Source organism: Vipera berus (assembly GCF_964194415.1).
Source record: "Vipera berus genome assembly, chromosome: 7".
Lineage (NCBI taxonomy): Eukaryota > Metazoa > Chordata > Lepidosauria > Squamata > Viperidae > Vipera > Vipera berus.
In genome coordinates this window covers 70924748-71201032 of record NC_138209.1, presented here as the reverse complement: position 1 = coordinate 71201032, position 276285 = coordinate 70924748, and the positions used below count along the sequence as shown (strand labels likewise).

Sequence of the window (276285 nt, the reverse complement as noted above, 5' to 3'; positions counted from 1 at the left end):
AATTCTTTGTAAAAGGAGAAGAAATAGTATGACAAAATTATTTGGGCACCTTGGAAATTAGATGCAGAGCAGAGGCGTGGTCTATTTACTTTTAGCAAATGATTCAACGTGCTTAATCGACCATGGCTATGGAGGCTATTCGGTCCTATTATGCCATAATTGAAATGTAATTCAATACGTGAATTATTTATACTTAAGGTGTCTGGGTAGTACACAAATGTTCTGCATCATGCATTCGTTCTCACTCTTGAGCTATCAGATTTTCATTCCGAGAACAAGATACGCAGACATTTAAAATGGGCGGCTTTATTGCAATCTCAACTGTTAAGAGTGACGTCCTTCATTGAAAATTCCAGCAAACTTCATTGTGTACACCTTTCAAGGGTGGTCGTTGAATACGGGTGGTCCTTGACTTACAACTGTTCATTTAGCATCCTTCAAAGTTACAAATGGCGCTGAAAAAAAGGGACTTATGGCCATTTTTTTACACTTACGACCATTGCAGCATCCACATAGTCATGTGATCAAAATTTGGATGCTCAGCAACTAGTTCATTTTTAATAACAACAACAACAATTGGAAGTCTTCACAGACTTCTTTTGTTTTAGGGCTGTGCTTCAACTGCTGTAGCTGCAATTCACATTTAGTTGTACTGAGTTAAACATTTGAAAGAGAGCAGCAATTTACGTTTATACTGCTTGTAGTTCAGAGAGGAAAAACAGCCAAACTTCCACTCAGTACTGGTAATCTTCAACTGACCACCACAATCGAGCCCAAAATTTCCGTTGTTAAGTGAGACATTTGTTAAGTGAATTTTGCCCCATTTTATGATCTTTCTTGCCCTAGTTGTTAAATGAATCCGGCTTCCCCACTAACTTTGCTTGTCAGAAGGTCGCAAAAGGTGATCTCATGACCCCGGGACACTGCAACCATCATAAATACGAACCAGTTGCCAAGTGTCCGAATTTTGATCACATGAATCCAAGGATGTGACGACGGTCTTAAGTGTGAAAAATTGTCATCAGTCACTTTTTTTCAAAGTCGTTGTAACTTGAACGGTCAAGAGCCTTGGTGGAGCAGTGGGCTAATGCCTCCTTAAGTAACACCAGCTGCCTGCAATTAGTGCAGGTTCGAGTCCCACCAGGCTCAAGGTTGACTCAGCCTTCCATCCTTCCGAGGTAGGTAAAATGAGGACCCAGATTGTTGGGGGCAATTAAGCTGACTTTGTAATAATGCCGCTTGGGGTGTGTGTGTGAAAGCCCTAATAAGCAGGCATATACATAGAATGAAGGCTACTGCTAAGCTTGTAAGCCGCCCTGAGTCTTCGGAGAAGGGCGGGATATAAATGGAATAAAAATAAAAATAAAATTAAAAAAATGAACTGTTGTAAGTCAAGGACTACCTGTAGCAGGTATGATAAGGAGAGGGTGTTTCTCTTCTTTCTCCCCCACTCTTTTGAATCCTAGTGTTGACTCCTGGTGATTATCTAGGCCAGGGGTCTTCAAACCTAGTCCTTTTTATGACTTGTGGACTTCAACTCCCAGAATTCCTCAGCCAGCCTGGCTGGCTGAGGAATTCTGGAAGTTGAAGTCTACAAGTCATAAAAGGTCCAAGCTTGAAGACCCCCGATCTAGATTAATTCGCACAATCTTCATGGCAAGATTTTTGTAGTTCTCCAGGAGCAAGACATCTTGTTTCACTCTTAGAACTCCACAAAAGCTGCAGCTTTTTTGTGTGAATTTTGCTTCTCTATTCTTGTCAAACTTGTTCTGGTTTTGGTCTTCGATTCACATTTCTTCCAGCCAGCTACCTCAAATGGGACTGGGATAGCAGCCAAGAGAGTTGCTCCCTAGCCTGTAGTTTTTCATTTTTTCCAGAGACATGGCTCAGCCTGTCAGAGAAAGATGCTTATTGCCTCACCTCCTCCTAGAAACCTTCAGACCAAACTTTTTTTTAAAAAAAGCTTTGAACCCTATTAGCTAATTCCTTCCAACCCCACCCCAAGTTCAGCAGAGAACACCCAGACGTTGGACTCAAGAGTTCAATCCTTAGTAGTAAAACAAAAGGTCTAGGATTTTCCCTGTGGCTTTAACCTGATGGAGGCCTTTCTTCTCCATCCCAACAACAGGTAGCAGTAATCACAGGATCTACCTCTGGGCATGAAAGTTATTACTTAGCTATGGAGTTTGGATTCTACCCACAGGAAACGTGACTATAGTTGCCCCCCTTGCCTTGATAATAAAGGGCAATTATTTACGCTCACATGCTCTGTCAGGAGTTGATTATAAATGAAGATAACATAATAAAGTAGTGCAACCAAATTGATTAGAATAATGAATAATTTGGATTGGATCTCAGAAACTTAGCACCTTAGGCCCGAGGAGGCCTACTACGTGCCACTTTTTAAGAAGTCCTATTGGTTACTTTATATACTGGTAGTCCTTATGACTATATTAAACAGAATATAATCCTTGTGACTTCTTTAATGGTTAATCTGTACAAAAAAGAAAAGAATAACGTCGTAAAAGTGAAAGAGTGGGATGAACTTCCTCCGCATCTGCCTAGGATTTACAATGTATCAAACCATGATTGTCTTGTAACAGTGTTGAAGGAAAAAATCTTCATCAGGGTTCAGTCCAAGCCGGGAATAAACAACATGGCAACTGCTTTAGAAAGAAGGTTGCAGTTTATTGAAGAGCAGAGGCAGACAGAAAGATGACTCTGGGAAAAAAGAGTGACCACAATCCTACTGTTTCCTGTCCTTAGAATTTGGGTGGGGTACGTAGATTTTAAGGGTCTTTGTCTTCCTAATTTCTTCAGTTTCTAGCTGGAAGGCTCCAACTTTCCTGAATGGATTATTACATCTGCATTTCTAAAAGCTGGTTTCTGCTAAGTTGTCTGGCTGGGGTGGGTGGGGTGTGGGGTGCGTGTTTGTAGAAGTTTGTATAAGTATGTATACAAATGTATATTTATTTTTAATTTATTTATTTTAATCCCATTTATATCCCGCCCTTCTCCGAAGACTCAGGGCGGCTTACAATTTAAGCACAAACCAATGTATATGTATATGTGTATATGTATATGTATATATCTCTTGTGTTGTTGTTATTTTCTGATACACCCTGTCGAACCAAACATGGGGAGAAGGAATCTTTGAAATAGCTATACCAGTCTCCCTTTAATTCTTTGTTAGCAATCCAAATTTTACATATACCTATATCCAGGGCTTTTTTTCCTCATACAACGCTCAGAATGGAGTTCCGGCACCTTTTTTTGGATGGAACCTTGTAGGGTAGGCAAGGCGGGTTGTATGACATGTGTGAGTTCCGGCACCTTTTTCTTTTACAAAAAAAGCACTGGTTATATCTATCTATCTATCTATCTGTCTGTCTGTCTGTCTGTCTATCTATCTATCTATCTACATCTCTATCTTCTTCTATCCATATATCTCTATCTTCATCTATCTATCTATCTATCTATCTATCATCTATCTATCTATCTATCTATCTTCCATCTATCTACCTATCTATCTATTCATCCATCTCTATCTTCCATCTATCCATATATCTCTATCTATCTATCTATCTATCTATCTATCTATCTATCTATCTGTCTGTCTGTCTGTCTGTCTATCTATCTATCTACATCTCTATCTTCTTCTATCCATATATCTCTATCTTCATCTATCTATCAATCAATCAATCAATCAATCTATCTATCTATCTATCTATCTATCTTCCATCTATCTACCTATCTATCTATTCATCCATCTCTATCTTCATCTATCCATATATCTCTATCTATATCTATCTATCTATCTATCTATCTATCTATCTATCTATCTATCTATCTATCTATCTATCTATCTATCTATCTATCTGTCTCGTCTATCTGTCTATCAAAATAAATATAAATATAAATATAAATATAAATATAAATATAAATATAAATATAAATATAAATATAAATATAAATATAAATATAAATATAAATATAAATATAAATATAAATATAAATACACAAATACACAAACACACACACACACACACGCACACACACAGAGCCGGGGCAAACCGCTCTCCACGACCCCAACCGGCTCTCCATCCAAGCGGGCACGGCGCGTCGCCTCCCCAGCCACGGAGGCCGCCCTGGCGGGGGGTTTCTAGGGAGAAACGCTCCTCCTCCCGACGCCGATTGTCCGGCCGACGAGCGACCGGCCTCCCTCCCCGACCGACCGACTGACCGCCCGCCCGGGGGGGGATCCAGGCCCGCGCGGGGCCGGATCTACGTGCCGCTTTCCCTCGGCCGCGCGGGGGGGGGCGCAGCTGAGGCGGGCCCGGCGCCGCCAACCGACGAGGCGGAGGCGGGAGCGGCCGAGGCTGCGCTTCCCCGCCCGGCCGGGTAGGGGGGGCCCGTCCGCCTGCCTCGGGAAGCCAAGCGGGCCGCCTGGGCCTGAGCAGCCGGAGACGCCGCCCGAAAGAGACCGGCGGCGGCTTCGGCTTCGGCTTCGGCTTCGGCTTCGGCGGCTTCGGGCGCCATGGAGGACATCAACTCCAACGTGAACGCCGACGCCGAGGTGCGGAAGCTGCAGGAGCTGGTGAAGAAGCTGGAGAAGCAGAACGAGCAGCTCCGCATCCGCAGCGCGGCCGGGGCGCCCGGCGGCAGCCCCAAGCGGTTGCTCAGCGGCGGCGGCGGAGGAGGAGGAGGGTCGGGCGCCTGCACGCCGCCGCCGCCGCCGCTGCTCCTTACGCCGCCCGCCGGCCACCTCTCGCCGTCCTCGTCGTCGTCGCCGCCCTCGGCCCTGGGGCTGGAGAGCCGCGGCCTGAACTCCAAGGCCGGGCCGCGGCGGCCTCCTGCCCCTCCGGGCGACGAGCGGGGCGCTGAGGCGGCGGCGGCGGCGGCGGTTCGGGGGAGCGGCGAGAAGAGCGGCCTGCTGGACGAGGTGGAGCCGCTGAGGCCCGACGAGCTGGAGCGGCTGGCCGGCTGCGAAGAGGACGAGACGGGCTGGTGAGGAAGGAGCGCGGCTGGGCCGACATGGCTGGGGCGTTGCGCTCCGGGGAAGGAAGGAGGGAAGCCACACCTGAACCGGGAAGGAAGGAAGGAAGGAAGGAAGGAAGGAAGGAAGGAAGGAAGGAAGGAAGGAAGGAAGGAAGGAAGGAAGGAAGGAAGGAAGGAAGGAAAAAAAAGGGAGAGAAGGAAGGAAGGAAGGAAGGAAAAAGGGAGAGAGGGAAGGAAGGAAGGAAGGAAGAAGGAAAAAAGGGAGGGAGAAGGAAGAAAAAAGTGGAAAGGAAAGAAGGGAGGAAGGAAGGAAAAAGGGAGGGAGGGAGGAAGAAAAAAGGGAAGGAAGGAAAGAAAGGAGGGAGGGAGGAAGGAAAAAAGGGAGAAAGGAAGGGAAGGAAAGAGGGAAGGAATGAAAAAAGAGGAAAGGTAAGAAGGGAGGAAGGAAGGAAAAAAGGAAGGGGAGGAGGGAGGAAAAGGAGGGAAGGAAGGACGGAAAAGGGAGGGAGGGAGGAAGAAAATAAGGAAGGGAGGGAGGGAGGGAGGAAAAAAGGGAGAAAGGAAGGAAAGGAAAAGGCAAGGGAGGAAAGGAAGAAGGAAGGAAAGAGGGAAGGAAGGAAAAAAGGAAAGGTAAGAAGGGAGGAAGGAAGGAAGGAAAATGAAGGAGGAGGGAGGAAAAGGAGAGGGAAGGAAGGAAGGAAAAAAGGGAGGGAGGAAGAAAAAAGGAAGGAAAGGGAGGAAGGAAGGGAAAAAGGGAGAAAAGGAAAGGAAAAAGGGAGGGAAGGAAAGGAAGAAGGAGGGAAGGAAAGAGGGAAGGAAGGAAAAAAGGGAGAGAGGAAAGAAGGGAAAAAGGGAGGGAGGAAGGAAAAGGAGAGAGGAAAGGAAGGGAGGAAGGAAAAAAGGGAGGAAGGGAGGGCTAACTTTATGTATCCCTGGCGGGGAGCAAAGGTTGCCAAAGCAGCCTTTCCATTCTTTAAATGGGAAAAGATACAACCGGGTTGGGTGATGCCTTGAATCAGCCCAATTTTTGCCCTTGGGGTCTGGAGTGGACGGGTAGCACCTCTCCTCATTGAAATATCTCAGAAATACGAGTGGTGGTAAATTTAGGCCAGTTTTTTAAGAACTGGTGATCTGTGTATGGTCTAACTCTGGTTAGACAACAGGTTGGGTTGGGCTGAATGAGATCAGCGTTTTTCAGTTCTGGGAGCTGAACTCTTTATTGTCTTAAAATGGCCAATTTTTGGGGGGGGGGGGAAATTGAATTAGATCATGGTGATCCTAAGTGCCTTTTTTCCTCTCAGCCTAAAAAGTTGCTAGTTTATACAGGAAGTCATTAGATTTGAATCCTATCTCTTGAAAAGACACCAAAGTTGTTATTCTTTGGGGGGGCGGGGGGGGGAGAAAGGTAATGTTGCATTATAGAAAAATACTTGAAAGGAATATAGCTAAGCTTGTAAGCCGCCCTGAGTCTTCGGAGAAGGGCGGGATATAAATGGAATTAAAATAAATAAATAAATAAATAAATAAATTAAATTAAATTAAATTAAATAAATAAATAAATAAATAAATAAATAAATAAATAAATAAATAAATAAATAAATAAAATGTGCCATAAAGTTCTGGAAAATACATCAGCAAGAAAAGCCAACGGTCAATAAGGTTTCTTGCACTCTCTCCTAATATTCTTTAACCTTATATTTATTTGTATTTCACCTTATATACACAGTCACACACCCATAAATAATAGGGTACATTTCAATTATTCTCAAAATGGTGACTCAGGGTGGATGTGTTTATTACCACCGAAATTAGATAATAGAATAAGGGATGATATAGTAAGGATGCATGGTGTCATTTGATTGTGATAGCTTATGAACAAATCGAGACTTTTGCACTTAAAATTAGGGTATGGAGCGATTTCCTCCTTTTATAAGTATTGCTTGTACTGTACTGTATTGTATATCGTTCTCCCCCCTCCCCCAATGTATTATATTTGCTTCATTCTTGACAGACACAACCAAGTACATTTGAGTAATTAAAATATATCTATTCAGGCATATATTTAGAATCATGGGAGCTGCTCTCCTATTCATCTGCAGTGTGATTCATTAGGGTAATTTTATAATTGTAAACTGAACAGAGATGAATTTATTTTTCTTTGATGGTACAATCATGTATCTACTTACCGTAACTCAGTATTAATTCTCAAATAAGTGGAATAAAATTTCCGAGTAGAAATATTATCCTGAGGTCATTAGCTGCTGCTTGGTTAGTTTAACTCTTTTCCACATGTTTAATTCGTTTCACTTTTCTGTGTTCGTTCTCTTCTCTGAAATACAGCAAAACTTTACAAAAAGTGTTGTTATTTTCCCTCCGCAGCCTGACATTTTGCTATTGAGCTATTTCCACTCTCCTGTAGATAAATTCCAGTGTCCTGATAATGGAAGAAGCATTTGATAAACTATTTTCCAAAATGCATTATTTCCTTATTGAAGGACTTTTCATGACTTCATGCTTGCATCAGGGAAGATATTTTGGCAATAAATATGGATGTGGTGTACTGATTTATCGTTTCATAGTCTATCCCACAGCTGGTATTCCCTACTGCCATGCTACTCAAAATATGGTCCAGTGCTGGTCCGTGAAACATTTGCTACTGGTCTGTTATAAGTACAGAGTACCGTATTTTCTGGCGTATAAGATGACTTTTTAACCCATGAAAATCATCTCAAAAGTTGGGGGGTCGTCTTATACGCCCAGTCGTCTTATACGCCGGAAAATATGGTAAGCATACAAATGCAAGATCTGTGGATTGGTTTTATGGAGCATAGACCGGTTCGGTTGTTAATCACATCTGGTGCAAGTTGGTCATACAAAGTACCACCACATTACACTGTATGATACTTTAAAGTTAGTTTGTCATCGGTAACCCATCCAAAAATCTGAGCAATGTAAGCATGAGCCTGGAAATGATTCTGAAGAAATGGACACACACAAAAATCTCATATTAATTTTATTGAGAAGTGATACATTATCCCCTTGTGAATAGCATTGTTGTCAAAAGCTCCTCCTTAGTAAACATTCCTACTGTCCCACTCCAATTTCCTAAACCAGTGATGGCAAACCTTTTAGAGATCGAGTGCGCAAACTTCAACCCAAAACGCACTTATGTACCGTCAGGTGCCGGGTGGGCGTGGCTGCGGTGGTAACGGCAGACTGGGTGGGACTATAAAAGTTCAATCAATTCCAACTTTGCGAGAATTTGAAATTGATAGATTGAACCTTTTTTTTTGCACATGGCGGAGGCCTAAAGCGAAAAGGTTTTATAAAACCCAGCTGAAGGCCTAGGACTGGGGCGACGGTGCGTGTGCCCACAGAGAGGGCCCTGCTTGTCACCTGTGGCACGCGTGCCATAGGTTCGCCACCACGGTCCTAAACCATATTCCTTATCATTTCTGAGTGTTTATTTATGCACAGAAAAGGCTGGTGGATATGTTAAGAGGCTGTTTTGTTGTATGTACCGTTCCCATGCGTTAACAGTGAATGAATAAAATCTGATTTTGCATACTAAAATTAATATTCATCTGATTTTTTTTTCTGGAGAGCAGGCAATCTGCCCATCAATCAATTACACTGCCTTAGTGCTGGACGCTAGGTGATTGCAGTGTGCACCATACAGCCAACAATAATTAAACAATATAAAATATAAAGTATGATAATGAAACTGAAAGTTACGCGATGGTTCCAAATCAATTCCAAAAAAGCTGGATCTTTGCAGCTCTCCAGAAGACTACCTCATTAGAGGAGGGGGCCTTCTTGCTTCTGAAGATAATGCCTTTGAATGTAGAATGTAGGCATTCTCTGACTATCTTGGTTAGATGGGCACATTTGATCAGGGAAAGGCAGTCTCTTAATTTTCCAGCGTGCTGAGAGAGAAAAATGCACGTAAAAGAAAACTTGTCTTTTTTTGTTAAAAAAGAACAATATACTGAAGTTCTAATTTGACTGTACAGTATATCCCTTTGTAATGTTCGTGTGTTTTAATTTCCACTAGGTTGTATATGTCACCAAAGAAAAAAGTGACTCCAGTGCAAAAATCAATGAGTCCACTTGTTTGGTGCAGGCAAATACTGGATTATCCAACTCCAGACATTGAATGTGCTAAAAAGTCATTGATCCATAGGCTTGAACAAACCATGTCAGGTGAGCTTCTGGAAAAAAAAAAGTTATGCTAACTTGTTTTAAACAGGGAGTATGTTAATATACTTTTTTAAAAAATATGTATTACGTTCCAGTGAAAGTTAGCCTGTTTTAAATCCAATTCACGTTAATAGGAAGATTATTATATGCTTTCTTGTGTTAAAAATTCATGGGGCACAAGTGTCCAGTTATGTTGTAGTTATTGTCTAATAAATACATCAGCCTGGCAGTCTTGTACAGTTATTTTATTTTGAATGAATTGGTATCTGGAAAATGGCATGTAAAATAATAATGTGCAATTTTTTTTTACAAAAGAATTTTTGAGGGGGACATTAAATAACTGATATAAGATAAGATGACCACTTCCTGGATTGTTACATTATCAAAATTTAATATTAGTGATTGCCAAATTAAATTTGAAAATTAAAAATTAATGGGATTGTACTGTAGAGAGTTTGTGCAATTAACAAGGTGAAGAAATACATTAAAAATATCTCTAAATTGGATGATAGTTCCCATTTAACAGTTATTTTTGACCATATCCAATGTTACTATTTCTTTAAGATATGACAAGAAAATGTCTACATTAGTCATAGATTAGATAGCAAGATGGGTGCTATATAATTTAAACAAACAAACAGTATTCTCAGTTGGAATGATTATATATGTGTCTGACTTTTGTGCCACAAACATCTTTGTTCTTGTTTTTACAACTTCACATGATTGAATTTGCTCATTGCTGTAGGTTATCCAATTTATTGCTTCCAGTCCCGGTGCAACCAAAGCCATTTTTCTTTTCTTCTGCCTGCAATTTAGTGTACATGATATCTCTAGTGCAGGGGTGTCAAACTGCCGGCCGGATGCATCATGGTGAAACCACGCCTACCGCATTCCTGGCAATGGAAAAAAGGTCGCGGTACATTGCAACACGTCACGTGACATTGCGAGTTTGACACCCCTGCTCTAGTGCAGGGGTGTCCAATGTTTGGCTTGCCTGGGCTGCACTGAGTGAAGAGGAATTGTCTTGGACCACATACAAAATATATAATATAGTTGATGTACATAAATTACACAATAATGTTAAAAGTTCGCAATATTGTAGCTGCCCGGGGCTGCAGTACCCATGGGCTGTACCCATGCTTGCTGTAAGCAGGGGTAGGCAACCTTGGCTCTTTTATGACTCATGGACATGAGTCATAAAAGAGCCAAGGTTGCCTACCCCTGCTGTAGTGGATTTATGGATTTCCAGTTTAAAAAAAAATGTTGAAAAAGATCATCACACCTTAAGATCTTGATGTTATTGCATTGCATGTTGCTTAATTAGAGGAGAGAACGAGGTATGCCAAATTTCCCACGATATTTTTATAGGTAATTTTGCCTGAAAAAAATGCACCACTACCCTGTCTTCTATTTTGTTAATTCAACCAGTACTAAAATTGAACCTGATTTTTCAATAAGCAGAGCTGAAATGACTTAAAAAACACAAAGCAACAGAAACAATAGCTTAACTAATTTGACCGTAGCACTTACCCTGGGAAAATAGTAATTAAAAGTTGAAAATTATTTACTCCACTTTTGTACCCCACCTTCGGTACCTCGTAACATAGTATAAGAAACAAAAATCAGAAATGCAATTTTAAGTGCTGTGAAACAGTATGTGAATTTTCTTTTCTGTTTTTTCATACAGCTCTCAAGAGACACAACCTATATAGTAATCCATTCAACACTGTCAATTACACAAATTCCTACAGCCACAGTGCTGGCAGTCCCTACAGCACTAGCTTCAGTTCTCCTTCCCCTACACCCGTGAAAGGTCCTTTAGTAAAACAGCTTATATATCCTAACAACTCAGGTAAGAGTCTCAGATCTAAATTGCAAGTGATAACCAAGAAAAAACTTATTATCTCTTAATGATTTCTTTTATTTCAGATGTTTGGATCTATCTTTGCTTATAAGGTAAAGGTTCCCCCGCACATGCGTGCTAGTCGTTTCCGACTCTAGGGGCCGGTGCTCATCTCCGTTTCAAAGCCGAAGAGCCAGCGTTTGTCTGAGGACGTCTCTGTGGTCATGTCGCCGGCATGACTAGACACCAAAGGCGCACGGAACGCCGTTACCTTCCCACCATAGTGGTCCCTATTTTTCTACTTGCATTTTTACGTGCTTTCGAACTGCTAGGTTGGCAGAAGCTGGGATGAGTAACAGGCGCTCGCTCTGGTACACGGCACTCGGGATTCGACCCGCCAAACTGCTGACCTTCTGATTGACAAGCTCAGCGTCCTAACCCACTGAGCCACCGCGTCCCTCACTTTGCTTATACAGCTATGCAGATAAAGCACCATATTAGCAATTTTTAATAAATGAATAATTTTGAGCTGTAATCCTTATATTGCTTATATTGCTGTACATTTCCTTCCTTCCTTCCCTCCTTCCTTCTTTCCAGAATATGGCCAAATCCTGGTCAAGGTAGACTACTATATTTACAAATGTGTTAACGTTATTTTTTTATATTGATTCTATTTGGCATTTATAAATTCATCTTTTGTAGTGGAGGTACTATTTTGAGTGCCAGAGGTTTTTTTTCCTTCATAGCAAAAAAAATTAAAATTAACGTACAATTATTATGAAAGTGGCAAACGAAGAGTTGCAGAAGTCTAAACAATAAAGACTTGTTTTAACTTTCCTTTCAAGCACTTTTTAAGAGTTTCAATATTTGCCCCAGTTAGCCCTGTTCCTTTACAAGTTCACTTAAGTGCTGCATATTGTAGATCGATCGGTACTTGAAGAAAAATAAGTTTTATTTCTCAACATGTTTTGAGTTCTTAGAAGTTTTTTTCTTTCTGCCCTCAAGTGTTCTATAAATCGTGCTGATTTATAGGGATGATAGGGATGTCTTTATTAATTTGTTTTTTCTTTTCTTACAGGTCATTTCAAAAGCTCAGATCGCAATCCTCCGCTCAGCCCACAGTCCTCTATAGACAGTGAGTTGAGTGCTTCAGAAATGGATGAAGACTCAATAGGATCTAATTACAAACTGAACGACGTAACTGATGTGCAAATTTTAGCTCGGATGCAAGAAGAAAGTAAGTAGGTTTTTTTTTTCCACACCATAAAAGTAAAAAATGTGAGTTTTTCCTGTTACGCATATTTGCTTTTGTCAATAAAACTTCAGAGACTCAACCTGAAGGCCATGTTAGGAAGCAAAGAGGTTTGAGAAGCATAAAGGCCAAGAGAAGTGGAAAACAATAGGAAAAACTTAAAGAGGTGAGAGTAAAAATAGGGAAATGGATCACGTGTCCATTTATGTTTCCACATAGCAACACTTTCTAGATACCACTTTAAATAATTGCTATAGTACTGTGGTAATAAGCTGGTAGCGAAGTGGGCACATTTTGGAAATTTGACAAAATTCTTGGCTTCTAATCACCCAAAAGATTGTTGGAAACTCAGATGACATGCTGGTTGTAGCTGAAGACCTGACCTGGAATTGGATAGACAGTTCTTAAAGCACCACCTCCGTCTCCCAGCACATTTACCAAGAGGGATGGAAAAGTCTATATATGAGCCACCGTTGCATTATTATCTTTCTGTAGCAGACTGGGAATTAATCAGAGTTAATACTATAATCTGTATCTGCGTTGGGGACAGCATTACCAAGCAAGCTTTCAATTCGGATTTACAGAACAATTTTCCTTCAGTGATTGCCATCGAGGCAACCTAAATTGAAGCTAGTTTTATAAAAGGTTGTGACTTTGTGTTTGTTGCACTGAGTAACTTATCCAGAATAAAACAAGGGACTGATGGGAATATTTCAACTAAAATTTGTTTGGACTAGATGACCTCCAAGGTCCCTTCCAACTACTACTACTACTACTACTTCTTCTTCTTCTTCTTATTATTATTATTATTTATTATTATTATTATTATTATTATTATTATTATTATTATTATTATTATTATTATTATTATTATTATTATTATTATTATTATTTCACTAAAAAAACCCTAAGTCTTCCTTATGTGCGCTGGATAAAATGTAAAGCTGTAGATTGGTTGGAGAAAAATATACCAGTTATACTATCAATTACTTGTAATTAGAGTGTCATCCAACCTAATCTAAAGCCAAAGCAAAGAGGGGTAGCAATTGGACAAGTCCTGCAAGATGTCAGAAAAATGTCCCCTCTGTCACACCCGTAGAAAAAAGTAAAATCTGACATGTTAAAGTTAGGATCTGCACGAGCCCAGAAAGAGGGCTGAGAAAATATCTACAGACCCCCTCACATCCCGGACACAATCTATTTCAGGAGTCCTCAAACTTGGCCACTTGAAGACTTGTGGACTTCCAGAATTTCCCAGCCAGGCGGCTGGGGAATTCTGGAAGCTGAAGTCCACAAGTCTTCAAGTGGCCAAGTTTGAGGACCCCTGATCTATTTCAGCTTCTCCCCTCAGAACGTCGCTATAGAGCATTGCATGCCCAAACAGCTAGACATAAAGATAGTTTTTTCCCCCCGTGTCATCACTCTGCTGAACCCTTAATTCCCACAGCACTGTCTCATCTCCTCATCTCCCCTACTATCTTTCCCTATTGGTTTCTTACACTTTATCAATTGTTGTTTGTAACTTAACGATTAATGATTGTAATTATGATTTATGGCCTACCACCTGTTTACTTGCTGTTTATGTGTACATTTTGAACTTACGCACCGGAGACAAATTCCTTGTGTGTCCGATCACGCCTGGCCAGTAAAGAACTCTCTATTCTATCCTATTTACATTTTGTCGGTAGATATTTCCCAGCTTTTGTTTGTGTCTTATTTATTACATTTCTGTTTAGCTCAAGAGATCCTGTAATACAATTTCTCCACAGAATTAATCTTTCAGTATACAGTAGCATACAGTTACTTACTGCCAAGAAGATTCTGGATTGCGATGTTGTAAGCACAACAATCAGGCTAGTGTGTTGTTTTCTGGCTGAATAACATGGAGGCAGATTGTAGCCATTTGGGGTTGCGTGTCATTAAGATGTGAATAATGCCTGGCTTTGTCTGTCCATCTGCTGCTGTGGAAGCTGCGAGACATTTGATGTTTGAGTTTATTAAGAGCCGGCCTAATAAAGTGTGGTTAAATATTGATACGAAAAATGTAGTATTGGTTAAAATGCTAAATTTGGAACTGATGTCAAATCCACATTGCTAGTCCATTCTTATCATTTGCTTTCAAATCTAGTCTAAATCCTGGATGCTAAGGTGATATCCAGATCTAAAATAGCTGGTGCATAAGTTAACTTTGGTTCATTCTAGATAACCCATGTTTCATTTGGCCATTGCTTCAGAGATATTTCCTTACCAGTGCCTTCAGCCATGACAGCTAATTTACTGCCTGTCATGGTTCCGACAGACAGAGATGAATAAAGCAGAACTCCGAGACTTGCAAATTCTTCAAAGAACTTGTTTTACCAAGTCTGGAGACACACGTAACAATTCCCCAATTACAAAGTTAAAAAAAATCCCACCCCCTAAAGCTAGGCAAGCGACTACGTTCCCCAATACATCCTCTCGGTGGGCTTTTTACACAAACGCCCAGCCTGCAGTCTCGGGAGCAGCCGATGACCTTGGTTCCCATGGGACAAAAGATTATTTTGACTAGCGAAGCACCTGGGCAACCACCACCCCTCCTCCGTTCTGTGTGGCAACTGAAAATTGAGGAGGGAAAATGGCTGCAGCTATGCTCGTTTGTAGAGTTGTCAGTGCCTTTACTGGAAAAGCTGGGATACAGTATCCGGCGGTGTTTATGCCTTGAAAACAGCCCATGCTGAAAGGTATAGCACAGAAAGATCAGCATAGGAATTGCTTTGCGACATTTTTATCAAGTCAAATGTTCCTTGTCTGCACTAATCTAAAAAGGGGATTGTACTTCAGGCCATGTTCTCTCTGTCGTTAGGTCTTCGGCAAGAATATGCAGCAACTACTTCTCGGCGTAGCTCTGGCTCTTCGTGTAGCTCTATGCGGCGTGGAACATTTAGCGACCAGGAACTTGACGCCCAGAGCTTAGAAGACGAAGAAGACAGCTGCCACCATGCAGCCCACCCAGCTATGAATAGGTTCTCTCCATCACCCCGCAATTCGCCCCGACCTTCACCAAAACAGTCCCCGAGGAATTCGCCCAGGTCGCGATCCCCTGCTAGAGGAATTGAGTACAGCAGAGTGTCACCTCAGCCCATGCTTAGCCGCCTGCAACAGCCTCGCCTTTCACTTCAAGGACATCCCCCCGATTTACAAACCACCTCTGTAAAAAATGAAGGTAAAAGTCTCTTGTCTTCAGTTTTAGGTACGAAACGTTCCAATAGCGGTCGTGGTGTGCCCCCAGTTGCATGGCAGCGTTTGAAACTGGTTGCGAAATCAGACGCCCTGTAAATCAGGGGTCCCCAACCCCCGGTCCGTGGACCAGTACCGGGCCGCGGCAGGCCAGCAACCGGGCCGCAGAAACAAAGCCCCAGCCGTAGGATGGAGGCAGCACAAAAAAAACACGCACCCTCCGGTCCGCGGAAAAACCTCTCTCCACGGAACCGGTCCCTGGTGCCCAAAACGTTGGGGGACCTCTGCTGTTAATGATTGAAATTTTTTTATTTTATTTTTTAAAATGTGCCGTGTATTTGGCATGACAGTCAAAGGTACAAGGGAAGGTAGAATAAGCTTTCTGACCGTTTTTATTTTTATTAGGATGATTGGAAATCCATAAGCTCTGAAAATGATTTTGTTTTGTGGCCGTGTAACTTTCAAATTGTTCTCATATTGACAACTCCCATTCAAGAAGAATGTCCAGTAGGGGGAAAAAATAAGATTAACCAGGCTAAAATAGCGGGCTGCATGGAGACTAATTACTATTGCCATTTTTCCCCCTAAAAGAAACAGAATTAGTAGTAAAATGAAAATTGTTGCTTCGAAGGGGTGGTAGCTTTAAAGATGAGCTGCTGAGCTATTGCAAATAGAATTAATTGTTCTCAACAAATATATACGGAGACCACAAACAGACTCAACGTGGTTATTTTTCTGTTGTTGTTGGATGTTCCTGCTGCTTCCCAGTTCTCTTACTGTAGATCTCTTAAGGCATGTTGCATTGCTAACTGTACTTTGTGAAAGGGGACAACCTACATCGTGTAGCACTGTTTAAAAACGATTGCATTTAAATTTTTTTATTTTCCTGTTTGCTCCCTTTCATTGCTTGCTTTAAAAGCTTTCTTTCAGTTCTGTGTGTACCCTCTTGCAGCAAGCGAAATTCCAGCTAATTGTTTTGTTGGCAAGCTGAGAGTTAGTTACCAGGTAGACTTCAGACCTGAGGAAGAATTCTATCATCCTTACCGACCAAACAGTTATTTGCATTTTGAAAACGTAATTCTTTGACTTGCAGATTACGAACCTCGAGCTCTACGATCAATTTGAACTCAGTTATTCTAGTACTATATAATTCCTGCTCCCTCAGTTAACAGGAGACCGATAAAAAAAAATAGCAGTACAGAAAGTCTGGAACGTATATTTTTCTAAGAAGATCCTAGCGTTTCAAATGTTTGAATAGACGATAAACGTAAATCGAGTAAAGCAATGCGTGGCTTGTACCTAAAATGGGGCAATTTAAAAAAAAAGGGGGGGGAAATGTAGTGAAATGGAGGTAGTGACAGATTTTATTTTCCTGGGCTCCAAGATGGGGACTGCAGCCAAAAAATTAAAAGACGCTTGCTCCTGGGGAGGAAAGCCATGGCAAATCTAAGACAGCACACTAAAAAGCAGAGACATCACCCTGCCAACAAAAGTGCATATAGTCAAGGCTATGGTCTTCCCAGTTGCAATGTATGGCAGTGAAAGCTGGACCATAAGAAAGGCTGAGCGCCAAAGAATTGAAGCCTTTGAACTCTGGTGCTGGAGAAGACTCCTGCGAGTCCCTCGGACTGCAAGGCGATCAAACCGGTCAGTCCTAGAGGAGATCAATCCTGACTGCTCTTTAGAAGGCCAGATCCTGAAGCTAAAACTCAAATCCTTTGGCCACCTAATGAGAAGGAAGGACTCACTGGAGAAGAGCCTAATGCTGGGAAAGATGGAGGGCAAGAGAAGAAGGGGACGACAGAGAATGAGGTGGCTGGATGGAGTCACTGAAGCAGTAGGCGTGAGCTTAAATGGACTCCAGAAGATGGTAGAGGACAGGAAGGCCTGGAGGAATGTTGTCCATAGGGTCGCGATGGGTCGGACACGACTTCGCAGCTAACAACAACAACAATGTAGTGAAAAATTCTTCTGTAAGTCCCAACAGAAAATAATGTATAGTTCCCAGAGGAAGTGAGTATGCCATTTTGTCTGGAATGTGGTGGGTGACATCTTGTACACCTGCTCTGGTGACTTGCACCTACCCTTTTCACATACCTGTGGAAAATGCTCTATTCTGTGTTTTGTACTGACAGGCTTGTTCATCCCCTGGCATTGCACTCTGCTGTTTCTCCTCACACGTGCTGTCTGCCACTAACTCTTACTGTCAGGACCCACCCCAATCCACATCTTAGGAAAATAAAGAACTCTTGGAGCCAGGGCTTGTCCAACAGGAGGTTTTGCTAGGATGTGATCGGTTGTGGAAATACAAGACAGGATCTGGCATTGTGTTACAACTTATGCTTTATAAAGAGTTCCCGATTCAACCCACTCCTCTCAAAACCCATTTGGTCAGACCCACATCAATTAAACTTCGGTGTCAACCCCTTTCGTGGGAAAGAGGGAACTTCCCGTGTCTTTATGATTATTGCCTCCTTCCTTTTCAGATTCAAATGGAGATACAAACCAGATCCCCCCTCCCTTCCCCTCCTTTGTTGTCCTAAGATCAAAAGGGTTTTCCCTGGTCTTGGAATGCAGTCTCTGGCCAGGCTGAATAAACACCTTCTCCTTTCCCCCTCGGAGAAATGGCAGAATCCAGGGAAGGCACAATATTTTAAACATACATTTATGAATGTGATATAAATGGATTCTGACATTTAATCTCAATGGAAAAGCTATACAGTGTGGGTAGAAACCATAAGCCAGACAGGGACTTGTAAAGGTGAGTAATAGCAACGATGGCGCTCGGTTGGAATGGCAAGTGATGGCACACATGTTCCCCAAAGCATGCCATCAGCACCGCTTTCGTATATACGGTATTTTATGGCTCTTGATAGCCTTGCTGTAGCAAAAGTAATACTCTGGCTGAAAACCTAAACTATCCTTTTTTTAAAAAAATTACGCTGGCGTACCTCATGTTTCCCTGCATGCCTGCACATCCTTGCGCCGTGAATGAGCAGCTGGTTGAAAGGAAAAGGAGAGCTTCTGTTAGAAGTAGGTTGAAAAATTCTTAAAAGGATCAGGAAAATTAATCTTTGAGTAACTTGCCTATTAACCGATTAAAAATACACGTCGTTACTGCAACGTTGGGCTAAATTGAGAAATTATCTTAACACGCTGTCTTTATTTGCAAGCTGTCTTTATTTGTAAGAGACGGGGCCCCATCTGTTTTCCGCTGTACTGATTAGGCAGTTGCAGAAAAGCTGGTAGCTGCTATTAGATCAATTTTGCCCAATATACGAAGTCAAAATGGCAATAAGCTCACAGTGATTCTGTATTTCTATAATTTAAGTTCCAGTCTCTATACCAGGGGTGTCAAACTCGCAATGTCACGTGACGTGTCGCGACGTATCGTGACTTTTTTTCCCCATTGCCGGCAATGGGGTGGGCGCAATTTCGGCATGACGCTTCTGGCCCACGGGCTGGCAGTTTGACACCCCTGCTCTATATAATCACAGACTGCTAATCACAGATAGGTCAAAATTTGGGGGAGGAGGGAGTAATCCCATTATTCCCTACAGTATTTACTACTGGATGGGATAGACAGTCACAGCAGTAGGGAAGTATGTATGATATATACAGTATTTGTATGTATCAGGCAGATTTAGATTCCAAAATAATGATTCTCAGCATCGTTCACGAGCGGGTGACGCTAAACTTATTTGCATAGCTCTATTCATCTTTATCCCTGTTTGCATTATTTTTCACCTTTTGAGCTTTCGCTTTTGCTTTTCTTGCCTTGGTCTTAAAAAAGGGATACACCAACAAACAACAAGAAATATTCCCTAACAAAAGAAATCATAAAGTTCATTTATATGTCACGATCAGTGAATTATATTTCAAGCCTAATTTTACTTAAAACTATAATTTCTGTGGGTATAGCAAAAGCTGTCAAGGAAACTCAGCATAGTTGATTCCATTATATTTAAGAAATTACTTGTGTTGTTTCTTAGTTCAGATGCTGATTTGAAGCGATAGCTGAGAAAGTTAAGTTTACATGATTTTTAGTATTACTAAGTTCCAAGAACTCAGGTTTCTATATTCTACAAATAAAGTTAGGATTCTTTTCTGCATTGGTCCACTACTTCTGGTGGTGCACTACTTCCAGGGCATATTCCAAATTGTTTTATATATCTCCATTTACCATTCAGTCTAGTTTCTAACAGTTTTTCAGACAAAATGCAAATTGTCATTTGATGCAGACAACTGGCTCATAATTTTTTTTAGAAATTCCCAAACCTGCTTTAAATCATGATATCTTACAATTATCGCATTTGAGAGTGTTTCCTTTTTAAAGAAATAGCAGGTGAAAATCATATACAGAGAACGCCATTTGATTCATATCACTAAAGAATGAAACATTAAGATGAGGCAGATTTGCTGGTGATATATTACCTTAGCAGTCCCCAATCTTGGAGGCTTGGCGGCCTAGCAGAGGAGAGAGGGGAACGGGGCCATGCAAGCGCACATGCAGCTCAACTTGCGTGAGCAGAGGGCCAGTGCACACAGCCACGCGCGTGCAAATCAAATTGAGCTGCACATCTGTGTGCATGAGCACTGGCTTGCCACTCGTGCAACTCGAGCTGCATGCGTGCCAGCCTGACGATTGTGCGGCCCGGTTGCAAATAGGCCGCTGTGCTGCCCCTCTCTCTCTCACACACACACACACACACATACGCACGCAACTGTGGTTTAGTGAGTGAGGGGGAACACAGCTGTGACCCAGTAATGGACCATGGCCTGGAAGTTGGGGAAACCCTGTATTACATCATAGCAAAATAAACAAAAGCCCAACACACGATGCATTCCATGTTTTGGAAAATTTAAATTCACATTTAATTTATCGGACTGTTATACAGTTACGATGGATATCAGTGTTGATTTTTCTTCTTATAAGATTCACAAGACTCAGTATTGCCTAGCAAGCATATCTTTTAGCTAATAAAGCTGATTTCCCCCCAAATCTGTAGTGATCATGTTGCAAAGTCCCAACTCACTCAACCTTTTTTTTTTTGGTCCAGTTGTATATTGCTAGTTTGTTCCTTATTTATTTTAGTATCACAGTTCTGACTCAGAACTACTTCTACATCACTTTATGCAGAGGCTGGAATTTAAACAGATAAATAGGTTGCCATCTGTTGGATATCCCTTCACCATTTTGAGAGAATGGATCAATACACTAGGCCAGGGGTAGGCAACCTTGGCTCTTTCATGACTTGTGGACTTCAACTCCCAGAATTCCTGAGCCAGCCATGCTGAGGGGAAAGGGAGAGGATTTCAAGCTGAGCCAAGCTGGCTCAGGAATTCTGGGAGTTGAAGTCCACAAGTCATAAAAGAGCCAAGGTTGCCTGGCCTAGGCCTAGGCTGCTTTATGACTCATGGACTTCAACTCCCAGAATTCCTGAGCCAGCCATGCTGAGGGGAAAGGGAGAAGTTTCCAAGCTGAGCCATGCTAGCACAGGAATTCTGGGAGTTGAAGTCCACAAGTCAAAAAACAGCCAAGGTTGCCTACTACCCCCTGCACAAGACTGTTTTTTCCTAAAGTAACAAATATCAATCCATTTTTGCTCTCTGTGAAGGTTCAGACTTTTATAAAATGTAATGTTTTGGATAAAATGTTCACTGGTTCCTGCTTTAATTGATAATGTATTGCTTGACAGCTAAAATGTGGGCTCTGAAGATCTGTACTTAGCCTTTTCCCCTCCCTCCGGGCCTCTGTACTCCAGGTTGCAATGGGTAGTAGAAGAATGCAGCCTCCTGCATTAGATGGTATGTTGTGGTATGTTGTTGTCTTTCTTTAATACAGAAAAACTAAGGCGTAGTCTTCCAAACCTGTCCAGGACATCTAACATCCATGTTGAGTCTGTGAAAAACAGTAGAAGTGACTCAAACTTTCAAGTGCGAAATGGAGGAATGCCTCGTATTCAACCTCAGTCCTCAGCCAGTAAGTATCTTTACAGTGATGCTGTAAACGCAGCTTCTGAAAGAAGACCGTAAATTGTAGCTGCGTGTTTACAGTTTCATGGTAAAGGGATTAGATGTTTCATGTGACCCATGCTAACTTAGCCAGATCTAATGTATGTTGAATGAGTGAAATGATTTTTCTATCCCCCCATTGCAATCATATACATTTTTTTGTCCCAAGTTACTTTTTTTTTTTGCTATTGATATGCATTCCTTTCTTCCTAGGTTTACCTTTCTGGGTAAACTGGGTTTAAATTTAGTAATTCTTTAAGCATTCAATATCATCATCAGATATAATGTCCATATTTAATACCACATACGTAACCTACCTAGGATTTGAAGTGTGTTACAGGTTTTCTTGCAATTTGAAGCTGTGATACAAGATAAGATAACCTTTATTGTCATTTTTTACTGTGGGCACAACGACACACATCAAAAGTGAAATTTAGTTGCCTGCTCTCAAAGTGAACACATACGTGACACATACCTAAACATACTATATACAACATATGTATAGACCAGGGGTCTTCAAACTTGGCCCTTTTGTGACTTGTGGACTTCAATTCCCAGAATTCCTCAGCCAGGCACAGTGGCTGAGAAATTCTGGGAGTTGAAGTCCACAAGTCACAAAAGGGCCAAGTTTGAAGACCCCTGGCATAGACCTACACCCCTACATATACATATCTTCAGTATAATACAAAAAATATTGAAAAGCAATTTTCTTTTTGCAGTTACACCTCAATACTGTTTTGGGGAAATAAGATAAAGACAGTGCATTGTGCTCTCTGTGGATTCTCCTAAACCAGGGGTAGGCAACCTCGGCTCTTTTATGACTCATGGACTTCAACTCCCAGAATTCTGAGCTAGCATGGCTGGCTCAGGAATTCTGGGAGTTGAAGTCCACCAGTCATAAAAGAGCCAAGGTTGCCTACCCCTGTCCTAAACAGATAAAAATACAGCCGTTCTCATTTCATTCTTTAGACTGGTTTCCTAAAATGTTTACCTGAATAAAGCATTTAATGTTGCTGATTTCACAAACATCTTTGTCATCTCTGCAGATCTTTATGCGCTGAACTCTAAAAACTGCACAAGATTGTTTGTCCAAATGCATTTTTCTGCAGTTACAAACTCTTTGTCTTACTGGTGTCCCTGATCAGCAAAATCAAACTGAACGTATTCATGGTTTCCATGCTCAGAGCACAGATGTCTGCAGAGGTGTGCAAATGTTTGGGGCAGGGTTTACTCACTTTTTGTTAACCTTCAGTGCTTTTATGCTTACATGTACCATCTACATGCCCGCAAAGTAGCACAATATGCTGAACACAATAATGTAATGAATTATGTAGCCATTGTTTGAGCATGTTGGTTTGCTTTGCATCGATTATGCTAAAGAGTCTCCCTCGGGCTATGGGAACATATTTAGAGGATGTATTTGTAAAAATAGAGCTTTGACTTTTCAGCCAATATTATTAATTGCCTTGTATGTTAGGGCATGTGTCTAGAGGGGCAGGTGAATACAGACACACCTCTAACATACGGATATAAAATATATACTGTATGTATTATGAGAAGGGACGCGGTGGCTCAGTGGGTTAGGACACTGAGCTTGTCGATCAGAAGGTCGGCAGTTTGGCGGGTCAAACCCTGAGTGCCGCTTAGCAGAGTGAGCGCCTGTTACTCGTTCCAGCTTCTGCCAACCTAGCAGTTCGAAAGCACGTAAAAATGCAAGTAGAAAAATAGGGACCACTACAGTGGGAAGGTAACAGCGTTCCGTGCGCCTTTGGCGTCTAGTCATGCCAGCCACATGACCACGGAGACGTCCTCGGACAAGCGCTGGCTCTTCGGCTTTGAAACGGAGATGAGCACCGGCCCCTAGAGTCGGAAACGACTAGCACACATGTGCGGGGGAACCTTTACCTTTACCTTTACCTATTATTAGAACCGAGGTTTTCAAATTTGGAAGGAATATGGAAAATTACCAGGCATGATCTTTGGAAGCCAAGGGTTAAATTACACTTGATAGAAAACTTGAAGCTTAACACAGCATATATTGTTGCTTAACTGTTAAGTAATAGCGACTGAGTAGTTCATTCAGAATCACAGCACTTGTAGTGAGAAGGGATATTAATATCTTGCCTAGTGTCATTGCTGACGTATTTTCTTGAGTTTCATATGAGCTGAGAGTTTTAATTCGGGAGAACACATTTCCATCTGTCATGCCAATTGCCGAAGCTATTTGCAACTAAACCAAGATGCATTTGATGATATTGAACAATTATCTGCTTAACATTGGATGTGGTTTGCCCCTAATGTATCCTTAAGTTCGATATATGGAAATCTTGCTATTTATATGCTTTCCGGTATGTTTTCATTGGATTTTCTTTTACAAAGCACTATCACATTATGGCCCCTTCATGGATTACTGCCTTGTCGTGGCGAAGGGGCTTGCGTAATTCAATGAAGCTATGAGCTATGCCGTGCAGGGCCACCCAAGACGGACAGGTCATAGCAGAGAGTTCTGACAAAACGTGATCCACTGGAGAAGGAAATGGCAAACCACTCCAGAATCTTTGCCATGAAAACCCTATGGACAGTACCAAAAGGCAAAACGATATGACGCTGGAAGATGAGCCCCTCAGGTCGGAAGGCGTCCAATATGCTACTGGGGAAGAGCAGAGGGCTAGTACTAGTAGCGCCAGAAAGAATGAAGCGACTGGGCCAAAGCCGAAAGGACGCTCAGCTGTGGATGTGTCTGGTGGTGAAAGGAAAGTCCGATGCTGTAAAGATTTTTTCTCCATAGGAACCTGGAATGTAAGATCCATGAATCAAGGAAAGTTGGACGTGGTCAAACAAGAGATGACAAGACTGAACATCGACATCTTAGGTATCAGCGAACTAAAATGGACAGGAATGGGTGAATTTAATTCAGATGACCATCAGGTATACTACTGCGGGCAAGAATCCCTCAGAAGAAATGGAGTAGCCTTCATAGTCAATAAAAGAGTAGGAAAAGCAATACTGGGATACAATCCTCAAAATGACAGAATGATCTCAGTTCGAATCCAAGGCAAACCATTCAATATCACAGTAGTCCAAGTCTATGCCCCAACCACCAGTGCTGAAGAGGAAGAAATTGACCGGTTCTATGAAGCCCTACAGCACCTTATAGAACTAACACCCAAAAATGATGTCCTTATCATCATGGGGGATTGGAATGCTAAAGTAGGAAGCCAAAAGATAACTGGAATAACAGGCAAGTTTGGCCTTGGAGTACAAAATGAAGCAGGGCACAGGCTGATAGAATTTTGTCAAGAGAATACGATGGTCATAGCAAACACTCTTTTCCAACAACCCAAGAGACGGCTCTACACATGGACATCACCAGACGGTCAACACAGAAATCAGATTGACTATATGCTCTGCAGCCAAAGATGGAGAAGCTCTATACAGTCAGTAAAAACAAGACCAGGAGCTGACTGTGGCTCAGACCATGAGCTTCTCCATGCAAAGTTTAGGCTTAAACTGAAGAAAGTAGGGAAAAGCACTAGGCCACTCAGGTATGAATTGAATCATATCCCTGTTGAATATACAGTAGAGGTGACAAATAGATTTAAGGAATTAGATCTGATAGACAGAGTGCCTGAAGAACTATGGACAGAGGTTCGCGACATTGTACAACAGGTAGCAACCAAAACCATCCCAAAGAAAAAGAAATGCAAGAAAGCAAAATGGCTGTCTGAGGAAGCTTTGCAAATAGCTGAGGAAAGGAGGGAAGCGAAAGGCAAGGGAGAAAAACATAGATATGCCCAATTGAATGCAGAATTCCAGAGAATAGCTAGAAGAGATAAGAATGCCTTCTTAAATGAACAGTGCAAAGAAATAGAAGAAAACAATAGAATAGGGAGGACCAGAGATCTTTTCAAGAAAATTGGAGAGATGAAGGGAACGTTTAATGCAAAAATGGGCATGATAAGGGACCAAAATGGCAGGGACCTAACAGAGGCAGAAGAGATTAAGAAGAGGTGGCAAAATTACACAGAAGAACTATACAAGAATGAGCTTAACGTCCCAGATAATCACAATGAGGTGGTCACTGACCTCGAGCCAGACATCCTAGAATGTGAAGTGAAGTGGGCCTTAGAAAAGCTGAGCAACAACAAAGCTAGTGGAGGTGACAGTATTCCAGCTGAGCTATTCAAAATCTTAAAAGACAATGCAGTAAAAGTGCTACACTCAATTTGCCAGCAAATTTGGAAAACTCAACAGTGGCCACAGGATTGGAAAAGATCAGTTTACATTCCAATTCCAAAGAAAGGCAGTGCCAAAGAATGTTCAAACTATCGCACCATTGCACTCATTTCTCATGCTAGTAAAGTCATGCTTAAAATCCTACAAGCTAGACTTCAGCAGTATGTGGATCGAGAACTACCAGAAGTACAGGCAGGATTTCGAAGAGGCAGAGGAACTAGAGATCAAATTGCCAACATACGCTGGATCATGGAGAAAGCTAGGGAATTCCAGAAAAACATCTACTTCTGCTTCATTGACTATGCTAAAGCCTTTGATTGTGTGGATCATAACAAACTGTGGCAAGTTCTTAAAGAGATGGGAGTACCAGACCATCTTATTTGTCTCTTGAGAAACCTATATGCGGGTCAAGAAGCAACAGTGAGAACTGGACATGGAACCACTGATTGGTTCAAAATTGGGAAAGGAGTCCGGCAAGGCTGTATACTGTCGCCCTGCCTATTTAACTTATATGCAGAGCACATCATGAGAAAGGCAGGGCTAGATGAATCAAAAGTTGGAATTAAGATTGCCGGAAGAAATATCAACAACCTAAGATACGCAGATGATACCACTCTAATGGTAGAAAGTGAAGAAGAACTAAAGAGCCTCTTGTTGCGGGTGAAGAAGGAGAGTGCAAAACTTGGGTTGAAACTTAACATTAAGAAAACCAAGATCATGGCATCTGGCCCTCTCAATTCCTGGCAAATAGATGGGGAAGAAATGGAGGTAGTGACAGATTTTATTTTCCTGGGCTCCAAGATCACTGCAGATGGGGACTGTAGCCAAGAAATTAAAAGACGCTTGCTCCTGGGGAGGAAAGCCATGGCAAATCTAGACAGCACACTAAAAAGCAGAGACATCACCCTGTCAACAAAAGTGCGTATAGTCAAGGCTATGGTCTTCCCAGTTGCAATGTATGGCAGTGAAAGTTGGACCATAAGAAAGGCTGAGCGCCAAAGAATTGAGGCCTTTGAACTATGGTGCTGGAGAAGACTCCTGCGAGTCCCTTGGACTGCAAAGCGATCAAACCGGTCAGTCCTAGAGGAGATCAACCCTGAATGCTCTTTAGAAGGCCAGATCCTGAAGCTAAAACTCAAATACTTTGGCCACCTAATGAGAAGGAAGGACTCACTGGAGAAAAGCCTAATGCTGGGAAAGATCGAGGGCAATAGAAGAAGGGGACGACAGAGAATGAGGTGGCTGGATGGAGTCACTGAAGCAGTAGGCGTGAGCTTAAATGGACTCCAGAAGATGGTAGAGGACAGGAAGGCCTGGAGGAATGTTGTCCATAGGGTCGCGATGGGTCGGACACGACTTCGCAGCTAACAACAACAACAATCACATTATGGTGGCTTTTTCCCTCCAAAATGCTGTTCTGCATGGACTTAACTTGACAAGGTTACTTTGATTTATGTTTAAAACTATTACCTTTTTCGTTCCACAAGTAAGCTTTCAGAAACTGCATGCCTACAATATTAGTATTGAAAAATACTAATGTACATATAAACAATGTATCCAAACTGATATAGGGTTTCCTGCCTGAGCAGGGGGTTGGACTAGATGACCTCCAAGGTCCCTTCCAACATCATCATCATCATCATCATCATTATTATTATTATTAAATGTCAGTACATAGCATTAATATGCATATATCAATATCAGAACATTTACAGATTTTGGTACCTATATTGAAAAAGTGTGTTTATTTTTATACCAAGTTCAGAGCTGACAGCTCTTGTTAGTGTGTAACAGTAAGCTCTACTTTATTTCAGTCGTGGTTTGTTGAGCAAACAGGTTAGTTTCCCCATCTTATAGTTGCCTCTTTGCTCAGTATTGGCTTAATCCTGCCCTCACTTTTCTGCAACAGACCCTGAACATTTTTGCTGACATTCCTGAATTAGCATCGACTCAGTACTACTTACAGTGGTACCTTGGTACTCAACTGCTTTGAAACTCGTAAAATTTAGCACTCAATGCATTTTGATGTGAAAATTTTGCCCCGGTACTCGTTGTTTGTTTGGCATTCAACATTCAAGCTAGAACTTAACCGTTGTCAACTGCCTTCTGGCTCATTATATTATTCCCTTATGGGGAAAAATTGTTTTGTACTCATCATTTTTGGTACCCATCACGCCTCCTGGAAGCAATTAACAATGAGTACCAAGGTATCTGCTTAACATTATCCAGCTGCAGTTTGTGACAAGGGACTCAAATCATTTTTGGCCCTTTAGGGGTAAAAGAGAGAACTTCTTTTCCTAAACATGAAGAGGATAGTCCCGACGTCGTCTTTTCCTGACAGGAACATAACTCGGAGTCTTCCCTCAGCGGATTGCCATAAATTTATTTGCAAAACCAAAAGCAAAGAATTAATATTTAACTCACACTGGCTTTGGCAGAAATTTGCCTGACACTTTTTTCATCTTCAGCAAAACAGAAAAATACCTGTTTCCAGTTGTTCCCTGGAATTCTGCCGCCCCCCCAAAAAAAGATCAGTGCTTACTCGTTTTGCTTTCCTAGACAATTTCCGTTTTGCAGATTAACACCCAGTATATTTTATACAAATCTTGTCCACAGAAGCTATACATGGTTATGGGTTTTGATTCACGAGAAACTTTGTTCGATAGGAAATGAAAGCAGTATTTTGTTACAGCAGAAAAGGGAGTGGTGGAGGAAAGAAGTTGTGCATAACGAGAGATCTCTTGGGAATATGTTTTCGGGGATAGATGCAGATAATTGGGAGAAATGATCCCAAGTGGACTTCCCCCCCCCCACATTTCTGGGATAATTTATTTGATATCGGCTGACATTTTCAGGCTATTTGAATAAGAGTAAAAGAGTGGTGTGGTGGCCTAGAGGTGGAGCTCTCACCTCACAGGCTGTGAGTTCGATCCTAGGTAGTGGCAGATATTTCTGTCTCTGGGCGCAGAGAGAAAATATCTGTTGTGAGCTCCACGTAGGCGTCAGGAAGGGCACCTGGTCAGCAAACACTCGGCTCCAATCAGTTGCCCTGCCTCCACCCCAAAGCAAAGTATTGCAGAGTCGTTAGAAGAAGAAGAAAAAATTGAATAAGTGAGTAAGATCTTCATCTCCAAGTGACACAGGAAAGAAGTAACTTCAATCTCAATTTTTAACCACCTAAATATAATCTTTTATCAGGCAAGCTTTCTTCCCAGAGTTGCTATTACACTAGGCCAGGGGTAGGCAACCTTGGCTCTTTTATGACTCGTGGACTTCAACTCCCAGAATTCCTGAGCCAGCCATGCTGAGGGGAAAGGGAGGGGTTTCTAAGCTGAGCCATGCTGGCTAAGGAATTCTGGGAGTTGAAGTCCACGAGTCATAAAGTGGCCTAGGCCAGGGGTAGGCAACCTTGGCTCTTTTATGACTCGTGGACTTCAACTCCCAGAATTCCTGAGCCAGCCATGCTGAGGGGAAAGGGAGAGGTTTCCAAGCTGAGCCATGCTAGCTCAGGAATTCTGGGAGTTGAAGTCCACAAGTCAAAAAACAGGCAAGGTTGCCTGCTACCCCTGCCTAGACTGCTAGGATTGGCAGCAGAGGTAAATTATTAGAGAAAAGGCAGACAAATAAAGAATCATGCAGCCACCAAAAGAATTATGAATCTAGGCCGGGGGTGTGTCTTCAAACTTGGCCCTTTTATGACTTGTGGACTTCAACTCTGAAGTCCACAAGTCATAAAAGGGCCAGGTTTGAAGACCCTTGATCTAGCTAGGCAGACAAAGAATCATGCAGCCACGGAAAGAATGTGAATCTGGAAAAGCAAAAAAACCCCCAAAGCTCTATCAGCTTTAAGAGAGTGTCATGGGTTTAAACGTAATGATATTTCAAAGTTAACATGAACTGGGATTTTTTTTTAAAAAAATAATTCAGATGAGGGTTGATCTGCTGAAAACAAAGCCCTAAACTATAATTAGATTAGAGTCAGAATCAAATCACAATTCATCTAGACCAGGGGTAGGCAACCTCAGCTCTTTTATGACTCATGGACTTCAACTCCCGCTCAGGAATTCTGGGAGTTGAAGTCCATGAGTCATAAAAGAGCCAAGGTTGCCTACCCCTGATCTAGACAAACCATGAGTTGAAATTTTACTAGTGTTAGGTTCTCTTAAATCTAGCTGCAATAGTTTACATGCTTTCCCTCTTAATTGAATATCGTGCCTGTCAAAATAGTTATTATGTGCTATTTTGTATTTTCTGGAATGGGTGACTAGAGGGGAAAAAAAATTCTTATTTAGAGGTGAGCAGAGGACACAACAGAGTTTCTGTGGATAATTTCAAAGATATATTTGTCATATAGTACAACTTATTTTGGATGATTAAAAATTAAAAGACCTTATTATTGAGGTCAGGGAATAAGCAAGCCATTTACCAAATCTCATTAAACTAATTTAAAATTAGATGAGTGCCAATTAAACTAAATGTAGATAATTATGTAGCATACTACCTGATATGAAGACTCATTGTAATTATTTGTGAAGTTAAGGAAAGGAGTTGTTGCTGAGAAGAATAGAAGGAAACAAGTGAATAGTGGAGATGCAGATAAATGTGAATTTTGTGGCTGTTCTAGAGCCTTTGAAGGGGTTGGAGTTTAGCTATTGCTTGATAGAGGCTGTTTTGCCTTTGTGTTAATATCAAACAGGCTTTTTTTAATTCCTTTTTCTTTAAGAGCCTCTTCCTTACTCTCATCTTCTTCTAGTTTTCTTCTCTCATTTCTCTGTCCAGGGCAGGTAACTCTTTCCAGATCCTATTTCTGTTGTTGTTGTTATTGTTGTTGCTGCCGCTGCTCATTCTTTGTTGATTTTTGCATATGGAGCAAAAGAAAAACAAAACCGTGAATGTGTGAATGGCTTACATCTGTGAAAGACAGCCATCCCTAAATGCAGAGAGGATCGGTGTCCGGTTTCCCACCTGGCCTTTTGGAGAAATTGCCTTCTTAATAGCTGCAGACACACGAAGCACAGAGAAATAATAAATAAATCTGCCCGTTCTTCCGAACGTTTGGCAAGCAGTTGACTTTTTAAAAAATATTCTCAAAATGTGTTTTAATTATGCCCGTCTGATCTAAAAGTATGTTAAAAGAGTGGTGATCCAGTTAGAAAACAGCAAGGGGTTCTCGTGCACCGAAGTAAGGCAGGCGATGCTAAAGAGTGCTTCACGTTATGATGCAGAGTTTTGTTTCAGGACTGTTGCGCTGGACAGATTGTCGTGATTTATATTGATCTTCATAGATCAGCTTTAACGTACGGCATCCCGTGCGTTCTTTCCCTCTCTGCCATGTTGATTGCAGAGCTCCTTTACCTTTTCTGTATAATAGGAGTGGATCGTTAAATAACTATCTGTGTAGTATTTTGAGCATCCGAAGCTATTTGGAATGAAAAAAAAATGCCACTTTGAAACAGGAAAGAGAAAAAGTTAGCAATTTTATTTCGGACATAAATGCATATACCTTTTTGGAAAAAGAAAAGGGTACTTGGGAGTTGACCGATGTGAAACTTTACAAACCTTTGGAGTTAAATGAGACCGTTGCCTTCTTAAGTTTAACCTTGCACTGCTATGGCTTTGCATGATTGGCTGGTGGTTTGTTTTCACGTCTAGGTGTGCAGGGTATTTATTATTAATATTATTTTGGCCTGCAAAAAAAAAATCTTTGCCTGCTAAAGCACATGATGCATTTTATTCTATAAATTTTCTGACAGTTCTTACTGTGGTGAGCCTCACTTCTTTAAAATAAGACTTTGCTGCTACTGCTGCTACTATTACTGGAGCCATAACAGCTTTTGAAAGCTATTTTGCCCTTTTTTTGTTGTTGTTCATTTGTTTTCTAATGTTTTACAGGGAAATTGCAATCTTAGAATCTTAAGTGAAACTTGAATGTAGTTCAAAGTTCTTATCACCTTTGTTTAGACAGAGATAACATGTCTTTGTTTCAACAGCTCTGCAAAAGCAGAAAAATTTGCACCGTGTTGCCTTCAAAACCAAACAGCTACTTCATACTCCAGCTGCCAAAGGAGGTAATTAGCTTAAAGGCTCTTACTATGCTCCAGCTAAAGTCAGAAAGTTGTTTCTTTACGTCAGGGGTCTTCAAACTTGGCCCTTTTATGACTTGTGGACTTCAATTCCCAGAATTCTTCAGCCAGAGACGTGTGCCTGGCTGAGGAATTCTGGGAGTTGAAGTCCACAAGTCATAAAAGGGCCAAGTTTGAAGATCCCTGCTTTATGTGTTCAACTTTGTAGTTGCTGTATTCCCCAGGAAATATTAATCTTCAGTGTTAACACATGTTCCTCTGTAAGAACCTGACTATCTCTGTTTGTCATCCTGTACCTCAAACCCTTGAAGCAGGTTTGAACTGTACATTTGGGGCACCAGCTATCAGCAAATGCTAAATATTTGAAGCTTGGTTCAAGATTCAGCCCAGCCAGACCTGTCAGAAAAAGATTAACTCTTGTTGAGAATTGTACAAATGAACTTTCTTCTTGCTTCCTAAGAAGAAGCTCTGTTAATTATACTAATTGATTTCATTTGTCTTGTCCTTAAGTCAACTCAGCATCCTGAGTGGAGTTTCAAGGCTGTTTGATTGTCATCCTTTCTAGATAGAATCTATCATTACTTCTCGAGTTGGCAGTTCGGGCCATTCAGTCATCTTCATAGGCTGCTTTAAGACAGCAGGATATTAATCTTTTCGTCTTAGATTAGTACACTTAGAAAAATATGATTTATAATTAGGATGGCACACTTTTCTGCACTTTTCTGTGGTATGGGAAATATGAAAATATCATGATGGCTCTTAACAAGGGAAGCTTTTACTCAATCAAACTTAATCAAAGGGAAACTAAAATTGACATAAGAGTTGGAAGAACAAGGTATTGGTTCCATAAGGTGGCCTCAATTCCAAATATAATTGAGATATGAGTTGGATAGAAAAAATGGAACTATTTTTATTAGGTACAATATTAGAAAAATAGAATGAGGAAGTACATACTAAACGTTGCAGGATTATTAGCAGTAAGAATTGTAATTTGCTTAGTGCTGGAAAAATGAAGAATCAAAAAAAGAGAGGATTAAGAAAAAGACCAGACTGTATAGAAATTGGCAGATCAATATTGAAGGATAAAGAAGAAAAAAGACATAGAATAATTTCAAATGTGGGGTGTAGTTTAATCACTGGCTGGAAAAAAAGGGGTAGAGATTAGGAATTCAATATGTATTATTAAGTGAAAAATGGACCCAGACAACCCATTGTTTACTAAGCACTTACGATTTGAAACAATAGGAAATTTAAAAAAAAAGACAGCAGGGTAAAAATTCTTATAGCCTGGGTATCTTCTCAGAAATCTAAAGCTTTGTTTTTGAGGTTTTGTTTTGTTTTGTTCGGGTTTGAGACAACTTATTTCACCCTGTCGTATTTAAGCAGCATTGTACCAATTGATATTATTCAAGTTTGATATCTCTGAAATTCATGGCTGGTGAAGGTAACTCATTATTTCCATCAGGGCTAATTACTTTTGGTATTCTTACATTCTGCTTTTAAAAAAAACTCTCGGGACAACTATCTAAATGGGATGGGGCTTGGTTGTATTAATCTGTTTTAATCTATTTTTAATGTGTTTTAACTTATTCATGGGCATTTGTTTAATCGTTTTTAATTTTTGTATCTTGTTTTTTAATATGTATTGCCCTGTTCACCGCCCTGAGTCCTCCAGGAGAAGGGCGGTATACAAATAAAATTAATAATAATAATAATAATAATAATAATAATAATAATAATAATAATAATAATAATAATAATAATAATAATAATAATAATAATAGTAGTAGTAGTCTTGTACTATTCTGCTAAAAAAAAGAATAACTATGGTATTTAATATTACCAGGATAATATATGGTGTCTTTAAGCTAAATTTAATCACAGTAAAAAAAAAAACTCGTCCACATTATTGGAAAGCTCAGGATACCAAACCTTGACTGACTTCAGAACTTTTAAGTAGTAAAGATTGTTCCGGTGTTTATACAGATCACACAGTACAAAAACACACAAATAATGTTCACCTGGTAGATAGCTTTTGGTGAGCAGCACAAATCATACAGTATAACAGTCCTGTGTATTGGATACTTTTATTGTGGACTTCTGCTTCACACATGCCTACCCAAAACCAGTGTCAAGATTATTGCAACGATCCCAACCACTTCAAGCATCAAAGCCATATTGCATCACATCAAATGTAGTTGTTTTTGGAAGTCTTGCTTAGATTAAGCATCAGCGTCTTTTTGTAGTTTATAAATGCCTTCAAGGCATCAGTTTAAAATCTAAACAGTTATCTGGGATTTTGATTGGAAAAAAAGATAAACATCATTAATCTTTTGGCTTAGGGTTCTTCTGCCATGCACTATATATCTTTGCTTGTCTAGGCATGCATCTAGTAATCTGTTACACAGATCAAGAATTTACAGTGTTTCATAATTAATGTCTTTTTGATTTTATTTATTTATTTATTTTTATTTTTATTCCATTTATATCCCGCCCTTCTCCGAAGACTCAGGGCGGCTTACAAGCTTAGCAGTAGCCTTCATTCTATGTATATGCCTGCTTATTAGGGCTTTCACACACACCCCAAGCGGCATTTGCACCATATAGACCAGTTTTGATTTCCTTGGTATGGCTGTAGTTTCATCTGTACTTTCATGCAAGAAGTTACAATTTTGCATTCATAAGATTAGCCTACCTGCCTGCGGGGATTGGGTGAGTGTTTCTCAAGATTTGCAAGTTTGTTATTTCTTTATTAGAGATTTGTGTGCTGAATTTATTGGTGTTGAAAGTGGATGGTATAGAAGCATGGTTACAAATAAACATCTCTGAACTAAAGACTTATTTGAGAATGGAACAAAGAAGGCAGTCCATTAATACTTACCTCAGACAAAGAAAGTCTTTTTTCTGAGTGATTTGCTTTCTCTTGTAAAAAGGCCTTTTTTGTTACTGCAAAATCACATTCTGTGGGCAGTGTGTTTTGCAGGCAAGTGAAGTTTTTTTTTAATAAAGTCAGCTTGGGAAGCCTTGTTCATAGGATATCTTAGAGCACTTAAAGAGAAACTAATATGTTTTCTTAATTTAATGGATATATATATGCATATGTGTGTGTCTATACATACATATATACATGCATGCATGCATTTTCATACTTGAATTTACTATTCTGTTTTTCAAAAAGATTTCCCTACAGTATGCTGGAATTGCATTTATTTATTTACAGCTCCAAGAGCTTTCAAGATCTGTAGTTATACTTAATGCTTCTCAAATATCCCTCTATCTTTATTTAGCAGTTTTTGCAATTCATTATGTTGAGCTTTTTCAAACCCAGTTTGTCTCTTCCCCTCCACCCACCCCCAGGACCCATTGTCTGCTCCTCAAAACGCCTTCACTACGCCACCTTGGAAATATTCTTGACAGAAAGATCCTTTTGTATTTTAATAGAATCATTGCACAACATAAATATATGAAGGATCAGAAGAAAAAGATTATAACAGTCTTGTAACATGTGACTTCATCTGTTAAGTATCAAATCTAGCCCTTTTCTTGTATTCTTCTTCCTGGGTGTCTATCTCTTAAATTGGAAGTGGCCTACGTTTGCATAATTACAGACCATCATTCCTATTGGGATGGTTTATCATCAATTATGTTCATACTTTGAGATATAGCATATTTGGTCCGTAAGGTAGGCCCATATTTACACATCACACACTCTTTGAATGTACTTTACCTTAAATACGAGCCTCATTTAATTGAAGTAAATACTTATTAAATTTCAATCTGGTGCATCATACACCATTTAAAGTGTTGTAACATATAAAATAATGTTGTTTTCTCTGTATAAGTACACTTGGCTGGAAGAACTACATTCTTAATTTGTCAGATATACTATCCTCATTTTCTGATGTAGTACAAAGGTATTATTTGGCTGTATTGATCATTTTAAACAGAATATTAACTGTTAATCCCTAAACCTATCTACAATTAGCAATTGTTTAAGAAGAAGCCAAATCCAAATACTGAAGTAATTAGCTAAAAAAGTACATTGTAGAACAGGGGTGTTAAACTGCCGGCCGGCAGGCAGGATGCATCATGGCGAAACCGCACCCACCGCATTGCCAGCAATGGGGAAAAAGTCACGATACGTCGCAACACGTCACGTGATGTTGCAAGTTTGACACTCCTGTTGTAGAAAGAGTCCTCAAATTTAAATTTAAATTTGAGGACTCTTAAACTTCCTTTTTCAGTAAGGAATTACTGAAACGTAGACCTACTTCTGCACATCATCCATGAAAACCATTTGTCTGAAATGGTATAGGGTTCCCTGCTTCAGTAGGGGGTTGGACTAGAAGACCTCCAAGGTCCCTTCTGACTCTATTATTATTAGTATTATTATTATCAGTTGTAGTATTTAGCTGCTGAAACAATTGGAATGAATTAGCTACACACTTAACTTGTCATTCCAGCTGTTTTTATTTGCACCGCTTCTCCTTGAATTGCTCACCTTTTCCCGTAGAAGATTGAAAGTGCATTGCCATTTAGACTTGACCTACTTGCATCTCTCAAAAACGACGTTCAGAAATATTGGCTATTGTGAAACTAATATGTATTGGGTGCTGTTCCACTACATCGCTGATGCTCTTAGCTGCTTCTGTCTGATTTTTAAGCGGCGGCCATTTTACTGCTCTGATACCGAACGTGACTCGTCTCCTTTGTTGGTGCTCTTCCAGTTCCGTCTCCCAGTAAATTCCGGTCTCCAGCAGCGCCCTCGCCTCTGGCTCTGAGACAGCCGGTGAAAGCGTTTAATACCCACGGACCTAATTCTGTTCCCGAAGCCACGCAGCCTCCGCACGGCAGCTCTTCGCTGGGGCCTGTAGCAGCGCCCAGTTCTGCAAGTCCAGCCAGCAGCATCAACAGCGCCACCCTTACCAGACCTGCAGGAAGCACAGCGTTGAGGAGTGGCTTGCCAAGACCGAGCACCCCCGCCACGGGGGGCATCCCAGTGCCTCGCAGCAAACTCACCCAGCCCATTCGCAGGTGAGTGCCGCTTTTTACATGGCGGAAACCATCGTTTAGGAGGAGCATTCCATGTCCCGGGTTGCGTTATCTTATGTGGCTGGAATGAATTGTCTGCGTGTGTTTATTCTGAAAACGAAACGCTTTTGTATCAAAAACAATGTGTTTTCGGTGGTGTGTTTCTGGTATTTCGGAGAAGATGGTAATAGAGGGGAATGATACTTTTGAATAGAATAGAGCTGGGAGGGACCTTGGAGGTCTTCTAGTCCAGCCCCCCACTCAAGCAGGAGAAGCTATGCCACCTCAAAGAAGTGACTGTCCAGTCTCCTCTTAAAAACCTCCAGTGATGGAGCGCCCACGATTTCTGGAGGCAAGCGGTTCCACTGGTTAATTGTCCTCACTGTCAGGAAGTTTCTCCTTAGTTCCAGGTTGCTTCTCTCTCTGATCAGCTTCCAGCCATTGTTTCTTGCCCTGCCCTCTGGTGCTTTGGAGAATAATTTGAATTTTTGTGGGTTTAATCTGGTGGGTGGACTTAAATCTACTTTTCTGGCTTTGAGATAAGTGAAGTATTTTGGGATAAGATGGTGGGGGTAGGGGTAGGCTTGAAAGAGCTGAATGTTTTATGGACACCGCAATTTTTATATCAACGAAGGCAGAAAGTAATTTTGGGTGCTTTGTTAGGTGGAATCAATTTGTGATTTCATGGCTGAAACGTCCCTTTATTACTACCTTTTTTCTCATACTTTTAAGATTCAGATTTTGGGTAAAATTAAAGGTGTTTACACTAATTTCTGCTGCTTTTGAACAAAACTATAATTTTAAAGAATCATTCTACATTTTGACTTACTCTGTTATATCCTCGTCTTTCTGATTTTGAGGCTGTTTGTGGAATTACTACATAGATTCTTCACTGCAAAGACATTTTCTGGCTCGTGACAATGTATAGTTAGACTGTGTACTACAATTATGTAGTATAATGAAGAGAAGGATGAGGGGGGACATGATAGCAGTGTTCCAATATCTCAGGGGCTGCCCCAAAGAAGAGGGAGTCAAGCTATTCTCCAAAGCGCCCGAAGGCAGGACAAGAAGCAATGGATGGAAACTAATCAAGGAGAGAAGCAACCTAGAACTAAGGAGAAATTTCCTGACTATAAGAACAATTAACCAGTGGAGCAGCCTGCCTCCAGAAGCGGTGAATGCTCCAACGCTGGAAGTTTTTAAGAAGAGACTCGACAGCCATTTGTCCGAAATGGTATAGGGCAGGGGTAGGCAACCTTGGCTCTTTTATGACTCGTGGACTTCAACTCCCAGAATTCCTGAGCCAGCCGCGCTGAGGGGAAAGGGAGAGGTTTCCAAGCTGAGCCAAGCTGGCTCAGGAATTCTGGGAGTTGAAGTCCACGTGTCATAAAAGAGCCCAGGTTGCCTACCCCTGGTATAGGGTTTCCTGCCTGAGCAGGAAAGTTGGACTAGATGACCTCCAAGGGTCCTTCCAACTTTATTATTATTATTAATTAGTCCTTGCTTAATGACCAGTCTTAATGGCTGTTCACAGTTACAGAGGACCTCCCAAAACCCTCTTCAGCACCCCTGCAGTTGTCTGCCCTTACAACCGGCTGCAAGAGGCACTGCAATGCCCCCCCATACACCCCACCGGGTCCCCACAGGCCCTCCCCCCCTCACATACCAGGTCCCTACCAACCTTAGGCCTGATTCTCCCCCACCAGGCCCCCCTCCCTGCTCCACATTTACCTTCCGAAGCGTTCTAGAAGCTTCTGCAGCACTGGAACAGACCACTTCCTCACAAGGCTGGCCGGCCTGTTTCCAGGAGCAGCTGCCAGGTTTCCCAGCCGCCACACGGGATTGTCACTGGGAACATGGCTGGCTCCGGAATTGTGACCACGCGATTGGGCAACAAACCGCTCCGTTGTGCCTCCCTCACACAGCCTGCACAGCGCCGCGGAAACCTGCAGGGCGCGATTCCTGAAAGCAGCCACCATGTTCCCCAAATCCACAGCGCTGGGAACGTGGCTGCTTTCAGAATCGCCCCACGTGGCCCTGCGATAAAGGGCTCCGGGACCCAGTGTGTGTGGGGGGGAAAGGCCCATGGGGACTTGGTGGGTGAGGGAAGGCAGGCCCAAGGTCTGTGGAGACCACAAAGGCCGTGAAACGGAGCGTGGGGCATTTGGGGGGGATGGGCAAGGTTTTGGAAGGCCTTGGGCAGGCAGGACTGCACTAGGCCTCTCACGGCCTTTTAGTCACCCCGTGGTCTGCTTAATGACCCATGCAGTTGTTTTAAGTACCACATCAGGGAGAGCAGGGGGTCGTTAAGCAAGAAACGATGAACTTACGTGTAGACACCCTTGGCCAGGGGTAGGCAACCTTGGCTCTTTTGTGACTCGTGGACTTCAACTCCCAGAATTCCTGAGCCAGCCATGCTGAGGGGAAAGGGAGAGGCTTCCAAGCTAAGCCAGGCTGGCTCAGGAATTCTGGGAGTTGAAGTCCTGCTGACTCAGTTCTGGGAGTTGAGGTCCACGAGTCATAAAAGGGCCAGGTTTGAAGACCCCTGCTTTTGACTGTACGCTGGGGCAGGGCTAGGCAACCTTGGCTCTTTTATGGCTCAGGAATTCTGGGAGATGAAGTTCGTGAGTCATAAAAGAGCCAAGGTTGCCTACCCCTGCCCTTGGCCAAGCCACCCTGTCTCAGGATGGCTTCATCAAAAAGTGAGCCAAAATTGTAAAGTTTAAAACCAGTAAGTAACACTGAAGTTCCTAAGGGGTTTCTTTAAGCAGGACGTGTGTCAGGCGCACATGCACGCGCGGTTTCATGCAAGAATCAATAAAATTATCTCCCAGTCTTGGGCTCTTCAGCAACACGTCAACCTGCAGCTGCACTTTGGCTGTGCAAATCCAGGCAACTTTTGCTCTTTTGCTGCCATCTAGTGATTTGTAACTTAATAGTACAAAAAATCCTTTTTTGGGGGGGGGGGGAAAGTGGACCCTAACAAGCACCATTCCAGCCACATTTTGCATGGTTGACAGGTAGTGGCTTTTCCACAGTTCAGGATCCCGAAATTTTCTCCATAAAAAACCCACCAATTGCTGGCCTTAGAGCAGGGGTAAGCAACCTTGACTCTTTTATGACTCGTGGACTTCAACTCCCAGAATTCCTGAGCCAGCCACGCTGAGGGGAAAGGGAGAGGTTTCCGTGCTGAGCCATGCTGGCTCAGGAATTCTGGGAGTTGAAGTCCACGAGTCATGAAGGAGCCATAGTTTCCCTCATGCTGGCTTAGGAATTCTGGGAGTTGAAGTCCACAAGTCATAAAAGAGAAAGGGTTGCCTACCCTGGCCTAGGGCCGCTTTATGACTTGTGGACTTCAACTCCCAGAATTCCTGAGCCAGCATGGCTCAGCTTGGAAACCTCTCCCTTTCCCCTCAGCATGGCTGGCTCAGGAATTCTGGGAGTTGAAGTCCACGAGTCATAAAAGAGCCAAGGTTGCCTACCCCTGGCTTAAGAGTGTTGCTTGGAGGAACTAAAAAGAGTAGGACAACCTGGTTGGTTTCAAGGGCAGACTGTAGGGCAAAGCAGCTGTGCATTTGAGGGTCCCACATGTGCCCAGAAGGCAACTCTGAAAGCTAGAAGGGGAGCACAGAGCTAATGGCTCAAAATGGCAAAATGCAAACACCTGCCAAATTTAAAGAGTAATACACAATTATGATACAATAAAGGGCATAAGGCCGATGTATGAAAGCTGCTTCCTGTGCCAGACTACTGTAATAATTAAGAGCACCAAAAGGGGGCGTAAGAAAAGGCGCCGTGGAATATTATTGATGATACTAAAGTTTCTCGGCATTAGGAGAGAAGCAGGAGAGAGAGAGATGATAGATAGATAGATAGATAGATAGATAGATAGATAGATAGATAGATAGATAGATAGATAGATAGATAGATAGATAGATAGATAGAGTTAGATGATGGAGATAGATAGAAATAGAAGATAGATAGATAGATAGATAGATAGATAGATAGATAGATAGATAGATAGATAGATAGATAGATAGATAGATAGATAGATAGATAGATAGATAGAGATAGATAGATGATAGATAGATAGATAGAAGATAGATAGATAGATAGATAGATAGATAGATAGATAGATAGATGATAGATAGATAGATGATAGATGATAGATAGATAGATGATAGATAGATAGATAGATGATAGATAGATAGATAGATAGATAGATAGATAGATAGATAGATGATAGATAGATAGATAGATGATAGATAGATAGATGATAGATAGATAGATAGATGATAGATAGATAGATAGATAGATAGATAGATAGATAGATAGATAGATAGATAGATAGATAGATAGATGATAGATGATAGATAGATGATAGATAGATAGATAGATGATAGATAGATAGATAGATAGATAGATAGATAGATAGATGATAGATGATATAGATGATAGATAGATAGATAGATAGATAGATAGATAGATAGATAGATAGATAGATAGATGATAGATAGATAGATGATAGATAGATAGATAGATAGATAGATGATAGATAGATAGATAGATAGATAGATAGATAGATAGATAGATAGATAGATAGATAGATAGATAGATATAGATGATAGATAGATAGATAGATAGATAGATAGATAGATAGATAGATAGATAGATAGATAGATGATAGATAGATAGATAGATAGAGTTAGATGATGGAGATAGATAGAAATAGAAGATAGATAGATAGATAGATAGATAGATAGATAGATAGATAGATAGATAGATGATAGATAGATAGATGATAGATAGATAGATAGATGATAGATAGATAGATAGATAGATAGATAGATAGATAGATGATAGATAGATAGATAGATAGATGATAGATAGATAGATGATAGATAGATAGATAGATGATAGATAGATAGATAGATAGATAGATGATAGATAGATAGATAGATAGATAGATAGATAGATAGATAGATAGATAGATAGATGATAGATGATAGATAGATGATAGATAGATAGATAGATAGATGATAGATAGATAGATAGATAGATAGATAGATAGATAGATAGATAGATAGATGAGATAGATGATAGATGAGATAGATAGATAGATAGATAGATAGATAGATAGATAGATAGATGATAGATAGATAGATAGATAGATAGATAGATAGATAGATAGATAGATAGATAGATAGATAGATAGATAGATAGATAGATAGATAGATAGATAGATAGATAGATAGATAGATAGATAGATAGATAGATAGATGATATAGATGATAGATAGATAGATAGATAGATAGATAGATAGATAGATAGATAGATAGATAGATAGATGATAGATAGATAGATAGATAGATAGATAGATATGCAGTTGGGTATAAAGAACCAGAAAATCTAGTGGGAACTTTCTGATGAATCTCGTTTTCTATGTTTCAGATCTCTGCCAGCTCCCAAAACCTATAGCAGCGTAAAAGACGAGAGCTGGAAGGATGGATGCTACTGAACGGCAAAGCTTTGTAACTCAGCATATCCTTCTTCACCAGGCTAAAACACAGATCAACGTGCAGACTGATGGAAAATACTTTGGGAGGTGGGGGGGGGTGGGGGAGGTTGAAACTCTCCAGAACTCTCTGTCTTTAATTAGCACAAGTTGGCAGAGATTATAAAACAGCACTTTAATGACGTTAACATCAGATACTTGGTGATCACTCGAAATCATTTTTACGTGAATCACGTATCACTTCTGAAGCTCTTACTCCTTCCCCAGCTTCCTAAAATTGTCATCAATGCTCACACGGCCACAACAGTCAACACGGCTACAACAAGGGCAGATGTCTCAATATGCCAAAGATACATCCATTTTGAAAAAAAAGCAGCACATAAGACGTTAGGCAAAAATCATTCTTGAAAGACCATACATTACTTGATTTTTAAAGAGCAAGTCTTCTTCCAACAGGTAGAACAGAGAGAGAGTTAACGTTGATCAAAGCAAAAATTGGATTGTAAAATGCTACTGGGGTAGTGAGATTGTTCTAGACAATTGTGGAAGAGAGGTGTGGAGAAACCGAGTCGCAACAGAACCTTGACTCTGGAGTCTCAACTGTGGGAGTGATAGAGTTGTACCAATTTTTTTTTGTTATTTGTTTTTTTAAACACCTAGGCCTCTGAGACTTGATAAGCATAGGTTGCATTCTTTTTACGTTGACTTGTCATATCAGGTTTTGTATAATACCACGATTGCCAAAAGGGCTCGTTTTATCAGTTGTACAATCCCAAAACTTAGCTGTTCCTGGCTCAGGAAAAATAGCATTTTTATTTTTTATTTTATTTTATTTTGCAGCGATTTTTTTTAAACACATGAGTCTGTTTTTTAGAGCAAGCTTCCTGGGAGGAGGAGGAGGAGGAGGAGGAGGAAAGACAACTGACGAAGAAATAATCGCCACGTGTTTAATGCCTGGATTGCAACTGAGCAGGCCTGTAGTTAACATGAAGGAAAAAACGACGACAACTATGCAGCTCTCGGCCAGAGATTCTAAGAAAATCAGTTGTTCTGCTGATACCAAATGCTTTATTCATGTGGGTAATATTTCACGGTATGAGGGAGTCTTTATCCTTTTTTTAAAAAAAGAAAAAAGATCAGCTTCCTAGAGGTGTGTTTAATTGTAAATACTTCCACTGAGGCTATTGCCCCTATTAATATTTTAACTATGTACTTTGCCTTATATTTGTATTTTGCATTGTTGGTAACAGTTTGGGGGGAAAAAAAGACAAGAAAGGAAAACTCTTGCCATGTATGTTTACAAAGTGGTTTGGCTCCTCTTTAACAGTTGTCAGCTTTTCGCTATTTTGCCAATCCTCGTCGTCAGGGTATACCCCCTCACGCGCTAGAAAACGATTAGTACTCTAAGCCCCATCTCTCGCGGCTCCCTTTTCAGTTGTTTTTTAGGTTGTAGCGGAAGACAGAAGAAAAGTGATTTATCAGAAAGAAATTCAGAATCGGTCCCGTGCAAGGATTATTATTTTTTTCTTTTTAAAAGAAAGAAAAAAGGCAGTCTCTTGGAATGACCTTTCCTTGTGTTGTCTAAAAATATTGAGCTAAACAACAACAACAACAAAAGGTTTTAGCTAAGGATGCCATGTTGGTAAGGACTGAGCATCAAACATACTCTGTTTGCAGCTTGAAACCCTCATTCACGCCTGCCTCTTAAAATGTGTATTTTTGAATTTTACAAAAAAAAAAAGAGTAAATGGTTTGGGGATTCCAGTCTTTTGATTATTTAGGTAGCCTTCCTAGATTAGTGGATTAAAAGCCATGCAATTTTTACTTGAATTGGAAATGTGACCAAGGCAGGATAGGATTAGACATCTGTTCCAGCACTTCAGGCATATTTTTTTATTTTATTTTATTTTATTTTAAATTTAAAGGGATGGCCCTTCCATGGTCTTGTGTAAAGGATGGGATTCTGGAATCTTTAGATGCTGGGTTTTGAAGGCACAATATGGTCCTTTCAGACATAAGTTACCATCTGCAAGTAAGACCTGGGCATCACATGAATTTCATTTTCACTCTGCAGCTTTACATAGTGGAATTACTTGCACTTCTGTGAGTCACAAGCACAGCGTGGGGAGTGATTTTCCTTTAACTGGGAATGTTAACCATGAACATATCCTAATTACAATCAAGTCAGATCAAAAAGAACTGAACTGGGGTGTCTTCTTAAATCAGGGTAAGCCAGTAATTATAGGAAGGGAAATTAACAGCGCTGTGTTGCACTGTTATTAGTCCAGCATGTTTAAACTTCTGGAACAGAAAACATGAGATATCCAAATATTTTTTTAGGTAACTTTTTACCTAGCCTAATTTTTAAAATGGGGCTCCAGCAAAGCAGATATCGCAGTCTTTTATAAGCGAGAACATTCTCCTTTCTACTTTCACTAGAAAAATATTTCATCCGAATATTTTCTTCAAATATCCGGATGTTGCCTTTTTTAACCAAGCTACATCACCTTAATTTATAAGTGTGTTTTCATGAAGCTCACCTTGCATTACTTTTGATAATGCATCACGTTTTAAGAGCATCATCCCCCCCCCTGCTGCCACATTGCAATAAACATCCAGCAAATTTAGATTCCTGGAAAAAAGGTCATCAGAGGAGATTTTCACATTGTCCGTTTATTTGATTGCCACGACATCCTATGACTTTCTGTGTTTTAGAGATTTGGGTATACTGAAGTGTGGAAACATGAATATGATAAACTAGTGCCTATGATTTACTTAATTTATGTTTGACAATAGTTGTTAAGGGTTTTATGAATGTGTGTGGGGGGATGGTGTCAACAGCTCAGAATTGTATGTGTGTAGGCAGAAAAGACAGGAGTTCTGCTTCTGAAATTTATTTAATTTTTCCTCGGTGTTTGAATGTTTTTGTAAATGTTAATTAAAAAACTGTAAAAAGGAAGAATGTAGGTATTCTTAAAACATTTCTTTGGCTCCTTTTTTTTGAAATGAAATATATATAAAATGAAATATTTGTTGTTTCTTTATGTTAAATACTTTGTTCATTTGCATGTTTTCAGAAATGAAGAGAGCCGGCCTCATGTTCAAATTGCACATAATAGCAACAATCCCACTTTTAAACGTAGTATATTGTGAATCAAACAGGAAGAGGGAGAGTGGATTTCAAGAGCGAAAGAAAACGTTTAAGCAACAGCGTAACTTATATAACTCTTTTTGAATCTTGTCTGCATAGTTTTGTTCTAATAATATAAGCTATCTAATTTTAGTCTAATTTATTCGTATGGAAATACTGAAAGCTTAACCATGAATGCATTCTAGTTTCTTATTTTTCGGATGATCTTTTTCTCTAAATCTTCATTTGTTCTGTTACAAAACTTCTAGAATTGAACTGCTCCTATTTTTATGGATTCTTTAAAGCTTACAGTAGGTTTAATATTCTGTAAGTTCATTTTTTTAAAAAAAGAAAACGGCTTTTTTGTTTGTACATCTATAATATAAATGTTTTCCTACATTTTATACCAAGGGAGATGACCTCATCTCCCTTCATTTACTACTACTTAAAAGCACAATTTTGTGTCTGAATTTTTTATCAACTTGAAAAAATTTTCAGTGGATGAATTAAACCCCTAATTATAGTCCTGATCTTATAAAGGAAAAATGTAAGTTTTGGTTAGAGAACTAATTATAGTCCTGATCTTATAAAGGAAAAATGTAAGTTTTGGTTAGAGATTGGAAAAAAAAGTACCAGCTTTTCTCTTTGTCCAAACTTTCTAGAGAAAGGATGGTCCTTTTAAGAAAGCATCAATAGCTCAAATGGCATCCTCGGCTGATATATATCTTTTTAATAATCACATTTTTAAATTATGCTAATATCTAGCCAAGTAAAAAAAACAACACTTGCTTTTATCCCTTACGCTGTTTTTATGTAGATTTTATATAGACTATGTGGATGTTCCAAGTATTCCTTTTAGTTTTATTATGATGACATTCCAGCTGTTTCCACTTATATTTCTCTGTGAAAAGGATATGACTTCCTTACTTCCTACATATCTTGTTGTTAGCTGCGAAGTCATGTCCGACCCATCGCGACCCCATGGGCAACGTTCCTCCAGGCCTTCCTGTCCTCTACCATCTTCTGGAGTCCCTTTAAGCTCACGCCTCCTGCTTCAGTGACTCCATCCATCCACCTCATTCTCTGTCGTCCCCTTCTTCTCTTGCCCTCCACCTTTCCCAGCATTAGGCTCTTCTCCAGTGAGTCCTTCCTTCTCATTAGGTGACCAAAGTATTTGAGTTTTAGCTTCAGGATCTGGCCTAAAGAGTAGTCAGGGTTGATCTCTAGGACTGACCGGTTTGATCGCCTTGCAGTTCAAGGGACTACATATCTACTATCTCCAAACATGATTCAGGACTAACCATAACAGTTGAAAATCACAAGATATTAAAGGGAAACATGTTTGGATATAACGGTACTGACATGTAGTAGATATGCTAGAATCAAAAAACTAAATTTATGTTTAATATTACATTCTTAAATACCAGCGTACAGTTTATTTTCATTTTTTGATAAAATTCCAGAGTTTGAACAAAACTTAGCGTTCCAGAAAATTTAGAGAAGATTGTCTCTTTGATATTTCATAGATGAAATACTCCCACCTCTTGAGTAAATAAATAGGTTACAGCACCACTGAGGCAACTTTCTCTCCACACAACAGAATAAACAAGAGTTGGAAGGGACCTTGGAGGTCTTCTAGTCCAACCCCCTGCTCAGGCAGGAAACCTTATATCATTTCAGACAAACGGTTGTCCAATCTCTTAACCACCCACAACTTCTGGAAAAATGAAAAAATAGCTTCTGTCTAAAATTGCAGCCATCACTCCAATATTGTTATTTATTTCAAGCTGAGGTATCCAGAGAGTAGCTTTAAGGATAAACCTGTTGTTTTAGTTAAATTTTATCTCACACATCCAGATGTTCTTCGGATGTAACTCCCATATCTTACCACTTGGATCTTGCTTGCTAAGAATAAGGGGAATTGCTCCATAATATCTGGAGGCCACACATGATATTCCCGGGAGAAAAGATTGCATAGTTTGCAGGGTTGATGAGGGAGAAAGATAGTGAATGAGGTCATGGTCCCTTTACTGTATTAATTCTACGTAATATGATTCATTCATAAGAGTTACATCTCATCCCTTTCCATTATCTTTGAGCCCATTGTTGAGCTTACTCCCAATAGAAGGATATCGCTCAGACACTACAGTAACGTATTGTGTGGTTTCTTTGGCTTTGTGTTATGTGAACCCAGCCATAAACGCACTGCAGCCAGATTTACAAATGTGATAAATAAAACCACACAGCAGCGTATTAGATAGTGGTTAGGGTTAGGGTTAACCAAAGAAATTATTTTCCCTCTTCTTTATGTGCTTTTTTAATCTTGAGGACTACGGTAGCCTACTTAGTCATGGACATAATTCATACAGGGTGATTTTATTTTCCTCAGTGGAATTGTAAAAAAAAAATAGCTGGACAGATTGGAGAATAGAATAGAATAGAATAGAATAGAATAGAATAGAATAGAATAGAATAGAATAGAATAGAATAGAATAGAATAGAAACACCGCAATTGAGTGCAAAGCAAGAAAATAAAAATAAAAAACGCTGCCTCAGGCGTGTCACGTGTCACAATGTTGCAATCCAAGGCAGAAAGGCTCGGCAATTGCGAAAAGCTTTAGCTTTAAATTAAGCCAGTTTGCCTTCAAAGAAAACTTTCTAAAAGCCACAGACAGACTCAATTAAAGGGGGTAAAACTAATTAGATTTGTTTAAAGGGATTAAACCTTTCCTGTTGTCTTTTTTCCCTTTCCCCCACCCAAACCACGTTCTTTTATAGCCTCTACCCCCCCCCCTTTTTTTTTTCTTCAGTTCACCTCCAGATCCGAGCTGCTTCCAGAAGTGCCAATCAGTCCCGCAGCTGCAGCTGCCTTTCCCTCTCCCTCTGGCTTGGCTCGCTTAGGCTCATTCCCCTCCCTGCTACACTAGCAATCCCGTGCCAGCTGCCATGAGGCAAAGTACCACAGGTGGTACGCGTACCACCGGTTGAAAAGCCCTGCATTAGAGGGTATAGTAAAGAAGATGGGAAGGATAATTATAGTACTACAGCCATTGTTGTTAGTTGCGAAGTCGTATCCGATCCATCGCGACCCCATGGACAACATTCCTCCAGGCCTTCCTGTCCTCTACCATCTTCTGGAGTCCATTTAGGCTCATGCCTACTGCTTCAGTGACTCCATCCAGCCACCTCATTCTCTGTCGTCCCCTTCTTCTATTGCCCTCCACCTTTCCCACCATTAGATTCTTCTCCAGTGAGTCCTTCCTTCTCATTAGGTGGCCAAAGTATTTGACTTTCCACTTCAGGATCTGGCCGCCTAAAGAGCAGTCAGGGTTGATCTCCTCTAGGACTGACTGGTTTCATCGCCTTGCAGTCCAAGGGACTCGCAGGAGTCTTCTCCAGCACCAGAGTTCAAAGGCCTCAGTTCTCTGGCACTCGGCCTTATGGTCCAACTTTCACTGCCATACATTGCAACTGGGAAGACCATAGCCTTGACTATTCGCACTTTGGTTGGCAGGGTGATGTCTCTGCTTTTTAGTGTGCTGTCTAGATTTGCCATGGCTTTCCTCCCCAGGAGCAAGCGTCTTTTAATTTCTTGGCTGCAGTCCCCATCTGCGATGATCTTGGAGCCCAGGAAAATAAAATCTTTCACTACCTCCATTTCTTCCCCATCTATTTGCCAGGAATTGAGAGAGCCAGTTGCCATGATCTTGGTTTTCTTAATGTTTAGTTTCAACCCAACCCACTCTCCTTCACTCGCAACAAGAGGCTCTTTAGTTCCTCTTCACTTTCTGCCATATAACATGGTATATAACATATAACATGGTACTTAGACAATAAGGCAGTACAGTGAGAATTGGGCGTTCATCAGATTGATGGCACGAGGGCATGCACCGCCCTATAGCGCTCTCCCGAGGGGAGGAATTGAAAAAACGAACGGTTTCGTCTATTACAAAAGATTTTTTTAAAAAGTCTCAATTATTCTTTCCTTTTGATGTTTGTGGAAAAGAAAGCAGAGTGACCTTCCACATCAATACAGTATCTAGATCTCCCCAGATCTCCCCATCGTTAATTGGTTTAGAGCAGGGGTAGGCAACCTTGGCTCTTTTATGACTCGTGGACTTCAACTCCCAGAATTCCTGAGCCAGCTGTGCTGAGGGGAAAGGAAGACGTTTCCAAGCTGAGCCATGCTGGCTCAGGAATTCTGGGAGTTGAAGTCCACGAGTCATAAAAGAGCGAAGGGTTGCCTACCCCTGGCCTAGGCCTAGGCCGCTTTATGACTCGTGGACTTCAACTCCCAGAATTCCTGAGCCAGCCGTGCTGAGGGGAAAGGGAGAGGTTTCCAAGCTGAGCCATGCTGGCTCAGGAATTCTGGGAGTTGAAGTCCACGAGTCATAAAAGAGCCAAGGTTGCCTACCCTTGGTTTAGAGAAGATTGCAAAAACAGTGTCAGAGAACAAAAACACAAGACAATGGAGTCCAGAGAAGGATGGTTATTTTGCTGCCACAGAAGTGCCGTTCTTCGGTCACCTGCTGAGTCAGCAAGCACATGGTTCCTACATTAAAATTAATGAATGAAACTCTGACTTGTATTGACCTGCTGTTTTGTTTTGTTTTTGAGATAGGAGCATTTAAATGCGGCTTTTAAGAAGAGGAATACTGCAGAAATTACAGCAGATTTCTGGTGCCTGCTTGTCTTGGAGAAAAGGGCATTGAAAAGGCCATAAGACCTTTTCTTTTTTTCACTGTCACTTGTCTGCTTTTTATGTCCTCCGTCTGGACTGCAGGCTTAGTGACAGAGACACGTCTTCTGCTGTTTGTCAGTTCACCCTTCACATTCTCATATTCAAAAGCATGGAAATGGGTGCAAAATATTACATATCAAAAATGTTTTTCCGACACAGATAAGCGATAATAACGATGCAAAACAGTTCAGGATTATATTGTTGGAAGCTTGCATTATGGATTAAACGTTAGAGAAACAGAAATCTGAGTTTGTTCCAAAATAAAATGATCAGAATGAGAAAATGTATTTGGTCTATGCAATATGAGATAGCCAAACCTGGCCCTGGGTTCTGCCTCGGTTTAACTTTCTAATAAACAACCAAGTCAGAAAATAATTTAAAAGAAGTTTATTATGATACCCTATCTCTTTATGAAAAGGGAGAAGCCTGAGATCCATCTTACATTCCTTTTTATAATTACATATTTGCATCCCATAATATCACACATGTTCATTAAAATGTGGTCTATTGTCAGAAGGAGCATAAATTGTAAGGAAAAAGGTTGTTTAGAGTTCACAAAAGAGATAAACCAGACCCCAATTTGTACTAACAAACTTTTTCTTACCTGGAGATAATCTCCGGCTAGTTTATTTTTTTCAGTTTAGGAATGTTAAAAGCTATTCCTACATTCCAGTCTGTAATGAACCTAAACTTCATTTAAAAGAAAGAAAATAAGTCAATTTAAAATACAAACTTAACTAGGTTAGTTAACAAATTACAAAGTTCCTGTCATGTGCCCCTCATGTTAAACCATAGCTAGTTTTAACCAGTATTGATTGAACGTGATAGCTGTCTTCTTACATGATGCTAAATAAATCAATCGTAATTTAGAAATCAGGATTGCAAGTTTCAAACCACAACCTAGTTAAAAGTCAAAGAAAACCATGTTGTTTTCCAGCTTAAGAATGTTGAAAGAAAAATCTTCATCAGGGTCCAGTCCAAGCCGGGAATAAACAAAATGGAGACTGCTTTAGAAAGAAGGTTGTAGTTTATTGAAGAGCAGAGCCACATTTCTGTCTGGCTTTGCTCTTCAATAAACTACAATCTTCTTTCTAATGCAGTCTCCATTTTGTTTATTCCCAGCTTGGACTGGACCCCTGATTTTCCTTTCAACAAGAATAAGGGAGGATCTTTGCTGGATTGACAGACCTAGTCCAGCTCTCTCTATCCTACAGCCAGCCAGATGTATCGGACAGCATTGATACAATTTGCAGGTTCATCAGTTCCCCCTCTTTGTCTAAGCTCTCTGACCTTTTAAATTTGCAGGTATGTGTCCTGTTTTCACCTAGTTTTCTGGCAGGGTTTTTTTTTTGCGGCACAAGAAATATGTCTTGCCTGTCACAAAGAAGAGGGAGTCAAGCTGTTCTCCAAAGCGCCCAAAGGCAGGACGAGAAGCAACGGATGGAAACTAATCAAGGAGAGAAGCAACCTAGAACTAAGGAGAAACTTCCTGACAGTGAGAACAATTAACCAGTGGAACCACCTGCCTCCAGAAGCTGTGAATGCTCCAACACTGGAAGTTTTTAAGAAGAGATTGGACAGCCGTTTGTCTGAAATGGTATAGGGTTTCCTGCCTGAGCAAGGGGCTGGACTAGATGACCTCCAAGGTCCCTTTCAACTTATTATTATTATTATTATTATTATTATTATTATTATTATTATTATTATTATTGTTGTTGTTGTTGTTGTTGTTGTTGTTGTTGTTTGTTGTTTCTTAAATCTTCTACTCTTTAGCTTAAATATGCATAGTTGTTCTTAAGAATAAGATGAAACTATCGCTTTCTTATCTGTAAATGTAACTTACAAATTGCAGTCTGGTACGAAGAGATAGTTAACTCATCCAACCTCTGCAAAATTAGCTACAGGACAACCCAGGGGAAATTTTTTTACAGGCCCTTAGAGTATACTCCTTCTGCCTCCAGAATCAACATGTTTATTCTTAGTTTTGGTTTTCTAGAGAAAAACATTGGAAAAATATTTATATCCGTAGGGCAGTAGCAGGAAAGATCAACTCACCTTGCGGTCACCTCCTAACTCCTCAGCCCTAGGCAAGCTAGTTGGAAAATGACTGAAAGAGCTATGGCAGAAACTGGTCAATGACTACAACTGAATACAATACTAATCACATTATTGTACCTACTTTTTGAGGGGACCAATGGCAAAGCATTCATATGTCTCCTCATCACTCCTCATTAGTGAACAACCATCCCAGAGATGTGTGTAACCTATGAATGAAGCCTGTTTCCTCTAGAACAGTGATCGCGAACCTTTTAGAGACTGAGTGCCTAAAAAACGCCCCCGTCCTGCCCCCCCGCCCCCGTCCCCCGTCCTGCCCCCCCGCCTGCCCCCAGGGCCACTCACCACCCTCTACCGCCCACCACCCAGGCAGCCCAGCAGCACCAAGGCAGCCATCTGCAACCCACAACATCTGCACATGAGGGTGGAGTCTTGGCCCTGCTGCCCGGCTGCCATGTCCTTGGCTGTGTTGGTCTGCGCGGGCCATGCTTGGGGGCAACTCTCCTCTGGGGGGCGCTGCTGGTGAGGAGGGGGCCACTGGGGGACGCAGGGCCGGGGTGTGCCCACAGAGAGGGCTCTGAGTGCTGCCTCTGGAACGTGTCTTGGTTTATATTTAATTTAATTTAATTTAATTTAATAACATTTATATACCGCCCTTCTCCCTGAGGACTCAGGGCGGTTCACAGGGCAGAATAAAATAGCAAATACAAACATTAAAAAGAGATTAAACAATTGCCCTAGTTAAAAACAATAAAAGTACAATTCTAAAAAACCCCAAGATAAAATTAAAAGACCAAAGATAAAACAACCCCACCGATCCCCATCAGGCTAGGCCAGCTTGTACAAACAAAAATGTCTTGAGATCGCGACGAAAGGAGCGAAGATCGGGCGCCATCCGGAGCTCTACCGGTAGCTGATTCCACAGCTCCGGAGCGCCCACAGAGAAGGATCTCCCCCTGGGGGCCACCAATCGACATTCTCTGATCGGTGGCACCCTGAGGAGGCCCTCTCTGTGGGAACGCACAGGGCGCAGGGAGCTTGATGCCGGCAGCAGATGTTCCCTGAGGTACTCCGGCCCCATGCCATGAAGGGCTTTGAACACCGTTACCAGTACCTTGAATCTCACCCGGAAGACAACTGGCAACCAATGCAGCTCACGGAGCAGAGGTGTAACGTGGGAGTATCGGGAAACTCCCAACACCACTCTCGCGGCTGCATTCTGTACCAGTTGGAGCTTCCGGGTGGTCCTCAAGGGCAGCCCCATGTAGAGAGCGTTGCAGTAGTCCAGACGAGAGGACACGAGCGCATGAGTGACCATGCACAAATCATCCCGGCTAAGATAGGGCCGCAACTGGCGCACCAGGCGAACCTGGGCGAAGGCCCCCCTAGTCACAGCTCCTATGTGGTCTTCTAGAGTGAGCCGTGAATCTAGGAGGACTCCCAAGTTGCGAGCCCTATCTACGGGGGTAATAGTTCACCCCCCATAGCCAGAGGTGGAATGTCCGAATAAACCCGGGATGAAGATATGCAAAGCCACTCAGTCTTGTCGGGATTGAGTTGAAGTCTGTTCCTCCCCATCCAGACCCGAACCGCCTCCAGGCAACGGGACATCACGTTGAGGGCATCACTGGGGTGGTTTGGGGTCGAAAAGAAAAGTTGGGTATCATCAGCGTACTGATGATACCCAACTCCAAAGCCACGAATGATCTCACCCAGCGGCTTCATGTAGATGTTGAACAGGAGAGGCGAGAGGACCGACCCCTGAGGAACTCCACAAATGAGAGACCTCGCGGTCGACCTCTGCCCCCCTGCCAACACCGACTGCGAACGTCCCAAGAGATAGGAGGAGAACCACTGTAAAACTGTGCCTCCCACTCCCAGTCCCCTGAGACGCCGCAGCAAGATACCATGGTCGATGGTATCGAAAGCCGCCGAGAGGTCTAATAGGACTAGAACAGAGGAGTGCCCTCTGTCCCGAGCCCTCCAGAGATCATTCACCAGCGCGACCAATGCCGTCTCCGTGCTGTGCCCGGGCCTGAAACCCGATTGGTACGGGTCTAGATAATCCGCTTCATCCAGGACCAGAGGGAGCTGATGCGCCACCACACTCTCAACAACCTTCGCAAGAAAGCGAAGGTTGGAGACAGGACGAAAGTTGTTCAATACAGCTGGGTCCAGGGCAGGCTTCTTGAGGAGAGGCCTCACCACCGCCTCCTTCAAGACGGCGGGGAAGATACCCTCACTCAAAGAAGCCGATATAACTGCCTGGAACCAGCTGCGTGTCCTCTCCCGGGCTGCATAGACCAGCCAGGAAGGGCACGGGTCCAATAAACATGTGGTGGTGCTCAGCCTCCCCATGATCCTGTCCACTTCCTCCGGAGTCACAGAATCAAACTCCTCCCAGATGATATCGACAAGACCACCCGTGTCCTGATCGTCAGACTCTGCCCAGTCAGAGTCCAGACCGGTCCGAATCCGAGCGATTTTGTCCGACAGTTGTTGGTTAAACTCCTCGGCACGACCCTGCAAGGGATCCTCCCTCACCTCCTGATTTAGGAGGGAGCGAGTCACCCTAAACAGGGCGGCCGGGCGATTATCTGCGGACGCAATAAGGGTGGCGAAGTGGTTAGACCTCGCCTCCCTTATTGCAGCGAGATAAGACCTAATGTAGGCTCTTAGTCGCAATCGGTCGGATTCGGATCGGCTGGACCTCCAACCGCTCTCTAGGCCCCGTCTCCGACGCTTCATCTCCCGGAGCTCCGCAGAGAACCATGGAGCTCGACGGGATCTGCACCGGGTCAGGGGCCGCAGGGGTACAACTCGGTCAAGGGCCTCAGTGGCCGTCCTTTCCCAGGCTTCCACTAAGGCATCGGCCGAGCTGTGAGCAAGGAAGGCAGGTGGGGACCCCAGCGCCGCCTGGAACCTCTGGGGATCCATTAAGCGTCTGGGGCGGTACCATTTAAGTGGTTCCAAACACCCACGGCGGGGGGTGGCAAAACGGAAGACCAGCCGCAGGAGATGATGATCGGTCCATGACAGGGGCATAATAATTGGAGAGCCCCCACCAAGATCATCTAACCACCGTCCAGACAAAAAAACTAGGTCAAGGGTGTGGCCTCCTTCATGAGTCGGTCCCAAAATTACTTGCGTCAGGTCCATGGCCGTCATGGAAGCCATGAACTCCCGAGCCAACTCAGATGATCCTCCCAGCGATGGTAGGTTGAAGTCCCCCAAAACTATAAGTTTCGGGAACTCAACCACCAGCCCAGAGAGGACATCGAGCAGCTCAGGCAGGGCTGCTGCTGCGTGACTAGGCGAAAGGTACACCAGCAGCAAGCCCAACTGCGCACCAGGGCCGCATCTCAGAAAGAGAGACTCACACCCGACTATCTGGGGAACGGTGGCCTCCCGCGGACACAAGGTCTCCCTCATAACAACAGCCACTCCCCCACCCCTACCCTGAGCCCGAGGCCGGTGCAGCACCCGGAAACCTGGTGGGCAAAGATCAACCAGAGGAATGCCGCCCTCTGGGCCCAACCAAGTTTCCGTGATGCAAGCCAGGTCAGCCTGCTCACCCTCGACCAAGTCTCGGACGAGAGGAGCCTTGTTAGCGACCGACCTGGCATTCAAGTACACCAGCCGGAGCTCAGGAGGCTGCACATCCTCACTCCCGGGTCCTCGGGGCGGAACCAGAGGGTCGGAGTGCCTCACCGCTTGTAAGCAGCGGAGAGGCCTTCCCTGAGACCGATACGGCCCTCTGTTCCTACACCTGCTGCCATTCCCTATCGTCGTGGGGATGGATAGTCCCACGACTGGCCCTGGGGCCCCAGAAGCAGCCGACCCCCGCTCCCCCCCTCCGCGATCAGCCTCAGCACTAGCCTGAACAGAGGTAGTTGGACTGCCCCCCTCATCCAAACAACCAAGAAAAGAACCCTCCCTCCTCCCTAACCCCCAAAAAAATTTTGACAAAAAGCAAACCAAGGACCTCCTATTAGGTTTACGTCGGAGGCCCATAGCCGTGCCCGGCCATCTCTCAGGATCCCAATAAATGGGACCTTCCTCGAGATTGTACTCGGCTGGAAAGGCGGGCCGCCTCCAGGAAGGGGGAGCACCCCTGAGGGCGAGCAAGTCCGTAGAGGAGTACTTAAAACAAGGCATAAGAGCAGTCCAGATATAGGCAGTCCATGATCAATTGATTTAAGGAGGAACCAAACAGAGAGCAAATAGGTGTCCCGAGCCTCCACCCAGCCACTGCCACTCAGCTGGGTGCCACCCCAGGACAGGCCAACCACCGCCCTCTCACGACAGTTGGAGAGCCTATACCAGGGGGAATGGTCCGAGACATCCATCCTGGGTACAGCATGTCCCCTAGAGCTCTCACCTCTAGGGGCAGCAGATGTAAGTTCAGGCCACCCTCTCACTGTGGCCAGTACCCAGGGAACTCTGAATCCTTTGGGGACGATATGTGAATGGCAATAAAGAACAGTCCGAAGGCAGGGATGAGATAGTGTATTATATCATCAAAGTCTGCACTACTAGATGGCCAAATCCTCCGTTGCTCTAACCTTCGAGAAGATTGATCATGGCCAGTTCTGCAGACATTGGGGTCTTCCAAATTATCTAATTCTTTTAGGTCCACAAATCCAATGGCACCAACCAAAGTCACAACTGGAGCCACGGGAAGCATAGATCTTTCAAGGGACCACTGGGCTCCACTGGGATCCACCGGAATTAACCGGCTAGCCCAGGAACCTTCGAGGCCACCAACAGCAGTGAGAGTACCAGGCCATCTAGAAAGAGTAAAGCAAGTAGAGGAAGCGATAAGTTGAGTGCAGCGTCGCCGCTGAGTCGCCAGGGCCGCTGCCACCACCGGAGCGTTGCTGCAGACGCCGCCGCCATTGCTGCCGCCGCCAGGACGCTGATGGAACCAAGAATAATCCAGCCCTTCCCGCCACCGATCGAAAACGGGCCAACAAGGCTCAGGCGGGAACGGGCAAACGGTCAGACAGACAACCCAGCAAGTGGTCGATGGAAAGGAAGGCCTAGAGCGGCCCTGGAGCAACGCCGCCGCCACCGCCATCCCCGTCGCCAACGGAGCGAGCCAAGAACGCCGCCGCCGCCACAGCCGAGGGAGACCAAGCCGACCACAGAAGCGGCCCGGAATGGCCCGAAACGCCTCCACCGAGACCGCCAGCAGCGAGGGACCATCAGAAGGCCGGCTCCGCTACCGCCGAGGACGCCCAGCAGGCTGTCGATGGAAGGGAAGGCCTAGAGCGGCCCTGGAGCAATGCCGCCGCCGCCGCCGTCCCCGTCGCCCTCGGAACGAGCCAAGAACGCCGCCGCCGCCACAGCCGAGGGAGACCAAGCCGACCACAGAAGCGGCCCGGAATGGCCCGAAACGCCTCCGCCAAGACCGCCAGCAGCGAGGGACCCTCCGAGGACGCCGGGTCCGCCACCACCGAGGACGCCGCTGCCGAAACCGCCGGCCGCCGAAACCACCAGGTACCGCGAAAACGGCCCAGAAAACGCCCGAGGGAGCGGGTCGGCGCCGCACACATCCAGTCCGAGAGCAGCAGGGCCGGCAGCAAAACAGCAGTCCAAAACCTTCATCCTTCAGCTGCCAAATCAATTGCCTTCACTATCCCCCCAACCCAGAGGGTGTAAACACCCCTGGGGGGCTCCTAGGACGCCTATTTTCTGAGACTTGCAGAGCTCACCCTAACAGATCCGCCTGCACGTCCGCCATCTTTTTTTGAAAACTATATATCTGAGGGGGGAAAAGGCAATAATAATTAACAGTCAATAATGATTAAATTTGATAATCCCATAATTAGTATATTAATTAATAATGTATTTCTTTGGTCTTCCCTTCTCCCTTTTGTATTCTCCTTCTTCAACCTTAAACAAATATAATTCTTAATATTTTCAATATATAAATGATTGAATATAGACATTTTTTTCATATTTGTACAGATAACGATAACATCTATGTATAACATTTTTTATCAGCTTATATTATTCTTATAACCATCATCATATTAGTTCACCATGCATCCTATTTTCGGGATTTTTGTTTATCAGTCATGATTTTCTCAATGTTAGTCATCTAAATATCCAAATTTTTCCATCTAGGTACACCATCCCAATTTTTTCATTTCATGTATTATAAAAAAAAGCTGTGTTTCTTATCTATCTTATAACATCTGGGTACAACAGAATTTGATTCCATTCTTGATATGGTTCCTTTAAATATGTCCAGGCATTGGTTGTTAGGATGCGTTTCAGTTGATGCTTCTATGAAAAGTTTAAGCTACATGGAGAAAGTAAATGAAAGAATGGATCTCAATTATTTTTAGGTTTTATTCTCATCCTTTTTGATTACTAACATTACAAGGAATTGGATTTGACTGGTTAGTCAGTGATATCTTTTTCAGAAATAGCATGGTAACAGCCACCTTTGAAAAAATATCATTTTGCAGGTACTCATTATAAGTGATCCAGAAAAGTTTGGGAACAATCATTTGCTTCCGAATAGCAAAGTCTTGGAAGACAAACATTGTGACTTCAACTACAGATAATTTGGGATTACATCCATTATCTGAATCTTTTTCTATCTGGATACAAGCCCAGGTTTCATATTTCAATAGCATTGGTTGCCCTCTCTTTTATTGTCCTGGCACATAACTTCTAGAACATTTTCTGCACATACTGTGATTAAAACTGATGCAACAATGACTTAATTCCAAGTCTGTTTTTCTCTTGTTTTGGAATTTAAAGTTGCTTTCATCTGTTGAATTTTTATTGCTTTTAATTTATTTTATTCTATTATTTTATTTTATTTTATTATTTGTTTGTTTTTATATAGTCAGGAAACTGACATTGAATGATACAGCTTCTCTCCCGCCCCCCAACTTCCAAAAAAATAACTCCGGCCTGAAGGCAAGATCTCGACATGGATTTTTGAGATTCCAGCCCAATTTCTTCTATGTTGTATTACATTTCTTTTGTGCCCTTGTACAAGGGAGGAAATTAAAGTGCAGAAATTATACTGCAGAAAATAAATTGGATATCCTTTTACAAGGCTCTGGCAAGCGTTGGTTGCCCTCGTCCATCAATCTGATTTATATCTGCCACAAATGAATGAAAAATGGTTGTGAATCTTGAGCTAGAAACCCAGTATTAAAAATAAATAAATAAATAAATCCAGGAAATAAATGGTGACTTCTCTGCTAACAAATCGACATCCTGTGTCAATTTATCAGTTTCAACTTCTCGGATCTTGAGAAACGTTTGGCAAAAATAACAGGGACTGAAGTTGATGGTTACAGATGACCTGGTTAATCAAAATCCCATGTTTGGTCTATTGTCATACCAAAGGTGCTTTTTTTCAGGAGGCAACTGGACTTTCTTGTTTTTCTTTGAAGACGTTTCGCTCCTCATCCAAGAAGCTTCTTCAGCTCTGACTGGATGGTGGGGAATGGGACAACCAGGACCTGAATGACTGAGAATCTCCATAGACATTTGGTACTGCTTGCCTACCAACTAGGTTACAGTAAATGAGATGGGATATTGGTGAATAAATAAGGCCTATAACCACAACAGTTCTGCATACAGAGAAAAACCTTATTCATTCTCCCGTGTAAATACATCTAATGTGGTTTTGAAGTCTACTTAGTGAGGATAGCTGCAGATCACTTTCAACCTGCTTTGTGAGGAATAAATATGAAATCAAGCATCGCTATTCCACATTACAAAAAGAAATAGTAATTACTCTCTGCGATTCCCCCTACTACAAGAAAAATCACAGACATTTGGCAGTAATGCCCAGTGATTTTAGATCACTGAAAAGTGGACCATAATTAAATCTTCACACTGGCACTGAAATTGAAAGGGAAGGGCATGTGTTTGTAGCTTGCACCGCCCAACTTTCTCAGTCACCTCATAAATGAGATCTACTCTACTCTACTCTACTCTACTCTACTCTACTCTACTCTAGCCAAAGGCAATGCTACCATGAAAGGCTTAGTACTATTCAGGTTAACAAGCTAGAAGAAAAAGTAAGGCTTTAAGGGTAAGAACTTAATCCTAACTAATAAGAATGAAATGATTGAGTGATTCAAAGTTGTAGGAACTTCGGGGTAGAATGAACATGTCCTGATAGAATTCGCTATAATGCAGACACAGGCAACTGAACAAAGTCAAACCAGTGTTTTAGACTTTAAGAGAGGTGACTTCAACAAGCTGAGATTAGGAAGGATTCCATGGATGGAAATCCTAGCAGGAAAAAGGGCCCAAGCAGAACAGGTGCACAGAAAAAAGACATCAGAGAAGACCAGCGTGGTTGCACAAAGAACTCCCCGACAAACTGAGGGACAAGAAATACAAATACAAGTGTCATGTGATCCCCTTTTGTGACCTTCTGGAAAGCAAAATCAATGGGGAATCCAGATTAATTTAACCACCGTGTTACTAATTTAACAAATGCAGCGATTCACGGAACAACTGTGGCACGAAAGGTCGTAGAATGGGACAAATTCACTTAACAAACATCTCACACTTATCAACGGAAGTTTTGGCCTCAGTTGTGGCTGCTAAGTCAAGGAATACCTGTACTTTGGGAGGGAATAAACGAAGATAATCTTATGCAAGTTATCCATTAAGACCTGAATTTGCTTCACCTTTTGCCTCAGTCGTTCTCCAGCACATCAGACAGAAAGTCTTCCTCATCACCGGCTAAAGGAACATGCAGAGTTTGACTCCAAAACTGACAAAAGATGTGGCCTTTCACCCCTAAACTTCTCCCTGGCCCATTTTTTCAGTCTCAGCATCGGTCAAAAGCACTCAGCCGTTTCTATATGCTGAGCTTTTAATGCGTTTTATGCTTAAGGCTGTAGTGCCATACGTCTTTGTATAGGGACAATCCTGTTGGATATAATGGGTGTGGGGGAGAAACTTGCTGCAGAAGAATCATGGCTGACTCTTTTACCTCTCAAGGGATTTTGCTTAAGAAGGAAGACTGTACAAACCATGGATAACACCTTTTTTTGGAAAAAAATTTATTAGTTTTTATAGGGTTAAGTGGGGGTGGGATAAGGGGATGGGAATTAGGGTTAGGGTACAGGAAAGGTTGGGGGTGAGGGTTGGGTTTTCCCCCAATAACATTCAATACCTGGCAAACCTCATACTGTCTGGGTAAATCTATATAAGTAAAAGTAATAAAGCTAAGAATTGATAACAATGATATAATAGATTATCATAAACAATACTAAGTTTTCAACGTATAGTATTTTTCTTACTCAAATAAATTCAAAATTGCATATCACATTCCTTTTAATCGGAATGATAGAATTGGAAGAACTGTATTGGCCACCGAGTTTAACCATCCTTATTTCAAAATAATTCGCGTTCTTTCCAGAGTGGGATTAACAGGGAGCATTACTGATGTTCAGAGATGTGTTGTTGTTGTTGTTTTTAAAAAAGCTTCATATATTCTTGGGTTTGTAACTTCTCACTGTTAAGAAATATAAATATGCAGTCAATTCTCATTATTCGTGGGAGTTACGTTTTATAAAGTTACCATGAACAAGAAGGCAGGGCATTGACTTGTTCTGCCTTGGTGGGAATGGAGGCATCGAGCAATTCAAATGTTCCCCGTGTGTCCACAAATAGTTGCGTTCAGTACTTCAAGTGTTAATTTTGGGGTCACAAATAAATGTAGGCAAACATGGAATTCATGAATACTGAGGATTGACTGCACATGCTTTCAAAGGGTCAACTTTTATGAAAGAGTCAAACTGGTGTGAGTGTAGTTAGTGTCATAATACAATGACACAATGACAACAAGATTTGCTGATCTCAATGCTTTGCTGATCTCAAAAAACTAAGCGGAAGTGGAACCTTATTACTTACTACTTGATGTACACCAGAAATTCCCAAAGCTTTGACTGGACTAAATGGAGAAAAATTGTCCCAGGAGAAGACAGTATGAAAACATCTGGAAATGACAAAAGGAGTGTTTTGCTGCTGCAATGAAAACCCACCCATATTACGTGTGCATGCAACAGCATGATGCATGTATAAAATAGGCAGAGCCCTCCCTTCTCCTTCCCCCCCCCCCAGATGCTCTGAGGCTACGTCACAGCATTTTCCCAGAAAACAGCATGGATATGTTAACCCAATTACTGCCCAGGCTTCATTTCTGTGTAGAATCTATGAAGCAATTCACCAGTGCAGAAAGATACTCTATATTTCAATAGCAGTCCAGTCAACACCCAGTAAAACAATGCCTTTGGGTCTTTTTTCTGAAACATTTCTTTCTTATTTTTGAAAGATAAATGCCATGGGAAAATTCAACGTTTTTGTTCATTGAATAAATCAACAACTGTACAATACTATTTTTTAAGAATGAATGAATGAATGAATGAATGAATGAATGAATGAACCTTTATTGTCAAAGTACAACCATGTATACATTGATATTGGCTGAGTTCTAATTGCCCAAGATGTCTGCCCTTGAAAAAAAATCCCTCCCAATTACACATTTAGTTGATGACTATTTCTCGAGTACAATTTTTGAGCCAGTTTTGTAACAATTGCTATGCCATCAAATCAAAATGAGTTTCCATGCCATGCCACGTTTTATCAAATGCTTTCCTGAACTTGAGGTACAGTATATTATACCTTATATAGCATACCCAGAATCTATTGATGAAGCTCGCTGATTTTTTTTTAAAAAAGGGATTAAGTAAGATTTCTCTTTTACAATTTCATGCTGATTTCTGATAATTACTTCATTAATTTCAATGTGCTTCCAGATAAATCTCTTTATGAATTTACCCAGTGCTTTTTTTGTAAAAGAAAAAGATGCCGGAACTCACACATGTCATACAACCCGCCTTGCCTACCCTACAAGGTTCCATCCAAAAAAGGTGCTGGAACTCCGTTCTGAGCGTTCTATGAGAAAAAAAGCCCTGAATTTACCTAAGGTCTTCTCAGCTACTGAGCTCCAACTGAATACTTTGGTGTTTATTGGATCTTCCTTTCCCCTCTTTTTGCTCCATCTGCCACTTCTTCAGGATTTGAAAATCATTTACAAGGTCTGGCCAAACCATCAAGCCCGTTTTGTTGACTTCCGTAAAAGTAAAGGTAAAGGTTCCCCCACACATGCTTGCTAGTCGTTTCCGACTCTAGGGGCCGGTGCTCATCTCCGTTTCAAAGCCAAAGAGCCAGCGCTTGTCCGAGGACGTCTCCGTGGTCATGTGGCCGGCATGACTAGACGCCAAAGGCGCATGGAACGCTGTTACCTTCCCACCGTAGTGGTCCCTATTTTTCTACTTGCATTTTTACGTGCTTTCGAACTGCTAGGTTGGCAGAAGCTGGGACGAGTAACAGTCGCTCACTCTGCTATGTGGCACTCGGGATTCGACCCGCCAAACTGCCGACCTTCTGATCGACAGGCTCAACATCCTAACCCGCTGAGCCACCACGTCCCTGACTTCCATAAGATACCATTAATCTGGTCCTGGAGAGCGGATCTCATTTAAAGTAAAGATGGGTTTTCTGATCCTTGTTTCTGCAGTCCTGCTCCTTCACAATTTCTTGGAGGAAGATATTTTATTTTTTGTCACAGAGGAGGGACCAAAAGAGGAGCTTTGCATTTCCAGCATTGCCTCCCCTCCCCCATCCCTTGAGCAGTTGGTATTACGTTTTGTGTTGTTTTTTTTCCTTTTAACTTGATCGTATTTGAAGTTTTTTTTTTATTCCTCCACCAACCTCGGTTCACTCTCAGCAGTTCCCAATTCTGGGCTTCTTCTTTTTTCTGTCACCTTTTTGTTTTTCCAGTTCTTCTTCCCTAAGATTTTTTTTTGTGGGGGGGGGGTCGCTTCTTTTCCTTTCTCCTCCATTGTGCTTTCGACGACTCCCCCAACCCGTGTGTGGTGTAGTTGGTTCACATGGTGTAATAAGATGGAGGGTTTGTTGTCAAGTGTGTGTTGGGGGGTGTGCGTGGGAGCACCAAGGGAGGCTCAGCTAATCTCAATGTACACCTAGTTGTACTTTGACAATAAAGGTTATTTTCTCTCGCTACGGGTTTAGGAAAAACCGCTTTCCGAAGTCCCAAGATAGGGAGGTGTCTTGACACGGCCGGGCTTTCCGTCGCGGTTGCCCTTAAAAGCTTGTAAGCCGCCCTGAGTCTTCGGAGAAGAGCGGGATATAAATGGAAATTTTTTAAAAAATTAATTAATTAAAATTAATTAATTAAAAAAATAAATCCCGAAATTGGGCTTCTTTTGCCGGCGTCAAAGACCGTTCTTTCTCCCGCCACCCCACCCCGCCCCGCGCGGGCTTCGGTTGCCTCAGAAGGCGCGCGGGGCCTGGCTCCTTATCGGAGACGCGCAGAGGGAGGCCAGAAACCCACCCTCAGACGACGGCGGCGTCGGGGTGGGGGCCGAGCCTGGGGCTGGGCGGGTGGCGCCCAGCGGCCTCCTCGGGGGCGCGCCCGTTGGGAAAGGGCGGCGGCGGCCGCACGGAAGACAAAGCGCGGCGCTGAGGCGACGGTCGGAGCGGGGTTTGGGGCGGACGCGGCGTCTCCGCAGCCTCACTTCGGAGGGGGACTCGCTATAGCCGCCGCCGCCGCGGCTCCTTCCCCGTCCAGCTCTACCAAGGGCGCCCGCCCGCCCGTCCGCCCCTTCGAAGTCCCGTCAGCGAACGAAGCGCAGCCAGCCACCCGCCATGGACAGCTCCGCCGCGCCAGACAACCGCACGGCGGCGGCGCCGGCTTGGCGTCTCCTGCCTTTCGCCCAGGGGCGCGGGAACGCCACGCCCGGCCCCCGTCCCGGCTCCGACTCCGGCTCGGCTCCCTGGTGGGGGCAGGGCTTGGCCCCTCCGGCCGGCGGCGGCGGCGGCGTCGAGGCGCCCTTCTGGGACGGCCCGCTGAACCAGGGGCTGAGCGTCTTCGTGGGGCTGGCGCTGTGCGTGACCATGCTGGGCCTGGGCTGCACGGTGGAGCTGAGCCGGCTGGGCGCGCAGCTGAGGCGGCCGCTGGGCTCGCTGCTGGCGCTGCTCTGCCAGTTCGGCCTGATGCCCCTGCTGGCTTTCCTGCTGGCGCTGCTCTTCGCCCTCGACGAGGTGGCCGCCGTGGCCGTCCTGCTCTGCGGCTGCTGCCCCGGCGGGAACCTCTCCAACCTCATGTCCCTCCTGGTCGACGGAGACATGAACCTCAGGTAGGCGGGAGGCGGGAGAGCGGGAAGGAGGCGGGGGCCGTCGGGGCTCCGCTCCTCCGTCGCACCCGAACGGCGGTCGGACGTGGCGCCGGTGTGGAGCGCCCGCGCTGGGCCGATGCCGAAGCTTGCGCGGCTGCCAAAATGGGAGGCGGCTCTCGCTAAGGAATCGGGAGGGTAAGGGCCACGCTGTCGGCGGGCCTCGGCTTACGTTCGGGTGACCGTTGGTAGTGAACAAGGGCACTGGAAAAAGTGACTTGGGGGACGTGTGTGTGTGTGTGTGTGTGTGTGTGTGTGAGAGAGAGAGAGAGAGAGAGAGAGAGAGAGCATCCCCAGGGTCATGTGATTTGGGTGACCCTTGGAAGTGAACAAGGGCACTGAAAAAAGTGACTTAGGGCCGTGTGTGTGTGTGTGTGTGTGTGTGTGTGTGTGTGTGTGTGTGTGTGTGTATCCCCAGGGTCAGGTGATTTGGGTGACCGTTGGAAGTTGGGTAGTGAAAAAAGTGACTTAGGGCCGTGTGTGTGTGTGTGTGTGTGTGTGTGTGTGTGTGTGTGTGTGTGTGTGTGTGTGTGTATCCCCAGGGTCAGGTGATTTGGGTGACCGTTGGAAGTTGGGTAGTGAAAAAAGTGACTTAGGGCCGTGTGTGTGTGTGTGTGTGTCTGTGTGTGTGTGTGTGTCTGTGTGTGTGTGTATCCCCAGGGTCAGGTGATTTGGGTGACCGTTGGAAGTTGGGTAGTGAAAAAAGTGACTTAGGGCCGTGTGTGTGTGTGTGTGTGTGTGTGTGTGTGTGTGTATCCCCAGGGTCAGGTGATTTGGGTGACCGTTAGAAGTTGGGTAGTGAAAAAAGTGACTTAGGGCCGTGTGTGTGTGTGTGTGTGTGTGTGTGTGTATCCCCAGGGTCAGGTGATTTGGGTGACCGTTGGAAGTTGGGTAGTGAAAAAAGTGACTTAGGGCCGTGTGTGTGTGGGGGGGGGGGCTGGCTCAGGAATTCTGGGACTTGAAGTCCATGAGTCATAAAAGAGCCGAGGTTGCCTACCCCTGGCCTAGAGGTTACGCAGAAAAAGGAGAGCCTGCTTTACTAGCCCCCTCTTGCTACTGAGAGCAACTGGGCCCTTCGGGAAAAGTGGAGAAAGAGAGGCTTCTTCCGGATGCCGTTTGTCTTATGCTCTCGACCCAGTGTTAATCTTTCTTTCCTTCCCGACAGCATCATCATGACTGCATCGTCCGTCGTGCTTGCTTTGATCCTGATGCCTCTTTGTCTGTGGATCTACAGCCGAGCTTGGATCAACACCCCCTTCGTGCGCCTGTTGCCCCTGGGGGCTGTCACCCTGACCTTGTGCAGCACTCTGGTCCCCATCGGCCTTGGGGTTTTCATCCGCTACAGATACACGAGGCTGGCAGACATTCTCGTGAAGGTGAGCTGAGCAGAGACCCGTCTTCCCACAGGGAAAAGATACGTGTAGCTCAGGGTGGAATTGTGGAGACCTTGGTGATCTTTTCTTGCAGATGTTTCATTACCTGACTGGGTAACAAGAGTGTAGCATTGATGGCATCTAGTTGGGTAATGAAATGTCTGCAAGCAAACAACCAAACTCGGAGCGCCAAGGACACCACAGACCTCTCCTTACCTGGTGCAAGAAAGTGCTTCTGGCTCTCCTATTTCAGTGAGTAAAGACGTTTCCTCAACTTGCACATCCCACCTGTCAGCACCTTTATCAGCCACTCAGAATAGTTAAAGGTGGACTCTCAGAATCTCATTGGTCAGATTTTTCGAAGGGAAGAAAGTTAAAAGAATCCTGGAAACCGGGTCTTTTAGCCACCGTTTATCAGGGAGTTTATTCAGGGAGTCCCTTCTTTGATTCTCTTTCTAAGTTGCTCTTCGTGGGAGAGGATACACCCAACTTGCCAACTTGGTAAGAGCAGTTTCTGATCTCACCATCCCGACTTCCAGGAATTACTGTTATTTTCAAGCCGATTGAAATCCTGTCTCAAAAACATCCACTCTTCTGCTTAGGTATCAGTGCCAGACTGACTGAATCCTCTTTTATGTTTTTGAAGTTAAGTATGGCAGGTGGTCTTCCCCAGTCACTTGGCATTTGCCCCAAGATTTTGTAAAGATAACATATAAAGTTCAGAAGATCACCAATGCGCGTGGAATACTGCGTCCAGTTTTGGTCACCACGATGCAAAAAAGATGTTGAGACTCTGGAAAGAGTGCAGAGAAGAGCAACAAAGATGATCAACGGGGCTGGAGGCTAAAACATATGAAGAACAGTTGCAGGAACTGGCTATGTCTAGTGCAGGGGTAGGCTCTTTCATGACTCGTGGACTTCAACTCCCAGAATTCCTGAGCCAGCTATGGTCTAGTGCAGGGGTAGGCAACCTTGGCTCTTTTATGACTCGTGGACTTCAACTCCCAGAATTCCTGAGCCAGCTATGGTCTAGTGCAGGGGTAGGCAACCTTGGCTCTTTTATGACTTGTGGACTTCAACTCCCAGAATTCCTGAGCCAGCTATGGTCTAGTGCAGGGGTAGGCAACCTTGGCTCTTTTATGACTCGTGGACTTCAACTCCCAGAATTCCTGAGCCAGCCATGCTGAGGAGAAAGGGAGAGGTTTCCATGCTGAGCCATGCCGGCTCAGGAATTCTGGGAGTTGGAAGTCCACAAGTCATGAATGGAGCCAAAGTTTCCCTCATGCTGGCTCAGGAATTCTGGGAGTTGAAGTCCACGAGTCATCAAAGAACCAAGGCTGCCTACCCCTGGTCTAGTCTAACGAAAAGAAGGACGAGGGGTGACACGATAGCAGTCTTCCAATACTTGAGAGGCTGTCACAAAGAAGAAGGGGCCAGTCGGCCCATTCTCCAAAGCCCCTGAGGGCAGGACGAGTACTAGTGGATGGAAGATTATTAAAGGGAGATTCAACCCAGAATTAAGGAGAAATTTCCTGACAATTTGAGCTTATCACTGCTTGCCTCCATCAGTCGTGGCTGCTCCATCACTGGAGATTGTCAAGAAGAGGTTGAGCAGCCATTTGCTTGGAATGGCATAGAGCAGGGGTAGGCAACCTCGGCTCTTTTATGACTCATGGACTTCAACTCCCAGAATTCCTGAGTCAGCTATGCTGACTCAGGAATTCTGGGAGTTGAAGTCCATGAGTCATAAAAGAGCCGAGGTTGCCTACCCCTGGCATAGAGTCTCCTGCTTGATCAGAGTTTGCTCTAGTCTAGAAGGCCTCCAAGATCCCTTCCAAGCCTGTTATTCTACGTCAGACATGTCAAACTCGCGACGTCACGTAACGTTATCGGAGCTTTTTTGCCACTGCCGGCAATGGGGTGGGCGTGGCTTCCCGATGACGCATCCGGCCCGCGGGCCCGGCAGTTTGACCCCACCCCCCCCCGTTCTACGTTCTCTCAGCACCACAGAATGCAACTCACCTGGTCTCAGTGGTTTAAGCGCGTTGAAAATGTACTTGTTTTCCCAGACCATTTTTTCTGTTAACTTAGGACTTCAAATGTGTCGCTTCGTCTTGTTCCTTGTATGGAACACATACGGTCTTTCAGGAGAAAAATGCCGAGATAAGAGTTGAATATGTTTTGTTTTTGTTGTCAAATGTCATTGGGGTTGCAGTTATCACCGGACACTCTTTGTTCTTCCATTTCTTCAGAATACGTATAAAGTCCTTTGTGCTTCTCCGACACCAGTTGTGTTTACTTAATAGCCTGTCCTTTCTGCCATGTCCTACCCTGTGTCCTTTTCATTTTCAGCTTGCCATCAAGACTTTTTGTAGTCACAATGGTGGCTTATGTTTCCCTGATTTGAATTGCTTCTAAATTGGGTCTTTAGGCTGTATCCTTTTTAAAGGAATGCCCACCTCCCATTTCCCATTAGTTCTCACGCCAGGGAACCCGTCATTTCGAAATGATTAAAATCCGATTTCTTGAAGTCCAGGATGTGCATTTGAATATGCTCAGGTTTTGTTTTCTTTAAATTCTAGAATTCCAGAATTACATAGTCGTTGCCCTGTGACATTTCTGGAATTTCCATTTTAATCTTCCCGACTGATTAATATCAAATCAAGGACTTCTGTTTCTCTTGTGTGTTGCTTTGCTTTCTGAGGCATACAGCTGTTAGCAAGCCACATTCACAATCACCTGCAGAGCTTGTGCTTAGCTGAGTGCATCTCTCAGCAGATGTCAAGGTAATTAAAGATCTTCTTGTTCCTTGTCTTCTTGAGTTACAAATTGATTTTGGAAAGCATTTATCTGTAGCTTCTCCCTGATGGAGCGATTGACAATAAGCATCAGCCCTTATTACTCTTGTTTGTCTGCTTACTTTAAGCCAGGATAATGCCTTAGGAATTAAGGTGGACGGCCTTTTGTCCTTTAAACAAAATGTAACCTAGTTCACAGGCCTCCAACCTTTCTCAGTTGGCGGACCGGAGGAAAGAAAAGGGGAAGCGTTTTATGGTTGCGCCCACACACAAACAGGGCCGTGAGCACGCGCGATGCAAATGAGGCCGTGCTAGCACCCACACGACACTCACTAGCACCGCCCCGTTTTGGCTGCGCGGCACCCATTTTATTTTATTTATTTATTTTTCGCCATGTGGTGCCCCATTTTCATGGTGGCGGCCCCAGCACGAGTTGGGGTGAGTGCGCGCACACACGTGCCAGCTTGTTCCATGGCCCTGTGGCCAGTAGGCCATGGCCTGGTAGTGGGCCATGGCCCACAGGTTGGGGACTCCCGAGCTAATTGCTCGAGTCATGAAAATGATTTGTTTTCAACCTTTCCTGTTGTCCCTTTCCTGTATCCAGACTTAAAAGTTGCATCTTATTTATTTCTCTTTATTTACCCCTCTTTGTTATTCATTTATTATTTTATTTTATATTTTATTTTATGATGTCATTCATTTATTTCTCACCTGAGGCCAGGACAAGAACGAATGGGTGGGAACTCATTAAAAAGAGAGAAGCAATCTGGAATTAAGGAGAAATTTCCTGACAGCGAGAACAATTAATCGGTGGAACAGATTTCCTCCAGAAGCTGTGGGTGCTGCCAACATTGGAAGTTTTCAAGAGAAGATTGGACGGCCACTTATCTGGGGTGGTATAAGGAATCCTGGCTTGGGCAGAGGGTTCGATTAGTAGACACCCCCCCATGGTCCCTTCAAGCCTTACGGTTCTATGATTCATTCTCAAGGGAGCCTGTGAAAAGAAAACAAAGGCAAAATAAACTTTAGGAGCGGATTTTCAGATTTTTCGTTCAAAAGTAACAGGTTCCTGTACAGTCACTCCTCCTCCTCCTCCTCCTAAATAATGGGACATCTGAAATCTACTTCAGCGCTTTCACCTCCAGCCTGGGACAGGATCTCATTGAATGATTTTGAAATCATGTTTACCATGCTTTGTCAAAACCTAACTCTTCCCAGTCCTTATAACTCATCTCGATCCTGGAGTTATCCATTTCAGAAAGGGCAGATCATGCTTCCGGAAACCAAATTTCTCTTGTTAGTACAATTTATTTAGCTATGAGGACATCATTTGCTGCATCTTTTAGTTCCTTCCCAAATCTCTTTAATATGAATCCAAAGGGTAGGAAGATGGAAATTTTAACCTCAACTGCCAGTGCTTGAGCTTCCTTCTTAAGAACGCAGAGGTCCACCATAACACGGTTAAAGGTATTCCTGGCAATAACTTTATTTTCAGCATGATGTAGAGAAATAGGAAGGGATAATAAGGAATTTGGAATGTATTCCTAGCAAAGAGCCAATTTTAACAGCTAATGAATCCAGTGGATGATTTCTGTTTATCTCGTTATTTCACCACCACCACACCCACAAAAAATTAGCTCCTATTTACCAGTTAACAATCCTTTCGTCTTTAAAATACTTTCAAACTGAGAAAATTAAACAAAAAAAACCCCTCAATAAAAACAAATTCCATACCTTTGGCTTCCTCCCTCCCTTCCTTCTAACTGGATTCGATGCCCTTCCTCTAGATCCGACTCACGCTTATCTCATACATACTTGTAGGAAACTCGAGTAAAATCTGGACGCTTCTCTTGCATTTAATGCACTTAGGCTGACATTTCCTGCTGTTCTTTGTTCAAGAGGAATGTAATGTTAATTACGGAGCATTAATCAGGGACAAAAACTTGAATTGTGCCAGCAAGCATCCAGATTCATTGAGGGCATGAAAGGTTGTATAATTAACTTTTTATCTCATTAATTAGAGGTTGCTAAGAAACATGAGGGCAATAATGTACTATTTATAGTCTGGCTGAGGTTTGAGCAAATACTTCGTTGGATTAACGTAGGGTAGAGGAAAATGTAATGTAAGATCCAGATATTGGAATATATTGGGATATTACAGATGAGAGGAATTGTTCCTCTTCCCAGTCTTCACCTAAGATGTTGGGACTCCAGAAAGAGTACAGAGGAGAGCAACAAAGATGATCAGGGGACTGGAGACTAAAACATATAAGGAACGGTTGCTGGAATTGGGTATGTCTAGATTAATGAAGAGAAGGACGAGGGGGGACATGATAGCCATGTTCCAGTATCTCAGGGGCTGCCCCAAAGAGGAGGGAGTCAAGCTATTCTCCAAAGCACCTGAAGGCAGGACGAGAAGCAACGGATGGAAACTAATCAAGCAGAGAAGCAACCTAGAACTAAGGTGAAATTTCCTGACAGTTAGAACAATTAACCAGTGGAATAACCTGCCTCCAGAAGCGGTGAATGCTCCAACACTGGAAGGTTTTAAGAAGAGACTGGACAGCCATTTGTCCGAAATGGTATAGGGTTTCCTGCCTGAGCAGGGGGTTGGACTAGATGACCTCCAAGATCCCTTCCAACATCATCATCATCATCATTATTTATTTATTTATTATTATTATTATTGTTGTTGTTGTTATTGTTATTATTATTATTATTATTTCAAAACAAGAGGCACAGCAAGGCTAAATGAAGGATGCCACATGTGTAAGAATTCTGTTCCAGCTTAGAATAAGATCCATACAACATTCCTTAACTGGGAGTCTTTATCTAAAACAACAGATACCTCTGAGGTAAAGTAAGAGTAATACAAGAACCAGAGTTTTCAATAATATATGGTATATTTATTGGCCAAAGTGTACTTTGCTACTGCTACTTGTGCTAGTGATTGTAATCATTATATTGCCTTCCATAAATGTGTTCCTTGATAGAGGTTTTTTTTTTTAAAAAAAGGAAAGAGGCAAATGCTCACAGCGTCTTCATTCCCCCCCCCACGCTGTCTCTCATACACATCCGCAGTCAATGGAGGCCGAGTTGAAAAAATGAATAACTTAGTGAATGCGCGAAACTCAGTGTGTGACAAGCAAATTCCATGTTAGGAATCTTTAGAAAAAGGACTGTAAATGATTCTGACATTCTAATATGACTTTTTAGATTTTTCTGGTGCAACTGTGCACCTGTGACATTTTAAAAGGGTAGAGCTGGAAAATGGGCAGAAAGGGGCAGATAAATTATTCCGAGGCTAAAACATCTTCTTTACCACAAGGAGTGTCTTTTAAACCTAAAAATAAGGACAAGGAGGAACGTGAGTGAAGCATTTTCTAACTTTACCTCAATATTAGAACCTGGAGTAATTTAATGAAATTAAAAAACATTAGGAAAGAGAAACGGGAAACATCAACTATCCTATACGAAGAAGTTATGAAATTCCTACCTTCAAATGAGGTGACTGTCTCCTAAATTAAAAAGGGACCCCATACAGACAACTAATCAAAGCTTACTAATCTTGACAGGGGTCCACGGCTTCCAGAATCAAAAGCCTATTAATACCATTTCTTACGAAACAATCGAAGGGACTTTGAAGAGGATGTCTTTGCCATCCAAAATATAACCTTTTAGCTATTATGGGATAGAAGCATTAGTAGCAGGACGTACTTCCTTATATCTGGGAGGCCAAACTTGATAAATAAAATTTCCCTCAGAATAGCAGAGCTATACATTCACCACAATAATAAAGACACACCGTTAGAACTACAGTTTCAACAGCAAGTTTGGGGACTGTTTTTGCCATAATAGATGTTGGACGTACGTTATACGCTATAAGAGAGCCTTGGTGGAGCAGTGGGCTAATGCCTCCTTAAGTAACACCAGCTGCCTGCAATTAGTGCAGGTTCGCATCCCACCAGGCTCAAGGTTGACTCAGCCTTCCATCCTTCCGAGGTAGGTAAAATGAGGACCCAGATTGTTGGGGGCAATTAAGCTGACTTTGGAATAATGCCGCTGGGGTGTGTGTATGTGAAAGCCCTAATAAGCAGGCATATACATAGAATGAAGGCTACTGCTAAGCTTGTAAGCCGCCCTGAGTCTTCGGAGAAGGGCGGGATATAAATGGAATTAAAAATAAAAAAAATAAAAAAATAAGATAAAGTTACTTTATCTATTTCCAGTGCTACCTGTTGAGCTAGTTTCACTCTCAAATCATTGTATCTTTGCTTTAGTTAAAACATTTCTCAAACTCAGCAAATTGATATGTGGACTTGTTGGCCCAGAATTCCCCAACAGGAATTCTGAGGACTTCTTAAGAGTTGAAATCGACACAAGCTTGAGAAACAGAATTTTAGTTGAATATACCAAATGGTTTTACAGGGTAATCCAGAAATACAAATTATCAAGTTTCTATAAGACAGGGCTCTGCAAACTTGGCCCTTTTATGACTTGTGGACTTCAACTCCCAGAATTCCTCAGCCAGCGTGCCTGGCTGAGGAATTCTGGGAGTTGAAGTCCACAAGTCATAAAAGGGCCAGGTTTGAAGAGCCCTGCTAATAAGAGATGCAGTGAAAAACAAAACCTCATCCGTTGAATTTCTGCCTATTAAAATTTGACCCAAGGACATTTTTTTAGCTTGCTCTTTTATGTAACTTGGATGTGCAAAATAAGGAAATTTATGAATAGGCAGCAGGACAGATCTGGGGTGTGTACAAATGATTGATGTTAGAGAACACGGGGTGGGGGGAAAAAACTGGCAGTTTAGCAAAATCCTATTTTAACATCCTGGTTATAATCACTTGACATTGCAACGAGGGAATGGGAGGCTGCCATGTCTTAAGATAGGGGGGTCTTCAAACTCGGCCCTTTTATGACTTGTGGACTTCAGCTCCCAGAATTCCTCAGCCAGGCACCCTGGCTGAGGAATTCTGGGAGCTGAAGTCCACAAGTCATAAAAGGGGCCGAGTTTGAAGACCCCTGTGTAACTAGGCAACGACACACTTTTCAAGGTTTCATAAACGTGATTACCAAAATCATGCATCATCTTCACCAGATAAAATACTAAAGTTCAGTATTTCATTTTCAGAATAAAACTGGAAAATTAATGCCTCTTCTTTTTTCTCCCCCCCCCTTGCTCTCTCTTCATTGAAAACGTGCAAAGTGTTATTAAACGTGCAAAGTGTTATTAAAAGATGTGATAGTGAAAAAAGGGGGGGCAACGAGTACGAGAGGAGCTTAGAGTTTCTTAACTGCTGACACTTCCCAATGCTGCCCAAACTTGGGCTGTGAAACCTGGGCTACAAAAACTCCAGGTGACATGGGACATCACCCCCCATCTCGTCTTCTTTTACATCCCTCCCTCCCCCACAGACCCCCCCCTCCCATCCAGACGTACTAAAATGTTAGCTGGAACCGAACACAATGTACTTCTTAAGATCATTTCTCTTGGCTGCGATTATCAATTATTTGGATGGTTTATGTCTTTCCCTTCTCTTTTCTGAAAGTTGCCACTGCATTTTAAGTAGTCTCGTCTGCTGCTAATGGATACACCTAAATACAGCTGCCCACAGAAGATTAGCCCTTGACTTATAATCTTAATTGTGCCGGGGTTTGTTGGTCATGTCTGTGTTCCACTTTGAGAGTGGGCAACTAAATTTCGATTTTTTGATGTGTGCCCACAGTAAAAAAAAAATGACACTAAAGGTTATCTTATCTTGTACAGTGTGCTGGTTGTTAAGCATGTCACCAAGTGACTGTGCCCAATTTTTACGGCCGCCAATAAATGCCCCCCGATGCAATCATGTGATCACAGATTTAATTTTCATCCCCTTCTTTCTTTCCTAGATCTCTCTGTGGTCCCTCCTCGTGACTTTGGTGGTACTTTTCATTCTCACCGGTACTATGTTGGGTCCCGAACTTCTGGCTACTATTCCCGCCACTGTTTACGTGGTAGCTGTGCTGATGCCCTTGGCCGGTTTCGGCTGTGGCTATGGGATAGCAACCTTATTTCGCTTGCCCCCGCACTGCAAGCGGACAGTCTCCTTGGAAACTGGCTGCCAGAACGTCCAACTCTGTACCGCGATTCTCAAGCTGAGCTTCCCCCCACAGTTCATTGGGAGCATGTACATGTTTCCTTTGCTCTATGCCCTCTTTCAGTCTGCTGAAGCCGGGCTGTTTGTGTTGGCTTACAAGATATATGGAAAGGATTTCTACAAGCAAGAGCCTCTAGGAGGAGATAATGAAGAAGACACAGACATTTCTTACAAGAAACTGAAGGAAGAAGCAATCCCAGAGATGTCCTACGGCACAGTCATTGCCGAGGATCGCGGTCCAGTGGTTATGGAACTGACACAGACGGTCCTCTAGGAGAAGATCTTAAAACCCTTGTTGAAATAAACTGGTCAGCCAAGTAGGAGAAACAACAGGGACCCCCTAAGCATTTGTTGTTATGTTGGCTTTTCTCATTGTACTCGGAAATAGTTGTTTTCACAAGCTGCACAACCGTATAAATCTCTTCAACCTATTCTCAAAAAAAAAAACAACAACCCGATGCCATCAACCACATCAGCACACCAGAAAAGACAAAAGGAACAGAATACAATGTAGGGTCTTGGAAAATGGAGCAGGAAGGAGGGGGGGGGAGAGAGAGAGAAAAACATATTTGATGAAATATGACTGTATTTGATAAGTGTAAATCTTTAGCATCGATTACATTTGCTGCTTAAAAAAAACAAGTTCTGTACCTCGTATATCATTCAGCTTCCCCATTGAAAGAGTAAAGTAAAATTGTGTGTACTTATGACTGATTAAATTACTTGCAAATATGACAAGCCATTAAGAAATTTATCTGAGACTGTCTGCTTCATCTAGAGTTCAGAACTGCTTCTTCCATAGGAAGTAGAACAACCGCCGAGACAATAAAATATATATATATATTTTCTTACCGATGTTAACTCTTTGCGACAGATATTCAGGAGAGGAAAACTGATTTGAGGGAATCTTGTTTAAACAAAAAACATTGGTTCGTACTTTAACTGCAACAGCTGTCCAACACCTCAATCTGAGTCCTCTTGGCTGGGATATATTTTGAATGCATCTAGAGCACGGGTGTCAAACTCGCGACGTCACATGACATGTTGCGACTTATTGTGAGTTTTTTTCCATTGCCGGCCATGGGTTGGGCGCGGTTTTGGTGTGACGCATCCAGCCCACGGGCCAGCAGTTTGATCTAGAGAAAACAGACCTAGGATGGGGGAAGAACGGTCATGAAGGCTGTACAAGTATGTTAGTATATCAGGCAAAATTAGTCTACTGAACTCAATGGGTTTTTTTATATATATTTCAAACATGCCTCCCTGCTCAAGAATAAATTCCATTGTTTCAAATCACTACGGTTTAAAGATATTTAGTGTATAATCAAACATCAGCTTAATATCTCTAAAACGTTTCTACTACTGTTAAATCTGAAGCAAAATGTCAATAAAATATAAGGGATCTCTGCCAAAAATCAATACTACAGCCCCCCAAAATCATTGATTGAATGAATCCTGTTAACACCTACGATACTTAGTATCCTTGGATATACTTAGTATATCTAGTTTTTTTTCTTAAATGCCATTGATTCAAAGCTATCTACTTCAATTTTGTAGCCACACTTGATCAATATGGACTTCATAAAATTATCTTGTTGCAATTTCTTCCTTAAATGCCTCAAGATTTGCAGTGTTGCCATTTTTTCGTTTTAACCCATACTTAGAAATGGAAGGCGTAATGGGAAATGCAAATTAATTGAGACTTTATCATTAACCGCCTCTTCTACTATTAACTGAGGGTATCCAAAAATAGATTGACAGCAGGATCCTCCACGTATTTGCCCCAAAAGCGGGGTTTAACTGTTGTTTCCCTGAAGCGAAAATCTTTAGTCTTTTGGGAGGAAGCCTTGTTTAAGTTACTACTTTTTTGGGGGGGGAAACAGCTGACCCCGACGTAGAGGGGCACACAATGGGGTGGGTCCAAGCCCATGTACGTGGAATATATTAGATTATATAATCTTTATTGCTATTTTTTTTCCTTCGGGCACAATGGCACACATTAAAAATAAAATTTAGTTGCTTCCTGTCAAAAGTGTACACATACATAACACACACTTTGTTGCTAGTTGCGAAGTCTTGTCTGACCCATCGCGACTCCATGGACAACGTTCCTTCCTGTCCTCTACCATCTTCTGGAATCCATTTAAGCTCACGCCTACTGCTTCAGCGACTCCATCCAGCCACCTCATTCTCTGTCGTCCCCTTCTTCTCTTGCCCTCCACCTTTCCCAGCATTAGGCTCTTCTCCAGTGAGTCCTTCCTTCTCATTAGGTGGCCAAAGTATTTGAGTTTCAGCTTCAGGATCTGGCCTTCTAAAGAGCAGTCAGGGTTGATCTCCTCTAGGACTGACCGGTTTGATCGCCTTGCAGTCCGAGGGACTCGCAGGAGTCTTCTCCAGCACCATAGTTCAAAGGCTTCAATTCTTTGGCGCTCAGCCTTTCTTATGGTCCAACTTTCACTGCCATACATTGCAACTGGGAAGACCATAGCCTTGACTATACGCACTTTTGTTGACAGGGTGATGTCTCTGCTTTTTAGTGTGCTGTCTAGATTTGCCATGGCTTTCCTCCCGAGGAGCAAGCGTCTTTTAATTTCTTGGCTGCAGTCCCCATCTGCGGTGATCTTGGAGCCCAGCAAAATAAAATCTGTCACTACCTCCATTTCTTCCCCATCTATTTGTCAGGATTGAGAGGGCCGGATGCCATGATTTTGGTTTTCTTAAGGTTCAGTTTCAACCCGACTTTTGCACAATCCTTCACCCCTTCCTCTTCGCTTTCTGCCATTAGATTAAGGTAAAGGTAAAGGTTCCCCCGCACATGCGTGCGTGCTAGGCGTTTCCAACTCTAGGGGCCGGTGCTCATCTCCGTTTCAAAGCCGAAGGGTCAGCGCTTGTCCAAGGACGTCTCCGTGGTCATGTGGCCGGCATGACTAGACACCAAAGGCGCACGGAACGCTGTTACCTTCCCACCTATTTTTCTACTTGCATTTTTACGTGCTCAGCTAATCTCAATGTACACATAGTTGTACTTTGACAATAAAGGTTCCTTTCATTTCATTTTTTGAACTGCTAGGTTGGCAGAAGCTGGGACGCGTAACAGGCGCTCACTCTGCTACCCGGCACTCGGGATTCGACCCGCCAAACTGCCAATCTTCTGATCGACAAGCTCAGCATCCTAACCCTCTGAGCCACCGCATCCCATTAGATTAGATAACCTTTATTGTCATTTTTTTTCCCCTGCGGGCACAGGGGCGCACATTAAAAATGAAACTTGGTGGCTTCCTCTCAAAAGCGTGGGCACGCATAACACGCGCTTGAAAAAAAAACACGCGACGGGACAACGTAAGGCACGGACCTACACCCTTACACACAGCAAGGGATAAATAAACCAGGATTGCGGCTTCTTTTCCTTTGCGCACCGGGAGAGCCGCCGTCCGGCCCAGCCGCGCCCAGCTGAGGCGAGTGTCTCGTTTGGGAAGCGGCGGGCCGAGCGCAGCCTCCCTCCCTCCCTCCCCCCCCGCGAGCCATTTAAGCGGCCTCGGCGGAGCGCAGGCCTCGGGGCCGGCGGGCGATGGCTACTTTGACGGACGAGGCCATGGAGAGCTACGCTGCTTACCCGTCGTACAACCCTTACTCCTACCGCTACCAGGCGCCGAAGGGCAAAGGCGGGCAGGGCGCCTGGCGGCCGCGGAGCAGCTACCTGTCCGGCTACAGCGAAGCGGTGGCGGCGGCGGCGGCGGCCGAGTACTTCGACAACTACCAGCGGGCGCAGCTGAAGGCCATCCTGTCGCAGGTCAACCCCAACCTGACGCCGCGGTTGCGCAAGGCCAACACCAAGGAGGTGGGCGTCCAGGTCAACCCGCGCCAGGACGCCTCGGTGCAGTGCTCGCTCGGGCCGCGCCCGCTGCTCTGCCGCGCCCGCGGCGCCCGAGGAGGAGGAGGAGGAGGAGGCGAGCAAGAGCAAGGCTGCCCGGTTAGCGGCGCCCCGCGGTCCGTCCGCTTCCCCCGGACCATCGCCGTCTACTCGCCGGTGGCTTCCCGCCGCCTCACCACCTTCCTGGAGGAAGCCGAGCGCCGGGAGCCGTCGGCGCCCGACGCCGCTCCGACCCCGGCCGTCGAAGGAGACGCCGCCGCCGCTGCAGCCGCCCGCGCCGTCTGGCCGAAAGGCGAAGAAGCGAGTGGCGCCTCCTCCTCCTCCTCCTCCTCACAGGAGCGGAAGAAGATGTCGGCCGCGGGCCCCGACGGGGCGGCCGCTTCGCCGACGAAAGGCCAGGCCGAGAAAGAGTGGAAAGGCGAAGGCGGGAAGGCCGACGCCGCCGACGCCGCCGCCACCCCTCAGCCGCTGGCTCGGGAGGAAGCCGAGCCGAACAAGGCCCGCGTGCGCTTCCAGGTGGGGGCCCTCGACAGCCCGGCTGTCCCTCGACGGTGGCGCTAATAAGGCCCGAGCCTAGGGGTAGGCAACCTTTGGCTCTTTTTATGACTCGTGGACTTCAACTCCCAGAATTCCTGAGCCAGCCGCGCTGAGGGGGGGAAAGGGAGAGTTTCCAAGCTGAGGCAGGCTGGCTGAGGAATTCTGGGAGTTGAAGTCCACGGGTCATTAAAAAGAGCCAAAGGTTGCCTACCCCTGCCCGAGCCTGAGGAGCGTCCCTCTAACCAACCCGCGTTGCTTAGCGACAACGCGGCCCAGTCAGCCAGGCGTGTTTCCCCCCCCACCTCCACCCCACGACTGCGTAGGGCCTGGTCAAGAAGGGCCGAGGGCGGCTGCGACGGTGCAAACGCCCGTCAAACCGGAGTGGAACTGGGATGGTGCCGGGGCTGCTTGAAGCCTCTTCTGGGTGTATAAACTAGTTAGGGGTCGTCGAGCTTGGCAACTTTTAAGACTTGTGGACTTCAACTCCCAGAATTCCTCAGCCAGCTTTGCTGGCTGAGGAATTCTGGGAGTTGAAGTCCACAAGTCATATAAGGGCCAAGTTTGAAGACCCCTGCAGTACGGCAACTAATATTTGCTATGAGGGCCAATATTAAGCATTGGTTTTGAGCAAAATAAGCTTTTTTCCCCCCTTTGAAAAAAATGGCTTTGCTGGCTGAGGAATTCTGGGAGTTGAAGTCCACAAGTCATAAAAGGGCCAAGTTTGAAGACCCCTGCAGTACGGCAACTAATATTTGCTATGAGGGCCAATATTAAGCATTGGTTTTGAAAAAAATAAGTTTTCCCCCCCTCTTTGAAAAATGGCTGCCTGTTCTTCTTTGCAGAATATGCTGGAGTTGGACATAGGTGGCATAGAGGTTACGCAGAAAAAGGAGAGCCTGCTTTACTAGCCCCCTCTTGCTAGTGAGAGCAACTGGGCCATTCGGGAATTCTGGGAGTTGAAGTCCACAAGTCTTTAAAAGTTGCCAAGTTTGACGACCCCTGAACTAGACAGCATGAGCTTGGCTTCAAACCCAAAGCCCCTTAGCAAAAGAAATAGTGGGAGGTTGTGGGGGGGGCTTCTTCCCTCTGGCTGAGAAAAGAGGGTGACCCAAGAGTGCCTTTAGCTGAAAAACAAAATGCTTTTAAAGGAAAAAAAAACCAGAATAAGGATTCAGAGACAGGCTGGCTATTTCAGGTCCGCCATGAGACGTTTTTTGAACATTTCAGACGTTAAAAAAGCTAGAATCAAGGATTCTCGCTTTCTAGGAGTAGTGAAATCCTTGCTGCCGTTCAAAGTTATCAACTCCAGGTTTAGCCGACTTCCTGGTTTATTTCTGTGACTCCGGCTGGGTCTGCACCCACCAGAGTAAGCCATAATGTGCTTTACTTGTTTTGTTTCTTAGTGTGTGATTTGTGAATCTGGCCGGTTTAGTTTGTAAACAGTTGCTCACGTCATATTTGGGGCCATTAAGTTAAAAGCTGACAATCTGAAGCAAACTTAAAAAAGAATTGTTAGCTGAAATAGATGGTTAAGACCCTTGCAGCATCCCCACAGCCACGTGAGGGCAATCTGGACACTTGGCTCACATTTACAATGGTTGCAGTTTCCTAGAGTCGTGTGTGATCACCATTTGCCAACTTCCGACACACAAAATCTATGCAGAAGCTGGCAGGAAGGTTGCAAGTCATAGTTATGTGATGTCTCACTTAACAACTGCTCTGCTTAACAACAGATTTTTCCAGTCCCAATTGCCGCAGTTGGAAAACTACCTTTACTAGGTATCACTTCAGAGTAACCATCTTGTTATGCCTTAACTTACCTTGGGAACTTGGATGTCTGGACTTCAACTCCCACAATTTTGGTTGAGGAATTTTAGGAATTGAAGCCCACACATCTTAAAATTGCCCAAACTGAGGATCATTGCTCTGTTTGGTTTTGTGTGTGTGTGTGTGTGTGTGTGTGTGTGTGTGTGTGTGTATACACTGCATAGAGCCCTTATGATTTGGGCAGCCCTAGAAATCCAGTAAATAAAAAAATGAATATAGTATAAACCTGCATAAGAACTGCAAAAATCCTCTCTGCGATTTGAAGGGGGTTTTGGCCTAAGAACTTAACCAGGTCATTGGGTTGAAGAAAGATGTTCTAGGATGAATATACTTCCAGTAGTATTTCTTTTTTAACCACTGAGTTTTCTAGTTCCTAGAGCAGAAGTATGGCTATTACCACTGCAAGGACTGCAATATTCGATGGGAGAGTGCCTATGTCTGGTGCGTACAGGGCACAAACAAGGTAGGCTTTCATGACTTACAATCGGTTGGGTTAGTGTTTGGCTTCAAGGTTTAGTGACTGTGGTGTAGACCAGAGGCCCCAATTCCTGGGTTGCAGTCCTCTACCGGACTACGGGCCATTGGGAACTGGGCTGCTGAAGCGGCAGGCAAATGCGTGAAGCTTCATTTGCTCAAGCACAGGGTTTAGCTTGTGCGTGTGAAACCATCCCTCCCCACCGCTGAAACTGCTGAACCGAAAAGGTGGGGGGGGGGCTGGTGTAGACGCCAAGTTTCCTGGTGTCTGGGATCTGTAGAGGCAAGGTGATCTGCTACAGTTGCTGGCGAAATGTCAGGAAATCTAAATCAGTGATGGCGAACCTTTTAGAGACCGAGTGCCCCCCAAACCACCCCTACTCCGCCCACCCCACTACTCCGCTCCTCGCTCTGCCCTATCCGCTCGCAGGGCCACCCACCGCCTCCATGGCCCCCCACAGATTGCTGCTGGTGAGGGGGCCGCGGGGGGGGGGAGGTGGGGCTGGGATGACAGCGCACGTGCCCACGCGCGCCATAGGTTCACCACCACTGTCCAAAGTCCTAACATTGCCCAAGGTAGACTTTATTTGCTGGAGCGGTGGAGATCTTCCTGCTCTGGAAGAAGGTTACCTAAATCAGGGGTCCCCAACCTCCGGTCCATAAACCAGTACCGGGCCGCGGCATGCCAGCAACCGGGCCACACAAAGAAGCAAAGCCCCATTTGCAGGATGCAGGCAGCACACAAAACCACACACCCCTCCGGTCTGTGGAAAAACCTCTTTCCACGGAACCAGTCCCTGGTGCCCCAAAGGCTGGGGGCCTTTTACCTAAATCTTCTCTTTCCACAGGTTTACTTTAGGCAGTTCTGCCGAACGTGCCAGAAGTCTTACAACCCGTACCGTGTGGAGGATATTACCTGCCAAGTAAGCAGTGCTTTTTCGGACCTCCTTTAAGGTAGTAGGTCCACTGGGTTCCACTGCATGGACTTCACGGTTCCTCTCATTATTTAAAAACAAAGGTTTTGGAATCCTTTCCTTCCAGCCAAGCCCCCGAAATGAAACGAAGTCGGAAGGAGGCGAGTGAGAAATCGAGCAGTAATTTTTTTGCGCCCCAAAGCAGCTGTACTGATGTTAAAAATAAATTCTGAATCTCACCATGTGATGTTCCTGAAATTCAGTTGCCCTAAGATCCATTTTGGTTGCTCCATTTAGTTTCCTTGGCACCAGATGGAACTGGTTTGCTCCTACTTTCTGGGATTTTATTACTTTCCAAGCAAGCCCAATTTGGGATTCCCTAGTAATCTCTCATCCGGGTACTGATCTGGTTTTATCCTACTTAATTATGGGAGATGAGTTGAGATTGGCTGATTGCTATACCAAGCACAGCACTTATTGGTGGAGTCAGCTGACTCAACCCAGTTGAGTCACAGTTACTATAATTGGTGGGTGCAGAGATCTGTAAAATAAAATAGATACGTTTGTAGATGATGGGACAATGTTTTTCAGCTTCGAAATACTTTTTTCACTTCGATGGCGTGTGGATTTTTTGCTCTGTAACCTGTGTTAATATCTCCTTTGGTGGGACCAAGCTGGGAAGTATAATTTCATTCTGAACTCTTAAAATATTTTTGGCGTTGATTTCAGGTGATGCTAATTTATAGGAACGATGTTTTCAATGAATTGGGAATGGATAAATTAATGTATTCCCAGTTAACCAAGTTTTTTGGAGTGGAATTACGAATCAAAGTACTGAAAAGTGTCTATATAGACTTTAATATGGGGATTTTGACCGTTAGCATATCGTTATAACTTTCCTACATCATAAAATTGAGGTAAATAGAACGCCTCAAGTCGGACTTCCTTCTTTGCGGGAATTCTTAAATATAGGAAGTAATCACATAGTTTATATCCTCTTTTCCATATCATTTTGTTCTTTCTATTGCCACATCCTTGGCATACAAAGGCTTCCCTCTTGTTAAGATTTTTTGCTTTGTAATAACCATCTAGATCAGTGTTTCTCGGCCTCAGCAACTTCCAGGTGTGTAGATGTCAACTCCCAGAATTCTCAGCCAGCATTCTAGGTGTTGACATTCATACCTCTTAAAGTAGCTGAGGTTGAAGAACACTGATTTAGATCACCAGACAATAACCATTTCCTTGGAGTAGTTTTAATAATAATAGTAACAATAGTAGTATGCAATCTTAGTCATCCCGCTTGCCACCATACAGCATGCATAAATACAGAAAAACCATTGTATTGTCCCTAGTCAAAGTTTTGTTCCTGGGAAATTCATACACAGATCCAGGTCGCTTTTATTTTCAATTACCCTGTTGCTTTTGTGTCAATTTCAGAGCTGCAAGCAGACCAGATGTTCCTGCCCCGTGAAACTGCGCCACGTGGATCCCAAGAGACCTCACCGTCAAGATCTTTGTGGAAGATGCAAAGGCAAACGGCTTTCTTGTGATAGTACCTTTAGCTTCAAATATATTATTTAAGGAAGGGCACAGTGAAGAGCCCTCACTGTCAAATTGTACAGAGCAGAAATTTTTTTTGTTTGGAAGTGGCCGGCTGCCAGAGTGGGAAGCCTGCCAAGGAAGCTGAGATGAAGCAACTGTAAATCAGGATGGAACCGTCTACCTCATTTGTTATAATTGCGTTAAGGAGCAGGGGAATCGGCTCGGTGCATTCTGACAAGCTAAATTTTATTTTGGTATGGAAGAAGTAGTCAAAGCAGATGCAGTCTTTGTTGTTATTTGGGAAGGAAATAGTCTTAAAATTTCTTCGTAGGAGAAGCTGCTCTGGAGGGGAATGCACTGTGAGTCAACCTCAGCCAAAATGTGCAACTGTTACGGGAATATTTCACAGTGACAATTGCCAATGCAGGCAAGCAAACCTTAATGGAAAATGTTTTAGTTGTGGTAACACACTGTTGAAAGAACTCAAGTAGGATGGAAAAAGGAAGCACAAGTTGCCAGAATTCAGACGTTGTACTGGAGCACTGGGTTGCCTTCCAGCTGTGTCCAGCTGAGTAAAATGACATAATTGTTTGGGTGCCAGGTTCATAGGCGTTATCGTGGATATGGGTCGATTCAAGGGGAACATCATCTCAGCAGCACACCTATGAAAGGAATTATTTTGTTGGTCAGTAATGATGCATTTAATAGATTTTGAAACAACTAAAGATGTCCTTTGCCCAGAATCAATATGGTAATTTCATTATTTTCTTGAGTACGGATCTCTTAATAAAGTGACCATGATTATAATTGCGGCTTATTTCTACTTTGCTTTTCCCCCCTCTTTGCTGATGTGAATGCCAAACCTCAATAAGTCAAGGACTCAAAAAGCTCCGTATAATACCACCGATTCCTTCCGTGCAAAATTCTGTGAATAATGGTTTGTGTTAAGCATCCTATAATTTGGAACTGATTTAACTATTCAGATTTTGGTTTCTGGGAATGCTCAATTATAAGCCTGAGCAGAGGGGGAGATTATTAAGAGTTACTAATCAATAAAGCTTCTGTCATTCAGATTAGTTGTAAGAGTGTTGATTTGTGAAATCTATACTAGGGCATAAAGAAGACACGGGAACCAGTTTGTAAGAACTGAAGAAATGCTGAAGGAAGTTATTCTGCAATAACGAAGATGGTTTTTGGACTGTGCTAGAATAGTTTTAAGCACAATAGGAGACGGGCCGTGTGTCTTCCAGTTTCACTGGCTGCAATTTGGTTGTTGACGTTCAACCAGGATCTTTCAAGTTGTGTATGTAAAGCAGTATTTCTCAACCGTGGTGAATTTAAGGATGTGTGAAATTCAACTTTCAGGATTCCCCACCCAGCATGGCTGTTTAGGATTCTAGGAGCTGAAGTCCACGCGTCCTAAAGTTGCCAAAGCTGAGAAACACTGATGTTTAAAGGTCGGGTTTGAGGTAGCGATAAAAACGTACCACATCATAGATTTTTCTAGTCCAGCTACCTATTAATTCCTGCTCCTCTGACAATCCCATTGATGGGCACGGGGGACATGTGAAATAGGAAACCTTTCTGATTTTGAGAAAGCAACCAAAGGGTTACACTGCCTCTCTGGGAGGACTTGAGACTTGTGTGCCCTAATGGAACACAGTCTGGAGTTTCTGAAGTTTTTTGGCCACGGAGGACCAAATCTACGCAAGCAACAGGCGCTACTTCTGGCGGGGCCTTCAGTTGACCCATTTTTGTCTGCTAACTTTTTAAGATGTCTGGACTCCCAGCTCCCAGAATTCTCCAGCCAGCCACCCTATCTTAAAAGTTGCTGAGGTTGAGAAACACTAGTGTAAGGTATACATTGACATGATATAATCCAGTTATTGCTGGCTGAAAGGATAAGTCTTTCCTATTCACTCTCGGCCCTACCTGGGAACTGAGGAGTGTAGTTGTCCGTGGCCTCGAGGTTTAAATAAAGTGGTAGCCTCTACCCCCTTTTCAGGCAGAAAAAGTTCAACCAGAGGAGTTTGGTTGTAAGGGAGACGGTTGCTCCACTCATACATTATGCTGAATCTCTTGAGTAATGAGTGATGGAACAGCGCAACATCAGCTTTAGAGATGTGTGCATCACCATTAGATGGAGAGGTTTGACTCCTGGACTTGTCCAGACGGCACAAAGGAATTTGGCAGAACCGATCGCTTCCGTTTTGCAAAGCCAGAGGAAGCGGCAGGCCAAGAATCCCACGCTGGCTGCCAATGTTGGGAGCAGCGGCCATTGTCTAAAGCGGCGCTTCTCAACTTTGGCAACTGTTAAGGTATGCAGACTTCAGCTCCCAGAATTCTGGCTGGGGAATTCTAGGAGTCGAATTCCGTGTATTAAAGCTGCCAAGGTTGAGAAACATAGATCTAGAGCAAGGGGTAGGCAACCTGGGCTCTTTTATGACTCATGGACTTCCAACTCCCAGAATTCCTGAGTCAGCTGACTCAGGAATTCTGGGAGTTGAAATCCATGAGTCATAAAAGAGCCGAGGTTGCCTACCCTTGATCTAGAGACTGCCTGAAGTGTGAATTTGTCACAATTCCAAAAAAGAAAAAGAAAAAAAAGTTGAGTGCAGAAAAAGAGCAGCTAACATGATTAAAGGCCTGGAGACTAAAACGTATGAAGAACTGTTGCAGGATTTGGGAATGGCCAATCTAGAGCAAAGGACTAGATGTGACATGATAGCAGTATTCCAGTATTTGAGGGGCTTCCACAAAGATGAGGGACTTTTTGTGGCAAGTCAGTCTTGACTGCGGCAATTACCTCAGGACAACTCCCTATAGTTTTCTGGCAAGGTTTTTGGGAGTTTGTGATGGCCAACATCAGCCAGTTGGCTTTGTGCCTAAAGCAGGACTAGAACTCAGAGTCTCTCAGTCTGATGCCTTAACCTCTACACCAAACTGATTCTCTTAAAATCACTCTTTTCCCCTTGTCCTTTTAGTAAAATGAGTGCATGGCTGTTCCGTGATAATTAAGCACTTACCAGGTTTTGCTTCAATTTTAGTACGTATTCACTCCAGATATAATGTGGCATTTGTTTTTTGAAAAATTGTATAATTTAGGTCGTTTCATGTAGCACCTATGCAATTGTTTGCGAAAACCTGTGTGCTACTATGGCAACTCAAATTTTGCACACACGTGGACACACTCTGGAAGTGAGACCAGGACTTGGTTTTGAGCACTTTCAACAGTTTTCATGGTAAAGGTCGTCTTAATAGGCTTAAAAACGGTGTAAAAATTAGGAGCAATGAAATTCACGTTCATAGGTGGCCAGTGCTACTCTGCCAATTAGCCAAGACAAAGCCTATTTCTCACACTGTTTACAGACGTCTCGGATAGGAAAGAGGCATCACGAGTCAAATCACTGATCCAGGCAGCTGATGATACACTTTTTTAAGTCTTGGGGCCTGGACCCATGCCTTTCCAGAGGTGGGGAATGTTCAAAGGATGTAGGAGATACGAAACGTAACCTGGCAACATTAGAAAATAACAAATCTTGTCATTACGAATGATCGAGCGAGCCAGGCTGTCAAATTTAAAATTTTGCTTTTGAAAAAGTGAATTCCTAAAACTCAAAATATGATGTGATGCTCTGGAAGCGCCAGTCCCCCATTGTGTCTGGAGATGCTTCCCTCTCCACTCAAGTCCTTCAGTGCCACACACTGTTTTGCATTAGGCATGTACAAGTCTCTTAAATGCCAATCAGTCTTGTTTAAATGCATGCTCCACTGTTGAAAAGCATCCAAAGGTTTTAAAAAGAAGTATACTTTGGCCACCTGATGAGAAGGAAGGCCTCGCTGGAGAAGAGCCTCATGCTGGGAAAGATGGAGGGCAAGAGAAGAAGGGGACGACAGAGAAGGAGGTGGCTGGATGGAGTCACTGAAGCAGTAGGCGTGAGCTTAAATGGACTCCAGAAGATGGTGGAGGACAGGAAGACCTGGAGGAACATTGTCCATGGGGTCACGATGGGTTGGACCCGACTTCGCAGCTAACAACAATTTTTTTTAAAAAAAATTCCATTTATATCCCGCCCTTCTCCGAAGATTCAGGGCGGCTTACAAGCTTAGCAGTAGCCTTCATTCTATGTATATGCCTGCTTATTAGGGCTTTCACACACACCCCAAGCGGCATTATTACAAAGTCAGCTTAATTGCCCCCAACAATCTGGGTCCTCATTTTACTTACCTTGGAAGGATGGAAGGCTGAGTCACTAAAGATGTAATCAAGTATTCTCCACCAAACTACACCCCCCAATTCTTTGAGAAAGTACACAAAAGAGTAAATTGACATTTTTATTTGAACAAGCCCCCCCCCTAAAAAACAAAACACACACAGAGAGAAAGGAGAATGATAAACTATGAAAAAATATAATACACAATTAAAAACTACATCTATGCTTATAATGGGTTATTAAATAATTAAGAACGCAACCTGAAGTACCACAGACCCTTCAGAATAATTCAATTTTATCGGGCTAAAAAAGCCCAGTGACTATGAATGTGCTGTATCTTCTTAACAAGAATTATGGAATGGAACAAAATTTGGGTTATCAGTCCAACAGTCTCTAAACGCAGTGCCTTCAATTAATGCATTTCAGCATAACTGTATGTTTTAACAGAATCGATTTCCCCAAAGAAAAAAGCCCACGCTAACTTTTTTGTATTTTACTCCCTGGAAACTTGTTTTATTTTTTAATCACAGTGCATGAGAGATACATAAAATAATTGGGGATTTGATTTGTTTGATAAGAGGAATTGCATTTGCTCTTTTTGCTTCATTAAAATGTTTTGGTTTGATTTTATGCTGCATGCTTGGACAAGGAATTACAGGGTGACTTTTGGGGCCTGTAGGCTGCGTTCTCCCTATCATAGTCCTCCGATGCCTTTGCTTAAAAGAAAAATCGTGAAAAAACATGCCTAATCAAACTTTCTCTTGAACTCTGCAGAACGACAGATAATAAACACTGTTCTATCTCCCCCCGCCCCAGCTTTGAACACTATTCTCAAATAAAACATCATTGAACATTTATACAAAAAATACTGAATTTTACACTATACAATTTCTAGAATATGTACAGAATAAAATAAGTTACTTTTTTCTAGTGAGTTTTGAGGGACAATAGGCATCTTTAATATACATTTTTAAAGTCTCTGCAAGCAGCTACTTTTTGGTTAGTTATCAGTTATTTGTTATAAGCCCTGATCAGAAAACTGAGCAGTATTCCAAACCAGTTAGAGATATATTATTTCTTTTTTTAAAAAAAAACCTGGATAATTCCAGTTTTAAATATTATTAAACTCCAGAACATTTACAGACTAGGAATTAAAGCTAAAAATATATACTTTTTTCCAAAAATAATCTTGCAGTGCTTTTTTTCGGCATGCTCAAACTTTAACAAACGTCCATATCCTCAAAATATGATGATTGGATAGCCATTCATTCCTACTTGCACGCATGATTTTTATCATTACAGGCAAAAATAGAATAAATTGTAAATACAATATTGATAAATCAATGGATTTTACAGTCTTTTATATTCCGGTATAATACAGCACATTCCTCATGACACTCTCAAAATTATGAATCAAACATTATTTGATTATTTACTGTCTAAAAGCCAGAAAGTTTTCACAGGTCTTCAGCCAAAACAACCATTGTTCATTTTAGCCTCATTTCACCTGCTTTCATTATCTCCAAGTTAAGAGGCTATTATTGCAACTCCATGTACTTTCTGTTTATGATGGGGAAAAAATGCATTTTATAGGCATTGCTTTTAGCCCTTTTCTCTAATGCAATTTTTTTTAATGAGTTCATATTACTGACACAAGGTAAAAAAAGCATTAAAGGTGATGTCAGCTGTTTTGAGAACTGTTACTAAACTACGCAACTTGTTTCTAGAAAAAAAATCGTCCCTGGAGAATAGGAACAGTTTCATTCGATATGAAAGGTGCTTGATAAAAGGCGCCCCCCCTACACACCCACCCTTTTCAGTGTTTTTTCTGAGGAAGAGGGGTTCAAAATCCTGTACTCAGATTCCTCACAGCCGTGTGTTTTGCAAGAAGCTGGTACGACTGCACCACATGGAGGGATTCTCGAATCTCTAAATTTAGTTCCATTAGTTTTGAGCTGGCTTCTGACAGATCTTGTTTTGAGCCAACTATTGCAAAACTGCCGGTCTGGCCAAGGGTCTGGTGACGGAAAAATATGTGCAAGAGGGTTTGAATCGGATCTTCTTCGGAATCGCCAAATATGTCATTGGGCCAAATGCACCTGGGGACACAAGAAACCAAGGTATTAGTCACCGTTCTTATCAAGTGGGCCATCTCTGCTCTAAATTAATGCATCTGAGTTTTTCCTAGGGAGGTGTAAATTGCATGCATTCTGCTAAATTCTGCTGGAAAAAAACACCACCCATTTTCCCCAAACTAGGCTCAGTGACTGCATTTCCTGTTGCTTGTGGAGCAGCTGGTGCACTCTTCAGTTCACTGAAAATGTTACCTAGCTGGGTCAGGAAACATCTCAAGAAAACCACCAAGCTCAGAGAGCACCATTAAGTTCAGCCTACATAGCCTCTTCTATTAGCATGAAATGTTACCAATACTTTATAGCGCTCTTCGTTTCCGTGGGCCCAGATTTACGTCCTTGGTTGAGACCGTCACTGCACGTTTTTTTTAGCTCGTCCGAAAAGCTCAATTCTAATTGTACATTTCCTTCTGTTCTGCACCTATGTTGATAACCTATCTGGTAACCATAGTGAATGTCATGGTCTAGCTATGTTATGAGTTAGCTTTGCAAGCATAAAGTTTTCTAGTTTTTGTCTTTACACTCTTTTCTTTTACTGTCTGATGAGAGAGAATGTAGTCGGTTAGCTTTCTTTATATATATTTTTCTTTTGTGATTAAAGGTTTTTTAATAGAATATGCGTCGGGCTTTATTTCCTTCACCCACACGTATTATGCATCATCTGAAGCATGGTCCATCGTCCTCTGATAGGAAGAATTATTCCCTGACATTGGTAGCAGAGGATGGTTTGATTTATGTTTTAGACGATGCATGTTTCTGAGACTGTTATCAGTTAGTTAGTTCTGGCGACTGAGGAAGCTGTGATTAACTGCTGAAACATGTCGAGAAAGAAGGCACGGATAAAAAGGGAGGCTCGGAGCCTGTCTCTGGGGCATCTTCCTTTGAGTTTACAGACTCCGCTTGCTTCAGCCACACGCCTTGGAGAAGATGCACCTGCTCCTGTTGACGATGCAAGGTCAGTCACTCTTTTTCCTGCTTTTCCCTCCCAGCTGTGTCCCTTTTCAAGGAAGGAATGTTAGTAAAAAGCCATTTGCAGTACCTGAATGCTTTGACCTGTGCTATAGCAGAGAAAAAATCCTTATTCCGTAAAGTTTCAATGAGCGAATGAATGGCTGTCTCCGTGCTGGTCTGGGAAGCTTCTGGGATGTGAATTTCTTCAATACTGCTATAAGAAACAGACTCGGCAGCTATTTTCAAGAAGGCTTCCAGCTGAGCAAGCTCTTCCGACATGTTTATGACCTAGGAAAAGAGAGACATGTGCATTTTTTTGTTTTTTGTAGCAGGGCCATTTCCCCCCCACACTCTGTTACAGCCTTATGCAGAAAGTATGTTTAAATTATTTAAGGTGAGATGAGAAATTAAGCTACCACGATTAAATATTGGCTTACATTCTCGTAGATACCTCAAGCATTGAGAGTGAGCATGCTGGTGCTTAGGTGCTTAACTGAAATCTGATAAAACTGGATGAGGATCGAGTCTCAAACCGATTTAATATTTAACTAACTTTAAGATGAATTTGCATTGTCTAACCTTTGATAAGCTATCAAATTTTGTGTCTTTACGGGTTATCAACCGCTTTTGAGTGCACACCTGAGCACAAAAGCAGAATGGTCACGGTGCACAGCCACTCTTATTAGTCCATTTAATCTTTTAATTCAGAGACTTAGGGGTTGCCTCTCAGAGGGAGTCAAGCTATCCTGCAAAGCACCTGAAGGCAGGACAAGAAGCAATGGGTGGAAACTAATCAAGGAGAGAAGCAACCTGGAACTAAGGAGGAATTTCCTCACAGAACAATTAACCAGTGGAACAACCTGCCTCCAGAAGCGGTAAACGCTCCAACACTGGAAGTTTTTAAGAAGAGACTGGACAGCCATTTGTCTGAAATGGTATAGGATTTCCTGCCGGAGCAGGAGGTTGGACTAGAAGACCTCCACGGTCCCTTCCATCATCATCATCATCATCATCATTATTATTACTATTATACTTATTGTTGTTGTTGTCATCAGAGATGTAATTCTTAGCACTAAATCTTGTAATAAAAGCAAATATCCCATTTCAGTGTCATTTTCTTTACCTCTGCCTCTTTTTTCACTACATTCACTTGGCTGATAAGTTTACAATAGGCTTGAAATAAAAGGAGCAGCTGGAAATGCAGCTTATATAGCCTCCGACACAGCTCTAACTCCTGTAAATAAATAAATAAATGGTTACCTGAAAAACAATATATTATCCAAAGAAAGCGACAATAGCATACAACGGGTGACGAGCAGAATTTGCAATATAAAAATAGTTATTCGCTTACTGCAGAGGGAGAAAGGTTAAGATAATGGAGGAGGAAGCTAATCAGAGAAAAACCAGGGCTTCTAGTCATCTGTGGATTTAGAATTTTAAAAGTAAATGTTCTTTTGCTGGCTATATAATAAACTTTGGCTTTTAAGAAGGGCAGCCATTTCCAGCAAAGACAAAGGGACGTTGATGACATTTCAGAAATGCCATGCTCTCGCAGGGGAAAAAAACCTGTCTGTATTATTTTGGGTGATCTGTCGCTTCTAATTTTAGAACAGTGGTTCTCAACCTTTCACGGCACATCCCGTCAAGCACTCTTATCAAATAATGTCCATCCTACCGATATAATCCCAATATCCCCCGCCGAGGCCGGCAATTCATTTGTTTACAGGCAATTCTGGATATGCCGCTTGGGGCACGGCGTGCAACATTTCATTCTCTCCCTCCATCAGACCAGAAACCCTAAAAGGAAAACTCTTCCGGCCCTGCCAGAGGAAGAGAGGAGACGAGCTAGCAATCCCTTCAAGCACAATGGCGATTCCCTTTCACGCCTTCTTCCCATCTATCCCACCCTCTCATCTATGGTCCTTGCCTAGGTCCCTTTTCAAAGCTACTTCCCGGCGGCGCAATGGACAAGCAGTGTCCTCCTGCGTGGCTCCTCCTTCCTTTTAGGGCAACTATGGCTCCCACCCTCCCCAACTGGCTGCCTCCAATCATGGTCTCAGCCTTATGGCCAAGGCCTGGAATTACAGCATGCTTAGCCGAGCGACGAACGCTTTCTCAAAATGGCAAGAAGCTGCTGTCTCAGATACAACCGGCGCACAAGATGCACGATCTCGTGGGGATGAGGAGGTGGGGGGGAGGAAAATGTTTTCATCCTGCATGTTCAAACGTTAACGGATCTCGACCTCGCGCTGTGTTCGACGGACGTTTGTCCAGGTTGTGCGGTGGTGTGCAACGACTGAGCCCCCAACGCGGGAGGTGAAAAGGCTCAAATGGGCCTGAACTCCCATCACCGCTTCATTTCGCCTGACAAAATGTACCGAAGCAGATCAGATGCTGGATCCTAGATTACACATGAGGACTATAATAATTTTAAGTCAGCACAAGTTAGTCCCCCAAACACAGGGTGGCTGAAGACAGGTTGGGTCAGGACCACACATGAACCTTTTCTTTCTCCAGCCATTAGGCAAATGAATAAAAAGGACCGGTGCCTTGAAAACCAGGTTTTCTGGGACGGCTGGCAGGGACGCTTGCATATGTGGGCTCCGTCTTACTGTGAAATGAATTGCGTCGGTTGAGAACCACTGCCCTAATCACGTCAATCTATTGTATTGCAAGTAAAGGTATCGTTTCTACACATACACACACACAACATATAAACATACATACATAGAGGGTGTACCAAAAATCAGGCCCCATGCACAATTTATTATATAAATTAAACGATCAAATTGGTTGCCGTTTCCTTCTAAATGCTTCGTTAACTCTTTGGACATGTGGCCTTTGAACCTGCCCTGTGGCCGGCCATGAAGCCTGACTTTTGATACAGTCTGTATATATAGTCTTAATGTTTTGATTGTTTTTAATAATATTTCAACCTCAAAGGTAATGGATTCGTGAACAGAAGCATAGCATCACCTCTATTTGTGTATGTATATTAGTGGATATGACTGTTAATATGGATTTAAAATAAATAAGCAAAACTAACAATGGAATAATTTGCTATAGCTACAATATTCTGCCATCTAAAAGGACTGCTGAGGAGTTAGAATTATAGATAAGCAAAGCGATTGTTATTTCCATAATATTTTATAATGAAACACTGTGATATCACAAATGGACAAGAGACAAAAATGAAAGCCAGTTTGGTTACTGGCATAGTTAATTATTTGATAAATCAAGAGCCATCACTTACTGCTAGAATTTCCAAATGCTAAGCAAGAAGGTGTGCGGGTCACAAAACACAAAAAGGAAAAAGATCAAGAATTAGTATAGAACTTTATTTTCCATGGGTCTTAGAATGTCCCAGATATAATTAAAGGGAAAAAAAAACTTCCAAAGAAGAATTTAATGCACGTATAAAAATAATACTGAGTATTTATAGATGATAGAACAGCTGGCTGCACTACTTGCTTTGTTATCATGCAAAATGACCCAAATGTATAGTGAAAAGCAGTGACAAGTAAGTTCTGATATTGAATGGAGAGAAGAAGAAAAACAAAAACAAAAACTGGGGATAAATAGGTTTAAGCGACAACTGTGAAGGCAGACATCAAACTTCAAGCATTTAAAAGAACTTCACGGTAAGTACTCATATAGGACACTCCCGGATAGATGTAACTGTAACGGGAGTGGGAAAACAGAAGACAAAATTTCTGCAAGGAATAAAGGATCGTATTCTTAACAGGGAGAGAAAAAAAGAAGAGATTCCCTCCTGATAAACAAACAAAACAAAAGAAAAAAACCACTGCAAAGATTAAAAAAAAAAAAGCTCATGTGCTACTCTCATCCGGTTCAAAGCTAGCAAGTTCACCTGGGGCTAGAAGACCGCTACCGGATCCGTCTCTTCCAAGCTCAATTCTGTGCTATCTCTGCCTTTCTCTGAAGCAGCAATAGTGCAGGCCTGTTTCCTGGCTTACTAAAGGACTGTGGCCCAATCAAGCAGGCCATAGCCCAGATCTTCCTAACGGCGGTTCTGCGTTCAAGCTGAACGGAAATATCGACTCCTTTTAGATCTCTAGCCTGAAAACAGAGGCTTGAACAAGGCTAGGCCAGCACCCTAGGGCAGGGCTTTTCAACCAGTGGTACGGGTACCACCTGTGGTACATTGGCACCTGGTAGGTGGTACGCGACCATGATAGAAAAGTGGTAGCGGGGGAGGGGAATGAGCTGAACCGGTGGCAGCACCGCACAAGCCTGAGCGAGAGACGGATGGAGCTGCAGGGCTGTCGGGGCTCAGCGGAAGTGCCAGGATCAGCGCCAGGCTCCAGCTGGAGCTCGGCGCTGATCCCGGCGCTTCTGCTGAGCTCAGAAGAAGCGCCGGGATCAGCTGGAATGTTGCAGCATCTCCAGGGTCTTGTGATTTACATTCAGATGCTTGGCATCTGATTCATATTTATGACGGTCACAGTGTCCCAGGGTCATATGAAGTGACCAAAACCTGCTGCAACCACCCAGCAGACGGAAGGAGGGGGGGAATAAAAACTAAACACCCCACCACCCCAGCCAATCCTCAAAACAATGAAAACCTTGGACAGGAGGAAGAGCGCCGCCAGGCGGGCAGGCAGGCGTCTTGCTCGGCTGTGGCTTGGGGGGGCACTTTTTTCAGTGCCATTGTAACTTCGAACAGTCACCAAGTGAACTGTTGTAAGTCAAGGACTACCTGTACTTCATCACTTTTTTCCTTTTTTTTGTGGTCATCAAATTTTTGACACCTTGCTAGGCGACTGGTGGTACTCGGATGTTGCCATATCCTAAAAGTGGTACAATGGGTGAAAAGATTGAAAAGCCCTGCCCTAGAGCAGAGGTGCCCAACCTTCTGGGCACCAGGGGCTGGTTCTGCAGGGAAAGTTTTTTTCCCCACGTGGTTTTTGGGGGGCTGCCTGCATCCCACACGGGATGGGGCTTTGCTTGTTTGTGCGGACCGGTCGGTGGCATGCTGCGGCCCGGTACCGGTTCACGGACCAGGGGTTGGGGACCGCTGCCATTGAAGATGTCTAGCCAGCTTTCAATCTTTTTGACAGCGGGCTTCTATTTTAGCGTTAGATGGCCGTAGCCAAGCTTGGTATTTTTTCCCCCCAATTGATATTTCTGTCTTGGAAATAACACGCATATGCAAGATAGCCTTCCGAAACAAGATCAGAATTACAGCTTGCTAATCAACTTCTTTTTGCAAGTACTGCTATTTGGGGGGGGGGGGGGAAACACACACCCACTATCCGAATGAAGGGGGAAATACCTTTTCTCTAGAAAATAAATATTCTAGAGTCACAGGAGTGGAATGCGCCATTTATGCCAAGTCCAAGAATCTCGGATCGTGCAAAAATCCAAATGAAAGCACCGGGGACAGATTACTGTCTAACTTCGGCATGAACACGTAAAATACAGGGAATTCCATTGCTTCCTTCTGTTTGAATGATCAAGTGGTCTTATTGCCAGCAAAGTTCCTCCCACACTCTGCCCACACAGCAGTCAGCTAGACCAGGGGTCTTCAAACTTGGCCCTTTTATGACTTGTGGACTTCAACTCCCAGAATTCCTCAGCCAGCTCGTGTTCTACTCTCATCCGGTTCAAAGCTAGCAAGTTCACCTGGGGCTAGAAGACCGCTACCGGATCCGTCTCTTCCAAGCTCAATTCTGTCCTGTCTCTGCCTTTCTCTGAAGCAGCGTCTGGCTGAGGAATTCTGGGAGTTGAAGTCCACAAGTCATAAAAGGGCCAAGTTTGAAGACCCTTGAAGGCTTTTTTTTCTTGAGCAATTATTTTGGTTCATTTAAAGGCTTACTTTCTTGAACAACCCATTGTTAAAACAAAGCTTCCCTTAATATTCTATGCTTTAAAATAGATCGGTTCTTGTGTTTCTATTGGCTAAATCAGGGGTAGGCAACCTTGGCTCTTTTATGACTCGTGGACTTCAACTCCCAGAATTCCTGAGCCAGCACAGCTCAGCATGGAAAAACCTCTCCCTTTCCCCTTAGCATGGCTGGCTCAGGAATTCTGGGAGTTGAAGTCCACGAGTCATAAAGCAGGCTAGGCCTAGGCCAGGGGTAGGCAACCTTGGCTCTTTTATGACTCGTGGACTTCAACTCCCAGAATTCCTGACCTCTGCATAACATCCTTTCCTACTCTCTCGGCTTCAGTCTTCTCAGCCCCAACTCTTTAATGGGTAGCTGGGAAAGGCAGCTGCTTAAATTTGCTACAGATTGTTACTTACTAGCATCTACATTACCAAGAAAAACCAAATCTGTTACTGTTTAAAATTTTAACTCTCTCCTTGGAACCGCCTGCCAACTTCTTAATAAAGAAAGAAATGAGAGTAAATTACAACAAAATCTAAACATTTTCTAAAAAATAATAATAGTAATAAAAAAAATCTGTCTGCTTCTTCTCCAAGTCTGGAGAAGACAAGTCTTCTTAGAAGTAGTATCAGAAGTTTTGAGTCTATCCACCGTTCAGGATTAGTTGTTCTTCCAGATGCAAAGACAACTCTGGAAACTCAGAAGATTTTTTTTTTCTCCTGACAGTTCTAGTAAAGCAAAAAGAATATACCAGCTCCTGTGGCAAGGCTATAGTTGGCCATCCGCCTTCATCTAATAGTTAAAATCAAACCACCAATACCCCAGAAATAGCATGGATATATTTGATTCCCCGCCCCCCGGTTAACAGTATTTTTTTATATACTTACTAATAACTCTGCTGTTATTGATGCTTTCAAAAATGCTTTAACGTAATTATTGCTTTTAAGAAATCTGTGTTTTCTACTGTGGGTAGCTCTTTACAAACGCTTCAGATCAGATTTTCGTGGTCCAACTAATTATTTTTAATATTACTTTCCAGGTAGGTCACCCAGAACTAATTAGATTTGAGGCAGCTTAGCTTCTGTGCCAGACAGCTATTTATCTGATGAGCCGATATGCAGAATACCAAGTTTCTTCCTTGCAAATAGCGGTTTCATAACAGGAGCATTTGAAGACTGATTCCATCTTTCCTGGTTATCTGTTCAATGTTATTAGACCGAAACCCACAAGCTGGCTCTTTTTCTTTTTTCTTTTTAATAAGAAGAATCCGTTATTTCCAGGCCAATACTTAATACGTTCTAAATTTCCCGAGAAATATTTATTTATTTATTTTATTGAATTTGTATACCGCCCTATTCCCATAGGGCTCAAGGCGGTTTACAGGGCAGTTAAAACCATGAAATACAAAAAATTAAAATCAATTAAAAACAATTAAATTAAATTAAAGCCCCAAGAGTAAATCTAAAACCCAGTTAAATTAACAACCCCACAGTCTGGACCAAACAGATCAAAGAGCCAAGTTTTTATTACTGATAGCTAAAATAAAATAAAAAAATTTTTTTTTTACTTTTTAACCTGATGGGAACATTAGGACCTGTTCATACTTGCAGCACGTATGGATGGTTTCATATTTACGCATGACATAAATAGACACAAGTGACTGGAAGCAGAGGCCTACCTGAGCATCTGTAGTAGCTCCAGGAATACCATCGTCTGTACCAAAAGTCCTTTTGCAATCTTTCAGCCACTGCAAAATAAAACAGAGGCAAGCTGAAAGAGTCAAAGCAGAATCACTGATGCCTATACGAGCCCGAACACTGACAACGCATTTTGCTTGAGTCGCAGAATGTTATAATATAACCTACTGATTTAAGGGACATATTCAGGAAAAAAGTAATAAAATATACGATGCATACCTTTAAAACTGTCACTTTTTATAGTATACTTTGATGTGTAGTTTGAAATGATAAAGAAAAGATGATTGAAATAGCAATACATCATCAAAGAGATAAAAAATCTAGTCTTTTCTAAATGCAGGTCCATGTATAAAATCCGGTCCACTGATCGCTTATTTAACCTTAGTTGAATGAGCAAGCCGTGATATTTTAATTTGTAACACTAAGCCATTATGGGTGAGTTCTGATAGCTTGCTGAACCTAAAGAAAATCACATTTACATGTCGCATTGGATGAGAACCCGGCAACCATGAATGCACATGTAGGGACAGACATAAACCCCCCCTCAAATTACATACTTGTAGCACCTACGGAATTCAGTGATAGACAGGGAGGAATGTGCTTTAATTCACCAACTGTAATGGAACAAAACTTAATTATGTTTCAGACCAAGTTGCAGGCAGCTCTATGCCAGCAGAATAATGAACCTGACTATGATTATGACTTTTTTTTTTAACCTTTGTATACAAGGGAACAAAAATCTAATTTTTCATTAGTCTATTGAATTAGGGCTTTCAGTAAATGAATTAGGACGGTGCGTTTTCTGGAGAACAAATTGAATTTTCTAAACGCTAGCATGTCAATTAATGGCATGGAGCCCAACGCATCTTTCTTTTTAACATTTTTTGTTTTATTTAATGGCATCCCCGGCTCTTCTTCTTTTTTACTTCCTCTTTTACCACTTCAAGTGTCGAGCTGAATCACAATAAATAACACAACCCTGAAACATAGACCGTATCCCTACACAAAGTATTCCAAAAGGGCTGCACGGATCCCCCCAGTTATTCTTGTATGCTTCTAAGTAACACATAGGGGCAGGAGGGAAGAATAGGGGCGCTAAAACGTTCTCCCCTTAATCACTTCTATAGGTACAAGGACTGACAACGAAGGGAGCTCAAATAGGATTCTATAAATCCTACTGTAGATCCACATTCGGTGCAACGGTGGTGCGTCAACGATCGATCGCTCCTAATATCTACTTCTCATTCCCTCTACAATAAAAATATTTTTTCTGTCTTTCACAAATGCATATTAAATGAGCTGCAATTTTCCCCACATAACATAAGCAGAAATTAATTCCTATCTGTTGATGTACAGGTAGCCGTAGACTTACAGCAGTTCATTTCGTGACTGTTCGAAGTTACAACAGCACCGAAGTGACTTATGACTGTTTTTCACGCTGACGACCGTTGCAGCATCCCCGTGGGTCACGCAATCAAAATTCAGGCACTTGACCACTGACTCGTATTTATGACGGTTGAAGAGTCACGTGATCACTTTTTGCAACCCTCTGACAAGCAAAGTCAATGGGGAAGCCAGATTCACTTAACAACCGGGTTGCTAACTTAACGACTGCAGTGATTCGCTTAGCAGCTGTGGCCAGAAAGATTGTAAAATGGGGCAACATTCATTTAACAAGTGTCTGGCTTAGCAACGTAAATTTTGGGCTCAACTGTGGTTGAAGGTCGAGGACTACCTGTATTATTTTATTATTAGTCCCCAAAATTGAATATAAAATAAAAATTAAATGTAAGGGAAGGGAGAACATGGAAATGTAATCCACATGATCCTTCAGGCAAGGGGGGAGAAACTAGCTAGGCAACCTTGGCTTTTATGACTCGTGGACTTCAACTCCCAGAATTCCTGAGCCAGCCATTCTGAGGGGAAAGGGAGAGGTTTTCAAGCTGAGCCAAGCTGGCTCAGGAATTCTGGGAATTGAAGTCCACAAGTCATAAAAGAGCCAAGGTTGCCTACCCCTGGCCTAGGCTGCTTTATGACTCGTGGACTTCAACTCCCAGAATTCCTGAGCCAGCCATGCTGAGAGGAAAGGGAGAGGTTTCCAAGCTGAGCCAAGCTGGCTCAGGAATTCTGGGAGTTGAAGTCCACGAGTCATAAAAGAGCCAAGGGTTGCCTACCCCTGGCCTAGACCAAAGTAAAATCAAAAGAATAAAGCCGGTAGGAAGCTCCAGAAACCATTTTTTTTTGGGGGGGTTACTATACTCTCTTTTTGCTCTTGCACATCATCCAATATTCAGAATACCCAAATAATACAGCATCATTCTTTTTTTTCTTTTCTTTTTTTAAAATGTTTGATGGGCAGGCACTTTATTGACCTTTGTCATTCTAATGCAATAGGAACTCTTAACATGAGTTTTCTGTAATGAGGCTGTCAAATCCTGCTTACGGTTATAGTTCTGTACTCAGCCTGTCTTTCCCTGCAGTATCTCTGAATGATTAGGGCAGAGCAAAGGTGTAAGACAGTTCAGAGCGTATTTCTGAGACAAAGGAAGCTTTCAGGGGATGTCAATTACAAGTCAGTTTCCTTCCAGACAATCAAATTCTGGTTCTGAAAACGTAGTGTTCCGCTATTATTATATTTGCAAAAACTCATCATTATGCTAGAATTCTTTGGAAGTTGCTTAAAGTTCTATTCCTTTTGAAATGCTACTTATTAAAAGATTTTTTTTTTACTGCTTTAACGTTCATTTCTGAAGAAGATCCTAGCGGATGCATTCAATTTCAAATGTGAATATATGTCATATGGTCTTTGACCTCCCTGCTGTGATTCACCATCAGCCTGTGGTTTCGGCAGCTGAGTCGGACGATTCTGAAGAGGAGGAGGAGGAGGGGTTTGGAGAGCCTTTGGTGTCAGAGGAAGGTTCTGATGCACCACAGAACTCTCAGCCAGGCCCCTCCCGTCTTGTTCCTCCTCAGACCCAGCTGTGTGAGCATGAGGGATTGGAAGAAGACGATCCACAGCTGGCTCTGTTCAGGGATGCTAGGAGGCAATCTAGACGAACTGAGCAGAGGAAAGCAATGAGGCAACTCGGGAGGAGGCAATGAGAAGCCACGCCTTGGGACTGCTGTTAAAAGGCGAATGTGTGGGAGGTGCTGGTTGCTGAAGGCAACCATTTGAAGAGCTTCTGCGAGAGTCCTGGTCTGTTATTGTTTAACTCTTGTTTAACCTTTTTGGTTTAAGTCTTGTTTGACCTTTTTGGTTTAAGTCTTGTTTGAACTTTTCGTGTAACTTTTGTAAATAAATTTGGTTGGGTTAGTTCCAGCCTGTTGATTATAAAAAGGGGTTGTCCCTGACATTCAAACAGGGCCGGTCGTAGGCTGGAACAGAACACTCCCTCAATTCACACTACACTGTAGGAGAGTCCAATATATGTTATTTAAAATTCCCATGATCATTAATGTATTCAATGCAGTGTAATACTTTACTACCTGTTCAGCTGCCTCTCTTTTGGCATTGTAAGTATCCAAATGTTCTTGAAGCTCCAGAACACTGAATTTCAATGTTTCTAGTAAACCACAGGACATTAACTGTAATACAAAAAGAATGTTTAAAAACCTTATTAATTAATCCCATGCAAAATATAATATGTACTTATTTACATTTTTAAACGTGTTTCTATAACCTGACAACATCTACTAAGATTAAAGAAGTACCTCCAAATATTAAGGAAGTTGCCGGAATTGTTTATACAATACAAATTATATCTCTTGTTAATATCAACTCTATATCTCTGCCAGAAATAATTATTCTACATGACACATGAAAATGTACAGAAATGTACATCTAAAAAAAGAACTGTCTAGATGAGATGCACCCCCCCTTTGTTAAGTACTGTGACTAAAGAATTATCTATTAAATGATGGATTAAAATATTTGCACACCAGATATAAAAATGCAATTCATGTATTGCAGGGGTTCCTAACCGGGGGTGTGAGATGATATTCCAGGGGGTGCGAAAACCTGGGTTTTCAAAATTATAGCCTATATACATAATTCGTTGTCATTATTTCAAACTTTTGTAAGGGGTGCGAGAATGTATCAGAAGCATTCTAGGGGTGCAGGGTACAGGAAAAGCTGGGAGCCACTGATGTGTTATAATAATGCAAGATACTGAACTTGTAGGGAAGCAAATGCATAAAATTTTGATGTAAACATTTTCTTTCCTGCAGAAAAACACTGCCGTATAAACAAGCTGATAGCACAGAATGACCTGTTTGGAGTGCTAATGGGATGGGTAGCTTGGCAATGCAATGCCTGAACTGGAAATATTGCTCTATCTTTTATTTGTGAGTACTTCATTTCCCAAATGCAACTTGAGATGGGTATCTACTTTATGAAGGACAAACTTATCATTACCCTGAAGGTTACTGGGCAGTACAGACTGTTCTAATTCCAACCAGCACATGAAAAGAATAAAGACCCAGAAATAATGAATAAGTAAAAGCCAGCTATCTCACACTCACTCACACACACACACTGTTGTGGCCCTGACCCCAGAGCCTGTCCTACCCGAGGAAGAGGACTCTGAGGATGATGGGAAGGAACTGGCAAGGCCTCCCTCTCTGGGACCCTCCCCTCTGGCAAGGCCTCCCTCTCTGGGACCCTCCCCTCTGGCAAGGGCTCCGTCTTCATCTGAAGGCTGGCAGGAGCAGCCTGTGATTAGCCAGGCTGGGAGTGAGCCAGAGCAGCTGCAGCAGATGGAGAGTAGTGGAGATGAATCATGGCTAGATCCCCGAGAACGGCACAGAGCCAAGTGTTTACAGCAGCGTAGGAAGAGTAGGAGGGTCAGGGATTAGCTGAGTCACTGAGCCGCACCCCACAAGGTACAAAAGGGGGTGTGGCTGCTCTCAGGACTTTGTGACAAACAATAATTTAATCAACTTCTGGTCACATCTTCGGAATTCTGTCGGATTTACTACCTGTTTGAAACCCTGGCCTGAATTCTTGACAACGCTTCTGTACTTTTGTTTCTGGACTGTTTGCTTGGACTCATTTTGAATAATTGTTTGGAAGCTATCTCATTCCAGCGGAGCTGACTGTTTGTATTTTGCTGCCAAGGCCTTATCAGAAGGCAATTACTAAAGCCTGAGGAATTAACCCTTGCTAGTTGTGCCTGCTTGTCTGTCTGTTTGTACCCGGGGGGGGGGAGGGGGAACAGAACACACACACACTGGATTAAGGTGCTTGTGGAAAGAACACCAAGCACTTTTGAAAGTTCATTTTTTAGATCCATTTACTTGACATCGTGGAGCAATGATTTTTGTCAAGAGAGATAGAGAGAAGACAAGTCTGTTGATACCATGGGTTCCCAACTGAACAGAATATATATAGCTCAGGGTTGAACTGTGGAGTCCTTGATGCTCTCTCTTAAGTTTGGTTGTTGGCCTGCAGACATTTCATCACCCAGATAGATAACATCATCAGTGTTAGTGAGTTGCTCCCTGTTTATATATAATAGCTTGCCCTGCCAGGGTTGGTAGGATGTGGTTTTCTCCATAATGAGGGTATTGTTTTCAGCTTGTCTGGTATAAATCGCTCTCTTAAAAGCAGAAGGATTTCAATTCAAAAGAATCGAACTTAAGTACAGTGGTACCTTGGTACTCATTGTTAATTGGTTCCGGGAGGTGCGCCGAAGACTAAAAATGAGTATCAAGCAAACCACGTGACCCTTTGTTTCAGCCAGGAAAGACTTCCAGTCTGTCTCATTTTCCTATGTCAGCAACTTTCCTGGCATGGCCAACTTCCTATCCCTTCTCCATGGCCATCACCTTCTTTCAATCGCAGAGGGTCAAATACCAAATGCACGAGTACTAGGACAACATTTTCATGTCAAAATGCACCGAGTACCAAATCCGATGAGCTTTGAAGCAGTTGAGTACCAATGTACCAGGGTATTCAGATGATTGTGAGGTGAAAAAAATCGTAACTGTCTTAATCGGTCAAAGGAACACTAAATATAATAAGCAAACATAAATAAGTATTGTAGTCCATCCACTTGTGTCCCTCCACATTCAGTAACTGTTGAAAATTTCAGTGGTGCTGGGGGAGGGGGGGGAAATGGATGTATGGCTGGTCCTCAAAGTTCTAGCTGCTGTAGCATCTCCATGGAACATAGTCACAATTTGTGATCTTCTCTGCCAGTTTCCCACAAGCAGTCATTGGGGAAGCTGGCAGGAAAGCTTGTAAGTCACTTTTGGCAAGCTGGTCCCATTGCTTTTTCTACCGCCTGCAGAATCCCCCACCTGGACACAGTCTCTGCCAGCCCTCCCAAGGCCTTCAGCGGTCTCCGCTGCCCTCCAGGACAGCTCATTGCCTGGGACTCCTACCCCTTCCTGCTTAATGACCTGTGCGATCTGGGGTTATGATGGCAACCTAGAGTGCCATCACTAAGTGATGCTGTCAGGTGATGTCACCTTTTACAACTGCATCACTTAGCAACGGCAATCCCGGTTTCAATTCCTGTTTGTAGCCTTATAGTCTTCCATGTACCATGCCAAGGCTGCTTTTATTTTATAATTTCCTTTCTTTTCAAAGTTCACAGGAAACTTTGTAGCCCAAATTGCACCGTACTTGGGCAAGAGGAATATTAACAGGCTTGGAATAGCTCTAAATCTCGCTAAAGTCTCTACTTGGTGGGAGGGGGAACCCCCTGAAGCAGGCAGGAAATGGAACGGACCCTATTGGGTAGAATCCATAGAGCTTCATTCTGCCCAATAGCGTTCTTGCAATTCTACTTGTGAGCATTTTTACAGTTCTGGATTTTTTTTAAAAAAAATGTGTAGCTTTTGGAGCTCTAAGCTATTTCTGAAATTATGGCTGAGAAAAACAAAACATGAAAATCTTAGCAAAAACAATTTTAATATTTCATTTACATTGCCAAAAAAAATTGCCAATTTTTGAAATATTTTTCAAAAGGGAATGATCAACTCAAAAAAATTAATGTTAAAAATCATTAGAACAACAGATAAGAGTTTTGGATACTAAGAGAGAAAATCTGATCTGTGATATGGAGAAAACAAATATTTTTAGGCGGCTTGCAAATCATATCTTCATTTTAAACTCTTTGTACTGCAACTAATGTTGTGTGTGTGTGTGTGTGTGTGTATGTGTATGTATATCTATGGATAGATAGATAGACAGATAGATATAGAATTTCCTTAGTTTACTATTAAGAGTCCCTAATCAGAAAAGTTAGCATGTAGACATAGATATAAGATATTACCGTTTCGGCATCCACAAAAACAGTTGGGCATTCTGAATGCGTCGTCATAACTTCCAATGAACTTTTAAATTTTGTTCCAATTCGCTGCAGATTCTCACCCAGGAAACTGACCGATTCATGTGTGATGGCCCCAAATCTCCTCTGAATCACCTAAATGCAATAAAATGGCGTTTGCATGTGGGAAAAATTTAAAGGCTTTACTTATTTTACTGTAGATTCTTTCATATTTATTCTTGGCTTGATAGCAAGTACTTAAAAATTGTGGGGTTTTTTTTTGCTTTGGAGGAAACATTTAAAAGAAATGAAAATTAGAACTGCACAAACTCCCTCTTTTGTTCCCCTCCCGCCAATATTTTATTTGAGTAGGAGGCTGCCCTGTTCTATTATGACTGATGCTTTATATCTGAGACTAAATTCTCCTTTTCCATGTAACTCTATCACATGAAAGGAAGAAGAAGGGAAGGGTTGGGTGAACGAATGGATGCTAAATGACACCGAGACCCTTTTAAAAAAATCTTCTGCAAAATCTGGCAGTGAAAGAAGTCAACAGGTCAATATGAGCGTCATTCTAGACTGTGAGTTTAGAAATGGATACTGTCCTAATAAAGAGAAGAATGAAGGTCTTGGTTGTTCTTTTTGTTAGTTGCGAAGTCGTGTCCGACCCATTGCGACCCCATGGACAACGTTCCTCCAGCCCTTCCTGTCCTCTACCATCTTCTGGAGTCCCTTTAAGCTCATGCCTACTGCTTCAGTGACTCCATCCAGCCACCTCATTCTCTGTCGTCCCCTTCTTCTATTGCCCTCCACCTTTCCCAGCATGAGGCTCTTCTCCAGTGAGTTCTTCCTTCTCATTAGGTGGCCAAAGTATTTGAGTTTCAGCTTCAGGATCTGGCCTTCTAAAGAGCAGTCAGGGTTGATCTCCTCTAGGACTGACCGGTATGATCGCCTTGCAGTCCGTGGGACTCGCAGGAGTCTTCTCCAGCACCATAGTTCAAAGGCTTCAATTCTTTGGCGCTCAGCCTTTCTTATGGTCCAGCTTTCACTGCCATACATTGCAACTGGGAAGAGCATAGCCTTGACTATACGCACTTTTGTTGACAGGGTGATGTCTCTGGTTTTTAGTGTGCTGTCTAGATTTGCCATGGCTTTCCTCCCGAGGAGCAAGCGTCTTTTAATTTCTTGGCTGCAGTCCCCATCTGCGGTGATCTTGGAGCCCAGGAAAATAAAATCTGTCACTACCTGCATTTCTTCCCCATCTATTTGCCAGGAATTGAGAGGGCCGGATGCCATGATCTTGGTTTTCTTAATGTTAAGTTTCAACCCAACTTTTTGCACTCTCCTTCTTCACTCGCAACAAGAGGCTTTTTAGTTCTTCTTCACTTTCTGCCATTAGAGTGGTATCATCTACATATCTTAGGTTGTTGTTGGACCAGGTTAGATAGTTAAGAACTAAAAATGTGAATGAAAAAACATACCTGAAACAACCTAGAGAAGACATGAAATGTATAGACAGCAGAAGATCCATCTGTGTCGGTCAGCAGCTGATTAACATGGCAGCGCCAAGCCTCCTCTTCATCATCGTATGCCTGTGGTTGAAAAGCTGCCAATATGGCAGAAAGAAAAGGCGATGGTGGCGGAGAGGTCTGTACTTCTGGAAAACCATCTTGTTCTTCATCTTGGCTGCAAGTAAAACAAATATGATCATGGCAAATAAATGTTATTTCAGAACTTTGGTCCGATTACTTCTCTCCTCACCTTAGAAAGATATTACTCTCTAAGTCAGTAGTAATAAGAATACACTGAGAGAGAATACGACTGTATTAACACGCCACATTTTCAGCATGATGTGGCTTGTTTGCGGATTGCTGAGGTAGGTGGATGCATCCTTTATGACTTATTCAACAAGCCAGGACTAAAACTTTTGAGATTAGTTTAATATGTGAACTCTCTCTAGTGTAACGGTTTGCAAACTGGAGGTCATTTACCCCCAAGGGGTAATTTGGGTGCATCCTGAGAGTAATGGAACAATTTGGGATTGCTCGCCTACGGGTCGAGGATCTGGTTTTGGGACTACAACTGCTGAAAAACATGCCTGGTTCTTTGGAGGCGGGTGGGCACTGACAGTATTCACAACTGGGAAAAGGACAACTGTGTCAGACAATTCCATTATGGCTGCACTAAGCATGTTGGTGGCTTCAAATCAAATGCTGGATAAAACATTTCACCTGGATAAGCCAGAGAAGTCAGCTTCTTCCTCTTCACACCTTTCATCCAGCTCTTTCAATGCAAGAGTTACATCCTCTTCAAAAATGGATTCACTGTAACTCTCAGTAGTCGGATGCTCTTGAATTTCAGGAGCTTCTTCCAGTTCTAAGGGATCTTGGCAGACTAAGGACTCAAACTGTTCTTGCAAAGCAACTGATCCAGTATCCTCACTAGCTGTACTTTGTTCATCTTTCACTGATGAACTGCCATCCTGGAGAAGAAGAAATAATTTTCATATATATATATATATATATATATATATATATATATATATATATATATATATATATATATATATATATATATATATATATATGTATTTGAAAAGAATTGTGCATCAGTTATTCTAAATTAACAAATTCAAAAGAGTATAAACAATGTTATTTTGCTCTGAAAACAATGCCACTTAATGTTTTAGTTTTGGGTTAAAATGTCCTTCTTTGTTCAATATTTTAATTTTTTTAATATTAATGTTATTAACCATTACAATTACAGAGTTAAAACTAACACATATTAAAAATAAACGAATAAAATTTTAGAATCCAAATTTATGTATCAAATTTAGAAATGATTAACAGAGATAATTTATCTGTTTTAATTTTGATCAAATAAACCAACATTATATTCCTTTTAACTTTTAACAATTTTGATGTTTAATTCTGTCATGTCCTAGAACTTGATTTTTTTTCCATTGTTTTTCTTTGTTGTTGTTCCTTCTCACAAAGTTCTTCAAAACTTTTGAAGTCTTTTTTCTTCTCCAGTATAGGAAAATTATCCAGGCTACTCTTTTGGTATTTGACTATCTCTTTTAATTAAAACACGAGCTGGTTTCATTTGTATATGCAGTATAGCATTTTTTGCATATTACTCTAGTAGCCTGCTGTTTTAAAATCTACTTTTCAAAGTTTTAGTTTTGAAAAAAAAATTATTTCCTTTGTCAAAATTATTCAATTCTAACACTGAATTCTTATACATCTATTCGGCATTAAGCTCAATTGAATTCAGTGAGATGAATTTTTGATGAAAGAATGAAAGAAAACAGCTAGAGCTTAAGATGACTTACTGTATGTATAATTACTACCTAATGAAATTGGAGTGCTGTGGGGTAGAAATGCTAACAACTCTAAAACAAAACAGAACACAGTTTGCCAGTGATTCAACAATGGGATCGAAGAAGGTATGAGCAGCACTTGCTCATTTTTGATTTTGAGATGAGTGTTAGGGGTGAGGAGGAACATTGAAATATGTCTCCTCTCCTTACTAGCCTTCTGGAAAATGATGAAGATCCCATTTGACCAGACACTGGAGTCAGAAATTAGTAAGATCCAGGTGATGTATTGTTATTTTAAGGTGGGTTTCCCCCCCCCCCAACTTTAGGCTATCATTTCTTTTTCTTTGTTTTATCTTTTTTTTAAAGTTACTGTATTTATATTACTTTAATTTTAAATTCTGTGTGCTTTGGAGACTGGGGAGAGGCCACATAAATAAAATAAAATTAATCCTCCCATTGCAGTCAGTGGAAGTGAATTTATTTATAGTAGATACTGAAGGTACACATTTCCCATTAATAAAATCTTCTGCAGATTTCCAAAGAGATTGCATGTCACAATCTCGCACAAGTACCTGCAGAGGGCTATAGAGACCCAAGGAGAAAATCCAATATTTGATTTCTCCTGCCAAAACAGAGCCTGTGGCATACACCAGGAAATTAAAGATTGCTGTCTGTCTCTCTCTCTCTCATATCTCTATGCACACATACATGCACTCATCATCATCATCTCTGTTATTCAGTAAATGGAGGAAAATGAACTGTCTGAAGCTTTTGTGTTGAAAACTGTCTGATGTTTAATGTTGTTTCTTTAAATGGTTTATGAATAGTTAATTGGTTCAATGCAAAGGCAACATAATAATCCCAAAGGATTTTGCATCTTTTGGCACCATACAAGTTTACCTTTCCCAGGCAGCTCTAGTCACCATAGGTCAGGGGTAGGCAACCTTGGCTCTTTTATGACTCGTGGACTTCAACTCCCAGAATTCCCGAGCCAGCCATGCTGAGGGGAAAGAGAGAGGTTTCCAAGCTGAGCCATGCTGGCTCAGGAATTCTGGGAGTTGAAGTCCACGAGTCATAAAGCGGCTTAGGCCAGGGTAGGCAACCTTGGCTCTTTTATGACTCGTGGACTTCAACTCCCAGAATTCCCGAGCCAGCCATGCTGAGGGGAAAGAGAGAGGTTTCCAAGCTGAGCCATGCTGGCTCAGGAATTCTGGGAGTTGAAGTCCACGAGTCATAAAGCGGCTTAGGCCAGGGTAGGCAACCTTGGCTCTTTTAAGACTCGTGGACTTCAACTCCCAGAATTCCTGAGCCAGCCATGCTGAGGGGAAAGGGAGAGGTTTCCAAGCTGAGCCATGCTGGCTCAGGAATTCTGGGAGTTGAAGTCCATGAGTCATAAAAGAGCCAAGGTTGCCTACTCCTGCCATAGGTAATAGTAAGGGATGATAGCAATTGAAGTCCAGTATGTGGAGGCCTGCAAAGCCTTCTCTTTGGTACAATGAAAGATGTTTAGCAATTACATAAAGATCACAAAAATGACAATCTGAGTTACGTGCCTTAACGCACGTACGTGAAATGTAACAAATGCAGGCCAAATGATATATAATGCATTTACATACATTTAGAATGCATTTAGAATGATTTATATATCACATGTTGTAGCAGACATAAGTCAGGAAGGGCTCACATATTGTTTTGGAAATTTTCAAAATTCCCGTTCTTAAACTGTGCAAAATCCTATCCTAAAACTTAACAGGATGAGAGTTCTCTTGACTAGGGATTCAGCCTTCAGTCCCATTATAGCTCAAAGCAAGAATCCACCTTAAGACAATTGTAAAGCCATGGTACTTATTTTAGACTTTAAAGGTACTAGAGAAAAGGGCTATGAATGGTTAAGATCTGAAAGACTTAATTACAAACACACACACACACACACACACACACACACACACACAGACTTAAAAAATGTAAAATGAGGATCACTGCTCTGAGTTTCTGCTGGAAATGGCAAATACGTACTTAACATACTCACTGATATTTTTTTTAATCAGCTGGGAATCTTGCTCATTCCATGTATGTATTTCCATTTTTTAAATCATGCCACTAGCACACCGAGGGCTTGGTCAAGACCACTCCATTGACCAGCTGCTAACAAAGCTGGCCTGAGGTTCAAATCCCAATCAAAGCACCAATCACAAAGTGGCAAAGCGAGCATTAGAGGCAGAGGGAGGATCACAGGAAAAGAGAGCGCGTCACAGGAAGAAAATGAACCCAGAACCATCCTGCTCATCAAATCGTTCTCCGGCACCCCCAATTCATTAAAAGAACTTCAAAACTTTCTTAACCTGTGATGTGAACATCTTTAGTCTACCAATCAACCAACCAACCAACCAAAAAAAAATCATTTCCAGTAAACAATTTTTCAGCCACCACAGCAGGTTAGAAATACCGAAGTTAAATTACGTAATCAGCACGATAAAAAAATTCTTATAGACAGAATGCAAAGCTTTTATACAGTGCTAGAAAGAGGACAGATCAGCCATGCTGGAGCCCGCATTTCTCCCCACCTCAGGCAGCGTGTTGTTAGCATTATCTAGAGAGGCAACCTCCAAACATGGAGTCTCAGCTCTGATTTGAAGCACCTCTTCCATTCCAACACTGCTAGTGGAATCTTGAGATTGCAGCAACAGGTTGATGTGATCTGGTATGGCATCGTCGGCAGCCGAATCACTGTTTAGCTTGAGACAAAAAAAAAGCATCCATTCATGTTTCACAAAATACAAGTCAACGTAGGTTCACACACAAATGTAAAGCAAAAAAAAAATGCAGACATGAGGCTACCCTTTCTATTAACTAGATCAGGGGTCCCCAAACCCCGGTCCGTGGACTGACAATGGGCCACGACCTGCCAGAAACTGGGCCATGCAAACAAGTGAAGCCCTATCCGTGGGATGCAGATAGCATGCAAAACCACGGCCCCTCTGGTCCACAGAAAAATCCTTTCTCCACGGAACCGGTCCCTGGTGCCCAAAAGGTTGGGGGCCTCTGAACTAGACTGTACCTTGAGTCTATCTACTATGCTTAAAAATAACATTAAGAACTGGAATTCTCATGAGGGCAAAGATAATATAACACTGATGAAGAACGTCCCTTAGCTAACTCATCAGAAGCACTGTTTTGGCACAACTACTTTTACTCAACCTATACGAACAGATGCCTTGGCTGCCCCAAAGACTGAATTAACTATATGTCACCATTCTTCCTTCACTGCAGAATCTGAGATTCCAAAAATGCAAAAAGACTTTTGTATCATCAGTATATTATTTAAACCCAGAATAATTTCTAAATACTTTAAAGGTATTTGTTAATCAAATTGCCCATCGGAAACAGCCAAAGAATTCTCTTCTTTTTAATTTAGTTTAGCTACTCCTAACCCTAATCACAAGTGATTTCAAATAAATCAGACATTTAATTACCAATCAAAATAAATGTTATTGCATTCCACTTAAACCTTTAAGTTCTATTTCTTAAAGAGTTTGGGTCGATGTAAATTTTCTACGGTCAGTATGGTCGTCCAGTTATAAAAACGACAAGACGTTTACTTTGAAATGACAGAATCTTTCCCAGACATATTGGCCCATTAGCTTTACACTGACACATATACTCAAGAACCTCCTCATTTATACTCTATTGGTACAAACCTATTCTAAATCCCATTCTGCTACCTCTTACTTTTATTAGAAGCAAGCACTTTTAAGACAAGTGTCATTCACAGCTTAAGCCAACATTTCATGGGTAACCCCTGTGCCAAATCTAGAAACGGAGGATCAGAGCATCGTGCCCCAAATGCATAAGATGCCCACTTTTCCTGCAAATGAGAACCCAAGAGGCAGCCTTGAACATCTAACCCAAGGGCTGCTATTTTGACGCAAAAACAACCTGTCTTTTACCATTTGGGAGTGTGACAGTATCTGACTGGCACTCAGCCCTCCTTCTTCTTCCGAGGATTCGTCAGTATCTTCTTGATTGGTCAGGTTCAAGCTGGGAGTGCTACCTGAATAGGGATACTCTTGGAGAGAGGGCGTGTCCCCTTTCTCAATGCTGTCCAGGGAACGCCTACGGACTCCCCAGTTGAAGTTGTCCATGCTCTCGCCCTGAAATGAGAAGGAAGTTTATTCCAAAGTGTTTAAGCTACTCTGAGAGCTGAAATGAACACAGCAAAAAAAAAAACCAACAAAAAACAAAAGCCACACAGACGGAATTCACCGAGAGCAGCGTCTCAATCAGCCCGTCGAGCTAATTGCACATTTAAATTCTGCCAACGTGGTTTCCCCTTGATAAGGTGTTTAAACACGTGGCAACGTACGGTTTCGCAGTATTTTTTTTCTTTGACGGGCTCATCTGAATGGGCTTAACGTTTGTCTACAACCACGTATCCCTTGCAGTACTAAGATCCTCCGACTTTCAAGCACAGACAGACACGTACGGATGACAAACAGATGAAACAAAGCCACTGCACCAGGCTGCAACTTACCTGCAGCTCCTGGTTCGCAAAAAGAAAAACACACATAATTAGAACGAGGACAAACACTTACAGATACTTTTTAATGGAGGCGATTTTATATTGCATACGCTTGCTGGCAGTAGAAGACTTGATTCAAGCTTTGGAAAAACTGTTGTTGTTTTTTCTCAAGGCCCTCCCCCACCTCTCCCCTACTATTTAATCGGCTTTAGAAAAACTGGTGCAAAAAAACATTATGAGACAAACACTTAAAACAGATGGCCGTGGCACAATTTTCAGTGTTAAACATACATTGAAACTAACTCTGAGAACGGCTTGGAAGCAACTGCAGGGAAAAAATTTTAAACGGACTTTGATCTACACGAAATGGGATTAAATGCACGGTCTGTAAATTTTATTCAGTGCAAGAAAGCAGAAACATTTGAGCTGATCGGTCTCGAAAAGCAGGTTTAGCTGTTAATAGTTTTCATTCCTCTCTGGGTGGCCTTCCCAGATGCTTAAGAATTTAAATGCACTCTTGATTCGTTATAGGTATTTTATGGTCACAAAAGAAAATCCTGCAGGTAGAAGGGCTTAATTAGCACCAACTCAAAAGTCATCCAGAAGGAGATCACTGGCTAGGGAAGGGGAAGAGGGTCTGAAATGTGGCTTCATCGTTTTCGGAACACCTAAACCACCCCACTGCATTTCTCCCACTCTTTTCTGCGCCACTGAAGCCTACGGGAAATGCTTCAGAGATGTGCCAAGCAGTTGGAAGTGTTGTTGATAATGCTGAGATCAAGAGGTTGAATGGATTACAGTTCTGGAAGTCATTTGCATTACTGGAGATAGGAGAGGAAAAAACCAATTTCCCGGTAGAATTGCTAAAATTCCTCATCTATAGGAGTTTTGTTTCCAGAGTTTAAAAAAAAAAATTATGTGTGAATACCCCTTCCACCTCCATAGGGATGGTGTCATTTGAAGGACTGTTCTAGCTTTCCCCAATTATCCACCCTTGGGTACTTCCATGCACTGCAACCGTATATTATAAATGACAAGTCATTACATTTTACTATTTAAAAACAGAGAAAAATGCAGATAAAGATGACAAATGCACCGTGAACCCAGACACAATATGAAGGGCTGAAAATCAAATCAATTTCAACATACTCCTGTCAATATACATTGTGCAGTATTAGTTGAGCTTTGATGATGCCATATGCTAGACTTCCAAGTTTGGGACAGTTTCATTTGGCTTTCTACCCTTGTATTCTCAATCGTATATTGATACCCTCTTTTAATTCACCGGGGCATTTCCAAAATGTCAGATAATGTTCATATTTCTACATATCAGATTAGATCAAAATAAAAAGCAAAGGGAGTCCCGAACATGAAAGAAAGAGGTTATGGTATGCAAACCAGCACAATATAAAATTATGGATCCAGTGCTTCCCCCCCCCCCGGCAGGAAGTGCAAGAGATGTCACGCCTGGATATTTTTTTTAGTGCTTTGATTAATTACAATACAAGCTTACAACAAAAGGAAAGGACAGAATCTCAAAGTTGCTGCTTTTTCTTGAAGCATAGACTTGAATGAAGCTACCCTTACACAGCCTTACCTCTGCATCTTCCAACTCAACATCTAAAAAGTCAAAATCCTTAAAAACTCCGAACTGTTGTTCACTTGTGTTATCTTCTACAACCACTTCTTCTTCTTGAATCACTTCCTCTGTTGCTGAAATAAGACTCGTTTGCTGGTCCCCAACATCCAGGTCTTCGTTGGAAGAAAAGATAACCTACACAGTCATCAGTAAGAGAGGTAAAGCATAAGTAAAATTAAGAGTAACAATATGGATGTTTACAGGAGCTGACGGAATTGTGTTTAAATGCCATTAATCACTAACAAGACCTTCTGTTCCAATGGAAAAGCTTTCCAGTTCTTAAAATTCTAAGGGAACACCTGCTGCCGGCATCATCTTCCCATCGTCCTGTGCGCCCCCACAGGGAGGGCCTTCTCAGGGTACCGCCGGTTAATGAATGCCGGCGGGTTATTCCCAGGGGAAGGGCGTTCTCTGTGGGTGCGCCTGCCCTATGGAACCAACTACCCACGGAACTTAGGACTGCCCCCGACCTTCGCTCATTTCGCCGGGACTTGAAAACCTGGTTCTTCAAGCTGTTTGGCCCAGACTGAGGGGTTTTAACTAATTTAATTTAATTGGGTTTTAGTTTAACTTCAGGGACTGTAATTTAATCAATAGTTTTAATTGATTTTAATTTTGTATACTATGTATTTTAATTTTCCCTGTAAATCGCCCTGAGTCCTACGGGAATAGGGCGGTATATAAATTTAAATAATAAATAAATCAATAAACAAACAAACAAACAAACAAATAAATAAATAAAATTCTCAGGACAGCGGAATAATAATTCACCAACTTTAGTACAGAAATTTCTTTTCATTGATGGGATACATGCTTCTTTCAGGAATTTAAAATTACTCACGGAAGGGTTCTTGGGAATTCCTGACTCTGGACCACAAAGAGATAATACATTCATTAGTTTCTCCCTTGTCCGTCGCTGGAAAAAAAATCAAAAAATACTTATAAATAAATATGCCCAGGATGTTTTGTTTTCTTTGGCTACAAAGAGATGCTTTTGGCATTTCTAAGATTTAAGCAACAGATCACCTGAGATAACTGTGGCCTCTTCCAGCTCACAGGAACCAAAGCATTAGAATTCGATCCGGAGGAAGTGGAAGACGTGCTTCTTGTAACAGCAATGACTTTTGCTTTGCCGTTCCTACCCGTTGCGCTGTGCTGATCACCGTATTTGTTCCCAATAATTGGTGTCTAATAAAATGGAAGAGAAAATAATTTTTCAGGTCGTCTTACCCAATTCCACAAAGGTCTGTAAGACAGAGTTGGCTTACCGTGCTGTGTGTACAGTGTGCAACAACCGGAAAGGCCCATATAACATGCAAAGTCACAAACTCTGATCTATAAATCGTCATATCCAGGCTTATGTGACATATTAATGTGTTAAGTGTTTGCAGTAGTGGAGAAAGACTTTTTTTTTTGGTCCTTTCCAGGGTGAGAACATTCTCCTTGCCATGATCTTTTCATTTCTTTCACCAATCTTCTCATTTTATCAGGGCAGAAAATGCTCCTTTCCCCCCACTTTTTTGACAGCCAACTAATGGCAAGCTGCATAAAGGGATGTGGGAGGTAAATCAGCTGTCGACAGCCTTTCAAGGCTGGCTAGAAACAGACACTAGAAATACTAGAATTTCTCTTTTATTGACAAAGGCAATAACAATATTTGTTCTTCTCTCACTTTTATATCTAATTTCGTTCTTGGAAATGAAATGAAGGGAACAAGAAGCTTTTTCGCTGTTCCCACTCTTTCTTCGGCTGAAACCATCGTTCAAGCATTGTTTTAAAATACCGAATAGTGATATTGTTATATTTTCTTCCATTAAAATCCAGGCAACTTAAAAGTCTTCTCGATAGGATGTTTTCTTTGGAGCTCAAAACAACCCTTTTCCCCCCCCGTATATGTGCACACTCCTAATTTCAGCCTATAATATGGGTGTCTGACCATTTGGCTAACCCAGGCTACATAAAAGTTAAAAGTTTACAATCTTGTAGGGCTGTGTTACTAGCTGTCACATGCAGCCCGTGGGCCACAGGTTAGACGTGCCTGACTTAGAAGAAAATTAAGTATGCAAAATCTGAAACCTTACTTAAAAACTCCTTACCTCTGATATGTCAAAATGAAAATCTAAGGTCTTCCCAGGCAGTTCTTTGGAAACATTGTTAAAAATTTTGGTAAATGAAATTTCAGGAGAGCTTATGTCACCGCCGTAAGATTTGGGGATATCATTTGGTACAACCAGACTGGCTGAACGGGATACCACCAATTTCAAAATATTAAGTGCTTCCTTCCAGTAGGGACTCTATTATTAATAAAGACAGGAACAGAGACACATGTACTCCCATTAATCACAGTAATAACTTAAAAATACAAAACTCGGCAGTATTTGAAGTATTAATATAAAGCGGTTACATTTCTGTGAAAGTCAACAAATGAATTTTTAACATATATAAGTGTCCATTTGCCATGGGCAGAGGGTTGGACTAGAAGACCTCCAAGGTCCCTTTCAGCCCTGTGATTCTACGATTAAGAAAAAAAACTTATCCCAGAATATAAAATGCACGAAGCTTCTCTTTCTGCTGTTATGTAACTGCCTCTCTTTTCATCTTCACACAGTTGCTTAAGATACTCCTGAGTTTTTCTGCATGTGTGTGCATGCACGACTGCCCCATTCTTAAAAGAGGTGCTTTGTATATACTTCCGCACATTCCAAAATATGACTTTCAAAGGTATTTCCACAGTCCTGCAGTTTACTCCTTACAAGTATGAGAATGTCAATTAGGCACGCTAAAGTATTTAGCATTGTACCTGGTACTTAGAACCTAATTGCCCTTCTCGTAGTTATTTTACAGTCACTTGGTTTAAATTTATAGCAATTTCACAACAGACAACTGGAGTAAGTGAATCTTAGGTAGAAAGGCTGCTTCAGTTGCTTAAATTCAGAATATGTACATGGTGTGTGTGTGTGTGTGTGTGTGTGTGTGTGTGTGTGTGTCAGACTCCAAGTTCTCTATTAATAATCAGAGGAAGAGGGACACGCCACAGGAAGAGAGTTAGCAAAATGCATTCGCTTTATTTTATGATGAAATTCAAAACAATATGAAAGGTCAGAAAATGGGATGAGAAGGATTTTTTTTTTAAAAAAAGCATCAGCACAGGAGGTGTTGTTTTTAAGTTGCTGGGTGATTGGCTCCACTTGATAACATTTGAAAAAGAGTTATCCTTAACTGCTCCCTTTTATCACCACATGATTTATCCTAACAACAAAAATAAGCCCTTATCATAATACTGTATCCAGATTAAAGTTCAATAATGAGCATTTCCCCAACAAGTAGCTCCTTGAGGCGAACCTTGATCAATCAAGAAGGCTCTAAATGGTTTAGTCAAAATGGAAAATCATGGTTACATTTTTTTTTCAATAAGGTCAAAATCTTAAAAACAATGAATTTATAATCCTCTGCTTATTTCTTAAAAGTAAATCCAGAAGTGGATACTTTGAATATCATAATCATAATAGCAAAGTTGGAAGGGACCTTGCAGGTCATCTAGTCCAACCCCCTGCTCAGGCAGGAAACCCTATACCATTTCAGACGTCCTTATTTCCCTTCTCGCTAAGTTTAACCTGATGGCATCTGGTATTTCTGCTTATTTGGATTTCATTTTAGTATCATGCAGACTGCCAGGAACTTACTCTGTAGCTGGAGTAATGATTAAGAAGCAAAAATCCCCAATAGAAAAGCTTCAAATAGTCTGCTTTCTTAAGTGTTCGTATGCTGTGAATTTATTGAAGCCTGGTATTCTATAAAAGGAGAAATTAACAAGCATATTGATTTAAATCCAGCACGTGAACGCTTTAGAAACCAGACCATCTGAACGACCAAGCAACGACGGAACCAATCAGCTCCCCAGAATTTAAGTATTTAAAGATAGCACTAAATTTAAAGATAGCACTCAAATTTAAAGATAGCACTAAAGCAGGGCTAGGCAACCTTTGGCTCGTTTATGACTCGTGGACTTCAACTCCCAGAATTCCTGAGCCAGCGAACGGCCAAGCACGCAACCAACTGACCACACTGGGACACAAGACGTATATAAGCTAAAGAAGAACAGAACAAGATGCTTCAACCGAAGTCCCACTGATGGCATTACCTCGCCTGCTAACAAAACATCTGGCCGATAAATGCCAAAGCCTCAGAGAAAAATGAAGGGAGAAGTTGAGAGAGAAGGAAAGTGGGAGTTGATTAAGGAATATAAACGGGAAGAATTCACCCTCAAAAATACCCTACTTTTTTTTTATCCCATTTATATCCCGCCCTTCTCCGAAGACTCAGGGCAGCTTACAAGCTTAGCAGTAGCCTTCATTCTATGTATATGCCTGCTTATTAGGGCTTTCACACACACCCCAAGTGGCATTATTAAAGCTTAGCAGTAGCCTTCATTCTATGTATATGCCTGCTTATTAGGGCTTTCACACACACCCCAAGCGGCAAATTAAAAATTATTACAAAGTCAGCTTAATTGCCCCCAACAATCTGGGTCCTCATTTTACCTACCTCGGAAGGATGGAAGGCTGAGTCAACCTTGAGCCTGGTGGGACTCGAACCTGCACTAATTGCAGGCAGCTGGTGTTACTTAAGGAGGCATTAGCCCACTGCTCCACCAAGGCTCTTAAATTCTCTTAAATTCTTAAATTTAAATACTTAAATTCTCTCTCCCATTTCAAGCAGCATCCATAAAAAATAGAGGGGAAATTCTTTGGCCATTTAATTGCCTTGGCCGGGAAAGCTATTTGGCAAAGGAAGAAAGCTAGAGTTAAGACTTAAAAAAAAGAAAAAGAAAAAAGAAGATCTAACCTACCAGAGGGGGCATTATATGATTAAATATCTGTTTGAGTATGGTTAAAAGAGTAGGTAGCCCTCAGATATAAACAGACTTTGACAATAAGAAAGATATGATTTATAATTAGAATAGCATCGGGGGTTTTTGATATGGGAAATATGAAAACACTAGGATGGCTTGTATAAATGAAATGTAAGAAATTTTGAGAAAATAATAACTGACAGTGATATCCCGAATATTGATGGGAAACCAAACTTAAATAAGAGCTTGAAAAACAGGATACTGATTTAACAAGGAGACTTTAATTGCAAATACAATTGAAATATAGACTGCTTAAAAAGAGAGGTTACAAACTGATATTATTTGTACAACACGAGAAAAAAACATGATGAGGATGTGTACATCTAATTTTGTATGTATTAATAGCAGCAAGAACTGCATTTGCGTAGTGTTGGGAAAAAACCAATACGGGAGAAAAGGAGGATCAGGGGAAAAAAAACATTGGGTTGTGTAGTATTGAACAGACTTGTATTGAAGAAACTAAGATGTAATATCGAGCAACAAGCACTAAGCACTTATGATTTGTAATAATAAAAAACGAATAAAACATTTTTTTTAAAAAAATAAAAAAATCCACACGCTAGACAAAATGTGGCAGTGGCACACCCTGGTTCAGAGGAACACCAAATCCATTTCTCTAAATGGAAAGATACGACATTTTCAAACGTGTCCCTTTAAATTACTCACCTGAACGTATTTGCCAATGACCTTGATGATCTCCAAATTGAATTGTTTCGCTGGTGCTCTGGACAGGTCAATGTGGCTCAAAAGGCTATAAATGATTTGCAGCAAAGACTGCTGCATGCTGGAGATCCCCTTTTCTAAGAGCTAAAAACAGATGCGTACAATGGATTATCCAAAATATCCCATGACACTGAGTACAAAAGTAGTAAGCTATTTAGACAACCTATGTCTTTAATGGACCTGCCCTCGCGTGCAATAAACCTAAGCCTTATTTGATGTATAAACATTAGACATGTATATGTGGAAGTTTAAAAGCCCTTGTAGGATACTGGCTTAAGGTGTTGAGCTAGAACTGGGAAGATGATCCATTTGGTAACACTGCAATATGAGAAAGCCAAATGTGCAACTTCAGATGGAGAACAGTATCCGACACCTGAGAAAGATACCTAATGTACAAAGAATTATTACCTCTGCAAGGTATGTTATCAGACTGAAAGTTGTTTCTGAGAATGAATCATGCAAATATCTGCACACTACGTTAATCCAATTAGAGCAGTCTCTGGAGTAACTGTGCGTGCTGTATAAACACATCATATGAGCCAAATTAGCAAGAGTTGGGGATTTCTCTTCTGCACAAACCTGAGAACAAAAATAAATAAATAAATCGAAATATTAAGTTAGTGGAATATCTATTTAAACATTTTGATTTTAAAGGAGTGCTGACTTTATTACAACTTGTAACCACCAGTATGACTTAATAGATTTTGCCTGAGTTCAAAATCCCATTTTGGAATAACGTGCCTTGTTTCGTTCTGCCTTAAGATTACCCATGAACCCAGCTAATATTAAATTAGTTAGTAAATTGACTGGGTAAGCAAAACACGCTTTAGCAAACCATGTGTTGATTCCAGTTTTAGATTAGAGCAGGTTGACTGAATAGAGTTGTTCTTCGTTAGTTATGATTGTCTTAAATCCTAGTGACATTTACTCTAAATAGATAAATCTATTCACTTGAGTGCCTAGTTTGTGTGGCTCTGTAGACTGAGAAATTTGGGCTGAAAGCCTGGTGTCTTGGATAAAAGCATCAAGAATCTAGCAATACTGTTTTTCTTAGCTGTCGCTTAGAGCCAATGTAGATGCCCATTCTGGTTGTCACATTGCTCCTTCTGGAGCTCTGGGCTTATTCAAAGCACCATACATACAAACCCACTTAGATGCCCTTGTTCTGGATTTTCTATATGCAAGACAAAATAGCCAGCTTTCTGCTTTGGTAAAGACCTTCTGGATGCCACCATTCCGGGCTTCCGTGGACCAGTACCGGGCCGTGGCATGCTAGCAACCGGTCCGCACCAACAAGCAAAGCCCCCTCGGTGGGATGCAGGGAGCACACAAAACCAGGCACCCTCCGGTCCGTGGACAAACCTTTCTCCATGGAACCGGTCCCTGGTGCCCAAAAGGTTTGGGCAGGTGTCTTATTATCCTCAACTAATTGTCACTGCCCAACCTTAAACTGTTGCTATCGCCGTCCTTTGTTCTTCTAGCTACTACATTCTTACCATTGTTGTTATTATGGCTCTATCTAACCTTCCTTTGCCACTCTACATCACGTCCCTACTGATCTTCCCAGTAACTTCAAAACTTCCAAGTTTTGGGTTCTTTCTCCTCTTTTTTCCTTAGTCCCCTCCCACTCTACCACAGCTGTGCCCCTTCTTTAAAAGGCTGGCTTCTGGCAGAGATGTCAGTTCAGACATCTTGCTGCTAGATAGCCATCCTTCCACCGTGAATCTGAATCTCCTCTTGCTCTTGCTTGCTAGGACAGATGTAATCTGTTGAATATATTGAATAAGTAAGAGCCGATTTTCCCAACAACATAGTTTGAAGCACCGCAGTTAAGCTGGGATGGATAGTTTTGACCCTAAATAAAAAAAACCCCAGAGATGAGCAAGATTGGACCATAGCCTGAACCTGGATTTATTTGACTGACTGACTGAAGGAGTCTTTTTATGATCTGATCTATTCACTGCTAACCAAAATAGACTTAAAAGTGAACACCGCAAGTGAAACAACCCATTTGGCTGTGTCTATGGTGTAAGCTACGATAGTGGGGAGCCTTTTTATGAAAAGCTTTTTGAGCTGCTTTATTTTTATGAAAAGGGACGCGGTGGCTCAGTGGGTTAGGACGCTGAGCTTGTCGATCAGATGGTCAGCAGTTTGGCGGGTTGAATCCCGAGTGCCGCGTAACAGAGTGAGCGCCTGTTACTCGTCCCAGCTTCTGCCAACCTAGCAGTTCGAAAGCACGTAAAAATGCAAGTAGAAAAATAGGGACCACTACGGTGGGAAGGTAACGGCGTTCTGTGCGCCTTTGGCGTCTAGTCATGCTGGCCACATGACCACGGAGATGTCCTCGGACAAGTGCTGGCTCTTCGTCTTTGAAACAGAGATGAGCACTGGCCCCTAGAGTTGGAAATGACTAGCACGCATGTGTGGGGGAACCTTTACCTTTACTATTTTTATGAAAGTTGACTTCCTCAATTACAACATCCACAAAAGAACAGCTAAGAGAGCAAAGGCTCTGTTGACAAAACACTGAGGAACTTTAAAACAAAGGAGAAGAATGACAGATGGAGAAAGTATGAATAAAAAAGGGGTAAAAAAGCTTATACCAAAGGTAAACTGGATACCGTGATTCTGAGGCAGCCAGCCAAGAGAGATTTGAGGGAGCAAGAATGAGGGAAAGACACTCAGGGATGGGATTCTGGGAAAAATATTAGTGGCTGAACTCTTTCAAAGTCTATACAGGTTCAAACCCATGCATGTGAATGTACAGACAACACATTTGATCAAATTGGCTTCGCCATGAAAACTAAAAAAGAAAAAAGAAAAAAGAATTATTTCTGCTTATTACCTACCTTTGCTATTCTGTCAGCTGTTTCTTTGCAGAACTGACTTGGACTATCAAAATGTTGGATTAAATGAGGCAATAAACATAATATGTTAAGAGGAAATCCTGCACAGAAAAAGATGGGAAGTTGAATTTAGAATACTAATTCCTATCTTCTCTAGACAACTATTCCAAGGTGTACTAGCGACAAATACGTTTAACATCAGCAAAAAATTAAAATGCCTAAGACACCTGTCGTACGGAGGGTAGGCGATCTGGCTTGCCCCGGTTGAACAAGTCCTAAGTGACGTGGCCAGTTAAGTAGCACCAGGTTATCTATTTTGTCATACGCTATCTGTTTTACAATGCCTGGTCTTTATTTTGTGCCGCTACCAAAATCTCTCTTTTTTCAAATCCAGACAAAACTGCTTCAATTGATTTGTTTTGACAGATGCTCATACCCAAAGGTTTATCATCTCTTAAAAAGCTTGCCGTGGCGCCCCTCCTGTCGATAAAACACCCAGGAAATGGATTTGGAGGGCTACTGTTCTGACACCTAGGATATTTAGTGAGCTGTGCTGGCACAGTGGTTAGAATGCAGTTTTGCAGGCTAATTGTACTGACTGGAGACCGCCAGCAGTTCGAATCTCACCGGCTCAAGGATGACTCAGCCTTCCATCCTTCCGAAGGTCAGTAAAATGAGGACCCAGATTGTTGGGGGAAATAATGCTGACTCTGTAAACCGCCCTAGAGGGGCTGTAAAGCACTGTGAACTGATATATATATATATAAAAGGCTAAGTGCTCTTTATCTATTCTATACCTATACAGTCCTTCCGCCGTGACCTAAAGACCTGGTTATTCCAACAAGCGGGCCTGGACTGATCATAGTTTTTAAATTTGGTTTTTTATTGGTTTAAATTGTTCTTATTTCTTATATTGTTTAAACCTCTTTTAATTTTTGTATTTATATCTTTTAACTTTGTATTGTTGTGAGCCGCCCTGAGTCCTCAGGGAGAAGGGCGGCATATAAATTTAATAAACCTTAAACCTTATCTGGTCTTCTATTTGTTTAATGTGAAACTGCTGAGCCAGAACAATACTAATTCTATTGCCTCTTAACATCTAATTCTAAGGAAGCAATCGTTGCCTGCGAATGTTTCCTAAACTTAATAATGGAAATGAAACCAAACCCAGAAACGAAATCCGAACAAGACTGAGGTGCTATTGGTATGGAGAAAGTTGCACGCAGGGATTGAGGCAAAGTCCGTTTTGGATAAGGATGCATATTATCCCCAGAAAGAACAGGATGCCAACTGGGGAGTGCTTTTTTGGCCTCCCCCCCGTTATTGCGAGGTCTCCAAATAATAGCTACAGCAAGGAGACTCCGCACAGAATTACGATTATGCAAATTGCAATTCTTCGTGAGCTGGACAGTCTTAGCAAGGTAGCCCGTCCATATTCTTCCTTAACTACTGCTTGGTGCATCTTTAGTCAAGATTGCTCCAAAAGCATCCAGAAATTGCAGCTTGCACAAAATGCAGCAGCAAAATTGTTAAGTCAGAAGCTGGTGAAATTCTAGGATGCCTATACTGAAAGTTTTGCCCTGCCACTGCTAAATACAGTTTAAGATACTGACTGACATTGGCCTTAAAAGCCCTAAATGGCGCTATCTGAAGGAGAGGCCATTTTTAGATCCCCCCTTTTCAGAACCTCATCTAATAACATTCCTGTTAGCCCCCCCCCCCCAGGAAACAAAATGCATTTTAATTTGATCTTAATTTCAATGGTAGCATTTTTAAGCTTTATAATTTCTGATTTTGGAAGCAGCCTTGGAGAAGATTATTTCACTAGAAATCTAATAACAAAACACGTAAAAGAACCCCTTACATTAACTCTTCAGTTCTCTGGCAGTATAATGACAAAAAAAAAACATTTTAAAAATACCCGCTACTTGGGATGGATCCACCAACACATGCTTGGAAACCGTAATGAGTTTGCTAAGTAAGTGGACGGTCATTTCTTGCGTCGACACGGAGGTAAACCCCTTGAGGAATAACTGCTGAAGGCCTGGAAAGTTATTCCATTTTAATTTACTCTGCATCTGTTCAATCTTCTCCCGGCTTTCAGGTTTATCCAGAGGCAAATGAACAAGAAGTTTATTCAGGAGCCTGAGAGCCAAGAGGTATTCGTATTCGTAATCTGATTCCAGCAAGGAGGCTGCAATCCAGAATATGGTGGCCATCAGATTGACAGGATCAGTAGTGGGCTGCACGTCGTGCATTCCTCCCTCTTTCAGGGAGGACAGGCTTCTAGTCCTCGCTAAGCTGTTGGAGTGATTTATCCTTCCATCCATTATATCCAGCGTGTTGCTCCTCCGTCGGTCACTTTTCCTATCGCCTATCAAACTCAGTCGCAAAGAATTGCTTTTCACGTGGCTGTAACAGCCTACAAAGTTGCCACTGTTAACACGACTTGTGCTTAGGTTTATCTGACCGGTGCTTTTTCTGTTTGCTGCGTATTTGTTCCCCAGTAACGGGTCATAATAGGAAGCGCTAGAAAAACAAAAAGAGAATACGGCACGTGAAAATTATATTCTTCACCCCAAGACCATTAAGGTGATTAAGAAGGAAGTTACTTGGATAACGTCCCTCAGTTTCAAATACAGAGAAGTAACTTTACTTCTCTTTTAATCAAGAATGCTACACGTTAATAAGAAAGACGTACCTTTTTTTCATGTGTTTCATTTTTTTTCTTTAGACCTCACTGTATTTATATAACATTATCGTGCGTCATGCTCCTTCTGGGAGTGTTTTACAGAGAGACTGTATTTTCAATATCTACATCCTCCATTTTAAAACCATGACCACCTAAGGCTGCTTAAAAAAATAAGACTAGAAAATTGATAAAGCAGCACTGGTTAAAACATAACGAGCCAGCTGCCACTCTTAAGGACAGGAGTTCAAAAGATGCAAAGTTAGATGAAGAATTCTGAACAATGTAACAGGACTACAATTTCTCCAAATATCCCTTTTACTGACCAGTACACATTTCTAGATTTATCTGTTGTACAAATGAGCTGCAAGGTTTTCTTAAAACCTGCTTTCTCCTCGTCTTGAAAAAGGGGCTCCTTCAAAATGTATCACTACAGGAGAGCTGATGTAGGATATTTTTATTTTTTTATTTTATTACATTTATATACCGCCCGAGTGCCGTGTAACAGAGTGAGCGCCTGTTACTCGTCCCAGCTTCTGCCAACCTAGCAGTTTGAAAGCATGTAAAAATGCAAGTAGAAAAATAGGGACCACTACGGTGGGAAGGTAACAGCGTTCCGTGTGCCTTTGGCGTCTAGTCATGCTGGCCACATGACCACGGAGATGTCCTCGGACAAGCGCTGGCTCTTCAGCTTTGAAACGGAGATGAGCACCAGCCCCTAGAGTCGGAAACGACTAGCACACATGTGCGGGGGAACCTTTACCTTTACCTTACCGCCCTATCCCGAAGGACTCAGGGCGGTTCCGAAGGACTCAGGGCGGTTAAATGCATTGATTGAGCAGGGATAGAAAAGGGAGGGGAATACAGGCCAGCTACATGAGCGACAGATTACAAATGCCTTATCAATTAAAAATTATGTGTTGTAAACCCATTGTATTTGTGAGACTTCCTGAGATAATCTGAAAGAGGCACGCATGCTCGGCTTTCTCCTGCTCAAGTATCCTAGAAAACTCTGTTTGTCCCAAAACTTATTACCGTGGAGTGTCCCCATAGGCTGAAATGCTCTGATAATTATTGTCTTTGAGTCCTGATGTTGAATTTGTGTCCAATAAGTTTTATATGCAAAATATCGCCCGTTTCTCCTATAATAGAATCCAGACAGGCATTGCCGGCAAACAGAGCATGTTACGTCGCATTAAAGGAACAGCACGTAACAGCATCTTTAGTCTTATCCGTGAAGTTGTTCAGTCCCAAAATGGTGCTATGAATGTACATGGTAGGGCGAAGCAGACACCTAGATTTGTTCCCATGCTGGCAGTTATCCTGTTGTTTGTGAGAATCGGCTTCAGTTGTGCGACTGTCTGTATGGCTTACCACCAAGTGCTTCAGTAAAGTGTAGTGTCATTGTCCAGGACAGGATGTAGCTTAATAAGTATGTGTTCCGAGTAGTTGGAGCTGATTGTGGAGACAATCAGCAAGGTTGTTTTTTTTCCTCCTCCTGTTTTTGTGACCTACGGCAGTCAGGTGGCATTATTTGACAAGGAATAAATATTACTGAAAATAGAAGGGCTCACAGGTAGTCCTCAACTTATGACCATTTGATTAACGACAGTTCGTGGGTACGAGTCTCAGAAAAAGTGATTTGTAACCTATCCTTGTACATGTCCATTGTCATGTGATCGCAATTCAGGCACTTGGCTTGCATTTATGAGTGGTTGCAGTGTCCCGCAGTGATGGGACCACAGTGTGCAATTCTTCCCAGCTGGTTTCTGACAAAAAACATCAATAGGAGTAGGTGGGTTTGTTTAATGACCGTTGTGATTCATTTAACAGCCATGGTAAAAAAATGGCCATAAAGTCAGATTATGGTCATGGGATGACTTGATTTATGACCACCCCAACTTACCATGAAAGTTCCAGTCCCTATTGTGGTTGTAAGTGAAGGAGTATCTGTATTACCAACTAGGTACATATAGGATTGCAAATAAGTTTTAGTACTCAGAAATTACTAGTTTTATTAATTAAGTGGGCCCAAATAGATTTTGCTTGCTTCAGAATATATCGGTCAGAAAGAGGAAGAATGTATAGTAGGACAGGGGTCCCCCAACCTTTCTGGCACTAGGGCTTAGTTTTGTGGAAGATAATTTTTCCACGGACCGGGCAGGTGGTGGTTTCATGTGCAACCTAGATCTGGCGCATGCGCAGATGAAGCTTTGCTTGTTTATCCACGGTTTGCACGGACTGGTTCCTAACAAGCCACAGACTGGTACCAGTCCACGGCCTAGGGCAGTGATGGCAAACCTTTTAGAGACCGAGTGCCCAAATTGCAACCCAAAACCCACTTACGTATTGTTGGGTGCCGGATGAGCGTGGCCCATTGGGTGGATGTGGCCAATAGGGTGGGTATGGCCCATTGAGCGGGCGTGGCTGCGGTGGTAACGGCAGACTGGGTGGGACTAAAAAGTTCAATCAATCAACTCCAACTTTGCAAGATCTTTTTTTTTCCCACGAGAAGTTGAAATTGATTGATTGAACCTTCACGCAGCGGAGGCCTAAACCAAAAAGGTTTTATAAAATCCAGCTGAAGGCCTAGGACGGGCGATGGCGCATGTGCCCACAGAGAGGGCTCTGCATGCCACCTGTGGCACACGTGCCATAGGTTCACCACCACGGGCCTAGGGGCTGGGGATACTTGTACTAGGACACTGTACAAAGCAGATAAATTTGCTTCCTAAAATTCATGAAATGCTTTTGTCAAAATTGTTTATGTTTGAACTTCAAGTAGAGTTAACACAATGAAAAAAAATAATAAAAATGTAATGTTCATGATAGGCAACTAAACCATTGAAATCATGTACTGCATGCTTATTAAAAATCACAGAAGTGTTGTTTTCAGCACGGTCTGCATGCCCTTGCTGCTTTCACTGTAATGAAAGTAGCATGTCAAAATAGGTTCCATCCCAGAATCGCAGGGCATGTACAAAAGGAACATGACTTAAGTTATTGTTCCACTGCGGTTGTCATCCTGCCACTTCTTGGAACCTTACTGCACATGCTGGCATTTAAACACTTTAAATAGAGGCATATTTTTAACTTCTGTCTGAACCAATGAGTGAAAGGCTCACATATTTCCAATCATTTGAAAGAAAGTCTAGCCCAAATATTGTAAAAAGAAAAAAAGGAAAAAAAAGTATTTCAGATGCATGCTACAGCAAGCTATCATAAAATCTTACTGGGAAAGTGCCGCGAGAAGATCATAATGCTTCATGGTGTCTGCCAATGTATCAACAGCTGACTCTAATGTCAGAAGCAGTTCTATGACAAAACCCTGTAAAAAAGCAAATTTATTATCAGCCAGATACATTTAAAAGCATTAAAACTCAAGTGTCCATATTAACGTTCTGCTGATAAAATACAACATGCAATATACACAGAACAGGTTAGCAATGATTCCTGGCCCTCATAGCAATTCTGCCTAGCATCCACTTGTTTCACCTATTTTCCTACAATTGTATGGACTTGGAAAAGCATTCTGACATATCTTATTCTATCCATCTGATAAGGTAGACATGGTCCACAAAAATTTATGTGAAAATAAAACGATCATTTCCAGGGTGACCTAGAGCTTCTTTTAACATTTAGATGGAGAAATCGCTGTCTAGAGTGGATGAAGTTTGATAGATAGATAGATATTGGAGAGAGAGAGAGAGAGAGAGAGAGAGAGAGAGAGAGAGAGAGAGAGAGAGAGAGAGAGAGAGAGAGAGAGAGAGAGAGAGAGAGAGAGAGAGAGAGAGATAGGTGGGGCCATTCTGGAAGAACTTGCTTTTTAATTGTAATATGCATAAAGTTACACTACAATTTTCATTCATTCCCACCTCAAAATGGAAGAAAATCATCCTAATTTGGTTTTTACTAATCATAGTTATAAAGAGGCAGAAAATAAAGAGTTTGTGTCTGTATATCATTTTAGGATCACAATTATCCAACCCCAGTGTAAGAATCTTTTTGATCAGAAAAGACTAGCGAGCTATAAGCTTTAAAAGTTCAAAATGATTTTTTTCAATGCCATGCTCTATAACTGCTGTAATGTCAACGCTGCTAACGTTGGATGTTTTTGCATTGACAACAGATGGAAATGTAGCCATCTTTTCCCTTTTGCTTTTAGAGTTAGATGATGCTGGGGGGGGGGGGGGAGGATTGTGAATGAGAGTCCAGCTAGACATAACAACACTAAACGTAGCATGAGAATCAAGGTTACTGAGCCCAGAGCTGATAAAGAATTGGCAGGCTGGAGAGCTGGAGAGGAAACCTGCACTTCAAGCTAGTAGGGGAATGTGATTTATGACTGTAAATTGGAGGGAATTGTGCTTTGATACTGTGTGCCCAGGGGAGGGGAAATTCAGTTTCTGGCTTCGATTATGTAAGTGCCGATATTCTGCTACTCGAATAAAAGATCCTTTAAGGTAAACAATGCCTCGAAGTTCTTTTGAAGTGTTTCATCTGTCGGAACCGTGATATAATATTCTTCAGGCACAAATCTCCATTTAACATTCAACTAAAGACAGAAATTAAATTATTGCTTTGTATATTTTCTTGAAAAGCGAAATACCTGAGCTTCTTCTCCTGCATCTCCAACCGTTTCTACAAGCCTGGAGAGAATATCAGAAAGTGTGTCTGCGGAAAGAGGCTGTTTCAGTGCTCTGAAAATCTGAAAAGATCTTCCAGCATAGTGTCGAGAAGAGCAGGAAAGGGCCGTCTGTAGAGCAACTTCACTGAGATGTTGCTCAAGCTGAAATCCAACTGCAAGAAACAGTGAACATTAAGAGGGTGCAAAATTAATTACCACACAACACGCATTTATTTTAGCAAAACTTACAAAAACATGTCATTTATATATATATTTTTGGAAGATGAAATCTAAACGAAACATGTTTCTTCCTGAAACCGCATTTATGTGTGCTGATCGTGACCAATTGAAAGTTTTTCAAAACCTACCTGAACTTGACTGTTTAAATACAGAAACAACATGCTTTAAAAATACAGTTAACAGCTCAGCACTCTTTATGCTTGGATTCTTTGCTGAAACATCCTCATGATTCCAAAGTGGTCCTCGTTTTCTACAGATAGAAAAAAAAAATATCAAACCAGAAGCTCATTAGTCAAAAATAATTCTTTATCAGTCTTGATTCCTTGATTATTTATCAAACCCCTCTTTACAAACATGCAATAACCATATATATTTAGAGTTCTTTGGTAAAAGTTAAATTCTTTTACATTATTTTCTAAAATGAACTCTGCCATTAAATTTAACCACAGGATTCAAGAAACCCTAACTTCCATCCTACATGGAAGATAATTTTTACTCCTAAAATTTACCTAGTGGAGCAATCCGTTCTTAACAGAATTCTAAAATATATTGTAGGGCTTATCCTAACTTTACTGTGTTTCCAGCGGAAATGTTTACCCTTAAAATTCACTAATTCAGTTGCCATTTCCATGGAAGCAAAAGCCCAGTAACGCTGAATATTTCACATTATGACGAAATTATGAAACCTTCATGCAAAAGCTTAGCAGATTGTTGAAAATATATACACATTTCTACACCGCTGAGTAAAAGCCATCATTTAAGTGTTACCTGGAAGTAATAAACTCCATAAGGGACTTCATTTTTTCATTTTGTTCTCCTGAAAGGTCAACTTCATTGAGAATGGTGCTTTGCATCTGGGAAAGGGCAGCGCTTGTGTTTCCTAAACTGATGCTTGAAGAGGTAGAGCTTGAACTGAGTCCTGAGTCAGTCATTGGGGAGGGCTGGTGATCTGGTATAAAATCATTAACACCTAATTACAGAAAGACATAATTACCATTCTTAACATCCTCACAGTGACTTTCAAAAAAATAATAATAAAAAATCCCAGATGTTCTGATTTCTTTGGTCCAGTGTTGGTCAGGAATCTGGACGTGTCTTTTTGCTCTGACTGGAAGCACAGGAGGGAGAGCCAGTGACGTCATGATATTAATGAAGGGGGCTCATCTCATCATTTTCTTTTCAAATCATCCATATTCAATGCAGTTTGGAGGTGGGCGGGGGGATATTTCTCATGACTTAGGAATAGTTCATCTTGATGGAAAGGTTGGGAAACTGTAATCCTAAGCAAGGACCAAACCAATTGTAACGACAGGGCGGCTGTTCCCTCAGAGATGTGGGGGAAAAAACTACCTCATAATTAGAATTTAGTGAACGCCCCCACTCCACGTTATTCAACTGATTTATCCTTTTGAGATATACAAAAAGCAGGAGCTTTCTCATAACAATGGCAATGGTGGAATCAGGGTGGATTAAACTTCAGAGCTGTTGCACCCGCTTCAATGCTTTCTTGCAGAAAACAAAACAGCGTATGTAGAACAGTATTAACTACAACAGGTTCTGCCTTTGTTTTTAGCGTGTGTGCGCGGTCAGTGCACTGCGCATTTAATAAATTCCTTGAAAAAAGAGAGCCTTACTGTTAAGGAGCATACAGGCATCAACTCTTAATTTCTCGTATTAAAGAATTTAAAAACAGCAGTAAATTTATCTATCAAAAGCAAGCAGGGTTTTTTTGGGGGGAGGGGTAAGCTCAAAGTAGTTCCCCAATCTCATCATTAGTGCAGGTTCGCATCCCACCAGGCTCAAGGTTGACTCAGCCTTCCATCCTTCCAAGGTAGGTAAAATGAGGACCCAGATTGTTGGGGGCAATAAACTGACTTTGTAATAATGCCACTTGTGGGGGGGGGGTGAAAGCCCTAATAAGCAGGCATATATAGAATGAAGGCTACTGCTAAGCTTGTAAGCCGCCCTGAGTCTTCGGAGAAGGGCGGGATATAAATGGAATTAAAATAAAAATAAAAAAATAAATCATATGTATGTTCTGAATGTCAATCTGGCCTCAGTACACATTTTCACCAGGAACTGGTCTGTCTTAAGAAAACTGCTATTTCAAGCTTTGAACATTTTACATTTGGAGAGTTTTGTACATCCCCACAACATCCCATTCTAGGGCAGACGCCCAATCCGGTTCTCTGTGTACAGTTATCCTAAATAAATGCCTTTGAAAAATAGAAAGTGGTATAAGATCAGTCTTATTTCATACGCATGGATAGTATAACAAATGAACATGCATGACTAATAAGTCTACATAAGTTATATTTAATAGTGAGGTGCTGCCACCTGGTGAGAAATATTAAAGTGTCATGCACCAAACAAGGATTGAAAAATGAAACAATGAAGAAATTTCTGTCTGAACAATGTATCAGCCCGCTGCATCCCTTCCTGCATTCATTTACCCAGAGAAAATTATAATCAAAGTTTGCAATACGATTTATTGAAAACTGACTCTGAATTCATTACTATAAATAAAATATTTAAAAACCCTGTCCGGAGGAAATATCCTATGCTGGAACTAGGAATTAAGAATTCTTCAAACAATTCTATTACCAGACTGTGACAAGTTTTTGAAACAGAAAAGCCTGCAATCTAGCATTAGTGTACTCTTCAAAAGTTAAAAAATATTATTAATTCCTCTTCGTAGATCTTTAAATCCTGATCTAAATAAAAAATTAATGTTCAGAAGACTTCTAGATAATCAACTTAATGATTCTTATATATTTTTATTACAGTACATGACTTAAGCTGTTAGATCTGAGAGGCCTGTTACCCTTGGTGAAGTCTTGGTTATAAAAATATTAAAGAGGTATTGATTAACATAGCTTTATTAGTTACCTATTCAAGAGAAAAGAATTCCTACCATATTGCTGTGAGAGCTTTTACAGGTAGTCCTCAACTTACGATGATAACTGGGACTAGAATATCTGTTGTGAATCATGGCAGCCATAATCTGAGATCATACGACAGATTCTGATTTTACTGTGGTCTTAAAAGTTGAACCAGGCAGTTGTAAGTGCGAATCCAGATTAGCCGATGGCATCTTTTGCCGGAAACCCAACAAAATTGCTGGAAACATCGCAAATTGTGTTCCTTTGGCCACAGGATGCTGAAATTGGCTGTTAACGTAAGCCAGCTGCCAAGCACCCAAACTCAAATCGCATTGACTGCTGGGGGTTAGGGTAACAGTGGTAAAAGTCTGAAGTTCAGTTGTAATTGACTTTTTTTTAAAGATCGCTGTTAATTGAAACCACTGTTAAGTAGTAAGCTGAGGACTACCTGTACTTTTATTTTCATTATCAACACAGTGCATTTTAAGTCTTGTTGAACTGCCCACCGCCCCCACCCCCGACTAGCATGTGTATTGGTTAGAAAGCTGAAAGTACCCGTGAAGATGCAATCCAAATGTGCTATTTGTTTGATTGTGAGCACCCGGGGTTCATTAAACTCCTTGTTCCTGAGAAGGACAGAAGCCATAGACTGCACGCTACTGTTAGAGCCCATTACTATCAGCAAATGCAACAGGAGGCGTTTACAGTGTTCATATACTTCAGGATGGTGATGATCAAGACCTACATCCAAGGGAAAAAAAAAATGAACGTAGTCAGATCGATGTGCTTGCATGTTACTGTTGCTGATGAAACATGCCTAGCTAGTCCTACTCATTATTTACTGTTGGCATACACTCAAGAGGTAAGAATTCTTACGTAATTATTTTTCACTGCTTGCTCTGGTATATTTATTTATTTTTATTAAATATGAAAAACAATTGTTCTTCCTGAGAGTTCAGTCTTTTAGACCACTGCTACGCTCGCTGAAAATTTCGGTACCACTTGTTCTTCAAAGGTTGGGTGTGTTCTACACTAACCCATCACTTTGGCTTGAATGTGCCAGGCCATAAAACAATGCGGTAGTTAAATGATGCTTCCCAATTTTAACAAAAACTAACTTACCTATAAAAATGGCATGAAGCAAGAGATGCAAGTAATTTCCCCAATCTACCTTTACGCTATGGTCAATTATTAGGTCAGTCAACAGAATCACTGCTACGTTACACCTACAAACCAAAGAAATATCAGTTGAGTTAATTGGGGGGGGGGTGTCAGCGGAATTGATTACTATAACGTATCATTTAAAAATCAGTATCGTAGTTAGACAATTATTTACACTAGAATTGCTACTACTAAAAGCAAATTTGGTTGACAATAATAAAGATTTTAGGTATTGTAAGTTATACATTATGGTAACTATGACAGTAATCTGTTTCTCACTTAGGAAATAATAAATAGATGGATGGATGAATAAAATAAATATTGGCTGTCCCAATAAAGAAATATAGATGCATAATGCCAATATAGCTCAGAACATAAAGAAATATAAAGCAAGGCTTAAACAGCTAGTCTCAAAGTTACGATCCTAATTGGGACTGTAATTTTCATCACTAAGTGAACTGATCATTAAATGCAACACCACACAATTTCACTGCCTAGTGCAGTGGTAGGCAACCTTGGCTCTTTTATGACTCGTGGACTTCAACTCCCAGAATTCCTGAGCCAGCCATTCTGAGGGAAAAGGGAGAGGTTTCCAAGCTGAGCCATGCTGGCTCAGGAATTCTGGGAGTTGAAGTCCACGAGTCATAAAAAAGCCAAGGGTTGCCTACCCCTGGCCTAATGAAGCCAGCAGTCCTGGTTCCAGTCGTTAGGCGAGGACTCAAACTTCTCCTGATGTTATCCATTCAGTCGAGCCCAACTCTTGGTGACTTCTATCATTCAAGTATTTCCACTTCTTCTGATCTTGCACTATTTTGAGTTTTTCTACGCTCTTGGCTGGCGTCATCTCTGACGGTGTCCAGTCACCATGTTCTTTGATAGCCTGGTTTATTTTTACTGCTAATCCATCCAAGTACGACTGCTTTCTCCAGTGAATTCCCCCGCATGACATAGCCAAAGTAAGAAAGACACAATTTTTTGATTTTTGCCTTCTAGGGACATATCTAGTATTACACACTCCTGTACCTGTTTTGCTGTCCAAGGAATATGTCTCTTACTCTCTGCAAATTGCCTCTGTTTCAACTCTCCCCCCCCCCCCAATCTCTACCCTTTGGGCTGCCTTGCATATCATGGCTGAGAGGAAGAAGCCCACCGTATGAAGGCAGTAAGCAGGGAAAAATAATTGATTCATATCTAAAGCTACAGGAGGCACGACATTCAGTGTTTGTACAACCTAGATATCAGCTAATAAAAGGCCAGAAAAACAAATAAGCCTCTTGTGGAAAGATTCTTCCTATACAGTAGTAGAAGAAAGAAAAAGAAAGAAAGAAAGAAAGAAAGAAAGAAAGAAAGAAAGAAAGAAAGAAAGAAAGAAAGAAAGAAAGATTAGCTAGAATTATTTGGATCTGATAAATTAGTCAACAGTTTTAAATTCAATAGGAAGGAAGGAAGGAAGGAAGGAAGGAAGGAAGGAAGGAAGGAAGGAAGGATGGATAAAGAGAAAGAGAGAGAAGGAAGGAAGGAAGGAAGGAAGGAAGGAAGGAAGGAAGGAAGGAAGGAAGGAAGGAAGGAAGGAAGGAAGGAAGGAAGACTTAATTATTAGCCAGAATTATTTGGATCTGATAAATTAGTCAACCGCTTTAAAATCAATGGGACGGAAGGAAGGAAGGAAAGAAAGAAAGAAAAAGAAAGAAAGAAAGAAAGAAAGAAAGAAAGAAAGAAAGAAAGAAAGAAAGAAAGAAAGAAAGGAGGAAGGAAGGAAGCAAGCAAGCAAGCTTCTGTCTTGAAGATAAACTGTGAAGATCCCATTCTCAAAACACAAGGATAATCTGGAAGCAGGATGAGTCATTTCCCCACAAACCTTGTATGTTTCTTGGAAGGAAGACACCACCTTTTAGTTTCTTCCTTTCTTTTCCCAAAAGGAAAATACTCTGCCACAATGTCTTTTAGGCACCTCTTATTCAGAGGGATTTGGGAGGGTCTTAATTTATATCGCTTACCTATGGAGAGACATGCCTGGGGATGATGTTTCGGGCAAATAGTCCACCAACGGTGACCAACAGCCGCCTGAAGGTGGGAAAGGTAATGGCTCTCCTTCGTTGTGTTCCATCACTTTAAGGCGCCAGTTTGAATACAATGGCATCGAATCGCCTGTCAAGAGTATTACGATCTCGAATCAGATATTTCAACTGCATCTGGTTACACTCATTGGAATACGTTATTTTCAAATAGGGGTGCTGCATTTTCTCTATTTCCCATACTTAAGTGACATCCTCTTGCGTTCCAAAAATTTGGACGCGTTCAGGATTCACTGCATCAAAATACTGTTTACGCCCAGGTAGTTCTTGACTTATGGCCACAACCGAGCCCCAAATTTCCGTGGCTCAGCGAGACGTTTGCCAAGTGAGTTTTGCCCCGTTTTATTAACCTTCCTCGCCAAAGTTGCTAAGGGAATCACTGCAGCTGGTAAGATAGCGACACGGTTGTGAAGTGACTCTGGCCTCCCCACTGACTTTGCCTGTCAGAAGGTCGTATGATCCCGGGACACCGCAACCGTCACAAAATATGAGCCGGTTGCCGAGAATTCGAATACTGATCACGTGACCATGGGGATGATGTTGCAATGGTCGTGTGAAAACGGTCGTTAAGTCATTTCTTCGGCGCTGTATCTTTGTAACTTTGAACGGTCGCTAAGCCAACTTTGGTAAGTTGAGGATTGCCTGTAGTCCTAAAAGCAACAGGCATCAAAGTCTAGTGCAAGACTGAGTTGAATAAAGAAAAAAAAAACTATCAACGATCATTTCTGACAATCAAGTAAAAACATGTGGATGTGATTCTTATATCCTCCATGCTTTTCTTAGATTAAGGGTTAGCTCAAATTGTCAAACTATCATAGAAGAAAGGTGCTTTAAAGTATGTTATTTATGGTATATATGTATGGCATGTAATATGGTGTATAATTACACTACTCTTTGCCAGGTAACGTACTAGTGTCTCCAACATACAGTACAAGGAAAAATTAAAACAATTAAGCAAACGGGCTTCAGCTGAATAAACAAATAAAGATAATAGATTTTTCTGTAAAAATTCCGTGCATGGAAGTGACAGTTAAACCTTGTGTTGTTGAAAGGAAATAAAAGATTGAATTACTTTTTTCTTCTTCGTATGAGCCGCCTGAACTGCTGCTGTATCGGGATTCTAGCCTATGATGCTGGCGGTTCAGATTACTGTTCAATCCACTATAGATATCCAGGTGGATGTAACTAAAGCGAGAAACACAGTGTTATGAAAGACCACGTTTCTATTCGTCCATGTAGCTGTACGTTTATCCAGTCAAACATTCCATTTAAAAATTAGTTACATGCCCTTTACTTCAGTGGGCTAATGCCTCCTTAAGTAACACCAGCTGCCTGCAATTAGTGCAGGTTCGAGTCCCACCAGGCTCAAGGTTGACTCAGCCTTCCATCCTTCCGAGGTAGGTAAAATGAGGACCCAGATTGTTGGGGGCAATAAACTGACTTTGTAAAAATGCCGCTTTGGGGGGGGGGCGCGAAAGCCCTAATAAGCAGGCATATACATAGAATGAAGGCTATTGCTAAGCACATTTGATTTGTGCTTTAGATTGTAAGCCGCCCTGAGTCTTCGGAGAAGGGCGGGATATAAATGGGATTAAAAAAACAAAAACGAGTCAGTTTAAACCACAAATAAGTATACTATGGCAGGCATGTCAAACTCGCGACGTCACGTGACATCATGCAACATTATCGGGGCAGTTTGGCCATTGCCGACAATGGGGTGGGCGCGGCTTCCACGTGACGCACCCGGCCTGCAGTTTGACACCCCTGTACTATGAGAACACAAGCATGCTAGAAGTCAGAATCGAAGAATCCTGAACATGCCAGGAGTCAGAATCAAAGAATCCTGAACATGCCAGGAGTCAGAATCAAAGAATCCTGAACAAGCCAGGAGTCAGAATTGAAGAATCCTGGGAAGCGTGCCTTCTGTGTCCTTCCCGTTCAGAACAGACCTGAAAATAACAGGAACCCAGTGTCTAAAAGACAGTGGGAAACTAGTAATGTACTATCAAATCTCATGTAAACCCCTGAGAAAGCCCAGAATTTCTAATTGCCGACTTGGAGGACAATTCAGCTGAAGTACTTTTAATATTTATAAAACCAATGATATGAGCAAGAAAATTCAGATACATAAATCCAGCCATTGCTGGTCCAGGGACCGAGGAGTTGGGGACCCCTTGTCTTAAAAAGACAAGTCTCAAATTCTCTATCCTGAGAACAGAGGGCAGAAAAGGTGACAAAAAGCCACTCTGACAAGCTGGCACGCATTCACAATAAAAGTACCTGCAGAGTCATTATCAGAAACTATAATATGTGGTCACCACCATTTAATCAAGTTGCAGTTTAGGCTTTGTTAGTTAGGGCTAGGAAGTTTGTATTTTAAGAAAACAACCAGTATTTCAAATCTTATACATCCTTCTTACCTTTCCTCAATGCTATCTTTCGTAAGCTTGTTGTTGTGATTACCATCTGTGGGTGCCACCATTGTATTGCTACTGGAAGTAGTTCCTGGAAATTAAGAGTGGTACATTTGGAAATGAGCGCCGGAACAACCGCAAAACAGAATTTCTGAAAGCCTCTTTTTGAAACTCTGAGAAATCATCGCAATTACCATTACCCCTATTCTCAAGAGAACAATAATCCTCCCAAAGTAATTTAGAGATATTACTACAGAATTCTAAATAAAAGGACAATGAAGAAAGACGATCTAAAATAATTTCACAAGGCGGCATGTAATGGCTGGGGAGAAGAAGCGAGGCTTCTATTTAGCAGACTCCTGCAGTGAAGTCACGTTTTCAAAGGCCAATCAATCCACTCAACGTTAATGGTTCGGGGAAGGGATCAACCCAACTATCCAGCTAAGAAGAGTTTTGGGGTGCCCTGACCTGCTTTCTTTCATCTGTCTCCATTTTATGATTTCCATATAAGCTTTCCTCCACAAGCTTTGTGCCAAATACGCAAGTCACAGAATGACGGAGTTCATTTTTGAATCAAAAGTATATTTTGGATTCAAAGGTTGGCAAACTGACACAGATCAGAAGGCTTTCACATCTCCCTTCCTTCCTTCCTTCCTTCCTTCCTTCCTTCCTTCCTTTCTTTCCTTCCTTTACAATGAAGTTATTTACAACATAATTCAGGTGTCAGAATTACTTCTAAATCTTTCTCTTAAGAGTCTATACCAGTGATGGCAAACCTTTTAGAGATCGAGTGCTCAAACTGCAACCCAAAATGCACTTATGTATGGTGCCGGGTGGGCGTGGCTGAGGTGGTAACGGCAGACTGGGTGGGACTATAAAAGTTCAATCAATCAATTCCAACTTTGTGAGAAGCTGAAATTGATAGATTGAACTTTTTTTTTTTTTGGCACACGGCGGCGGAGGCCTAAAGCGAAAAGGTTTTATAAAACCCAGCTGAAGGCCTGAGACGGCGCGCATGCCCGCAGAGAGGGCTCTGCGTGTCACCTGTGGCACGCGTGCCATAGGTTCACCACCACGGGTCTATAGCCCTTCCAGCTCTCCCTATGAACTGCTTTACTTCCTCCTGCTTCACTGCACTCCATCCACTTTCTGGATTATCAAGAGAGTAAAAATAAAAGAATATGCTGGATTGCTGCTTACACGTTTTGCCTGGATTTGCTCAACCTAACGCCTTCTCCTGGGGTTAAGGTAAGAGTCTTTCTTAGGGTCTTCTGCCAAGTCCCCTCAGAGACCAGGACTCCACAACTGATTCCCTCCCCCCCTTCCTGTCTTGGGTGAAGACGCTGTCTCTTCTCCAGGGCAGGGGTAGGCAACCTTGGAATTCTGGGAGTTGAAGTCCACGAGTCATAAAAGATCCGAGGTTTCCCACCCCTGCTCCAGGGAAACCACCTGTGGACTTTTCTCCCTCTCTCACCAGGAACCTACACCTGCTCTCCACGCTCCTGTAACTTTACTCTCCAGCCACTCTTTTTCTGTCTTCTTCTTCTTCTCTCTGTCCCCAATTTTGGGTTAGATTGACAGCATGCCCCCTAGAACTGAGAAGGTGGGTGCTCCCCTCATGCCTCCCAACGTGTGTGTGTGTGTGTGTGTGTGTGTAGACCCATTATGTCTACATCTCCTTATAAAAGCTCTGGCTAGCAGCCAGGTCAGTTCATCAGCCTTCCTGACAGCACAACTGTCCTTCAAAGCCACAGTCAAAACGCTTCCCTTCTCTCTCTCCCTTTGCTGTCTCACACCAACAAAACAGCAGTCGTACCAGGCTACTAAAAACCATAAGATACAGAAGCAAAATTATAGTCTCAAGAGTCGAACAGCCCTGCAATTAGTCCCAACTATTCTAATAAAACTTTTTATTTTTCTTAAAATCGGCTCTTCTATGTCACTGGCTGTGCTAGGTAAAGCATGCGGCAGTGCCAGGTTACTAAAAACCGTAAGATACAGAAGCAAAATTATAGCCTCAAAAGTCGAACAGCCCTGCAATTAGTCCCAACTATTCCAATAAAACTTTTTTTCTTAAAATCGTCTCTTATATGTCACTGGCTGTGCTAGGTAAAGCATGCGGCAGTGCCAGGCTACTAAAAACCATAAGATACAGAAGCAAAATTATAGCCTCAAGAGTCAAACAGCCCTGCAATTAGTCCCAACTATTCCAATAAAACTTTTTTTCTTAAAATCGTCTCTTCTATGTCACTGGCTGTGCTAGGTAAAGCATGCGGCAGTGCCAGGCTACTAAAAACCATAAGATACAGAAGCAAAATTATAGCCTCAAGAGTCGAACAGCCCTGCAATTAGTCCCAACTATTCCAATAAAACTATTCCAAGGGGATGGAACAGCTCAACAGGCAAGATGGCAAAATTTCTAAATTTGAGGAGCAGGCCCACAAAAGGGCACTGCTTCTTTAACAAAGTGCTGCCACCCGTGGCACCCAAGCCTGCTCTTGAAGTATTCGTTCTGTTTTGCATCCAAACGGCTGTGCATCCCAGGATGTTGCCCAACGGTGAAGTGAATATCTCTGTCCTGATAGGTTAAAAAACAGTTTGATGTCAGTGTCTCACCTGAGGTGACAGAAGGGATTTTGTAACTAGAAGTGATACGGTAATATGGTGGGTTGTCCATATGTGTCACTCCAGAACTAACGGGATCAGTAAGCTGTAGTTCGCTAACCAACTCTTCCAAAAGCTGCATAGTTTTATCTCGACCCAAGTAAACAATTACCTTCTTCACCTGCCATTCAAAGAGAAAATAAGAACATTAAGAGCACTATTAAATATACTAGAAAAGTAGATTGTATTTAATTTTTTTTTAAAAAAAAACCCTGTAAATTTAGATAATTGAATTTTTCACTGGCAGACAAATTACCAAACCAGTTCTTAAACTGTCTTATAACTAGTAACTAACTTACAACTGTCTTTTGACTTATAACTAAAGAGACTGGGCAACCATTTGTCTGAAATGATAAGAGGGTCTTCCTGCCTAGAGCAAGGGGTTGGACTAGACAACCTCCAAGGCCCTGTCCAATTCTATTATTCCATGTTCTTAGTTAACTACTAACAGTCAAAGCAACTGGGTGGTAGATAAGAGTCAACGGAATTCAAGGTGGGCTGGACTTAAGATCTTGTTATTCTACTGTATGTTCCAATCATGTTTCATTATTTTTGAAGCTGCACCTGGTAGAAAAGCAAAACCAAGGTATTCTAAATAAATCCGTCGCATATTTAAATATTTAATATTTCACCATCTGAAATGTTTGATCAAATAGAACTCTGTTAATAAGATTCCCCCCCATAAAGTAAATTAAGTTATATAATTTTTAGAAATGCTTCATACTTAAGCTCCTGCTGAAAACAACGTGTTTATTAGCTCAGTATAATCTGTATTTAACAGAGTAACTGAAGTAAAACTTTGCATTTCAGCTTAAAAGTGCCATGATAGTTCCTAAATGTTTCCCGACATGGTATTACTTTTGTTTAGAAATTCTTACAACATTTGTATCCTATTTTAGACGCGTTTATTTTTTATAACAAATGTTCCAACTGCTATGTAAAGTCCAACAAAGGGCTAAACATCATAGGAATTGGCCCGGGAGCTGGAATTTTATTCCATATATTATCGGCCTGTCCCCAATTCTTTCTCCCTTTCTCTCTCTCCTTTTTATACACAACTCAAGGTGGCCAAGATAGCTTTTTCCTTTTTCTTCCTATTTTCCCCATAATAACTCTGTGGGGAGAGTTGGAGGAGAGGACAGGGCCTGGCCTGGTTGTTCAGTCAATAGTCCCAAATCCGGAGGCCTATTTTTCACCAGATGTCCAGAAATTCAAACACCTAGTGTGGCCTTTATTGACCCAGGCAATGACCGCAACTGGGTTTCTGTATTTATGTCTCATAAATGTTTCAAATCTTTCCCTTTTATGGGAGGGACACTCTTTGTCTGACTCCCAGCATGGTTGAATTTTTGGCATAACTCTCCTCTTTCTCAGAGCACACAAGCCCCAGAAGCACGTCAAAGTAATGCTTCACTGGGAGGTTGTTGTTGTTGTTGTTGTTGTTGTTAATAATAATAATAAAGTTGGAAGGGACCTTGGAGGTCATCTAGTCCAACCCCCTGCTCAGGCAGGAAACCTTATACCATTTCAGGCAAATGGCTGTCCAGTCAATTTATAATTATTATAAATAATTATTTAATTATAATAAACGGATTGTTCTGCTTTCATTCTGACTCTGCTTTGACCGCAGACAACCGCAATAACACGGTCAGACTAAAAGTGATTCTTAAAATAAAACGTCTGTGCTTATTAACAGGTGGACCTTGAGTTATAACCAGTCGCTTAGTGACTGTCTGAAGTATGAAAAAGGGGACTTATGGACCCACAGCAAAGTTCTGAAGATCAGGCCCTCACGGCAGCAGAAAAAAAATATAAAATTGGGTTGGTCCATTTTACAACCGTTACAATTTACGACCTAATGGGCAGGCTCCATTATAGTCATAAGTCCAAGGCTACCTGCATTCAATATATACGATTGCCTATCTCACCACTGCAAGGAATAGGAAAATAAGTTCCGTGTAACTTACGTAAGGCAAAAGGCTGGGCTCACTATTTACTCCACAAATGCTGATTAAAAAATGCAGAATTATTTTCAGATTCTTTGGCCAACTGTCTGCTAGCGTAATCCAAACATTTTCAATCTCTGACCAAGCCACTTCATCACCATACTAGGAAACAAAAGTTGAGATGTGAATTATTCCTCTTATTTAAAAATTAAATGCTCAAAGAGATATATCATGAAACCGCTGGGCATAATTTAATGTATTTTATGCAGAAGGTAGTTCCACAACGCTCAACGCATTTTTCTCTCTAGTTTGCTTTAAAAAAAACAACAACCAGTCGACTCTGGCTGCAACGTTACTTTTTTCCTGTTTAGTGCAGCTTAAATATAAACTTGCTTTTCTTTTCTGTCTTTCCGTGCTCGAAAAATACAGTTTACAGGCCTTAGCATTCCCCTAGTGACAAATTGGAGGAAACAACAAAACTCTCCAAATAACCCGTCAATTGCCCTACGCTTCATTCAACTTACCTTTGCTGTCATATACATTAGGTTGTTTAAAACTAAAGCAGTTGCCTGGGGTGACCCCCAACCTTCGCCTCTCAACCAGCGCCTGCTGTTCACCATCAATTCTCGGTCTTTTAGGAGATCCTCTTCATCTTCGTCTGGCCGTCGAATTGTGGGTAAAGGTTTCACATCCATTAATTCAATATTATTCATCCATGGCAGCAAATAGTGGAGCATCACCTGTCTTCCGGAAGGATGTGCTGTTTGAATTCTCTGGCTTACCTCTGTGTTGTAAAAATTTAAAGGTAAGAAAATATATACCTATCTATATCTATATCGAATATATCTATATCTATCTATCTCTATGTATCTAATTATCTATGTATCTATCTATCTATACGTATATGTATATGTATCTATCTATCATCTATCTATCTATCATCTATCTATCTATCTATCTATCTATCTATCTATCTATCTATCTATCTATCTATCTATCTATCTATCTATCTATCTATCTATCTATCTATCTATCTATAAAGGTAAAGGTTCCCCCACACATGCGTGCTAGTCGTTTCCGACTCTAGGGGCCGGTGCTCATCTCCATTTCAAAGCCGAAGAGCCAGCGCTTGTCCGAGGACGTCTCCGTGGTCATGTGGCCGGCATGACTAGACGCCAAAGGCGCACGGAACGCTGTTACCTTCCCACCGGAGTGGTCCCTATTTTTCTACTTGCATTTTTACGTGCTTTCGAACTGCTAGGTTGGCAGAAGCTGGGACGAGTAACAGGCGCTCACTCTGCTACGCGGCACTCGGGATTCGACCCGCCAAATTGCCGGACCTTCTGATCGACAAGCTCAGCATCCTAACCCACTGACCCACCTGCTATATTTATATCTATATATAATTACAAAACTAATGTATTGGCAGCCGTTTAAGCTTTTGCTGTTCCTGAAAATAGCTATTGCTTCCATGTGAAATGAAGGTCAGGTTGCGAAAAGAAAGGGGGAATCTTCCATTACAGGGCAAAAAGGCTGGAAGAAGGAGGCAGAAAGAAAGACACTCCTATAAATTCTGATAACCTTATCTTCTGGATTGGAAAGTCAGTCTACGTCTTGATACCGCCCCCAATACCACCAATGCCTGCTGAAAATGGTCCCAGAGAAAAGTGAATTGCTGTAAGACTGTGCCTCTCCCTTCCCAATTCCCTGAACAAAGCTAGGAGGGTGCCATGACTGATGGGAGTCAAAAGCCACTAAGAGATCAAGAAGAACCAGAATGGATGCACAAAAATGATCAGTGTTGTCTCAGTGCTGCAAGCGCGTTTGAATCCACACTGCAAGAACTCCAGATAATCATGCACAGAGAGGAACAACCGTATATTAATTGCTTTAGAACAAGGCAATATTATTAAATTGAAGATTAGTTAGGACAGGGGTCAGCAACCTGAAACAGTGAAAGAGCCACTCGGAACCGGTTCCCTCACAAAAGGAAAAACTGGGAGCCGCAAAAAATGTGTGCACATGCACGTACATGCGCGCAACAGGGTTTGACTGGAGAGTGGAGCCAAGGCGAGATATGCACCTACCCTGCATATTTGAATTGATTGGTTGAACGTTTTTAGTCCCACTTTTTTTTTTTTTGAACTGCACATGGCAGAGGACTGGGAGCTGCAGGAGACGGCTGAAAGAGCCGCATGCGGCTCCGGAGCCGCGGGCTGCAGACCTGTGAGTTAGGATAATGCTTTGTTCTTGGCTTGACGAGTATAAATAAATAAAAAGGCAAACTATAGTTAATTGCTGGTTGGTGGGCTAAGACAGGAACAATACTATAAGGTGATGCGTATCTGTGCGGTGCTTATTCGTAAGAAGGGTTATGATGATTAGAGACCATAATAATTAGAGATTATGGACCAACACCATACTCCTTAATGGTAAGAGTAATAGACAGCACACACAGGGCAGTGTTAAGAGGAAAAAAATAGTTTTGGCAGTTCAATAATTCTGAACAACAGGCATTAAGAAATATACTTTTTAAGGAAACATATACCTGAAAATATTGCAAGAGTTAATTCTGGGTATGTTCTTGCTAATTCTTCTGAGAGCTGATAATAGGATGCAGAATATAAATGTGGCAAGGGTGAAGGCTGACTCAATATTCCATCCGTTCTCTGAACCTCCAGTTTATGAGCGTAGCGAAACATCTTGGGCTCCAGGATCTAGAAAACATAAATGTATTCAAATTACTAAACAGTATCAAATTACGGAATCACACACAAACAGAGAGAGAAAAAATGTTAACTATGCGTTCTTTCTCACTTTTTTAAAACTGTTGCTTAAAACATGATGCAGCTTCTAGGTCTACCACAGCCCAAGTTTAGGATACGGTAGTGTTTCTCAACCTTAGCGACTTTAAAATGAATGGACTTCAACTTCTAGAATCCTCTAACCCAGGGGTAGGCAACCTTTGGCTCTTTTATGACTCGTGGACTTCAACTCCCAGAATTCCTGAGCCAGCGTGGCTCAGCTCGGAAACCTCTCCCTTTCCCCTCAGCATGGCTGGCTCAGGAATTCTGGGAGTTGAAGTCCACGAGACATAAAGCGGCCTAGGCCTAGGCCAGGGGTAGGCAAACCTTGGCTCTTTTATGACTCGTGGACTTCAACTCCCAGAATTCCTGAGCCAGCGTGCCTCAGCTTGGAAATCTCTCCCTTTCCCCTCAGCATGGCTGGCTCAGGAATTCTGGGAGTTGAAGTCCACGAGTCATAAAGCGGCCTAGGCCTAGGCCAGGGGTAGGCAAACCTTGGCTCTTTTATGACTCGTGGACTTCAACTCCCAGAATTCCTGAGCCAGCGTGGCTCAGCTCAGAAACCTCTCCCTTTCCCCTCAGCATGGCTGGCTCAGGAATTCTGGGAGTTGAAGTCCACGAGTCATAAAAAAGAGCCAGGATTGCCTACCCCTGGTCTAACCAGTTGGGACTGAGAAACACTAAGATAGACACTTTGCCTATTTGACCACCCTGAAGGTGGCATGGGACGTGGTGGCGAACGAAAGGGAGCCATTGAGACTTTTTTTTCCCTTTTAATTTAGGATGAGCTCTGCAGAAGAATTTTTTTTAAAGACATGTTTTTTCTTGCAGATACATCTGTTTTGTCTCTTGATTATCTCCTCCCCCAACAAGGGGAAAATGTTTATTTCTGTGAGTATTCAATTTTTGTTTCTGAAAGGCTGTCCGTTATATTTTACCCCTTACAGACAGCCCAAATAAAATACCTTAAAGGCTATGGAGAGAGAGAAAAAAAACTATTCCCACTGGGCCAATCGGTGGAAACTTTCCTGAAATTAATTGCGGTGATCTACAGTACCAACCTGTTAAATATTGATTGTTTTAATACTGTTTTTTTCAAAACGGAATTAAAATTTAAAAGCTTCAAACAAAAATATTTTAGGTACTGATAAAAACATTTCATACTAACTTGCAAGAGCTGCATAGCAACTTCATAGATAGCTCGGGAAGAATCAGCTGCTTTAAATAATATAAGATTGAGAAGAGTAACCGTATCACACTGGTAATCCCTATGAAGAAAAAAAAGTATTATTAACTAAGCAGCTTAAAATAGAATAAATTAAATACTTTAAAAATGTACAACGTGAACCTATGTATCGTATAACAGGGTTCCCCAACCTGCGGGCCACGGCCCAGTAGTGAGCTGTGGCTTGCTGGCCACCGAGCTGCGGGACAGACTGGCCAGACCCCCTTGCGCTAGCGCCGTGGCCTCAGCGCACGAAAATGGGATGCCGCTGCGCCTCGGGGTGAGAAAACGGGCCACTGCTGCGCCAAGGGCCGTGAAAACGGGCCACCACTACACCAAGGGGTGCAAAAATGGGGCAGGGCTAGTGAGTGCATGTGTTGGGCTAGCCCCTCCCTGTTTGCATCGTGCACGTGCTCGTGGGCACACACGCACGTAAAATGCTTCCCCCTCCCTTTTCCTCCGGTCCACCAACCAAGAAAGCTTGGTGACCTCTGCCATATAAGGATACTTAGAAAGTTCCTCTATTTCCAATGATCTGATTAGCTCTGTTCAAACGATGCATTTCATTTAGTTAATTACTAAACCAATCTATGGCTACAAATTCTAGCTCGTGATTCAATGGTAGCAAAAAAATTCCGAAAGTTCTCTTTGCTTCAATGTAGGGGTTAATTGGATTTTTGCAGCACTGATTTTATTTTAATAAATAAAAATAATTGGATTTTTGCAGCACTGATATAATAGTCATACTCAAAACGTTATTTCCTTACCAGTGATTTTTGACACTACACAATCACATTAATTAGGTTCAAGCTAGAATATGGGGGAATGCACAACAGTCACCCAGTTTCTCCAGGAGATATCATGAATCCTTTTATCAGCAGACTTAACAGGACTACTGTTCCCTACTGATTAGACCGGAAATGGGGAACTATGGCCCCTTTTATGAGTTGTCGACTTCAACTCCCAGAATTCCTGAGCCAGCATGGCTGGCCCCGGAATTTTAAGAGTTAAAAAGTCCACAGGTCATCCCTGGATTGGACAGTGGGCAGCGGACACAATAGCACATGACAAGAATCCAGCACAAAGGAGGTTTATTCTGTGGCTGTCAAGATTCTGCCAATGAATTGTGCAACTCACAGCAGAATTTTGAACTGTTCCTCAGAGAACTGATTAGACAGAGCTTTAGAATTACCCTTCTTTTGTATTCTTACAATATCCACACAAAACAGCTGAGTAAGTTAATGTAATCCTCACCTCCCCCACAGCAGATCAGATGGTGCTGGTTTATGTTACGCTTATCCTGATAGTAACCCAAGTATGCATATAGATTGGTGGGGAGAATCTGAAGTTACCCACCTTTTGAACTGCTATTCTCCTCACCTGTAGCTGTGTTTTTAAAAATTGATTATCTGTAAAATTTAGAGAGCCACTCTTTCCCCACCACATACAATTGCAACTTCAATTGATTCTATTATAGCTAGTCCTTGACTTATGAGCACAATCGGGACTGGAGATCTGATTAAGCACCTACATGTCCAGACCCATTTTTCTGACTTTGTTGTTGTTGTTGTTGGCGATTGTTAAGGAAATCCCTGAGGCTGTTAAGTGAATCAAGTGGTTGTTAAGCAAATGGCATTGTCATTAAGCGAACCCATTCTCCTGAATAATGTGCCCATCGGATGCTTCAACTGCCAAGTGCCTGCAGTCATGTGATCATGGGGGGGAAGAGAGAGAGAGAGAGAGGAAGAGAGAGAGAGAGAGAGAGAGAGAGAGAGAGAGAGAGAGAGAGAGAGAGAGAGAGAGAGAGAGAGAGAATGAGAATGAATGAATGTGTGCTGTGACATTTTACAATGGCCCAAAGTGCTTTATGGGCTAAAAAAAGAGAACCTTTTCCATGGCAGTCGTAACTCCGAGCAGTAGTAAAATGAGCAGTTGTTAAGTCATTCTAAATTCTTTCTCTAATACCTGTTTTGGAATACGCTGGCTATGGCTTTAAAACATCCAGCTGCTACACGCTTAGAGCCTGTATAACAACGGTCTACAGCCCAATACATGAGGTTACTCTGGTCAGGGTTGAGCTCCAACAGCAACATAACTGCTTCACAACCAAGTTGATGCACCTAGAGAAATACAGTATAAAATCCAAGTTCTACCCTGCTGCCATGGATGTACATTCTTTGTTTCTAGTAACAAATATCTAAGTACACATAAAGAGAAAAGGCTTACTCTATAGAATTCCCTCAATTAAGCTATTGTTAAATAGTGGGAGGAACCTATGGGCAACATGCATTTGCAGCCTCTAGAGCAGGGGTCCTCACACTTGGCAACTTTAACACTTGTGGACTTCAATTCCCAGAATTCCTCAGCCGTCTTAAAGTTGCCAAGGTTGAGGACCCCTGCTCTAGTTTCCCAAGAAGCCAGAAGCAAAATTTTGAACTTTATTTTTTCACGGGAAGGGAGATTGAACATTTTAAGAGACCCAAATATTCCAAAGTTAGCCATTCCTCCCCCCCTCCCGGTTCTGGAAATTGAGAAGCGAAATGGATTATAATTCCAAATTCCCTCAGTCTTTCAAATTGAGAAAAGAGGGTTGCTAAAAGGAATGTAATACAGCAATATTATTATTTGAATTATATTATTTGTATAGTTATTGCTTTTAACCTTGTAAGCCATCCAATCGCCTTGTGGTGAGATGGTTGGCTGAAAAATTGAATAAATAAATATCAAAATGTGGGTTTGTCCTCTCTGAACACCAGGTCACCAACATTTACTTGTTACCTCCTGGCAGAGGAGAAGAGCAGCTTGTAGGTCAAAAAAAGCTTATCTACCCTTGAAACAGGCTAAATAATTTATGTCTTTCCTGAACTCAATATTTTTTTTTTAAAAAAAATCCAAACCAAAGAGACAGATCTCTCATTCTATTAGGATTAGATGTCCTGATTTTAATTATTTTTCGTCTATAAGGAGCTATCTTTTTCTCAGTTTCTCTACATTTAACCCCCTGATTATCTAACTTCAAACAGAGATTTTAAGTTATCAATATTATACACAATACCTTCTTATCCTGAGAATCCAAAATATTATCTAGCCATTTGTATAGATAGCCATCCGGTGAAAGTCCTACATTATCCGCAACTGGACCACAACAAAGCACTGCAGACATTGCCTTAAAAAAATGGATTAAAATATCAGACAAACTGGACTGTTTTTCTATTTACATTTTTTTTTAAAAAAAGTCTGCTAAATATATTCTATATATTTATATCATATTTATAGTCATACGAGGGCAATTCGGAAACAAACCTCCATTTGTTATCAATGACAAATACGGGCAGATACAGAACTTTTATTCTACACATTAGAAAACTGCAACATTACATTACTTTTCGACATAATCGCCGTTCAAACTGAGGCACTTGTCGTAACGTCTTACAAGATTTGAAATTCCTGAGTTGTAGTTGCTTGGCGCCGAATCTGGGCTATAAAGGGGGGTGGGATCAAAACCATCCCAACGGAACTGCTTCAACAGTTTTTGGGTGCGCCTAGCAGTGTGCAGGCGGGCATTATCGTGAACCAACACCACACTGGAAGTGGTGCCATAGAAAATCCCGCCAAATGTGAAGATGCCAAAGGGGTACTGCTAATAAAGTTCATGAAGCATGGTTCAACCATCAATTCAGAAGTCCACTGTGAAACGTCCCAAAAACTCAGACGAGCCATCCATAAGAAGCGTCGGGACAGACTGACTTCCAGTGTGGTGTTGGTTCACAATAATGCTCGCCTGCACACTGCCAGACACATCCAAGAACTTTTGAAGTAGTTCTATTGGGATGGTTTTGAACACTCTCTCTCTCTCTCTCTCTCTCTCTCTCTCTCTCTCTCTCTCTCTCTCTCTCTCTCACACACACACACACACACACACACACACACACACACACCATATAGCCCAGATTCAGTGCCGAGCGACTACTACTAAGGAATTCAAAACTTTGTCAGATGTTATGACAAGTGCCTCAATTTGAATGGTGATTATGTCAAAAAGTAATGTAATGTTGCAGTTTTCTAATGTGTATAATAAAAATTCTGTATCTGCGAGTGTCCGTCATTGATAACCAAATGGAGGTTTATTTCCGAATTGCCCTCGTACATTATATTTATATCATGCTTATACAAAACTATATTTGTAAGTATTTATTAGTTCATTCCTCAACATTCTTTTGTTGCATGCATATATACTATTTATCAAGGATCATAATTATCTGGAGCAGTAAAGGTTTCTCGTTTGGGGCAATTACTGTCCAATTATTAGGCAACCACTACAGAATGGTTATCGGGACGCGGTGACTCAGTGGGTTAGGACGCTGAGCTTGTCGATCAGAAGGTCGGCAGTTTGGCGGGTCAAATCCCAAGTGCCGCGTAACAGAGTGAGCGCCTGTTACGCGTCCCAGCTTCTGCCAACCTAGCAGTTCGAAAGCACGTAAAAATGCAAGTAGAAAAATAGGGACCACTATGGTGGGAAGGTAACAGCATTCCGTGCGCCTTTGGCGTCTAGTCATGCCGGTCACATGACCACAGAGACGTCCTCAGACAAGCTTTGAAACAGAGATGAGCACCGGCCCCTAGAGTTGGAAACGACTAGCACGCATGTGCGGGGGAACCTTTACCTTTACAGAATGGTTATGAGTATTGCAGACAACTTGTATAATCATAGGTAAGGATAATAACAAAATTCTACAAGAAAGGCTAAGCATGCGATAGCTCGTTACCTTTAACGCACAGTACTGATGCCTATTTATCTGCATATTTCTATCACTGTATCTGTCCAAAGGAGTAAACATGATGCTGAAAGGTCCCGCCCAGTGACTAAACAACATAAACAGACTGTGACGGAGGCTCTGCTGTGGAAAAACGCTCCTTCTCTGATGCACTGCATAACAGTGGAAAATAACAGAGGAAACATTTTGTAAAAATGAAATGAAGATACCAAAGAGACAACATTCCTCCTTATTGTTTAAAAATGAACAAGCCAAATATTGAGATTTTTTTTTCAGCAACATCCATGCAAGTGCAATAAAAGTCATCTCTTCCCATGTAATGTTACCCAGATCTGTAATCAGATCAACCTTTTGTGAATCTCATAGATGAAAAGGGCACTGTTGGTGCAAGACATTAAAACTGACCATCCAGATCAACAGGTAAAGTGTGCAAAATCTCTTAGCACAACTGAGGATTCCATCCCCTAAAAAAAACAAAACTGGTTGGGGGGGGAGAATCCCTCCACCAAGCATGGGATCTGTCTATTTCAGACTGGAGGCCCCGTTTGTGGAATATCTCACTGATACACAGATTCGTTTATTTAAATTATAGAACACAGGGAATGACAACTTGTTAGCCGCCCAATCTATAAAATGTTAAACTGGATTTGGATGTGTGCATGCGCGTATGTGCACGTGTGTGTGGACAAGTCCCTGCAGTTTTCTTGGCAAGAAATTTTTCAGAATTGGTTTGCCATTGCCTCCTTCTTAGGGAAGAGGGAGATGACTGGAATGAAGAGGTTTTAATTAAGACCCGTTAATTCATCAGCAGTTTTCATAACACGTTCCCACATGAGATGTCTTCAACTTGAAATATAAACCAAAAAAATGGGGGACGGGGAAATGTTGCAAATACCTGGAACGTTCTGAATAATATTTGCCACTAAGGCACTAAAATGGCAACGGATATCTTTCAGCGTGTCCGAGTCCTTTTCATTTTCTGCTTCCAGCAGTTGTCTGGTAAGATCCACGTATTCCAGTAAAGTATTGTTTAGGGAATGTGTTTCATTATCAAGGCCGCCACTTGCACTATAAAGAAAAGCACAAGTATTTGAATATAGACTTGTAAAAAAAATATCACCAAATTAATACAAACTATAGGCAGATTTGAGAAGAAAAATGTTAAAACTGTCAAAGATATGAATACCATAGAATCCTGAATACAGTAGAGTAGCAGTCATTTTATAATAAAACTGTAATTTTTTTCCAGTTTCATTCAAGATTAATTAATTAATCCATTTTTCTTAACCTTGAGCACTTTAAGATCAGTGGACTTCAATTCACAGAGTTGGCCACGCTTCTTCAAGTGGCCAAGGTTGAGAAACACTGAATCAGAAGAACTACTGTGTAATTTGTGATCTATAACGCTGGTATGATTCTAATATAGAGAATGTGCAAGTGGATAAAAGCCACTGTAATTAATTGGGATTAACTTCAGGGAAATCACCCTTAGCTTGTTGAGTGACACTGGGCCCAAAGGTTTGTCTCAGTCTTACCTACATCATTGGGGAGATTTGTAGGGAGAAAACAAAGGAGGAGGAATATTTTGCACATTGCCTGAAGCACGTGAAAGAAAGGCGAGATATAAATCAAAAAAATAATAAGGTCCTATGATCCTCTTTAGCACACCAGCACAGTATTCAAGGTAGTTTTCTGCAGACCAACCTTAAGATAATATACAGTAGTGGCCAAAATTAGTAGTGGAAAACTTTTGGGAAAAGTGTACAGTAGAAATGCCACCTTTGGTTAAGTTTCCACCAATTTTTCTTCTCATTTCTTTATAACTGTAGCCTTGTTCACTTAATAATACTATTTTACATCGCTTTCCAGGCAACCAGTCAACTCTTTGCACCATTATTTTAATTTTATTACGTTATACAAGCTCACTAGGTGAAAGAACACAAAAAAACCCAACCAACTCAATAGCGATCACATAACACACTGACAAATGTCCTACTCTCAGCTTCAATACATGGCATCAATAGCTGAATCCTACTGTGATCTGATTGGCTCATTGCCGAAACAAGATGACACCTGATTGGTTCTCTAAACACTCATGCTCATTGGCTACAGTCAGATGAAGGAAAGATACCTGATATCAACCTAAGCAAGTTGTGCTTCCTTTTTCTGGTAATTTGGCTATACCTTTTCATAGAATACAGTACAGATAATTGAGCAAACTATGTTGCATTACATTCTTGATAAAATTATCTATATGATTTTATGGTACTACTCCAAAAAAAAGTGGTGTTATTAGCCATCAAACCTCAAAAATACGCTTTTCCCAAAAGGTTTCCACAATTTTGGCCACTGCTGTACCTGCCTGTTTTTGCTGATGTACAGCTGAATAAAAATTGATTTGCTCACCTGTGACTAATGACACCAGCATCTGCCAACAGTTCAAAGATTCGTACAAGTTGCACACGTAATATATCTCGCCGCCTACGTCGTTTCATATTCTGTTAAAGAAGTTAAAAGAGAACAGCGTGGTAAAGCTATATTGATTATTTGACATCATTAACATGCCAGTTTGGACATTTAACTTCCATCTGTTTGCAAAGATAAACAGTATGATGCTTTGTTTTGGAAAACTGATAATTACTGCACGAATTTGGTGTTGGATTTTTTTTTTGCAAAAATGGGAATTTTCAAAAGCTAAATCGTAAACGTGTTATTTCCTGCCAAAACAATATTAAGGGTCTTTGATGCTTTCTGAGCTTGGTTGTTTTCTTGCAGATGTTTCATTACCCAAACTACGTAATATCATGATGTTACCTGGTTTGGGTAATGATCTGTCTGCAAGGAAACAATCACATTCGGAAAGCACCAAGGATCGCTCTTCATCTCTGAGCTACAAATATTCTCCTTTATCAGTAGAACAATATTTAGACGTGCATATATTTATAAGTGATTGTAGACTATTATTAGGGGGTTGGACTAGATGACCTCCAAGTCCCTTCCAACATCATCATCATTTCAGATAAAGGCCTTATTTGAAATACATTAGCAAAATGGACAGTAAAGGAAGTATAAATCCTATGCAATTCAACTGGCTGCGAGAAAAAGACTCCTTTCAGGACAATACATTTAATCTTTACCATATAAACACGTACTGTGCAATTCTTTTATATAAATGTGAAAATTATTCAACCACTTAATACTTCAACATTAATCCTCACAGTTCAAAATACACTGGGGTTTATGTGTGGCTCTCAAAGAGTTTTTTTAAAAAAAGCAAAAAGCTCTACTGGAAACTTCCAAATCACAAAACGTGCAAACTCCCCATCGTGTTAATTCTGAGCATAGTTAAGGCATCAGATTGAAACAAAAACGTGGAAATCAACATTGGGCAACCCCACCAGCCTTCTGTGATAGAACTAAAACCTACCAAATCACAGCTGGGTCTAGGGTCAATAAAACCGAGGCCCTTTATCTTTTTTTCTTGGGCACTCCAGTCCTATATGCCGTTACTGACTTTGCAATAAAGTTGTTCTCCTGTCGCTTCCAAGGGCCTATCTCTCTGCTATTCCCTTGGTAATCATACTAACACTGGTTTGCTAGGGATGTCTTCCTGGAGATATTTTTTTTTCCCCAGCTTCCAAAACCTAGGCTCGGTACTCCTGCAGGCCTTCCACCAAAACACAGGTAGTCCTCGACTTACGACTACAATCGAGTCCAACATTTCTGTTGTCAAGTGAGACATCTGTTTAAAAAGTCAGGTTTGCCCCATTTTACGACCTTCCTTGCCCCGGCTGTTACGTGAATCCCTCCAATTGATAGGTTAGTTAGTAAGTTAAGCGAGTCTGGCTTCCCCTATTGACTTCGCTTGTCAGAGAATTGCCAACAGGGGATCACACGATCCTGGGACACCGCCCCTGTCATAAATTATGAACCAGCAGCCAAGCATCTGAATTTCGATCCCATGATCCAACCAGGATGCTTCAAAGGCCATCAATGTGAGCAATGGTCGTAACTCACTTTTTTCCCCGTGCCGTTGTAAGTCTGAACAGTCACTAAATGGACTGTTGTAAGTCAAAGGCTACCTGTACTGATTAGACACAATCCTGCTTAAATTGCAACCCCCAAAGAAAGTCACCCAGCTCCTGATGCTTGCTAGATGTTTTCAAACACCTAAAAGGCCGCTGGCTAAAATCTGATGTGCCACGAATTTTAAGGCTTTTATTGAATAATTAAATTAGAAATGCAGAAATTACCGGATACTCAAAACAGGTTTTAAAATATTGGTTACCTCTGGCCTTCTTTCAAGTGCTTCTTTAATTATAGGATGCAACTCTTCTATTAATTCCCTGCATGATGAATAAAAATCAGTTTGGTAATACTTTTAATAATTGTATTTCTAAATATTAACATGCATAAATATTTAGATATCAACCTCACACACACACACACACACACACACACACACACACACTTATGATAACTATAGAAATGTAAAATGTTAAGTACAGTTGTGGAATTTACTAATAATATATAACAGGCATTACAATCCCTGCCAATAAACAGCTGAACACGTTCCAATTTTTCCCCGAGGTGTATGTTTTTCGTAAGAAATACGTAGCAGAAGAAATCTTTAAATAATAACTTTAAATATTGAGATTCTAGCATTTCGTTAGAATGGGTGAGGTCCTTCCCCTGGTAAAGAGCACTTCCTCAAATACCCCTCAAGATGCATCCTTGCTCCATCTAGCTTGGCGTGCAGTCCTTGACAGATCACACAAAGCCTGGAGCAACCCATTAGGGGGTAGAAATTGGACAGCTTTCCTTTATGAAGGAAACTAGATGCTTCCTACTCTAGATTTGGGGACACAAGCAGAGTTTGTCCCCTAGAGCAGAGGTCCCCAACTTTTTGGGCACCAGAGAGCGGTTCCTTGGAGAGAGGTTTTTCCGCGGACCAGAGAGTACATAGTTTTGTGTGCTGCCTACATCCTGTGGATGGGGCTTTGCTTGTTTGTGCGGACCGGTTGCTGGCGTGCTGCGGCCCGGTACCGGTCCACAGACCAGGGGTTGGGGACCCCTGCGCTAGAGGACAAATGTTTGGACTTCCCTTTTCTCAATTTTCCCAGCGCTATGCCTAGTAATATTCACTAGAAGGAAGGTTAAGATTATCAAACAGGAATTCCAGAACGAAAGAAAAAAACCCCGTTTTCTCCATTTTTATGATGAAAGGGATCGGAAATATACCTCTTTTATAAAAGTGGGTAACTAAAAATATGCTGGCCGTGTTTTACAATTGCCAATAATTCGTATCGATGTGAGAAGAAACACCCACAATGTGTAATCCTTGAACAAGAAATATCAGGGGTCAAAAGGAGATAGGTTAGGGTTGCTAAGCCATTTGACTCAGCTGCCAGAAAGTTCTGTCAACTATAGCGTTTTCCCCACTCGCTTTACTATTTGCATTTATTGGCATACTATTTAGCAGTAGGAAAAACGACGTTAGTTTTTACAAAAAGATGGGAACGTTGTGCTCTTATTTTTTTTCCAGGTCAGCAGCAAAAAACTGATACTTTTAAAACATTTATTTACCTAAAAGCTCCTGGGCTAGTTCTTCCAAGGCCCAGCACGAGGGATTCTGTAATTTCCATGCTCTCAGACCGCATCATTGGGACAATGTGCTTAAACAAGGATGAAGGGGATGGGACACCAATTATCTGGAAACAAAAAAAAATGGCATTGAAGTTCACTTAGTATCATAATCAGACTTGGAGTCAGGTTAAGAAGTGATAATGCTCATGAAATTAAGGACAGGGAGGAAGAATCACAAAGCATCCCTGCACGTACGAAGATTCTGTAGTCTATAAGTTATCTGAATGTTATCAACATATCTGGTATTTCCGATGTTGGCTTTATTTCACTCGTAACATCTTGCTGTTGTGTTTTTCCTTTTACCATATTAATCAATTAAGCCCAGTGAAGACATGGTTTTCTTTCCAAAAGCTATATATTGATAGATGATAAGCCAAAAATTACATACTGACTTTGTGGATTCCTATTTCATGAATAAGTACATGGGATCATGGTGCCATAAAACACTTCAATAAATAGGTCTTCCCAAATCTTCACCTTCAATTATTTTTCTTAAATAGCTTTTAAGGGGATTCTGAAACCCAATAATTTATCTATCTATTTTTTTTTGCATCTAGCTATACTTCTTTTCATAACATTTTACATTAAGGAGATAACATATATACTGTACATGTTTTACTGATTCTAGTTGCCTCATGTGGAAAATGACATCCTATGGATTTGGTTTTCATTTTCATTCAGTTAAAAAAATATTTCAGAAAATGGCTTTTAGTTTATGTCTTGGGAAAAAGTTAGATTTCCTCAGTACATATTCAATTCCATCCATTGTGCTGCCACCACGTGGCTGTTTTGGAGAAATTACAATGTGGGCAGTCAGACCCTCCTACCCTATGATGTATTTCCTCTTCCCTCCCTTTTCTGGGATGGACTTCCTCCTCCTTTGCCACTGGAGAGATTCCCATCCTCCATTGTCCAGCTAACATGTGACAACAGCAGATGTGCAGACGCTGGGAATATTACCATTTTCTGACCTTGGAGATACCTTGGAAATATCTTGGAAATGCTGTACAAACGTCATCTTACTCTACATGCAATAAAGGTATTTCTATATGATAAAGGGTGTTTCCACGAGTTCAAACTATCTGGAGAGAACTGTTAATGGTAATGGCCTGCTTATATAGACCATAGAAATCTTATCAAGGGGTTAATTACAGTACAACGGCTTTGGATCCAGAATAGTCAGAAAATGAGTTTTAATTCCTTGTGTCTGCAATTCATATATGTGGATGTTTCTGCAATCAAGCTTAGGCAGGAAATGTAATTGGAATTCCTTATATCTGCAATCTAAAGCATGCCTGTTTTTCTACAATCAAATTTAAAACAGTCAGAAATATAATTTGAATTCCTTTGTCTGCAATTTGCAAAGAGAATCCTGATAGGATTTAATAAGCTCTGATGCTGCACCCCTTTTAAGCTTACACATCTCTCTCTCTCTCTCTCTCTCTCTCTCTCTCTCTCTCTCTCTCTCTCTCTCCCACAAATCAAATCAAAATCTGATTTTCTAAATTATTAAAAAAAACATGGTTAAAAATGTAAAACTTTGAAGAAACAGAAAAAAATCCCCTTCTTGGAAGAGAAAATAAGTGACGAACATTGAAATAGAAACAATACTTATTTTAAAGCACTGGTTATTTTATCACATTATAAAATAGATGTTATACAACTTGCTTTGCTTATAAAAGTCCCTTTGAAGTATAAAACCATTCCTTCAATAAGTTTGTATATATTGATTGAAATAAGCTTCTCCACTCTTTCATATACTTGATATACACAAACTTTTGATGGAAGTCAAAAGTGCTGACAGGCAGCATCACAGATTGAGAAAATGAGACTAATAACTTGGCAAAACATTTTGACTTCTGTTCCCTACCTCCTTTTAACTTTTTTCCCCCACATGGCTGTGGCAAAATGATCATAACCTTTCCGATCAAATTCTTGATTGCTGTCCTTTTTAGCTGCTCCAACCTTACATTGCTGTGAATTGTTTAGATTTAGAATCACATAAACCAAGTAATTGCAAAGGAACCATGTCGTACTTGGGTTAACCTGCATTTGCAATCGGAAAACTAGGAACAAATTATAATTCCCGTTCCAGTGTACCAATATTTACCGATTCTGTTCACGTTGTCATGCTGGGTCAGAAATGAAACTTTATGATCATACTTAACCTTGATACCATCAAATTAATGCATCCAACAGTCAGGCAGGCAAGGTATGTTATGGACTCATATCAGTTGAAGAATTTTGGCTGGTGAAGTTCAGAAGTTCTCTGCCATTGGCCCTGCCCTGTGGAACATTCTCCCACCAGAGGTGAAGTGGGCCCAACTCTCTTGACCTTTTTGAAAGGTGTAAAGATGTAAAGACCTGACTCTGCTAACTCACATGGGGCTTGCAGAATGGCATGCAATCCTGGGGGTGGTTAGTTCTTGGTATTTTAACTTTTTAACTTATTCTATCTTCATGTTTTACTTGGCTCTGATATTACTGAGATATTTTTATATGGTTTATGGTTCCACCCATGCCATCACTCTTCTAAGACACCTAATTCCCCACAATACTGTTTTATATAGAAAGATGTAGTAGCAGTAGTAGTAGGGCTGTATTGCTATTATCCTCATCTTTCTTTTTCCTACAATCTCCTCCTATGGGTATCTTATGATTTATCACGTGCTGTTTGCATCTGACTTATCACCTTGTTCTTTGTATCTACACTGAGAGCTTATGCACCAGAGACAAATATCTTGTGTGTCCAATCACACTTGGCCAATAAAGAATATTCTATTCTATTTTATATGCTTTTAGCCATAAACTGCCCAGAGTCACTCTAAGTGAGATGGACAGTACCTTAATTTGATAAATAAAATAAATAAAATTATTGGATTCAGCTTTGACTATTTCCTCTGCAGACCAGCTTATTTGAGAGCTTGTGTATCCAAACAGTAACTCAATCATTTCTAATACAATTTGGAGCTTCACTAACAAAACTGACAGCTTAACTGACAGTCAAATGGAATTAGCTTAAAACCAAAGCCTGAGGGGATTCTTTTATTTTATAAAATAAATTAAGCATGACAAAATGAGATTTCAGATAAGAAAAAGATTCAAGCATCATTTTACAAGAAAACTACATATAATAAATCATTTCTACGAAGTAAAATAACAACTGGGGCTTTAAAACATTGTAGCTCTATCTAAGCTTTCCTACGCTGACAAATACATCTTTTGATTTTCAAAAGCTACGGGAACAACGCTGGATTTCTGAATTTTATTTCCCATAAATGAACAAGAAATTTAAGAAGAAGACTGGACAGTCACTTGTCTGAAATAGTATAGGTTCTCCTGCTTGAGCAGGGGGCTGGACTAGAAGATCTCCAAGGTCCCTTCCAGCTCTGCTCTGCTCTATTGTATTCTATTCTATCCTATTCTATCCTATCCTATCCTTCCTATCCCACTCCACTCCATTATTCTCGTCTCTTCTACTCTATCTATTCTTTATTCCATTATTCTATTCTATTCTATTCCATTCCATTCCATCATTCCATTCTTACTCTATTCTGTTGTTCTATTCTATTCTATCATTCCATTCCTATTCTATTCTATTCTTCATTCCATTATTCTAGTCTATTCTATTCCATTCCATTATTCCATTCTTATTCGATTCTGTTCCATTCCATTCCATTCCATTCCATTCCATTCCTGTTCTATTCTATTCTATTCTATTCTATTCTATTCTATTCTATTCTATTCTATTCTGTTCTATTCTATTCTATTCTTCTATTCCATTCCATTCCATTCCATTCCTGTTCTGTTCTATTCTATTTCTATCCTTACTCTACTCTACTCTACTAACTGTATACACCTCATCAAGGAGAAAAGAAATCCAAATTGCTTAAGAAGAACAGAAATATAAACTGCTTAATGCACCGGATGAACATACTTTTGAATCAATGCCATAGCCACTATCTGGAGTAGACGCCAGCGTCTCAGGAGGGGAACACCTGACGGAACCTGTGGATGCCGAAGATGGTGTCGACATTGCGGCACTACAACAAAGAATCAGATAGTTTCTCCAGAGCCCAACGTAGGAATCACTGCTGATGGCAGTATTTACTTTCTTGGCATTGACAGGGCTGCTGTTAAGAAAAAGACAAAAAAAAAGAAGAATGAAAAAGTTTGAGGGAGAAGGTTTTGTGATGCATTGGGTATTTAAGGTTAAATGAGACTCAATGTTTAAAACAAGATATCACAACTGAGGTTTATGTGTACACTACTCTTAATAATTACTCTGGCCTAGGGGAAGATTTTAAATTACATCTTTGTATTCCTAAAATATGGTTTCTGTTGCAAGGGAACAACGTGGGTGGCTTATCGCAGTTTCTCTGCATCCTGAAAAAAATTCCAGCATAGGTAGTCTATGCTAGTGGCCCAGTTGCATTTATGGTGGTGAATGGAAAATATCTTTACGGCCAATTGTCGTATTTATGACCTTGGCAGGTCTGTAAAGCCAATGAAAACCGCAGTTGCTGTTTCACTTACTGATCGCCTTGCAGTTGCTGGTCCCAATTTTGGTTGCTAAATGAGGATTATCTGTATTATATTAAGTTACAAAGTTAAGTCATTTAAGTTCATACACGCACAAAATATTAAAATGTAAACTGACAGCCTTGCAAAAAATAATTTTGCTTTAGCATTCCACGTTTTTTTTATAAAAAAAGCTAATCCTACGTATTTCACTGAATTAAAATATTAGCTATTTTTGTTCAGCCTGTCTTCTCCATATATGTGAAAGTACTTCATTGTATTAAAAGGGTGACTTACTTTATGTCAACTTGGGGAGACAACAGTTGGAGCCTGGTATAAGCGAACATCCACGCATAGCTCACGGCGGTGGGACAGTGCTTTGGCAGGTTTTCCTGTTTCATCAAACTGGAAAGGCTAATAATCCAGGGGTCCTGACCCTGAGACACATGTGCAAATATCCATATATGTGACGGACTGACGACATCAAATTGGTGGCTGATAGGAGAAGAGCTCCAGTCAATTAATGTTTGTAAATCTATTGAACTGGGACAGTACAATAACATAGTCTGTGTATGGAAACAAAAATAAATTCGTTTAGCTCACCGAAAATGCTTAAAAACTGGTTATCTGAAGCTACAGGCATACGTAAACTAAGGCTATTCCCATTGCAAAATGAAAATGGCTTGTTTGGCAAAACAAGCACAAAGTACTATATTTGGGTTGGGCGGGGGAAAAATGAAAATAAATATTCTTTTAGGTAAATTCAGTCAGATCATAGTTTACAGAGCAACGTACGAACTTTTCTTTTACTGCTCCCTTCTCCGACACAAATGCTCCCCCTCGTTAGGATTTACTAATTCTAATCAGTAACCGTATTAACATTGGAAGAGATGACACAGGAACACAGGGATTTTTCAAAGAGAAGGAAGCAAAGGCGAGAAAACTTTTCATAATTTTACACGGTGAAAGATATTGACCTCATTGCACCTCCGAGGGTGAGGACACAAATAAGTGTACAAAGTAAGATTGTTTCTCTTAGAAGTGGGGGGAAAAGACAGTAATCTTGTGGCTGTTTCAAAACAATTGTGCTTAATGTATAGGCACTACAGAACATTTTATCAATGCGATTATTTCAGCATGTGAGTGAATTAGCTCTTCAAAAATTAGCCCCACACTGAAAGGGCACAGACATCATTATGGATAGGGGAGGGGGCTGCTCCTTGCTAGAGCGGTTGGGGGGATAAGAAGAAGACCTCAACCCTGTTTTACTCAGTCCCTTTTGTCTTAGCTCTTAGGTAACTCTTTTCCATTTTAATCGTTTTTATGTTTATCACTGCATCGTTTGTTGACTTCCCAAAGTCATGGTGAGATGGGTTGCAGACCAAAGCAATAAAGAACAATCAAATAAAATCAAGACACACATAGCTATTGTTAGATCAGGCTAGTTCAGAAAGCTCTGCAATGACACCCTAAATACAATTTTGTTAAAATGTTGCCTGCTTTCTTATGCCAACGAAAATATCAGGGAACACCCCCTAAAACTTGTTAACCTGATCTTTCAAAATTAATTACATCCCAACTTTCAGAGCCTGGCTTTCTACAGTAAGGCGTCCTTTAGATTTGATTTAAACTTGCCCATTCCCATGAGCCAGTCACAAGCTTAAATTCAAAAGAGGTGCGACTGAAGCTTAAACTGCAATTCTCAAAAGTATCTTCAGATTTCGGTTTAGATGAGGGCATTTCAACCAGTGGCACGGGTACCACCTGTGGTACATGGGCATCTGGCAGGTGGTACGCGACCAACCTAGAAAAGCGGTAGCGGGGGAGGGGAATGAGCTGAACCGGTGGCAGCACCGCACAAGCCTGAGCGAGAGACGGATGGAGCTGCAGGGCTGTCGGGGCTCAGCAGAAGCGCCAGGATCAGCGCTTCTTCAGGACTGTCAAGGCTCAGCGGAAGCGCCAGGATCAACTCCAGGCTCCAGCTGGAGCTCGGCACTGATCCTGTTGCTTCTGAGCCCAGAAGAAGCGCCGATCAGCTGGAATGATGCAGCATCTCCAGGGTCTTGTGATTTACATTCAGATGCTTGGCAACTGATTCATATTTATGATGGTCACAGCGTCCCAGGGTCATGTGAAGTGACCAAAACCAGCTGCAACCACCCTGCAGACGGGGGAGGGGGGGAATGAAAACCAAACAAACCCCCATCCCACCCCTGCTGCCAATCCTCAACAGAAATGCTCACAATGAAAACCTCGGTCAGGAGGAAAAGCACTGCCGGGCGGGCAGGCAGGTGTCTTCCTCGGCTGTGACTTGGGGGGGGGGATTTTCTCAGTGCCATTGTAACTTTGAACAGTCACTAAGCGAACTGTTGTAAGTTCACTTTTTTTCATGGTGTTTTTTTTTTTTGGTCATCAAGTTTTTGACACCTTGCTAGGCGACTGGTGATACTCGGATGTTGCCATATCCTGAAAGTGGTACAATGGGTGAAAAGGTTGAAAAGCCCTGGTTTAGGTGATAACAGCATGCTTGAGGCGTCTCATGCCAGAGCCTGGATGATCTCTGTCTACCACAGCCTAAAGGTTCAAGTGAGCCGTGAGGGGACTGCAACTGGGCCCACAGAAACAGCTGGCAATTGCGCACGTGAATCTGCACTTGCACGAGCAGCAGCGGAACACATGTGCACGCGCTCCATTTACGTGACTGGCAGGCCCGCATGCACGCCGCTCATGCAAATGGAGCTGCATGTGTACACGCTTGCCGGCCACTCGCGCACCACCGTCCCCTCTTCCCTCTGCCGGTCCGCAAAGCCAGAAATATTGGGGAATACTGTCCCCCCTCCCTTATTGTTAATGGCATTTTTCCTTGAAACCGAGCAGCAGCAGCTATTATATATAGACAAAAGACATCTGAACGTTCAGTTTTAAATGAGGATTAGGGATAGCACTGAAGAAAAACAAATATTCCAGCTTCATTTGCCAAAGTAAGCTGTCCCTTACTCAAAGGGATTATTGTATCTACCAGAAAGAAAGACGACCCTAACTTTAATACTTCATCAGCGTCACCCCTCGAAGAAAATACAGAAAGGAAGAAATATGTAATGTGGATAAAAATCAAGTCTCCCACCTTACGGTAAAGGTAAAGGTTCCCCCGCACATGCGTGCTAGTCGTTTCCGACTCTAGGGGCCGGTGCTCATCTCCGTTTCAAAGCCGAAGAGCCAGCACTTGTCCGAGGACGTCTCCGTGGTCATGTGGCCGGCATGACTAGATGCCAAAGGCACACGGAACGCTGTTACCTTCCCACCGTAGTGGTCCCTATTTTTGTACTTGCATTTTTTTATGTGCTTTCGAACTGCTAGGTTGGCAGAAGCTGGAACGAGTAACGGGCGCTCACTCTGCTACGCAGCACTTGGGATTCGACCCGCCAAACTGCCGACCTTCTGATCGACAAGCTCAGCGTCCTAACCCACTGAGCCACCGCGTCCCCACCGTCCCCCACCTTATCAACCCACGATTGCCAACTTCTACAGTACTCCACCCCCGTGCAAGTAGGTGAATGTTGTACTTATATCTATGTGAATATGGGCTTGAAGCTACACTTTAGTAGCTATGGATTAAAATTATTCTCTGTAAAATAAGCTACATTGTATAGTTATTTCCCTACGTGCATGTAGTAATCATTCTCTCTTACTCACAGAAGCACTCTTCCCTCCTTCCAGAAGAAAACCAGTAAAATGTAAGGAAAAAACAGCATGTTGAGATGGGGAAAGGAAGGGATAGTTGCACTAAAAGGGAAATGAAGAGAAAGTGATGAACCAAACTGATGAAGTGAGAGAAAGAGGCAACTAAACCAAGGGGTGGGGGGAACAGGAGAGAAAAGGAAAGAGGCTGGGCCCGGCTATTCCCATTTTTGAAGCCGTGTCTGTAACTATTTGCATTTCCCACCCATTCAGTCATTGCCAACAGCATCTACTATTCTCAATGTCTATGGAGATTCTCAGTCATCCAAGGTCATGGTTGTCCCAAAGCTGCTTTTTCAAAAGACAACCGGACTTTTCTTTTTCCTTGGAAGACATTTCGCTTCTCATCCGAGAAGCTTCGTCAACTGAAGAAGCTTCTTGGATGAGATGAGAAGCGTCTTCAAGGAAAAAAAAACAAAAGTCCAGTTGCCTTTTGTAAAGCACCATTAGGGTTACAATTCTCTATGAACACAGACTCTCCGTTCATGTCATCATGGGAAAGGATAAATTCTCAATGAACACAGTCTCTCCGTTCATGTCATCATGGGAAAGGATAAATTCTCAATGAGCACAGTCTCTCCGTTCGTGACATCGTGGGAAAGCGTAAATAAAGCAATTATTCAGCATAGGGTTAAAGGCTTTTTGAGATTTAAGAAGCAGTGCTCAATATTTATTTTGGTACGTACAAGGCTCGCAATATTGGTAGTTCTCCATTTACAACCACAACTGAGCCCAAAATTTCGGTTGCTAAGCAAGACAGTTGTTAAGAAAGACGACCTTTCTTGCCACAGTTGTTAAAAGCCAATCGCTGCAGTTGTTATGTGATTCATTAATTGATTCATTAAGAAAACCTGGCTTCCCCTTGGACTTTGCTTGTCAGAAGCCATCTGGGATGGTTACAAATGGTGATTACGTGACTCCAGGACAGAGCCACTGTCATAAACACCTGCCAGTTCCCAGGTGGCTGAATTTTGATCACATGACCATGGGGTTGTGGCAGTGGTTGCAAGTGTGAAAGTGGTCATCAGTCACTTTTTCCAGGGCCACTGTAACTTCAAAGGGTCACTAAATGAATGGCGGTAAATTGAGGACTACCTGCACACGTGTAACGCGAAGCAAAAGATTAATCAATCATGAGGCATTTGTTATTTTCCATGATTTCTAAAGAAGTGAATCTTACCTGGTCAGCACCTGTGAGATGTATGAAACTTTCAAGGATTGACGAACTCAATCTGTCCATTACGTCGATGGCCAACTCATCGTCACCCTAAGAACACAAATATCGTGATACATGACAAAGTCAGGGCAGCATTAAGATAAACACAGACGCACGTAACCATTTGCTTACCTTAGCCATGTCTAAAACAGTGAAGAGAGCTCTTATTTCCTTAAGACAACTGACAGCTAGTCTTCTAGTGGCAGATCTTGTGCTACAAAGGATAACCAACGCAAAGCCTTCAACCACATGGAAGACAGTAGAATAAGGGATCCGTTCCAGGGAAAGGGTAGGAGCGCTTCCATTGGCTATGCCACGCTAAAAGGTGAAAAAACAGAAATGACTAAAATCAATGGGATTTATTCATTTGTATTTACACCTTCCAAATATACATAGGGGCAGATAAAAGCCTCGTGGGCAATTTTACCTGCATGCAAACAAACGGGACAACATTTTCATCATGTTGTCCAGTGTGGTAAGGGGGTCAGGCACTTGCAAGAACACAACCAACAAGCAACAACTCAATCTTCCACGTATTCACCGATCTAAAATAATGCCCCCGTTTGTCAGTCTTCATTACTCAGTTAAAACCCACCCGTTCACACAGCGTAATTATACCTGAGTGTCCTGGTTCTTGTTCTGTATCTGGACTGCTTGTTTCCACTGACTAATTAGCTGCACCAACATCTTAACTGCATTGTCCAGGAGAGTAGGGTGCAAATCAGTGACTTCACGGACAATAAAATAAACAAATCCTGACAAAACATCTTCCCGCCAATCTGGAAAATCCAGCATTAATGCTTGCAAAGTGTTGAAGGCCAGCGCACGCAGTTCTTCATCCATGTGAATTGTCAGCCTGTGAACAACAGCGAGGAATTAGCATATCCATTATGAAAAAGAAGTTTTTTAAGTCTGAAGAAGATGAAAGGCAATATACAAGATTGGGGTGGTAATTTGCCAATACTTGCATTATGCACATTTAGCAGTGATGCCTGGTGCAGATACGGTACGGCAGATGATTTAACTGTGATTAAATTAACTCTCTGAATCCAGAAGTAAATTATAAGACTACTCTTTTCCCAAGTTCTTCCACTCCCTGGAATGAATTCCTATCCTTTCACTATTAACATTCAGTTAGGTTTTATTCATCCCTGTTACTTTAGAATTAAATACACTTTGTGTATCACTAGCACAGGTGCTATTGATTTGCCTGCAGCCATCCTAGATTAGCAAGTCTACCAGCTATGAGCTCCCTCTGAAGCTGTGACTTGTTTAAATCCAATTCAAATTCCAAGGTACAATTTGAAACTATAAAACTCTGCCTAGGGCAGGCCCATATAAATGAAGAGTTAAGTGCTCTTCAATGAACCTACTCATTAATTGAGATCTACCTGAGCCCAACGTTAAGATTATTGGTGAAACTTTAATGAGTTGCCAACATTTGGAGATGAGCCTTGGTCACCAAATCTGCTAACCTCTGCTAACTTTTTTACATTTTAAAGCAGCAAAGGAGAATATTTTGTTTCTATCAGTCACAGAATGTGTGCTTTAGCTTGTAACGTATTTTTTAAGAATAGTTTCGTAATTTCAAAAATCGATCTTTGGTAAATATCTGAGGAATCCCCAAACCATTCAGAATTTTGATTTTCGAAGAATAATTATTTTCTAATGACAATCTGGGGGCTAAAAGGAACTCTGATGACGATACCGAAATGTTCCAGACTCTCATTTTTAAAAATTACAATAATTTTATCTTAAAGTTTGACAAAGAGATAAAACAGGGATGTCTGAGGATACAATGCGCTGTTCTAGGGAACTTTGCTGAGGACCATGGTTTACTCCAGTAAAAGCCTGGCTAATCCTACCTTGCCAGCAGTTCAATAAGGTCATTTCTGCTCATTCCCTCTGGAATCAGTCTTGGGATAGCAGCAATACAAGTTCGAAACAAATCAATTTTGGGTTTTCTCTCACCCCTGTCAATGAGAATCACGTTACATAGCTTATTTCACAGTGACTAGATGGGACTGTACATCCACCCCAACTTAAGAATTTTACTTTAATTACAACTATGAAATTATATAGTTTAACTCATCTACAGAAACAGAAAAGCAATTATATATTGATAACGATTAAGCCCTGATGGAAACAGTGGCTTAATACACTAAAACAGTAAAACGAAAAAAACCACGACCGCAGAAAAGAAAAAAGCTGAAGCCATGTTTTTATTAGGTCAACTTAAAAGTTTATGGAATGGATTACAGATTTCTACCACTGTTAAAACAGCTCTTATACTCACTATATCTCTGACTATCTAACAAGGACTAGCATGCTAACTATGTACATAAACTGACAATGGAAAAGTGAGATATTAGAAAATAGGAATTTCTTCTGTAACACAGCAACAAAAGAATAGGCAACACGTGTGAATATCATTCTCCCTCAGATTAACTTCATTCTTGTCCCTTGCTTTCACTATGGCCTAAGAACCATCCCCAGTAAGGTAAAGGTAAAGGTTCCCCCGCACGTGCGTGCTAGTCATTTCCGACTCTAGGGGCCGGTGCTCATCTCCGTTTCAAAGCCAAAGAGCCAGCGCTCATCCAAGGATGTCTCCGTGGTCATGTGGCTGGCATGACTAGACGCCAAAGGTGCACGGAACGCTGTTACCTTCCCACCGTAGTGGTCCCTATTTTTCTACTTGCATTTTCACGTGCTTTCGAACTGCTAGGTTGGCAGAAAGAACCATCCCCAGAGGAGAACCCAATTAAAGCCCAGGCAAAGATAACTACACCTGCCCAGGAAGATTGAACACAACGCAGGTCAAACGTATTCTTTTGCTACCTCAATGCTAGTTTTCAGTGAACTGCAGCTCCCAAAACACACTAGATGTCCCAATGGCTAAAGTTTCTTCATAGGATCAGGCTCTGACTTCAGGCTCCTGGCAGATTGAGATTGCAATGCCTCAGCTTTTTAAAGGCTGCTTTATGAAACTCCAGTTTCATTGTCAGATAATTAATTCTCTAGTCAGTTTTAAACTAATGGGCAGATGATGTACCAGTTAAATGGACTTATCAAGATGCCAGATGAATCCAGATAGTTTCTAGAATATGCCTGGGGGAATTCTCCACTACTTTTGCGAGCAAAACGTTCTATGATTGCTATTGTTATTATTTTTTAATATTGTTAATTTACTAAATTTATTATGGCCACCCACTTGAAAAGACTCTCGACATCCAAATAGTTAAAATAGTTAAAACGTAACACAGCAAAACATGGCAATCTAGACTAAATTTCCTTTTTTTTTGTAAATTAACAAAGATATCGTTCCAATTTTACTTGAAGTATAAAATAACTCTGCACTGAATTAATTGTAATTAATTTGCTACTCACGTGATCATATCTTCAGGTTCTTTATTGGTCATCTGCACGCTAGTCATACACATTGGCCTCCCAACTTCTTTGTCTAGATGCCTAAGTATGCTATCTAGTGCTCTTCTCACTTGAGGATAGTATATTGACATTCCTGAAAGGATAAGTTCAATATCGTTTGTTTCTTAAATGATTCTTGAATCTTATTAGACACAAGTGAAATCCTGCATACAATACTTTAAACGAAATACACCAAGTTTTATTTTAAAATGTTTTTAAAGTCATAAATTTAAATTGGGTAGCTGAGCACTCAAATATTGGTTTAAACATTTTAAAATATTTATCCAATTTATTCTGACATTATTAGCATCCCTGAAAACCAGCTGTATTCCTTCCCAGTTTGAAAATTGAAATTGGGGACAGGATGAGAAAGGGGTCCTGCCTCTTTCTTTCTTTCTTTCTTTCTTTCTTTCTTTCTTTCTTTCTTTCTTTATTTATTTATTTATTTATTTATTTGATTTATATACCACCCTTTCCCGAAGGACTCAGGGCGGTTTACAGGGTATTTAAAACAAGAAATACAGAAGTTAAAAACAATTAAAAAATTACATCAATCCCTGAAAAAAGTAAAAACCCCAATTAAATTAAAATTAAAATTCTCAGCCTGGAGAAGCATCTGAAGCATCCCAGATTTAGATAGAAGATCCAGGATTCTACTTGTTACTTACAAGCGCAATAAAATTGGATGCAGGGAGTCAGCTACAAAGTCAGACGGGGAAAAAAAGGAGTAACCCGCACTTCATTCTTTCAAAACTCCTAATGAATTACTAAAACTGCAATTACTACAACCTTCAGATTCACCACCTTCGGCTTGGCGTTTCCTGGCCTCCTGCCATCAATGAACTGGGGAAGGGAGGGGGGAACAAATGGGCAATAAAAATGTATACCTCAAGGGTGGGAAATTGGGGGGAGGGAGGGGGGGGAATGACAGCTGAGGAAGAACAAAGCATTTTGGAGTGCCGGCATCTTCAAGGCCGTTTACCCCCGAGAGTGGAATTTCATCAGCCTAAACACCTCAAGTGCTTCCCAAAACATCTTGGGCAGTGCCAGATTGGCTACACATGGATGGACCATGGTGAGAAGGCTGGGGAAAGCAAGGGGTTACTTTCGTGTTGATGCGCCGGAACTGCGGATTCTGCCTGACTCTACTGCAATCAGCACCTCTTAGTAAAAATACCTTTCGCTCCAATCAATTGGAATCGAGAGTTTTACTTCCATAGGGCTGGGGTCCCCAATCCCTGGTCCATGGACTAGCACCGGACCACGGCATGCCAGAAACTGGTCCGTGCAAACAAGCAAAGCCCCACCCACAGGATGCAGGAAACCACGCCCTGTTCGCTCCTCAGAAAGACCACTCTCCGCGGAACCAGTCCTTGGTGCCCAAAAGGTTGGGGGGCCTCTGCCCTAGGAGATCAGACTGGGACAGGTCTGACTACAATTCTGAATTTTACAAATCCTGAAGTTTGCCTTTCCTTTCTAACTTCCAGCTATAGTAGATGGGCTAGCTGGTTGGTTGGATGGATGGGTTCTATCCCAAATATTAACCACTCTGAGGGTCAGAATATAACCCAATATTTCATTGATATTCCGAGTTTCTGTATGAATGAGGATGTTAGGGAGAGCCTCCAGCCTTCCTCAAGCTTAGATAAAAGGCAGGATTTCTCACAAAGTTAAAAAAAATACTTATGCAAATGTTCTGTTGGTGCTTAAAATATTTATAGTATATAAATAGTGTGTGTGTGTGTGTACAGTGTGTGTGTGTGTACACACACATATACCTATATGTATACACATACACACACATACACTATTCAAAAACTTTACCTTTGATCTAATTTCAACTGAAGTGAAATTAAAAAATAAGCATATGAAGAACAAGGTCTTTTCTTAGGACTACTTAATGCTGCTACAAAACATTGTACTATTCAAAATCATCATCAGAGACTGGCCAGCCATTTGTCTGAAATAGTATAAGGTTTCCTGCCTGAGCAGGGGGTTGGACTAGATGACCTCCAAGGTCCCTTACAACAACAACAACTACTTCTTCTTCTTCTTCTTCTTCCTCCTCCTCCTCCTCCTCCTCATTATTATTATTATTATTATTATTATTATTATTATTATTATTATTATTATTATTATTATTATTATTATTATTATTATTATTAGCAAGTAATGTGGTTAATTTGATAGTGCTTAAAAAAAACCAGTTACTTTTCTATCATTCCCTATTTTTGATAATAAACACACTATTCCTTCCCTAAGCCATAAATTACTCACCTATAACTTTTGCTTCTTCATCAGTCAGTGTTTTGTTAAGAAAAACTTTCTTTACACGCAGAGTGTTTCCTGATGGAAGTACAACGCCTGTAGTTGGCATAGGTGGCTCTCCATCCTTCTGTTGTAAACTGTCTGCTATCACAAGAAAAACTCTGAGACCTATATTCATTCTCTGCAAAAAAAAAAATCAAGAGGAACATCATTCAGGGACCAGCAAGGATGCAACAGACCACAGGTTCATGTTGTAGAATGAGTGAAGACAGCCTCTCTCCATCTCATCTTCATCTGCCATACGCATATTTAGCAGAATGGAGCTTTTGTTTTATATATAAAAAAATCTCCCAAGAAACACAAATGGCATCTCACTTAAATTAAGCACTAAATGACTTTTAAAAATCTGCTTTAAAATAGATCAGTTCTTGTGTTTCTATTGGCTAAATCAGGAGTAGGCAACATTGGTTCTTTTATGACTCATGGACTTCAACTCCCAGAATTCCTGAGCCAGCATGGCTCAACATGGAAACCGCTCCCTTTCCCCTCAGCATGGCTGGCTCAGGAATTCTGGGAGTTGAAGTCCACCAGTCATAAAAGAGCCAAGGTTGCCTACCCCTGGGCTAAATGAATGATAAAATGCTTTAAATGTCAGTGTTTTTTTTTCCTCAGCCAACCCTACAAGGAGTCATGTATATTATTAGCAAAAGCTGGCCATGAATACCAACGAGGAGGGAACACCACATATCACGATGTAATTTGTGCAACAATGTCAGGACACACTGCATTATTATGGCTAAGTTCCAGAGATGGTGAACTTAGATTGATTTTCGCTTTCTGCAATATTTAAACATCTCTCATGATTTGTCAACTACAATTTATGACTTAGCATGGGACATGTGACGCCAGACAATTTTAGCTTATTCAACAAGAATGGGAAAAACGTATGGCTTTGGAAACAATACTCAAATCTATCAAAAGGTTTTTCAGACACGTGTGTTTTTGTCCCCCTTTTTGCAGAAAGGAAAAACAGGGATTCTGTTTCGCTTCAGCCAATTCCAAAGGTGTTACTGTATTAAAATTCAGAATTTAAAACAAACCTTAATTCAATTGCTAAAACACCAAAATTACAAATGCTAGATTGTTAAGATGGTATGTTTAGTTGGTTCATTATAACCGGGATACTTAGTTCGCCAAGCACAAGGAAGGATTGGTAAAAGGGAACAGAATCCTGTCTTATTTCTCCTCATAGAGACAGGAGCAGAAAGGAGCTTATCCTCCAACTCAGCGTTTTCTTTTTGCTCTAGTTTACCTTTGTGTAATCTCTAAAGAAACCAAAGATGATGAGACACCAGCACAGACAGTAAATAATTGGAATTATTAAATAAAGGTCTAGTACGGGGTAGGCAACCTTGGCTCTTTTATGACTTGTGGACTTCAACTCCCAAATTCCTGAGCCAGCATGGCTCAGCTTGGAAACCTCTCCCTTTTCCCTCAGCGTAGTTGGCTCAGGAATTCTGGGAGTTGAAGTCCATGAGTCATAAAGCGGCCTAGGCCAGGGGTAGGCAACCTTGGCTCTTTTATGACTTGTGGACTTCAACTCCCAGAATTCCTGAGCCAGCATGGCTCAGCTTGGAAACCTCTCCCTTTTCCCTCAGCGTAGTTGGCTCAGGAATTCTGGGAGTTGAAGTCCATGAGTCATAAAGCGGCCTAGGCCAGGGGTAGGCAACCTTGGCTCTTTTATGACTCGTGGACTTCAACTCCCAGAATTCCTGTGGCATCATGGCTCAGTTTGGAAACCTCTCCCTTTCCCCTCAGCGTGGGTGGCTGAGGAATTCTGGGAGTTGAAGTCCACGAGTCATAAAAGAGCCAAGGTTGCCTACCCCTGGTCTAGTATTTGTTTTCCCTTTCTTTTCATCTCTTTTCAGAAGTGTTTTACCAATGCCTGTTTCCTAGGGCAGAAAGATTGACTGGTCCACAGTCACCTGGCTGGTTTTCTGTCCAAGATGAGATTAGAACTCACAGTCTCCCCGTTTCTAGCCTGAGGCTTTAGCCACTATGTCAAACTAGCTGTAGTATTTCTTAGAAGATCCTCATTACAGCGCATGTGTTTATACTCTTATTAAAAACAAACTGTAAACAATATTTTGGTTTCTTATTTTTTTACCTCTGGATTAATAGTGAAGGTTTTCGGGGATTTCCCCACACTGAGAAGATCAAAAATTATTTCTTTCATTGCAAAATCCAAACGTTCCTAGAAAAATAAAATCACAACTACATAAAACTTTTTTATAAACCGCAGAACATATGCGAAACCATTTTAGGAAAAATGCTAAACTTGACCTGCATGGTAACTGGCATATCTAGTCAATTTTATTTGTGTGTCTATCCAACTCACTCTCATTTTCCCCATTTATTATGGTAACTGTAAGTTACAATGTAAATTATTTAAAGATAACTTGTACTATCTGTAGGTCGATCAAGGTCCCACAAAAAAAAAGATGTATCTAAATTTAAGATTACTTTAAGCTCAAAATCTTTTCCCCTGCATAGGCAGTTAGCAGCTAACATTTGATAATATTTTACATCACTGCATTTCAAATTGTTGGAACTTTTTTTTTTACCCAGAGGTTTTATTAGAAATTTACCAGTGTAGAAATTAGTAGTGGCATACAAACATTTCTAAAAGACAGCTGTATTTCTTCACTGATTTCTGTCGTTTGTACTGTATGCACCGCTGGGTGCGTTTAAGGAAGACTGAACAACAAGAATGGATGACATTAATCCAAAATCCTATAAACAATTCCAGCTACATAGGGGAATGTAACAACTTCAAAAATCAGAAAGCTATATATACTATTTGTTATGTATGGAACTTAAACTTTTAAGTCTTCTGTTCATTAACAGAAGTTAATGAATAGTAGTTTGGGCGGATTCCTGGGTTTCAACGTAATATACGTCATAGCTCTCTTAAAAGGTTAAAAATACGTAACTTAAAAGTTTTTGCAGAGCAGGAGAGTTTAAACAAGGGAATGAGCAAATTTTGAAACATGTCAGGCGTTATCATATTTGGGCTAAAGCTTTTTTATAGAGAGGATTTACCTGAGCAATGAACTGAATAATTTTTACAAATATGTTTAGAGGCGTGTCTCGTGGGACCACACTGCGAGAGCCTTTTGGAAAAAGTGCCGATACTATGCCCATCAGACGGCTGTACAGGAAAATATTTAGAAGAGGATATTGAAAAAATTCCATTAGCAACGCTACCAAAACAGCACTTTTAACATTATCAATATTTTAGTGCGTTGAACCAAATGACTTACCTCTGTGTTACAGTGTTGCTTTCACATTTTATTCTAATAACATAAACCCATAGTAATCTATATAGCGATTCCAGTGCAACTCGAGACATTTTCGGGTCTTTATTCTGTTAAAAACATTAAAAAAAAAACAACAGTTACTATTTCACATAAGCCTCACTGCAGATAAAATTATTTAGTAGTAGCTCTAAGAACTAAGGCAGCATTCCTAAAATTATACTTCAAGTTCCTGCAATGACAAAACACTGGGCACTCAGATTAATGTAAAAAGACATTAATGTTAGGTAGAAATTGTCTATATTTTTTTAATGAACATAAGAACCATAGCAACATTTGTAGTTTAAGTGTTGTTTCGGAATGTGCTTTGCAAAACCTGTCCCAGAAATAATCCAATATGATTCCCATCTCATTGCTGTGCTTGTTGCAGGAAAAAACTCTTCCTTCCCAACATATTACGTAGCCGGGAAATCAAACCTATTTCAGTCTTTATATAAAATGAAAACGTGCTTTCTGTGACTGGAGGAAATATTTAAAGAAAACGCTATCAAATAGCAATAATAACATGCTTAATACCATGATCAAGGTATCCTTTCTCCACAAATAATACTAACTTTTATAATACTCTTTTTTTGGGGAGATATATTAAAACAAAACTGCTCGTTTTACAGAGTCAAATAAAATATACAATGAAACAACAGAAAAACACGAAGCAAAGCCATTTCTTACTTTACTTTACTATGACAGCATATTAACTCACCTGAAGTGTTTCTATTTGTTTTCTGATACTGTTGTTAGATGGGATCTAAATAAAGCAATGCAAGACAGCAAAACATAACAAACATGAGAATGGGAAGCACATGCATGTTAGATGAAAAAATAAAAAAGACAAACAGAAAGCTGTTTACTGGGGCTCCATTCAACAGAAGTATTTTGACACAGAAAGGCTCCGTTTTTATAAGCAATAGCAATAAGCACTTAGACTTATATACCGCTCCACAGTGCTTTACAGCACTCTCTGAGCAATTACAATGTCAGCATATTTCCCCCCCCCCCCCAACAATCTGGGTCCTCTTTTTATTGACCTCGGAAAGATAGAAGGCTGAGTCAGCCTTGAGCCTGTCAGGATTGAACTCCTGGCAGTGGGCAGAGTTAGCCTGCAATACTGCATTCTAACTACTGCATGATTTGGACACTACAATACTGTTAAGTCAGTATTCTTAATATACTGTATGTTATTTACAATACTTCATAAGTCACTGCTTAGATAGAAACTACACGCAAGAATAGTCTACATCTAAAATTGGATTATTATCAATTAAGATATGACCAGTTTTGAACATTCTAGATGCTGGAATTCCAACATAGAAAACTGATCCCTCTTAAAGACTATCTATAGACTATTTTTATTATTTACTTTTACAATTCTAGAAGCATGCAAAAATAATATTTTCCCCTTTTCCTTACAAAATCTGTTTTTCTTTCTTGGTTTACAAATATTTAAAACTACTTGTATTTCCTTTATGGCCTATGTACACAACTACAATCCTATGCACCTCTCTCTAGGAACAAAACTTCCTTACTTTGGTGGGATTAACGTCTGGCAGACATGTCTAGGATTACACTGCTAATTCTCTTTGATCCAAAAGTTGATCCATACACCCACAAAGTTATTATCAATTCACTTAAACCCCACGATAAGAAATGGAATCATATTATCAGGTACAATCAAATCCAAGTATTGTGAAATTAAGTGTATTAGGACAAATATCCTGCACATTCGATAACTGGAAATTCTGAGTTGCCTATTCACATTTTCCTGCATTGAGGTGAGCAGGTTGATAATTAAAAAGTTTCGACAACCAGCATTCCAAGACAAACCTTAAAATTCTAGGATTACTTCTGACACTTTATTTATATAAGCTCTGTATTAGTTTTATTCTGAGTTGTGATAATTTGCTACTTACTGATGTTTCAAAACCATTGAAACAGATTAAGAGAAAATAGTAGGGAAATAGAGTTACGTGGCAAATTTGTTAGCTAATTACAGAATTTGAGCATAATTATGTTTCTATTGTAAAATCTCAGTATCTTGAATATAATGCATAATTTTTCCAAATCTGTTTTTTTACAAAAAACAAAACCCTGTAATATTGCAGGTTTTTAATAAACAATTTTTAATAAACAAATATTGTAATAGCTTTGATTGTTTCTATTGAACAGAGCCACATCATAAAATATTATGTTGTTAGGGGAACAAAACTATATTAAAATATGTGATACATGCTATATGATTAAATAAAATCCCCGACAATGGAAGTTTTTATACACTCATTGTCAGCAGTGTGATATTTCTAAATAAGAAAATTAAAAAGGTACTTGCACAGCCCTTTATATTTAACACGTAGCAACAGCAGGTAGACAAGAGACAATAAAAGTGGAGATGTTGCAAAAGAGTTGCCATTGTGTAACGAAATAGTTAAGAGAAAGAATAGTATCCTAACACATTCAACTGTTGAATTTTGTTGTTATGCAATTTAAAGCCTAGGTAGTTATTAATTCACACATTAACAGCAATATTATTAACAAAATCAATCAAGTGCATATGTTATTCAAATGTTACAGTGACAATAATTAAAAAGTGCGTTTAGATTTTCCATTAAAATTGATATGACTCCATACCTTATACAGATAGACCAAGGGTCCCCAACCCCCGGTCGGTGGACCAGTATCGGGCTGCGGCAGGCCAGCAACCGGTCCGCACAAACAAGCCAAGCCCCATCCGTGGGATGCAGGCAGCACACAAAACCAGGTACCCTCCAGTCCGTGGAAAAACCTTTCTCCACGGAACCGGTCCCTGGTGCCCAAAATGTTGGGGACCTCTGAGATAGACAACATCATAAACAAGGCCATGGGGCACACTACATTATTGGAATGGTGAACGTTCCACTATCCTATGACTTCCAATGGATATCGCCACAATAACAGAAAGAGAACTCGCAAGAGAAAGCAAGGTTACACCAGAAGTTTCATACAACACGTCATATTCTGCTCCGATCTCTGATGCTTTTATTGCTTTTCCATTTGTTCTTTTTCCCCTCCTTCAGGCTTCTGTGCACTTACAGGAGAAAGGGGAATAATCCATTTCGGTAATAGATCATCTACATTAGTGATGAGCAATCTGCATTAACATAAGACTCCTCAGTCCTGTTTTTGTATTTCAGAGTGCTTTTCAGATTATGCCACTGACGTTCAGTGTCAGCACGATTTATTTTGGAATATGTCATCCTCCCACCCACTTTTTTTTTTTATAAGATTAAGGGGCTAGGTCAAGGGTAGCTTGGCTCTTTTATGACTGGTGGACTCCCAGAATTCCCGAGCCAGCCACGCTGAGGGGAAAGGGAGAGGTTTCCAAGCTGAGCCGTGCTAGCTCAGGAATTCTGGGAGTTGAGGTCCACGAGTCATAAAAGAGCCAAAGTTGCCTACCCCTGGCCTAGGCCTAGGCCGCTTTATGACTCGTGGACTTCAATTCCCAGAATTCCTGAGCCAGCCATGCTGAGAGGAAAGGGAGAGGCTTTCAAGCTGAGCCGTGCTGGCTCAGGAATTCTGGGAGTTGAAGTCCATGAGTCATAAAAGAGCCAAGGTCGCCTATCCCTGGGCTAGGTAGTTGATTTAAGATTCTGTAATCTTTAAACATCACTTTTCCGCCATTTTCTTCAATCATGTCTAATACAGTACTTGGAGGCCCAGACTAGTGCCTGCAGTTTTTTTGGCATTTTTTTTCCCAGAAGTAGTTTGCCACTGCCTCCTTCCTAGGGCAGAGACATAGTGAGTAGCCCTTGGTACCCAGCTGACTTTGTGCCTATGTCAAGCCTCACACTCTCCCAATTTCTAGCCTGGTGCCATAACTACTGCACCAAACTGTCACTCGTTGGCCCTTAATCTCCCATTAAAATGCAAACAGCTTGATATTTTAGCATCCAACCTGGGGTAATAAATAAATGTAGAAGCAAAAAAAAAAAAAAAAGCAAGGAGGGGCAGCCCCTGGCTGCAAAAACATTGCTGATCTTGTTGGTCGACATCAGAGCTGCACTTCCAAGAAGACTTGGATTTAGGAACTGCTGTCTCACAAGCAGCGTCCACTGGAAAGCAATTATTATAAAGGACTCGTGACCAAGTCCAACCTCCCCAAAAGCAAATTTCAAAATAACTGGAATTCACAATGGTTAAAAGGAGCACAGGGAACATGAAAAATCAACTGAGAAATATGCAGGCATAGGTCAACTCTAGACTTGAAACCGCTTCACATTGCAAGCCTTGCGAATAGGCTTAAAAAGGGGCTCACAGGTTATTGTGAGCGACAAGCGTTGTTATTCTTGCCCTGATAATGGTACCTAATTGCAATCAAACCATTTGTTACCATCGGTAAACAACAAGCTCAGAGAACGCTAAGGACTCTACAGTTCGACCCAGAGCTACACACGTTCTCTTCTGTCAGAGCCTTACGTTTATTTTATACGGACCTCATTTTGTGGTTAATCCAGATTGAAAATATTACTTACTAAATCTGACAGAAGCATGAGGAAAAAAGTCCTTACCTTCAAATGAGACAGGCAATTCTGTAGGAAGATATGCCAGTTATTTAAAAAAAACTGCTTCTGACTGACACACAACAAACAGGTGATCAACGGATACAAAGCCTGTGAGAGAGGAATAATTTGTTACAACTTTCAGAGACAAAAAATAGTATGGTTTGGGTTATTAAGCATGGAAACTGTAAACTTGTAAAAAATGATCAATGGACCAGTGAGCTGTAATATATCTAACCTACTGTTGTGCATTCAATGAAATATGGTTAAGCGAAATACAGTTTGATAAATACAAATATATGATTCATTCTTACATTAGCCAGAATCCTGATACATAGGGAGTATAAATGAATCTAAACTATAACGCTCAGCAAACAGCCCCATTTTAAACCAATATGGGAAAAGCAGCTTTTCCCTTCAAACAAAACCTAGGTTTGGCACCTAGGAAAAGTTTTCTAGACATTAGTTTACACAACTGAAAATGCTTCCTTCAGTTGTTACGCATACAGAGAACCAGTCCATAATATAAAATAATTGGGCTAAAATTGGATTAAAATACAATAACTTCAGTTGTTTAAAGTATCCTATCAAGAAAAAAGCTTGTAGTTCTCTGTCAAATTTTGACACCCTAAATGGCTGGCGATCCCAGATATTTGCTGTAAGACATACTATCAAATTGCACATACTGTGTCTTAGACAAAAAATAATCAACTTAAAATACCAATGAATGCTTCTTTCTTGAGCTCAGCTCAAAAGTTGTCTGATACAGCATCTCCACAAAATTTTTCAGACACGGCACATTCACTTCATTTTTAACAGCCTAGAATCAAAAGAAAGAATCAAAGGTCTACAGTATATCTTCAAGAATAAAGCACGAGGGTCATGCAATACTTTCTCACACATTTAAATCCTGCTAATAAAAGCAATTCAGTTATACAACATAACACTTAGTCCAAGTCCAAACACTTTAGAAATTTACTCCGAATACTGCATATAAGCCTTAATATTACAAGGAAAACCCATAATGGATTTTTTTAAAAGAAAAATACATATTTGGTTGTAAAAAAAAATTAGACTACATTCATCATTATCTGTATGGCAAAGTACACTCAAATACAAAAAAAGTGGGTTTTTTAGACCTGCAAATTCCATTTGAGGAGAAAACCTTTGCATATATACCACATACAGTATTTGTGAAATAATAAATTGTACTTACAGCAGCAACAGGGATGAGGATTTCTACAAACAAACCAGCAAGCGAATGCTTTATGTCTTTATCTTTTACCTCCAAAAAATACTGTGCGCATTCCTGAAAGAAAATAGCTGTCAAGTTTCTGCTGTGCACCGTCTTGTTCAGTAAGAATAAATGAAAATAACAGAAAACGAAACCCTATAAATTGTAGCTAAAGTACTAGATTACAGGCAACAAAATAGTCCAGCTTAAACTGGAATGAATTTAGAAACCTTAAAGTAACAGCTCTTCATTGTTTTTATTCTAGAAACATGTGATTAATCGACCATTTTACACAACTAATAACATCAAATCTGTTTGCATTACTACTCTTTTGCATTTTAGTATTTAATGACTATGGGCCTCACAGTTTAAGGATTGATATTATAGTATAGTTAAGCCATGCTGTGTTTTGCTCATGTGTAACTGACAGATTGGACGCCAAATTGTGATTTTAATATAGATTTTATCTGTTTATTATTTTATTCTAGAATTTTTAATTGGATATTCCTTGAGTGTTTTTAACTTGTTCTGGTTTCTAGTCTTTGACTGTTAATAAACTTGACTCGTCTATATACATAAGCTGAAGCTAACGGAGATACGAACAATTTTTTTCCTATGCAAAATTCCAGTTTTTTGAAAATATTGCACTTTTGCTAACATTTGTGACGATCCAAATGCCATTTTTTGCTAATATTTGTGATGAACCAAATGATGACCGTGTTCAACTTTGTGATACTCAATTACACATATTAAGGCATATTTTTTTCAAGTCTTGAAGACCACTGCAAAATTGATATTTTGAAGCCACTGAAAAAATATTCAAAACAAAGATTTGGTGTTTTTTTTTAAAGTATCCAGAATTGGTACTGATTATGCTCCTGCAATGCCATATTCAAAAACAATTTTTCAGGAAAAAAAAATCTTATATGATTTTAGCATGCAAAATGTCATACAAGCCAAATGGTGGCTTCCAAAATTTTACCTAGAGATGTATGAGACGGCCTCAATGCTACTATCAAAGTAGTTAGTTATATGATAAGGAAATAATTATACTTCAGCTTGTTGACTTTCCTTTCTGACGATTAAGTAGAGTGGATCACAAAATTCTTCTTCTATTCCATACTGACTTCAATTGTTGACAAAGAGCAAGACGTTGGGACAAATAGCTGAAGAAACTGTCCCTTTTTTGGAATATCCCTGAGAAGAGCAAGTGCTTGAAACTTTCAAACCTTAGGGATCACCTGCTGCCGGCGTCAACTTCCCTCCGCCCTGTGCGTTCCCACAGAGAGGGCCTCCTCAGGGTGCCACTGGTCAGAGAATGTCGCCTGGTGGCCCCCAGGGGGAGGGCCTTCTCTGTGGACCCGCCGGAATTGTGGAACCGTTTGCCGGTTGAGCTCCGGATGGCGCCCGACCTTCGCTCCTTCCGGCGCGATCTGAAGACTTATTTGTTCGAACAAGCTGGCCTGGCCTAATGGGGTTTGGATTTTATTGTTGTTTTAAATGTATTTTAATCTATTGTTAACTTGGGCATCTTGTTTAATTCCTTTTTAATTTTTGTATTTTGTATTTTTATATGTTTGCCCTGTTCACCGCCCTGAGTCCTTCGGGAGAAGGGCGGTATACAAATAAAATTATTTATTTATTTATTTATAAACTGATGGCTTTTTCATTATTTTTGCTCCTTATGATGTAATTGAACAATTAATACCCAATCTCTAGCTACAGATACATGCATTCAGGAAATACTTCCCAGAATTCGTGAGTAAAATTCTATTTGGAAACTTATGAGAAACCAAGAGGATTTTTTAAAAAAAGTCAACCTATCCACACATTCCCAGAGGATTTACAGTTAACTCTGAATTTAGAGTTCTCCACAGAGAGTCTTTCTTTTCCCCTAACTTATTTCCTGTAAAGGATGTTAATGTATAACCCACTGCAACTAGTAATCTAATTGTAGCGGGTTATACATTAACATTCTTTACAGGAAATAAATAATATGTAAACCACTACATAATTTGAATTTTATTTCAGATGTTTTGGGGATTAGAATTCAAGAATTCCTACTAGCCAACGGCTTTGTGCTGATCGTCCGGTAGGGTGAAAGTAACTTTTCCAATTTAGGTTTAATCTGCTGGTTTTCTTTTAACTTTTTAAACGGTGAAGAAATTTCAAGTATCGAGCATGTTACACCTCCATCCCACAAGTTGCACTGGTTATCAGAATGTTTCTGTGTTCAATTCAAGATGACAGTATAATTTATAACGTCCTTCACAGCATGGGACTGCTGAAGAGTGCCATCTAGTGGGGCCTAGGAAGACAGAATTTTCTCTATTATCCTTCTGGAGATTCGACTGGCCCCCATCCTACTGACTTTCCATAAGGCCTAAAGCAGGGGTCCCCAACCCCCGGTCCATGGACTGGTACCGCGCTGCGGCATACCAACAACCGATCTGCACAACTAAGCAAAACCTCATCTGTGGGGTGCAGGCAGCACACAAAACCACGCACTCTCCGGTCCGTGGAAAACCTTTTCTCCCCAGAACCGGTCCCCGGTGCCCAAATGGTTGGAGACCTCTGGCCTAAAGTCTTGGTTTTGGCGTTGGGCTTGGGTTATATGGGTGCGCGGTAGAATCTGTATTGTGGTTCTGCTGATTGCTCTTGATCTTGGTCATCTTCAGTTACTGATTTTTTTAATTGATTTTTTTAAAAAATTTATTATGTTTTTAAGATTAGTTTGTATTTATGTATGTTCTTTTTTGTTTTTGTTGTTTTTTGTAGAATTTTAATTGCTATGAACTGCCCAGAGTCGTGTGTCTGAAACAGGCGAGATGGGTGGCATATAAATTTAATAAATAAATAAAACATACACTGAAATAAATAAATGCACAGAGAAAGGAATTTATCCCAACTCAGCCAATAATAAACATAGCAATTACCAGTCCAGATGAAATTCCTTCAGCTTTTTAGGCTAAGATAAATAAACCTTCTTGCCATATACACAGTGCCTTTTTCTTCCATTTGTATTATAATGCAATGTAATTATCATTAGAGCCTTGGTGGAGCAGTGGGCTAACGCCTCCTTAAGTAACACCAGCTGCCTGCAATTAGTGCAGGTTCGAGTCCCACCAGGCTCAAGGTTGACTCAGCCTTCCATCCTTCCAAGGTAGGTAAAATGAGGACCCAGATTGTTGGGGGCAATTAAGCTGACTTTGTAATAATGCCGCTGGGGGGGGGGGGGCGAAAGCCCTAATAAGCAGGCATATACATAGAATGAAGGCTACTGCTAAGCACATTGGTTTGTGCTTAAATTGTAAGCCGCCCTGAGTCTTTGGAGAAGGGCGGGATATAAATGGGATTAAAATAAAATAAATAAAATAAATAAATAATTAAGTTAGAAGCACATCTGAGATGTTACATAGTTTTAAACGTGGCAGTCATAATTTTTCCAATTGGTGAAGCAGGACATTAATAAGATTTCCAGTATTCTCTATATTCCTACCCACCTTGATTACTCCTAAATTTCACACAGGTCCTCCTCTTTTACACTCAAAGTCTCACACCATTTTAATAATTTTCTATCTTTACATATATATATAGCTATACCTATGTATCTTTACAGCTAATTTTCATTCTTGACTCCTTAAAGACTCCATTCTTGCATATTCGTACTAAAAGATCTGCATTATGCCACTTCTCTTACTACTCCTCTCACACATACTGTATAACTCCCAGCTCAACTTGCAATTCCTATGCTTAACTAAGTTACAATTAAGCCTAAGAATAATATCATTTGATTATATGCCATCAAGTCATATCGGCACTTTGCAACCATATAATTTTTTCCAGGATGTTCTGTTCCCAACTTGGTCCTTTAAAGCTTTCCAATGGTACCCTCATTGCCACTGTAACTGCGTCCATCCAACTTCTTGATGGTTGCCTTCTTCTCTTTCTTTCTGCCTTGCTCATCATAACAGGCTTCTCCTGAGAGCTAGATTTACATATGTGGTGGTCAAAATATGATAATATTGTCCTAAGCCAGTGGTGGCAAACCTATGGCACGAATGCCAGAGGCGGCACTCAGAGCCCTCTCTGTTGGCACACTTGCCACCGCCGTCAGCAGCAGGTCCATCAGGCTGCCACCGCCGCCCGGAGCAGGAGCCCCATCCAGCACAAAGGAGGCGAATTGGCCGATTACATTCTCGAGTAGAGGTGGTAGAGTAGAGGTCACCAATCATTGTTGATTGGTGGACTGGAAGAAAAGGGAGGGGCTGCAAATGGGGTGGGGCTAGTGCCTGCGTGATACTAACTAGCCCTGCCCTGTTCTTGTGTGGTGCAGCGCCTTGTATCTGCACCCCGTGGCGGCGGCCATTTTTGCGCCTTGCAGCCCATTTTTGCAACCCTGGTTTTTGCGTGCCAAAGCAGCACTCAGAGACCCTTCCCTGCCCCCGCCCCCAAGGGCACCACAATGCTGATGCGGCTCTGGCACTTTGTAATAAATTAGTGGGTTTTGGGTTGCGTTTTTGGCACTCGGTCTCTAAAAGGTTCGCCATCACTGTCCTAAGCATTCATGGCTTGAATAAAGATGTTAGGTTAATTTGTTCAATAGAATTCCTTTTCTTGGCTACCCCACAGTATTAAGATTTTTTCCCCCCAACAGCATAGTTCAAAAGAATCAGAACTACTTCTATCCTGCTTCTTCAAAGTCCAACTTTCCTTCAAACAGAATGTCACATACTTAAACATTTCCATGGTCTTTTATCTGTGTCCACTTTACTATCCTTTATTTCTTTTTCTACTTAATTTTAAGGAAACATATAGCAACAACCTGCACTCATGTATTCTGTAAAGTATAAACTAATGAAGGATCCTTATCTATGATAGAAGGAAATAGCTTACCTGCATGAACTGAAATGATGCTTCAAAATCTTCCACAGGATACATTTTTACTCTGAAAAACTTCATCCCCATAATTAAGCTGATGATACTTTGTACCACATGAGGACTCTGTTCTTTTTGCCTCAGTTCCTTTAATTCTGTAACAAATTTTTTTCTAACAGCTTGAAACCTAAGTCAAAAAGAGGCAGATAGCAAGGTTTTCAAAAAGAATGGATAAAACGATTTCCCGTAAACAGTAAAATAATTGCACCCATTTTTTAAAAAAGACATTTACAACCGTACAGACAATACTGGGCCATATTAGATCACATTAGGATATATGAGAAAGTCAGTTTGACTTTTAACAGCGACGTCACCAACAACCATTCTTGTGTGTTTGAGATAGGAAAGAAAAAACATTTTAAAAGAAAATACTCAAAGTGAATGCACTCATTAAGAGAGATACTTGCAACACAATTTATCTCTGTGACAACCGATCACTAGATGATATTAATAGTTAACTAAATAATTATTTGTTATGCTAAAAAAGCACATTACCTATGATAATAATAATAATAATTTAATTTTTATACCGCCCTTCTCCCGAAGGACTCAGGGCAGTGTACAGGGCAATACAATAAAATACAATATATAAAAATTAAAAGAAATATTAAATACAGTAGCCCAATTAAATGCCCACTAAGCATTTACAGTTATACATAAAGATGTGGCAAAGACGACATTTTTGACTGTTGAAAAAGAAGTCGCTTACTTTGATTGGGCAAGAACCCCTATCACTTCTGCATATAAATCTGCAATGATATGGACATTTCCAGTGTTGGTCCCTGAATACCTACAATGAAAAGAAAATGTACAAAAGAAAAACCACACGTTTTGATATTAGGATACAACTAAGACAATGCTGCACATACAGGCAGACCTCAACTTACAGCCACAACTGGCACTTGTATTTCCACTGTCACTTGCTGTGGTTGTGTATGTCGAATCAGACTCGATTTTACAATTTTTATGATGATTGTTAAGCAAATCACAAGGGCATTAAACAAAAGGCTGGGGGCCACTGCTGTAACAGATCTAGGGAATCAATGCCACACCTACAGAGGCACCCTGACAGCCCTTTCTCACAAAACTTTCAGATCATTTGTTCTCTGCTCCTGACAGCTACCAGAACCTGAAAGAATCATCCATATTGCCATTTTAATTCACAATGGTGCAAAAATCCCTGTTGTACCAATATTTGTACCAAATGTTGCACTAATCCTATAGCAACAAGCCCAAGAATCGTGCGATCATTGCAGAGAGGAAATGTCCTACACATCTAGGCAGAATTTTAAATGTTGATAATGTCGACTCGTTTAATTTTACTGTATCCATTCAGAGCTATTTATTAACTATCACACCATTTTAGATATTCTTACATCAGCATTTTAATACGGATGCTATTATTTTGCAATATAGGATGGGAAGGGGGTGCTTGCATGTTCTTTCTCATGGGATCCAAGCCCTTGGCAGGCCTCAATTTTATACAATTTCTTTAGGAATAAATGTAGACAAACTCAACAGGATGGGTACCCGTTAAATCATGAAGGTGTTGTTTAGCAAAAAATAATAATAATATATAAATAATACTTAGGCTAGCTTTTTATTAACAAGATAAACTCAAAAAAAAAACCATCTGCGTTAGCGCAACTTCCCTGAGATACTGGAATTGTCACTACTCACTCAAAAGTCAGAAATATTTAAATATATTTGGTTTCCTAAATATACTTACCCTTCCTTGTGTTTAAAGTGCTTGAAAGCCAAATTTAGAACTTCATGAACTAAGGGGTCAGGCACTGGATGAACAGGTATCTGTAATAGAGAGGGCATGTACTCCTTATCCTTATGGCTTAAGACATTTTGCTGGAATGTGGATTGTCACTGTTACTGGATAAACATATGTGCAAATAAACAGAAGGACGTATTTTTATTTGGGTATCTGAATAAATTAAATGACATGCTACAATTCTGAACCCTCCTTTTCCCACAGAAATATTTATTTCATTTTAACAGAACTATACTTTGGAGTGCACAATTAAGAAAATGAGACTAGCATGTCGCAGTTTAGCGCTCCATCTCTAAGCAGAATACAAAGACATTCAGCTGTTTTTTTTTTGTAATTAAAAAAATAGCTTATATATAACAGAAATTCAAGAACTTACCTGTTTTAGAACTTCTACTAAAACTAAGCAAAAAATAAAATCTACGGCTAAGTCCCTTCGTTCAAGTAGGTAATCTCTCTCGCGCTGCTGCTCATCTCTAAAAGAAAAAAAATATATCAGACATATTTGACATTAAGACAAGCTACTTTCTCAAAACAGAAATACATGTAACTTTTTGTGTACATGCATACAGTCAAAAAAGTTACACAATATCTTTCTACACCAATGCCCATCTTTATCCTGGAATTCCATACTGCCCTTACAATCTGACAGCAGCAAAAAGAATTAAAAAGAAAATAGGAAAAAAAATCTATTAGGAAATTTAAGTCCAGAGAAACACCCAACTGATCATTAATGCTCAAAGCAACAGTCAGGAACTTCTGCTATATTTAATCAAACAAGGAATTACAGTAGACAATTTGCTAATTGCTTTTGAGTATCTTGAGTTTAAAGCTACTTACATTTTCCTGCTTGTGGCTATAATCAAATAACTGATCAGCTCTGACTAGCCATTAGCACGTGCTGCTTTATTGTTTTTAGAAAATTTACAATCTTCTTTGAATTATTTTTCCCCCAAACAAATTATTTTTGCCATCTTCTGCCATTTTAAGTTGCAGGCTAGAACGGCCTGGTCTCGCATGGTGAACCTTGTATTCACAGCATCACATTTATTAATTCCTTAAAGCTACGTTTCAATGTTTGACCAGCCATAAGTATTATCTAAAAAGGGACGTGGTGGCTCAGTGGGTTAGGATGCTGAGCTTGTCGATCAGAAGGTTGGCCGTTTGGTGGGTCGAATCCCGAGTGCCGCATAACAGAGCGAGCGCCTGTTACTCGTCCCAGCTTCTGCCAACCTTGCAGTTCGAAAGCACGTAAAAAATGCAAGTAGAAAAATAGGGACCACTACGGTGGGAAGGTAACAGCGTTCCGTGCGCCTTTGGCATCGAGTCATGCCGGCCACATGATCACGGAGACGTCCTCGGACAAGCGCTGGCTCTTTGGCTTTGAAATGGCTAGTGGGAAACGACTAGCACGCATGTGCGGGGGAAGCTTTACCTTTACCTTTAAGTATTATCTGTTATTTAAGTTTATCCAGTTGTGAAGTTGGAGACTAACCTATATGAAAGCATGGACTGGGGTGGAGTTTAAAGTTGACAGATGACAAGCCTAATATGTTTAGACCATGTTAAAGCGGACATTTATAAAAAGTCTAATTAGTCTTGGAATATGTCATTAGAGGGTGCAATTATCCACAGGTGTTTATCACTACAATGCACTCACCCTTTAGACTTTGTGCTGGACCGAGGCCTGTATTCATAGGATTCATCTTCAGTTCCATTTTGGCGTTTGTACCAGTCAAACAAGGTGCGTAATAAGGAGGGAAGACAGTGCTCTGCTACTGAGCTCATAGAGCTTATCAACTGTCAAGATAAAATATTAAGGGTTTCTATAAAGTTACTGATCTATATAATATCTTTTCGAGAATCTTCTTAAGATATTTGTGGGTGGATATACAAACTGTAGCGCAGCTGAAACACCCTGGCATCATCTGTCGTTTTTATGCTGCGGTAAAAAAAATATCTCAACATATATTTATTCAAACATAAACACCCAGCTTTGTACTAAAAATTATACTAGTTCTGTGTTCTCAAAACTCTGCACTGTGATCCTTAATAGATAAATGAATTTGATTTTTTAAAAATAAAAAATAATCATCTTTCTTTTTTCTTTTTAGGACAGCGACTCATTTCTCATTCCACATTTCTTTTTGATGGGTGTAACAGCAACTGTAGAAAAACGTGATTCACACAATATGGCGCTGCCACCCAACAGAAACATTTCCATTCTGAAGGACTCGACATTTAAAATAGTGAAACACGCTAACTTTACGATCGTATAATCTTCTACACGGGTATTCTCGATGCTATTAACATATAGGGAACGGTTGCAGCAATTGGGTATGTCTAGTTTAATGAAGAGAAGGACTAGGGGTGACATGATAGCAGTGTTCCAATATCTCAGGGGCTGCCCCAAAGAAGAGGGAGTCAAGCTATTCTCCAAAGTGCCTGAAGGCAGGACAAGAAGCAACGGATGGAAACTGACCAAGGAGAGAAGCAACCTAGAACAAAGGAGAAATTTCCTGACTGAGAACAATTAATCAGTGGAACAACCTGCCTCCAGAAGCTGTGAATGCTCCAACACTGGAAGTTTTTAAGAAGAGACTGGACAGCCATTTGTCTGAAATGGTATAGGGTTTCCTGCCTGAGCAGGGGGTTGGACTAGATGACCTCCAAGGTCCCTTCCAACTAACCACCTTCTTCTTCTTCTTCTTACTACTACTACTACAGCGGTTTGTGCAGGTGCCAAGAGACATAAAAATATTTCTCAGAAAAGCCATAATTTATAGGTCTTATAAATTATAGAATATAAAATGCTTTATTGATGGTTTATAATGTAGAATTCTTTATATGTAATTTAAAGAATCCTTGCATCTAACCAAGAAAAGAAACCACGTGGAAAAATACCATGTACAAAAGTCTTGAGTTTCATTAGCCATACCTGAGGTAATTTTTTAAAAAACTGCAGCTTCTTTCAAGAATTCTCATGATCTCCCAATAGATTCACAAACCACAATTTGACATTATAGGTTAACATGTTTTCCTATTGGTGGTTAACATTTAGGCAGTGATAGAATCCCAAACTTGATATAAGAAGATGTAAGAAATTTTATGTACCCCTAACCATTTTCTCCAATAAACAATTGAATCAGTACAATGTTTTTGACCAATGTGTTTAAGTGGGTTCTCTTTATCTAGTTACAGGACTTGTGTGGAGAACGGATCATATTTTCGGTAATACTTGTGCAGAAATACTGAAAATTCAAAAAGGTCCACAAACCTTTAAGCACTACTGTATCTTTGATGCAATTAACAACTTCTGAACTAAGAAAAAAGAATTCTGAAATGTTTCAAATATAAAATATCACAGAAACCTGCTTTTAGCCAACTTGTGCAACAAAATCTGTCAACCAGCTTACAGTCCCTAGGAAATGTACACAGTAGATTTCTATGGCCTCAGCTACTTAAGCACCCTATCAAATACAGGGTTTTAAGTTTTGTAAAGTAATTTTACCAACCTGATCAAACTGAAGATCTTCACCTCTCTGAAGAGATCTAGACAAGAGTTTTTCCTAAAATAGGAATAATAAAGCATTGAGTTACACATAATGCAGTATTATACGTGTACCCAATATAATTCAAACTGATCTCTTTTCTTCTAGATTTAATTTTTGAAATATAGTTCTACGTTATATTGAAATGCATTTACTACATACAACATAAATCTTTAATTAATGGTGTTGCTAAGAATGTTTATACATGCATGCTTACCCATCTTATTTCACAAGTCAAAAATAGATATAATACCACCAAATTTCAACAAAAAAGTCTAGTTCATACTATGAAGGAATATTTAATAAAAATATATGATTAAATTGATTTAATTAATCCAAGAGTACAAATAAATTTCAAAAAATTCAATCCAATTATAATGTAATTTATTTATTTAACATATGGCTGGTCACAGACAGAATTAAAAGCACTTCGTATTTACAAGTTAGAACAGTTAAAACAATTTTTTTTTAAAAAAAGAAGCAATTATAAAACCTAAGAGGAAAACAGAAATAACATTTAATTTAATTATATTTAATTATAATGTAACAATACTGATCAGATTAAAAAATTGTATTATGATCCATTAGAAAACCAGGAGTGGAAAACGGTGGGGAAAAATTAAAATTAACAGTTCCACAAGTATTTTTTAATTTAACTTTTGTCCCTTTCCCATTAAAAAAGTGAGAAAACTCTTGCTGAAGCAAAAAAAACTGAACTTCAACTAATCTTGATAACTGATCTAACAAGATACACCGTACCAATGTTATATTCAATATCATATTCAATGTTATTAAAAGCTGTTCAGATCCTATAAGAAACAACTACCAACAGTATATTTCTATTAAAATAGCCTTAACTGCCAACATTTAAATCTAGTTAATTCATGTCAGCTAAAAATATCTGGATTTAAGGTATACTCAAATTGTAATAATATAAAGGGAATTTTGTGAGCTTAAATGGACTCCAGAAGATGGTAGAGGACAGGAAGGCCTGGAGGAACGTTGTCCATGGGGTCGCGATAGGTCAGACACGACTTCGCAGCTAACAACAACAACGGGAATTTTAATCAGATACAAAATAAGTCTGCTCTTGGCTAATATAGTTCTATTTTCAAGTTTTATAATTTGTAAAATCTCTTAAGTACTTCCGTTTGCTTATACTAAGTATTTTTATGTTAACACCCTTGTAACTCTGATCTTACAAGAAATTAGCTACTCGGAATGAGAAAGGAAAGGAGAGGAAATTAACATTTCATTGTGCTTCATTGCATATTACAGCTTTTCACTGGTTTTTTTTTCTTCCAAATTAAGATTAAGTACCGTATTTATCGGCGTATAACACGCACCGGCGTATAACACGCACCTCATTTTAAAAAGGAAATTTCAGGAAAAAAACTTAAATTTCGCGCTGCTGTGCGGTATTTACTATGGGTCATTAACATTATATCGGCGTATAACACGCACACATCATTTGCCCCCTATTTTCAGAAGAAAAAGTGTGTGTTATACGCCGATAAATACGGTAATTTAAGGGGGGGGGAACCTGAAAGAAGGCTGCAAACAGAACTCACCAAAGGTTCAGCCATTACAACTTCAATTTTCTTTTCAGCTTGAATAGCAAACTCAGTAAAGAGGCTCTTGATGACATATTCACCAGGTTTGACATCCGGATCAATGGTAATATTAGACATGATGACACTTCTCTTTTCCCAGGTAGAACTGATGGTGGGAGAAATTCTGTGCTTAGCAGTGCTTCTGGCTTGTGCTGATGCTAGAGGAATAGAAAGAAACGTGGATCATTAATAATGAAGCCGATCAAAAAGTATCAGCATTTCTTACAAACAACCAGAATATTTTAGGAGGTTAGAAATTAAGGAAAGCCTCTAGGAGGAGAGGAGAAAGTTCTCAGTTGGTTCCCAACTGAAGCGTAAGAAAAATGTATACAATGAAGGATAAGAATCACTGGGACCATAGGTGACTAAAACAAAGTTACTGGGGATAAACATAGGCAGTTTGGGCTCTCTTTGCAGTACTTATTGTGCTATCAATAGACACAGTACAAACAGAAAAGCAATTGAAAACTATCGAGGCTGTTAGGGATTATCTAACTATATTTCTCTGGGGTGATCCATCATTGCAGGATTGGTCAGCCATTTGTCTGGAATGGTAGAGGATCTCCTGCTTGAGTAGGGGGTTGGACTAGAAGAGGGGTCCCCCAACCTTTTGGACACCAGGGGCCAGTTCCGTGGAGAAAGATTTTTCCACGGACAGCAGAGTACGTGGTTTTGTGTTGCTGCCTGCATCCCACAATGGGGTTTGCTTGTTTGTGCGGACTGGTTGGTGGCATGCTGCGGCCCGGTACCGGTCCACAGACAGGAGGTTGGGGACCCCTGGACTGTTATTCCGTATTCTGTAACTAATAATTGGTTTTTTCCCCCCTTTTGGGAAGTGATAGTCAAAGAAACAAAGTAAGCCTTGGTGGAGTAGTGGGCTAATGCCTCCTTAAGTAACACCAGCTGCCTGCAATTAGTGCAGGTTCGAGTCCCACCAGGCTCAAGGTTGACTCAGCCTTCCATCCTTCCGAGGTAGGTAAAATGAGGACCCAGATTGTTGGGGGCAATTAAGCTGACTTTGCAATAATGCCGCTTGGGGGGCGGCGGGGCGAAAGCCCTAATAAGCAGGCATATACATAGAATGAAGGCTATTGCTAAGCACATTGATTTGTGCTTCTTAGATTGTAAGCCGCCCTGAGTCTTCGGAGAAGGGCGGGATATAAGTGGGATTAAAATAAAAATATTTTAAAAAAATGTCTTAGTAGTTTTAATTTATTTATTTGACTTATATCCAGTGCAATCTCAGCAGCTGCTACAGAATATAACAAATATGTAAAACATACACAGCATAGCTAAAAGATGCCATAAAACGCGAATTTTTTTTTTTAAAAAAATCAAATGAAGACAAAAACAAAGAAATGTAATACAGCAGAGTTCTTAAATTAGGAGAACCCCTTCCGAAATGGCTCAATTTTCAGAATCTTTCTGGAAATCAAAGGAAGACGTCAGGTCGATCTCCACTGGGGGGGGGGAATATAAAGCATCGGCATCAAAACAGAAAAGCTGCATCTTCAAATTCATTTCCGCCATAAATCTTGAAAGCATGGGGCAAAAAAAAAATGCTCCAGAGAATCCACTTTGATTCCAGTTGGAGCAAGCAGACTTACATACCAGGTGTCTAGTCATGAAGGTTTTTACAGGTGAACCTTAAATTGAAAGCCAATTGCAGGCCCTGCAAAATTAATGTTGTATGTTACCAGCCCCAACAGCCAAGCTACCAGCAAAATGGTTCCCCGAATTGAGTGGTTCAACTTTGGCAAATTCTCCACCCCAACAACAAATCAAAGGGATAAGTACATTTTCTGTTCGTTAAATGTAGAGACCGCCCATCACACTCCAAGCAACAATTGAGGGCAGACTGAAAAACTGAAAGGATTCGGTCTTTCGCTGATCTGCATAATTTCCTTTCCGAGTGAGCTAATCCTCATTCTCCAGAAAGCCCAAAATATCCGTCCTCGTGAACGGTATACCAAACCAAAACACTGCTGCCTAGTCAAGATCTATGCCTTTTGTTCAAGAGGTAAAGGTAAAGATTCCCCCGCACATGCGTGCTAGTCGTTTCCGACTCTAGGGGCCGGTGCTCATCTCCGTTTCAAAGCCGAAGAGCCAGCGCTTGTCCGAGGACGTCTCCGTGGTCATGTGGCCGGCATGACTAGACGCCAAAGGCGCACGGAAGGCTGTTACCTTCCCACCGTAGTGGTCCCTATTTTTCTACTTGCATTTTTTACGTGCTTTCGAACTGCTAGGTTGGCAGAAGCTGGGACGAGTAACAGGCGCTCACTCTGTTACGCGGCACTCGGGATTCGACCCGCCAAACTGCCGACCTTCTGATCGACAAGCTCAGCGTCCTAACCCACTGAGCCACCGTGTCCCTTGTTTTGTTCAAAAAGGACAACACAAAAAACAAACAGTTCCACCCATGAAAGCCATTAACAGATAAGAGACAGTAAAGGAAATCTAAATCTTAAAGAGGTAAGTACGAGATTCAAAATATATCACACACACACACACCACACACCCTTGTAAATCCTGCATCATATAAGAAAACAACGGAAGGAAACTCTAGCAGGCTCTTAAGTTTATTATAGCCCTAAATATATCAAGATTCCATTACATCCTATTCTACCTTATTACAAAGCAAAGTTCCAAAAACTATATCCTACGGTGGGTGAGTCAGCATTTTGGATTAGATTTTGCTGGATGCTCTGAAGATCACAAAAAAGGGGCCAGGGACAGCAGTCAACCCTTCGCTTACTCATATTCACGGCGATGGTGAATGCTTTTCCTTTACAGCCTGTTGAGATTCGTCTTGTCTTGACTAAAATAATCTAAAAGAAAATTCAGATTGCACTGGGGCAGTGTAATATTTTTCTATCTCCAATAGAATAGATAAGTGACAATTGATAAGTGAAGTAACGGAAACGATGGGCCCACTCATTTCAAACTGAAAAGCCTTTCCTAAGGGGAAAAAAACACACAACCTTTTCAAACAGAACAAGCTAAAAAAAAATTCAACTCCTTTCGCACAAAACTTCCGAGGCCAACGTAAGCATTATTCAATATATATTTGACGAGAACCAGGAAGCAGAGATGAATAAGGGAGACTCTGCCAACCCAGATAAAAATGGTGACTGCTGCAATAACTGATGACTGCAATTCAGCACTGGTAACAAATTGCTGAATTAGACGTGACTTTTCAATATAAATTGTGCCCGAAATTGTTTTGCTGTCGAAATACTGACAAGGTGCTGAATATTGCTTTGCAAGTAGTTGGGCAGATCTGTATCGATGTTCTTTTAAGAACAGAGAAGACTTAATAACTAAAAAAAACCAGAAGTTTTTCCCCATTGTAGTTCAAATAAAAGGGCCCGTACAAACAATTTCTGCATCAATAAAACCTGAGAAACGTTTGTGATGCTAGAGGTTCACTACCTATGTAATTGCTCTAATGAGGCTGTTTTCACATATATATCAATACTTCAAATCTTTAAAATGAAATGCAGGAAGTCTTTTTCAATCATAAAAAAATAGCTTTTCAAAAAACACATAGTGGAGAGACCTGTTTTTGCTGGGGGTGATAAACCTGGACACATAATGCTTCACAAGACCATCTACAGTCCAAGGAGCAACTCAGGTACAAAGCTACTGAAAAACCTGATTCAAGAAGATAGATGATGATGATGATGATGATGATGAAGTTGGAAGGGACCTTAGGAGGTCATCTAGTCCAAACCCCTGCTCAGGCAGGAAACCCTATACCATTTCGGACAAATGGCTGTCCAGTCTCTTCTTAAAAGCCTCCAATGATGAAGCACCCACAACGTCTGAAGGCAAGATGTTCCACTGGTTAATTGTTTTCACTGTTAGGAATTTTCTCCTTAGTTCTACATTGCTTCTCGCTTAATTAGTTTCCATGCATTGTTTCTTGTCTCCTGGTGCTTTAGAAAATAAGTTAGCCCCTCTAATTTGTGGCAGCCCCTCAAATATTGGAACACTGTGTTGGAGCATTCACAGCTTCTGGAGGCAGGTTGTCCCACTGTTGTTCTAACAGTTGTTCTAACTGTCAGGAAGTTTCTCCTTAGTTCCAGGTTGCTTCTCTCCTTGGCTAGTTTCCACCTGTTGCTTCTCATCCTGCCTTCGGGTGCTTTGGAGAATAGCTTGACTCCCTCTTCTTTGGGGCAGCCCCTGAGATATTGGAACGCTGCTATCATGTCCCCCCTCGTCCTTCTCTTCATTAATCTTGACATACCCAATTCCAGCAACCGTTCCTTGTATGTTTTAGCCTCCAGTCCCCTAATCATCTTTGTTGCTCTTCTCTGCACTCTTTCTGGAATAAGATATGAATATGATAACCTTTATTGTCATTTTTTTTACTGTGGGCACAACAGCAGACATCAAAAATGTGGGCACAACGGCACACGTGAGAAATGAAACTTAGTTGCCTGCTCTGAAAGTGAAACACAGACACGACACACACACACACACACCCCTAAACATACTACATACAACAACAAAGAAAGCATGGAGAATTATAACAATGGTGGAGATATGGCCTTCTTGGCTACCATTCCAGAGGCAGAAACAAATCAGGTTTCATTAGACAGGGAAGCGAAGGAAGGAGAATGAATTAGATCGAAGTCTTGTGAATAGCAATGATATCTGACTTTCTGCACCCCTGTTCCTTCTTGCCAATAAGACGGGACATTAAAGTGATTCTCCACAAACCTGATTTAGGAGTTCAGAATGGCAATGTGCTGAGGGAAATGAACTACTGCAAATGAATCAGTCCTAGAGGAGATCAATCCTGACTGCTCTTTGGAAGGCCAGATCCTGAAGCTGAAACTCAAATACTCTGGCCACCTAATGAGAAGGAAGGACTCACTGGAGAAGAGCCTCATGCTGGGGAAGATTGAGGGCAAGAGAAGAAGGGGATGGCAGAGAATGAGGTGGCTGGATGGAGTCACTGAAGCAGGAGGCGTGAGCCTAAATGGACTCCAGAAGATGGTAGAGGACAGGAAGGCCTGGAGGAACGTTGTCCATGGGGTCGCGATGGGTCGGACACAACTTCGCAACTAACAACAACAACCAAGGCCCTGAATAAAAGTTTGACGAGGACATCCAAAAGGAACTACTGATGATCTCTGTGGGATTCAGAGACCAGTCAACACAGGGTGTCCCAAATATGTCTGTCTGCCTACGCAGAGTTTATTGTATTTATACAGTTTAACAAGCAGGAAATTACGCACAGCAAAAGCATTGTTTATTGGTGTACTCCCTAGTCAATCTTAGAGAACATCCGAAACATCCAAGCCAGGGCAGAGTCTCTCTTATCTAGCTGGTTCTTTGCAGTGCTTGGCAAGGCTAATTGGAATGAGCTCATGGACATGTGGATAACAAGATACTAGAGCAGGCAGTTTTCCGCGCATGGTCCCTTCATATCCTTGACCTCCATCTCTACACAGTCCGTCCTTATCAGGAGGCAAGCCTACTGTCCTAGATCCTGCTTCCAAAGGAAGCTTAGTACTAGTGGCAAAGCCCAGTGGAGATTGCCAGGCCCTCTTGGTTAACCAAGGTGTACCATGAACAAATTTTAACTCTTCTCAGCAAAGCTGTTCTGTACCAGCCTGCTACCGGCCCTGCAGAAAAGGCAGGGACAACCCCTTTTACAAGAAGGCAAGAGGCTGGAATTACGCCTGCCAAATTTATTACCACAAAAACAAACGGAACAAGACAAACCAAGAAACAGAAGCTAAAAGAAACATGAACCATCCGAGCGGTTGCCTTCAGCAAACCAGCCCTCCCAGACATTCCCCTTATATAGAGTTCAGGGCGTGGCTTCTCTCTGCCTCCTTCTGAGAAGCCCCATTGCCTTCCTCTGTTTACTCCTAATTGACTGCCTCCTGCGTCGGGCGTCCTTGAACAGGGCCAGCTGTGGGTCATCTTCATCCACACTGTCAGGCTCACACAGCTGGGTCTCCGTGGTGACCAAGTGGGAGGGGCCTGGCTGAGGGCTATCATCAGCAAGATCTTCAACCCCCTCAGCAAGGTCTTCAACCCCCTCAGCAAGGTCTTCAACACCCCCCTCCTCCTCTGAGTCGTCCGACCCAACTGCCGAACCCACAGGCTGACCCTGAATCACAACAAAAGCTTGCCACCTCCATCTGGAAAACTCGGGGCAATCTTGATGTTTTGTTATTTTCCATTTTTTTAAAAAAAAAACAGTTACGGTGTCTGCTGCATAAATGTAATAAACGGCTATGCCGATTACGTTTTTGCAGCCAAAGCATCCAAAATTTTCTCTCCCCCGCTGTTGACCGTGCCTTGACCGAGACGGAATTCGGAGGCAAGAAAACAAAAAAGCTTTCTCAACAAGGCCTACCCAGCAACAGACAATCGATCAAAGCTTCCTCAACAATGCCTACCCAGCAGCAGACAAATCTATCCAACCCCTTCAGTGACTACAGCGGAGAGGCCACAGCAACCAGAGCGACCCCAACCCAGCAACAGCCAAAAAGCAGAAGACAGGGAAACAGTTCCAACCGAGCAACTGCAACACCAACAAGCTGCTCGCCAGGAAACTACAGAGCCAAAAATAAAAGCAGTTTTATTTCAGCATCATGCAATACAGGACAACAACTCAGCCCAGCTCGGTAGCAAAAGCAATGGAAGGAAAGTTCCTTGGAAGCAACTCTCTCCTTGTCAGAAAGGAACCGTGGAAAGATGCTGCCCCCCCCCCGCGTGCCCCCCCAAAAAGTGAGGGGAAAGTCATTCTGAAAGAACCCCAAAGTATCGTCCATCACCTGCTAGTATAAATTCTTCGGAGGTTGTGTAATTCAATACTTTGGCATTTAAATGTATTTAAAATAAATTATAAATACAGGGGCTCTGGCAGCACAGCGGTTAGCAAGCAATATTACAGGCTGATTTTACCGACTGCCAGGAGTTCGGTGATCGGAGCTAGGTTGACTCAGCCTTCCATCCTTCCAAGGTCAGTAAAATGAGGAGCCAGATTGCTGACTCTGCAAACCACTTCAGAGAGGGCTGTAAAGCACTATGATGCAGCCTACAAGTATTCAGCGCTGTTGATATATATCAGTGATGGCAAACCTTTTAGAGACCAAGTGCCCAAACCTCAACCCCAAACCCACTTATTTATCGCAAAGTGCCAGGGCCGCATCAGCATTGTGGTGCCCTGGGGGGGGGCAGGGAGGCACCTCTGTGTGCCACCTCTGGCACGCAAAAAACTGGGGCGCAAAAAATGGGCCACCATGCTGCAAGACGCAAAAATGGCCTCTGCCGTGCCACGGGGTGCAGATACAAGGCGCTGCACCACGCAAGAACGGGGCAGGGCTAGTGAGTATCACACAGGCACTCGCCCCGCCCCATTTGCAGTGCGTGCGGGCTCGAGGCCCCGTGCGCGCATGCACGCTTGTAAAATGCTTCCCCCTCCCTTTTCTTCCAGTCCACCAATCGACAATGGTTGGTGACCTCTGCTCTACCACCTCTACTCAAGCCTGCTAGTCGGCCGCTTCGCCTCCTTTGTGCTGGGCGGGTCTCCTGCTCCAGGCAGCGGTGGCGGCCTGATGGACTTGCTGCTGGTGGCAGCAGCGCACGTGCCAACAGAGAGGGCTCTGAGTGCCGCCTCTGGCATGCGTGCCATAGGTTCGCCACCACTGATATATATTATAAATAAGGTAAAGGTTCCCCCGCACATGCGTGCTAGTCGTTTCCGACTCTAGGGGCCGGTGCTCATCTCCGTTTCAAAGCCGAAGAGCCAGCGCTTGTCCGAGGACATCTCCGTGGTCGTGTGGCCAGCATGACTAGATGCCAAAGGCGCACGGAACGCTGTTACCTTCCCACCGTAGTGGTCCCTATTTTTCTACTTGCATTTTTATGTGCTTTTGAACTGCTAGGTTGGCAGAAGCTGGGATGAGTAACAGGCGCTCACTCTGCTACGCGGCACTCGGGATTCGACCCGCCAAACTGCCGACCTTCTGATCGACAAGCTCAGCGTCCTAACCCACTGAGCCACCGCGTCCCTCATATTATAAATAGTTATACATTTATAGAAAAAGAATGTAGAATTGCAAGTAGAGAAGTCGTGCAGTTTAAGTAAAACACGCTCACTGAATAGAGGCAATCCTCAATTAGGAGGACTGGGAATCCCTTGCTATGCAATGTAATCGCAAAGCAAGACGTCATGGGACTGCCCCAATGTATGACAGCGGTTCTGGCTGTGATCGTTAAGTGAACGATGTGAAATGCTGTGCATGATGTCAGATGATCACAACTTGCACATTAATTTTGTTCATCAGAAGCCAGCAGTAAAAAAAGTTGCAAAAGGGAATCAGGTGACTTTTGTTAAAAGAGTCTCTCTCTTGTTAAAAGATGGATCCAATCTAGAATTAAGGAGAAGTTTTCTGACAGTAGGAATTAATCAGTAGAATAGCTCCTCGTGGAGCTGTAGCTGCTCCATTGCTGGAGGTCTTCAAGAAAAGATTAGATAGCCATTTGTCTGGGATGCAATAAGGTCTCTTGCCTTGGGCAGCGAGTTGAATTAAAAGACCTCTAAAGTCCCTTCCAATCCTATGATCCAATGATACTATGGCTGTAGGACGCCAAACACCATAGTTGTACGCCATTTGTCAGAGCATGCACAGTCTTATTATGCTGAGATAACCCAGGAGTAAACACAGTAAACGATGATCTATGTTAAATGATGGATTATCTTACCTACAATATTACGCACCCGGAACAATATACATACACGTGCTAATAGAGCAGGCTCCACAAACCACAATTACAGGAAACAGGAGAGAGAGAACACAGCAGCAGAGCCTTCCCTTTTATAAAAAGGCTCTTAAAAGGACACAGACCCTGCTGAGTCATTCCCATCATTATCATACATCTCACAATATACAAGCTGGTTAGCTTCTAAATCATTACCTTGATACCATTCAACCAAGAAAAAATTCTATTAGGAGCTACCAGAAGCAGCAACATATTGAAAATTTTAATCTTTAATCCCTTCAAATGACGTTCCAATTTCTTCTCTTCATCTCCTCTTAATTTTCAATTCCGTGGCTTACCATTTTCTCTAAAATGCAATAAAAACTGATCTTCCCATATTTATAAGCAAATTTTTAAAGCCTCATCATTCAGTACTAGTCAAGGAAAAAAACATTGAAATCCGCTAGACAAAAATAATATACAGGTAGTCCTCAACTTCCAGCTGGTTGTTTAGTGACTGTTCAAAGTTCTAATGGACCTACCTGGGGGGGGCTACTTATGACACGGATTCAAACTTTCAACATCGTACTCTCCCCATTCACATTACCATACTTGGGGCACTCAGAAACTGGGCCATATTTAAGGCCATTTTCAGTGACCCACAATCACATAACCGCATTTTAAGATGGTTTTGCTATTAAAAAGGTTGTGAGACTGGATTGGTCACGTGACTGACCCACTTTACAGCGGTCACAACTTGCTACTATAATAGGCAGACTCCCATTACGTTTGTAACTCAAGGACTACCTGTATATTATTACCTTGATCAAAATAGAGGAAACTGCTGCACAGGTTATTTGGAGAAATTATTTCATTAATTAATGTTGTGTTTCACTTTTACTACTTTTACAAATAACTCAAGTTGGCAAGTATACCCAAGACACCTTCTTCCTCCTATTTTCCTCACAACAACCTTGTCTGAGTTAGATATTATCAGAAACATCATTCCTTCAGGAGATATTCACATCCACCTCTTTTCCCAGAGAAGAAAAGGCACTTTTGAACTCTGGCTACAAGTTGTAACGGGATGAGGCTTAGATAGAAGGGATCTTGATTAAGAAACTACAGCATCTGCATTGAATATGTTTAGAACTAAGCTTAAATTGAATTGGCACTATTCTTGAAGGATCAAGTTATACTGTATAGGAACTCTCTCTGTGTGTATTATTCAGGGAAGCTTAGCCAACTGAAAGGCCAAGAATTCTTATCACTTAACTTTAGGCTGCTTACAAGCAAAAAAAAAGGCTTATGTTAAAAGCACCGGTGTTGCTTCAATAATCATATACCAGTCGTCCAGAATAAATAACTTGCAAAGAATGACTCTCCAATGGCAGTTGATGATATGTTTAACTCAAATTAAATATCCGTGGTTTTGTGCCACTTATTTTTTTAAATTTGCATCCTTCCTGTTCATACAATACTCAAACTGGCTTACAACAAATGAAAATATGAATTGTAAAACAAACACAGAAAAAAATACAATTGAAATATTGTTTTATTCAATCACATCAGTATTAATTTGTATATGTATTAATATTTGTATATATCACTTATATCTATATACATCTGCACAAATGCATGCACATAAAATATTATACGTTGTACGTATAATAACCTGTGTGCATATATAAATGCATAAAGAACTAGGAAGAGAAAGGACCTGATCTTGTAGCTTATTTAAATTTTGTTTTGGCATGGTAACAATGACTAAGGAACAAGCAGTATTCCTAAGGGCATGAATCTGCCTTTTCATTGTATAAAAAAAAAATTCAAGGAGACCAAGAATTAAACAAAGTCAAGAGTCAAATGGTAAGTAAATATGCTTAGTTTTCTTGAAAAAAATGCTTACACATTTTTAGGGCATATTATAGGACAAGAAATGGAAAAGCACAATAGGCACAAAATTCTCTATGAACATTTATACAACACAAGTATTTTTGAAATACAGTTATAGATAGGTAAATACATACACCTACATTACTGAATTAAGATAGAAATAGCTTCTGTATGCATTTTAGACAGCATACAAACTAACCTGGCCTTTCTCCAAATTTTTATTAATTACAGCAACAATGGGATATACCGCCACGATCCTAGCTGATTTTGACTGCAAGATAATAAGATATGGTAAATATGGTTAGCCACTAAAATAATGCCATGATTCTGTTTACTTTTGAGATTTGATTTCTGGGGTTCGCTATCTTTTGCCAAGATTATACTACAATGAACAACACCATAAAATCCAGAATTCTGTAGAGCATAGAGTGGCAAAAACAGGAACAGTAACCAATAATCCTGAAAAACACTATTAAAAAAAAATCTAAAAAAAAACATTATGGGAGATGATCTAATAGATGCTATCATTTTAATTATATCTTTTCTTTTCTTTGGTCTATAGTTTTCATAGACTTTAAAGTTCCCCCATTTGGTTTACTGTAAGCATATTTCATTTACCGGTAATCACATTCTTTCTCCATTCAGAATTTGATAATAAGACACTCTTAAATAATCTGAGCACAAGAGGAAGATGTTTTGATTTTTTTCCCCTAGACTTAATCTCTTATGCTTTTTACATATGCAATTTTGATTTACAGCCTGCCTTTGTAACCACAAGGCAGGCAGTTTACTGATATGTAGACACAATTATTAATATATCAGCTACTCTGTGCCTTATTTTGAACTCTATGTTATATAATATTTAATACGCAATACAGTTGAATAAAAATTTAGTGTACTCCACAGACTATTCTCCAACTGTTAATCAAAGAATTGTTTTGAGAGTAGCTTCATACGTTATGCTAAGCCGTAATATATTTTGTTCAATTTTGACTTTGGGCATGTTACCGGTATGAATAGTGTTTTCTTCAATAACTTAGGAAATGGTTAATTCAAAAAGCAAAATCTAAAAGAGATCTGATAATGATCTTTATTAGAAAGAACAATAAGGTTACAACCCAATAAATTCCTGCAAATGTTTTATTTTCAAACAAGGTATCTGTAGATATTATGATAGCAGTGGCAATGGTGGTAGCGTCTGGCAATGTGGTTGGATGATTGCTGTTATTTTAAGGACTGGGCAGGCTGCATTTCCTCATTGTTAATTGCTTGTTTCTTTATCAATGTCAGAACTGCCTCTAGCAGTGCAGTATATAAAATTTTAAGTTGTCCAACAACTCTATTAAAAGGGGGGTCCAAGTCCCGTGGTCAAATTAAACATTATCAGAAATTTCTAAATAAACAGCGAACCATTCTTGCTGTATAAATAGATCAATATTATCTCCTAATAAATTTTGAAACGGCATAAGAACTGAACCAGTATTACTGGATAGAGGACTACTGTATGAGCAGCTGCAGGTAGGGCTGTCCAATAACCAGCATGCAAGCCGTTGCGGGTCCATAAAAGTGAAGAGGTTGAACTGCCATCCCTTCCCAGTGCGAGAACTTGCCACAGGGAACAGAGAAGTAGAGCAAAGGAGCCTCAACCTTCCACATGACCAACATTACAGCTTGTTCCTGTTTAAAGAAAGCCTCTATTTTGCCGATAACCAGTGCTTTGTTTGTTTTTTTAAAAAAAGGTGCCGGAACTCACACACGTCATACAACCCGCCTTGCTTACCCTACAAGGTTCCATACAAAAAAGGTCCCGGAACTCCGTTCTGGGCGTTCTATGACAAAAAAAGCCCTGCTGATAACCAATCAAAACTCCTACTCCATGCACCTTCACTGGACCTGCAAGCCACCTGACCTTGGCTATGGATCTGGACTGGCTGCTAAATCTTCTACAACAGGGTTCTCCAACCCCCAGTCCATGGCCCCGCCCACACCTTCCCCTTTTATTACCAGTCCCAAGGCGTGGCTTCTCACTGCCTTCTCCTCCTCTCACTGAGTTGCCTCATTGATTTTCTCTGCTCTGCTGGATTGCCTTCTGCTTTTAGCGTCTCTAAACAGATTCAGCTGTGACTCTTCTGAGTCCAATACCTTGTATTCACACAGCTGAGCCTCATGAGGAACATGACTAGAGGGACCAGGCTGCGAGTCCTGCAGTGCATCAGAGCCTCCCTCTGATACCAAAGGCTCTCCAAACCCCTCAGATTCATTGGACTCAGCTGCTGGGAGCACAGGCTGACACTGAATCACAATAATAGGTTCGCCACCACTGCCTTATGAGAAGGCCATGTGTAATTTGCCTAAAGGGCAGGGTGACCTCAGGAAGAAACCCTGGCTCAGCCAGCAGATACTTCACGAAGGGCCAGGCCAGGTGTGCTTGTTCAGCAGCGGGAGCAAGAAAACAGAGGTCAGCAGCAAAGCATGGGGTGGTTGGAAGTGCAGAGTGCAGGAGAGGCCAAGAGAAAAGATAGGAGGTAGGAGATGAGAGATAAGACAGATTAGGAGTTGTCAAATCTCTTAAGTCCTCAGAGGTCCTAAGTGCAGGCAGGCTACCAAATATCTCAATTTTGATCACATGACCATGTAGGTGTAGCTGCAATTTTGGGGGCCAGGGACAGGTACAATTTGTGCAGCAGGTGCTGTTAAACTTCAAACAGTCATTGAACAAATGGTTATAAAATGAGAAGTGCCTGGATATGGCTTGCCCGCTAAAAAAAATGCTTTATCCAGTTGTGCCATGTGGTGAAATTTCTAAGTTTTCTTTCTGTTTGTGTTGAGATGAATTGTGCCTCATGTGAAAAGGCAGGTGGAAAATGCACAACCCACTCCACAGGACAAGGTTCCTTCCCGTAGAGGAAAAGAAGCAATTTTGGAAATAAAATAATCAACCGGGAAACAAGACAAGATTACTTCATAGTTGGAAACAGGAGCCAACACACTGTTTACAATTTAAAGTATAAGGTGGTCATTTGGTGTGGCAACACCCTTAGCATTGAGGGACTTGTTGGGGTAAGACTTTAAACAAACAGGAAATAAACTGTGCATCGACATGAATAGCAAGCAGTTTATTAAATGAAACTTAATGATTGATTATGTTGATTGCAATGTAGAGAAAAAAGCAATGCGTACAAGGAACTAAAACTTTACTGCCCACAAAAGGATATTCAAAAGTCAACGCTTCTGTATAGTTTTAGAGATTCATAAAGCATCAGGCTAGAAAATACCTCTCTTTTAATTTTTTTTAAAAAATAGCTTAGAACAAAAACCAAACTTCAAGATAAAATGCAGCCAACTGTAATGCAGTATGCCACATCTATTAAAATGGCCTTTAAAAGCAATCATAAAAACGTGCAGTCAAAAATATTTTTAGACGTTTCAGAAAAGGTATCATTTGATATTTTTTTGAAGATGATGCAAGATTCCAGATAAGCCCACAATCAGGAGATAGGGGGTGCATTCTATACATGGAAAGCTCAATCTTGAAGTCTGGCAATTAGCAAGGGCATTTAATGGAAGAAGCCTCGCCAAGGTGATGTAGGAAGACAATTCTGAGTGAAAATAGACCCAGGAGAGAAAGAACTAGTCTATGCTATGCCCAGTTTTCACCTCATTAACTGTGAGTAAAACTCAGGAGTGGATAACAATCGATGATTTTTTTAAAAAAAATTTTTTTTTATTTAAATCAGATTTTTTAAAAATTTTTTATCAAATTTATTTTAATAAAATGCTTTTGAAGTAAAAATCTATCTCAGTATAGTTTTCTATTTAAGATACATTAATAATTTAGTTTATTCGGCGTGAAATGGAGCTTAGTTATGTAGCACGAGGCTGTATATATTCTGCAATATTTACATATTTGGTAAACGCATTCAACGAATCCAAGCTCTGCAAGCTGAGATAACATGCGCTGCCTTGATGCATTCCCACAATTTCACAGTAACCGTGAGATAAATCATGAAACAAAGTTCGGGAATATTCCTTTATCCCATTGTTTTGCAAATCTACGTACATTATAAACTGTATGATTATTTGAAGGGAAATGCATCTGTACCAGGCTCAAACTGACTTGGTGGAGCAGTGGGCTAAGGCCTCCTTAAGTAACACCAGCTGCCTGCCATTAGTGCAGGTTCGCGTCCCACCAGGCTCAAGGTTGACTCAGCCTTCCATCCTTCCGAGGTAGGTAAAATGAGGACCCAGATTGTTGGGGGCAATAAGCTGACTTTGTAATAATGCCGCTTGGGGGGGGGGCAAAAGCCCTAATAAGCAGGCATATACATAGAATGAAGGCTATTGCTAAGCACATTGATTTGTGCTTAGATTGTAAGCCGCCCTGAGTCTTCGGAGAAGGGCGGGATATAAATGGGATTAAAAAAAATATTTTAATTAAATAAAAGAATTTGAATAGTTATCCAACTATGTGTGATTAACCTATTAACCTAAAATCGGTTCCGATATCGCTGTTTTACTAACCTGACAGCTTATTATTCTAAGTCGGAAACCTTCATTTTGTTTGCAAATAATAATATTGAAGATTCTGAAGACCAGCAAGAATGAGTCCTTACATTTAAAGAGCACCTGTCATTTCAGATCCAACATGCCAGTGCCTGTTAGCGGGCGTCCACTCACCTGCTGCCTGTCACATCCCTCACCTTATTGTGTCACTGCCGCATCACCAGCCGTCCCATTAAAGTGAATGGGACTGTCGGGGAGTCAACAGCGAGATGACAGTTGCTCTTTAAAAATTATGATTTAAATTGAGTTGATTTATATCAAGCTTTTTTTTTTACTAGTGATTTAAATCATGATTTAAATCGACTCGATTTAAATCAAATCCATCCTGGTGAAACCGGAAGCATATTTTGATTTGAACCTGAAATGAAGATATTCTGCTTTGGGAGTTCTGCTGAACCATGGATGTTTTTAAAGAGAGACTTGGGACAGCCAATTATCTGAAATGGTATTGGGTTTCCTGCATGAGCCGGGGGTTGGACTAGATGACCTCCAAGGTCCCTTTTATCATTATCATCATCATCCCAAGGAAAAGCTGCGGTTCAGCAGAATCAAACACAGAAACATTTTGGTTCTCTCTTAGGAAAGGGCTGGCGTGCCGGTCTCTTTTTCATGTGGCGGGTGAGCTGATAAACCCATCTTTCTAGCGAGTGGGTGTCAAACTCGCCGCGTCACGTGACATGTCGCGACGTATCGTGACTTTGTTCGCATTGCTGGAGCTGGAGCGGGCGCGGCCTCTGCAGGATGCAACCGGCCCACCGGCTGGCAGTTTCACACCCCTGTTCTAGTGCCTCCCAATCTCTCGCTTCTCTTGGCTGCTGGTCCTGAGGTCATCTTTGGCTTTATTTGCTGCCTATCACTTCCGGATATAACTGGCAGAATATCTTATCTCGACCTGGACCACTTACAACGAATTGTACCATGTTCAGAATCCTTTGTGCGCAGAAGGTTTTTTTCTTATCTCTATAATCAACGCGGTGGCTCAGTGGGTTAGGACGCTGAGCTTGTCGATCAGAAGATCGGCAGTTTGGCGGGTCGAATCCCGAGTGCTGCATAGCAGAGTGAGTGCCTGTTACTCGTCCCAGCTTCTGCCAACCTAGCAGTTCGAAAGCACGTAAAAATGCAAGTAGAAAAATAGGGACCACTACGGTGGGAAGGTAACAGCGTTCCGTGTGCCTTTGGTGTCTAGTTATGCCGGCCACATGACCACGGAGACGTCCTCGGACAAGCGCTGGCTCTTCGGCTTTGAAACGGAGATGAGCACCGGCCCCTAGAGTCGGAAACGACTAGCACACATGTGCGGGGGAACCTTTACCTTTATAATCAACCCACAGTGGAAGTAAAACTATTCTTGGGGATTCTTCCCTCCTACCCAATACAGGCGTCTAAACGGTAAATGTAGATATGTTGGTATATATCTATTAGACAACACAGAGCGGAACTAAGACCAAAAAACAAAAAAGAAGCATTCATTAACAGATGTAAATTAAAATAAATTAACTGGAAAGTAAGGCACGCTGCTTCCTAATTAATTGACCCACTCTCTTTCTATAAACAGTTTTCCCTTGTACAAATACACACAGAAGCACAAATGAAAAACAAAACTGACAGAAAGGCAATATGTAAAAAAGAAAGGGAAGGGGGAAATAAAAGAGGGAGAAGCCTTGTTTGCTTCAGAAAGGGTCAAATTCTCCAAATGAGCAGTCCCCCTTGGGAGCAACAACTATTTTTTTAGGTTAATTTTCACGGCATTCTTGCTTTTCGACAGCCAATACCTATTGCATTTGCATCTCTTGTCTATTTATTTATTTAAGTTTATCCCATCACTCCATATGTAATTATTTTAAGGTGAAAATCAATGGTAACTTTGTGGAATACTGGCATAAGAACTTGAATTTGGTATTTTTTTGTTTTGTTTCAGAGTTAAAATTTAAAACCAGTCTTATATCGTCAGCCTATGAAATATATATTCACCAGAAACCATTATTGGATGCTACAGGAATATTTATTTATGAAAATAAGCTTCTGCATGTTACACAATAATTTCATGGCTTCATGAATTGTCTTGGGTCATGTGCATCCATCATATAGGCTTATATTTAACATATCTGAAGGGCATGATGTAATAACACTGCTGTGGCTAATCTGATATGTGCCTAAATTGTATAGAAACTTGATCACCTGGGAACCCTGGATATAAAGTTTTGAATTCTTTCTCTAGCTGGCCTTAGAATGAAGAAAGGGGATAATCGGATAGAAAAAAAGCAAACAGAATATAACCATTAGTCATCTTTAAAAAAAAAAAAGATCAATGTCATTTGTTTTGTTCTAAACGAACAAAAGAATCACTAGAAAATGACATATCACAATTCTTCATGGACTCTCGGTATTATACATATGAGGTAATAAGTACACGGTTTTGCACTGATAATCTTTAATATACAACTGAAGACGATTGTTCCACCGAAGATTATGCTACCCTGGGCATGGATGCATAAAACAGCCACAGAAGCTTAGCCGATGACCTTGGACCTGTCATGTCCTCTCAGCCCAATCTACCTCACAGGATTGTTGTTCTGGGCAAAAAAAAAGGGAACAGGAGCAATGTATACTGCTTTTAACCCCTGAATGAAAAAATGTAATATAAATCCCTTCCCCTTCTAGATAAAGGTAAAGGTTCCCCCGCACAAGCGTGCTAGTCGTTTCCGACTCTAGGGGCCGGTGCTCATCTCCGTTTCAAAGCCGAAGAGCCAGCGCTTGTCCGAGGACGTCTCCGTGGTCATGTGGCCGGCATGACTAGACGCCAAAGGCGCACGGAACGCCATTACCTTCCCACCGTAGTGGTCCCTATTTTTCTACTTGCACTTTTTATGTGCTTTCGAACTGCTAGGTTGGCAGAAGCTGGGACGAGTAACAGGCGCTCACTCTGCTACGCGGCACTCAGGATTCAACCCGTCAAACTGCCGACCTTCTAATCGACAAGCTCAGCGTCCTAACCCACTGAGCCACCGCATCCCTTTTTCCCCTTCTACATAGCCCTTAAATAGAGAATTTCAACTTCCAGATTAATTCTTCAAATGGTTTTAAAGTTTCTCACAGAAATATTGTTACGTAGTAAATATAAAGTCCATATTACTTTCACACAATCCTTACAGGATATTTTAACACATTCAGTGTCTTGGTGGGGGGAACCAAAGCCAGCCTCTTAAGGGCCTTGTAAGTTTTACAACTGGTTGCGTGGAAAAGCTGGCAGATGCTGTGCTCTGAAATTTGGCATGATGGATGCTATTATGAGGACTACAGTTTCCTCGATTAGCCTACCGTTCACTACAAAATTTATGCTTTCTCTGTCTTAGTGCTTTTCTGTTTATCTCCTTACTTCTTCCTGTCAAATGTTGCTTGGATCATCCATTTTGCTTTCTCTCTCCCATTCCACGGATTATCTGATTATTTTTTATTCCCTCCGATGATCCATTGTAAATCTCAGGTTTTTCTTGGCCTTGACAAGACACTGATGTCTCAGCCTGAGCTCATCCTGTTTTGCCCAGGTGTAGCATCATATTGGGATGTGGTGGCTCAGTGGGTTAGGACGCTGAGCATGTCGATCAGAAGGTCGGCAGTTTGGCGGGTCGAATCCCGAGTGCCACGTAGCAGAGTGAGCGCCTGTTACTCGTCCCAGCTTCTGCCAACCTAGCAGTTCGAAACCACGTAAAAATGCAAGTAGAAAAATAGGGACCACTACGGTGGGAAGGTAACGGCGTTCCGTGCGCCTTTGGCGTCTAGTCATGCCGGCCACATGACCACGGAGATGTCCTCGGACAAGCACTGGCTCTTCAGCTTTGAAACGGAGATGAGCACCGGCCCCTAGAGTCAGAAACGACTAGCATGCATGTGCGGGGGAACCTTGACCTTTACCTTTTAGCATCATATTACTCCCAGCGATGAATCAAGCCCAGGATGCACCAATTTAATGCTGATATATGACTGACATCAACATCTAGCCAAGAATGGAAGACCAGTGTAGGTAATTTTCTGACCAAGATTTCGTATTTGACAATGTTACAATGAACAACTAGTAAGGCACCACCCTCTTTCAATTTTATGAATGAAATAAAGGGATAGCTTAACTGCTAAATAGCCTCGATACTCAGCTAGTTTAACAGAATGTTCCCGACAGAACCGAATTGTTGGCAGTGACACAGCATCCTGAATCTAGGCCTTGTGAATGAATACCACTCCATTGTTATAAAGTGAAAGAAAAAAGTGCAACTGCAATCAAACCTTAGCTTGCCTTGCCACAACATTCTGCCAGCTAAGCGAACAATTTTTGGAACAATGCTATTGAGTATACGTATATATCTTTAGTCATCCCAGCATATATAATCATAGAATCTGCATAAATTTATATAGCACCTTTACATTTTCAATATAACAAAAAATTACTGAGATATTCTGGAAAGACTAAGGTAATAAAGTCATAAAGGTATATAAGTTAAAATTAAATCATGTCTCACCAAACTGGTCAGTGCTGTTTCTTAGCAAACAAAGCTTCTATAAATAGTGTGACTGCTTACTGTTATAGTTCTCAAAAACTAATATTTTGTTTATGGTAGGCAGAATACAGGGAACAAAACACCTTAGTTAAATGTATAAGCGTTTTAAGTTAAATGCATAATCAATAATCAACTGTTTTCTAATTTAAAATTAGAAGTTCAGAACACAATAATGGAGGGTGTTCATTAATCTATCGCTGGCAGGAAAACTGTCCAAACACCTTCCTTTTTGAGAAAACAGCAATTATTCTTTTTAACAAAAGACCCAACAGAACAGACACTACTGTGGGTCATGCAACTATTCAAACTCCGTGACACCAATTTTACATTAAGAATTAGTAAATATTCTTACCCTAAATTCTAAAAGTTAAATTGCTAGTACTCCTATTGATCACAACTCTATGCAAAAAAGGACAGTGCATGGTTGTAACTCCTATTTTGGATTATAACAAAATCCATTCACTGTGCAAAGAAACCCATGTTCCTTGGCCATTGTTCCCTCCCAACTATAAGTGTTAGATGGTTAAAAAAAGAAAAAGAAAAAGTAGGTTTGCATAGAAAAGTTCGTACTAAAATTACTTTTAAGGAAAGACATTTTATAAATAGCTTTCCCACCAGCTGGCAATCTAAAATACATCTAAAAGTTATATACCATCAATATTAAGCATTAAGATTCAAAAATGGAATGAACTCAATTTGTGATGTGAAGAGCATTTAACATAAATTCTAAGAGGGGTTCTTGAAGTGTCCTGAACAACTTAAGAGGCAAATTAGAAAATCAAAACCTTGAATTTTAACAATACTGCTTTTCCCTGTATGCCTATTTTTGTTTAGTGATAGTACATTCTACTTTCTCTTCTGGAGCTCCAATTTTTTTTCTAGGGTATCTATGCTGCTCAAAGCCAATGGGGCTATTAAGGTCAAGAGGTTTTTTTTTAATTATTATTATTTCTTCCATTGCTTGATTTAGACAAATTAAATGCAATGGTTCTTTGGAAAACATTAACTTCCATTATACAATTACAAACATTTTTAACATTTAAAAACAGTACATCTGCTATGCAATACATTAAGCAGCTGATTTTGCTACAAAGCGCGTTTTATCCCGAGCTGAACACCATTAGACAGACACAGAACCCCGCAGAGCCTAGGATTTAAGCTGTCACTTTCGTTTAAAAGAAACCGTGCCACATTTTAAAAAAAAACCACAGAAATATATACAGAAAAAGAATATACTGCAATCATTAATATTTAACTATCTCCCATTTGCCTCTCACAACAGTCAGCCTTTTAGCAACTTAACATTCAAAAATCACCAGGAGGGAACACCTCATTGAGGGTGGATGCCTCATCCAAGATAATATACTTACAGCTGCTGCTCCATAACTTTAGTAGGGATTTAATGTTAATTTCAAAAAGCACAGAGTCTTGCAGGCTCAACATCGTGCTTCAGAGCTGCTGCAGCAGTAATTTTGTTGGTGTATCTCGTCTACCAGTCATCCCTTTTTTGCTCACAGACCAACGGAGTTTTTGGCCCATAGCATCAGTATTTCATTACCATGCAGCCTCCGAGTGACGCACAGCTATAGTGGAAATGCTGCTGAATGCAGATGACCTTCAGTAAGGAAAATAAAAAGTTCCCATGCTTGTCACAAGAGGATATCTTTCAGGATACTCGTATTTCTTGATGACACACACTGGTTCCCCAAATAAGGCCAAAAAAAAACCCCCAAAAAAAACCAAAATCACCTTGCCGTTCAGAACTTCAAGCGGCAACTTGCTGCAATAGCTCTTATTGCCGCTCCGTTTGCAAACTTGCAAACAAAACGTTTTCACGTTATGCAACTCTTAGCTTTAGAATCGCTGCGCTTCTAGTTTCTCAAGTCCACCCGTTCCAAAATTCTATGCAGCCAGCCAATAACTAGGAATTTCTGCCTCCTCTTCTAATTATTCCCACCCACCCACCCACCTATCTCCCCCCCCCACCTCTGCCCGTTTGGGTGCCCTACGCACCACCGTTCACCCAATGTTTCCGACGCTATTCGGAGGGCGGCATAAGTGGCCTTGGAAAGAAGTCCTGGCACGGCCAGCTAGCTGCCTCCTATCAGGGTCAGGTCTGGCACGCCTCCTCAGCAGTGGAAGGAAGACGGCTAAAGTCAGCTGGGCCTAGGAGGCGCTGCAGAGTACAGGGAAGCCGGGATGACTGCAGCCTTACAACTGTGGAGGCAGGCTGCAGTGTGGGGCTCGAGGCAGCGCTCCTCAGGAATAGCGCTGGAGGTGAAGTATAGGCCCAGGCCAAGGGTAGGCAACCTTGGCTCTTTTATGACTCGTGGACTTCAACTCCCAGCATTCCTGAGCCAGCCATGCTGAGGGGAAAGGGAGAGCTTTCCAAGCTGAGCCATGCTGGCTCGGGAATTCTGGGAGTTGAAGTCCACGAGTCATCAAAGAGCCAAGGTTGCCTACCCCTGGCCTAGGCCTAAGCCGCTTTATGACTTGTGGACTTCAACTCCCAGAATTCCTGAGCCAGCCATGCTGAGGGGAAAGGGAGAGCTTTCCAAGCTGAGTCATGCTGGCTCGGGAATTCTGGGAGTTGAAGTCCACGAGTCATAAAAGAGCCAAGGTTGCCTACCCCTGGTATAGGCCTATGCCGCTTTATGACTCGTGGACTTCAACTCCCAGAATTCCTGAGCCAGCCATGCTGAGGGGAAAGGGAGAGGTTTCCAAGCTGAGCCATGCTGGCTCAGGAATTCTGGGAGTTGAAGTCCACGAGTCATCAAAGAGCCAAGGTTGCCTACCCCTGGCCTAGGCCTAAGCCGCTTTATGACTTGTGGACTTCAACTCCCAGAATACCTGAGCCAGCCATGCTGAGGGGAAATGGAGAGGTTTCCAAGCTGAGCCATGCTGGCTCAGGAATTCTGGGAGTTGAAGTCCACGAGTCATAAAAGAGCCGAGGTTGCCTACCCCTGGCCTAGGCCCTTCAAGCAGTCTCGGCCAGCCGCCCTTGCCCCTCTGCTTTGGCCCTAAACTAAAAAATGGAAGGGGAGGGTGATGACTTTTTACGACCAAACCCCAAGCATCAGCTGCAAGGCAACAACAAATCAGGCAACGAGGAAAGGGAGCTGTGAGAAGGAAGAAGATCTCGGGTATAAAAACAGGGGAGGTAGGAAGCAAGTGCAGGATAAGAGCGGAGATGTCTATTTAACCAACGCTCAGAGTCTGGGGGACAAACAAGGAGGACTTGAAGGTCCTAGGAAAGTGGTGGCGAACCTATGGCGCCATGCCCTGGAGATGGTAACCGTCCCTCTTCAACCAGCCGCCTGCTAACTCGCCGAGGTCCCACGTAGCCAGATGCATCTTAGCACGGCTGGTTTCTCTCTCCCCCATCCCGTCCCTCCTGGCCTCGCAATGCTCTCCTTTTCCCGGGCACGACCCACTGCATCGCCTCCTCAGCTGTCGGCCGGCCGTCCAGCTCAGAGGCGGCTTCTGTGAACTCCTGGCGGTGGGCTGCGGAGCCCCAGAGTCAAGGGGCCAACAGGCTGTGGCTGCTGATGGAGACTGGTGGCCCCCATGCGCTCGCTGGCCTGTGTGTGCAGGGGCCGATGGTGTCAGGCAGCAGCCGCCCCGGCCCCTGCCTCGCCTTGCCCTGCGACAATGGCATCCCCACCTTGCCTTGCCTCACCCCGCAGGACGAGCCTCCTGCCCACTGCCCCATCTGCCAGAGACCCCCTGGATCTCACCCAACCACCTTGCGAGACCACCTGCTGCCATTATCAACCTCCCATCGCCCGGTTCGCTCCCACAGAGTTGGCCTCCTCAGAGTTCCGTCGGTTAAACAATGCCGGCTGGCGACCCCCAGGGGGAGAGCCTTCTCTGTGGGCACGCTGACCCTCTGGAATGAGCTGCCTCTGGAGCTGCGGATGGCCCCCGACCTTCGGTCCTTTCGCCGTGACCTGAAGACATGGATGTTTCAACCATCGGGCCTGGACTGACTATGGTTTTAAATTTGGTTTTATGGGGTTAAATTACTATGTATTGAACATATCTACTGTTTAATTCTTTTTTAAATTTTGTATTTTCATGTTCTTTTTTAGTTTTTATTGTTTGTAAGCCGCCCTGAGTCCTTAGGGAGAAGGGCGGCAGATAAATATAATAAATCAAATCAAATCAAACCCTGCCCACCCACCCCCAGATATCCCTCCCCATGAGCCACATTGAGGTGACCACGCCCACATTGGCCACACCCTTCCAGTCTGCCATGACCACCACAGCCATGCCCACCCAGTGGGCCATGCCAACAATATGTAAGTGGGTTTTGGGTTGCAGTTTGGGCACTCGGTCTCTAAAAGGTTCGTCACCACTGTCCTAGGACTTGAGGCAGGTGTGATAGTGTTGCCATTACAGAAACGTGGTGGGATGGTGAGATGGAACCCATGACTGGAATGTACTGCTAGAAGGGTATAAATTGTTCAAAAAAAAAAAAAACAACAACCCCAAAACCCCAGACCCAATAAAAGAGAAGGAGGAATTGCATTGTATGTAAGTAATTATATTACTACACCTCTACAGAAATACACGATACGGAGGATGAAAGACCTCTTTTAATGCATTTGGGTGAATATTAGACAAAAAAAGGTGCAGGTGTATACTACAGGCTACCCGATCAAGCAGAGGAAATAGATGGAACAGTTTGCTAATCAGCTAAGTAAGGTGTGCAGGAAACATCTCACTGTAGTAAGGGAGGATTTTAACTAATTAGACATCAACTGGAAGACAAACTACATCAAGTGGGAGATCAAATGTATTCCGGATATGCCTAGCTCACAACTTTGTCATATAAAAAAAGGTAGAGGAGGGAACTAAGAGGGTTATCTATGCCAGACCTAATTCTTACTAACAGAAATGAAATGACTGAAAGGGTAGAAGTTGCAGGAATTTTGTGGGAGTGATCATGTCATACCAGAATTCAACAAAATACAGGCATAAGAAACTAAACAAAGTCAAACTAGTGTTTTAGAGTTTAAGACAGCTGACTTCAACAAACTAAGAGAAAGAATACAAAGGATTCCCTGGATAGAAATCCTAGAGGGAAAAGGAGTTCAGGATGCTTGGGAAACTCTGAAAAAAGGAGATAATAAAGGCCCAAACAAAACATTATCACAGAGAAAGAAAAACAAAAGACTCCAGATGAATCCAGCATGGCTGCACAAAGAGCTCTCTGCAAATTGAGGGTTAAAAAGAATTAAAAAATGTATAAAAGTATAAAAAAGTGGAAAGAGGGACATATAACTAGAACAAAATACCAGCAAATAACCCAAATCTGCAAGGACCAAGTCAGGAAAGCCAAGACTTAGAATGAACTAGGATTTGCAACAAATGCCAAAAATAACAACAACCAAAATTCCGTCAATATGGAAACAAACAAGATGAAAGTCAAGGAAATGTCAAGTTCACTAATGGGAGAAGAGGACAAGGAAATGACAGGCAGCAGGGAGAAAGTTGAGCTGCTTAATTCCATCTTTGCATCTGTCTTTACACAAAAATAAAAAAATAGCCCAACTTACCAAAAGCCATGGGAGTCAGGAGAACAGCTATCCATTCTAATGAATTCAAATTGTCAGGACCGGATAGTTTACATCCAAGGGTCCCGAAGGAGCTGGCCGAGAGTGATTTTGAAATAACTGAACAGAATCTTTCAGAGCTCCAGGAAGACAGGGCAATTGCCAGAGGACTGGAAAAGAGCCAATAATAATAATAATAAAGTTGGAAGGGACCTTGGAGGTCATCTAGTCCACCTCCCTGCTCAGGCAGGAAACCCTATACCAGGGGTAGGCAAACCCTGATCCATGGACCAGTACTGGGCCGTGGCATGCCAGCAACTGGTCCGCACAAACAAGCAAACTGCATCTGTGTGATGCAGGCAGCACACAAAACCATGCACTCTCTGGTCCATGGAAAAACCTTTGTCTACAGAACCGGTCCCTGGTACCCAAATGTTTGGGGACCCCTGCCCTATACCATTTCAGACAAATGGCTGCCCAGTCTCTTCTTAAAAACTTCCAGTGTTGGAGCATTCACAGCTTCTGGAAGCAGGTTGTTAATTCTTCTAACTGTCAGGAAATTCCTCCTTAGTTCTAGGTTGCTTCTCTCCTTGGTCAGTTTCCATCCACTGCTTCTTGTCCTGCCTTCAGGTGCTTTGGAGAATAGCTTGTCTCCCTCTTCTTTGTGGCAGCCCCTGAGATATTGGAAGACTGCTATCATGTCCCCCCTCGTCCTTCTCTTCATTAGACTAGACATACTCAATTCCAGCAGCCGTTCCTTATGTTTTAGCCTCCAGTCCCCCGATCATCTTTGTTGCTCTTCTCTGCATTCTTTCTAGAGTCTCAACATCTTTTTTACATGATGATGTTCCAGTCTTCAAAAAGGGGGAAAAGGGGAGGGGGTGTTCCACAAAACAACAGACCAATCAGCTCGACATCAATGCCTGGAGAAAGATAACCAAGCACCTAGAATGAACAAGGTGACTACTAAAAACCAGCATGGATTTGTTAAAAAGAGGTCTTGCTCGATAAAACTTACTGCCTTCTTTGATAAAGTGACTAAATTAGTGCATCAGTGAAATGCTATGGTTTTCTTTACTTGGACTTCAGTATCTATATTTGGTTTTAATTGTAAGTTTCTGTACACAACTCAATTTTTCTTACTTGTCCCCATCAAAAGAAAGTTAGAAATGAAACTGCTATGGCTGTATTGATATAACAAAACAGGTGCAATTAGGCATTTTAGTTGGCCCACCAACTGGCAATGGCATATAATATGTTTCCTTTCTTTATTCTGCTACTACACAGGATATAGCTAACCATCAGTTTAAAATGTAGAAAATCAGATTTCTCTTGTTTCTACTAACATAGCTAAGGCAGCAGGAATGCAAGGGGATGGGAGGAAAAGAAAGAAAAATCAAAATTTTAGAAATAGCCACACTTCCTCACACTAGATCTTGGACTTGGGTACATACAGCTGGAAATCAAAGAACACTGTGTTAAACAAGGGCTGAAACAAAGCATCTCTTTCGCAACCATGCTATTGCAGGAAAACAATTCCCACAATAAAGCTAGAACAAAACTGCAAAGCAGGGACAATCTGCAGCTACCGTTTTCTGAAAACTCTAGATAGTTACTCAGTTTTCAGAAATCACAGTCAAATATTTTTTATTTTAATTTTTTTTCTAAACTAGCAGCGCCTTCAGGATGAAAGTAGCTTTTTTTCTCTTAATATTCTGGGACTTAGTAAAACCTTGCTATTCTGTCAAACCTATGCGGACTGGAAGAGAATAGCAAGTATGGTATCCTAGGTGAGCAAAGGGTGCTATAGCAAACTGCATTTAATAATCACTACAGGTAGTCCTCAACTTACAAGAGCTTGTTTAGTGACTGTTCTAAGTTACAAAGGCACTGAAAAGAAACTTATGACCATTGTTTACACTTACCTAAGTTGAGAACTACCTATATTGCCAGATTCATCACTGATTATGAAGAGCTCAGTGACTCTAACAGATTTCAATGACATTAATGGGGAGATAATGAAGTTTCTCTCCTAAAGCAGCCTACGCCAGTAACAATTATTTCTATGGCTTGGAATTCATTTGCAACGTGGGCAAGTTTCAATTATATAAAGTAAAGGTAAAGGTTCCCCCACACATGCGTGCTAGTCGTTTTCGACTCTAGGGGTCGGTGCTCATCTCCGTTTCAAAGCCGAAGAGCCAGTGTTTGTCTGAGGACGTCTCCGTGGTCATGTGGCCGGCATGACTAGACGCCAAAGGCGCACGGAACGCTGTTACCTTCCCACCGTAGTGGTCCCTATTTTTCTACTTGCATTTTTTTACGTGCTTTCGAACTGCTAGGTTGGCAGAAGCTGGGATGAGTAACAGGCGCTCACTCTGTTATGTGGCACTCGGGATTCGACCCGCCAAACTGCCGACCTTCTGATCGACAAGCTCAATTATATACCCTTTACCAAAACCAGACAATGAGTATCTATTGGAAGGTAGCATTTCTCCACCACATTTCAAAGGTATCCCACCGAAACAAATTCTTCACGCCTCTGCAAGCCTTGGGGAGATTCTCAGTCATCCAGGTCATGGTTGTCCCAAAGATGCTTTTTCAAGAGGCAACCGGACTTCCTTGTTTTTCTTTGTAGACGTTTCGCTTCTCATCCTAGAAACTTCTTCCGATGAAGAAGCTTCTTGGATGAGAAGCGAAACGTCTTCAAGGAAAAACACGGTTTTTGCAAGGTTTCACCATTCTGTGCAGGTGCATCACCCAGATCAGCCAGATCATGAGAAATCTTCTCCCGTTCCAGACAAATTTTAGAAAGCTTTCGCTTTCATCCCCAGAAAAGGCCATTTTACAACTATTTATAAAAAAGGGAATGAGATTCCTAAATGGCAAGTTTACTTTCCTTTATCTAAAGCATGGGGTCTTCAAACTTTGGCCCTTTTATGGCTTGTCTGGCTGAGGAATTCAGGGAGTTGAAGTCTACAAGTCATAAAAGGGCCAAAGTTTGAAGACCTTTGCAAGGCTTTTTTTCTTGAGCAATTATTTTGGTTCACTTAAAGGCTTATTTTCTTGAGCAACCCATTGTTAAAACAAAGCTTCCCTTAATATTCTATGCAAAATATTTGCAATATACTTTATAATAAGGTAAAGGTTACCCCGCACATGTGTGATTGTTGTTTCCGACTCTAGGGGCCGGTGCTCATCTCCGTTTCAAAGCCAAAGAGGATGTCCGAGGATGTCTCCGTGGTCATGTGACCGGCATGACTAGACGCCAAAGGCGCACGGAACGCTGTTACCTTCCCACCGTAGTGGTCCCTATATTTCTACTTGCATTTTTACGTGCTTTCGAACTGCTAGGTTGGCAGAAGCTGGGATGAGTAACAGGCGCTCACTCTGTTACGCGGCACTCGGGATTCGACCCGCCAAACTGCCGACCTTCTGATCGACAAGCTCAGCGTCCTAACCCACTGAGCCACCGCGTCCCTCCATACTTTATAATATATATACACTATATATCTACCAAATAAATAATCATCATGGAAAATCTTCAAGGCACTTCTTACTGTCTTTAAAAATATGTACTGCTTTGAGCTTTTTGCACATTGCCGTCTCAGTTTTGAAGACCACTCTCAAATCATTATAATTCTTTTACATATCTATGTGTAAGAAAAACACATGGAGAACACAAATATAAAGGCACTGACCTAAAACAATAGATAAATATTATCTGTTTATTAATTTGTGAGCAATATTAATTTATGGGGCTTGCAAGACTTTTATACTGTAATCCCTTTCCAAATTTCATTCTCATAAAGAAAACAAAATATACGATTCGCAATTAGGTACAACTAGTTTCCCCCCCTATTTTAGAGAAGTTAAAACTATCATTATAAATTTCATGTATTAAAAATATTTTGTTTTTCTAAATATATATATATATAAAAGTTAAAAGCTAGATGGATACCGTAAAACTGAAGCTGGTGAGGCAAAAGTCATGATACTTAGTCCAGACAGGGCTATTATATAGACGTGGCCAGATGTTCAAGGATGGAAAAGAACAGCCATCCCATCTGTTGTCCAGCAAAGGAACATGTTACGCTGGTGATCTGGATCCTGCATTGGCTCCTTATCAGCTTCCAGGTACAATTTTAAAATGCTGGTTTTGACTTACAAAGCCCTTGGTGGCTCCGTGCTCAAATCCCTGCAGAATTATCGTCTCCAGTGTATTTCATCTGCTCTTCTTAACAGAAAGTGCCTTGAATTCTCCATTACTGCAAAGGGGGCTGAGAGTTGCAGGTAATGTTTTTAGCAGAGATGCCTGTGCTGTGGAACAAACTTGTGCTGGAAATCAGATTGTTCTCTACATTATTGGCCCCCCTGTAATTTTTTTTAAAAAATGACTCGTCTTGGAAAGTCTATGAATTGTTTTGCAGTTGCCTGAATTTTAAAAACTGAAAAATCTCGGGTGTTAAACTGTATGCTTATTACATTTTTAATTGACTATTAAAATATGGCTACAGCTAAGAAACCTGTTAATATTTAAATGAAGAAGCTGATGATTTAAACCTGGGGTTGGTTCGTAGATAGGGCTGGATTCAGTCTTCCTGCAATAAAGCAACTCGTCAATTTGAGTTAAGACCTTGAAGTTTGTTTATTTATTTATTTATTATATTTTTATACCGCCCTTCTCCCAAAGGACTCAGGGCGGTGTACAGGGCAATAAATACAAAAAACAGAATATAAAAGTTAAAATACAATTAAATATAATGCCCAAATTTAAAATTTAACACAATAATTAAGAACATGTTTAAAACCCCAACCCTAACCCATCAGACCAGGTCAGATTGCTCAAATAAATATGTTTTTATACCATTATTTAGTTACAAAATCTTTGATAACTTCCAAAGAGCTGAAAATTATTATGTTCCAGAGAGAAATTTGACAAAAATGTTATGTTTTTCATTGCTGCTATTCTACATTCAATCCTGTTTCCTTTTATCTCCACTATTTGAATAAATGCAAATGAAATATTTAAAGTTATAAGATAGTGTTTAGTACTCCATTCACACATAAAACTAGTAACTACACTCTTACATTTAGAAAATCCTTACAAAAAGATTCCATGTTCAGTTTTATTCATTACCTGTCTCAGGTCCCCATCTTCTAGCAATATTTCACTAGTAATTCAGCAGTCTATGACTGTATGCCTTAGGAACATTTCATTGCATTATCAGGATACAAAAATAGAAATAAGCAGATAATTTAAAGAGGATTCAGCTTCTGCCCACTATTCTAAATGCAGGATTGTAGGCTACAATATATCTATGTTTCTAAGTTCACATAGTTTTTGACAAGCAATAATGCAAACTGAATTGGAGAAATTCTAATGACTTAAGAATTTGGCAGCATTTAAACAGTTCAAATACATCATTAATCTTCAACCAAGCAATTAGAATACTTTGTGCTTTTTTATCTCAATTGCTAATCCAGCAAGTTTATATCCTATATAAATGTTAAAACCTTCCTTTCACTTTACTGTTTAAGATTGGCACCTACAGTTTTGTTATACCACCATACATACATTTCAGCCTGAAAATCAGTGATATCCACTATAAGATTCAAAAAGTGAAAAAGAAAGAAAAGAAACCTACTTTTTTTCCAAAGTTTTCTTGATTCTAAACTCACAAAGGCTCAAAGATATTTGGGAAAAGCTCCGCATAAATCACTATTCTTTTCACAAATGTGCAGTAGTAGTAGTAGTAGTAGTAGTAGTAGTAGTAGTAGTAGTAGTAGTAGTAGACGACTTTATTGTCATTTCAACAGTATACAGTACACAGTGAAATGAAACGTTTCCCCAGGACCAAGGTGCTACATCAGACCACACGAATCAAAAAAGAACAGAGCACAACTACACAAAACTCTAAACTAAAAACTTTAAAAAAAACTACAAATACAAGTATTTATAGTTCGTTTTTTCGTATTGAGAATTCTAATTCTAATTCTAAGTAGGCACTTACTGTAGAACTAAACTAAAAGACAATAACAGTATATACACATTAAACACAGCCATTTGTATCATGGTTACTCTACAGCAATGTGACACTGAAATGGTCGGGAGGGAGTGAAGACTTTATGTCCATGTCATTTTCCAAGATGAAAATATTACCCGTCCTCTCCTATTATTATGCCCTACAGAAGATTGCTATTGGCCCAACCAGTAATATATTACTTCCCCTCTGAAACCAACAACAATTATAAGAAGCTATTCTTTTGGGACTCAGAGACAAAAAAACATAAAAAATTGGAAGTGAGAATTACCTAGTCAAGCCCAGTACAGGAGTTTTCTACTACAGCATCCTCTAACAGATGGCCATTCAGATTTTTTGCTTGGACGCCTCAAGCAAAAGAGAATCAACATAGCCTGTTGAATGCTACATATTTGGTAATATTTTTATATAAAATCTATTTCATTTCAATCCTCTGTTCCCTTTTTGCTTTCTGGAATAGCTCTGAACAATTCTACCCTGCCTGACTTATATATAGAATTGTTCTATATATATATATATATATATATATATATATATATATATATATATATATATATATATATATATATATATACACATATACACACATATATATATACATATACATATACATATACATATATATATATATATATATATATATATATATATATATATATATATATATATATATATATATATATATATATATATACATATTCTACCCTGCCTGACTTATATATATACATATATATACACATATATATATATATATATATATACACATACATACATATATATATACATACATACATATATATACATACATACATACATATATATATTTAATTTAATTTAATTTAATATTTGCATTTGTATACCGCCCTTTCCCTGAGGACTCAGGGCGGTTTACAGGGAATTAAAAATCAAAACATACAAAAGTTAAAACCAATTAAAAAGCATTAAATTCATCCTGTACATTAAAACCCCAGTTAAAATTTTCTCCTCAGCCTGGGCCCGAGAGCTCAAAGAGCCAGGTCTTCAGGCCCCGGCGGAATGATCGGAGGTCGGGAGCAGTCCTCAGCTCTACCGGCAGCTGGTTCCAGAGGGCAGGCGCTCCCACTGAGAAGGCCCTATCCCTGGGTGTCACCCGCCGGCAATCTCTCACCGGCGGAACCCTGAGCAGACCCTCCCTGTGGGAGCGCACTGGGCGAAGGGCGTTTGATGCCGGCAGCAGGTGTTCCCTCAAATAACCCGGACCCAGGCCATGTAGTAACATATACATATACATATACATATACATATACATATACATATACATATACATATATATATATAGTTTTGTCCCACCAAGTTATGAAAAAGCTCGCACGAAGAGACATCAAAATGCAGTCTGGATGGGGCAAAACAGATGGCGACTCAATCCTAGCAAGACGAAGTGGCTATGGGTATTTGGACTCACCAGAGACCTGGATCTTCCATCTCTGGTTCTGGATGGGTTGGCACTGCTCCAAACAGACTCGGTGCCCAATCTGGAGGTCCTCCTATACGCGTGGCTCCTGTTCGAAGAGCTGGTGGGAGCTGCGGCCTGGGGGCCTTTGCACACCTTCAGGCTGCACGTCTGTTGTGCCCGTATCTGGGCCAGGAATCCCTGCTCAGGGTAACTCATGCCTTTGTAACCTCCAAATTAGACTACTGTTAACACGCTGTACATGGGGCTGCCCTTGAAAAACATTCCGAAACTTCAACTGGTACAGAATGCAGCCACGCGAGTAGTATGGCATATGTAACACCAGTCTTGCGTGAGCTGCAAGTTTCCGAGTACAATTCAAGGTGCTGCTAGTTACTTATAAAGCCTTACGTGAATGGAGATCAGGGTACGTGATGAATCACCTTTCCCAGAAGTCTGTACCCATCCAACAAGGTCAAATAGAATAGGCATGCTGCAGATCCCATCAGTCAAAGAATGCCGGTTGGCAGGACCTAGAAGGCGAGCTTTTTTTGCAGCGGCCCCTTCAATGGAACATCCTTCCTTCAGAGATTAAAATGACCCCCCCCCCAACCCTGGTTAGCCTTTCGTAAAGCTCTAAAAACCTGGCTATGCTCCCAAGTCTTGGGTGTCACCTGCGCCAAGGGCCCCACTTTCTGGCTATAATGTGAACGGGCCAGATATCTTGCTCTTGTGTGTTTTAGTGTTTACTACGGTTTTTATGGAGTTTTTTTAAAAAAATAAATAAATTAATTAATAGTAATATGTGTTTTGACTTGCAAGCCACCCAGGGTCATTTACTAAGGTGGATGGCTAGAGGAATCAAACAAGCAAACCTCCTAATTGCCAATAAGAGAGAACATTTGTCACTCATTAAAATTAGGGGTTCTGGGTGCTCTCCGAACTTGGTTGTTTCCTTGCAGACGTTTCATTACCCAAACTAGGTAACATCGTCAGTGCTAGCATTTCATTGCCTAGTTTGGCTAATGAAACGTCTGCAAGGAAATAACCAAGCTCGGAGAGCAGCAAGGACCCCTCATCTCCTCACTGCCTCTCCATGTGTGTGTGTGTGTGTATGTGTACACATACATATACACACATACATACATACACATACGTGGTTGTTCCAACAAGCGGGCCTGGACTGACTACGGTTTTAATTAGCTTTTTACTGGTTTTTAAAATATCATAGAATTATTGTATTTATTGTTTAATTCTTTTTTAAATTTTCTATTTTATGTTTTTAATTTTTATTGTTGTGCGCTGCCCTGAGTCCTTAGGGAGAAGGGTGGCATATAAATTTAATTAAATAAATAAATAAAAATAAATAAATACACACACACACACACACATCTTTTTAACAGAATGGAAGGACCTGGGGAAAAGAATGAAGTATTTAATTAGGGTATGCTGTACCTATGTAATGTTTATTCCATGAAGTAAAAAAAAACAACAACACACACATGAAGGAATTATACAAATATTTAAAATTCCAGTTCAATTTCAGATTTCTGTGATGGAGGGAGAAAGTTTGGTGAAGTGTAGGAAATCTGTGCTCCTTTAAAAAGTTAAAATAATTATCAAAAAGCCCCTGAAGTTCTACTTTTTTTTAATTGTGGGGACAAGTGCTCACAACATAATAGCTATCTTTCTGTTAAGATCCCTACTCGGTATTTTTTTATAATTAAAAAAGAAATTGTACATCACCTCAACAACCTAAGGATGGCTATTTTGGAGAACGCATTATTATACTAGAATTAAGAATACAATAATGTTATCAACAGACAGTTCACACCACAAATGTTTCCTTCTAGCTAGCCATTTAAATCAAGAACTGTACTAAGCCTATTAAAATGCTCAATGATTCATCATTTCCAAGATTTATAATATATATGACTGGGACATTTTATTTTCAAGTCCAAGCATATTCATTTCACCAAGTTACAAAATTAAAACAACTAGTCCTCAATTCATATATTTTTTTGGATCAATTTCTATATTTTAGTGCTGTTAGAATTACCATACGGAGAAGTCAGGGGATTGTACGTAAGGAAAATTGGCCAACATTGTATGGTTTAAATCAGACATGTCAAACACAAGGCCCGGGGGCCGGATCCGGCCCACGAAGTGGTTTCATGTGGCCCACGAAGCCATCCTGGAAACAGTGAGGGAACGGCCCCCACTGCCTCGGCCCTGGCCCAGAGACCCTCCTTCTGCCAGAGACCCTCAGATCTGTCCCACTCCTGCCCAGGCCCCCATAGGAACCCTTGATGTAGAGCTGGCCATGCCCACCCAGTAGGCCGTACGCACTTTAGCCACGCCTACCCAGTAGGCCACGCCCACCCAGGCCACACCCGCCTGGCCCCCTGAAGGCAACCGCAATACTGATGCGGCCCTCAATGAAATTGAGTTTGACACCCCTGGTTTAAATGATTCAGTGCTTGGTCACAGTTTTGTTGGAAAGCTCTTTCTCAGAAAAGAGCTCAGATATAATTATTAGACTAACAGAAATGGGAATTATATTAATAATATTACTTGGTATCTTAAAGAATGGGAAACATAATCCACACACTTTCAGAGCCAGACTCTATTTGCAATACCAGAGTTAGATGAAACAGCAGGAAATAACTATTCAGTGGATATTATCTACAAATGGGAAAGGAAATTGAACCTTTGCTAACTGAAATAAATTACCGGTAGTCATTATGAGAAACATGTTTCAGGTTGACTCCTGCAAGCATCCTTAGAATAAGAAAAGGGAGATTATATTTACCAACTTCTTCCTTCTACTATAGCTCTTGAGCATGACTTTAGAAAATGGTTCTCTCTTCTCCAAAATATTGACAATAATACAAATGGAAAAGTTTTCAGACTTTCATTTTCTTGTACTAAAAAGTTTTGAAAGTTATAAAATATTTATTCTAAAGAAGTATATGGATATCTTAATCAAATAACTGGGCAGCTAACAAATCATAAAATAAAATAAAAATATGTATAACTAGATTAAAAAAATACATTTCAAATAAAAAGAATCAACTCTTTGTTTGGCACAGAACAAATGCACACATTGGGCTTTAATGTCATCTTAGCCCAAGGGAACAGTCAAGTTTTTAAAATCTTCTAAAATCCACTCAGGCTCTCTGAATTTTTTTTTTCCTATTTGAGGACAGAATACTGTGGGTCCAAACTACTAAATTGAAAAATTTATCATTTTGTAATCGTGTAACTAGCATTTAAAAGTGCCAGTAATCTCTTGAACGCATGCCAAGTCAACTGTAATATAAAAAGAGAAGCAACGCTTGATCTCACACAAATAAATTCATACTCTGGAAGAGAATTAGGTGAATACGTAAGCGCATGACGAACCTAAAACTACATTTAAGGACAGGACCATCACGAAGATATACTGAGAGGTTTTCTGCCTAAGACAGGGCTATGAAAGATGGATCAAGCAAGAAACCTAAAATATTTCTAGTTTCTCACAGCTATTGTATCAAGAAAAACAAAAACAGAAACAAGGATACTACAATATTACATCTTGTAATTTACAAGCTGCAGGCAGGTATCTTTCGCAGAAGGATGTACGATTCGGGTACCACTGAAATAAACCAGCTCTTCATCAGATGGTACACAAATGCCTTTTCAAGGCAAGGAAACCGTGGGCAGTAGCTCAGAAATCCACTGGAATAATAGCACCACCTTTTAAAAATCACACTGGCCCTCCAATTTCCCATCAATCAAGGCACATCAATACCTACTGTGAGCGGAAGGCTGAAAATGTATGTCATCTTCCTCTAAACTCTGTCCTAACGAAAACAAACTGATGCGTCTCACTTTCAACAGTTTTGGAGAATTTTCGCAGACTGTATTTCCAACATCTGACCTGATGGAAGGCACAATTTTTTTAAGGAAGTCCATGCTTGACTTTTACCATTCCTACAGCGGAGGATTAAAAGTCTTCTGTGTTTGAATGGCCACAAGCAGAAGTCCAGCTGCTTTGTGCAAACTTCCTTGAAGAACTTTTTACGAGCCCGGGTCTGTTTGCACTACTTTACATAATGATGTCATACTAAACTTGGGTGGTGCACAGTTCAAACACCAGCAAGCTGACAACTAACTGAGAAAGTTTTCAAGATGCACATTTTTCACAAACTAAAGCAGCCCAGGGATAAGAACTACCCCGAGATTGTGAACGTAAACCGATAAAAATAAAAGGAATAATTTTAAAGGACATAAACATACCACATGTACGCATATAAAGTATATTTCTATCATAATTAGCTGGAAAGTTTGAGTTTTATCTTCTAAGGGAGGAGTATGCTTCTGGAGTCAAAAGATAAAAGAGTTATCATCATGAAATGTTTGTGGCCCTTGCGAATATAGTTACCAAGGTTTCCAACACTCTGTGCTAAGTATCCACTCGGTTTATACCACAAATTAACTTGTATTTTTTTTTATTTTAAAAAAAAGACCATTCTCCCTTAAAAGGGCTGTCCATAAATAGCAATTTAAGCCACAGCATTTTATACAAGGTGTTTTCTGTAATGCTGTATCTTTTATATACTTTTTCACAGAGAAAATAAGAAAGCACGTTTGCAACTTTTTTAATTCAAAGGAATGTGCAGAGCCATGTCTACTAATGCATACAAGACATTTTTCAAATTAATAAGGCAGTTGTCTGAAGAATCTTAGCCTATGTGTATTTAGAGACTGGCTCAGACCAGTTTTTGGTAAGTAGGCAGGCAGGCATTTCAAACAATCATATTTACCATAGTTTGACCAAAAACCATTTATTTACAGTATATTTTTAAAAATTTGAATGAGCTGAATTCTGATATACATACCATCACATAGGATAGACGAAATCTTAGCCAAAAAGAAAAAAAAAAGCAAGAGACATCACCCTGCCAACAAAAGTGCGTATAGTCAAGGCTGTGGTCTTCCCAGTTGCAATGTATGGCAGTGAAAGTTGGACCATAAAAAAGGCTGAGCGCCAAAGAATTGAGGCCTTTGAACTCTGGTGCTGGAGAAGACTCCTGCGAGTCCCTTGGACTGCAAGGCGATCAAACCGGTCAGTCCTAGAGGAGATCAACCCTGACTGCTCTTTAGAAGGCCAGATCCTGAAGGTGAAACTCAAATACTTTGGCCACCAAATGAGAAGGAAGGACTCACTGGAGAAGAGCCTAATGCTGGGAAAGGTGGAGGGCAAGAGAAGAAGGCGATGACAGAGAATGAGGTGGCTGGATGGAGTCGCTGAAGCAGTAGGCGTGAGCCTAAATGGACTCCAGAAGATGGTAGAGGACAGGAAGGCCTGGAGGAACGTTGTCCATGGGGTCGCGATGGGTCGGACACGACTTCACAACTGACAACAAGTCAGACATATTTGTATAAATATTTCACTTATTTTTTTCCAGATAAAACTTTAAAACTTACATTAAACTCTTTTCGTGAGTTAAAAGTAACATGAATCATAGCAAGATAGAAGTGGATAGTTCATACTTTGATGAGTCATTAAGAAATGTCTGAATGTGAGAAAAACGTTTACTGTGTGACTGCTTGTTTGAAAAAGCATATGACAAAAGTTAATCAGTTTTAATTGTGTAATGTTTTGTACAAATATGACGTCGAAGATATGCTGCTGAATGAAACAACAATAGTACGTGATGAAAATAAACCACATGGAAAATAAAAAAAGAAAGCTCAGGAAATGGTTCAACATTAAGCAGAGAAATGTGATCTTACCTTGTGATTAATGTATTTATGGATAAATTTATAAGGGAAGTTTGTGGTGAAGTCAGAGATATGATGGTTGGGGTCATGCGCTTTTGCGTGCAGTTAATTTGTGCTGCAAAGGACTCAAAATGATTTGTAATGACTATGAAACTGCACAAGGCCACAAGGAGTTTGGATCTAAAAGTATGGAGATTAAGGTAGCTGTGTTTGTGAAGTAATAAAAGTGAATTGTTCCAAGTTATTCCTAAATGGGAAAACCTAGAGCAAGCACACAAATGGAAACATTTAAAGGTGTGCAAATGTTGGTAAAAACATAAAGGGATAATACATAACCTGCTTCAAGAATCAGTATTTGTCAAAACGTATGAAAACGGGAGGCGTGCATGCTTCTGCCCGTTTTGTGATGAAAGTGACAACTGGGTATGGCAAGAAAAAAAAAGCTGACTGCAGCGGGAATGAATTACTTAACAAATAAAAGGAGAGAGAGAGAACAAGAACAGGAAATGAATGTGGACTGGATGCTACAGTGACCGATACAAATGTCCAATACAGAAAATGAATAACAATTATATCACAAAACAACCATGTGAAAGGGTAAATGAAATGAGAAAAGGGGGCAGATCTTCAAAAAGAGAAGAGCATTTTTTTTTTAAAAAAAAAGGAAGTGTAGGGCATACAAGCAAAAATAGTTTCTAAGGATGGAAAAGCATAAGAGGTGATCGTGATCTTTGCGTAAACTGGGTTTAATTACATTTCTCTTTCTTATCTCATGTATTTGCTTTTATTTGTTTACAGGTCTTATAAGGCCTTGTTTTCTGCATTTACTCCAGGGCAGTGTAGTGGTTATGAATGTAAACAGGGCAACTTCAAAATCTGTTGCTACTAAAGCTAATTATACTGCTTAAAGTTACATATCTTCTGCATTTTATCAGGACAGAAATTCACACATGATATTCAATTCAAAATCTTCAATGAAGTAAAGAATTATGCATGTACTGCATAATTTACACAAGAAGGTACATTCCAAACTCAAGGCTAGCCAGAGCAAAGCCAAAATCTGTTGCTTCGAAAAGGCAAGGAACAGGCTTGAGCATTAAAACCTGGAGATGACATATACAGACAGCTTCAGTTCTGTGTTATGCAATAAATAGGAAGATCATCTGCACAGTATCTCTATGGCTTCTTCTGTACAATAAAGGAGCTTATCTTGCAGTGTCAGGTATGTGAAGCTTCTGCTTTTATCTAGCTTCTCACAGGTTTCTGGAAGAATATCGAGATTTATAGTTGCCCCTAATGTGAGGTCTTGCCTGCTAGCACTTGTAAAAAGCAGCAGTACTGCTTAGGCAATAATACTGAGGCTTTAGAGCAGGGGTCCCCAACCCCTGGTCTGTGGACCAGTACCGGGCCGCAGCATGCCAGCAACCGGTCCGCACAAACAAGCCAAGCCCCATCTGCGGGATGCAGGCAGCACACAAAACCAGGCACCCTCTGGTCTGCGGAAAAACCTTTCTCCACGGAACCGGTCCCCGGTGCCCAAAAGGTTGGGGGACCTCTGATCTATACCACATTCAGTAGCACTGTTCACATCCTACCAATATATCGTGATAAAAGGAATCCTAAAAAAATTAGCATGCCATATTTTTATTGAATAAAATTATTCATTACTATAATCTCCTCTGGAAATCCTTCTCCACGGCTAACTTGCACATTATTGCAGGCTATTCTCTCGGATTTGTAATGGATTATTGATCATCGTAGAACCTTTTTAGGTTTCAAAGTTTTAAGATTAGGTTTGAACTTTTATAAATAATAATAATAATAATAATAAAGCTGGATAGCCAACAATGACAGTTTCAAAATGCTTTTTCCAAAACTCTTGAATCAAGAAAAAAAGCTATCACACATAGTGGCATCTTCATTTCAAAATTTGTACCATTATTTTATTTTATTTATTTTATTTTATTAAACTTATATACCGCCCTTCTCCCGTAGGACTCAGGGCGGTTCACAAGGTTTTTTAAAACAGTCCAAAAAATTACATAAATTAAAACAATTAAAATGATTAAACTAACCTTGAGACTAAAAACCCCAATAACAATTAAAATACAATTAAAATCCCAATTAATATTCTCAGTCCAGGCCAGAAAGCTCAAAGAGCCAGGTCTTCAGGTCCCGGCGGAATGAACGAAGGTCAGGGGCAGTCCTAAGCCCTACAGGCAGCTGGTTCCAAAGGGCCGGCGCACCCACAGAAAAGGCCCTCCCCTTGGGTATTGTCCGCCGGCAATCTTTTACCGGCGGTACCCTGAGAAGACCCTCCCTGTGGGAGCGCACAGGACGAAGGGAGCTTGATGCCGGCAGCAGGTGTTCCCTCAGATATCCCGGACCCAAGCCATTTAGGGCTTTATAGGTCATCACCAGCACCTTGAATCTCACCCGGAGGGCAACCGGAAGCCCTTAGAAATAAAAGGGGAGGGACCTGTAGCAAACAGCTGATCACTGAAGTTATCAATGCTCTTTTGTATTGCCCCTCCCGAGTAAACTATCTTTGGCAAATCCCAAATTAACAAATAAGAACTGGATGATTACAGAATGACAGTTGGGAGGGACCTTGGAGGTCTTCTAGTCCAACTCTCTGCACAAGCAGGAGACTCTGTACCATACTGGACAAATGGCTGAAATGATGAAAATACTAATTCTAGAGAGGGGGGGGGAACTTTTTCCAGGCACTAAAAACTATTTTCACATACAGTATTAAAGCAACAGCAATGGGTGCACAGAGGTCAGGTCTGGTTTTTAGAGTATTCTGAATGTGCATTTATGTAAACACACACATAAACACACAGACAGACAGAGAGAGAGAGAGAGAGAGAGAGAGAGAGAGAGAGAGAGAGAGAGAGAGAGAGAGAGAGAGAGAGAAGATATAATAGGATACCTAAGGAAAAAAATCTACATTGCAACATATTGAGAATGCTAAGACCATGTTTTACAATAAATTCTAGGGCAGTAATTTCATGTTAGAGCATTTTTGAAATTCTATTAAATTTTTACCAATTGCTATAAAAGGCTATATATAGCACTGTAATGTAACCAATGTCACCGGAGTTTAACCTGATAAAAAAGTTGTATCTTTTGTGCTGATAAAGCAATGTTCTTACTTAGCACTGGATCTAACAGCATTGTGCTGAAAGTACATTTTAAATAAGAAACCCAAGCATATTCAGCAAACTTAGGATAGTGCAAATTTTCCATTCAATAATTAAGAAAATGCAGTATTATGAAGCTTAATAAACAAAAGTCAATGGCAAAACAAATACATAATAGGTATGAGATTTTGTTACAGAAAAGTCACAAATCCAAACAAATCCCAAATTTAGGAATATATGCAAATTAATAAGTACGTTTCCTCAAACTTAAAAAAGAAACCCTTCATACATGCCTGTAATACTAGTTTCTATTTCTTAGCATTTTATTATCCATATTACCAAGTCTCCTCAGTTTTGTAATAGGATTCACTAAAATAATATCCTTCAATAACGATAATAGGCCCCAATATTTCCCTTGCCTGATGATAATTACATGCTGGAACTATAAAACTGGGGAAATCTTTTTTTCCTTCCTCCGAACAGAATCTTTTGATTTTAAAAGTCCTGCTTCCCTCCAAATGATAATGTACCACTTCACAAGTGATCTATTCCTTAAAAAATCATCACTCTTTAACTGCTACAAACTCGCTGTCGCAACAATGTGTGTTTTTCACCAAGTTTGGAGACACATCTCGTCTATGAAAATTCTGTTTACTTCCGTGAAATTACAGTCTAAAATGAGATGATGTTCATGTTTGTGTTAATTGGGTCCTGCCACCTTTGCTTTGCTTCTTCTGTGTGGGCATTTGCCATCAGTGTTAAAAAGTGGTATGATGCTGGAAGGAAGAAGGGATCAAGGGAATGGCTAGCCTACAGTTATTGCGCAACCACAAAAGGCCGAAACCCGCCCCCCCCCACTCTCACCCCCACTTTCTTGAAACCTTATCTAACTGTTCCCAGAAGTAGGCTGCCAGACTGGAGAGACTCCTGTATTGTAGGCAGAAGATAATAAAGTAGTTAACTCAAACTCTTCGCATCTGGATCTGGTTGTTTATACCTGACATACGCAGTACAGGCAAAGGTGCACATAGAAAATAGCCATACTGTTGTATGAATTTTTCTCACATGTTCTATTACTGGTGCAATGTCCACCTGTGCATGAGTTATCATTCTTGGTTGACGAGGTCAAGAAAGAAAAAAAAATCTAATGATCAAACAAACATCCACATCTCCATGACATGTAAAGGGTACTCGGCACTTTGGGTGGCTAGCCTGCATTCAGTACCATACGGTGCTACCGGAGGATTATTGAATTGGCACACACCTATTGCAGAGTACTCTGCTGATCTCTTTCTACACACCTATGTTGCACTCATTCTCACGTCCGCTACATCATTATTGACACTGTCACTTTGCAGATGGGATCCTAAGTAATGCTACTTACCCAGCTCAAGAACTGCAAAATGCACATTCTTAAGACTTCAAACAGCAATTTTCCCCACCACACGTCTATAAAAAGGTAAAGGTTCCCCTGCACGTGCGTGCTAGTCATTCTAGGGGCCGGTGCTCATCTCCGTTTCAAAGCCGAAGAGCCAGCGCTTGTCCGAGGACGTCTCCGTGGTCATGTGGCCGGCATGACTAGATGCCAAAGGCGCACGGAACGACCAATTTGTACAAACGCATCACATGCCAAAAAAATTTAAATTGCTTCTTTCAACATGTAAGAAATAAGAAAAAAAAATCACAAGAAATGATTGGTCCACTAATGGGAGAAGATGGCAAGGAGGTGACAGGTAATGGGGAAAAAGCAGACCTGCTTTAATTCATTCTTTGCATCTGTTGTTACCCCAAAGGGAAAAATAAGTCCACTCCAACCTATCAAAAACAGTTGAAGACAGGATAGGAATGGAAGTAAAAACAGGCAAGGAAATGGCAAAGAGTACACCTATCCAATCTGGATGAGTTCAAATCATGAGGACCAGATGGATTGCATCCCAGGGTTCTGAAAGAGCTGGCAAACATGATCTCGGAACCACTGAACAGAATATTTGAAAGTTCCTGGCAGAGCATTGGGAAAGAGCTGGTGTAGTTCCAATCTTCAAAAAATGGATCCAGGGAACTACAGACCAATCAGCTTGACATCAATACCTGGAAAAAAAATCCTGGAAAAGATAAGCACGCAAAGCGATCACTAGAAGCCAACATGGGTTTGTTAAAAAAAACAAAAAACAAATCATGCCAGACAAACCTTATTGCCTTCTTTGACAAAATGACTTAAATTAATGGATTGGGGAAATGCTGTAGACATAGCTTATTTAAGACTTCAGTAAAGCAATTGACAAGTAGACCACAGCCTCCCTTTTGGTAAGGTAGAAAAATGTGAGACAGACAGTATACCCCCCCCCATGGATTCACAACTGGCTGACCAACCACTCTCAATGCTTAGTCCTCAATGGAACTACATCTACATGGAGGGAAGCATCCAGTGGGGCATCCGAAGGCTCTGTCTTAAGACTTCTACTCTTCAACATTTGCATAAACTACCTAGATGAGGGGACAGAAAGGGAGCTCATCAAATTTGCAGATGACATCCAGCTGGGGAATTGCCAATATTTTAGAAGGTAAGATTCAGAATGATCTTGACAGATTTGAGCACTGAGTCCAAAGATGTTCAATGGTGAGAAAAGGAAGGACCTACATTGAGGCATGAAAAATTAAATGCGCAGGTATAGCGTAGGCAGTACCTGGTTCAACAGTAGTAACTGTGAAGACAGATCTAGGTGTCCTAGTGGACCAACACTTAAGTGTGAATCTGCAGTGTGCTGCAGCTATGAAAAGAGCCAAGATCACTAAAAATGATAGTAGCACTCCATATATTTTATTTTTTTTATTTTTTTTATTTTGTTTTATTGAATTTATATACCGCCCTTTCCCGAAGGACTCAGGGCGGTTTACAGGGTATAATTTTTAAAACATTAATACAAAAATTAAGACCAATTTAGTACTGCACCTGTGAGACCATACTTGGAATACTGTGTCCAGTTCTGCAGGCCATGATACAAAAACAGGTGCTGAGGCCCTAAAAAAGAATGCAAAGAGCAGCAACAAAGAAGATAAGAGATATGGAGGTAAATCGTATGATGAATGATTGAGAGTATTAGGTATGTCTAGCTGTCAATGCTGCTAACATCAGATGTTTTTGCTTTGACAATAGATGAAGATGCAACTATTTTCTTCTTACGTTTTACTCTTAAGAGTTAGTTAGAATTAGATGATCGGGGGGGGGGGGGGAGAGGAATTTGCCTGAGAGTTTAGCTAGACATAACAATACTGTACCTAGTATGAGAACCAAGGTTATTGAAATAAGAGATGACTAGAATTGGCGGGCTGGAGAACTGGAGGGGAAGCCTGCATTTCAAACTAATTGGAGAATGTGATTTATGACTGTTAGTTGGAGGAGGGAATTGTGCTTTGATACAATGTGCTCAGGGGAGGGGAACTCAGTTTTTGGCTTTGACTACGTTAATGCTGATGCTATGCTATTCAAATAAAGATTCTTTAAGGTAAACAATGCCTCGAAGTTCTTTGAAGAGTTTCATCTCACCATTCTCATGATCATTAAAACTCCATGAGCTGAGATCTTGCATGGAGCCCCAGACTGTGGGAGATTAACAGTTACTTTGTGTTTCTTCCATTTGCAAATAATCGCACCAACTGTCCTTACCTTCTCACCAAGCTGCTTGGCGATAAGTCTTGCAGCCCATTTCAGCCTTGTGTAGGTCTACAATCTTGTCTCTGATATCCTTGGACAGCTCTTCACCAGAACTTCCAGCTGACCCGGATGCTGATCACAGGTGTCAAACTCGCCACATCACGTGACGTGTGATGATGTACCGTGACTTTTTTCACATTGCTGGGGGCTGGAGTGGGCGTGGCCTTTGCATGATGCAACCGGCCCACGGGCCAGCAGTTTGAAGACCCCTGCTGTAGATACTGGGACTAACCTCTAGAAACTCAAGTTTTCTTGATATTGTGGCGCAAACTGTGTTGGCTAACGTGGTCATTCCCGGTCTGGATGCAGCCCGGTAGTGCTTCCCTGGTAGCAGTAGAGCAGGATGCATTGTGATGTAAAGACTGCATGATGGTATCCATGAAGAGAATGAACAAGAGCGATATCACCAACCCATCCTCCACAGTAAACCTGTCAGAAAGGCCAGTGGCACATAACACTCAGCAGATATTAAGATCCAGATTCATGTTACAATTAGCTTGGGTATACCATGGCCACATAGCAAATACCTTATCAGATAATGTGAAACATAGTCAAAATCTTTTTCTAGGTTGAGGAAAGCCTGGTTTAATGACTTTTTCTCTCTCTCTGCTTCCCCATGAGTCTCCAAGCTGCAAAAATGGTGTTAGAGGTACTCAAACCTTTGGCAAAACTGCACTGGTTGATACCGATTGCAATGATGTCTCGAAAATTTTCAGTGTCTGTGACAAGAGGATTGTTTGGAGTAATCTCTGGATCACTTTTGTTCTTGAAGAGAACTGTGATACAAGCAGTAGGAATCTGGCCAGAGTCCACAATGCCACAAAGAAGTGAAATGAGGACATGGCCAAAATATTTTGTTCAGTTTTGCCTTTCTCTTTCCTGTATTCCAGGCTCGAAATTAAATCCATATAATTTTGAGTTCTTGAGAACTCAAAACATTGTCACTGCTGTGATAGTTCACTTGTTTCTAATAAAGATTATTACCTGCTTCAGGGTAGGTGTGTTCTGTTCCAGCCTACAACTGGCCCTGTTTGTGTGTCAGGGACAACCCCTTTTTCCTTTTTACAGTCAATAGGCTGGAAAAACCCAACCCAAATTTATTTACAGTTCAAACAAAAAGCAACAGAATATTTCCTTCCAATAAATGAATCAAAATATCAAACAACAGTCAACAAACAAGTTAAACAGAAGTATCAAGAACAGACCAGGATTTTCTCAGAATGTCTCCAAACGGTTGCCTTCAGCAAACAAACCCCGCCCACACCTTCCCCTTTTATTATCAGTCCCAAGGCGTGGCTTCTCACTGCCTTCTCCTCCTCTCACTGAGTTGCCTCATTGATTTTCTCTGCTCTGCTCTGCTGGATTGCCTTCTGCTTCTAGCATCTCTGAACAGATTCAGCTGTGACTCCTCTGAGTCCGACACCTTGTACTCACACAGCTGAGCCTCATGAGGAACATGACTGGAGGGGCCAGGCTGAGAGTCCTACAGTGCATCAGAGCCTCCCTCTGACACCAAAGGCTCTCCAAACCCCTCCTCCTCCTCAGATTCATCGGACTCAGCTGCTGGGAGCACAGGCTGACACTGAATCACAACAAGGGGATGGGAATGCATATAGGGATAAGCAAACAAGAAAACTATTGTCTCCATTGTTGAACATATCTTCCTTGTCCCCTAAATACTTTCGTCATTATATATATTAGAAGAGAGACTACCTGGAGTTCCATTTTCCATCTCTGTTCTGCTACTGCTATTTTCACAAAAGTTTAAAGATAGAACTTTATGCCACGTACATAAACTGGTTAAAGCCATTCCCTTTTGGGATGGTGAACGCTCATGTTTCTCTTTTTCTGCTTTGGCCTGGCTTTTATTCCAGTTTGCCAGTTTGTTGTGAAGTTTGCTGATATTTAATAAATAAACCTCTAGCTGTATTTTTTTTAGCTGTATTGAGCGGCGTGTGTGTTTGCTCTGATCTGGATGTAAGGATTGATTGGAAATGTGCTAGGCACAAACTAAACTAGAAATTTCCCTTTATGGTTTTCCAACAAGAGGAATTTGTGTGCCCATCAGGAAGCCAGAGTTGGGCTCTGAGCACCTACAGTACTGCAGTCACAAACAGGGAACTGCTGTTAAATCGGTTATCAGAAAACGATAAATATATTGTAGAGTGAATCAAACTTCATGATGAACATTTCTTTTGAGAATGTAATTGCCACACCAGCATGAGCTGAAAGATAAAATTGAAGGGACTTTTCTAAACAAACTTAAGCGGAGAAATATAATCTGTCATTACTTCAACAGAAAGGGGCATATTAAAGTATAATGCAGTTTACAGAAGTAAGACACATACAACAGAGAGTGAAATAAGCTCAATGTATTAAAAAATATATGTCTGCACAGGAACTGCAAAACCAACAAGGTGCAGGCAAAGAAACAGTGCTTTTTCACAGTGCTTTTGTTAGTTCTCACTAAAAATTGGACAATTTGAATTTGAGAAGAAACCAGTTTTTGCTGGATAGTGATGCATCAAGACAACATATCTGTAAAAAGGATGTGTTTATACGTCTTGATGAACCTTACCAGGAAAAAATTAATTTAGTTAATGGGTATTGATTGATATACAAGGAAAAGGCAGTAGTGAACTAAAATACCTGATAAATCATAATGAAAACAGAAATATATAATATTTCAAAAAGTGAATCATCTATCCAAATTGGATGCAAGTTACTTAAGTTTATGTTACCTTAAGCGTTGTGTTGTAAAATGCTACTGAAAAATGGACTTTGAACCTCTGGAAAGGACCATATAATAAAAGTAACAGAAAAAACACAATGAATCTAAGTTGCTGGAGCTTATGCAATCTAAAGCAAACAAGGTAGCAGGACACATGCGTAATAATAATCCTATAAATGGCAAGATTTGATTGCAGTTGTCATGTCATGAAAATAGAAAATGAGGACTTCGCAACTGGCCTGAAAGTTTGTCGCTGCAAAAAAACAAAGGGAATCAAAATGTGATTGTTATTGTTGTCCCCAAGATGTTCCAGCCAGGCTGCTCAGTAAATTGTTGCTCTTTTCAATTTTGCAGCTGTTTTTCCCAGGCATTGCCAGAAGGTTGGTGATCTGTCCAATGTTACCCCCAGATCCTTCAGAGTTATTACACTATAAAACATGGCTCCAGAACCTCAATGAGAGCTGGCGATCAGCATACCTATTGCTGAGGTGGGATGCGTCTACTTCTATTTTTATTAGGCTCGGCTGGAGGTGCCATTCTTTGAGTAGTCATCCAGTCATCCGGCTTCTGGAGATTTCGAGAAAGGATGTCTTCTGCATCCTGAAGGTGATTCTTTGGGCTGTGAGACTGGTGTCACTGGCATAAATAAATTTCCGAGAAACAGTTTCAGGTCGGTCATGGATGTAAAAGTTAAAAAGAACGAGGGATAGCACTGATCTTTGCAGTAGTCCATTATTCAACTTATATCTGCTTCTGCTAAAATTTCTGTGGAAGCTTGAAATAGCCTGTAACTCAGCATGCTGTCAATCGAAGCAAGGACGTTGTGACAAGGTGTAACCTTGATTAGTTTCAGGAGAAGCCCTATCTCTCCAGAAAGGGCTGCTCAGAGGTCAAGAAAGAGACATTTTTCATTTTCTTTTGGAATCCGTTCCCCCGTTGGAAGTTAATGCAAGGACTTAATCACTACAATCACATTTGGGACTGAGTCCAACTTGTTCTACCTGAATTACAGATTCTACTTCTAGGGATGTTCTGCTAAGTGAAACATTAAGTGAAACACATGGTTTCTTCCCCCCACCCCAATTGACTCTGCTTGTCAGAAGCGGTCTGTAAGTTTACAAATGGTGATCATACGATGCCGAGACGCAGCAACCGTCATAAACACACGCGGATTGCCAAATCAAGACCCCCATGACTAACAGGGCACTAATAATGGTCATATGCGTGAGGAACAATCTTACCTCACTTTTTTCAGCATTGCTGTAACTTTGAATGGTCATAAATTGAGGACTATCTGTATCACGATGCACTGAGTATACGTGTCGTTGACAAAAATATTTGCTGTATGTAAGTTGTTAGGCTGACATCTTCTGGCAGTAGGTTGTAACACCACATCAGAGTGAGAGAGAAATAACTGAGGGAGATAAAATTTACAAGTGCCGATTCTAATATAGCAATTAGGGTCTGTATAAGGCCTGCCTTACCAATTCTGCTGTCAATTCCCCATCTTGTGTATAGCCTGGCAATAACTTGTTCCATCAAATGCCCAGTCGGGGAAATTCAAAGCTTCATCTTCACATTGTCTAACTTAGAAATATTTTAATAGATACAATATTTTAACTTGTTTAAAATCAGTGGGGGGGAAAATGTCCATCAAAATTATGATGTTATATTCACAGATATTAGTGAGCTACGCCTTTAATTTTCTTGTAAGGGCCCAGAACTTTATTTTTCACCAGAACGATTATAACATATAAAACAAAGCTACGTTTCTACCGAGATATAAACATTAACAGCAACCTGGAAGGCTTTGAAAAAGAATGTTAGCCAACTTTTTGTCCTGCCATTAGTTCAAAACCATCCTGAACAGCCTCATTCCAATCAGGGCTCATGCTGGGATCAAAGCAGAGATCTACTACAAGGTATCCCTTGGAATTGTGCAGGGCTTCATACTTAAACAGAAGAAGAACGGATGGGTGTGCACATAGAGCTTATCGACCACATCTTAAATCAAATGGATCTTTCCCAGGAAATATGCTGCTGCACAGCGCATTCACATGGTTCTTTACAGCCTGAAGCAGCTTTAAGGTGCTATCGACACATTGCAGCTACACCTCCGCGCCCCCCCCCATCAAGTACCTTTTTCCTTTCACTCTGATGTGGTGAAGAGTATCTACAGCAGGGGTGTCAAACTCAATTTCATTGAGGGCCGCATCAGCATTGCGGTTGCCCTCAGTGGGCCAGGTTGGGCGTGGCCTACTGGGTGGGCGTGGCTAGAGTGCGTATGGCCTACTGGGTGGGCATGGCCAGCTCTACATCGTTGGCATCAAGGGTGCCTATGGCGGCCTGGGCAGGAGTGGGACAGATCTGAGGGTCTCTGGCAGAAGAAGGGTCTCTGGACCAAGGCCAAGGCAGTGGGGGCCGTTCCCTCACTGTTTCCAGGATGGCTTCACGGGCCACATGAAACCACTTTGCGGGCCGGATCCGGGCCCCGGGCCTTGTGTTTGACATGTCTGATCTACAGAGATACAACATGTAAAGTGAGCATATTCTACAGCGAGGTAATCAAGCAATGCCACGTCACAGACCTCAAGAAACAAGGGTAAAAGTCTTGGTACTTGAATACAACATTTAGAGATAAGAGAGCTACAGTGTAAATTAAGTGTAAAATAATTATATCTAAATATTCGTTACTTCAAAGTTACGTGTAAAATCTTAAAAAATGTAACGTGTGCTTTTCTTTCAATTAAGCTGTTTAGGTGGGCTGAAATCCAAATGAAGGTTGCCACGATTCTGTGGATAAATTCTGTTCAAGCAAGATATAGGACATGATAAATTAAAGTGAGCTGATTTGATTTAGACTATGATGAATTATGTGAGACTCCTACTATCTTTGAGATTTATCCCTTTCTTCTGCTCTTTCAAACTCTCAGCATCTGACCCATCCCTTTCCTGTAGGCTCACAGGAGCTTTGTCCAAATATTTTTGTGTCACAATACAAATACACTTCCCTGTATATTAAAGACTGTTATTAAGGATTATAACCGTGCTATGTAGAAAGACTGGCTTCAGTATGCGAAAAAGACAAGAAGACAGTTGAGCAATTCTTTGAAGCAGCTGTGCTACAACAGTTAAATGTTCAGGTGATAATTGATGCAGTCTATTTGGAAATTCTGAAAACTGTACAGTTTTAAACAAGAATAATGTAAACTACAACCAGACATTCCAGCAAAACAATGTTTTGTACCACAAGCCTTATGTTGCTTGGAACACTGCAAAGCAAATGAAACTATTTAGCACCAATGAGGACCTGGTAAATCCCCAAAATATCCACTTGATGCTCTTGACCTAAGGGATGAATTTATAGGGGGGGGGGGAAATCAAATGGATCTCTTCATACATGACAACTAGAACATGATTTAAGATGCAGCTTTTCAAATAGGCTGTCAAATTGGTTCAAAACTGAATCGTAGTTATAAAGCAGAGCTCTTAATGTTTCCTGGGTTCCAAGCTAGTTAGTTATCAGATGTCCTAGTAGTAAACAATTAGCAATGTATGAGCAAGAAGCTCTCAACTAAGGCTCCTACTTTGGTCTTTTCTACTCACAGCAAATGAAACCAGCAGAGACATAAAGAGGAAACCAGCTTCCTGTAAGCTGAACAAGTCTTTGATCTGGCCTACAGCATCTCCACTTTGTCTAGTTACAATTTAAATTCAGAACTTTCAATACAGCTCCATCAGTTGTTTTTGGCTCAACTTCCTCTGGCTTCCTTTTGTGAATGAAAAAGAAGGTTGAATGGAGAAGAAGCTAAAGAAAAGGATGAGGGGGTAAATTCTCTGAAAGAAATGAAGTCTGTAAGCGACTTATCACGAAGTTTAACCGACTGAAATGATCTAACACAAATCCAGGTCACGCCACCTGTTATTCTTTTAACACGCTTCTAGCACGGGGTGGTGTTTTTAGTCAATAAAGGCACGGAGCTTACCCAAATGTACTTCGGTTCACAGCTGTGTATAGTCTAATCCTGTATCTGCTTTTTAAAAAGATCTTCTCTAGTAAAGGCATTAGTACATTTCCTGTAAAGCAGGGGTGTCAAACTCAATTTCATTGAGGGCCGCATCAGCATTGCGGTTGCCCTCAGGGGGCCGGGTGGGTATGGCCAGGGTGGGCGTGGCCTGCTGGGTGGGCGTGGCTAGAGTGTGTATGGCCTACTGGGTGGGCATGGCCAGCTCTACATTGTTCTCATCAAGGGTGCCTATGGGGGCCTGGGCAGAAGTGGGACAGATCTGAGGGTCTCTGGCAGGAGGAGGGTCTCTGGGCCAGGGCCAAGGCAGTGGGGGCCGTTCCCTCACTGTTTCCAGGATGGCTTCGCGGGCCACATGAAACCACTTCGCGGGCCGGATCCGGCCCCCGGGCCTTGTGTTTGACACGTCTGCTGTAAAGGTTACTTATCAATATCCAGGGGCTTACTATAAATGTAGTCCTAAATCATAGCACAAATGAGGCTAGAGAAGTTTCAAAATGGCAAGCTACCCCACCCAATTGGCTGCACCACATCCAAAGCCTCAGTTTCTGAATAATCACATCTTGCCACCTTGTTCAAATATTAAACTGTGTTTAACCATTGACTGTCAGCCATAACAGTACACCATTGTAGATAAAAGTTGCTTCCTTTAGCTAGCGTTAAGATTTCCTACAGGTTTAAAAAGCCACCACAAGCAGCATGAAATCAGCCACAGCCGTGCAACTTACGTTAGAATAAAGAAATGGGAGTATCTGAACCCAACCTCTATACTGTGCCTTCTCTTCACAGCAAGTTATTGAACAGTTTTTGTTAGAAAGCAAGAATCTGGCAAAAAAAAGAGGTATTGTAAAGGGAAAGAGAAGGGCGAATTAAATTACACAATCACCATAGGAAATGCACAAATTTAAAGTTTAAAACGTATCATCTGCAGTTTTTCTGTGCAACATACAACCCTTTGGATATGCAGCCAAAAAGCTACTCTGGAGAGGCATGCCTACTGCATCCATCAACACCTCCTTTAAAAAAAAAACACCTCCAGTTTCATACAAGTAGCTGCCTGGTCATGGGTGGTCTCTGAATAATGAAATCGCCAACATAATCACTCGTGTCTTGGTCACCACCTTCTGATTGGATTACTGCAACATGTTCTACATGGGGCTGCCCTGGAAGAACATCCACAACCTCCAATTGGCTCAGAATGTGGTGGCTCGGTTATGGAAGTTCCTCATTATACCTATGTGACATCCCTACTTTCCAAGGTGCGATGGTTCCCATTAGGCTTCTGGTTGGAATTCAAGGTAATTATCACCAAGTGTGTCTCTGGTGGCATAGGACTGGGTTATTGGCAAGATTGCCTGCTTCCTAGAACAGGGCATTTCAACCAGTGGTACGGGTACCACCTGTGGTACATGGGCACCTGGCAGGTGGTACGCGACCATCCTAGAAAAGCGCTAGCAGGGGAGGGGCATGAGCTGAACCGGTGGCAGCAGTGGACAAGCCTGAGCGAGAGACGGCTGGAGCTGCAGGGCTGTCAGGGCTCAGCAGAAGTGCCAGGATCAGCGCCAGGCTCCAGTTGGAGCTCGGCACTGATCCTGGCGCTTCTGCTGAGCCCAGAAGCGCCGATCAGCTGGAATGTTGCAGCATCTCCGGGGTCTCCTGATTTACATTCAGATGCTTGGCAACTGATTCATATTTATGACGGTCACAGTGTTCCAGGGTCATGTGGAGTGACCAAAACCTGCTGCAACCACCCAACAGATGGGGGGAATAAAAACCAAACACCCCCCCACCCCACCCCCGCTGCCAATCCTCAACAGAAATGCTCACAACAATGAAAACCTCGGACGGGAGGAAGAGCGCCGCCGGGCGGGCAGGCAGGTGTCTTGCTCGGCTGTGGCTTGGGGGGCACTTTTTTTAGTGCCATTGTAACTTCAGTCACTAAGCAAACTGTTGTAAGTCGAGGACTACCTGTACTTCATCAATTTTTTCTTCTTTTTTTTGATCAAGTTTTTGACACCTTCTTAGGTGTTACTGGTGGTACTCGGATGTTGCCATATCCTAAAAGTGGTACAATGGGTGAAAAGGTTGAAAAGCCCTGTCCTAGAATATATACCTTCCCTCACACTGAGGCAATGGCATCTTATGGGACCTCAGAGGCATTTCTGGGTGGCAGCCCGTTTTTGGAATAACCTGCCTTCTGATATATGATTGGTCTTGATCCAGCAGGCCTTTTCCCAAGACTTTGGATCTGGGTGACTGGAATCTCAATTTGTCTGTTGCAGTATATTTTAGTCCAGTTGCCATTTTAAGACTTTAGTTGGCTTTTAAAGGAGAATGTTTTTTGCAGATCATTTTTATGCAATCCAGTGTCACATTGTAAAGAAACAAAAATAGCATGCTCGCATGTGCTCCAAAGCATAGTTTCACCTCCAGTTCCTCATGCATAAAGTTTCCTGGCAATATGCAGCTATTATGCACACAGATAATGTAAAAGGCATCATATCCTATCCAGAACCAAAGACAAATAAATAATAACTCAGCCATTCAGCTAAATTATAAATGAAGATAGCTTAGTGGATTTCTTGATCTTCACTCTAACCCAAAAGGTAACAAACTATGGATAACTGCAACAAGCCTATTTTTATCAGAAGCTGTTTCCTAGAAAATAAGATGAGTTGAGCAAAGAGTATTTAAATGTGTATTTCATTGATTTATATGGCCACCTCTCTTATGCACCCTTACTTTAGGTATGTCCCAGCAACAGCAATAAAAACAGAGAATATAGAGTTGTAAGGGACCTTGGAGATCTTCTAGTCCAACCCCCTGCTCAAAAGACGGAGACCCTGGCCTATACCATTCCAGACAAATTGCTGTCCAATCTCTCTTTTTTCAAAAAAAAATCCAGTAATGGAGCAACACAATTTATGGAGGTACACCATTCCACTAATTATTCTCACCGTCAGGAAATTTCTCCTTAGTTCTAAATTGGATGAATCCTTGATAAGTTTCCATCCCTTACTTCTTCAGGACATAGATTGTGTGACAGCCCCTCAGATATTGGAAGATGCTACCATGTCACCCCTTGCCCTGTTTCATTAAACTAGACATATCCAGTTCCTGCAACCATTCATCATACTATTTTTGCCTCCAACCGCTTAATAACCTTTGTTGTTCTTCTCTGCACATCTTTTTTTGTATTGTAGTGACCAAAACTGGGTGCAGTATTTCAAGTGTGGTCTTGCCAACACAGTATAAAGTGGTACTAACACATCCCCTCAGTTGATGCAGCCTAGAACTATATTGGCTTTTTTGGCAGATTCAGCACACTGCTGGCTCATCTTTAAATAGTTAAGAGATCTAGATCCCTTTCATAGTTACTGCTGTTGAGCCACATAACACCTGTGAGTTTGGTATTTCTGGCCTAAGGGTAAAACTTTTCTCACAGCCGAATTGCATTTTGTTGGTTAAGTGTCCCGTGTTTAAATCTGTCAAGATCCTTCTGGATCTCGAGTCTATAAATGTTGGCTATTTCCTCCCCGCCCCTGGCTTAGTTCTGTCTACAGATTTGATGAGTTCCCCTTCTATCCCCCTCATTTAAATCATTTATGAAGATGTTGAAGAGTACTGGACCGAAGACAAAAAAAAATCTGTGGTACATAAAAAAGAAACAATAAAAACACAACATCTAAAACGCAATTAGTGGCACAGTAAACCCAAGACTCTTCAATAATTAAGCGATCACAATCGCTAGGCCCCTAACCTCGCTTTAGCTCAATGCCTGGAGGAAAACCAGCTTATTAAAGGCCTGCGACATGAGATGGGCGAGGGTTTACCACACAGGGCAGGGGTTGCTACTGAAAAGCAGGCGCCCCAGGCCCTGCAACATTTAACAGAAGGGGCCTGAAGCATGTCCACCTGATCCCACATAGTAGGGAGAACTACACCCTTAGGAAGAGATGGTTGCCCGAGCAACCTGGCCCCATGCATGTAGGGCTTTAAAAGTGATCATCAGCATTTTGAATTGCACCTGGAAAAGAAAGTGGAAGCCAGGGCCGTTTGCACAGCAGTAGTGTAATACGGACAGCATTTTTCTTTTTTTCCCCACTCAATAATAATGCATTACACCGTAATACAAAGATCCAACGCTGGACTTCCTGTTTTTGTTTTTAAAGAACTAAAAGGGAAAGGAATGTAATCAGATAACCAACAGCGTTCAGTGAAGAAAATGACTTCCATCTCTCCAATGATGTCATTGCCAAACAAACGTTCAGTTGTTGAGAAACGTTGGGGACAGAAAAATAGCCGGGCTTCCCAATCGGAGCTGACCGCAAATGAAAGGGAGAGCAAGTTCAAATAAGGAAAAGTGAGCAGCAACTCTACTACCTTCTTGATAAAGCCGCCCCCAATTTCTCATTTATTTTTAAGGCACTGAGACTGCAACAAAAAAAAATAATTGTTCCTGTATCCTGCATACAAGGTAGTCCTTGAGTTACGAGCGCATTTGAGCCCAAAATTTATGTTGCTAGCAAAACATTTGTTCAGTGAGCTTGCCCCCCATTTTACGACTTTCCTTGCCACCGTTAAGTCCATCGTTGCATTTATTAAGTTAGTGACACGCTTGTTAAGCGCATCTGGCTTCCCCCATTGACTTTGCTTGCCAGAAGGTTGCCAAAAGTACCGTATTTATCGGCGTATAACACGCACCGGCGTATAACACGCACCGCCGATCACATCCATTCGCGCTGCTGTGCGGTATTTACTATGGGTCATTAACATTATATCGGCGTATAACACGCACACATCATTTGCCCCCTATTTTCCGGAACAAAAAGTGCGTGTTATACGCCGATAAATACGGTAATCACATGATCCCAGGAGACTGCAACCGTCCCAGGTGTGAACCACTTGCCCAGCATCTGAATTTTGCTCAGGTGACCACGGGGTTGCTGCAACGGTTGTTAAGTGTGAAAACCGGTCATCAATCGCTACTTTCAGCGGCGTTGTAACTTTGAACAGTCGCCGAAGGAACTAGCTGTATATTCCGACATCCTGTGGGCTGTATTCCTTAGGATAGCTGCTAAATAAGTACTTACAGTAAGTCACTCATTAATTTTCCAAAACCTCCCACTTGCTGATGATCATAACTACAGCTGGAGATATTGCGGGCAACTAAATTTCATTTTTGATGTGTGCCGTTGTGCCCGCAGTAAAAAATGACAATAAAGATTATCTTATCTCATCTTAAATAAACTGTGCCTGGAGAGAGGCCAGTTCTCCCTGTTGGAGCAGGGGTCCCCAAGACCCGGTCTGTGGACCAGTACCGGGCTGTGGCATGCCAGCAACCGGTCCGCACAAACAAGCAAAGCCCCATCCGTGGGACGCAGGCGTAGCAGACAAAACCACCCACCCTCCGGTCCGTGGAAAAACCTCTCTCCACAGAACCGGTCCCTGGTGCCCAAAAGGTTGGGGGGGGGAGTCCCGTCTTATTGCAGCTCCATTCTGGCAAGAAATAGAGCGGCAATTAAAGCTGCAATCCTTCACACATTTTTGCTTCATTGAAACCAGACACATTTTTTTTAACAGACTAGAATCAGTTTACATCATAGCTCTGCTCTTGACTGAAAACATTTCCAAATCTATAGTTGGGTTTAGAGATATTATACACTGTATGTTATAATTTTAAAAGCAAAAGTAACGTTTAGACGAGCTGACTCTATAATGCAGGTATAAAAAAACTGGGAGAGGGTCATGTGAGATTCTACATTTTTATTATAATTTTGGGCTTTAGAGACTGCAAAGGCCATAGTTAGAGACATCATGATAAAAAAAAATTCAGAAATTTTCTGATGTAGAGCATGTTTATAGAAAATAGATTCATTAAAGAACACTGAGACTTCTGCATTTGTTTAACGAGACTGAGCAATTGAATTTTGCAACCATCATCTGGGGCTGTTCCGATAGCTGCAAAAAAAAATGTATCTGAAACTGCATGTAGATTCAGGTTACACAATCCTGCTATCACATTTTTTTAAAAAATCTGTATTTAACCTATGTAACGTAGCACCATATTCAATTTTACTTAGCTCAGATTCTTAATACTCTTTTAGACAGGCAATTCTAAATCTCTCTTGTAGTGCATTTCCTTCTTACCCAGCCCTGCTAGTTTGCATTATAAAAGGGATTGTATCCAAAGAAAACTTAAAATGCTTGAGTGTTTGCTTTTCTAATATTAAATACTAGTTTGAGAAATAATTTACTTTGATATTCCTTACTAACAGGGCTTTTTTTCTCATAGAACGCTCAGAACGGAGTTCCGGCACCTTTTTTGGATGGAACCGTGTAGGGTAGGCAAGGTGGGTTGTATGACATGTGTGAGTTCCGGCACCTTTTTCTTTTACAAAAAAAGCACTGCTTACTAAGGATTCACTAGCTTTTTAAAAAAAATCTTACAGCTTCCTCTCTCTTCCAAACAATAAACAATTAACCAGCAAACCATGTTAGCCTTTCAACAAACCAAAGTTGAGCCCAACATTTGTTAAGTGAGACATCTGTTCAGTGTGTTTTGCTCCGTTTTACAACCTTACCAGTTAAGTGAATCACTGCAGTTGATCAAGTTAATAATATGGTTGTTAAATGAAACTGGCTTCCCCACTGACTTTCCTTGTTAGATGGTCGCAAAAGGTGTTCACGTGACTGTAGGACGCAGCCACGGCCGTAAGTATGAGTCAGTTGTCAAGCATTTAAATTTTGATCAGATGATCATGGGGGATGCTACAAAGGTCATAAGTGTGAAAAGCAGGTCTCTTTTTTCGGTGCCATTGTAATAACTTTGAACGGTAACTAAACAAGCTGTTGTTAAGTTGAGGAGTGCCTGTATTTATTCCTATCTGTTCCAATGAACTTTCAGAAAGATCTCCTCGTACGCAGTTCACTTTCCTGCGTAACACTGCGACAAATCAGGGTGAAGAGAAAATAATTTTCATCCATTACCAATGTGCCTCGAAGCAACAGCAACTGGATTCAAGACAAACAGGATTACAGAAAGATAGGTATTTAAGATTTCTGGGTAATGTTTCTAAGATAAAAGCTTGCCTTTTACAGACATTTGTTTTTAAGTCCTCTCATTTCTCCAAAGTAAACAGTGCTGGGATCAAGACCTCATAAGGAGACTTCCAATTTTTCTTTCCCATCCATCCTTCCTATTAAGGATAGTTTTCTAGCCTGTTCTGCATTCTAATGTTTTTGCCAGGAAACACAGAAGCTGAATGTTCTCTCTTTTCAAAAGCGAAGAAAGGATTACAAAAAGCAAACGCTCTGAAGTCAATTCATAGAAGCAGACTCAAAATGCAAAACTCTCCCATTTTTCTTCAGGCTAAACTACAATCCGATATATATTCTTAAACAATTTTCTCAATAGTGTGTATATCTAAGTCTGTAGGTAATACTATGAGCAGTATCACAATTTAAAACTTGGCTTGCCTGGATCTTCAGGTGAGTAATTCTAGTTAAATTTGGAGTGAACAACCACAACTCCGGCTGTTTTTCACAGCTGGAGCACAACCTAATTCCCAACAAAGTGGACTATTATCTATGTCCAGAAAGAGACCTGAAAGAAATAGAAATCTATCCACAAAATTACTGGTCACAATATATACTAAGGCTTGTATATACTTCTGACTCAGTTTCAGAAAATATTCTTTGGAATATAACACCTATCTGTAATTCTTTAAAGCAGTCATATCTTTGCATGACAAATGGAGCAAAGGCATATTTTCAAGATTAAAAAGATCCCCTGAACTCTTCCTAGAGCTGGTCTTAAACATCAGTCTTTACAAAGACGACTTTTGAGTCTCAAAAAAGAACCTACTATCCTAGTAAGCACTGCCTGTTTTTCCCCATGGACATCATAGTAGTTGATAGTTTCTTTCCCAATATTAATGAAGAACTCCGAAAGGAAGAGGAAAACTTTTATAAGACTAATGCAGAAACTGTTAGGCAGACACTGAGGTAACAAAATATGATATTCTTAAAATCCACCAACAGATCTGCATGTGGTGGCTCTATCCTCCGTAGCCATGATGCTAGTGGATGTGAAATAAGGCCTATACAGACTCTATTTAACAAGCTGGCACCTTTTGTCTTCACCAAGGCTTTGAATTTTTGGATCCCATATTTACAACCATGGCCAGCTATTCTTTTTTCTATAGGGCAGTACTTCTTGAGGATGGTTAAGAATTGGAACAAATTAACTATTAAATCCTGGTAGAAGAAATGTTTACTATCTTCCAAAATGCAGGCAGAGCCAAATGTGACTCCCTAGGGCAGGGGTCTTCAAACTTGGCCTTTTTATGACTTGTGGACTTCCAGAATTCCTCAGCCAGCGTACCTGGCTGAGGAATTCTGGGAGTTAGTCAGTCATAAAAGGGCCAAGTTTGAAGACCCCTGCCCTAGGAACTAGATGCCACAGTCTGAGAGCCAAATGGTAGAAGACCCATTTCTATGTACTCAAGAATTACACTGTAATGTTCATATAATATCGAAACTGTACCCAACTGCAGATAGATACCCAACTGTACTTTTTCATAAGATTGCCCTATACCCAGGGCAATTTGGATTGCTACCACAAGTCTATTTTCTGTCAAAGCTTTTCAGAAGCTTTGATTCTCATTTGGTTTATTTCAAAGAAAGCAATTAGCACAGGCTCAAAGTAAGCCAAACTCTTATTTCAGTTGGATAGAACAGCTAAATATAAAATTGAGCTCTTTATTTCCTTCTTTTCATGGGCACAGATTGGAAAATTATGTTCTAAATTTATTATCTCCAGGGATCTTGAGGAATGTACTTGTAACATACCAAGTGATAGGGAAGCAACTTCAAAGTAAAATAACTGCTTGTTCCCTTAGAAGTGGAATTCAGACATTTAAAGCAGGAGGGAAAATGAAGTTCTACACTGAACAATTTTGGGCAAGCTGAAGACCGCAAAAGGGGTGAGGTCACATCATGAAGTTTGAGGGAGGTGTTCTGAAATTTTGGGTGTTATTTTGATTTTTTTTCCTAATTTTTTTTATTTTATTTTAATTCCGTTTATATCCCGCCCTTCTCCGAAGACTCAGGGCGGCTTACAAGCTTAGCAGTGATATACCTGTTTTAGAACACACACTTTTCCAATTTTCTACCTTAAAATAACAAAAAAGGGGTTTTTGTTTTTAAGCACACATCAATGGTTACTCTCGATTATAAGGTTTTGTTTTTATATGCAGCACACACACATGCATAAATAAAACACTCTTCAAATGTATGATCAATTGATGTAGAATCTGATAGAATGTTCTGGAGAAAGGTTTAGAATACTAAGCCACTAGTTCTTTAGTTTATATAAATGGAAGTTTAGTATAATCTCATAAGACTAATAATTCCTTCACTTTGGAAGGCTTGGCCTAGGGATTTTTCCCTTTCCAAAGGAATAGCTCTGTCTCCAGTTCCTGTAAGATTTACATATGTGGGGTTGGTAGGTAGGATGTCCAGACATACTACTAGACATAACTGAAGAAAATACTTAAGGAAAACTAACAATTTCTGGGCCAGCAGAGATGGACCTGTAATTGAATTATGACCTCAGAAGTCAGGTTTATGCAAGTATTCAATAACATTGACAAAAGTCAATGCGAAGGTCGTTGAGAGCGTGGTGGCACGACAGCTCCCTTTGATCCTGGAGGAAGCTGAGTATCTGGATCCGTACCAATCGGGTTTCAGACCCGGGTATAGCACGGAGACAGCATTGGTCGCACTGGTGAATGATCTCTGGCGGGCCCGAGATAGAGGTTATTCCTCTGTCCTGGTCCTATTAGATCTCTCAGCGGCTTTTGATACCATCGACCACGGTATCTTACTGCGTCGTCTTGAGGGGTTGGGAGTGGGAGGCACCGTTCTGCGGTGGTTCTCCTCCTACCTCTCGGACCGTTCGCAGACGGTGTTAGCAGGGGGGCAGAGGTCAAGCCCTAGGCCCCTTAGTTGTGGAGTGCCTCAGGGATCGGTGCTCTCGCCCCTCCTGTTCAACATCTATATGAAGCCGCTGGGAGAGATCATCCGTGGCTTCGGGGTGAAATATCATCAATATGCTGATGATACCCAGCTATTCATCTCCACCCCGAACCAACCCAGTGATGCCCTCGATGTGATGTCCCGTTGCCTGGAAGCGGTACAGATTTGGATGGGAAAGAACAGGCTTCGACTCAACCCGGCCAAGACTGAGTGGCTCTACATACCGTCATCTCGTTTAGTCCAAGAGGTTCCATCTTTGACTATAGGAGGAGAGATGTTACCTCCCATTGATAGAGCACGCAATCTGGGCGTCCTCCTAGATTCACGACTCAGTTTTGAAGATCATATTGGAGTCGTGGCTAGGGGGGCATTTGCCCAGATTCGCCTAATATACCAATTGCGCCCTTTTCTGGACCGAGATGCCCTACGTACAGTCACCCACGCACTCGTTACCTCCCGTATAGACTACTGTAATGCCCTCTACATGGGGCTGCCCTTAAAGACCACCCGGAGGCTTCAGCTGGTGCAGAGTGCAGCTGCACGGGTAGTGATGGGAGCACCCCGATACTCCCATATTACACCCCTTCTGCGTGAGCTGCATTGGCTACCGGTTGCCCTCCGGGTGAGATTTAAGGTGCTGGTACTTACCTTTAAAGCCCTACATGGCTTAGGCCCGGGATACTTGCAGGACCATCTACTACCGGGAACGAATTCCCATCGCCCAATATGCTCACACAGAGAAGGCCTCCTCAGGGTACCATCAGCTAGGCAATGTCGGCTGGCGACCCCCAGGGGGAGGGCCTTCACTGTGGGAGCGTCAGTCCTATGGAATCAGCTCCCCCCTGAGCTTCGGATGGCCCAAAATCTCCAGTCCTTTCGCCGCGGCCTCAAAACACTCCTATTCCACCAGGCTGACCTGGACTGACAGGCATTTTAATTATATTTACAATTTTTAATTTATTTTTAATTTTCAATTTTAATTTATTGCACAGATGATTTCAATTTTATTCTTATCTTAATTTCTGTACTTATTATATGTTTTGTTGTTAGCCGCCCTGAATCCTTCAGGAGATAGGGCGGGATATAAATCCCATTAATAAATAAATAAATAAATAAAAAGTAAAGTTTTCATGGAAATCTGGACAAAGATTATACTGAATTTATTTAGAGAGTTGTAGAAAAAACAGTGTTCATTAAAATGTATTTTGCATTTATTATTTTAAAGGTAGCTTTAATTTAATTAACCAGATTGGTCATCATAAGAACATAAATGTGTTGTCTTTCAATTATCACTTTATTTTGATAGGTCAAATTTATATGGCCATGTCATCGGAAGTCATTTTAAGCGGCATACACTTTCTTAAAAAGCAAGTCATCTGTCCTTAATGCAATCTAGCAATTGCACTTAGCAAAGAGCTCATCTATTTTCTTTCCATTTAGGCAGTGCACAAGAACACAAAACTGCCAACAGGCCTCCTTAAGATTTACAGACTTTCTTGTGGGCCTTATTCTAGGGACCATTTAGTTCACAATGACACATACCACAGAACGTTATTTATTTTGCATTCAAACAAGAGCCTTGGTGGAGCAGTGGGCTAATGCCTCAAGTAACACCAGCTGCCTGCAATTAGTGCAGGTTCGCATCCCACCAGGCTCAAGGTTGACTCAGCCTTCCATCCTTCCGAGGTAGGTAAAATGAGGACCCAGATTGTTGGGGGCAATTAAGCTGACTTTGTAATAATGCTGCTTGGGGTGTGTGTGAAAGCCCTAATAAGCAGGCATATACATAGAATGAAGGCTACTGCTAAGCTTGTAAGCCGCCCTGAGTCTTCAGAGAAGGGCGGGATATAAATGGAATTAAAACAAAACAAACAAACAAACAGTGCAAGCAAGATAGAGATATTTGATTTGATTTTCAAAAAGCGCTAACAGTGATCAATCAGAAAGACACGCCAGATCACAGTTCAGATTGCATGGCATACGTGTTTATTTGAACTGGGCCTCAGTTTTTAACTAAGTATATATAGTATTTGTAGTACTTGCTTTAATTGCTTGAACTGCAATGTTCCTCCTTCGCTATTCCTCTTCTATTAGGAGATAAAAATCACATTCATATTTAAAACATAGTTAATTTCACCCTGGAGGCCCCACAAGCATTTTGACTGTTTATAACAATTCAGGTCTCAACATGCAACAACAGGATTTACATCTTATTCAGTTTTAAGGAAACAAAACCAGAATGCTGTTATTATAAAAAGGCTAAGATATAAACAAAACTATAGTCAAAACACTTTTACAAGCATTCTGATATAAGAAATAACTGGTTTCCTTTTAACAGTACACAATGGGAAACAGTTAAACATGGGAAACTGACTCCCTCTTAATCATCCTCCACATTTTATGCACAATTGATTTTACTTCCTGATTGGGGATATTCAGAGAACAAGATAAAAATCCATTTCAGAACATAGAATAAATAGCAAAAACCCGAGAGTGTCCAAAAATTTATGCGATCCTGTATTATTAACAGCTTCATACTATTACTGCTGGAATATAAAAATGTCAGAAAACTTCCAAAATAAAGCAGTTACAGGTGGCACTGAACAGAAAAAAAATCAGATTTGACCCAATATTCTTCAAATTAACTTTGATGTAAAGTCACAGGCACTATAACTGCATCCACCACCAAACCATTCTAAAAATATTAAAGGATACAATAGTATCACCAACCTCATTACTGGAAATAAATCTTTCTTGGCCTTATGGGAAGAAATGGTGATGACTATGGCAGAATAACGTGGACTGGCTCTTTGTTATTATTCCTCTCCAAACAAAAGAGAGGACTTGGGATCACCCACAAATGTTCCCAAGAGACTGCAAAAGAGCAGTCTCCAGTGGGTTTTGAGTTCTGGGAGATGAGGGAAACAACATCTTAGCGCAGACTAACTTTTCCAAGCACGCTGCGTTCACACACTTGCTGTGCTAATGAACTTTGGAAATTGCTTATTAATTTGCTTTCTGGCTATTAGGAACCCTTGGATCGACAACTTACAATAGCAGTGAGCCTTTATTTAGCAAAAGAATTTCTAAATGTAAATTTTAGATATTTTTTTTAAACAAACCGGATGATTAGAATGTTTATTTTAGAAAGTCATAAAGGGAGGAAGGGTCCGGATGGATTTCAAGTTAAGATTTTGAAATTATAAGAATCCTTTTCGTGGCAGAATTATTTTATTTTGAATTCTTAGAAGAAATACAATAAGATGGGACTTTGAAGGTGGGACTGTAGGGGAACCAAAAAAATCCAACTCCTAGGATATTATTTGACGAGCCTTTAAGGATTTGTTTATAGAGATGAAATATGGTAAAAAGTGATCATTTGTTACATTGTAAAACAAGGCGATCTGTTTGCTTATAACAGGGGTAGGCAACCATGGCTCTTTTATGACTCGTGGACTTCAATTCCCCGAATTCCTGACCCAGCCATGCAAGTCACAGCTGGCTCAGGAATTCTGGGAGTTGAAGTCCACGAGTCATAAAAGAGCCAAGGTTGCCTACCCCTGGCTTATAACCTTAAATTGGGCACAACTGTACATCATAGGGCAACGACGTAGCTCAAATGGGCTAACTTACAGAATGTGTCCACAATCTGGGACCCATGATTCCCATGGGATTGAAATTTTGCAAAGTTGGGTCACTCTGCTGCCAACTGTTCCTTTCCTGCCTGTGATAAGGAACTATCTCTAAAATAAATGACCCAATGGTCATGGGTCGGTTCAGTAGGTTACTAAAATTGTTTATGTGTGTTGTGGTGAATGGGAAAGCCATTTCTTCTTCTTTTGAACTATATTCTTAATGCTTCTTTAGTATAGTTTGTATTAGTTTTATAGCTTTTTAATTGTAATGTTTAATAAATTACTATTAAAAAAAAGAAATAAATCACATCCTTTGGTATGTTCGCCTATGCTACACTTTACCAGAAAACCAATTTCTATGCCAAAGAATAAATGATTGCAAACTCAATGGGAAAACATTTTAATTTGCAAAGATTTTTTTTCAAAAATGTTAATTACAAAGTCTAATCAGGAAATAGTTATGCTAGAATTCAGAACTGTAAGAAATTTATTACCATTTCTCATGAATTAAACATAGATCACATTTAATGCACATCAATGAAGGAATGCCAGTATCGTAACTATTGCTCTAATTACAGTAATTCTATTCCCCCTCTCCAGAAATGGCTATGTCCACGATCTATAAAAAACTTAAAAGTTAATAAAGTTAATAATTAATCTATAGTGTCCCAGAACAGTCTTGTTTTCAAACAAGAATGGATTCTTTAAAAAATGAGCGATTCTGAAGATGTGACATAATGCTTCAAGCATTAGCAAGAAATATGTAATGAAATCAAGCATGCAAGGGAAGAACAGGTATCCAGAGCCAAAACTATTAAAGCAATAAATCCCATCATCTTTAGGCCCATCTGAAATATCTCTGCACACCAGGAGACAGCCTTTTCAATTTAATACCATGTGTAAGAATGTATACAACTTGTATGAGAGAAAACTTAAATTATCAAAGAACCAACAATTTAAGCCTGCTCCAATCCCATTAAACATCTTAATGCTAGTTTTGCTGGAATTGCATAGACGGGACTATCAACTGGAAGGCTGTAAAAAGCAGTTTATACTACATATAATGCAAGATTGTAGCTGTCACATCTGCCTTTGTAGCAAAATAAGATAACCCCAAACCTTTAGCAGCTTATTTGAGGGGGGGGATGACAAAATTTTATAAAACAAGGAATTTATTTATGGAATATACAAGCACTCCTCACTCAGCAATTGGCCATTTAGTGACCATTCAAAGTTACAATACACCCCTCCAAAAATCTAGATATGCTGTGGTTCTGCAGTTCCAACAGCAGCACTAGCCCCATGATCATATGATCACATTTTGGCCACCTGGCTATCTGCACACCTTTACAGCGGTCACCTTTTTGCCCCGTTTCTGGCAAAAAAAAACACCTAATGGAATTAATAGATTCACTCAACAACCACTGCTTCCTTTAACAAATGCGTTTTCTTTTTTAAAAAGTTGTAAAATCAGCTTGGAATTTGGTGGAAATTCCCAGCTCCATTACAGTTGTAAGTCAAGGACTACATATACTGCTCAAAAAAATTAAGGGAACACTTAAACAACACAATGTACTGTATTTAATAGTAGGATGTCTTATTTTCTGTTCCCTTTATTTTTTTGAGCAGTATACCTTTATATGGCTACCGATCTATATAGTGATCCTAAGCAGCTCACCGCCTCCTAGCTCAACCTAACCCCCAACTCTTATTCAACCACAGTATTAATTCTCTCAGCTTTTCACTGAGGACTTCTGCTTCTATTTGGCAAGGCAATTTCCAATTGCCGTGACTGGAACAGAAAGTAATGCTACCTTTCCCTGGGAGTATGGTAACATTGTTCAGATTTTGTATATACGGTAAGTATTTTCAAATTCATGGAGAACTGAACATATAACCAATTCATGACCGCATACCATATTGAAGGCCCAAATATCAGGAAATGAGGCTTGCAATGAGAAAATCTCCGTGTCATTTCTTCCCTTATCTGAAAGGAAGACACAGCCACATACACAGCCTTGAGCTGCTTTGAGAAAAGATGGGATATAAATACAATAATCTAATAAGTATCTGATTAGGCACATTCACTCTCCAAAATACAGAAAGCAGCTTACCAGATACAAGATAGGATGTGAGGAATGCAGTGTTTATCCCCAATGTCTTTCAAGAAACAGCGATGGTAAAAGTTACCGATTACACCTAATTGAAGTTGCCTCTCATCTGATCCGGAGTGTACCCAACTGAAAAAATTGAACTTCACTGGGCTGCAGCAAAGTGCTATAAGCAACAATTAGTATTTAACTGTATTGTGATGCTATAGTAATGCTTTTTAAAAAAGCAATTTTTTTTAAATTCTATTCATAGGCTACTGGCAAAATATGAATTTCTTATAGTATTTTGATCCAAAATAAACATCTTATAAAATGAAAAAATTCTGCTCTAAAAGTTGGAGATACTTTATATGATCTCCTCCCAGCACAAAATTTAAACTACTAACCCTTTTCTTTAGACTGCTAGAAGAGAAATCCAATGCAAGCACGGTTGGTTACTTAAACCGGTCCCTTGTACTATACGTACACCTGTTTTGGACAATATTAGTGGGTTCAATATTATGATTAATTGATGCCTATGAAGTCAGCCATTTTTAAGCACAAATCATGCATTTTTCTATAAATCAGATTAATAGCAATAGCATGTAGACTTATGTACCACTCCATAGTGCTTTACAGCACTCTTTGGGCAGTTTACAAATGTCAGTATACTGCCCCCCAAAATCTAGGTCCTCGTTTTACTGACCTCAGAAGGATGGAAGGCTGAGTCAACCTTGAGCCATTCAGGATCAAACTGCTAGCAGTTGGCAGAATTGGCCTACAATGCAGCATTTTAACCACTGTGCCACCACTATCTTAATCATACAGCTTAGTAGTTAAATGAAAAATCTGGAAATTAAACAGCTCCAAAAACTACAAGCAAACCATATAAGAACTTCTGCATACACACCAAATTTATTTTCATAAATATGACATAAGAGAACTCAAAACAATTTTCCAGTGAAAGCAATGTCCAAAGGAGATACTCATTTCATAGGGAAAGTGATAAATGAATTAGGTATTTTGCTTATAGTTCCCTAAGAACTATAGTTTTGCAGGAACCACTGTACTAACATAGCTAAGGTCTATTTTGCATTGCAAATCATTATTGAACAGTATTTCCTGAAACACAACATTCTTCTATGCACACTAATGCTTTACCAAATGCCGTATTTTTCCAAACTTGTCCACTCAATATCACAGACTAACCAGATGTCAATATTATGATGGAATTAGCTTGGCATTACTTAACTTTGTGAATATGGCAAAAATATACTAAGCATTATACAATCAAAGGCTGCAAATAATCTCTTGATCTCACACTGTTGCCTTCAATCACTTTTAAACAGAAAAAATGAACCCTGCTATAACTAGACATTATAGTCATTTATCATCTGTAATGATTTTATAAATGACTGGACCAACTTAAATACAGGAAAAAATATAAGAAAAAGTTGATGCTAATATCTTGAGCACACTCTAAGTGCAGAACTGTTAGAGGGTCTATGAGACACAAATATTAGGAAAGTAAGTATCAGGAAAATAGGATACAGGTAGTCCTTGACATATTCATTCGTTTAGTGACGGTTGGAAGTTACAAAGATACTGAAAAAAGAGACATAACTGTTTTTCACACAAGCATTACAGCATCCCATGGTCACAGGATCAAAATTTGGATGCTTGGCAACTGGCTCATATTTATGAGAGTTATGGAATTGGGTCCTGGGATTATACGTTCCAATAAGAAATATACAATATAGTTAATTTGAAGATAAATATTGTTATATGTATAGCAGTATGTGTAACTTCATAGTGGAAAACTAAGTTAATAATTGTGACAATAGCTCAAAGACCATTTTAAGTCAATGGTAATTACTTGATGGTAATTAGAACTAGATTTTTTTGTTGCTAAAGTAACACAGCCGTAAAATGTGACACCATATGACCACATTACTTAGCAACAAGCATTTCCAGTTGTCATCCTTAAGCAAAGTTGTTAAGTGTGATGACCATTTGTGACCTCCCATTGGCTTCTCCACTGACTTTGTCAGAAGCCAGTAGTGAAGGTCACAAATGGCAATCGCAGGACTGTGGGACACTCCATTGTAATTGTGAGCCAGTCACTGAGCATCCAGATCATAATCATGTGATCGCAGGGCCACTACAATTGTTGTAAGTACAAGACTTGTGAGAAGTACCACTCATTCAGAGTCATGGCCAAGTTTAAACAAATGGTTAAGCGAGGGACACCTGTACAAACAATATAAACAGGTTTCTTCATCTTTGTTCCATTTTCCTTTTCTAAGCCGTATTGTTCACATAGTTTTTGTCAACTGAAAAAATAATTTTTAGTATGTTGGTATCACCCTAAAAATTAGAATGTCTTACCATAAATGTAATGTCTATATAGCATAATAATAATAATAATAATAAGAAGAAGAAGAAGAAGAAGTAGTAGTAGTTGGAAGGGACCTTGGAGGTCATCTAGTCCAACCCCCTGCTCAGACAGGAAACCCTATACCATTTCAGGCAAATGGTTCTCCAGTCTCTTCTTAAAAACTTCCAGTGTTGGAGCATTCACCGCTTCTGGAGGCAGGTTGTTCCACTGGTTAATTGTTCTAACTGTCAGGAAGTTTCTCCTTAGTTCTAGGTTGCTTCTCTCCTTGACTAGTTTCCATCCATTGCTTCTTGTCCTGCCTTCGGGCGCTTTGGAGAATAGCTTGACTCCCTCTTCTTTGTGGCAGCCCCTGAGATATTGGAACACTGCTATCATGTCACCCCTCACTCTTTTCTTTTACATAGCTGTAAAAACACTGTCAATTAACAATGTCCAACCAATGCATTTCTGGATTTGATCCTTACTATTCTTTTTAGCATTTATGTTACTTTCTGAGATTCTGAAAGGCTATTATATAGCTTACTGTAGTTACAACTACAGTAAAAGCACTGTAATATAGTAACATAATGTGCAAACAAAAATCTGCTGAATCCAAATAAGTTCTTGTCTATAATACCTATTTTGTCTGCGTGTGTGTGAAATCCACTTTAAAACAATTACCTAACGTGCAGTCTGTGATATTTGAAGTGCAGCAAATATATAGAACTCCAGATCTTACTGCAGTAGAATTCCAACCTTTCTTCCCATAAGAAATAAAAGCAAAACATCAGGGCATCATTCAACTGAAGACAAGGCGGGATGGGTGACAGAAGAAATTATTTTTTTCTCCTCACATGAAACACATCACACAACAGCTGGCAGAGAAAACATGCCAGGGAGAACAGCAGCTTCCATCCCAAGCCAATCTACGAAGAAACATAAAGCAGCAACAATTTCAAACATTTGCTTCTCTAGGTGAGAGAAGCAAACAGTTCAGGGTAATACACCCTATCTCTTGATTACCATTTGTTCATATATTACCACCCATATATCATTTCAATCTCATTAACAAGAACGGCAGTGCCAATAATGGACCTCTTAAAAGAGTTTCTAACTGTGAACAAGTTGTAACTAGAGAGAAGAGCACTAAACGGTAGTATATGAGAAACAAACAATCTGGAACCAAGTTTTGAGTCCATATTTGGAAATCTTCAAAGTCCCCTCCTAAAGGTGAGTTGCAGACAGCCTGCCAGTTTGTTAGAGCACACATCTCCCTATAAAAATCTGCTCTGGACGCCTATTTATGCAGCAACCACCCCAACCGATTCCTGTTTACTCAGGAAGGAAAATTCTTTAGGTCAGGGGTTTCCAACCAGGGTTGCTCGCCCTGTGGGTGTGTGGTGTGTGTGTGTGTGAGAGAGAGAGAGAGAGAGAGAGAGACGGAGGGGAGAGAGAGAGAGAGAGAATGATATTCCAGGGGGTGCAAAAACTTGGGATTTTCAAAATTATAGTGCCTCCGCGTAATTGGTCGCCGTTGTTATTTCCAACTTTTGTAAAGGGGTGCGAGAATATATAAAAAGGGTCCTAGGGCCGCGGGTGTAGTAAAGGTTGGGAGCCTCTGGTTTTAGGGGGGAGCTTCCTAAAACGTTTCACTTCCACCGGTCAGGATTAGCATCTCCGGTACCCAAAAACAAAACCGCCCCCCTACATAAAGAGGGCCGGGCGTGTTCCCTTTCAAGGAGGGCCCGGGCTTTTGTCCCCTTGCAACTTTTTCCGAGAGGAGTCCGAGCCCGGCCTCGGCAAGATGAGGCCGACCTAAGGGGGAAGAAAAAAAAAAAGCCCCATTGTCTCCCGCCCTGCCTCCACAGAGAGCGCCCTTGTTCTCGCCTCACACGTGTAGCGCGGTACCCACGCTACGCGTCGTCACCACCACCCCTCACCTTCACCCGAAGTCCCCCTCCTCTCGGCCCGCTCCGACCCACAAGCGGCCGCCCCGTCCCGCTCCGAAAGAGAAGCCGCCCGGTTTGGGAGCGGCCGGCCTGAGGCGAGGCGACCGCAAAGCCGGAACGGCGGGAGGGAGGGAGGGAGGGAAGGCGAGGAAAGGTCACGCCCACAGCCTCACGTTCCCGCGTGGGGAGCCCGGGCTGAGGAGAAAATTTAGATTTCATTCGATTTATATACCGCCCTTTCCCGAAGGACTCAGGGCGGTTTTACAGGGCATTTGAAAAACACATCAATATAAAAGGAAGGAGGAGGAGAAGGATGAGGAGAGTCGTCTCGCAGCCCCCCCTCACCCCACCCGTCTCTCTCTCTCTCTCTCTCGTCAGCCTGACCAAAAAAACAAAAAAAAACCCGCCGCCGTGAGGAGAAAGTTGGCGGGCGGCCTCTCCTCGGCTAGAAAAGGCCAAGGGAGGGGCCCGGCAGTTTCCCCACACGCTCGCGCCGCGGAGGAGGAGGAACGGCGCGCGCCCAGCAGAGGGAAGCGGGGAGGGGGGGGGGAAAGAGGAAAAGAGGGCAGCTGGCCGGACAGAGAGCAGCCCCCCCCTCTCTCTCTCTCCCTCCCTCCCTCACACAGACACACACACAAACATTAAAACAAGCGCGCGCGCATCCCCATTTCCAGGGGCAACCGAGGGGGCGGGGGAAGTAACGGCCTCGAGGCGCGCGCACGCGCACACACACACGCGCGCGCGCTCGCACAGACACAGACACCTTCCTGGCCGGCCCCGTGAACAAAAAAGCCGCGGGAGGAGGAGGAGGAGGAGGAGGAGGGAGAAGCGGCAGAGCGGTACTTGCCTGGCTTCTTCCTACTCGGGGCATTTTTCTTTCTCTCTCTCTCTCTCTCTCTCTCTCTCTCTCTCTCTCTCTCTCTCTCTCTCCTCAAGCAGGTGGGCCCGACTTCCCCACCGCCCTTTGCCGCCCCATTCCCCCGCTTGGAAAGGTGCGCTGAGGTGGCGCCTTACCTGAGGGCGGCGGCGGCGGCGGCGCTGCTCCCGCCAGTTGGAGAAGGCGCTTTTTTTTTTCTCCTCCTCCTCCGCCTCCTTCTTCTCTTCCTCCGCCTCCTCCTCCTCCTCCTCCTCTTCCCGGGCTGGTGGATGCTTCGGGGACTTAGCCCAGAGACTCGCCCTCCATGCCGGCCACCAGCATGGGCCGCGCACGCCACGCCACGCCGCCTGTTGCTGAGGGGGCGAGAGCGACGGAGAGGCTCGCTCGGCGTCTCGCGGAGGTTTTTCTTCTCCTCCTCCTCGCTCCTTCCCTCTCTCTCTCTTTCTCTCTCTCGAGAACTCGGCCGCCTCAGCGCCGTTTCCCCGCCCCCGGCGCCTTTCCCAATTGGCGGGCTTCTCTCAAACAGGAACAAGCCTGCCTCCCGCTCATTCGTCGCAAGCCACGCTACTCTTCTCTCGGCGCGTCCCTCCCCGCCTTCTGACTGGCGACTGGCGCAAAGGCGGGGGTGGGTGGGTGGGTGGGAGACAGCCGAACCTCCAATCGTCTCAAAGGGGTGGCCAGCGCTCGTCGCTGATTGGGCTTTTGACGGCGTTCCCTTTCCTTGCCGTTGGTCAGCGCAGAAGTCACTCCTAAACTTCACCAGCCTGTCCTCCAAGCTTTTTGAACGAGGAAAAGGACCACCGAGCCGCCCCGGTTGTAAAGCGGTTTTTTTTTCCCCACCTTGGGCAACTTTTAAAGCGAGGGGGGGGGGTGTCTTCAAATCTGGCCCTTTTATGACTTGTGGACTTCAACGCCCAGAATTCTTCAGCCGTGCTGGCTAAGGAATTCTGGGAGTTGAAGTCCACAAGTCATAAAAGGGCCAAGTTTGAAAACCTCTGTTTTAAGGTGTGCGGATTTGAAAGTTCCAGAATTCCCTAAGCTGCAGCTGCCCAGAGAATTCTGGGAGTTACACTCCAAACATCGTAAATTTGCCACTGATGTAAAAAAAAATAGAGATGTCTTAACTGATTTCCAGCTACCTAAACAATAGTCCTTGCTGACAGGCAATGTGTAAATTACCTAATACTGCTGGTTTTCTTTTTTCTTTTTCTTTTTTGCAGATATTTATTTCCTCTTTTGCCAAATTCCTGAAGAGTAGTTGCAATATTAGACTTTTATTTATTTATTATTTATTAATGGGACTTATATCCCGCCCTATCTCCCGAAGTACTCAGGGCGGCTAACAACAATAGCATATAACAGAAATTAAGATAAAATTAAAATTAAAGTCATCTGTGCAATAAATTAAAATTAAAAATAAATTAAAAATTGTAAACATAATTAAAATCCCTGTCAGTCCAGGTCAGCCAGGTGGAAAAGGAGTATTTTGAGGCCGCGGCGAAAGGACCGGAGATCTTGGGCCATCCTAAGCTCAGGGGGGAGCTGATTCCATAGGACTGGCGCTCCCACAGAGAAGGCCCTCCCCCTGGGGTTCGCCAGCCGACATTGTCTAGCCGACGGTACCCTGAGGAGGCCTTCTCTGTGTGAGCGTACTGGGCGATGGGAATTCGTTCCCGGTAGCAGATGGTCCTGCAAGTATCCCGGGCCTAAGCCATGTAGGGCTTTAAAGGTAAGTACCAGCACCTTAAATCTCACCCGGAGGGCAACCGGTAGCCAATGCAGCTCACGCAGAAGGGGTGTAATATGGGAGTATCGGGGTGCTCCCATCACTACCCGTGCAGCCGCATTCTGCACCAGCTGAAGCCTCCGGGTGGTTTTCAAGGGCAGCCCCATGTAGAGACCATTGCAGTAGTCTATACGGGAGGTAACGAGTGCGTGGGTGACTGTACGTAGGGCATCTCGGTCCAGAAAGGGGCGCAATTGGTATATTAGGCGAATCTGGGCAAATGCTCCCCTAGCTACGACTCCAATATGACTTTTGCAGCAAAAACCAACAAAACACTGTAATATACAGGCTTTCTTGCAAACCTATTTATCCAACAGCAATTTTATGCAAACGTCTTTCAGAGTTAAAGGCAAGAGATATTATAAACACATTTAGTTTAACTTAAACTCTTCATACTGGCTGGCAAATAATCATGACTTCCATTAAGCTTATGAATGCCTTAGAACCTTATTTGTTCCGTTCAATTACAACTTGCTCGGTCTTCCCCTACCACAGGAACTGCTTGTTTTCTTCAGATAATTGTTTTGCCATTTGATATTCATTAATTCATTCTTGACTAAGCCACTTCAACATATTGTCGTATTCAAACCACATTTAATGAGCACCTATTAATTCTCATCCTACCACACAAAATTCTTAAGCAATTATTTCCACTGTATTGAATTTAAATATTATTCTTGATGAATCATACCTCACTTCGATAGTTCTTTTTGTTTTGTATTCCATCAGAGAATTGGACAATAACCAAAATAAAAATGGAACTCTGTATATTTTATGAAGATTATTCCACTGTCACAATTAGAACAAGTAGTATTCCGTGCTGAGTTTCTAGTTCTTCTTTCCAATGGAAGGTTCACATATCATGCTAAATAAACCAAAACCCAAGCAATCAATGTGATAGGTGAACCAAGCTGCTATAGCTTGTAAATCATGATTTATGTATTAGGGTTTTGAGCTGGTCAGCCAACTGTGGCATCTTTATTAGGTCATCAGCAGCTTAAGGTCATGTGCAAACTTAAGTTGGAACTTATAAGTTTTATAGCTGTATACAGCCTTTATATATATATAAAAGAATCAGAGGAGTGAACAGCTACTAGGCAATCAGGGCAGCTAGGCCATCAGGGCAGATTAGACAAGCATCCAATAATTTATATCACTGAGCATCGAAGGCAATAACTATCAATTTATTGGATACGTTAGGGGAAATAAAATAAATGCTACATGATTCCAGGACATAGGAAAGTCTTGTCACAAAGCTTTTGTTAGTTCACTCATGAATATGGACAGTTTACCCACTTGTACTTAAGCATGTGGTGGCTCAGTGGGTAGACGCAGTGGCTCAGTGGGTTAGGACGCTGAGCCTGTCGATCAGAATGTCAGCAGTTTGGCGGGTCGAATCCCGAGTGCCGCGTAACAGAGTGAGCGCCTGTTACTCATCCCAGCTTCTGCCAACCTAGCAGTTCAAAAGCACGTTAAAAATGCAAGTAGAAAAATAGGGACCACTACGGTGGGAAGGTAACAGCGTTCCGTGCGCCTTTGGCGTCTAGTCATGCCGGCCACATGACCACGGAGACGTCCTCGGACGAGCGCTGGCTCTTCGGCTTTGAAACGGAGATGAGCACCGGCCCCTAGAGTCGGAAACGACTAGCACGCATGTGTGGGGGAACCTTTACCTTTACTTTTTTACTTAAGCATAGTCCCAATATGATCTGGCAACCTCTTTTTTCTCTGTGTCCCCATAATGTTGCTTTCCTCTGATCCCTAGCCTATGAATGAGACAGATTTAAATTAGCTATACTGGTATTGAAGTCATGCACAGATAGCTGCAAGCCTCTGTCTTGCATTATCTTTCACGGACAGAACAGGTGAACAGAAGCAATTTGTGGAAGAACCGGTATCAGCAATAGGTACAGCTATATATCTGTCACTAGAGTTTTCTGTCTATGAATGAAATAGTTGGTGGCTGTTTCGTTAGCAGTGCAGAAATTCCTGTCAGGGTAGTGACATATTTCATTTATAAATTAAACTGTAAAAGATGAATAAATAAATTGAGGAATTGCAATGATAATAAATAACCAAAACAACAGTCTTAAAATATGAAGTTTTTTTAAAATAAAAGTGAAAATAAAAGAAACCAATAAATACTCTTTTTTAAAAAAAGAAAGTATTTTCTCTACAAAATGATACATAGACAGTAGTAAATGCTACAACTCGCAAAAGCTTGTCTTTTAATAAAACATGTTAGTGGCAAAATGTGCTACCAGATTCCTTCTGGGTTTTTTTTTTAACCTTTTTCTGAGATAAGCCTTCTAAAACAGAGCGGACGGAAGAATTTGCCACCAATTTTATACTGCTTCCCTCGTCTTACTGTGCTCTCATACCTGAAGTTGGTAGTTCGCTTTACTTGTTTATTAGATTATTTATATAGCTGCCTTAGCTATATAAATAGCTCTGTAGCGATTCAGATTTAAAAATAGCAAATAATCAAAGTGCATTGTACCTTTTATATAATAAAACATATTGCCCCTAGAGCAGTGGCGGGATTCAAAAGTGTGAACAACCGGTTCTCTGCGTGGATGCCGCTTCCGGAAGTTCATTCTGGGCCTGGGCAACAAAAAAATTAGCTACCGGTTCTGCTGAAGTGGTGCGAACCGGCTGAATCCCACCACTGTCCTAGAGGCAACTTCAAAACCTAAAAACAGTTTAAAAAAAAAGGTCCGTAGATTCAATGCCCTTCCAATCAATACCCTAGGAGAAAACCAGTTCTTCAGGCTATTTTGAAAAAAGTATGGCTTAAAATGCCTTACTGCAAAGGGTCTTCAAATTTGGCCCTTTTATGACTTGCGGACTTCAAGTCCCAGAATCGCAAGTCATAAAAGGGCCAAGTTTGAAGACCCCTGCTTTACTGTATGCAAGGGCAGAGGAACAAATGTTTTGAGGCCAGCATCAAACAGCTTCAACTGGAAAAAATCTCAGGATATGAATTCCATAATTAGCATGGTGAATCCACTGTTGGAAAAGGAAATTCCTTACTCCTATAAGGCACATCTGGTGGCAGCTTTGTTTTTTCATACTATTTATAGGTATTCTGGAAAGTGCGTCACTAACTGGTTCCTTATTAGGTTAGTATTTGTAGAACTTCTCAGGGAGATTTCAAGTAATTCCAGTAGTTCAAATGGCTGGAATATTTGTAACTGTTAATGTACAGCCTCAGAATTATGCTTCTGAGGAAACTGAAGGTATATTTTGCAATAGTTCATAAGTACTGAGCAGCTTTTCCCATCACCTAAATATATCTGGATGTACACATCAAAGTGTATCCTTTTAATAATAATAATAATATCATCATCATCATCATCTACTGGGCATTGTGTAAAAAATACGGCTTGCCTGTGTCCGAAAAGTCGTGGGAACATAGGGTGGAAAAAGTTGTCGAGAATGAGAGGGTGAAGATCTTGTGGGACTTCCAAATACAGACAGATCGCCATTTGGAACACAACATGTCAGATATCGCAGTCGTAGAGAACCGAAGCGTACAGTTGATTGATATTGCTGTACCAGGAGATGCCAGAGTCGAAGAAAAAGAACTGTGAAAAAATACGAAATACCGCGACCTGGCCATCGAAACTGCGCGATTATGGATGAAACGTGTAACAGTGATACCCATTGTCATCGGAGCACTGGTAACTATGTCCAAAAACTTTGCAAAATACATCAAGAAATTGCAGCTTCCTGCAATAACTCCAGCAAAGCTACAAAAAACTGTGCTACTCGGAACATCTTACATTTTAAGGAGATACCTGGTTGATACCTAGGATGCTGGCAGCAACCCGTGTCAACCATTAGTGCCAGTCAATTTGAGTGTTCAGTTGACTGAGTTTCATGTTTTATGAATAATAATAAATAATAATAATAATAAAGCTGGAAGGGACCTTAGAGGTCTTCTAGTCCAACCCCTTGCTCAGGCAGGAAACCCTATATCACGGGTGTCAAACTCGACGTATCACAACTCTTTTTGCAGTGCCGGCAATGGGGTGGGCACGGCTTCGGTATGATGAAAATAATAAAGGCAGGATATTAATAAAGTAAATAAATACATAACTAAATAAGTGTACTGTTATTGTTCTCTTATATGTTGTCTGGCAGCCTACGGTATATGTACAATTCTTATGTATAGTATAATACATCTCAATAGAATTTTTAATTTTTGTACTCTGTATTTTTATATGTGCCCTGTTCACCGCCCTGAGTCCTTTGGGAGAAGGGCGGTATACAAATACAATAAAATAAATAAATAAATAAATAAAAAGAGGTGTAGCTTTTTGAGGGCCGAGGTTTGATTTATTTATAAATTGTGCCAGGTTCGTGTTAAAAAGTGGGGGAAATACAGTCAGAACCAAAAGCAGGAAAACATTTTAACTTGCATCAAATTCAATTGAGCACAATTAATATGACTAATACCTACACAATCTGTAATTTTATCTCAGCTGTTACATTAAAAATTATATTTCAAACTGCAACCTCTACATGACAAGCTTATGGGGAAGAACTTCACTGATGCAACAGAAGAGTGTCAAAGTGAAAGAGCTTTCAAAAAGGCAGGTAAGGCAACGGAATAACATTAAAAGATGAGCAAGACATGCTGGGGGGGGAAACTTTGCAATGAAATTTGAAAATCTAACTGGAACCTTCTGTGTCTCTCTCTATATATACTTAAGTATCACCCTTAAAATTACTGAAACAATCACGTTGAATATAGAATTATTTCTGTTTATTTTTAGCAAGGGAAGATATATTAACCATGAAGAATATGGAAAGAAAGGTAGTAAAATTAGTCAACTGCTTATTATTTTTTGTTTAATTCTGCTGTATTCAGTGTTAATTTTGGGACCAGCAGGGATATAATATCCAAT

General features: G+C 41.3%; 5 protein-coding genes and 1 long non-coding RNA gene across 11 annotated transcripts in view; 4 read left to right on the top strand and 2 right to left on the bottom strand.

The window, feature by feature from the left end:
- Nucleotides 1–4539, bottom strand: part of TEC (tec protein tyrosine kinase) — a gene marked incomplete at its 5' end in the record, with an annotated part of 50882 nt that extends 46343 nt beyond the window's left edge. The window contains one exon of the mRNA XM_081332548.1: nt 4351–4539. Within this exon, the coding sequence (XP_081188674.1) occupies nt 4351–4539 (189 nt within the window). The remainder of the gene's footprint in view (nt 1–4350) is intronic.
- Nucleotides 4431–43644, top strand: SLAIN2 (SLAIN motif family member 2). 2 transcript variants are annotated; one of them, XM_081333199.1, is made up of 9 exons: nt 4431–5007; nt 9053–9201; nt 10886–11050; nt 12120–12278; nt 15136–15495; nt 21355–21492; nt 31751–31828; nt 36571–36877; nt 42326–43644. In XM_081333199.1, exons 1-9 carry the CDS (start codon nt 4538–4540, stop codon nt 42390–42392), a joined length of 1893 nt encoding a protein of 630 aa, XP_081189325.1. In that variant the 5' UTR covers nt 4431–4537; the 3' UTR covers nt 42393–43644. The 2 variants fall into 2 exon arrangements, with proteins under 2 accessions (XP_081189325.1, XP_081189326.1); XM_081333200.1 differs by lacking the exon at nt 31751–31828.
- A 21146-nt stretch (nt 43645–64790) lies between these two features.
- SLC10A4 (solute carrier family 10 member 4) lies at nt 64791–76156 on the top strand (the record flags this gene model as incomplete). The annotated part of the gene is made up of 3 exons (XM_081332789.1): nt 64791–65535; nt 66737–66947; nt 75635–76156. The coding sequence occupies exons 1-3, from the start codon at nt 65045–65047 to the stop codon at nt 76154–76156; spliced, it is 1224 nt and encodes a 407-aa protein (XP_081188915.1). The 5' UTR covers nt 64791–65044.
- A 3268-nt stretch (nt 76157–79424) lies between these two features.
- On the top strand, nt 79425–85854 carry ZAR1 (zygote arrest 1). The gene is made up of 4 exons (XM_081332790.1): nt 79425–80269; nt 82488–82580; nt 83440–83514; nt 84943–85854. Exons 1-4 carry the CDS (start codon nt 79451–79453, stop codon nt 85084–85086), a joined length of 1131 nt encoding a protein of 376 aa, XP_081188916.1. The 5' UTR covers nt 79425–79450; the 3' UTR covers nt 85087–85854.
- A 3514-nt stretch (nt 85855–89368) lies between these two features.
- Nucleotides 89369–233342, bottom strand: FRYL (FRY like transcription coactivator). Of its 5 annotated transcripts, XM_081332088.1 has the most exons (64): nt 233028–233342; nt 217577–217821; nt 196426–196625; nt 194819–194872; nt 192964–193103; nt 191683–191779; nt 191253–191332; nt 190233–190313; nt 189482–189650; nt 184568–184660; nt 184073–184171; nt 183361–183462; nt 179523–179567; nt 178769–178872; nt 178548–178656; nt 177613–177699; nt 175455–175626; nt 173139–173271; nt 171617–171724; nt 170370–170607; nt 169884–170069; nt 169716–169802; nt 165095–165363; nt 164214–164409; nt 160217–160341; nt 158919–158976; nt 157037–157128; nt 155526–155698; nt 154622–154782; nt 152911–153021; nt 151821–151975; nt 149799–149898; nt 148375–148543; nt 146351–146610; nt 145848–145988; nt 143833–144001; nt 141223–141307; nt 139875–139987; nt 138725–138875; nt 136689–136792; nt 136122–136307; nt 133453–133654; nt 132813–132934; nt 132427–132617; nt 131051–131145; nt 127050–127657; nt 125132–125229; nt 122691–122861; nt 122226–122366; nt 118744–118941; nt 117674–117835; nt 117489–117563; nt 116606–116782; nt 114437–114640; nt 113054–113224; nt 109399–109649; nt 108649–108853; nt 107174–107323; nt 103380–103478; nt 99875–99943; nt 95598–95615; nt 93468–93578; nt 92433–92632; nt 89369–91360 (listed from the first exon to the last, which is right to left on the bottom strand). In XM_081332088.1, exons 2-64 carry the CDS (start codon nt 217647–217649, stop codon nt 91105–91107), a joined length of 9249 nt encoding a protein of 3082 aa, XP_081188214.1. In that variant the 5' UTR covers nt 217650–217821; nt 233028–233342; the 3' UTR covers nt 89369–91104. The 5 variants fall into 5 exon arrangements, 4 of the variants coding, with proteins under 4 accessions (XP_081188214.1, XP_081188211.1, XP_081188212.1 ...); XM_081332085.1 differs by lacking the exon at nt 217577–217821 and having other exon boundaries at nt 233032–233342; XM_081332086.1 differs by lacking the exons at nt 95598–95615; nt 217577–217821 and having other exon boundaries at nt 233032–233342.
- On the top strand, nt 91368–93446 carry LOC308670536. Its single transcript, XR_014027031.1, has 2 exons — nt 91368–92348; nt 93053–93446. It is a non-coding gene; the product is annotated as an uncharacterized lncRNA (long non-coding RNA).
- Nucleotides 233343–276285: the final 42943 nt, after the last annotated feature.

Excerpts from the sequence above, each read along its gene's own strand:
- FRYL (XM_081332085.1), bottom strand. The coding sequence starts at position 233,191 with ATGGACTTCCTTAAAAAAATTGTGCCTTCCATCAGGTCAGATGTTGGA. Across the intron at positions 183,463-184,072 it reads CAAGAAAGAAGCATTCATTG|GCTTTGTATCCGTTGATCAC; the intron begins GTATTTTAAGTT and ends CCTCTCTCACAG. Across the intron at positions 136,308-136,688 it reads GCTTCATGCCATTTTTATAG|GTCTTGATCATCACCATCCT; the intron begins GTAAGTTAGTTT and ends CCTTGGATGTAG.
- ZAR1 (XM_081332790.1), top strand. The coding sequence starts at position 79,451 with ATGGCTACTTTGACGGACGAGGCCATGGAGAGCTACGCTGCTTACCCG. Across the intron at positions 80,270-82,487 it reads AGGCCCGCGTGCGCTTCCAG|TTCCTAGAGCAGAAGTATGG; the intron begins GTGGGGGCCCTC and ends TGAGTTTTCTAG. Across the intron at positions 82,581-83,439 it reads GCGTACAGGGCACAAACAAG|GTTTACTTTAGGCAGTTCTG; the intron begins GTAGGCTTTCAT and ends CTCTTTCCACAG.
- SLAIN2 (XM_081333199.1), top strand. The coding sequence starts at position 4,538 with ATGGAGGACATCAACTCCAACGTGAACGCCGACGCCGAGGTGCGGAAG. Across the intron at positions 5,008-9,052 it reads GAAGAGGACGAGACGGGCTG|GTTGTATATGTCACCAAAGA; the intron begins GTGAGGAAGGAG and ends AATTTCCACTAG. Across the intron at positions 15,496-21,354 it reads CACCTCTGTAAAAAATGAAG|AAAAACTAAGGCGTAGTCTT; the intron begins GTAAAAGTCTCT and ends TCTTTAATACAG.